At 41.1% G+C, this 236,874-nt stretch overlaps 16 protein-coding genes and 4 pseudogenes across 32 annotated transcripts; 13 read left to right on the plus strand and 7 right to left on the minus strand.

The window, feature by feature from the left end:
- Positions 1 to 28,480: 28,480 nt before the first annotated feature.
- Positions 28,481 to 30,041, plus strand: LOC127779845 (actin-depolymerizing factor 9). Its single transcript, XM_052306762.1, has 3 exons — positions 28,481 to 28,643; positions 28,779 to 29,044; positions 29,511 to 30,041. Exons 1-3 carry the CDS (start codon positions 28,641 to 28,643, stop codon positions 29,659 to 29,661), a joined length of 420 nt encoding a protein of 139 aa, XP_052162722.1. The 5' UTR covers positions 28,481 to 28,640; the 3' UTR covers positions 29,662 to 30,041.
- Positions 30,042 to 32,013: 1,972 nt separating this feature from the next.
- On the minus strand, positions 32,014 to 43,102 carry LOC127779196 (E3 ubiquitin protein ligase RIN2-like). Its single transcript, XM_052305921.1, has 12 exons — positions 42,668 to 43,102; positions 41,227 to 41,304; positions 40,296 to 40,382; positions 40,097 to 40,218; positions 38,450 to 38,546; positions 38,124 to 38,229; positions 37,412 to 37,569; positions 37,186 to 37,323; positions 37,033 to 37,100; positions 36,145 to 36,351; positions 32,483 to 32,843; positions 32,014 to 32,395 (listed from the first exon to the last, which is right to left on the minus strand). The coding sequence occupies exons 1-12, from the start codon at positions 42,896 to 42,898 to the stop codon at positions 32,336 to 32,338; spliced, it is 1,713 nt and encodes a 570-aa protein (XP_052161881.1). The 5' UTR covers positions 42,899 to 43,102; the 3' UTR covers positions 32,014 to 32,335.
- Positions 43,103 to 55,835: 12,733 nt separating this feature from the next.
- Positions 55,836 to 59,762, plus strand: LOC127779499 (spindle and kinetochore-associated protein 1 homolog). Of its 3 annotated transcripts, none has more exons than XM_052306293.1 (10): positions 55,836 to 56,034; positions 56,153 to 56,277; positions 56,739 to 56,854; positions 56,929 to 57,022; positions 57,129 to 57,190; positions 58,167 to 58,272; positions 58,647 to 58,676; positions 58,748 to 58,861; positions 59,404 to 59,510; positions 59,598 to 59,762. In XM_052306293.1, exons 1-9 carry the CDS (start codon positions 55,929 to 55,931, stop codon positions 59,479 to 59,481), a joined length of 831 nt encoding a protein of 276 aa, XP_052162253.1. In that variant the 5' UTR covers positions 55,836 to 55,928; the 3' UTR covers positions 59,482 to 59,510; positions 59,598 to 59,762. The 3 variants fall into 3 exon arrangements, with proteins under 3 accessions (XP_052162253.1, XP_052162254.1, XP_052162252.1); XM_052306294.1 differs by having other exon boundaries at positions 59,612 to 59,756; XM_052306292.1 differs by having other exon boundaries at positions 59,404 to 59,756.
- A 378-nt stretch (positions 59,763 to 60,140) lies between these two features.
- Positions 60,141 to 63,090, plus strand: LOC127779500 (transcription factor MYB101-like; annotated as a pseudogene).
- LOC127779501 (actin-related protein 4-like) lies at positions 61,113 to 63,090 on the plus strand. Of its 5 annotated transcripts, none has more exons than XM_052306298.1 (5): positions 61,113 to 61,209; positions 61,339 to 61,354; positions 61,445 to 61,518; positions 62,008 to 62,076; positions 62,792 to 63,090. In XM_052306298.1, coding segments are annotated over exons 1-5 (291 nt in total). In that variant the 5' UTR covers positions 61,113 to 61,207; the 3' UTR covers positions 62,922 to 63,090. The 5 variants fall into 5 exon arrangements, with proteins under 5 accessions (XP_052162258.1, XP_052162260.1, XP_052162257.1 ...); XM_052306300.1 differs by having other exon boundaries at positions 61,136 to 61,209; positions 61,305 to 61,354; positions 62,539 to 63,090; XM_052306296.1 differs by having other exon boundaries at positions 61,146 to 61,209; positions 61,305 to 61,354.
- Positions 63,091 to 70,775: 7,685 nt separating this feature from the next.
- On the minus strand, positions 70,776 to 84,723 carry LOC127778273 (adenine phosphoribosyltransferase 4-like). 4 transcript variants are annotated; one of them, XM_052304854.1, is made up of 6 exons: positions 84,391 to 84,704; positions 83,104 to 83,214; positions 78,281 to 78,373; positions 75,543 to 75,692; positions 74,787 to 74,845; positions 70,776 to 71,006 (listed from the first exon to the last, which is right to left on the minus strand). In XM_052304854.1, the coding sequence occupies exons 1-6, from the start codon at positions 84,485 to 84,487 to the stop codon at positions 70,950 to 70,952; spliced, it is 567 nt and encodes a 188-aa protein (XP_052160814.1). In that variant the 5' UTR covers positions 84,488 to 84,704; the 3' UTR covers positions 70,776 to 70,949. The 4 variants fall into 4 exon arrangements, with proteins under 4 accessions (XP_052160814.1, XP_052160812.1, XP_052160816.1 ...); XM_052304852.1 differs by lacking the exon at positions 70,776 to 71,006 and adding an exon at positions 73,194 to 73,779 and having other exon boundaries at positions 84,391 to 84,716; XM_052304855.1 differs by lacking the exon at positions 70,776 to 71,006 and adding an exon at positions 74,253 to 74,483 and having other exon boundaries at positions 84,391 to 84,711.
- A 3,264-nt stretch (positions 84,724 to 87,987) lies between these two features.
- LOC127780235 (uncharacterized) lies at positions 87,988 to 89,482 on the plus strand (annotated as a pseudogene).
- A 9,491-nt stretch (positions 89,483 to 98,973) lies between these two features.
- LOC127780357 (probable trehalose-phosphate phosphatase 10) lies at positions 98,974 to 103,528 on the plus strand. 3 transcript variants are annotated; one of them, XM_052307255.1, is made up of 12 exons: positions 98,974 to 99,036; positions 100,714 to 100,912; positions 101,020 to 101,367; positions 101,461 to 101,601; positions 101,690 to 101,761; positions 101,873 to 102,001; positions 102,118 to 102,174; positions 102,240 to 102,341; positions 102,448 to 102,525; positions 102,598 to 102,738; positions 102,906 to 102,998; positions 103,106 to 103,528. In XM_052307255.1, exons 3-12 carry the CDS (start codon positions 101,164 to 101,166, stop codon positions 103,166 to 103,168), a joined length of 1,080 nt encoding a protein of 359 aa, XP_052163215.1. In that variant the 5' UTR covers positions 98,974 to 99,036; positions 100,714 to 100,912; positions 101,020 to 101,163; the 3' UTR covers positions 103,169 to 103,528. The 3 variants fall into 3 exon arrangements, with proteins under 3 accessions (XP_052163215.1, XP_052163216.1, XP_052163217.1); XM_052307256.1 differs by having other exon boundaries at positions 100,714 to 101,367; XM_052307257.1 differs by lacking the exon at positions 98,974 to 99,036 and having other exon boundaries at positions 100,707 to 100,912.
- LOC127780356 (beta-ureidopropionase) lies at positions 103,428 to 106,621 on the minus strand. The gene is made up of 6 exons (XM_052307254.1): positions 106,364 to 106,621; positions 105,527 to 105,634; positions 105,042 to 105,230; positions 104,535 to 104,762; positions 104,235 to 104,459; positions 103,428 to 104,086 (listed from the first exon to the last, which is right to left on the minus strand). The coding sequence occupies exons 1-6, from the start codon at positions 106,490 to 106,492 to the stop codon at positions 103,724 to 103,726; spliced, it is 1,242 nt and encodes a 413-aa protein (XP_052163214.1). The 5' UTR covers positions 106,493 to 106,621; the 3' UTR covers positions 103,428 to 103,723.
- An 8,111-nt stretch (positions 106,622 to 114,732) lies between these two features.
- Positions 114,733 to 120,983, plus strand: LOC127779421 (asparagine--tRNA ligase, chloroplastic/mitochondrial). Its single transcript, XM_052306191.1, has 15 exons — positions 114,733 to 115,160; positions 116,165 to 116,233; positions 116,518 to 116,622; positions 117,136 to 117,243; positions 117,840 to 117,977; positions 118,617 to 118,694; positions 118,898 to 118,975; positions 119,075 to 119,143; positions 119,245 to 119,319; positions 119,477 to 119,560; positions 119,652 to 119,738; positions 120,121 to 120,216; positions 120,298 to 120,372; positions 120,519 to 120,645; positions 120,784 to 120,983. Exons 1-15 carry the CDS (start codon positions 114,801 to 114,803, stop codon positions 120,897 to 120,899), a joined length of 1,665 nt encoding a protein of 554 aa, XP_052162151.1. The 5' UTR covers positions 114,733 to 114,800; the 3' UTR covers positions 120,900 to 120,983.
- Positions 120,984 to 121,165: 182 nt separating this feature from the next.
- LOC127779422 (WAT1-related protein At5g47470-like) lies at positions 121,166 to 124,931 on the minus strand. The gene is made up of 4 exons (XM_052306192.1): positions 124,452 to 124,931; positions 123,470 to 123,995; positions 122,283 to 122,434; positions 121,166 to 121,590 (listed from the first exon to the last, which is right to left on the minus strand). Exons 1-4 carry the CDS (start codon positions 124,793 to 124,795, stop codon positions 121,455 to 121,457), a joined length of 1,158 nt encoding a protein of 385 aa, XP_052162152.1. The 5' UTR covers positions 124,796 to 124,931; the 3' UTR covers positions 121,166 to 121,454.
- Positions 124,932 to 127,313: 2,382 nt separating this feature from the next.
- Positions 127,314 to 129,679, minus strand: LOC127779423 (uncharacterized). Its single transcript, XM_052306194.1, has 4 exons — positions 129,446 to 129,679; positions 128,446 to 128,536; positions 128,088 to 128,355; positions 127,314 to 127,920 (listed from the first exon to the last, which is right to left on the minus strand). The coding sequence occupies exons 2-4, from the start codon at positions 128,527 to 128,529 to the stop codon at positions 127,772 to 127,774; spliced, it is 501 nt and encodes a 166-aa protein (XP_052162154.1). The 5' UTR covers positions 128,530 to 128,536; positions 129,446 to 129,679; the 3' UTR covers positions 127,314 to 127,771.
- A 3,736-nt stretch (positions 129,680 to 133,415) lies between these two features.
- LOC127779114 (DNA mismatch repair protein MSH4) lies at positions 133,416 to 148,384 on the plus strand. 3 transcript variants are annotated; one of them, XM_052305809.1, is made up of 24 exons: positions 133,416 to 133,952; positions 139,771 to 139,974; positions 140,062 to 140,097; positions 140,195 to 140,307; positions 140,898 to 140,943; positions 141,191 to 141,237; positions 141,377 to 141,484; positions 141,701 to 141,776; positions 142,316 to 142,388; positions 142,510 to 142,655; positions 142,835 to 142,920; positions 143,187 to 143,326; positions 143,397 to 143,536; positions 143,624 to 143,674; positions 144,083 to 144,146; positions 144,673 to 144,816; positions 144,915 to 144,982; positions 145,097 to 145,155; positions 145,246 to 145,402; positions 146,247 to 146,299; positions 146,390 to 146,488; positions 147,330 to 147,444; positions 147,531 to 147,653; positions 147,873 to 148,384. In XM_052305809.1, exons 1-24 carry the CDS (start codon positions 133,944 to 133,946, stop codon positions 148,038 to 148,040), a joined length of 2,325 nt encoding a protein of 774 aa, XP_052161769.1. In that variant the 5' UTR covers positions 133,416 to 133,943; the 3' UTR covers positions 148,041 to 148,384. The 3 variants fall into 3 exon arrangements, with proteins under 3 accessions (XP_052161769.1, XP_052161768.1, XP_052161770.1); XM_052305808.1 differs by lacking the exon at positions 133,416 to 133,952 and adding an exon at positions 138,282 to 138,583; XM_052305810.1 differs by lacking the exon at positions 133,416 to 133,952 and having other exon boundaries at positions 139,874 to 139,974; positions 140,048 to 140,097.
- Positions 148,385 to 148,792: 408 nt separating this feature from the next.
- LOC127779115 (uncharacterized) lies at positions 148,793 to 155,656 on the minus strand. Of its 2 annotated transcripts, XM_052305811.1 has the most exons (14): positions 155,412 to 155,656; positions 155,234 to 155,313; positions 154,755 to 154,849; positions 153,321 to 153,472; positions 152,683 to 152,837; positions 151,769 to 151,887; positions 151,498 to 151,661; positions 151,335 to 151,409; positions 150,772 to 150,843; positions 150,445 to 150,582; positions 149,956 to 150,111; positions 149,820 to 149,872; positions 149,567 to 149,739; positions 148,793 to 149,473 (listed from the first exon to the last, which is right to left on the minus strand). In XM_052305811.1, exons 1-14 carry the CDS (start codon positions 155,497 to 155,499, stop codon positions 149,404 to 149,406), a joined length of 1,590 nt encoding a protein of 529 aa, XP_052161771.1. In that variant the 5' UTR covers positions 155,500 to 155,656; the 3' UTR covers positions 148,793 to 149,403. The 2 variants fall into 2 exon arrangements, with proteins under 2 accessions (XP_052161771.1, XP_052161772.1); XM_052305812.1 differs by lacking the exon at positions 151,769 to 151,887 and having other exon boundaries at positions 151,498 to 151,597.
- A 4,278-nt stretch (positions 155,657 to 159,934) lies between these two features.
- Positions 159,935 to 164,818, plus strand: LOC127780575 (uncharacterized). 2 transcript variants are annotated; one of them, XR_008018796.1, is made up of 14 exons: positions 159,935 to 160,024; positions 160,094 to 160,433; positions 160,499 to 160,534; positions 161,293 to 162,057; positions 162,133 to 162,295; positions 162,375 to 162,545; positions 162,637 to 162,961; positions 163,048 to 163,116; positions 163,191 to 163,485; positions 163,567 to 163,767; positions 163,839 to 163,937; positions 164,027 to 164,283; positions 164,360 to 164,435; positions 164,524 to 164,818. XR_008018796.1 is itself a non-coding variant. In XM_052307498.1 (11 exons), exons 6-10 carry the CDS (start codon positions 162,531 to 162,533, stop codon positions 163,688 to 163,690), a joined length of 828 nt encoding a protein of 275 aa, XP_052163458.1. In that variant the 5' UTR covers positions 159,935 to 160,024; positions 160,094 to 160,433; positions 160,499 to 160,534; positions 161,293 to 162,057; positions 162,133 to 162,295; positions 162,375 to 162,530; the 3' UTR covers positions 163,691 to 163,767; positions 163,839 to 164,013. The 2 variants fall into 2 exon arrangements, 1 of the variants encoding a protein (XP_052163458.1); XM_052307498.1 differs by lacking the exons at positions 164,027 to 164,283; positions 164,360 to 164,435; positions 164,524 to 164,818 and having other exon boundaries at positions 163,839 to 164,013.
- Positions 164,819 to 173,480: 8,662 nt separating this feature from the next.
- On the plus strand, positions 173,481 to 175,603 carry LOC127780446 (uncharacterized; annotated as a pseudogene).
- Positions 175,604 to 178,455: 2,852 nt separating this feature from the next.
- Positions 178,456 to 183,001, plus strand: LOC127780640 (uncharacterized Rho GTPase-activating protein At5g61530). 2 transcript variants are annotated; one of them, XM_052307575.1, is made up of 10 exons: positions 178,456 to 178,700; positions 179,242 to 179,332; positions 179,838 to 180,082; positions 180,603 to 180,665; positions 180,752 to 180,770; positions 181,023 to 181,121; positions 181,202 to 181,279; positions 181,368 to 181,612; positions 182,274 to 182,430; positions 182,639 to 183,001. In XM_052307575.1, the coding sequence occupies exons 2-10, from the start codon at positions 179,263 to 179,265 to the stop codon at positions 182,779 to 182,781; spliced, it is 1,119 nt and encodes a 372-aa protein (XP_052163535.1). In that variant the 5' UTR covers positions 178,456 to 178,700; positions 179,242 to 179,262; the 3' UTR covers positions 182,782 to 183,001. The 2 variants fall into 2 exon arrangements, with proteins under 2 accessions (XP_052163535.1, XP_052163536.1); XM_052307576.1 differs by having other exon boundaries at positions 178,461 to 178,700; positions 179,242 to 179,323.
- Positions 183,002 to 191,910: 8,909 nt separating this feature from the next.
- Positions 191,911 to 193,560, plus strand: LOC127778746 (7-deoxyloganetic acid glucosyltransferase-like; annotated as a pseudogene).
- An 11,777-nt stretch (positions 193,561 to 205,337) lies between these two features.
- LOC127778747 (myricetin 3-O-rhamnoside 1,2-glucosyltransferase UGT709G2-like) lies at positions 205,338 to 207,472 on the plus strand. The gene has a single exon (XM_052305366.1). It carries the CDS (start codon positions 205,675 to 205,677, stop codon positions 207,130 to 207,132), a length of 1,458 nt encoding a protein of 485 aa, XP_052161326.1. The 5' UTR covers positions 205,338 to 205,674; the 3' UTR covers positions 207,133 to 207,472.
- Positions 207,473 to 219,622: 12,150 nt separating this feature from the next.
- Positions 219,623 to 223,701, minus strand: LOC127780237 (cysteine-rich receptor-like protein kinase 10). Its single transcript, XM_052307165.1, has 6 exons — positions 222,816 to 223,701; positions 221,586 to 221,764; positions 221,278 to 221,488; positions 220,944 to 221,181; positions 220,190 to 220,340; positions 219,623 to 219,922 (listed from the first exon to the last, which is right to left on the minus strand). Exons 1-6 carry the CDS (start codon positions 223,699 to 223,701, stop codon positions 219,623 to 219,625), a joined length of 1,965 nt encoding a protein of 654 aa, XP_052163125.1.
- Between the last annotated feature and the right edge of the window lie 13,173 nt (positions 223,702 to 236,874).

Here is a 236,874-nt window from a genome sequence, read left to right on the forward strand (position 1 = left end):
CCGATCCTTAGACCAGCAATCTAACTATGATGAACGTTTACTTACACTACATGAAGCACCATCTACGTACCACACATCACATATAATAGCTTTCTCAGTTTCTCTGGGTAAATATAGTTAGGGGGTGTTTAAATTCAGGGGTTTAAAGTCTTGGCGTGTCACATCGGGTATTATATAGGGGTGTGGTAAGGGGTGTTCGGGCACTAATAAAAAAACTAATTACAGAATCCGTCCGTAAATTGCGAGACGAATTTATTAAGCCTAATTAATCTGTCATTAGTAAATGTTTACTATAGCACCACATTGTCAAATCATAGAGCAATTAGTCTTAAAAGATTCGTCTCACAAATTAATCGCAATCTATGCAATTAGTTATTTTTGAGTCTATATTTAATACTTCATGTAGGTGTTCAAACGTTCGATGTTACAGGATGTAAAATTTTGGGGTGAGATTTAAACATGGCCTAAATATAGCTTTTACGACGCTTACGACATGGTTACATTTTGCGGTAATATTCTGCTAAGACCAAGAGAGTGTGTCTCCGCACCTTTTTTTTTTTAGGGTAAATTTGCTTGATTTGATATCATACTTTCACAACCATGAGAAGAGCATAGTAATCCGGTGGTAAGAGAGCTACAAGTACTATTGACTGCCAGCGTTTGAGTCCCCCCGTACTGATTTTCACACCATTTCTTCTCTCTTCGCTGTTACGTAATCGAATTTTTCGGATAAAATCCCCAATAAATTATAAGCGGATCATAACTACTTCTATATGCAAAAATCACTTCCCAGATCAGATGTCGGTCTGCTATAATAGGTTATTCTCACAAGCATACCGGCTGGATAGCAAGTGGGTCCCACGAATTTTACCACACCTCTTTTTCTCATCCTCCTCTTCCTCTCCACTGCATCTTTCCTCTCCCACTCATTTTATTCACTCCACACCTTTTCCCACTTCTCTTCTGCATTCCTCTCCTCATCTCTTCCCCTTCCGTATCCCCATTCTCTTCTCTGGCGGCAAGCGGGCGGCGATGAATCTAACACCGCTGCCCTCAGCCCCAAGAAAGGCAATGAAGATGGTGGGCAGCGACGGTGGAGTTCGAGGGTGGCTGATCCGTCGTCGCCATCCTCGGCCCTAGGAGAGGTGATGAAGATGTTGGGCAGCGACGTCGGAGCTGGAGGATGGCAAATCTGGCGCTGCTGCCCCTAGGCCCAGGGAGGGGCGATGAAGACGGCAGGTGGCGACGGTAGAGCTTGAGAGTGGCAAATATGGCGCCACCACCCTCAACCCTAGGAGGGGCGACGACGAGCCCGAGTGCAACAGAAGCTCGGGTTTCGGCGGAATTTTCTTTTTGGTATTCTTTGACCAAAATTATTTTTACGGTCGGTCGGCTTAAGCGTTCGTATGCGAAAATACCGAATTTAATTTGCATGCGTAAGCCTGCCAATGGGTTGGCATCCACAACGAATCCAACCCAACCCAAAGTGACTATAGCAAAATTGTCGCTCCAATCCAGACCAAGAATTCCTTGAGCTAACCCCACCCAACCCAACCCACAAAGTTGCTCAGTCCAAATTCAACACAATCCACGGGTGGAATCCATTTTCCAACCCATACCCAATCCACGGCAGGAAGCAGAGCAGAGCAGAGCAGCCGGCGAACACTCACACTGCATACAGCTACTAGCATACTTACAAATAACATAAGCAAGATGTAAAAATAATCAATCAACGCTACTAGCATACTTAGAACTTTTGATGCTTTAAGTAGTGCCATCCAACAAGTTTTGGCAACTAAATATTACAATTATCACTAGAGATTCTACTAGAGCAACAGGCTCAAGAGAAAATCTCCAACAAAAAAAGCTATCAAGCATTACAAGCCTCAGAACCATGTATAACTGAACACCAACAATTTCTTCATGTCTCAATCTTTAGATTACCTTCTAAGATAACCAAAACCAAAAACCCTTCCAATTCTCAGCCACACATTCTTGCAGATGACAGTAACCTGAAAGAAGTAGATGTCATCAAAAATTTATATCCAAGAATAACTAGAAAATTGTGACTTCGTTGCTTAAGAAAGCAAATATACAAAATTACAATAACAATTTAAATAATGTGACCTTTGCAGTGTTATCAAAACAATGTGCCAAATTGATTCAATTGGTAAATAATAAATAGTAACATTTTATATACAAACAGAATAGGCAACAAAGTGGTAAACTCAATTTTGGAAAAATGCAGGTTCAAGAGAAGTATTCCATTCCAAATTTCCAATACGCCAAAGGAAAAGTTGAATTTAAAGTTGCATATATGTATATGGAAAGTCACCTTTCCATCTTCTTCACTTCACCACCTAAATAAATCAGGACAAATTTCCACCTATAAATGATATATGATCACTACTTCATGATTGAAATACACAGAACATTTATGGAGGAATCATTTATCACTATTATACCTTCAGCACCTGGAATATTGATCAAAGGATCGTTGGCTTTAATTATCTAAAGTTATAGTAAACAGTTTGCTTCTAATGCCCCAATATGTCAAGCAACTCATTATAGCTTCTTCAATGGCGAATCCCGTGTGGGGATACTTCAATTCCTTAAAGCTTATAATTTTCTTCTTAATGTTAAACTCTCTATCAATATAGTGTGCTGTGACAACCATGTAGCCTATATTTTGAATTGAAGTCCACATATCGGATGTTAGACATACGTGCGAATCAAGATTATGTAATTCAGCATGCAAGTCTTCCCTCATTCGCTCATACAAGTTAAAGGCATCATCACGAAGTGTTTGACGCCCCACAACTTTGAAAGTTGGCTGCATGGACTCCACCCACTCCAAAAAATAAGGATCCTCAATTTTCTTGAATGGCACCTCTGCATGAATGAAGAATCTGACCATTAGCTCCCGGCTTCTCTTGGGAACAAACACGAAACCGTCCCCAGTCTGTTTCTTAATTGTTGTAAGGAAGTTGATTCTAGCATCACCATCAATAGCTGGACATGATTCGACTATGTGATTAATAAGGTGACTTGTTCTTGACTTTTTGGTGGCTGTCAATCTTAAGCTACAATATTTGCATTGAGTCTTGGGGACACCATCTATCATTACAACCTCTTGCTGAAAGTGTTCCCATACTTTAGCTCTCTTACGTGTTCTTGAAGATTGATTATTATTTGGACTATTAGTACCTGAACTCTCTGACATTTGTATGGACATATTTATTATTGAGTTTGTTCAATTATCTGCATAGAGGAAGAAATCTAAAATCAAGATAGTTGAAAGAACATGGTCTATAATTATTTTTTTCACACATTGTACACGTGCTACAATCTAAAAATTGCACACTAAAATTCGATTGACCATAGAATTAATTTGCATCTCAAAATCATATCAGGACTCAATCTGTAATGATATGTTAAATAATTTGCATTGGGAGATGAAGGGAACCTGCATTCACTATACCTCCTTATCTTCTTCTTGAAATCTTGGAACTCCTGCACATAAACCCATCGAAGATTGTAATCTTGAGCAAGTTAACTCCTCAGTAAAACCAACAAAAAAAACAAAATCTTATAGAAACTATCACACCAATCACACTGTTCACATACGTCGTGGTACTTGGGCTTCTCAGGGAGATTGGCGACGCGGCCGGACCGCCAGAGGAGGACATCCTCGCCAGCGCCCGGCGGCGCACGCACCTTCCTCTTCTTCTGCTTCACCTGCACCCGCAACCACCAAGATCAGGAAGAGACCCAAAAGAAAAGCACAAACAAAACAACCAGGATAGATCAAAGACCGAGAAAAACCAGGGAAAAAGAAAAGCAATGGTGGTGGGGGAGGGAATTTGACCGGCGACGGCTTGGCGGCGGATTCACGGACGGTGGCGGAGAGGTGGAGGAGGCGAAGCAAGGGGAGGGAGCGGTGGCGGCGGAAGGAGTGGAGCCGTGGACGACTGATGACGCTAGGTTTGGAGAGTATTGGACTGTCTAGTGCATCCAAAGAAATCCATGGACTGAATCCAATTTGGATCCAAAAATCAGAAACCAAAAACCAATCCAATCCAAACCGTTTCCACCTCCACCCTAACCAGTCTAGCCCATTAAACTCCTCAATCCATTTCCATCCATCCAAACTACACCCAAAGCTGAAACCAATCCATTGGGCCCATTTCAATCCAGCCCATTGGCAGGCTTATGCATGCGGTTGCTATACCCGCATATAAAATTATCGATTTTTGCAGACACCTAGGTGCAAGTGGGCCACCCATGCACCTATGAAAATTGATCTTTTTTTAGAAACACATTACAAATGCAAGCACCCAACACCCGCACAGTCACCTCTATGAACGTGCACACACACATTATTACCTCTATAAGCATATCCGAAAGACTATACCGGCATATCTATCGATTCTATAGTTATATGCGAAAATCTTTTATGTAGTAGTGCTTATAATCGATTCTACTATCAGTATCCCATATTATCATCTTTCAAATTAAAATGGAGTATTTCACAACTGTAGCAACCGTATTATTTCACACCACACGCGTTCGGTGTGCCGCGTACTAAAACTCTTTTTTCAGAGATCACGCGGCATTATTGATCGTTCTCTCACTGGTTTAATTTCGTCGTAATTGCGACATGACAGGAGTATTTGTCAGCAACTAGATTGAAAAAGAAGAGCGCCTAAAAGAATCTGTGGCGAGCGCTGAGTGCTGCAAAAACATCATCATGAGCAATCTCCATCTAAAGCGCAAACAAACCACAAATTAATCACTTTTTAAAAAAATAGGATAGAGGGGTTATTTGAGAGGTCAAGAATCTGAAAAACTAGGTTTCTCAAATTCTAGGTTCTAATTTGTTTTATTTGTTTTATGGATTCTAATTTTTAAAGTTTACTCCATCCGTCCCAAAACAGACGAACTCTAGTTATGTATCTGGATATATATCATGTCCAGTTACGTAGCTAGAGCTTTTTTTTTTTTTTAAGACGAAGGGGTAGTGATAATTTTAACTTAAAAAGGTTTCTGACAGCTAGAAATTCTGAAAGAAGGGTAGAGGTGTCAGAATGTTCCAAACAGGGCAAAAATAGAATATGCACTGAGCCGAGGGGAAAATCAGATAAATTAAGAGAAAAATAGAATATGCACTAAGCCGAGGGGAAAATCAGATAAATTACGGGCTCCCACGTGGACGTTCCGTAAACGACAATTCGCGTGCGGCACTGCGGCCCACCACCACGTCAGATACGTACTGATATTTTCAAGTGGAGTAGAGTATATGCATGATGCTAAAATCTATTCAGTATACGCTTTCTATTTTTTTAAAAGAATTAAACAGTATAACATAGACACTCAAAACGCACACACACTAACCCCTATAAACACATGCACGCAAATCCTACCCCTATGAGCATCTTCGAAGACTGGGCCGACAAATCCTCGAGATTGATAAAGTCATCACAGACGCCTCGTTGTCGACGGATCCATCTCCTACCACTGAAACCACAAAGCTGTTAAATCCTGGAAAATTCGCTCCCATAGAGAGTCAAACCCAGGATCTAAGGGGAAAATTTGCTCCCATGAGTATACTTTTTTATTTCATCTTATTTAGATACCCTTTCATAAGTCCGTTCAGTTAATGATGACTGAGGTACAAATACGTGAATATTATATAGATAAACAAGATCACTTGCGAGAAAAAGAGAACCACATGCTATCTATTACTACCTCCATCCCAGAATATAAGCATTTTTAGAGTTGGACACGGTTATTAAGAAAGTAGGTAGAAGTGAATGATGGAGGGTTGTGATTGGTTGAGTAGTGGAGATAAGTTGAAAAAGTGAATGGTGGAGGGTTGTAATTCGTTGGGAAGAGAATGTTGGTGGAGAATATATATTTTAGGACAAATCTTGAATGCTAAAAAGTTATTATATTTTGGGACGGAGGGAGTAGTTGTCATGTTGATTCACGTGCATGTTAGAGCAGGTACAATAGCAAGCTATAAGCCAGCTATAACCACATATCCAGAAGAAAAGAGAAGAGATAGAAGAAAGCGGGTTACAGATTTATAGTCAGCTGCAACACGGATTCTAAGATGTTATGTGTGTATGAGAGGTGGGACCAGGTATTAATGGTGTAGCATGATTTTATAGTCAACTATTGTATGAATGAGTTAATAGATTAATTATAGACGATTTAGAGTCAATATTTAGCTATACTATTAAACTTGCTCTTATGAGGCTAACATATCGTCACACTAGCATATTTTCCTTTTATAGAATCTTTGATGACTTATATTTTTTTTATAGACAGTATATTATTTGTAAGATTCGTTTGAACTGTCCTATTTCACTTAAAATATGTAACAAATAAGTCTAATATTGAATATATTCAAATTAATTTTTTTTTCTGAACTGTTCTCGCTGGATAGTTAAAGAGTTACTTCCTCAGTGTCGTTACTTTCAAAGCCGTGATAAGTTAATTCTCTAGCAATACAGTTATTTCTAATACCTTAAATAGTTATTTATGTTTTATGTTTCTTAATTACTTTCCTCTAGAAGTGTATTTACTTATAATATTATGAAGAGTTCCGTCTATTTTTCAAAAAGTTAATTTCATCCAGTAGCGTAGTTACTTTTAATATAATGAAGGATTACTTTTTATATAACGTAAGATTTGATTTTTTTTAAAATAATACAGTGATTACTTTAAATAAAGTTGGACATCTTCTCTACACTTTAGTTGTAAGTTTATTCCACATAGTTTGTATTCCAACTCAGTCGTAATGTAATTACTTCTAATGCTATAGAGATTTACTTCTATTGCATAGCTAGGTTACTTCTACAATTTAAATAAATTACTTTTAAGTTAATAAAATGTTTGAATATATTTAACATTGATCTTGTTTTATCTCATATTTTAAGTGGAGTACAATGAAGCAAATAGATTTTAAAAATAATATATAATTTAAGAGATACTCCCTCCGTTCTAAAATATAAGGCACAACCACCCTTAACTCAAAAACCAAGAAATAGTTATTATCATCTCCTAGTTTGGATCACTCTAATAAATATAATGCATACATCCAATAGAATTAGAGATCTTGAGGATGGAGGATTTAAAAAAGTAATAATTTAATGGAGAAGAGGTCCTAATTAATTGTATGCATGCATGTATGCCTTATATTATGAAACATCTTTAAAAAAAAAAAGTAGTTGTGCCTTATATTATGGAACGGAGGGAGTACAAGTTATCAAATAGGTAAGAAAAAATACAATTTAGCTAAGGAGATTTATACGTGGATGAAGTGATCGCGGCTTTAATCAAACCAACGACCGATCGTTGTGTAGTCGTGTTCGAAGCAGCATCAGCTATCTTTCATATACGGTACAAATTTAAGCCGCCTTTTGAAGGCTAAAGCCCTGCAAAAATCGTTTTGTATAGCGTCAGTCGGATATCTTGGGCCCATTGGGCCACGTCTGCGCGAGGGCGACCGGCCGCGTCAGCGTGAGTCGGCTGACGCTGACGTGTCCGCACGCCTGATTCTTGGTCTAACTCATGTCCGGTGATTAAGGTTAATCTCTAGATATATCATCTGTTTACGTAATATCCTTCATTCACAGATATAAAAAATATTACAAATTAGGATGGGTTGGATTTGACTCTTTCTACGATAACGAACCTGAATATAATCAGTTTAGGACTTGGTCAAATCCTATTATAGATTGTAATTTTTGGAGAAAAAAAAAAAGTAAGTACTCCCTCCGTTTCTAAATCTTTTAACACCGTTGACTTTTTTAAATATGTTTAACCGTTCATTTTATTCAAAAAATTTAAGTAATTATTATTCTTTTCTTATAATTTGATTCATTGTTAAATATACTTATATGCATACATATAATTTTACATATTTCATAAAAGTTTTTAATAATAAGATGAATGGTCAAACATATACTTAAAAAGTCAACGGTATCAAATATTTAAAAACGAAGGGAGTACTTGTTTTCTCAACTACCTATTTGTAAATCAGTAGTAATATATTCATATGATATAACTAGCCATGCCTATATAAGTAGGGATATGTTATAAGCAAATTAGGGATACAATTAATATTAGATCCGGTGGTTACATAAGTAAGCTACGCGAGTGAGCGCGGTGGGAAGATGGGAAAGGAGGACTGCTAATATATATAATATTCTTCAGCCGTTGGTCGGCTTTATCCATTTCGCGGAAGAAAAAATTAACAAGTCCATGATGTCCCGTAGTTAATTATTTATTTACAGCTTTCACATACGTACAACTATAAATACCTTCCCACAACAACACTAATATAAGGGACAATTTTATTTTTACCCCTACTTTGATCTTCAATGTTGATTTTACCCCTGTTTTTAAGGGTTTTCGTTTTTGCCCCTACTTTTTTTTAAAATAAAAGCAAACTCTACCTCCACTTTGGATGGACAAGTTGACAGTATTAAATCTTTGGCGAAAAGACAATCATCCCCTTATTTGATATTGTATATTTGTCTGAATGTTTATTTAATAACTGTGTATTTGCCCCCATTTTTACATGCAGCTTGTATTTTGATAAACTTTTACAAATATGATAATTTTGATAGAATATTAAAATTTTGATATAATTTTGCCACAAATTTGGTAAAATTTGGGTATTTTGAAGAAAAAAAGACAGAATTTGGGCACAATTTCGGCATGGTTTTTACACGGCTAACAAAATACATGTAGCAATCATCTTTTTCCCAAAATCACACAAAATCAAGCAAATCCAAATCATGAAGCCAAGCAAATACAGTCCAGTAGCATGTCGCTCCTCCCTATCGCCTGTTTACAGCCGAGCCAGGTTGATGCTGCTTGCCGCAGCGTGCACCTCCGTCGTGCCCTGCTTGCCAACAGCTTGCAGTGCCCCTGATAACTGCTCGCTGCGCGCGGCCTGCTGCTTGGCGTGCTCGCCGCCACCCCTTGGCCGGGTCACCTGCCGTCGCCTCCTCTCTGCGTCGAGCCGTCGCCGCCTTCCCGCATTAAGCCGCCGATGCCTAACCGAGACGCCGCCGTCGCTTGCTCCTCCGTCAAGCCGCTACCGTCTGGACAAGAGCCCACCTTCGTCTTGTCCCCTCGTCGAGCCGCCGTCGCCTGGCCTGCCTTGATACGCGCCGCCTTCTGCTCGCCACCATAGGTGGGATTGGGGAAGGCAAGAAGGACGGCATTGTTTGGTTATGGCTCACCAGGGGTACAAAGGTCCATCAACGAATTAAAAAATCACTATTTCTTTTTCTCTCTACGTTTTAGCTCCATAATCCTAGGTCGGCTAACTTCCGTTAAAAATAGGGGCAAACGTCTACTTCATTTCAGAAAAGCAGGGGCAAAAACAAAAACCACAGAAAAACAGGAACAAAATCAATATTAGACATGAAAGTAGGGGGGTAAAAACGAAATTATCCGATAATATAAAGTACCTTAGATTAAAAGAAACTACAAAATATTATCTTTTCTACTTTTTGTTTTTGAAAAGACTATATATCGTCACGATGGTCGAGATAGAGCATCATCACAACACCAACATGTCTAGTCGGTCATCAACAGATCGAACAGAACGTCCTTATCAGTACACTATTGAGAGAGAAAAGCACGTTTCGGCACATCGATCATTCAGCGTAGACCCCTGAGAAAGGATAAACGTGTGGCATCAGATCACATATTGCACCGACGATCATCACACACCTAATTTCTCCATCCCCAACTAACAGAAATATACTGGAGTAGTATCTATTAATTTTTCAAGTGAATTAATTAGTCCGTTACCGATTTGTTTGGTGAGTAGTGATTTAATTTAGAAGTCGTACACGCGATCGATCTCGGACATTTCAGCTACAAGTGCGTGCCAGCGGTGGTGTGAATATAATGAAATTAGCCGCTCCAGCCGATATATGTAGACGTGTACTAACACAAATACTCAAATACTCTCTCCGTCATAATATAAGATATTTTAAATTTTTGCTTGTACTATTTGATCACTCGTCTTATTCAAAATATTATAAAATTATTTTTTTATTTACTTTATTATCCAAAGTACTTTAAGCATAATTTTTTAATTTTTATATTTACACAAATTTTTTAAATAAGACAAGTGGTCAAATAATAAAAAAACTTAAAATGTACATGCTAGCACTGGGAGAGAAATGGCGTGTCGTCCTCGTACGCAGACAAAGCCATCCCCACTAGCTTACTGTACGTACAGGTTCACTGAGAACCAGTACATGTACGCCGCGCGCCATTAATTTTTAAAGAGTAAGGTATACGATCGGTTTCTAAACTTTCTCATAACGTTCTCAAACATCCAAATGTATATTTAGATCCTAAAACTTATATTATCAATGTATGTTATTTTGATCCTAAACTATCACGACCCCTCCAAAATCATACGTGGCGCTGATATGGCATGCCACATAAGTACCGATGTTAGACCATTACTATCTCTACACTGACAAATAGTGCCTCGGCCTCCGAAGGAAGAAGAAGAGAAAAGAAAATGAAAAGGAAGAAAAAGGAGAAAAGATAATTTCTAGACGAGCCCTACTTGATAGTTGGTGTAGGATTAGTGAATACTCCACGTCAATGTACATGTGACATACCACATCATCATCACGTAGATCTCAGAGGGGCTATGATAGTTAGGGATTGGAATGGCACACTTTGATAAGTTATGAGATCTAAATATACATTTTAAAAGTTTGGAGACCTATATGACACAATCGTCCAAGTTTAGGGACCGGTCGTACACTCTACTCATTTTTAAATTTATGTTTAGCCATTTGTTTTATATTTTTAAAAATAAATATAAAAAGTTATAAGTAAAGCTTGAAGTAGCTTTAGTGATAAAAAAAAGTCACTGCAAAATTAATGATGTTTATTTTTCTGCTTAGCAAAATAAACTGAATTACTACAATACTAAGAAGTCATTTTGTGTTTAGTATCGAGCTGAAATTTTTACATTTTTACCCTTTAAGAAACTTATTTTACAAGAAGTTATTATACGAATGGACTATTTTTCTCGGCACTGAGATTCATTGTCTTAGCGCCAATGACACTATAGTCGACACTCTTACCATTCCTATGGTATAGCTATGTCGCTGATGTGGAGAGGTTGGCTTCAAAGAGACTCGCGCTGAGGACTTGTTTATATAAAAAATGGAAAATAGTAAAAATATAAATATTTTTTTCTTACCAATAGGCCCTTGGTATCGTCCTCTTTGGAACTGAGGACCTATTTGTAAGAAAAAAATTTATATTTTAACCATTTCTGGTGAAAATATATTTTACAGAAAGCTCATCGGTACCAATGAGATTGGCTCATTGTAACCAACCCTCTATATATCTTGCTGCTAGGGGTGAGGGTGTTGGTCACAGACGCTAAGAAAATGATCTATTTCTGTAATAAGTTATTTACGGACCTATTTATAAAATAAGTTTCCAAAAATGGCTATTATTAAAAAAATCCAATAGTACGTATCGAGCCCTAATTTTTTATGTACGGTCCTAATAGCAAATTAGTGATGACACCGTGTGCGGAAGACTATCTTAAATGCGTGCTAACTACGTCTATTAGGATCCATTTCGCCCTAATTAAGGACGAGTTTATAACAAAAAGAGAAAACTCGCAGTATATCTGCATGAACAATTTAATTTGACAGGACGCTGGAGACGGTACTTTATTAAAGAAGGTAATTGACAATTCACCTTTTTTTTATTTTTCTAAAGGTCCTCACGTCTTTGATAGAGAAAAGACTGGACTAGCATTTTTGAATGATGCAACAACGCAATATATGATGTTGTTGTTGTTTCTTTGCTTCCAAGTCGTAGGCCGGTCTCCTCAGTACGTGTGGATAGATATGCCACAATGAAGCTTTTTGGTTAAGACGTCACAACGAAGCTAACATCGGTATCTCTGGGTAGGTTTAGCTTGAAAACCAACATTGTCCTACCAGAATATTGGCATTGTAAATAGTACTCTGGTAATGTTCAATTTGCTATATATATATAAAAATTTGTGTAATATATATGGATATGGTGACTAAAATATTGGTAATGACAAAATTTTGATTTTAGTACGTAGCAAACCAAACGAGCCCGTTGCAGTCTTATGGAATGAAACAAATGAAAGAAGAAAAAATAATGTGCACAAGGAAGGCAAGCCCAGCTATAAAGGTGCTGGTCACCTCACATTCATATGCCTCAGCCCAAGTGTTTCTAGCGGTCGAGCCCGATCAGATGCAACGGCAAACTTTATTGAGGCCCAAGTTGAAGTTAGCAAAATGGCTTCTTTTAACTTTGTTAAGTTTTGAAGCACAACGTAGGCAAGTAGAGATAAAAATAGAGCGGATAGCAGAGAGGATAGCTTTCCATCCGCTCTAAAGAAAAACAAATACGAATATAACTCGGATATGAAAATGAATGCGGATAAGTTTTTGCTAGATGCAAATATATAATCATGGTATTCGACGGAAACAAATAATACGAATATCCAGTGAATAGTGTTATTTGGACATCGCCAAATGCATGAAACATGTCCCACATCTTTTTAACTCACCTTCGATATACTCCCTCCATCTCATAAAAAAACCTAAGATGAGATGTAACACATCTAGTTCTATCCAGATTCGTAGTATTAGGATATGTCGCATCTCATCCTAGGTTTTTTTTTATGGGACGGGGTATATCTTTAGAGTTTAATAATAGCACACCCCACTAGCACTAGCTCGCACTATTAATTGAGAGAATATACTCTTTGTCATTGAGTTTATTTTAGTTCAACGATTTACCATGGACATTATCTTTTCTATAATATACCGGTAAGTTTATCAATTCTCCTACAATATACCATTATCCATTGAGTTGGGCATGGTTTTCAAAAATAACACTAACACACTTATAGATATAAAAGGATAACAATTGTTTTATCCTGTCATAAGTCTCAAAAAAAATTATGAATTTTTTTAGCCTCTTTACACAATGTATATGTTCAAGATTTTTGTATTTCTACTTTTTATAAAATATAATTTATCAGTTATATGTTATATAGAATATGTTTTGTGTTGTTGTTTTTAATGTAAATCATATTTCTTAGGCTACACAAAAATATTTTTATGCTATTATTTTTGCATAACTAATTTCCCTCTCATATACTCCCTCCATCTACTTTTGATGTGTATATTTCCAAATCTGAAAATTTTATTTTTGATAGGCATATTTCAATCAACAACCTATCCTCTTAATGAATTTTTCGGATTTAATGAGTGACTCTCCATTCTTCCACACAAGATTGGCTACATGGGCATCGAGAAATATAAATATTAATGAATCGCCTGTTTACGGGAAATAACTAGTAGCATGTTTAAATGGATAATAAGTAGAATTACTTATCCTTAGTCATTGTGCGAAGATGCAATATGACTATTAAAAGTAGATGGAGGGAGTACCAAACAAAAATAACTATGTTTTTTAAAAAATAGAAATACCAGAAAAAACATGAAACTTATATACACACTTGAGTAAGGAGGCTAAAAACTTCATATTTTTAAAAACTTCTAATGGGATAAATCATTTAACTTTGTATGTCTTTAAGGGTATTTTTGGTATTTCCAAAAACATGACTGTCGACGGGTGATACCCGTAGACCGGATATAGAGGGTATTGGGGTACGTTGGTACAAGGATCTACGTAATACGACATCAAGCAAGCAAAAGACAAAGATTATACTGGTTCAGACCCCTTCATAGGTAATAGCCCTAATCCAGTTGATGTGGGATTATATGATGGAAAACACAGGTTACAAAGGGAACAGTGGAACTTGACGGATCCAACGAGATTGTGGTCGAGTTGGTTTGACTAGATCCCCGGCGATTTGGCTCCTTGTAGGCTCCGACTTCGTAGGCTGTGAGGGTTGTGTTGGCTCTGAGATTCCATGACCTAGTTCCTCCCCGGGGGGTCCCTTTTATATCACAGGTCAGGCGGTTTCCAAGTAGAACTCGGAAACATCGAACCTTACACGATACATTGACGATCCAGTCTTGTCCGAGTAGGACTCCTTCCATTTGTAAAATCCGTGAGGGGTTTCCTTAATATATGCGGAGAGTATCCGTATACGTGTGGGTATACCATACCGATATGCGACGTATATCAAAGGGTAAAGGGTATACCTAACCCGTAACCCTGACAGTAGCCCCGGACTTCTGCTTAAATGAGCTCGTGTAACCATTCGCGACTTCTTGTGTCGAGACTGTTGTCATTCCCGGTGCGAGGACCGTAGAGACAAGACATAGTCGAGAACACCGTTTGAAGCCCAACGGTCACGAGTGAATTTAAACTGAAGTCCAAAAAACTGCCGCACGTAACGGACCCAGAAATTTCCGGCGGGCATCTCTCTCCGTTCCTTGGAATTCGCACCGTCGGTAGTGTGTCTATTTAAAGGAATTTTGGGGATCCATTTTGAAGTCCGCCCATCATGCAGAAAACATCCCGCCTGCAAGCGCTCTTCGTTTTCTCCGCTCCCACAAGAAACCCTAGTTCGTCGACCTTAGCCCCTTCTCCGGCAACCTCTGATCGACGATGGATCTTGGCAAATCATCCTCCACCAGCGCGTCGCTGAAGAAGCTTTAGGAAGACGGCGCCCTTCCCGGTCGTGAGACCATGGAAAGGGAAGCAGGAGGTACTAATCCCCAGCCCGTCTTAGGTCGCATGGTTGTGATCGAAGACTACATTATCTGCGGTTTTCTCCCTCCGCCTTCTGAATTTCTTCTCTTGGTTCTGAACTTCTACGGTCTTTCTCTGCTCCACCTGAACCCCAATTCCATCGCCTTTCTTAGCATCTTTTCTCATCTTTGTGAGGCCTACATTGGGGTAGAGCTGTTTCTCGATCTCTTTCGCTTCTACTACGAGCTGCGTTGGATGGAGCCCAACAGGGTGTCTGGATGCGTCGGGTTCCGACTTCGGGATGGCCTGAAGTCGCGTTACATCCCCTTCCAGTGCCCCTGTCTTCAGATCAAAGATTCGGACCCTGTCTTCGTTGTTCCTGAGGAACAACCGGACAAGATCCCGTCTTGGACCGCAAAGCCCCCTTTGACCCCTTCTCTCCAATCGTTCATCGACATTGTCGACGATCTCCGAGTACGAGGCTTGTCGGGGTATGAAGTCGCTGCAGACTTCGTTGGTAGACGGATCCAGCCGCTCCAGGCTCGAGTCCATCTAGCCTTTGACTATTCCGGACCAGAGGACGCGACCCGGGTTTCTCCTCGAGGTATCTTTCTCGCATTTATCCTAACATGCTCATGTCCACGTTCCTCCTAATTTATCGAAATTTGGTTCTCGATTCACAGGTCTGAACAGCGAAACCGTGGGACATCGTGTCGGCCAGGTGATGATCAGCGGCCCGACAACAGCGAGTAACATCCCCGTTCCCCTTTGTGAAAAGGGGGCGGCCGAACGTGATGCTGCCATCAACGTAAGTGTTCTCGATAGGCATCCTGCGTTTTCCTTCTGAGATCACTTTATGACTTGATTAAGCGTAGGCTCTTCCTCTGACTGACATCATTGGGCCGCTCGCGGACCATCAGGTGGCGGCATCTCTGAAAGAGAAGGTCGCCAAGGAGGCGTCTGATGCTGCTGCTGCTACCACAAGTGGTGGCAATGTTCCGACAAAGGGGAGGAAGTTCTCCTCTGTAAGCGGACATCGTCGCAAGGCATCAACCCCCTCGGTAAGCTATCCTGTCGTCAGATCATACAACCAGAAGAATTTCGCCTTACTTCGCATCGACCGTTTTTCAGGCCTCGGACGCATCTCCCCCGCCTCCACGACGACAACGTCTTGTGACGGTTGGCGAGAAGTAAGTAGATGAACTTAAGTCTCCGTGATTTTGTTCGAGTGTTATCTGAACCATAGCTGTCTCATAGGGCCGCACGGGCGAAGGCGGTGCAAGACGAGTCCGGAGGGACTTCCGGCGCGTCTCCCGCTGCAGCCTCGACGGATGTAGTGCTTGCGCCCGGGAGCCGCGAGGCGACACCAAGTGGCCCAGTCAGTGATCCCGCGGCTGTTCGTGGCCCACCGGCTGTCGTCGTCACCTGGGAGGGGCTCCAGGTCGAGATGGGGCGCCTCCTCGAGGCTAGCGGCATTGGCCGCGAGATTGCGGAGGCGAGGTCGGCGACGGCGTCGGCGAACGAGCGTGCTGACCGGCTGGTACACGAGTTGGCGGAGGCTCGTCAAGACCTCAAGAAGATGAGGGAGTTGGTGGTCGGCAACGAGCGACAACGGCAGGGGCTCGAGCACCGCATGTCGGAGCTCGGGAACAACCTGTCAGAAATCCGTGGCTCGTTGCGGGTCACCTATACTGGCCTGCACCAGCTCGCCGGGGAGTGCGGCATTAAGTCTACTATCCCGGCGAATCCCCACAAGTTCTCGCTGACATCTTCTTTTGCGGAGCTGGCGGCGGCGATGGGGGAGATCCCCTCCAAGCATGCGGCCAGGATCGGGGAGGAGACGTCGAACTGGATCTACACCGGGGCGTGCCACGTCCTCGCGTGTGTAAAGCTGGCGCATCCTGAACTTGATCTGTGCGAGATCTTGGATCGGGGGCGGCTGTAACGCCCCGATTTTCGTTCGGGATTAAAAATCATTCAATAATGCACTTTCTAGAAATTAAATAAAAGTTAAAGCTAGTTAATCAAGTGAAATTATTGAGGGAATTAAAAATTTCCTTTAAAAATCATGGCCGAGAATATTTTGTAATATTCTTTGTGCCCTAATGTACTCTCCGGAATTTTCCGTGCATTTTCGGAGCTCAAGAAGTAATTTTAATAGCACAAAGTTCATTGAATCAATTAAATAAAAAGAAAACAAATTAAAAACTCCCCTTCCTCCTTGGGCCATTTTCGGCCCAAGAATCCTTCCTCTCCCCCGCGGCCCGCACGCCCCTCCCCCTCTCGGGACTCTCTCTCTCCCTCTCGGCCCGCTCGTCCTTGAAGTCTAAATAACCCCCTGCTTCCTCTCTCCCTCAGGCCGACAAGTGGGACCGCGGGACCCACTTGTCAGGTTCATCCCCAACCTTCCTCCATCCCGGCCAGCAACCGCCCGAAGCCGCCATGCCGCCCGTTGCCGCCCACGTCGCCGCCGATTCCGGCCCTCCCACTCGCGCCCTCGCGCCCAAACCGCATAAAATCGGTTCCCCTCCACCTCCTCTACCAAATCCCCCACTTTTCCCCAATTTTGGCGCCAAATCGAGCCCCCACTTCGCCCACGATGTCGCCCACGTCGCCGGCCGTTGCCGCCTCAAATTCGCCACGTCCGGCCACGATTTCACCCTCCCGAGCCAATATAAACCCTCCCCGTGCTCTCCTCTTCCGTTTCCCCCTCTTTCCCGAGCCCGGCACTCTCTCCCTCGCTCTCCCCACGCCGCACCCGCGCACCGCCGCTTTCCGGCGAGCTCCGGCCGCCCGCCACCGCTGCTCCACCCACCGCCGCACAAATCCGCCACCACCGTCGGCTTCGCGGCGCTGTGCTGCAGCCCGGCCCCTACTCCATTTCCCCTCTCTGCCTCCGGAACATCTCCGCCTCGCGCACCACCTCTCTCCGCCGCCGCCGTCACCTCCAGCCACGTGCCACCGCCGCTCCCGCCGCCGCTGTGCTGCGCCGCCTCCACTGCCAGCTTCACCGCCGCGCGGGCAAGCTCGGTCTCCGCTCCGTTTCCCCGTTCCATCACCGGAACTCCATCTCCTCTGTCAAACCGAGCCACCACCACCTCGCCGCTGCCGCGAGCGACCTCCAACCTCACGCTCTCCTTCGTCGGCTTCGCAGCAACGATAGGGAGCCCGACATCCCCTCATCCAAGCTCTTCGTCGCCGAAAATCCTTTCCCCGTTGTGAGAGGTGAGCTCCTTCCCTCGTCACCGGCTTCCGGCCGAGTTTTCCCGCCGCCTTGCGCCTCCTCCCTATTCCCTAACTTTCCCTCCTTGTTCCCCAGATCCTTCCGGTCGCCGTCCGCCGGTTCCCGCTCGCGGAACACCGCCGGACCGCCGTTGCCGTGCCACCCCGAGGAGCGCCGCCGCCATCTCGCCTCCCTTCGGTGCCGTGCCACTTGGTGAGCATCCCCTCTCCGCTCTTTCCGCCGCTCTCCGCGTGCCGACCCACGCCGCCGGTGTCATCGCCGGTGGTCGCCGTCCGGCCGCGCGCCGCCGTCGTCATTCGCTGCCTCTCGGCCGCGCCTGTACTTTGGCCGCCCATGGACCACTCCCGTGGTTTGGGTCCACTGTGCCGCCAGGCTGCGGTGGACCGAGTCCACCATGCGCCCTCCCCTAGTCTCGCTGACGTGTGGGGCCCGCCTGTCAGCGCGCCCTTCCCCTTTGATGACGTCAGCGGCTGTGCCTTTTCCTTTGAAAAATTAAATAATAATTGCGCAATAAATCAGTAATAATTCTAGAAATTCATTTAAATGGCTCAAAACTTCTAAAATTCATATCTAATTCATTCGAACTCCGAATTGGGCCATTCAACTTGCAAAATTCATCTAAAATTGAGCTCTACATGTTTGTTTACTTTTTATGTACTGTTTTCTTGGTTTTTATTAGATTTTTTCCTCGTTTTGCGTGCCAGCGTGTAGTTCCTGTCGTTTCGGAAGTCCGCAGTCGCGAGGAAAAGAGTTCGGAAGATCAAAGTGAAGAAGCAAGGCAAGTCACACATTCCCCTTGAGCATTTTGATCCTAATTTACAAATGTTTTATCGTTTGCAAATAAAATTGCATGTCTTGCTAATTACATGGGATCATGGTTTTACCTATCTGTTCACTTGTGCCATCTTTACTTGATATCTGTCCTTTGTCAACATTGGGTAATAAATCCACTAGCTCATGTTACTTATGTGACCTAGCTAGAACTATATGCTTAGCCATGCTTAATTACCACTAGCTCAGTTGATGGGATAACTGCAGTATTAGACCTTTTTAGTATCATGAGGAGCTGCGTGCTCAAGACACCCGGCCATGCTTCATGGTCGTAATTGTCCAACTAAAATGCGACTAAATGGTAGGCTGTGGGTGCATGGTTTTGCTAGTCGCACCCATGGCAATTAAGGACCGGTTCGCGGGATGCCCTGGAAGAACTTATCATACTTACCACAAGCCAGCGTGGGCAACGGCTGGGCTTGTAGTGTAGCTTTCCTCTAGCCGACGCATCCAGGCAAGGGTGGGCATGATGGAGTTTGGATGGGCCCTGCGACGGTCTATGCAGCTTCCGGATTCACCTAGGTACGAGAGGGGACTGCCCGCTGCCTTGCGAGGAGTGGGGGTGAAACCTGAGGTGTGGTGTGCTTGGTTAGAGGGGTTTATGCGAAGGGTCCTGTCACGGCCTCTTTCCGGTATGTCGTGGTGGCATGTCGGTGCACGGAAACGTGTCGTGGGGCTGTGTCTTGTGGGTACAGTTGTACACCTCTGATCAGAGTAAAACTATTCGAATAGCCGTGCCCGCGGTTATGGGCGGTCGACCAGATCCACCGTGATTAGTCCTACCTTAATAAATCGACTCAATGCACTGTAGTTCAGGTGGGTTGGTTGGGCCTGTTCAATGTGGTATAGCGTTGATCAGTGGAGATTTAATGTTACTTTAATTACTCAATAGTTTTACTGTTTTGCTCAATAAAATGTTTTACAACCGCCTTTATGCAAATAGCCACAAACCGTCCTTGTGTTCCCCTTGCACGTCTGCATCGTTGGTGTGACTTGCTGAGTACGGTGGTTGTACTCAGCCTTGCTATTATTCCCCCTTTTCAGAAGTGTAGTGCTTCTGAGCTGAAGACGAAGTTAGAAGACCAAGGCTCAGACCCCAGTTGAGTTTTGCCTGTGGAGTGGAGCTGAAGCCCCGCTAGGATCGCCTTTTTCCGCTGCTGTCGTTCTCTTTCGTTGTGAGGACTAAGTGCCTCTTCTGTAAGTATTTTATGCTTTATTTACGTTTGGAACTGTTTATTACTTGTCGTTTTGTGTACCCTGGCTGGTCCTGGATAGGGATTTAATACACAAAATAGTCTGGAAATTTGGGCTAAATTTCTGGGCGTGACAAAGTGGTATCAGAGCCAATTCGACTGTAGGTTGAGCCAAATGGTCAAACCCTAAGGACAAGTTTTCTGAAAACCCTATTTGCAAAATGTCTCCTCTCGTCCTTCGGCATTTCTTTGCGAAACGGTTTTTAAAATTCTCCTCGATGTCCCTCCAATTCTTTTAGTTGTAAAACCTAGAGGACAAACCGTCAGCTTCGTGTCTGTTCAGAAGTCAAGTCAAGCATCAAGCTTCGTGCAGCAAAGAGCGAGAAGGTCAGTTCAGAGTCGTCGTTCCACGAAGGTCAAGAAGAGTTTTCCCGGAGTTACCTAAACCCAATCTTTCCCGGAAGAGTAGTTCCGTTAGCTTTTAGATCGTGTGTTGTTTGCTTGTGTGTAGGGGTATGGATTGCATCATTGGTGGGGATGCGACCATACTAGGTTGTTTACTTAAGCAACTTGAATCATAAAAATCCATTAACAACAGATCAGTAGGCAATCGGTTTAAGACCTTATCTTTAGTAACCCCTCTCATCTCCCCCTCCCTCTCTTGTGCCCGCAGCAATTGGTCAATATGAGGGATAGTTGCATTGGGTCAGGATCTCAACAGTTTCATGGATCAACTCAGTGCAATCCTATGGGCATTCCACGTCAACTTCATGAAGATCAGCTTCAACCTCTAGTCATGGCTAATCAGACTCAGACAGTGGAAGAGTTGTTACAACAGATGCGACGTCGGTACCAGATCTATCAGATGCAGCAAATGCAACGGCAATGTCAGGAGCCACGTCAATGTCTCCAATCGCAGGTGCAAGTCCAAATGCCAGCCCGGAACCCGAATCAGAGTCAGAGTCAGGAGTTCCCAATATCGGCACCGAAGACCCCTGTCAAAATGCTGTCCAGATCCCCGAAGATAACTGTAGCCGAGTCATCGTCAGACCAAAGGAAAGTAAGTGCTACCTGTTATGACTGTGGCGTTGGCCTTCTTGGTAGTCTTCGTACCCTGTGATAGATATCTCAGGAAAAAGGTGTAATATAGCTTTGGATTTGTGTAAAAATTGTAAGAAGTATTTTGTGAAATAGAAAAGAAATCTATAATCTTTCTTACTCCGGATGTCGTGTGTAAGAGTGTGTTCTCAGTCCACGACTTTAGTCAGTCGTTTGAGTCGTACACTCTCCCTAGCCCCTAGCCTTGTCATCGGAGGAATTTTCTCGGAGGATAAGGCTCTTGGACCTTTGACCTGCCTTGGTTGAATAAGCTCTGATCCTAGCCCTCAGCCGTGAAGTTGGAAAGTTAATTTCCGATTTCGCGGCTTGGTTAATACGCACGGCGAGAACTCTTACACGACCAGATCTTACATGGTCTTTCGTCTCTACAGGATCTGACAAGGCCTTATCAGCTCTGGGCGTCCCCAACCGAAGATCCCTTAGGTTCCTCGGAGGCCTTGTCAAGACGGCGTAAAGGGACATGAGGATAGGTTTCAACGCTAGGTGTCATCAGGGTAAGGAATCATCGGGCGGAAACACTTTGATTATAATATGGGCCTAAGAATAGGCTTTATTGATACTGTAAGGTGTCTTACAGGTACGGATTGTATTGACTCATACATAGAATTTACGTAGTTGGTCAATGTTCCAAGAATTTGCTAACTCGCGACCATCGCCGTCTGCAATTTTGAATGCGCCTGGCCGCAAGACTTGTGTGATCGTGTAAGGTCCTTCCCATTTGGGTGAGAGTTTGTTTCGCCCTGCTTGGCTTTGAACCCATCGGAGGACGTAGTCGCCAATCGAAAGTATGCGTGCTCGGATGCGCTTCTCGTGGTAACGGCGGAGGGCCTGTTGATAGCTGGCTGCTCGAACGACAACTCGTTCGCGATGTTCCTCGAGTAGATTTACATCGATGTTTCGCTGCTCCTCCTGGTCCTCGTCGGAGTGCTTCTGTACTCGTGTACTCTGATGTCGTAGCTCGCTGGGGAGCATGGCCTCGGAGCCGTACACGAGGAAGAAAGGTGTTTCCTTGTTAGACGTTGTCGGTGTGGTGCGTACGGCCCATAGTTACTGATGGGAGTTCTTCGACCCATTTTTTGTCATGTGACATGAGCCTGTCGTAGACGCGGGTTTTGATCCCTTGTAGTACTATGCCGTTTGCCCTCTCGACTTGTCTGTTGCTTTGAGGGTGAGAGACCGAGGCGAAGCATATCTTGACTCCCAGCCCGATGCAGTAATCTTGGAAATCAGCGCTGATGAACTAGGAGCCGTTGTCGGTTATGATGCAGTGCGGTAGTCCGTATCTGCAAAATATCCCCTCGATGAATTTGATGGCGTTGTCGGCCTTGATTTCCCCCATGGGTACTGCTTCGATCCATTTAGTGAATTTGTCGATCGCCACGAATAGGAACCTATAGCCGCCCTGTCCTCGTGGGAATGGCCCAAGTATATCTAGCCCCCAGCACGAGAATGGCCAAGTAAGAGGGATAGTCTGGAGCGTTTGCGCGGGTATCTTTGTGTGTTTACTGTGGAATTGACAGGCTTCACATCGCTGGACCATGTCGCATGCATCTTTAAGGGCCGTTGGCCAGAAAAACCCCTGTCGAAAAGCTTTCCCGACCAATATCCGACCGGCGGCGTGTGACCCACAAATGCCTTCATATATATCAAGGAGGAGGTGTCTGCCATCGTCGGACGAGACACATTTGAGAAGTACCCCGTTTGGCGCTTTCTTGTATAGATCATTGCCGACCATACAGTAGATCTTTGCTTTACGGGTTATTTTCTCGGTCTTTGTATCGTCCTCGGGCAACTCCTCGCTGTTGATGAACTTGATTAGTGGGATGCGCCAGTCGTCTGTGGTCTCGATATCGGCAACGGCTCGTTCTGCCTTTGTGGCCTCCGAGCTAATGTCGGGGGTGACCGGGCTAACTTCGCCGCTAACCTCTTTTACTGATGGCTTTGTTAGGATGTCCAGAAAAGTGCCAGGCTCGAGCGGTTCTCGTCTGGACGCACGTCGTGCTAGGTCATCTGGCTCGATGTTGTCTTTGCGGTAGACGTGTCGGACTTCGATCCCATCGAACCTTTTCTCTAGCTTCCTGACTTCTGCGAGATACTTGGATAACTCGGAGTTAGAGCATTTATAATCTTTGTGTACCTGGTTCGCGACTAGCTCGGAGTCCCCTTTCACGATTAGTCGCTTGACCCCAAGTGCAGCTGCAGCTCTTATTGGTCGCCGTAAAGTTGAGGTGGATTGCGTGCTTGAATTGATCTCCGGAGGGAGACGTCAAGATAAATCCTGCCCCTGCTCCTTGGCTGTTGAGTGCACCATCGAACGCCATTGTCCACATTTCGTTGTCAACTTGGTTGTCTGATTTGTTATCAGGCATAGTCCAATCGGCTACGAAGTCGGCGAGTACCTGGGATTTGATGGCTGTTCGTGGTGCAAAATTGACATCAAACTGGCTCAGCTCGACTACCCATTTCGCAATGCGGCCGACAACGTCTTTGTTTCTCACGACTTCACCGGGAGGGAAGGAGGAGACAACTGTGACTCTGTGGGCTTGAAAGTAGTGGCGTAGCTTCCTTGATGTCATGATGACCGCGTAAAGCAGCTTTTGGATCTGTGGATATCTTGTCTTTGCATCGTGGAGAGCTTCGCTGACGTAATAGACTGGTCATTGTACTTTCTCTCTCTCGACAACGATGACGGTGCTAACGGAATATGGCGTGGTGGCGATATAGAGGAATAATTCTTCATTAGGTTGGGGGGCAACAAGTACAGGGGGGTTTGATAGGTAGCGCTTGAGTGCAACGAATGCCTCTTCGGCTTCTTGTGTCCATACAAATTTTTCTTGCTTCTTCAGCAGAGCAAAGAAAGGTTGCCCTCGTTCTCCCATCCTAGCGACGAACTTGCTCAATGCTGCCATGCATCCGGTTAGCTTCTGTACTTCCTTGAGTCTTGTGGGCGACTTCATATTCTCGATTGCCTTGATCTTCTCGGGATTTGCTTCTATTCCTCTACCAGAGACAAGGAAACCGAGCATCTTGCCCGACGGTACTCCGAACGTGCACTTCTCTAGATTGAGCATAAGGCGATATCGTCAAAGGTTGTTGAACGTTTCCCGCAGATCGTCAATCAATGAGTCGCCTGTCTTGGTCTTGACAATGATGTCGTCGACGTATGCCTCGACATTGTTGCCGAGCTGGTCGCTAAGTGCGCCCTGGATCGTGCGCTGGAAAGTATTCCCTGCGGTTATCAGTCCAAACAGCATTTTAACATAGCAAAATACCCCGAACGGCGTGATGAATGCTGTCTTCTCTTCGTCCTCTTTTGCCATGCTGATTTGGTGGTAGCCAGAGTAAGCGTCGAGAAAGCTCAACAACTCACAGCCGGCTGTTGAGTCCACCAGTTGATCTATTCGAGGAAGAGGGAAGTGATCCTTGGGGCACGCCTTGTTGAGGTCGGTGAAGTCGACGCACATTCTCCATTTTCCGTTGGCCTTCCGCACCATGACTGGATTGGCTAGCCACTCTAGATGAAGTACTTCTCTGATGAAGCCAGCTTTGAGAAGTTTGTCGAGCTCTTCTCGTATGGCTTGTTTTCGGTCTGGTGCAAATCTCCGCAGTCTTTGCTTTACTGACTTGGCATCGGGTCGCACCATGAGTTTGTGCTCAATCACCTCCCTGGGGACCCCCGGCATGTCGGACGGCTGCCAAGCGAACACGTCAGCATTGTCGCGAAGGAAGGTGATGAGCGCGAGTTCCTATTTCTCGCTTAGTGTTGCCCCGATCTTGACGGTCTTGTCGGGGTTGGCACTGGAGAGTGGAACGATCTTGATTGCGCCGTCCGGTTTCGGCGTCTTGTTTGTCTTGCTCACTTTCTTGGGTGGCTCAGTCGTGGCAGGTGGGCTGGGCGTTTGCTCGACCATGTCGAGGCTCCGTTTGTCGCATTGCACCGCCAGCTTTGCGTTCCCTTGAATAGTGATTGTTCCCTTCGGTCCCGGCATCTTGAGCACTTGATACGCGTAGTGAGATGCGGCCATAAACTTCGCAAGTGCAGTTCTCCCGATGATGGCATTGTAAGTTGTATCAAATTCAACGACATCAAAGGTGATCTGCTCTATTTGGAAGTTGTTGGCTTGGCCAAAAGTCACAGGCAACGTAATCTTGCCCAATGGTCTGGATGAGGATTGGGGTGTAATTCCATGAAAGGGTTGATCGGTTGGTGTCAACTCGCTTTGCGGAATTCCCATCGTGTCCAAAGTGCTGGCAAAAAGAAGGTTGATTGAGCTGCCACCATCGATGAGGACCCGCGCGACCTTGATGTTCCGAATAGTGGGTTCAACCATGATCGGATATCGTCCTGGGATGACGGCGGTCTTGGGGTGGTCTTCTTCCGAGAACTCTATCTTCTGTTCAGACAACTTCATCTTGGGTGTAGCCCCCTACCATGTCGAACAGACTTCGCGTTCCACTTTTTTGTACTCTCGCTTCGAGGAGTACGTTGTGGAACCTCCGAAGATGTGTGAAACGTGGAGGTCAGAGTCTGTCGACGGGTCGGATCTTTCGACATGGAGTCGTCTTGGTTTGTAGCCACTGCGTTCTCGTTTCCGGTCATTGGCGGACCGGTTGAGATCGGCATTGTGGTGTAAACCGGGAAGACGATTTCGCCGACTTGAGTCCACACCAGCATCGTTGAAGCAGGGAATACTTGGCCGAGGTTGGTGTTGACGCTGTTGTCGACGAGGCTGGATGACATAGTAGTAGAACCTTGAGTACCAAGTCCCCCTACCTGACGCGCCACTGTCGACGGGTGATACCCGTAGACCGGATATAGAGGGTATTGGGGTACGTTGGTACAAGGATCTACGTAATACGACATCAAGCAGGCAAAAGACAAAGATTATACTGGTTCAGGCCCCTTGATAGGTAATAGCCCTAATCCAGTTGATGTGGGATTATATGATGGAAAACACAGGTTACAAAGGGAACAATGGAACTTGACGGATCCGGCGAGATTGTGGTCGAGTTGGTTCGACTAGATCCCCGGCGATTTGGCTCCTTGCAGGCTCCGACTTCGTAGGCTGTGAGGGTTGTGTTGGATCTGAGATTCGATGCCCTAAGTCCTCCCCAGGGGGTCCCTTTTATATCAAAAGTCAGGCGGTTTCCAAGTAGAACTCGGAAACATCGAACCTTACACGATACATTGACGACCCAGTCTTGTCCGAGTAGGACTCCTTCCATTTGTAAACTCCGTGAGGGGTTTCCTTAATATATGCGGAGTATCCGTATACGCGTGGGTATACCATACCGATATGCGATGTATATCAAAGGGTAAAGGGTATACCTAACCCGTAACCCTGACAATGACCTTGCCTAACAACATATGCAGAACAATTGATAAACTTGCCGGTATTTTATAGAAATAGACAGTGTCGATGACAAATTATTGAACTGAGATAAACTCAGTGGCATTAGCTCCTATTAATATTATTTGAACTTTTAAATAATTTTATGAATTATATTATATGTTATCTATTATAATATTAGTTAAGCATGCATTTGTACTGTAATGTTATATGTGTTGAACTCAATATTATGTATGATGATAGTTATTTCTATTAGATAGAAGTTTGGGTTGTTTTGGTGTTACGAGAAATATTTGTTTTCGTATTCATGTCCGATCATATTCGATCCTTATTTATTTTTGAGATAATTTTTATTACTTTATGTATTCGATTTTGTCAGGGTTATGGATACCACATACCTAATAGTAGTTGACTAAATCTCGGCAGGACCCACCACATACCATGTCCTATACGGAAACAACCTTCGGATATAGGAGGAGTTCCAGATAAGAAAAGACAACCAGAGTTCTACATGGAAACGACAAGGACTACTCGGATTGTATCCATATTGGTTTCCCTAGTTCTATTTGGACAAGGGGACACCTATGGGTATAAATACAAGGCCCCCTAGGAGGAGAGGGGGGACAATACACACCCAACACAATCAACATACACGGAACAACAAAAGCCACAACATACAAGCCAACATACGCCAAGACAAAATGCCGGATATCAACTTCGGAGATAGGCACGGCTAGTCCTCTACGGTGTCTCCGGATACTGTCAGGAGAGATGAAAGCGCTATCTCTGATCTCGCCGGGCATGGATTCGAGGAGGAAGACTACCCTGTTGTCGACTACGAGTCAGACCTTCAGACCGCCATGTCGACAACAGTTAGATAGGCTACCCAAAATATTGTACTGGTATGATTATGGTGAATAAGATCAACGACCGGCTTCGGCCAACAGGATATAGGGTTATTACCTGACAATTCAGGGGCCCGAACCTGTATAAAAATCCCTGTCTCCATCTCTTTTACCTCAGTCTCGCGTATACCCTAGTACCAACGATCCCCATACCATGTAAATACCAGAATTACGACATCAAACGTCGACAGATTTATTCATATTTGTTTTTGTATCCAGCTAAAAATATGAAACAAATATGATACGAGTATTATTTGTTAATATCTGCTTTGTTTGCATCCCTAAGTAAGTAAGTAATGCAAGTGTAGAACACTAAAACAGTGTGCTTTGAGTTTTCATAAAAGTAAGTCTTAAGTTTAGAAATTGTTTTACTTCATCCTCATAAATAAATTTATTTGATAGCCTCCTAAGAGATTGGAATAGAATCTAGAAATTTGTAGTCTCATTGGCCGTGCTAGTTTTGGGATACAATGCCTTAAATATTTAGTCTCACAATAACTCCGGTGTTAAATTTGTAGTTTTATGAAGCATCTTTTAAATATATAGTTTTATGATAATTTGATAAAATTATCAATAGTTTTGTAAAAATTTGTAGGTGATAGGTGATGTATGCCCCCAATTTGTAAGCCGTCCCGTCAAGGCGTCAACCATCAATATCCGATGTGGGAATAAATCAACAGGTATACATTTATAAAAAGCTCTCTTCTTTAAAAAAACGCCTTCAAAGTTTATTCAAGGTAGAAAACAATTGGATATGTAATAATGCAAACTATATCATCATCATCATCTGATCATGTAAGTTGCAACCAACTATTTGATCGATCTCACCTCCATGATTATCTTTGTGAGAGGCAGCCATGGCCATGGCCATGCTTGCATTGCATGCAGGAGAAGGTGTGGGGAACATGTCTTTAGGGCTGGCAGGCCAAGGCCAAGGCCTAAACATAAACAAAGAGAAAGAGAGGAATCAAGGGACCAAGTCAACCATTACCTCCATATTTTCCCTTCACCACACACACACGCACACACAGAGAGGAGGACGTGCATGGCATCATATCAATCTCTGCAACTGCAATCGCCTTAAATTATCTCTCCTCGCCGCGTTCCTCTCGCGAAACGCAGCGCATTGTCCGCTCCTCCTCCGATCCCTAGCAAAAGCTTCCTAGCTAGCTTGCCTACCATTGCCATCCTCTCCCCTCCAACCTCTCCCTCCATTCGCATTACCGCGCAAAGGAGGAAGAAGAAGAAGAAGAACTCACTCGCAGGAGCACCAATGGTGATCGATCTCCTCTTTCTTTCTCTCTCTCTCTCTCTCTCTCTCGCTACAAATTAAGCACAATTGCAATTTCAGTTTCTTGCATGGTCAATGATGAATTGCAATTAATAGAGTGATTTGATTTGAGAATGGCAGGCGAATTCTGCGTCAGGGCTGGCGGTGAACGACGAGTGCAAGTTCAAGTTCCAGGAGCTGAAGGCGAGGAGGGGGTTCAGGTTCATCGTGTTCAAGATCGACGACAAGGCCATGGAGATCAAGGTGGAGAGGCTCGGGCAGACCGCCGAGGGCTACGAGGACTTCGCCGCCACCCTCCCCGCCGACGAGTGCCGCTACGCCGTCTACGACCTCGACTTCGTCACCGACGAGAACTGCCAGAAGAGCAAGATCTTCTTCTTCTCCTGGTATGGGTACTTAAAAATATATCCTAATCTTTTGAGGGGACGTCCTCTCATTTCTCACATCTAAATAGTTAAAAAAAATTAAAATATTAATAAAATATATTAATATGTGATATATCATTAATTTGAACCTGACTTCAACAAGGTGCAAAAGAAAAACAAATATGACTGAATACACGCATCTTAGCTAGAGTTTAATTTTTTTGCTTTTTACAAATCGTAAAGGTTGAATTTGAATAGTATATTTGTGTATATAATAATCTATCTTGATAACTTTTTTTACTAAATTTTTCATTACTAAAAGGGACATGATGCAAGAAAAGAACGACAGAGAGTTTTAGAATTCATTCCCCTATATAGCTATACCATCGAAATTAATATGCGTGGCTAAGTTCAATTTCATTTCGATGAGGTATCATTTCTGTTATACCAGTAAAGATCACAGAAAGTGCCATGCATGTATGTGTAGGTCGCCTGACACGGCGAGGACAAGGAGCAAGATGCTGTACGCGAGCTCCAAGGACAGGTTCAGGAGGGAGCTGGACGGAATCCAGTGCGAGATTCAGGCCACAGACCCCAGCGAGATGAGCCTCGACATCATCAGAGCCAGAGCTCACTGATGATCATATCATTTCATCATCCAACACCACCAGATTAATTAATTCATTCCCAACGTCGATCGCCTTATTCAACCCCAGATCCATGCATATATATATGCCCATGGGTTAATATATCATCAATTATGGGGTTTATGTCCGCTTAAATTTACCCTACGTATGTTTTGATCCTCGCAAAAAAAAACACATACATATATATATACCGTTTTGATCGACTATTTATACGTTATTATACGACATTGATGTCGTCCAAGTATTATTATCCTATTATATATAATTTCTTCATTTCATTCTATTTTTCTTCTGCTTATATCTTCAACTTTTCATTTTTGTAATTTGTAAGTTGTATTGATGCAATTTGTTGGCAACAAGAATACACTTTTTCTATTCATGTATAATAGAAACAACATATTCTCTTATTACGTGTTATGAGTTGTGTGTGCATAATGGAATTTACTGTGTCCAAACATTAGGTGCACGGCTAGTTCTTTACTTTTAGATTGGTTGGGTGAAGGCGAATACCGATGGGGCGTTTTTGTAATGGCACACTAGTTTGGAGCAGCGGTGGTAGTCTTGCGAAATGACCGCGGAGATTTTCTGCCCCATTCGAATGACCTGAAAAGGTGGATTAAATTTCGGATTAAAGTGGCGCGCTTTTCAAACTGTTAAACGGTATGCTCCGTGCAAAAACTTTTTATATGAAAGTTGTTCTAAAATATCAGATTAATCTATTTTTCAAGTTTGTAATAATTAAAACTCAGTTAATCACACGTTATTACCACCTCGTTTTGCGTGAAACACTTAATCTACATCTTCATCTTCATCTTTAGAACAAACACCTTAACAATATCATCTAAGGATTAGGATGCTACCATGGCGAAAATTCTACCTTATCGCAGAGCGACTAATAATGTAAGGGAGTTAGGAGTATCTAAACTAATTATTGAGACTGATTCTTTGGAAGTGACCGAGAATGGTGGAAGTGTCTAGCAAACATTCGAATGATTTTTGTCATCCATCTCACTCAGATTTTTCAACGTCTATCCGTATGACACGTTGCCGAGTGAACGACTTTACTAGTTAATCGTTCTAACGGATTGCTCGGTGAAGAAAAAAAAAAGCCAAGACATCCCTTCATTTTGATTGTCTAGAAAAAACCCGAGATGAATGAATAAATATTACTAATACATCTACTTAAAAAGTTACATGCAGTTACATTGTAGTCATATTAACTACAGTATAATTACATAATAGTTACACTATAATTTTATAATAGTTACACTTTAATTATATAAAGTTACACTGTAATTTCTGGAATTACATAATAGTTACGATGTAAGTTTATCGTTGTAACTCTAATCAATATTTATTGTATATATATTCTTTTGAGGGAACTACTTTCCAGCATTGCATGCTTGCTCGGTTGGTTGTAGTGGTTCTAGCGGGAAGCGCAGGCCGCGAGATCGATCTCACATGTGGGCATCTATTTTATATTTTCCCAACTGGCAAATCCTCTGTACAGCACGAATCTTGACACAAATCCTACGGCCAGAAAATCGACCCACCTGTACTGTACAGCACGAATCTTGACACAAATCCTACGCACGAATCTTGACACAAATCCTACAGCCAGAGAATCGACAGATGTGTAACTAAAAAATCTGTCGAAAGATTTATAGCAAATCCGGAGAAGGGATGCTTAGAGGAAAGTTAACAGATTGATTTGTAGGACTTTGGCCCAAGACCTGAAGATAAAGCTGAGTTATTTCGAAAGCGCAAGGGTCACAGATTAGCTCAAGGAGAGTCTTCGAGTAGTTTTACCACCTGGCTTTCTATTTTTCCAGGTTCTATTAGTTCGATTCTGACTGATGATTGTAAGTATAATAGTCTAAGTTAATTAAGTGCGAGTAGTGTACTGTGTAATTCTTAAAAATGTAGTGCCCCGGTGTGGTTCCTATTTTAGCATATATCAGGCCTTGGTTCAGGACAGAAGAACATATCAATCTTTCTTGCATTTGGTGCCTAACTGTGGACACGGTTACGCATGAATGTATGATGAGACTCCAGACAGTTGAAAACACTTCAACAATATGATATCAATCTTGTTTTAATCAAGATCAACACGCATCAGTTTCATACCAAAAAAAAAAAAAGGGGAAGAAACCATGCAACATATCTGGCAGACTCCGATATTAAGGAGATATTATGCAATTTACAAAACCAGTAACATATTACCAAAAAAAAAAACACTAGGAGGTAGAAAACGAAGATTAAAGACAGTTTATCAGATGTCCATCAAACAGCTGTCAGCGTTTCATATCCAATGAAGGAGACACACAAGAACAGCAGCACACGTTTAGACGTTTTCACTATTCAGTGGCTCTCATCGACAAATAATTTTATTGGGATGACAAACACACTTTTATTTGGATGATAACATCTTCTACACATGCTATCCTACGCCATATTGAGCATAATATTATACAGCTGTGATTACTATACAAAGCCGGGGCATTTTAGTACATTGGGAAGAAATAAACTAAAAAAAACACTTATTACAAGAACCAAGAGGTGCTTGGACACCCAGGTTCGTCTTTAACTTAACTATACATCCTTTCATATATGAACTTATAGCCGGTAAACATCGTGCTTATATGTTGTATTGCTGGTTTATCTTTTATTGCATCAGCAGAAGATTATTTACAGTAGCGTTTATATTATTTGTTCTCATCAGATCCTACAAATTGGTGAAGAAAAAACATCAGTGCATACCAGTGCGTAAGGTAATAGCTAAAACTAGAGTTGAGAGGAAATAGAAGTGTACCTCAATAATTAGCTCGTCAGGGATATGGGGTAAAACTTCTCGTACTCTATCTACCATGGAGAGAACCTCCGACATGCTACCATTCGCGGGTCTTGCAGTGCCTCGGAACCGCAAGCCAGCAGCTGAAGCACCATCAGGCCTCGAGGAAGAGGATGGAACAACTGAAGATCCTGCAACTGGCTCAGGCCATAGACTCCAGGTGGCATCTGGATGCCCATAATTATCAGTCACTGAAGTCAACTGCCTCATCATCATCTGAACTCCACTAAGCCCCACTGATGTCACCGCGCTGGAAGAACTGGGATTGTCCATCCCAGGGCTCGACCATGGTGGTGCCCAGCTAGAATCAAGACCAGCACCTCTGCACCACCCAACACCTATGCATCAGTGCTGCAGAATCGTATGCATAGCAGTACAACTATAGGGTTATGGTGATCAACAAACAATTTCCAAAAACGAGGATTCACTGATATAGCAAGTGTATGTGTGCTAAATTATAATAGCATCTGAGAGATAAGTCATACTGCATATACGATACAAGTAGGCACAGAAGAGCCATCAGGCAACCATAAGAAATAAAAGGAATAGACGAGAGATGGACCAGTTTGACCCATCCAACCCACCTGCACGCATGAGTGTATGCGTCTCTTTCGGCCCTTTCCAGCCCAACCAACCAAACCTGCACAGATGTGCTCTATAAAACTTAGCCCCTTATCTCTGACTCCATGTGTATGCAAGACAGTAGCAGCTTCACCTCTTTCTCCATCTAGGTTTCTCTACCCTCACAATTACTCTCCCCACTCCCCCTGCCCCCCTGCTCTCTATCCTCGACCTACCTCTTCTGCCTCACTGCCACGAATCAAGGTAGAATTCTCCCTTGCATAGTTGCAATATGGAAGAGCTGGTAGCAAGCGGCCAGGAGATAATGCGTTTTTGATGGTCAGGAAGTTGGGGGAGCGAGAACAGGAGCTAAACGCACACTATATCAAAGGTACAAAAGTACCAGGAAAATATCATTACTTATTCAAATTATTTTGGAAATTAAACAAATCAACAATACCCGATACCATATCCCCTTGTAAGTTGTATCCCACCACATCCATGTATTGGATATGTATTTGCACACAGGATCAGCATTTTGTTGTATAGGTGATTAATAGGAAGATAAAACATATATCTTCTGGTAATTTTGAGTGAGCATGAGTTTTAGTCATCTTTGGGGATCCCTTCTTTGCCAAGTTTTCAAAATTATGTTTCCTTTGGTAAGTCTTTACTACTACCAGGTTACAATTTCAATTTTCAATCAAGATTCAATCCTAAAAATATGCTAAAACTGCCAGTATAAATCAATCTGACTGGAACAAAATATTCAAAATAATGATGGTAATAGGCAGGTGAGCACCATCAGTTTGACATACTAAACCTACTTAGTTTCACCTAGAATGAATAAGATTCCAAAAGATGCATTGAAAGACTTTGGTTCATCATTATGAACAAAGATAAAGTCCATTAGGAAATGAAACTATGGCTATTATTCTTCCTTTTTCTTTAGATCAACTAGGCCTGGTAAACTCGCTTTCATACCCATTTAAAACTTCAATTGAACCACAAACTAGGACCACCATTAAGTGATACATTACAACAAACAATAGCTTCATCGGATTAAAGATTATCACAGTATCTAGATAGAAAATGTGCATGCCATAAGGATAACAAAATCTTTGCGAGGGTAGTAACTTGAAAGAGAACAGGAAATTAAAAATGCCCTCAAACTATACCATTCATACACTCAAATAACTGAGGTAGTCTATCAAGGCCTAGTTTCAAATAACGATATAATGTCAGACATTTGCCCAATCACTTTATAAAATGAGCTTAAGTTGTGACAATGAACACCAGGGGCGAAGAATAGGGAAGACATGCATGAGTGGAGCATCAACATGGTAGCACAATGCTGATCTTGGTTATGTTCACGGTCACGGCAGATGAATATGGGCTGGGAAAAATATGTTTTGTGACAAATGAGCTGCAGAGATATGGTGCTTAGGTGAGGCAATGGTAGCCAGATATGAGAAGGGGACAATGATGTTTCCTGAGAACTTCACATAGAAGTGATAGTGCTATGAATGTGGCCATGTTGGCGAAGAATGAAAGGAATGACAAATTTAGGATTTTCCCTCCTGTGAGTGCACTCTATTGTGCTGTTCTACAAGCCATCATCATCTTCCTTCTTTCAGCAAAAAGAGCATATCTTCCTCTTCCTTCTATCTCCGAAAAGGGCATATCTTCCTCCTTGTCTGAGCAGGATGTGTGCTCAATTCAGATCTAGCACGCATAATGGAGTCGACCGCTAGGGGTGAGGTGGAAGGTGTTCGTGCACATCAGCCTATGGCACACACAAGGGATTCACGGTAAACAGCGACAGGGACAATTGGACATGATCTCTGCTACACTGTCTTTGCCACGACAGCCACCACCTACACTACAGTAATCTGGTAAGCAATTTGGCACTGCAGCAGAAAGATAGCCTCTCGCTTCTTTACCCTGTGTGAGATCACCACCCTCCCTAAGACTTATAAGCTGCGAGATAACACTTGTTGGCATTGCCCACGCATACCACCAAGGATCATCCTTGCCAAGTGCCACAGCCCACAACCAGTGCCAGGAACAGTCCAAGATCCTGATCATATTATCTCTACATACTCCATCGTTCCAACAGCTACCAGGGTAAATCGGGCGGCTTTTGTGATAAATTATATTTGCTTAGGCAGTTGTAAATTAATGAATTGGCAGTTGAAATGAGATAGTTGGGAGGAACTCTACAATTATGTCAAGTTCAATCTACCATACAACAACTGATCACCAAGAATGTAGTGGAATTAGCTCGGATGCTGGACAAAAGGCATTACAATAGGATGTTCAAAGATAAAATTTCTGAGAAAGTTTGATCCAGCACCTCAGGAATCAATGATGGCTCCAATGTACAGGGGTTTTCTAAACAGCAAAAGTTAACCTTTTCTTTTCTCATATTTTTTGTTCATTCCCGTACTCTTGTTGATGTAGAAACACATGCAGGAAGCGCTTATGGAACACATAGAGCATGCTGGTGAGGAGGCAAGAAACTGGTAAACGAAGAGGTCATAGAGTGGCATACTCACTCTGAGTAAGCAACAGATGCAGTTGGTTGTTTCTTCATTGGCACAAACTGCAGAGTAGCCTCCTCCGAGGCACCTGCTGTTTTTGCTCCTCTAAGCTCCCATTAGTCTTTGCACTGCTGATTTCCACATTAGCTGCCTTCTCTTCCATATCATCTCTCTCTATATATAGCTAGGCCTGCCTGAAGGTTGCAACTGGCTATCCAGCTAGCATTGAGTAACAAATGATGGGAGGCTGTCAGGCTGACTTGTGGATCCACATTGTTAGCTGATATGTGGGACTGATGGGATGTAGTGATTTCATAAAATCGAGCACAAAAACTATCGTAAGATGGGTCCTTAAAGGTGTAGGTTTGTGATAGTTTTGAAGTTTTGACAAGACATGAATAGGTTCATTGAATTTACCCCAAATCACATCAATAATTTGACAAGACATTGTTATAACATGAATATGATGAACAATGTGAAGAATAAGAAAATAGATCATTCCAAGTTTGTTATACACACCTCCAAACAGCATCTGCAGGATTCTGATGTTCAATAGGATGTTCATGACCAGGAACCCTCTGCTGATTCAACCCCGCATTAAGTTGTTCTGCAATTAACTGGACGTTTCCTACCTCTGCTGTAGATCTTGTGTGACCTTGAGATGACAGAAAGAGAGGTCTTCGACAAGTTGGACATGAGTAACCATCCATTAATCCTTGGTCCAACCTACACATAGCAACAATACTTAAGGGAAAAATCAAACATAGAATGCAATTTGATGTGGTCACATTTGATGGTAAGACGTGAAGCTATACACAATTGCTAAGCATATCTACTTTTGTGGGTGTAGAAGTGTTGCATATTTTTGTACTAAGTGAGAAGCAGAGGTCAGTACAGTTGTACGAAAGAGCAACAAAGGGAGCTGAACAACAGTCTAAGCTGAAATACAAGTAATACTATGATCTGTTACTAATGACTAACAACTGCAACTTCTTCACATCAGCTTGCTGGCAAGCTTCAATCTCGTCAAAGATATTTGTGAGAATCTGACTAATAATTTGCTAAGGTTAACAGAAGGACCATCCACCATGCTCAGCAATATCAATTTTCCTTATGCAGAGATTCCATGACAGAAAAATTTAAGTCAACCGTAAAATAGGAATGTTGGTCCCATATTTTAATAAGTAAATTTGGAATGCATAAGATCAAATGGACAGTTATGACGGCATATGGAGTATGTTCATAACTACAGCCTGCAGTCCTTACGCAAATAGTGGGAGCACAATTTCCAGAAAATGAAAATGAATCTACTTAAAGTTTTTTTTTTTTGGTAGGACATTATGAGCTATAATAAAATTGAACCACAGACCATCAATTGCAAAATAGTAAAAGGAACTCATCGCGTACCATGATCGCAAGCAAGCTAGATGAAATAGATGGTTGCAGGATAACTTTTTAGCTCGAGCCATTGGTCCCTAGGAGTTGCAGATTTCAAAAGAAAATCAGATACACAAGCACTCAAAACACTACAGATCCTGTGAAAATCTAGAAATTGTTTACCCTACAGATGGCACACTCATCGTCGTATGCACAGATTTCATCATATGTAGCATCTGGAAGTGCTCCGTCGAGTGAACTAAGTGCCTTTCGTAACTTGGCATAAGTTTTTATCCGCTTCCAAAATGAAGCTATAAGAGCCTGCAAACATTTTCAAAGAATTCCAGTCAGTACATCATACATATTTATTTAAAGTTTATTGAAGTTAACAAGTGAATGTCACACTCACGCGCAAGTTCAATAGGAGAACAGCGTCAACCAGATGAAACGCCATACCACGGAGCCAGAAGATCATTGAGTAATGACCAAGTGACATCAATAAGCTTATCAAGTCAATGACAAAACCAAAATTTCTGACTAGTCTGCCTCTCCACTCAGAAAAAGATCCTGCAGTTACAAAGCATGATTGGACCCTGGTGGTAAAGTTGAGATAATTCAAGAGACGCGTGTACAAGAAATGAGACATGGACTGCTCAACCTGAACTAAATTAATGTTCCAACAGATCATAGAGCAAAATTTACAGTATTACAAACAGACCAGACCAACATAACAAATGTCAGATGAGTGAATGAAACCTCTGTTATATACTCCGGCCTGTCAGGAAAAAAAAAAGGTTCTGTTTTTTACCATTGGCATGGCCTTGGAAAAAAAAGATCAGCAATTTATATAAAACCGATTATTGAGATCAATATACATGTTTTTTCTTTGTGACCAATCTAAATATTCATAGATATGTTACCAGTGAAAGATAAAATAGTTTACTGTATGCGTTCTAGGATTTTTTTTTTCATTCACTGAATCTGGTGTTTGCATTCTTGTCTAGGTTAGTAATAACTGGTTAACCACGAAACTCATACAGCATTATCCTGCATGCTCAGCCCTAGAAGGTTTAGTAAACTGAATTAAATGAGTCTCTGAGCAGCGAAGACACGCTTATCACCTGCTGCTTGCTTATAAGTTTTTTGGAAATCAAGATAGTCCACGCCACTGTCCATTTGATGTCGTTGCCATATGTCAAACAACTGAAATCCATGCACCATGATTGACTGCTAGGAAAATACTATGTGAGAAAAGGTTGAAGATATTCAGAAGTAATAACTGCATGCAGGTAAATGCTCATAATATTTTTAACATCTCTAGTTGGCATTTATAAGCACCACCTCCTTTGAACATTAAATGCAATGCAGATTTCTTTGATAATGCAAGATCGTTATAAATTAAGAAAAGATAAGGAGGAGAAACTTCCCACAATCTGGGTTGAAGTACCTGCAGTGTCTCAAAGCCAATACTAAGTGGCTCAAAAAACATAAGCCAAAATAGTTGAGAATTACACGACTTGCAGAACCCAACACAAAGCTTTATCCTGGAGAAGATAGACAATCAATTAAGTGTGAGCTTTTAAAAGTATTACATGCTACAGTTGTGTCAAGGACACCATAACAAAAGGAAATGTGGTAAACTCAAGCATCAATACAACTCATTCCATTATACTGCCTCCGGTCAAAAATATTTGTCGTTTTAGGACCAGATTTGGACAAACTTTTAAAATTCCGAATACAATTTTATGTGAATAAATTTATAAAGTCTAATAAGTTCATGATATTATAAAGTACTTTTTGAGGCAAATCTATGTATATCATTTGTTTTCTTTTTTAAACTAAGCATTTAAGAAATTATTGATGGTCAGAATTTTAAAAGTTTGACCAAATCTTGTCCTAAATGACAAATATATTTTTTAGAACACACAGGAGATCTGCATATCATTTCATTAAGAAAAAGGAGAAAAGGTGGACGGTGTTAGAGAAAGACTCCGACACCCGCCACCAAGGGTACAATAGAACACCACACACCCAAAGGAAGTAAAACAAACTAGTGCATTAGCAGCACAGCCCTAGTAAACAGATCACGAAGCCTAGCAGCTCCTGCTAGGCACCAAAGAGCACCCTCATTAGCGATGGCTTGGAGGACATCAACCAAGCATGGGGTGGCACCATTAAAAACACAATTGTTCCTGTGCTTCCAAATTTCCCAAGCAACCAAGATGATTAACGTAGGATTCTGATAGGATTGCAGGATTGAGAAAACCTAGGAACAGGAAAAACGTAGGATTCTGATAGGAATGTAAGTGTAAAACAGAGGATTGCAAAACGTAGGAAAAACACAGGAATGACCATTTGATTGAACCGCTGGAAAAACGCAGGAATTGGATGAGAGAGATAGACTCAAAGAAAGTTACCAAGAGGTTGAAGCTCTTGCTAAATTTCCTCCAAAATCTCTATAGGATTGTCCATTCCATAGGAATTTTAAAGGATTGGATATGATTCAATCCTTTGTTTCAAAGGGCTTCATAGGAAATTTTCCTATAGGATTGAAATCCTCCAAAATTTCTATGTTTTTCCTCCAATTCAAAGGGGCCCTAAAGAGTTTAGCCCTTCCTTCTCATTATCAGGTAAACCCCTTACTGTTCTTGACCACCAATTGGCAAACCTAGCAGTATCCTGGGTTGGAAAGCTAGAGTAGCCAAGCCGTTGCAGGACCAAATAAACGAGATTTGGAGTGAGAGATGTCCCTCCAAACTTTTTTTAAGAAGAAATTGTGAGCGTGTTGGGGATTGAACAAGGGATCTTAGGGTTGAAACCACACACCCCTTGCCACTGCACTATCAAGTGCATCTCTAAATGACAAATAATTTGACCGGACAGAGTAAGTTTATAACAGAAGTTGCAAGTTGCAAGAAATTGTAAGGGACAATAATTTCATGTTGGAAGTGAGTAAGTGACATCATGCATCTCTGACATCTACACAATCAAAATAAATTTAAGTGTACCCAACACCAAAGCAAAGAAAAAAGTATGTGTAAATAATATTTCTAAACAAAAAACAGTAAAATGCAGACTAACCAGGGAATATTACCATAGTACATCAGCCGATAGAACCAGCAATAGTGCAGAATATACACGAAAATATTTTGATGGAGTCGCTGATGGTGAAGCATTGAGCTGTTCAAGGCGTTCTCTAGCCAATGATTGAAACATCTGGATGTACGAGAAATTTTAGTTAATGTAAGGGTATAATCTTAACTAGTTGAAGACTTGAAGTTCTAAAACATTACCTTCAGGGAACAAAGAAGGCCCAACCAACTTGACCAAAGGATTATTTGTTGAGAATTAGGAGGCACAACCAGTGGGAGAAAAGTTCCCTGGAATACGAGAGAGATCATTGGCATTTCTTCACATGGCAGGCAACAACAAGAACATAAATAAATAACTGTAAATTGATCATACATCCTCCCTTAGGGCTTGTTCGGTTTGGAAAGGGTTGAAGGGGATTGGAGGGGTTTGAGGTGGAATAATTCCACACCACAATAGGTGTGGAATAAATCCCCTCCAATTCCTCCCTCCTGGGGATTAACCGAACATGGCCTTAAGATTGAAATTGAGGATGTACCCTCCTGGCCCACAAGTTAGGTTGATGACCCCACATGTCAATGGCATAGGAGGATAAATCCTCAACTTTTGATTTAAAGGAGGGTATACGATCAAATCTCCCAGTTTACTTTTCCAACTTGTAAATCGTAGTCTTCACTTCTACAAAAGGGCATGGAAACTTCTACTCCCTCCGTCCCAAAATATAAGGGTTTTTGGGGGGATGTGACACATCCTAGTACTACGAATCTGGACAGGCTCCATGTCTAGATTCGTAGTACTAGGATGCGTCACATCCCTCCAAAAACCCTTATATCTATGAAAGATCAGAGTATCCACGTATTGGACTTGTGCTAAGATTCTCAAGGAGATAGGATTAGATCTAAATTAGATTGTACATGTATTATGGCTGATAGTTATTGAACAAAGTGTAAGACTGCATATTATCTAATTTAAAAGAACTCACTATCAAGCTGCTTTAAATTCACTAAAGCATATATTGCAAACATCATTTTAGAGCAAGTCTCTTGTGTTGAAGACTACGAGCTTATCAGTAGAAAGTCAGGAGAAAAGGGGAGCGCATGCGCACACAGAGAGAGAGATGGATAGAGCGCTTACCTTGTAAAGCACATAGTTAATGATGTGTTCCAACACCTTTCTAGTCTCAGAAGAGGTTAATTGAACAAAAAATAGTGTCTGCATAAAAGAAAAAACAACATTAACGCCACTATTGCTAATATGATATGCATACGTTAAATATAAGCTAAGCTGCAACATCCTCTTTACTGAAAATCATTGAAAGAAATCTGGATGCTCAGGTAAAATGGTTTCCGCTAAATCATGGATTGGAACAATGGAGGAAGAACAATGCCCTGCCTTGTGCCTTCAAAAAGGTCACCTGGACACCTGGCTTTGTAATAGTATGAACCATCCTTTCTCTCATATATAAGTCACTAAGAATCTAAACTAGGATAGCAGACTAGAAGTTTAGCTTCCTCTATGAAATAGTGTTTTTATATAACATAGTTATCATGTTTGCAATGCAAACTGTATGCATACATGGAGGACGAGCTTTTCCAACAGACAAAATGCTTTGATTGAACTACAAAATTGGGTCAAACTCTAATGCTCCTTTTAAAGATTCCTATGGAAGTAAAAATAATTAAGTACAGCCAGTTTACGACATGAATCAAGAAGTGGATGTATCAATACAAGTTCTTACATGAATATTAAACCACATGCACAAAAATGAGTCTAGAAGGAAATCGCAATGAACCAAGTCACACACTGTCAGCTTAGCTCTTGCTCTATCAAAGCCATATAACAGCCATTCAGAGACGTAACAGAAATCCTCTAGCATTGAACAACAAAAGTACCACATACAAATATCCAGTTCAGATTTCAGAACCGCTTAACGTAACAGAAATCCTCTAGCATCGAGCAACAAAAATACCACATAACAGAAATCCTCTAGCATCGAGCAACAAAAATACTACGTACAAATATCCAGTTCAGACTTCAGAATCGCGGTGTTCAAGCCTGTATTCAAGCATGTTGTTGTATAGTTGCTATTGGCATTGCTACTTCCCCATATGTTCCAACTACCATAGTTTAGATAAGCATCTACTCAACTGAAATGCAACTCCTGAGAACATGTGGTTCTTCGCAATCAGCTAAAGCACAATATTCCTACTAAATCACTCCATTATCTCACACACTTGATGATTCCAAAAACAACATGGAAACAAAATGTCATTAGCTGATTTAATGAAGGAAAACACGTCCATTCTAACTAAACAAATTAAGTTTATTTCTACCTAAACATCAAACATATCTTCAGCACGCAAATTAAACCAACAAATTTGGGCAGAAAAAACACCTCCATCTTCCCAACTATCAGCTTGCATATATTATTATTGCTTATATTATTATTACTGACAAGTGGTCAACCGACAAAAGTTTTTTTTCCCCAAACAGCACAATCTAAGCGAATGACCGCGTGGCCCTGAGCAGCAACAATCCCAACCCCCATCCCATTCCCGCTCGACCGATCGCTCACCTTGAGGGAGAGGATGAGGACGAGGAACACGTGCGCCGCCAGATTCGCCAGGAGCGCGACGGTCACGTGCGAGCCCAGCACCGTGCCGAGCCAGTCCCCTCCTCCTCCTCCTCCTCCCCCGCCCGCCGCGTCGGCATCCCCGTCGAGGAGGGACCCCGCCCACCACTGCAGCGCCGCGGCGCTGGCCGCGGTGGATGCCGCGGCGACGTAGAGGCTGTTCACCGCCGCCATGCGCCGCGCATCGGAGACAGGTCCCCCCCCCCTCCTCCACAACCCTATGGCCTCCTCGTCGTCCTCGTCGTCGCCGCCGCCGATTCGCCGGCGATGCGGGGGAATCGCGGGGTTGCTTGCGGCTCGGGGGAGGTGTCGACGACGGCTTTATTTCGGGGGGGCCGCGACGCCGTGAGAAAAGGGGGGAGGGAGGGGAGGAAGAGGAAGGTGGGGGGGAGCCAGGGGGACAAAATTATTGACGACGGGATGGATAGATTGGAATTAATTATGTTAATTAAAGTCTAGATATTTGACGGGTTTAATACGGGAGAATTGTGCGTTTCAGTCCTAAGGGTTATCTGTAATATTGTTTCTTTCCTAAAATAGATTAGTACTCTCTCTTTGTCCCAAATGTGAAAGCCATATACCAGATTAGATATTTTATAGTACTATGAATATGAACAGGAAACCTCTGATCATATTCGTCTGATGCTAGTTTCTATATATTGGAATGAACGGAGTAATAAATTTTAGCTATAAATTTAGACAAAGTGCATGTATAGATTCGTAGCTAAAAGTTACTAAAAGTGCATTATACATTTTATAGTACTACGAATATAAACATGAAACATGATTAGATTCGTAGTATTTTAAAATATCAAATCTGATACTATATTTCTATATATTGGGATGGAGGGAGTAATAACTTTTAGCTATGAACTTGGACAAGTGCATGTCTAGATTCATAGCTAAAAGTTATTATATTTTAGGATGGAGTTAGTATGATGTTAGTATTATTTCTTTTCGGAGGGAGAACTATGTTATGGTTGGATGATGCCTTCAACTTGCCAAATCCCAACTTTAGGTGGTTGTTTTGCAGTTGTTTAGTTGATGCCATTGTTATGGGTAGCTATATTTTTCATCGGCCTATTTCAAAGACACAATTTTTTGCAACACTTTGCCTAAAGCTTCACCTTATGTAATATGAGGTTTGGCAATGTTAATCATCAATCGAACATATCTTTATCTATCTATTGACATGTTTGGTATTGCTCCAGCCTAGAGAAAACTCAAAGCTGTAGAGTTTGGACTTGAGCTATGTTTGATTTGGATTATTAGGCAGATTACTGCTACTGATTATATACTTAATTATATGAATAAATTGAATACTTTAAGAAACAAACTTAACAAATATGCGTCCTTTGAGTGTATTTTCCAAAGCTTAGAGTAAATAATCCATTTCAATAATCTGAAACGAACCATAAAATTGTTTAAATATGACAATACACGCATACTTAAATGTATATATTTCCTATGAATATAGAAGTTGGATTTCTAGCAACTATTGTATTTCTCTAAATTTCCCTGTCAAACTTACAAACCTTCTCCATTTAACTGTTATTACCATTTACTGTGCACATATCTCCTCCCTGCGATTGTTGGGGGCTAAAATATATATTTTTTATCTCTCTACATTAATATTGTAATAATCCTTTTTCAGTTATAATAGCGAAGAAATTTATTGCAAAAAGATAGCGGTGGTGACAGTGAACCCGCCAACCCATTTATCCTATCGTAAATTTTGCAAATTACTCATTCAAAGATTTAATATTAAAAATAGAGAAATATCGTGGACAATCACATATGAAATCAAGTGAATGTTTCCCTATAAAAGATAAGGTAGTAACATATTTCATGAATTATATAGTTTTACTTGTATTTGATAGTAGTATGATATAGTTCTTTTATCCATAGTAAAGCATAAACATTTAGCTAGTATTTCGAAAAAGGATGTGGTGCACACACAAAAGAAAAAGAAAAGAAAAAATGGTTCATCCACGGAATATTGCAATATGCTGCGAAGGTAGGTGCGTTTGTGCAAAACGGGAGGTTCTGGAAGAGATTGAAAAAATTAGTACTACTACGGGGTACGGGCCGCGTGCGACGCCTGCCTGCGCACACCACCAGCAGCGAGAGCGAGAGAGGGGGCGTGGGGCGGTTGGCGCGCCAAGGCAGGTGGGTCCCGTGCGTCGGTGAGTACCGGAAAAGCGAGAGCTCGGTAGGTGACGCGCAGAGCAGCAAGCCGCGCCACGAGCGAGTGACCGCGCGACGCGACCCCGACCCGGCCCGGTCGGTGCGGCGCGGCGAGGTCGCCCGGGTCAGCCGTTCGCCGCCACGCGAGACGAGACGATCAGAAGAGGGCTAAAATAAAAAAAAAATCTTCTTTTTTTTTCCCTCGGCTTGCTAATTCCACGCCGCCCCTCTTTAGGGGTGGAAACAAGCCGAGCCGAGCTCGCAACAAAGTAGATTTGGCTTGGCTCGGCTTGGTTAGGAAAACAAGTTAAAACTTGAGCTCGGCTCGACTCATTTCCTAGCTCGAGCCAGCTCGAGCTGGCTTGCAAGCCTTCCTATTGAAACGACTCTTCATATATATTTTGTAAATATTAAAAAAAGTAAAAATAAATCATCAACATGTAAAATTTAAATAAGTTTATATATTTAATTCTTCAAAATTTTAATGATAAATTTAAAGTTGACAAATAATAATACCATATAAAGTAAAATAATCGATATAAACACACGATGCCCAAGGCTCGCGAGCCAAAACAAGCGGCTCGCAAGCTAGCTTGGCTCGGCTCATTTTAGCAACAAGCTGAAAAGGCGGCTTGGGCTTGGCTCGTTTGACTTACGAGCCGAGCCAAGCCAACCAAGCTCGAGACAAGCCCGAGCTGAGCTCACGAGTCCGAGCTTTTTTTCCACCCCTACCCCTCTTATCCGTTTGTGGACACAGCGAGAGGCATTATTGACTTTGCAGAAATGGAGGGAGAAAAAAAAAAGATGCACGGCTAAAAAATTAAAATTATACTACTCGCTTCGTTTTCAAATACTCCAGTAGTACTGCCACTAGACTGCCAACATTGACTAGGACACATTCGTTTTTTTCTTGACCACTAATTATTCCTCAATAGTTTGATTAGACTATGAGGATGGAAGTGTGCTTATTCCTTAACCCTAACCCTATCTAAAGAGAGGATTAAATTTTGGACGTGGCACGCTTTTCAAACTGCTAAACGGTGTGTTTTGTGTGAAAATTTTCTATATGAAAGTTACTCTAAAATATCAGATTAATGTATTTTTCAAGTTTGTAATAATTAAAACTCAATTAATCACACTTTATTACAACATTGTTTTGCATGAAACACTTAATCTTCATCTTCATCTTCATCTTCAGGAGATTCAAACACCACCTAAGAGAATGGAAGTTTTATTCTTTGTTGAATATGGTCTTTTAGTTCAAAAAATTCCAACTTATTTTTTCAAACTATTTCAATATTCGATCACTTTATTCCCTTAAGTATTTTTTAAGCTTAGTTTATCCTGAATTTAATTAAAATGGTTCACTTTATTGGTTAATTGCATTTCTCTTCTTTGTTTATCTTTATATGAGTCATACTTTAAGCTTAAATTTTATAGAGCCATAGATGGCATCATTATCAAATTTATAAAAATTTAATAACTACTTGCTTGAAAGTTAAAACCTTCATGTTAAAATTAGTTTCGGTGTTTCCAACATATGTAAACAGCGATAACAAAAAAAAATGTTGAGAGGTAAGTTATAATACATATATTAATGCTATCAAATTTTATTTCAAAATATGATTTATACAGGCATAAACGAAAAGCCCAAATATTATCATGGAGTAAGGTGAACTATTGTTAAGAGTTGGGTATAAAATGAGACGAAAAGTTGTCTAAGGGTTAAGTGCTCTGGTGAAAAAGTTTGGGGAGTAAAATTGACATTTTGCTTTTAAGTTACTCAAAAAAATGGCCTTTTTTTTTTGCTTTTTTATAAAATATAAAAGTTTGAGGATGAATGATTTCTATTGCCAGCTATTTAAAAATGGGGGAGTAACTATTTTGCTATGACGCAGTATACTAAAGTGTTGATTGTTTGCGCTACTTTGCAGCTGCAGGCTGCATCAACAGTAGCAGCTACTCAAAAATTAACCGCGGCAGCAGCAGCAGCAAGGCTGTGCTGCCACAGCTAGCATAAATGAACAACCCTTAATTATTCTATTCGGTAATTACATATTTAACACTGAAATAATATATTGTCAAACATTTGAAACTTTGACAATCAATAACTCTAAAATTAGTTAATTTCAAAATGCAAAAGTGGTATGGGCAATCTGCTTAGAAATGTAATAATGTACTTCATAATATCTTAAACTTATTAGGTTAATAAACTTGTTCTAATATAAACTTATGACCAAAGTTACACACCAAAGACCTTAAATAACAAATATCGTTTTTCTTTTTACTATAGAAAGCACTGTCAGGCCTCTAGCAGCAGGTATTATACAATAAAACAATTACCAGACTGCAATAAAAACTAATGGTTTGCCTCACAAAGTAAATGGGCACCCAATTAATGCACAATACAACAAGAATAGTACACTACAATTAATCTTGTATATTATAACAATTGACCCCATCTAGTATAATTATTGCTTGATCCAACTATCACAACAACAAAGCAAAGTGTTAGTCTGTCTACTAGCAGAGAAAACACACCCTTAACTTGCATCTATTTTGTAGCATTTTTGTCATGTTCCTGCAGCAGCAAGTGGGTTTTCCATATATATTTCATACATTGAGCTAAACACAAATCGGTAGTGCATACCAGGTTTATCGGTTCCGTTCCAATATGTCCCATTATATTCCACCACCTAAAGCTATGAAGCGAGAGAGCGGCATATTGTTCCAATCAAAATATCGTTAATTTCAGTTATTCTGATTAAATTCTGGTCGATATTGATCAGAATTAACATACCACTTGTTTCAGTATATTTTAAACATGAGTGATCTTTCCGTTGAATTTGGCTTAGTCGATTCATAAGGATACATGATAAATTTTGTAAAATATGATAGTAACATGATGAATAACTTTGAATCACTCTATTTATATTTTGTAAATTGCAAGTTCTATTCTGGAGTGATCTTTATTTCAGTCCAAAGTGGCTCTTGCCATGCACTGGACTTTGCTCGTGCAATGTTCATGTATTCTTAATAACGCGGATTCACCTAAAGGCTTTTTTATAGCATTAACTGCACTAAAAGTTAGTGGGTCACAATTACATTCAAAGAAAGGATTATGTCTAGCTATAAACTCAATCATCCATGTTATATTGCTCATTGCTATAATTTTTAGTATAATTATGGGCACAAATTTGATAAAATATTGCATAATATTCCCTCCATCCTATCATAATATGAGGGATTAAATTATTTAAATTTGTCCCAAAAATATAAGGGAGTCTAGAGCACTACCTGTGCACCAATTGACCCTCATTCAATTTTCTTCCCACTAAACAACCTTCCAACCCTAATATTGCCTAATCTAGTAGAGAAAACATATATTACAAACTTCATATGTAGTGTAAATCTGGAAACTGTCGTACGATGTACAAGTGAATGTTTGAGATTTGTCTATATCATCATAAGCAATTTTTTTACTACCAGTACAAAAAATTACTTATGATTAAATCTAGGAGAAAAATACTCAAGGTGATATGGACGAATCTCGGATGTCCATTCGTGTATCCTACAGTAGTTTCTAGGTATGCATTACACACTTCCTCAATCTATTGAGAGGTATTTGATCTTTTTTTCATTTTCCTTAATCTCTCAAATGCATACTAAAATCACTTCTAGTATATGATGGAGTTAGTAACATATTTATATTCCCTCCGTTTCAAAATATTTGACACCATTGACTTTTTAGTACGTGTTTGACCATTCGTCTTATTCAAAAAATTTAAGTAATTATTTATTCTTTTCATATCATTTGATTCATTGTTAAATATAATTTCATATACACATATAGTTTTACATATTTCACAAATTTTTTTAATAAGACGAACGGTCAAACACGTGCTAAAAAGTCAACGGTGTCAAACATTTTGAAACGGAGGGAGTATTATCTTATTAAACCCTGAAACGGTACATCTGTATCGGTTGGTATGAGAACTTCCTTTCTAAGAGCCAAATTGGAATGGCCTCTTGAATGAAATTGACAATCTTGATGCATATAGGGTAGAAAAAAAGCTCGCTTGCCTGGCTTGATGGCTCAGTCCAAAATTGTTGCGATTCATCTAGTTTTTCTTTTGAGATACAAATTTCAATCAGAAACCAGAAGACGAAGCATACTAAAAACCGACTAGTATCTTCGAAAAATCGATAAGAAAACCAAATTTGTTTTCGTCGAAAAATATAGAAAAAAATGTTAGATAATTGGAAAAAAAAAATTGTGAAAATGCCATTTCCTATAAATTTGGTAATCTCCCATTGACATACACACAATATGTAATACATATTCATAAAAGACAATACATATCACTCACCAGTCACCAACCATTGGCCAAATAGAATGCCTATCACCTAAATATTAAAGTCCATTACGTACATAGTTTAGAGTCCAATACATATATTGAAATCCATTTCATTACTACATGGAATTTGGCCCATGAAAGGGCTTCCCTTTTTCTAAATAATTATTCTTTTCTTTCCTACTGGACAATTCAAGAAATGCATGGAATGCAACATTTTTTTGAAAAAAAAAATCCTAGTAGGCTCTATGAACATCAAACTATTTATAGGATTTTATTTGATTTTTTTCATTTTTTATCATTTTAAATTTAAATTTGAATGAAACCCATTGAAATTCTAGACGACTACTACTTTTGAGCCACGCCAAAACTTCAGTGTTCATCGAAATTGTGAACCCTCTGTTCACTCCCTTTAGCTTTGTAGACATACATAGATCAATCCAAAGGGCATGCTTGGTCACTTTCACACATTATCACATGTGCGTCTAAAGCATCTAGGCCCCCGTCGTTGATTTTGGTAATTAATGACAAGCGCTATTTGTGGACTAACTATTATCTTGAGTTATACATTTTGAGATAGGTTCATATGATGTGTATGCCATGGATGACTATCGAGGATTAAAATCGATGGCGCAAAGTAAAAGGAATGAAGACAGTAAACTAGTGGTTTTATTTTAATTGATCGAGGAGTTTGGGCGATCAAAATTTGCTATATTTATTTATAGCTTTGTCATACTATCAAAAGGGGTAATGACCTAAACAAAAAGATGATCAAAATGCCACATTAGGTCATTTGCATTTAGACTTGGTTCTCTGTTAGAATTGAATTGCATCTTCGGTCCAGGGCCGGTCTGACCGAGGACATTATGCCGGTCTGACCGATGATCCCAAGTCGGCCTGACCAGCGGGTTGAATGCCTATGGTTGGCCTCGCGGTTGGCGACCCAGAGCCGCCAGAGCTGCAGCCAGTCAAACCGAGCCGATGGCGGTCTGACCGAGCCATGGCCGGTCTGGCCGGCCACCCTATGGCGGTCTGACCGACCCCCGTGTGTTAATACATTAAATGCACTGTAACGGCTAGTTTTCCAACCATTACAATGTAGTCCGGTCTGATCGGCCACCCTATGGCAGTCTGACCAGTAGAGCACGGAGTTGGGGATTTCGACCCTTAATGGCTAGTCTTTGTGTGTGTGTGGGGGGGGGGGTATAAATACTCCCCCACCAACAACAGGGGGACTGTCTTGGCACTTTCTTCACTTGCATATACCCCTTGCAACTACTCTCACACTCTCTAGTGTTTGTGTTCATCCATTTAGTGTGATTGAGGGTTGATTAGTCAAGAGTCAAGTGTATTGCTTCATTGTAGAGCTAGTGCGGCACTTGATCATCTTCGAGCTGGGTCATCGCTTGTTACTCTTAGAGGTTGCCGCCTCCTAGATGGCTTGTGGAGGTGTTGCCCTGTGACCTCTCCAAGGAGATTGTGAAGAAGGCCCGATGCCAGTTGTGAGTGGTTTGGAGTTCACCACCTTTGGAGTTAAGGAAGAACTACCTTTAGTGATCGAGGCTGTGACATCCTGGCCGAGGGCTTAATAGGATTAATACTCATATCAACAAGTTGCAACTTCTTTTCCGGAAGCCGATCTCTAAAGAACTCTGAGGTTAAGCGTACTTGGCATGCAGTAATTTAGGGATGGGTGACCGATCGGGAAATTCTTCCCGAGTGCGCACGGGTGAGGACAAAGTGTTCAGAAAAGACTCTATGAGGGCAGTCTATAACCTATGAAAGCTGCCAGATGTAAGTGGGCTCGGCCTGGGAGAGGCGGGACGTTACAAAATGGTATCAGAGCCGACTCTCGCGGTTTCACGGGCGCGCGTCGCAGTTGCGTAGGCATGTGCGCATGGCTGGTGTGGACTCTTGCGGTTTCACGGGCGCATGTGTCGCAGTTGCATAGGCATGGTGCGCATGGCTGGTGTGTACTTGGAGTGGTCACATAGCATGGCACATGCACTGGCATTGGACACACGGACGTGGACAAGAGGGAACGTTCCTAGCTTGACAAGTTGCAACTTCTTTTCCGGAAGCCGAGCTCTAAAGAACTCCGAGGTCTCTCGGTTTCACGGGCGCGTGTGTCGCAGTTGCGCAGGCATGGTGCGCATGGCTTGTGTGGATATGGAGTGGTCACACAGCATGGCACATGCGCTAGCATTGGACACATGGACGTGGCCAAGAGGGAACGTTCATGGCCTGACAAGTTGCAACTTCTTTTCCAGAAGCCAATCTCTAAAGAACTCTGAGGTTAAGCGTGCTTAGCCTGGAGCAATTTAGGGATGGATGACTGATCGAGAAATTCTTCCCGAGTGCGCACGAGTGAGGACAAAGTATGCAGAAAAGACTAATTTTGGTCTATGAGGGCAGTCTATGACCTATGAAAGCTGCCATATGTAAGTGGGCCTGGCCTGGGAGAGGCGGGACGCTTGACGAAGGGGGCATGCGGTGGATAGAAAGCTGCCAGATGTAAGTGGGCCTGGCCTGGGAGAGGCGGGACGCTTGACGAAGGGGGCTTGCGGTGGATAGAAAGCTGCCAGATGTAAGTGGACCTGGCCTGGGAGAGGCGGGATAGTCCACTTCGTGTGCCGGCTCCCACCTCGCCAACCCCTTGACGAAGGGGGCTTGCGGTGGATAGAAAGCTGCCAGATGTAAGTGGGCCTGGCCTGGGAGAGGCGGGATAGTCCACTTCGTGGGCCGGCTCCCACCTCGCCCACCCCTTGATGAAGGGGGCTTGCGGTGGATAGAAAGCTGCCAGATGTAAGTGGGCCTGGCCTGGGAGAGGCGGGATAGTCCACTTCGTGGGCCGGCTCCCACCTCGCCAACCCCTTGGCCAAGGGGGCTTGCGGTGGATAGAAAGCTGCCAGATGTAAGTGGGCCTGGCCTGGGAGAGGCGGGATAGTCCACTTCGTGGGCCAGCTCCCACCTCGCCCACCTCTTGATGAAGGGGGCTTGCGGTGGATAGAAAGTTGCCAGATGTAAGTGGGCCTGGCCTGGGAGAGGCGGGACGCTTGACGAAGAGGTTTGCGGTGCATAGAAAGCTGCTATATGTAAGTGGGCCTGGCCTGGGAGAGGCGGGATAGTCCACTTCGTGGGCCGGCTCCCACCTTGCCCACCCCTTGACGAAGGGGGTTTGCGGTGGATAGAAAGCTGCCAGATGTAAGTGGCCTAGCCTGGGAGAGGCAGGATGTTACAGAGGCTTGGGTAGTCCACTTCGTGGGCCAGCTCCCACCTTGCCACCCCTTGATGAAGGGGGCTTGCGGTGGCTTCGTGGTTTTGAGCGGTGAAGTTGGGTTCGCCTCAACGGGGATTAGGAACCGGCGAGTTTCCGAACCCCGGGTGAAAAATTCCTTGTCTCTTGCCTCATTTACTTATTGCATTTTCATCTGTGCAATTTACTTTCATAGAGACATATCTGAGCCCATATCACCCTAGGATTTCAAAACATAACTTAGTTGCAATTTACTTTCATAGAGACATATTTGAGCCCACATCACTCTAGGATTGTAAAATATAACTTAGTTGCTTAGTTAAGTTTATCCCTCACCAAGCCTAGCAACTTAGGTTAGTTTTGATTAGGTGTGATTTAATTTTAATCGCCTATATATTCACCCCTTGTAATCGACATCTCGATCCTACAACGTCTAATAATTTGCTAGTCACTGGTGCATGGGAAGCATGGGAAGAGGGGAAGGGCAATTTCCCTTTTACTGTAGTAGAGATATGCTTCCTCCGTTTTCAAAATAAATAAACCTAGTATGTGATGTGACATGTTTTACTGCTATGAGATTATTAATACTAACTCATAGTACTAGGATGTGTCACATTCCGTATTAGATTTGTTTATTTTGAGACATGAATAATATGGGATTGTGGTGGGAAGAGAACGTCGTGGTTTTTTATAAATAGGATTGGGGCGAGAAGAAAAGGGAAGAAAGACGATTGTGCTACATAGTACTAGCAAATTAGCCATGCTATGCCATGGGATACAAAATGAAACCATTTTTCCGTGTTTGTAGAAGAAAATTTTAGTTTTGTTTCTATTCATTTTCTAATTGGCTGGTTTTATGGAAAACCATTCTTTCTTTTTTTTTTGGTGGGGATGGGGTGCAACATCGATTTTCTCCATTGGTTTTTTTTAGATTTGTTGAAAGCGTGGGTAGAGAGGAGGACGACTTCCTTCTTTTTAATGTAGTAGAGATAGTTGCCTATTTTTTCGGAGAAACCGTTGTTTTTATAGAGCATTAGATCACATAATTGGTTTTCTCCGCTAATTTTTGTAGATACATGGAAAGCATGGGGTAGAGAAGAGGTGGGCAACTTGGGCTGCACTCATTTATGATGGTTAGGAACTTCTCACATGGGCATGAAAAACAAGATAACTCATTTGCATATGATTAATTTAGTACTCCCTATACAGTATGCGACATATCTTAAAAACTACAAATCTGGATATACAGCTATCCAAATTTGTAATCCTAGGTCATATCCTATCCTAGATACATTTATATTGGGACTGTGGAGATTATGGGTACTCCATACCCACATGGCATGGTTATCCGACTAGTTATAGGGGATAACTTATATCTATGAAATATGTAACAGATCATGACTTGGGTATTACGTTTCCTTGTATATTATGGAACGGCCTAAAGTCTTGGTTTAATGATATTGTAAAGTAGATTTAGGAAACCGATACCGTATTGGTTAAGGTTTCTATCTTGTAATCCTGCCCTCCATCCTATATAAGGTGGGCAGGAGGCCCTCTAGGGGGTAGATGAGACAACTAGATCGTCAGATCTATAATACACCCGGCGGATTCAAATCCCCAAACAGGAATAGGGTATTACCTCTCATTGAGAGGGCCTGAACCTGTCTAAATCCTTGTCTCCGCATCCATCCACTTTTAGGTCTCGTGCGCTACCCCTTTTATTATTGCCGAATTCTTGTTTCGACAGGGACATAGGGAATATTAACGGATTTCGGTGATTTTTTTTGAGAGAGAGCATTAGAGCAAGTTTAATAGAAGTATAGCCAACTGTTAGGTATAAAAAGCTACTCCGTTCATCTAATTTAATAGCCTACCATACAATAGTTTCATATAAATATATAATACACTATTGATACTTAGCCCATCTATCACGAAACCTCTAATGGGCGATCGATCGCCCAGCCAATGGGGTAGCGATCGGGTAGCCTCCCCCCTCCCTCCACCTAGTTTCCTTTTTTGACACCGCATTACTTTCCTATTTTAGTAAGTTTATACACAGTTTACACATCTAAAGTTTAGAGACCAAAAGTTTATAAGTCAAAAGTTTATATATCCGATTCAAATTTGAATTTGAATTCAAATATTTTTTATATATAGTATTTCTATACATCTAAACTTTATACACCTAAAGTTTATAGACCCAAAGTTTATAAATCAAAAGTTTATATATCCTTTTAAATTTGAATTTTAATTATATCCGATTTGAATTTGAATTCAAATATTTTTTATATATAGTATTTCTATACATCTAAAGTTTATACACCTAAAGTTCATACACCCAAAGTTTATAAGTCAAAAGTTTATATACCCGTTTCAAATTTGAATTTGAATTATATCCGATTTAAATTTGAATTTGAATTCAAATATTTTCTATATATAGTATTTCTATACATCTAAAGTTTATACACCTAAAGTTTAGATCCAAAGTTTATAAGTCAAAAGTTTACATAGCCGATTCAAATTTGAATTTGAATTCAAATTTTTTATATATAGTATTTCTATACATAAATTTTTCTAACTTTTGGTTTTTTTTAAAAAAAAAAATTTGTGGTGTAGAAGGAGGGGAGGAGGAAGGGGGAAAGGAGGGAGGAGTGTATCTGAGTGTAGGGGAGGGGGAGGACGGGACCGCTCATTAGGCGTGCCCCATCTATCACACACACGTACTCCTCCGTTAAAAAAAAAAACTCACCATCGAAGACAATAAATCTGAACAATCTCATGTCCAGATTCATTGTCAAGTTATTCTTTGTTTTAGTGGAGGGATTAATATCTTAAAACTCGTGCTGCAGTTCAATATAAATCTGTACTCCGTTTTTCTTTTATCTCCTTTTCTCTTTCTTCGCATATGTTTTTTATGGGTGAGGATTCTCTACCATAATGTCATTATTACGTGAATCCCACCCTTCTATTGTTTCACATGTCAGTGTGTGTAATGGTAGTGTAATTATGGTAGAAGATGTGAACCCATTTTTTACTACCTTGTCTTATAGTATTAGATGTGAACCTGTTTTTTACTGCCTATCTTATAGTACTGGTCTACTGTACTACTCCCTCCGTCTTATAATATAGAAATCTAGGATATGATGGGATGTTTTATAGTGCAACGAATCTGGATAGACCTCCTGTCTAGATCTATTAAACTATAAAATGTTTCGACTGATTCTAAGTTATTATATTATGGGATGGAGGGAGTACTTTGCTATTAGAACAACTGATCAAGCAAGCAAATCACCGAAACCGCTCCCTAAAATTCAAATATCCAACGCTCCATTTCGCTTCCCCACCCAAATTCCCAATCCCACCCCGCCGCCGCCGCCGCCGAGCGATACCGGGGCCGCCGCTCCCCATGGACGCCGGCGACGCGAGCCGCTTGGGGGAGTCGCTGGACGCCGTCTCCGCCGCCTTCCAGTCCCGCGTCATGGAGCTCCAGGAGCTCGTCCTCGCCCGCAACAGTAAGCTCCCTCTCTCCACAACCTCACCCCTCCTCATTCCTATCTCTCTCTCTCTCTCCTCCCATCACCGAAACCCTCCGATCCCCTGACCTCGCCTGCCTCCCCCCCACGTTCGCAGTGTACCCGGCGACGGCGATACCGGACCTCGCCGCCGTCGACGTGTCGCTCACGGCCATGGAGGCGCAGTTGCAGGCGGTCCGCCGCCGCCTCCAGGAGGAGCGCGAAGCCTTCCCCAAGGCCAAGGTATCGTCCTCTTTCTAAGATTTACTCAATGCACTGTTAAATTGGCAGTACAGGTTGTTCCTTGGTTGCTGATTTGACGAACATGGGGAGGGGATCGACACAACATATTTTGATTAGGACCTAAACAATCAAAGGGATTTGATACCCACTAATCCCTTGTTAATCCAATCCTCCTGTGGCGTGATGGGTTGTGTAGAAATGGCTGGATTAATCTTGCCTGTTCCTGCGGCGTGATGGGGTTGCAGTGAGTGTCTGGGTATGGGGGTAAATGGATATATCAGTTACCGTAGTTTGAGTATTTGGAGAATTGAACAAAAACAAGGTCTTTGTCTTTCTGGGAAAAAGAAGTATTATATCTTTCGATAATTTTGCTATTGCTCCTAACTCCAATCTTAATTTTGTTCAATCTACCCGTGAAATGAAATATTTCTAACTAGTGATTTCCTCAAATACTGATGTAGAAACTAGTACAACAGTCCTTGAAGCAACAGCGGAGGCTGCAGCTTATGCTTGCAAACATGCCAACTGGGATGCGCGAGGATGTCTTTGCTACACCTCTGGAACATAATTCATCAATGTATTTGTGAATATTAGGAAAATACATTGGCTGTTTCTACCTTCATTTGTGATATCAAGTTTTGTGCGTTACAGGGTGTTCCCTGAGTCGCTCAATTTCAGCTCGGCTGTTCCAGAAGTCAGAGACCATGATTTAAAGATTAAGGAGGAGCCAACTGCACCACCCAAGGTAAAGATATACAATCTTATGTAACTTTTACTCATTGTCTACAATTCTTTTCAGATAGAAATTATAATTGTGTCATCATCTAATTTATTCTTTTATTACTGAGAAGAAGGGAAGAGGACCTGCACCTCGTTGGTACATATCCACTGAGGAGCTTGATTCGTTGTCATCGTGAGTTCTCAATTGCAATGATAGCTTCATTTCATTTACTTGTCTTTATATACCAACCACATTCCTTTATCTGCATCCAATATGTGGTTAAGTGTTTTTTTTTTGGTGTTTACATCTGTCCGTTTGAGATAATGCGATGTATACCATATGAATGTGCTACTTCTTTCTACACCATTCTTCTTTTCTGCATACTTAGATTTTCTTTTCTGAACAAATGGTAAGAAATGCTAGGTGAATGTTTTGTGATTTACCTAGGGCCTGTTCAGATTGTAGCCAAAATAAATCTTACCAAATTTTGGCATTGCCAAAATTTTGCCAATTTGGCAATATTGCCAAGTTTTGGCAAGATTTCTTATTTATTTATTAGAGTTTGGTACGAAACTAAATGGATGCACATATTTGGCAACTTTGCCAAAAAAATGGTATGGTTTGAAATGGCATCAATCTGAACAAGCCCCTAGAATTGAGCCTAGACATGACTTGCAGTCAAAACATCTGCCTTCTTTGCCTTTGCATCATCTTTTTGCTATGTGGGTCTCACAGGCAATGAAGGTTGTCATGAGGTTTATATTATCAATCCAGCACTACTGAGTATGGAGATAAGTGCCTATTTACCTATGTTCCTATAAGTTGAAGCTGTTAAAGTGCTGCCTATTGGTTTTGTAACCCATCTATTTCATTATACACCAAGTTCAATCAGTAGAGAACCTGAAATATCAAAACTCAAGAGACAAACAATGCAATATAGCTGGTATGGTCAACTTCTTTGAGTTTCTTATAAATCTAGGTTCTATGCTAACTTGTCTTTAAGAAATGGCTATACACTATAGAATAGACGAAATCACATGGAAGTTGGAACAATATTTTTACTCAGGAAGGTTGCTATTTCATTTTCCCATTGTGTAGAACTATAGAAGACATGCAAACTGGTGCCATGCCTTCAAACTAAAAATGGCATCCCATTTTGTTACTACAGATACATGAGAGGGAGGCTCACTCTGGAGAAGGTTAACATTGCCATCAATGAAGTGGCTTCATATGCGGACGGCAATGCTCATCTTGTTGCATGTCCAAAGAAAAAGGTTGATCATTTCAATAACTTTACTCCACCTTTTATTTATAAAAAAAATCAAGATTATTGAAAAAACAGTGGGAACTAGCTGGTTCCTGCACATAAACCAAATTTACCCCCAAAATCAGATGTTTCATTTTCTGTTTTTACTAATAAGCATCATTTGATAAACTGTAGAAATTTCCATTCTTATGTGGAGACTTTGGAGAGAACTTGAATATAATATAAGTACTAACCGTTAAGGAAACAATTGAACTTTCCCGATAGCAGAAACCAGCACATCTTTTGTCACAGTTTTCAAATCAATGGAAGTTTAACCTGTAAACAGCCATTGCCCAGTTGTATGGTAGGATTGGTTGTTGACCATCCTTAATGTTCTTGCAGTTATCAGAAGACACATGGGAGAAGGCACTGGTAAGTTCTGGAAGGATGTTGATTCGATTTACTCATTTTTGTGCGGAATCAGCATTTTTTTTTCTTTTTAGGAATTAAGGGACATTGCAGCAAGAGAGTCAGTTAAGGGGAAGCATTTCTTCTTGGAAACTGATATAAAGGGACCGGGCTTAAAACTTGATACCACAGGGAAAGCAATCCTTACTGTAAGTATATGCAGCTTTGACCACTTGTGTACAAATGATTTTTTTTCTTCTATATCTCTAAGATGATTTTAATGATATACATATTTGGTAGACAAAAATGCTATTCAAATTGTTCCATTTGTAGTTGGCACCCTTTCAAAGAAATTTGGTAGCATAATTTGTATTTGTCAAACTTGAACGGGGTAGAGAAAGAACATGGTACGCTAAATTAAACATTAACTGTGGTATTGAAGTTAAGCAGTTAAACAATTCCATTCATATGTTTTGCCCTGTTTAACAAAATTGATTTAACATTTCATAACTCATGCGACGCACCATACTTACACTGCATTCCTGTCTGTTTATTTGTATAACAGCCAGTATTAACGAGACTACTAGTAAAGCCATTTACTTGGCACCATTAATGATGAATATTTGCTTGAATGAAAATAGGATGCTAGACACTAATTTCTTGAAGATGTGAAACAAAAACTACTACTGATTTGCTCTTGCCAATTGGAATTTTCCTTTTCTGCCGCATTAATCTTCTCGTGTTTTTTCAGGTCCTTCGTCATCTCGGCCGCTTCCAGGAGACCCGGATTGGGCATCATCGCGTTTTCATACTTTCAAAACAACAGTGAATGAAGGGTCTCCTCCAAGCTTTATTTAGGTGCTGGAGAATATAAAGTTTAATTTGGTGTTAGGCTGGAGATAGATACGCATGCATTGAGCTTGTTTACTAATTGCTATGCTGTAGTTTGTTGCATACAGGTCAGGGCAAGTACTATAATGCTCTATATGCTACCCCTAAAATCGCCACATTGGATTGAGTGATGAGGTGGAGGAGATAAGTGAGGAGAAAGATGATGAACCACCCTTAAATCAAGAGGCAACCTCCACACAAATCTATTATCTATCTATCTATCTATTATATAATAAAAGTCCATTAAACTTTCTACAAATTTTCTCAAGCTGCCACGTGGCATTCTACGAACGCTCCTAAGCCGTCACTTGGCACTTTTATAAATTAGAAAATTTCTTAAAAATCTATAAAAAAAAGGAAAACATCTAACAGTTGATTTTCATTAAATTTAGTGGTCCCATTATTTTAAGCGTTTAGATTTATCTGAATCGACCTACAGGTAGGAACGTACGCACCCCTCTTTCTATCTTACGGTTGTTAAGATTTAATTCATGATTTGTTACAGATTAATCTATATCTATACTAATATAAAAAAAAAAGGAGGAGTTCACCTCCTAGCAATTCTACGTGTGAAATCAACCACTCTTATCCCATCCGTCCATCCACCCTCTCATCCAATCTGAGCCGTCCGCTGTACACCGTAGATCTATATCCACAAGCGATTTCGCCCCCACGCGGTAACTGCGACGCGCAAATCCCCGGTGCGATGACTCCTCCGCCTGCTCGCTCCGCGCCTCTCTCTCCCCGCCCGCATCCTCGCTCTGCGCCTCCTCTCCTCGCGACGGTCCACCGCCGGACCAGCGACCTCGCCTCCTCGCTCCGCCTCAATGCCGGACCAGCGCCGAGGCACTACCGCACTGCTGCCCACGGCCAGGCACGGGTCCAGCCGCCTCTGACCGGCACCACAGCGCCTCCGCTGCTCGCAGGGACGCCGCCGCTACCCGCCCGGCTACCTCCGTTGCCGCCGCCAACACGCGAGTCTCCTCCTCCCTGATCGAGATCGAGTCGACACACATACACCACCAACCACCGGCCGGCCGCCGCGCACCGGCGAGCAGGATGGGGAGGCCGCCGTGCTGCGACAAGGTTGGGTGAAGAAGGGGCCATGGACGCCGGAGGAGGACCTGATGCTGGCCTCCTACATCCAGGAGCACGGCGCCGGCAACTGGCGCGCCGTGCCGACCAACACCGGTGCGTGTTCTTGTGTGTTCTTGATCGATCGATCTGCGTTGGGTTGCGAGATCTGAGATTTTTGCATGTTTGTTCTGTGCGTGTGTGCAGGGGTGATGCGTTGCAGCAAGAGCTGCCGGCTCCGGTGGACGAACTACCTCCGGCCGGGGATCAAGCGGGGGAACTTCACTGAGCAGGAGGAGAAGCTCATCGTCCACCTCCAGGCTCTCCTCGGCAACCGGTGATTTTTCTTTTCTTGGTTTTATGGTTGCTTTGATTGCTTTGTCCATGGCGTCCACGGCTGAGTGGGTTGCTGGCTGGCTCTGGCTGTCTACGATGGGCGTCCATGGCATAAGAGGATTCTGAACTGATGCATAAGAGTGTCTTGCATTTGCAGTTCTCTACCATAATCGTGGTCCACAACATAGCCGTGCTCTCTGAATACTTTCAATGGATAATCAACGAAGCTCTACACTACAAATTTCTGCAATAACATGTACTATTATTTTTTGTCTGAATTTTGCTTTGCTTGCTACCTTTATTTTACCTGGAGACAATTTATATTTGGCCTGTGATAATACTCTATTGTAGTGTATGTACTAAAATGTGTTTTTATTCTATTTAGGAGGGATCATATGGAGGTTAGTTTATCAACATTCTAAAATATCAATATTGATGCTCATGATTTTGTTAACTATTGTTTATCACTGATTCTCTTCCATGCCCAATAGGTGATTTCACCAATGAAAGATGGAACATTTATTGATTGGGATATTGTTGACAATATATGGAATCATGCTTTCAGGTGAGTTGCTTTATCTATTTGATGCAGATCTGAGTAATTTTGTGCCAAAAGTGCACGCCCAAAAAGCTGGCCACACTTGTGGCAAAACTTGTCTGAAAAATAAATCTATGACATGAGAGGCACTGGAGTAACCAGGTTTGGCACACTGCTTATGTGGTTCGCCAAACACTTGCCCGTTGCCGCAAAAGGCCGAACGTGCCTAACTTGTTTCTGGGGAAGTTTGGGATGAACCAAACTCTATCTTTAACATAGTTTCTTTAGAATCAGCAACAAAGTTAATCTTCTATGCCTCTATGGAATCTTTTGGATGTCAGCATGGTTACTGCTTTATGCCCACCATCTTTTCACCTTACATATTTATTTATGCTCTTCAAATATACTAATAGTGAAATCCCTTCTTATGTGTACAACCGGATAAAGTTGATTAAATACTAGGATTTCCTTTGTATGGCATGGAGATGCAACTACTGAAGTTTTTTGCTTTGTTAGCTTTTATCCTGAGGAGCATCCTATGTTGATAGTTGAACCATCTACAAACAGAGGGCAGCAAAGAGAGAAGTATGTCCATATGTTCTGTATTTAAATTAATTGTGTTGCTTATGTGGTCCTATAACTAAATTTAACAATTCTCAAAACCTTTTTATCTTTTTTGTATCGTGGGTTGTCAAAATAAGCAACTATAGTATTTCTACGTAAAACACCCATAAAGGGTATTTCAATCGAAATCCCAAAACAGGATATTGGTTCTTTCGCTTGCTCTTGATGATACTGTAATGGAATGGCAAACCTATTTCTTCGCATTTTGGCTAACAAATCTGAATTATTTTGAAGAATAGAAGGATAGACAAAATTCCAATGACCATTGGACATGATTCGATCTGGTGTTGAATAATCAAGAATTTCCCTGTCTTTTTTAACAAAAGTATCCATTAAGGTGTTTCTTTTATCATGCCATTTTTGTTATTTATCAGTTTTTTTGGAACAAAAACAATGTATTTTCTTAGTTGATGCTTTATGCAGGTATCTATTGACTTTAAAGATCATGAAGGCATAATGCATATATCAAGGCTTTGACATGGTCTTCATGCAAGAATAAAATGCCATTTTGTGTTTGTCAACAAGTGTTATTTATTTTTAATCAACAATTGTTTGTCTTACTTCAGGTTCACTGATCTAATGTTTTAGTCTTGCACCTGTCACTTGCTAATAATGTTGTAACCTTGCTCCTGTCACTTGATAGTATTTCAAATAATTTTCAATATTATTTGTGCAGATTATATAAGGTCGCTTTAAGATTACCATGTTCAGATTCTTCTGCCGGCCCTGTTATTTACATTATGCATTGGACTATTGAGCCTGGTTGTTTTTGGAGGACCAGGGAGCATGGCTGGAGTATCATCTAGAGGATAACCTGTTGTGGATTATGCACTTGGCTTTGTCTTGACAAATAATATATGCGTTATTGCTTGTAAGAGAGGTCTTGTTTTCTGATCTTATCCTGGATTGTATTAAGGACAATTCATGTGGATTAAGGAGAATTCAGAAACAAAATTTGGAACATTTGCTATAGTATTTTCTGATCTTATCCTGGGATGTACCTGAACTTAATATTCTCGGTTGTACCGGTTCATTTCTGAGTTCATTCCCTGAACTTGTTGACTAATTTCAATCTGTGATGTGCCTCAATTTTTTAATATATATCTACCAAAGTTTGGTTTGTTTATGTTATTGGTGCACTGAGATAATTTTAATTATTTTGGCTGTTACATTGGTAAATTATGCAGTTATGACATTTTATCACACTTCCTAATTTTTATATGTAGTTTACATTTTATACTTATTTTTTTATACGTGCCTTGCACGTGCACGATTCCTAGTATATCTAATGGTCAACTTAATTCCTTGACTTCTCTCATGGAGGCAAAACCGGTTGTGGACGAAATTCTGATGCATGTCCCATGTACCTTGATACATATGAGGTTCATTGGTGGTCTTAGGTTCGTTCTTTAATAAACTGTCTTTACAACGATGACCTTTTAAACTTAACATCCAATTTATGATAAGATTAAACCATTGTATTTCTTTTAGTTAAATTAACAGTTTGAGCTCCATAATTAGATATTTAATGACTTTTTTAAACCGCCATGTGGCGCTCTAATAAATCCTTAAAATTCTATTAAAAAAGCAAAACATCTAATCGTTGGTTTTTATTTAATCGGGTGAACCCACAGTTATCACCATTAGATCTATATCTTAAAAGTCACCAATTAAATCTATCCCCAAAACCGCCACGTTTATGCCATTGATCGCTACTACCTCCGTCCTAAAATATAGCAATTTTTAGTTAGCTAAAAATGCTTATATTTTGCGGCATAACAAAGTTTGCACTGTCTTTTCGCACTTAGGCGCACAGCGTGCCGTTGGTAATGATTCTACTACGGCGCTGCAAATTCGCAAGCTGATCCTAAGTAATCGTTGTTGTTCATTGGATTCCCCCGGAATTACTTCGTTAGGATTGAAGAATTGCTGTAATTCTTCCTGAATAGACTCGATTCTCGATTCTCCCGTCATGGGACAGAGGGAGTAAGTAGGAAGGAAAAAAAAGTACGGTACATTTACGCCCAGCCTCACGTCTTTTTTTTCTTTTCTTCTTCTCTCACTTAGATTAGATGAAAAATAAAACTAATAATTTAAGCTCATATGCAAAAATATATGTTATTTGGAGTTGTATTATAACAAGATGTATGCTGTCGGATCATCCATACAAAATATAAACAAATTGAAAATATAGATTATATAACTGTATATCACTTGAGAAATTAGACTTGCATTTCCAAAAATAAAAATAACATTCAAACATTCCCAAAAGTTAAATACTGATATAACTAAATAACATTACTAAATTTTTCATATATTATGTGTTTTTCTTTTGATAGTATTGATGTGCTTTATGTCCTAGGCTTCATTCGCTCTAGCTCATTGGCTGAGCTTATCAGGACGTGCAAAACAACGTAGGTCATTGGCATTGAATATTATGATTAATTAAGAATTAAATATTAAAACTTTAAAAGTATATTTATTTAATTTTTAGAATACTTTTATATAGAAACCATTTCCAAAACACACACAATGTCCGGTAAGCATGATTACAATAAACAAGGGGTGGCCAATCCTATAAGTACTTCGGTACTCAACCTTAATTATTACTTCCTCTCTTTCGTAATGTAAGGCATTTCGTAATGTAAGTCATTCTAGCATTTCTCATATTTATATTGATTTTAATGTATCTAAATAGATATATATGTCTAGATTCATTAATATCAATATGAATATGGAAAATGCTATAATGACTTATATTGTGAAACGGAGGGAGTACTTAGGTACTAAAATTCTTAATATGTAGTATATAATTTACTTTGTCAATTAGTAGTAGCCAAATATATCAATTATATGTCCCTACTATTCACCGTATATATAAGTTCTATATAGAAACCACTGTCTATCAATCTTCGAGTCTGTCGACGGTGGGTACCCGTAGACCGGATATAGAGGGTATTGGGGTACGTTGGTACGAGGATCTACGTAATACGACATCAAGGAAACAAGAGACAAAGATTATACGGGTTCAGGCCCCTTAATAGGTAATAGCCCTAATCCAGTTGATATGGGATTATACGGGGATGACCATAAATGACAAAGAGAATAACAGAACTCGACGATACCGACGAGATCGTAGTCGAGTTGATTCGACTAGATCACTCGGCGACTTGGCTCCTGTAGGCTCCGGCTTCGTAGGCTGTGGTCGTTGTGTTGGCTATGAGATTCGATGCCTTAGGTTTTTCCGGGAGGTCCCTTCTATATCGCAGGTCAGGTGGTTTCCAGGTAGGACTCGGAGACATCGGACCCTGCATGATATAGTGACGACCCAGTCCTATACGGGTAGGAACCTTTCCATTGGTGGACTTCGAGATGAATTTCCTTAGCGTATACAGAGAATGTCCATACACGCGCAGATGTACCGTATTGCCATATCACGTACATCCAAGGGTAGAGGGTATACCTTATCCGTAGCCCTGACAGAGTCATACCCTACACAATGCACCTAATAATTATCTCATATCCAATGAGCATGTGTACCATCTAGCATTGAGGATGAAGGACGATACTAACTGGGAAATCATAAAAAGATGATAGATAAGTAGATGATGCCACCAAGTGACAGACAAACAATAGTTGACTACAATTAGATTGCGACTATGAGTAATAATATTCCTACTCTCCTACAACCACTTCTAGGATGTTACATGATGCTCTAATAAATTAAGTAAATGTAAGAAAAATAATAAGAAAAAATAAAGCATCTACCCACCGTTTTACACTTAAACCGGTGGATTCATTATTTTCAACCATTAGATTAGATCGCTCGCTCTTAAAAACCAGTTAATCCCTCCCTATGTACACATGTACACAGGAAATGTCGAAAAGAAAAAAAAAGAAGAGTATGTACATATAATCCTTGTGTTCGGTAGTTCTCTTTCTTTCTTTCTTTGTAGCTCTACGATTTTCTTCACGTTATACATATATATGTAGTGACCACTCCTGGTGAGAGGTTATCGAAGAAGCCACACCACGCCACTGCACGCCATCCCATCTATTTACTTGAAAGTATTTTTTTATTAACTATGAAGTAAAAGGCAATTGTAGATGCTCATATAAACACGTGCACAACCACCCAATGAATGCACATACACATACTCTATCCCTAGGAGAGAAAAAAAATATTTGTTTGTTGAAAACCCAAGAAAAATGTACATAAGTAAGTACGAGACTACTAATCGCCGGAAAAAAAACATTCATGCGTATGTACACTCCTAAATGTCAATGAAACCACATTATAAACCTTTTTTTTATTATGTCAGTCTCTTCTAAATAGTGCTAACAATTAGTAAAAATAATTTTGACAATATAGATCATTCCATTGTATATTGCCTCCTGAACATGCATAAGTGGATCGATGTATAATAAAAGGAGAAAAAAAGCCAAAACCCATATTAACTCGAATGTTTGGGAAGGATGGTAATATGCGAGTTTACGTATAATCGGGATAAAGTGTTTTTTTAATATGATAGACATTAAAGTATATCAAAGTCTTTGGTCTATTTCATGGTATACTTATTTAGTTATTATGGTTATAAGGTAATCTATGATTTTTTATAATGAATATAGTGTGATATAACTTCTTTTTAGTATTCTCATTACAAATAATAAAATAAATTGCCCGCGCATCTGCGCGGGCTTCCTTTCTAGTTTCAAGAAAGGTATAAGAGTACTAGAGATATTGGTATTTGTATATTAGAGGTGACATATTCTATGGATTGGCTCTTAATTTATGAGTGAATGATATGAATAAGTTTGAATGTGGTAGTCACGTCTACCATAGCACTTGCCCTCAATGCTTCAAATGGTTTGTAGACGCAATTGAAGTGAACTTTTGAGGTCTCACTTTTACCATGTTCGTTCTGCTGCGTGATGTAAGATTGTTTGCTACTACATAGACTTGTTCGGCCTTTTCCGTGATGGAAGATCACGTTCGCGTGATCTCGATGAACAAAACATTACCCAGTGCCCCTCGTTTGATCTAATTTCTTGTACATCTCCTTCTATATATTGCATAACCTCCTTTTTTCCAGTATGCGCATTTTGATGGTCTAAAACTGGGCCTTGACAGTAAATTTTTATTCTACAATGTTTTGTTAATCAAAGATCACAATCGAAAGAAAGTACTTTTGAACAAGAACCCAATTGATGCAATATCAAATCTGTTCTCAGTAACTCGTACACTATCAGGTTATTACTATTGTTGGTGAAAAGCTTGAATTTAGACAACCAAATTATAATTATATGTATTCATTTACGAAAAGGAGAATGTTTCAGGGAAAAAAAATCAGCCTCCGCCATTGGTGGAGGGAGGGAATCAGGGAAATGGACACTATATTATCCTTTAGAGCATCCCCAACAGTTCATCCATATTTGATTTTCCATATGCTCATATGGATGGCCATCTAAAAAGATTCCTCATCCATATTCCTTCTCACTCCAATAGATCATCTATATTGCATCTTCCAATATCACTCCCTCCTATATTTTACTAATAATTTTTCAACTAACCATACATTTGTATTATTTTTTATGGACTATATTTTAAACAACTAAATTTTAACAGTGTTATTTATCCCGATAATCTAAATGAGTTTATTTTAATGGATGTATTTTTAATATTCCCAACTATTTTTTTCTCCTCTTCTCTTTACTTGTTTTCTCTCCTCTTCCCCATTCCTCTTCTTCTCTCCTCTTCTATTCCTCTTCTTCTTCTCTCCGCCCAGCGTGGAGGCGGAGGCTGGTGGCTGGTGGCCGCGGCGGCGCGACGGGCGTGGGGCGCAGCGTCCGACGGGCGCAGGGGCGCGGCGGCACGACAGGCACAGGGGCGCGGCGGCTGACGGGGCCTGCGGCGCGGCGGCACGACGGGGGCTACGGCGCGGCGGCATGACGGGCGCGATGGCCGACGGGGGCTGCAGCGCGGCGGTGCGACGGGCGCGGAGGCATGGCGGCGCAACGGCCGACGTGGGCTTGCGGGTTCCAGATCTGGTATGTCTTTCCCTCTCCACCCTCACTCCTTGGGAAAAAATGCACATCTGGCCGACGACGACGACGACATTGGGGAGGTCGCGGCGGAGGGGAGGTCGATCCGGACTTTGGATGGGGGCGGGGGACGCTGGTGGTTACAGGATGTGGAGGATGGCGTGAGGAGAGAGAAACGCCAAATTCCCCGGATGGAGGATAGCTAAATTTGGATGCTGGGATGGAGTATCTGCTAGAGCTCACTTTTCTTCTCCCAACCTCTATTTTGTGGATAGAGGCCTGAATGGAGTATCTGCTGGGGATGCTCTTAGCAAATGCTCTGGATAATAAGGTTTACTGCTGGTGGGCCAGCCCATTAACGTCTTTTTAAGCCCCTGATGCACACGCACCGCATACTTGCAAACGGCCCATCGTTTCGCTTATTCGTGGCATATTTGCAAACAAATAGTAATTTGTGAATAAAATTTTTATATACATGTTCTTAGAGATCTAAAAGCAATGGCTGAAAAAATAAACTTCGATGAAAAAACCTCAAAATCAGCTCCAAATTTAAGGCTGAAAATTCAAATTTTGGCTGATAAGCATAAGCATAAGCGAAAACATGAGGCCCGAAAGTATCCATACATTTAAGCGAAGGGGACGAACCCTAGTTAGAAGATAGGGTCCACCATCCATGCTTTTGAAGGGGAAACGGATTCGAATACGATGCGTGGCCCGGAGCATCTAGTGTCGATGTTAGAGAGGCCTTGATCGGCCGCCGTCGGTGGGAGGAGATTAGTTCTGGTACTTCCATCTGCATCGATCTCCCAAGACAATGGTGGACGTCCACTCGATCTACCTCTATGACGACGACGACCGATACAAGTCGCATCTTATATATGGTCCGATACGCATGTACGGATTACTATATTTTTTCTCCTTGTGTTGGGGATCGGGTTGCTGGGCGATCTATGTATCGGGATTTTGTTCGCACAACAGTTTTTTCGTGTGACTAGTTAAGTGCCCGTGCTCTGTAACAGGTTCTAAGTATATATAACCTTTATGTATTGTATAAACAGGCAAAATGAATTAATGGATTGTATGATATACAAACTAAGGACGAGAAGCTGTTAATGTTGAATAAGAACATTGCTAATATATACTTCCTTTGTACTCGTAAAGGAAGTCGTTTTGGATAATTTTTAAGTCAAATCTTAGGAATATAAATCATGAATAACTCTTAAGGTTATTGAGTTTGAAAATATAAAAAAAATTATATGAATAGATTTGTCTTGAAAAATACTTTCATAAAAGTATACATATATCACTTTTCAATAAATATTTTTATAGAAACAAGAAGTCAAAGTTGTGTTTTCGAGACCGTGTCGCTGTTCAAAATGACTTCCATTATAAGTACGTAGGGAGTACATCTCATATATAAAATAGACTAACAATGCACTCCCACTGTCCCAATAAAACTTAAACCCTAGCACTCTAGTAAGGATTTAAGGAAAACGACAAAAAAACAAAATACTCTTAGCTAATAAAGAAATTGTATTGGTGAATGGATGGATGGGGATTAGTGAAGGAATAACATTTCTCGATTTGTGAACTGATAGTAGGTAAGAAGATAGAAGTTGGTTTATTATTTAGGACAAAATTCAAACTTTAGAACTGATCTATTTTGGGATGGAGGGAGTAGGAGTCCCGACACAATTACTGCTTTTCATACAATACATAAAAAAATAATCATAAAGAAATAGATAGATTAGAAGTTAATGTTAGAAAGTTTGATATTCTATCTCATAAATCACATTTTGTTGTAAATGCACACCCTCCTACGTAGTTTTGTTGTAAAAATCATCCCATTACGCATGTGCTTAACGAAATCAACTCACTATCGCTGATGTAGAGCCATCACATGCTAAGCTAGCGAGTCAATCTTGTCCAAGTACTTGCATTAGACTTATTTCTTCATGTTTCATTGAATTCTTTTATGCATATAGTGAAACTAAGTACGACAATGTTTAAACTCTCATCAACAATTCTCTTTATTGAATCTTCAAGGAAAGTGTTAAGGCTATAATCCTAGAAGTATTTAATTTTGATAGAGACTATATTGATGGCTCATAATTTATAAAAACACATTGATTATAGCCTATTACTTATGAGATGTAATCTTAAACGTGTTTTATAAAGTGAGTAGGGGTGGACATTTGCAACCAAATTACTTATGAGGTGGAATCGTAAACTTTAAGTCATTTATGGGGTGGTTTATTCAAATTTCATAATTTTCAATTGTAGAATAAAGATTAGCGCTTGGCAGCCGAGCACGTGGCAGTGAGCCTAAATCTAACTGCAAGAGCGGAGTCTAGAGTAGAGCTGTCGAGTGGTCCGAACCCTGCTCCATACTTCTAGTTTAGTTTTTCATATCACTCCAGACCGCTTCGTTGCTATTTTGGGTAGAGTTGAAATCATTTGTTTGGATTTCAACTTCAAAAGAGGTAAAGCTGAAGCTGTAGCCCTGTCAAATAGGCCCTAGATATCACAAGAAATTTGAGGTGATACCAAAGTGAAGCATGGAAAGGACACACCTAAAGCGATTGAAATAAAAAAAACGAATCCACGGAAGAAAGATGTTACTACACCCACACCGCGATCAGCAGAGTTGCCATCCATTAGAGTCATACACTTACACACTGAGTGCTGAATTTTAAGCAGACACAAAATTAAACTACACATGGACAGAATAGTGGAATGCACCAAGAAGAAGAATCAAATTCTGCAGCTAGAGTGGTATATATGTAGCTAAGCTAGGAGTGAGACTCCACCAGAATGTACAGTGGCTTCCCATTGAGCCTCTCACGACCCTGCCAAAAGAAAAAAGAAAGAGAAAATTTCAGCCCCAAATTAATCAGTCATCGGCGACAGCTTCAATTTCTCTCGTTTTCTTGACGGGAACTGATGCAGAGTCCTATATATGTATATAACTGGAGAGAGACTCAGCAGCAGCAAGCCAGCAACCAGCGATGAAGTGACAGTTTGTTGAACGACAAATACGCGAATATTAGAAAATAACATAATATCAAATAATTAGAAGGGGTGAGGCTTCTAACCCGGGCAGGGTTGGAAATTTTGGTCATTTCGGTGACCCCCGATACGATATTAATTTGGCCAAAATTTTTGATTTTTTCGATATTTTCATGAATTTGGATAATATTTATTCAAATTCAACTAAATTTTGTTCAAAATTTCGGACTAAAATTTCCGAAATTTTGAGATTTCGGTGACCTCCGATATAAACCCCTGAACCGATAGAGTGAACTCTGAACCCGGGTTGTCTAGCCCACCATCTTGTGGAGCTAGCCGGAAGATCCTGGACATTTCTCGCGATGATGTGACAGTGACATTGTGGACAATTAAAGCTGAAAATGCGACATTCAGCGATCCATTTGGAGACTGGTGATACTCATATTTTCCTTTTAATTTGAGACAACTATTAGTTTAATGGAATAGTTAATTCATTACTCGATGCAGTCTACGGCGATTCATCACTAGTCAAGATAAACTCCGGTTATTGCAATAATACAACATATTGTATTTATTCTACTATCATCGATGTATTTACAATATTCATCCGAATCAATATATCCCAATGTTTTAATCAAAATAATACTAGCTTCAACACTTTATATAATTCATGCATCTTTTCTTTTGCTAGTACTATTTTGCGTATCTATCCATCTTTTTGTTTCATGAAAAGTACATAAATGTGTCAATGTTCAATCACTCTCGGTTAACGCCGGCAATATTGAATTTGGATGAAGAACGGGATATATACTGAATTGAAAGTAGGAGCGCCACCTGCCAATTCTTCTCTACCAAAGTACGGAAGTTATTTAATTTGGGTTAACTAGTTCATTTATTTTATCTCAAAATATATATACTCCGTATCTAAATTCATAGCTAAGAGTTACTATATTTTAGAATAAAAATAGTATAACATGACCTCAAAACAAAGTGTAGAATATAAGTGAAATACAGATGAAGGACATGTTCAGATAACATCCACACTTTACAACACACTACCACAAAACTCCTTATGGGTTGTACTAAGTCATAATTTGATGGATATAGGTCTTGTCACACATGAGTCATTTCTAACCCATCAGGGATGACTGGATCTGAACTAGCTGGTGACACTTTCTTGTCAAACTTTACCATAATTCATACTGGTGGCAAGGTTGGATGAAGGAATTAATCGCACCATAGCAGATGGAGTAGAAATGTGTTAAGCCATAGTTTTAGTTACTATAGCTTGCCTAAATTTTGATATGATATAAAGTGTGCCATTCAACCAAACAGGTATAAGGCACTTATTGTACATGCATGAACTTATTACCTTGGTGTACTTACGATGCACACCAACTAAAAAATTGTGAAAAACAAACGAAAAAAAATCTACATGTAATTGTAATCTTACCCTATCTACATATACAATTGTAAATTTAAATTTATTATATTTTATGATAAAACCAATGAATTTTGTAGTTTTAAAAGCATCATTTTGCTTAATTAATCAGAATTGTTCTATTTCGACTACTCTATCTGTAATCAGTATTAACCGGCATAAGCATCAACACCAACTATTAAAAATCCGCCAATCCACATGTGGTGTGTGAAGGACAAAAAGTTACGTGGATGGTAATTAGAAGTATAAGGGTGTGTTCTTTACCCCATCTCTTCACAACTTCTATTTTCTCCTCTCTTTTTTTCATGTACGCGTTCCAAACTGCTAAACGGGACTTTTTTTTCAAAAATATATAAAAAATTAATTTAAAAATTATACTAATAATATATTTTTTCAACTTTATTTTTGCTAATGTTTAATTCACTTTGTTTTATGTGCGGTGTGGGGAGGTGGAGTTCCCAACCTCCACCTCCAAATGCAGCCTTATTAGTAGACTTTTTTTTAAAAAAAAATTGGTGACAATTATGGTTACTATGTGAAAAATTGGTGACGGTATATGTTTAGGAGTGCGTGATGCATGTAGGGGTTGTTTGGTTCTTAACTAACATTGCCATAACTCACTTTAGGTAATGTTAGACAAGTGTGGCTTGCCACACTTTCTGTGGCCTACAAATTGTAAGCCACACTTGTGGCAAAGTTAGACAAATGATTAAGTCTATGACATGTGGAGTAAGATGGTAAGAAAGTGTGGCTTGTCATAACTATGGCAATGAATCAAACACAAGGCTAACGAGGTGTGGCAGTCCAAAGTGTGGTTTGGCAAGTTGAAGCATTGAATCAAACAGCTCCGTAGTATCCCGATAATGTGGGGCTAGCTGTCGCTGTCCGGCCAGACACTGCCAATATCCCTGTCGCCGTGTGCAAATTATTCGTGGAGAAGGATGGCCGGAATCACTCGACATCAACACTGTCGGGGGGACGCATGAAGCAAGCAAATTAGCTGGTAGAAAATATGAATTATCCTTGTACCAATATATTATATATTTCTTCTTGTTTGTATTTCTCATGTTCCCATCGAACTTGGAAATGAGCTCACTACCTGCCAGCCGTTAAGCTAGCTTCAAATAGCTTGTGACAGGGTCCCCTCCTATATATGGTATCCCATCTATATCCTGCCATGAATGCGGTCATAGCTTGAGCCAAACTGTGGTTTAATTTATCAAGTGGAATTTGGTCTAGAGTGAAACAATGCTTAAAAATTAAGGGAGCAATGTGAGACACGCATAGCGCAGATGCAAGATCGGTCTAATGCGGCATGAGGGGATGAGGAGACAGAGGCACGACCACCACAGCGCAGATGCGACATGTTTTTTTGCCGCGTGTGGACTCACCAAGATCGAAGAACTCGTCTCCCTGTGTGGAGGCGAGAGGCTCAGCAGAGGCACGGGTTTAGTCGACACGTACGTGAAAATTTAAGCTGGTGATCCAAAGCAACTCGATACGTTCTCGCACTATAAAGGCCCTAATAGTCTCTAGACAATTAGCTTTATATAATTTGGAACATTGTGTTCAATTTTCTTTTGATAAATCACACTCTATTTCATCCAAATAGAATTCATGTAATCACGGAGGAATTTTAATTTTTTATATCTATATATATTACCCCTTCGACCTTGACCACCACATTATATATTTATCTTAAAAGGGAAATTCAACAACTTACAAACTGTACATTATTTATCTCACAACATGTATTACTGTTCACAGCTTTATCCCTGAATTAGGGTGGTTTCCACAGTTCGATCAGTAAAAAAAAATAGGTCCCGTATGTATCAATTTTTCTCCCCCTCTTCTATCTTCCTCATAAGCATCATAACTGTGATAGTTGAGGAATGGGGAGGGGATGTTAATATGGATTTATTCCATTTTTCTTGAATTGTTATACACAATTTTTAAAAATTCCAAATTAGCTATCTTTAAGCCATGGCCACATCCCCAAAACTACTCTAAAGAGTCTAAACCCAAATCAAATTAATGTGTGCTTAATTCCATATTTAATAGTACCTGAATTATTTTTTAAGCATACGGTATGTTCTTAATTAAGTTTTAAGCTAGAATGATTATAGATTATTTCTTAAAAGTAAAAGTGCCTCTAGTTAAATTGGAAGGAAGAACTCACCTTCAGTTCCGGGAGCTCAATCACACATGCACACTCCACCACTTCTGCACCAGCACGCTCTGCATGCATGCACATTCATATGTCATATATGATCAGAAACAGAAAATGCTCCTATATAGTACACATTGTACTGCGTTAACATGTTATATATAATATTGAGCTCCCCCAAACAGGGTGATAGTCACATTTGAGTCACTATTGCACCATATAATTCCTCCATTCCAGAATAAATATCATTTTTTTCCTTCCTTTTATCCCAAAATAAATCCATTTTAAGCAATTATTGCATCACAATTTGTAAAAGTATGTGATATATGCATTTCCAGTAGATAAAAAGAGAATTAATTGTAATGGAATTTGATAAACTGAGGATATTTTAGATTTTTTGGTTTTGTATTGGTATGTGTGGGATGGATGAAAAATTATTTTATTTTGGAACGGACGGGTATACTATAATACATGTAATAGTAATACACACATATATATCTCCTGAGAATTCAACAATTTTGTGATATTAGCACTAATTCTTCGATCTGAATTTAAACATATATCATGAGTGTTATCTTATTAAGCCCGGCTAGCTGGTGAACGATCGATCGATTTCCAATCTGGCATATGCATCCATATATATGCTCATTAATTTAATTACAGATATGATATAATTAATACTCCATTCAATTCGTGCAAAAATATATAAACCTAGTATTAAATAAGATACATCCTAATATTATATTTTGGGATAAAACGAATACGTACCAAGCAAGACGATGGCGGCACAGAGCGTGCCGCCGGTGGCGACGAGGTCGTCGACGACGAGCGCTCGCTCGCCGGGCTGCACCGCGCCGACGTGCATTTCCAAGCAGTCGGCACCATACTCCAGCTCGTACTCCTTTGACATCACCTCACCTGCGCACATTTATATATATATACGCAATTTATCAAATTCCCATTCACATACAAAATTCTATGCAAGTTTCATTTCAGTCTCTTGGTCAGGTTTATTTCACTACTAGAATTTAATAGCTCCTCTAGAGTTTAAATTAGAACTCAAGGGATAATAAGAATCTCTAGGGTGACTATGGAGAACTCAAGGGAAGATTTATGTCCCCTAGAGTTACAATATGCAACCTAGGGAACTTATGCCACATCAGCTCTATTATGAAATTTTTGGCGCCACAGTGGCAACCAAAGTGGGTCCCACAGAAAATTTTGGAGGCAAAGCTCCCAGCAGCGAAATTTTTTGCGGGAAGGCAATATACTGTAGTAGACTAAAATATCTTCTCCCCCCCCCCCCCCCTCCAACTCCCCTAAACAACATCAGAAGGGTGTTTCTCCTCCGGTCCTCCCCAACTTTGCTGCTTCTCCAATCTCCCCCAAATCCCTCTCCAAATCCCTATCTTTGTTCTGGATGCTATCCAAATCGGAGCTCCCTGCTGATTAGAAGACCTCAGATAGAGCATTATGGAGCTCTATTGCTGCAGATCGATGTTGGAAGTGCATCGTCCTCTCTAACCCATTGCCTTCCCTCGAATATTGTTAGTACCTTGCATATCAGTACCTTGCATATTGTTAGTTTTGTTGTTTGCCCTATATATACAAGCCTTATCAAACAAATTGGTTGTTCACTAAATTTGTTTAATAAAATTGTAACAATTGTTTTTTTATAGGATGACTCCCAAGTATCAGGTGTTAGAGAGGAAACTGGAGATGACAGGGTAAATGTTATAGCTGAAGGAATGTTTGGTGGCTACTTGACCAATTCATCTGCTAATGGTGCCACCACCTTTCTCCCAGCTTTAGATGAACTTGATCCATTTTAATTTCAACTGGCTGTGGTCATAGGGCCAACTTTTGGGAAAACTTGGTAGTTATAGCGCCTAACTTTTGGGTAAAGCTGATTCTTACCGAAACATGTGTAATGAAGTGGAATTATGCCATTTTGAGGGCAAGATGATTATAATGCATCTTTTGAATGGTGCTGGTGGATTTAAACAATATTTTGTTCCTGTGTTTAATCATATTATGTGTGGTGGTGGTCTTTGTGCAATATTACTTACCTTTAGTGCAATTTATTTTACATAAATCCTAATGAATTGATTAACATCATAAATTGTAATAATTATATTAAAAAAATGCTCAACGTAATAAGTAATTCCTAGGGAATGCATGTTTTTGTTCCCTGGGGTTTCAAAAGGAATCTAACAACTCTAGGGACAGTAACTTTACACGTCACTTGACACCCACCAGCTGAGCATTTTTCCCTAGGTCAAACAACCCTAGGGAGCATTCCTTTCCCTAGGTTTCTCTTGCAAAAACCCTAGGGAGCTCTTTGTTTTCCGTAGACTGTTTCCCTAGAGGGCATTCCCTAGGGTTCACTCTAGGGAAACCTCTTCCCTATAGTTTTTCACCATTCCCTTGGGTTTTTGGCTCTAGGGATGCCATTGAATTCTAGTAGTGTTTGTAGTTTATTCGTGCCACGCTTTCATAGTATGATTTTCCAAGAACTTTTCACATTATGTTAGCATTGTTTATAGAACTTGTTTTAAGCTATTTGTTATATATATTTATGACATATAATATTTAAGGGACTCTAAAAAACGGCCATTAGATTGTTTAGTGAAAAACTTTCAAAATATAATGTATAGTATAATTGTACTTTAACTATATTATAAATTTTATGTAACTTGTATATAAGTATTAAAAATTACACGTAACTTCTCATACATAAGTTATATATAAGCTACAATATACGTAGTTTTAATATAATTACAATTATAATATAGTTATATTATAGTTACACACAAATTGTACTGTATTTTTTTTACTAAAAGTCTTATGACAATTTTTAGCAATCTCTATATTTAACTATTTCCTATAAACGAATCAACCATCTATCAGCCTTTCTTTCCATTTCTTCTCTAAAAGTCCATCCCACATCTGATGGATGCATGGCTAGAGGCATGTTTGGTTGAGGATTAATATTGTTACACATTTTTTACTAAGATGACTAAGCTTAGTCTTGTCACACTTTTGTGACAAACAAAATAACAAACTAAACTCAGGAAAAGTTAGGCAAGAAAATAAAGTGTATGACATGTGGACAAAGTGGTTAAGGGTTTAGGTAAAGTAGATTTATAGTATGAACTAAACACTACCTAGTAAAATTGTGTCTTACCTAAGATAAAATATGGCAAATTTAGTTGTCAACTAAACAAACCCTGGATCTTTCGATTCTCTCATGGTTATACATTTATATAGTCTTTGATGCGCATTTTATATTATGGATAATCTTTCCAATAAGATATAAACAAAAATAGTAAAAATACAGACAAAAGTGACTTAATTTTATGAGGAATATACTAAAATCATGTATTAAATCTTAGTATTTGTTACATGTGAATTGCCTGTACGTACTTTCTAGGAAGTCGCCTGTTAATAACAGACAGATCATAGTTTTTACTTAGAGAGTTAAGCAGCCATACAATTTTCTGTACCTGGAAGTTTGTTAGGTTTTCTTAGTGGGATAAATTTTGCACCAATAGCGAGCGCTATGGGAGGACCGAAAATAAACCCTCTAGCTTCGACCCCTGCACCAGAAAGAAAAAGTGAAATTTAAAAATCTACTGGAATTTACTACTCCAACCAAAGAAAATCAAACTTAATAAACATGCATGAGCTCAAAATGGCCTGCCAGGCTACTTGTACATATAAATATTATGGCAGCTCGATATACCAGCGAACATATATAATGGCATGGATGGTTATATACAAGTAGACAAGGCATGCACCTAATTAGACCAATTAACATAAGAACTGAAATACTACATCCAATTTTACTTATACAACATTGTTAACTCTTAAACACCATGTTTGATTATTTGTCTTATTTAAAATTTACAAATTTAGTAAAAGAATTGATACAGATATGCAAATATAAGTAATGTTTAAAGTACTTTTAAAGATGAAATAAGTCATAATAAAATAAATGATGCTTGCATACTTTTTTAATAAAATAAATGATCAAATGTGATATAAAAATAAACAATGCCATATATTTCAAACAGAGAGAGTAGTATTTTTCATATGTGAATATATATATCATACATGATCACAGATAAAAGGACAAGATTGTGTGTACACAAAGAAAAAAAAACCAAACAAATAATAGATCGAGTTGTTGGCCCACACCGACAGAAATCGGTACCACTCATACTACATACGTGCAGCCATGGAACAGTACGATATATGTGCACTGGATCTTGTGATAGCTCTCACTCATTGACTAGCTTGATACATACTATCATCATGAAAGGGAGAGAAAGATCTAGGAAAGCATGGACACCAGCTAGTAGCTTATATATAAATGGCTATTGCTGGCCCGGAGAGAGATCTTGTGGTGATCGATCATTTGCATCATGCCATGCATGTGAACGTCAAAGATTTAATGCCCACTGGTAATTAACATCGATCGGAACCATCGTTTTGCTTATTCGCGGAATAAGAGAAACGATATAGTTGTAAACGAAAAATAATTTGTGAATAAAACTTTTATATACGTGTTCTTAACGATCTAAAAGCAAAGGCTGAAAAATAAAGTTCCATGAAAAAACCTCAAAATCCGCTCCAAATATAAGGTTGAAAATTTAAATTTTGGTTGATAAGCATAAGTGAAAAGATTAGGCCCGATATATGTAACTATTTAATTGGAATTACACATTATATATGCCACCTCAGTTTCTCAAAGTTTAAACTTTGAAAACACTTCTTCTTTTTTTAGCAATAATTAAATTTATAAATTCTTCAAAAATATGTTACTATATATATATATAGGTAAATTAACTGGTGCTACATGGAGTATAGGCTCCAAGATTCAAATTGAGGATATACCCAATTTGAATGAGTATGAATTTTTTTTAGTGTTTAGATATGAACATTAACTTCTTTACTAACAAGTTCAAACAAGTTTGAACTGAGTTTGAACTTTTTTTTGTTAGATTTTGGTTCTAGGTATATAACATCCAAACATATAATTCGTTAGGTATGTAATAATGAATTGTGAAATAAAGTTGAGTTTGAGTTGTTTTGTTGTTAGTATTTGTATGAATCAAATTCATATACCTAAATATCTACTTACAATTTGTAAATTTTTAAAAATTTAAGAGAATTTGTGTGTTTTATACCTTGGAGCCCGGGCACCATGGAGTCCCATATGGGTATACTCTATATATATATATATATATATATATATATATATATATATATATATATATATATATATATATATATATATATAAATAGTAAGCGTGCAACACATGCCACTAGTAAATAGAGATGATGTTCACCCAATGCAAGTTTACTCTAATATGATTCATTAGACAATATTGTGGAATCATGTTGCTCATACAAACACCGAGAAATAGAAGTAATTAAGATATATTTGATGACCTCGAAAATATAATTCATGGTGAATTAGTTAAGTTAGGAGGAACTTGGGGGCAAGGATCTAACTCTAAATCTGAGTCATGACATCGAATCAAAGTGAAGGTCAGGATTAATTGTATCAACCCTATATTTATAGCATTAATTAAAAACTCATGCATTTTATATTGGTATAGATTATTGAAGTATGTATTGTTATAAATATAACACAACATGAGATGGTAATAATCAACCATAAAAATTATTCGAGAATAGACAGTATAGTTAATAAGCCACACATGTATTTTGGCATAAATAAAGTGCCTGGGATGATATTGGCCCGAGAAATAAACCGAGGGTTCCTTTGAGATGCAAGATATATAGAAACACGATACTAGAAATAGGAAAATCACAGGAGCAGTGTTGGAATTGCACAAAGTAGTTGTTTGATACTCTCTCTGTCCCTAAATATAAGATATTTTGGTTGGATGTGACGTATCCTAGTACTATGAATCTAGACAAGTATGACCAGATCTGTAGTACTAGAATACATCCCATCCATCCAAATTTTTAGAATATTTTGGGACAGAGGGAGTACCTGATAAGAAAATTACAATAAATTTAAGAGTATGTATCTAATTAGGGAGAAAGAAAATTAAAAAAGTGCATATGAATTTTAATCAAAGGTATTTGTGAACATTATGTTAGACCTTAATTATGCTACAATTTCTCCAAATCATGGAGGAATTTTATATCCTATGAAATTACTTTGAAGCAATGCTACATCTGAAAACTTTAATTTCATAGGAATGTTTTCCAATGGATTGAATTCCTCCTCTTTAGATTGCCACCTATCACCTTGTGAAAATCACATGTGGAGACATATGAGTCAATAAATGATGTGTGAGCCAAGATGGAAAACCATAAAATCTCCAATCTAAAGAGTGGTAAGACATCAAATCCCCATTTTTTTTTCTAAATTAAATTGTGGTCACATTTCAATAGCCATCAGCTATCCTCTCCCCATCTCAAAATTTGGTAGCATCACAATTACCTGTGATACGCCATAGTGCAGTGACGTAGGCTATATTAGTGACAACCAAGAGAATATATTAGTATGACCTAGTGAGCTGACACGAGAGATCGAATATGTGTATGGCATGGTGGGCGCCTTAGAATAAAGATGTCTATTTCCACGCTATATAGGTCAATTGAGGCGTACATAGAGAAAGGAAAGTACACCTCAATTGACCTATGCGCATGTGCATATGTCGTTATGGGTGAAGTGATAAGGAAAGAGGGCATACCCAAAAGTTTTGACATACACAATTGATCATATACACGGATGCACACAAAAGGGATGGTGGACTAAAGCAACATATGTGCACGGCCTACCTACCTAAATGGTTTCTATTATCGACCTAAACTTCAACAATTGACGCAAAGTATTTTTTTTAACTGACTAGTAGTTTTTTTTTCTTTGTGAGTACTAACTATTGAAGTTTGTAAAGAACAAGATAGGTAGGGGTATGACAGTGCCAGGTGTATAAAGTGAACTCCTACAGGCTATGGGTAATAGTGGAATGAAATGACCACTCCTAAATGAATTGACATATGTGTATTAGTTGTTGGAGGTGTGTATTATAGAGTTATGTTCAATGGTTTAGTTTTGTTGATGTGCATATCTAATTACCTTTTGGTTCTAGTTGAAGCTTTTTTATGTGGTGGAGGATCCAATCCAATGAACATGACAGGACCATGAATATTTGACAAGTCACCTAATCAAATCCAATTTATGTATATTTTTCATAGTTAGTGCCTCAAACTTCCATATATGCCTATATACCAATCTATACTGGTAGCTGACTCAAATGTCCAATTGTCATGCACATATATATGATGTCAAAATATTTGTCCAACAGGCACAAACAAGTGGAGGGAAAGGCAAATATTTTTGTCATATCATCTGGAAGCCTTCGAACTTTACAAAAGGGTCAGATAGAGAGGCCAAACCTCCTGTTTTGTTGTCAATTACTACTGCTGCATTATTCTTCATTTCTCTGTACATTTGACTGTGACACTCCTCATACGAATAATCTCTCTCGCTCTGATCTCTCACACACACACACTCTCTCTCTCTCTCTCTCTCTCTCTAATTTATTTGTCATTTTAGAATTATTTTCGTTAATCTTATAAATTAAATTGACTTAGCATTTTTTTTTTTGGAATCGACAAATGAAAATCATGTCATTAGATTTTTCCATGAAATTACTTCGATACTACTGAACTTTACCGATTTTCTACAGTAATAAGTAGGTAATTAACGGTTAGGAGTATGTATTATTGGAGGCCGGGTCAGTATAAAAAACGACAAGTAAAAGATATTGTACTATACAACTTGGCTAGACTTTCAATCGACCCATCGTGTGCCTGTCAAAGTCACGCTTTTAATTAACTATATTTGGATCTTCATAAATAATAACTCTGACTTAGTATTAAAAAAATAAATTATATATTTCAATGGATTTGATAAGATCTGATATTTTTTTGAGATAAAGATCAGATTAGTTACTACTCCCTCCGTCCCTTAATATAAGAGATTTTGACATTTTACTTGTACTGTTTGAACATTCGTCTTATTAAAAAAATTGGAATTATTATTTATTTTATTTGTGACTTACTTTATTATTCAAAGTACTTTAAGCACAACTTTTCGTTTTTATATTTGCATAATTTTTTTTAATAAGACGAGTGATCAAAACAGTGCAAGTAAAATATCAAAATCCCTTATATTAATTAAGGGACGGATGGAGTACTTGAATAAACAGAGTGCACAAGTTCAAATAAATCTTGATTTTTTCAATTTTTTGAGATAAAAAACAAAACAATTATATGTTACCAGCAACAACGGAGATGCCTTTGCCAGTGTACCGTTCAACGAACAAGTCGATGGTGTCCTTGAACACAGGGGGATTTAGAAGTAGGGTCGTGATATCTTGGAACATTATTCCTGCACATTTCATCAAGAAAAACAAATATTATGAAAGAACCTGAAGAAAAAGGTATTGCATAGACCTTTTCTTCTGCAGGGATGTGTCATTGATTTAATTCGCAGATCTAGTCAATCGATTTTTTTTCTAGAAAAAAATAATTGCCTCAAAACTCTTCCAAAGTATTTGTGGGAATTCTAAAAATTGAATTTGGGCGGGCAAGGGAAGATGAGATGTGTGTTGAGAAAAATGCAGAGAGAGAGAGAGCGCGCGCACGCGTGCTCAAATTAAACTGATACCAACCAATATATATATATATATATATATATATATATATATATATATATATATATATATATATATATATATATATATATATATATATATATATATATAGTGGGAAAAGACTTCTAAAAGGAAAATCATAATGTCTCGAATACACAACATTTTGCTCACACCACCTTCATCATCACGATGGATGCGCTTATCGAAATATCCACATAATTAGCCTTTTGAATAGAGTGAGAGTTTCACCTCAATAGGAAGATTAAATATGTCTTCATGACATAATATAGCAGGAAAAATAATTTTAAAAATAAAGGAAGATCAGTTCGCAACAACAATATTTTGTGGTAAATGTGCATGCTCAAACCATGCATGTGCATGCCTATAAATTGTAGTAATGTGAGAAATTTGGTTATAGGTTACAAGCTGCAAAAAGCTCATGATAAAGTCACACAAGAAACAAGCTATATTCATGAAAGTTTTTGGGTTCAGAACCAATAAACAAAAAAAGGAAGGAAAGAACCAAGGAGGCAAGGATCAATAGTACCAGTGGGGACCTTTGCAAGGAAACACAGATTTTGGCACTTGAAATTAAAGGCAACCCCCAAGGTCAATATTCTTTATAGAATTGCAGCCCCTATTGCACATGTATATATGAGATTATGAGCACATATTTGCTGAAAAAAAGGATCAGAAAGAAGAAGACAACCAGTTGATACATAATACTTCTGAAAAATATTTATACTCAAAAGAAATAACATCGTTCGGTTTCAAAACAAGAAGATAGAGCTAGAAAACCACATGAATTAACTAGCGAGACATGCAAGAACTAAGCTCGAAATCACAGTAAAGCAAGAGAGGATGCAAGAATAATTAAGCTAAAAAACAACAAGCAAGACAGGAGAGAGAACCTGGCTTAGGGAAGTTGGGCACAACTCTAATGGTGGATGCTATGGCCTGTGTCCTGGGGTCTTGCATCTCCTTCTTCTTCTCCTCAGACACTGCCATTGCTCCTCCCCTCTCTTCTTTTCTTCCCTCTCTCTACAAATATAATTGGGAGAGAGAGAGAGATGCAAGTGGAGGTCTGTGAGAGGGGTGTGTGTATAAATAGAGGAGGAAGCTAGCCAGCAGCCTCCTTGCAGTTTCAGATATATGGATGAATGAATTATAGATGATGTAGCTACTTGCAATTGTATTTTGGTTCTGTACAACAGTGCATGTTTGGGCTCTCTCACTCCAATTCCAATATATACCTGGAAGATCATATCATAGCTAGGACCTGATCTAGAGATGTTGCTACATAGATTAATATTATATACTTATAGCACACATAAATATACAAAATAGCACATATGCATGCATGATGAAGGTGTGTTAGAGCCTCTAGGGATGTAAACGGCCGTCCCGTCGACCCGTCTGATCAGTTAATTAATCAGATCAACTCTCACTTAATTGGTTCTTCAGGTTGTATGCCTGTCACTGAATATTTTTTTTTGCATTGATCCAGGAAAAGACAAAATTGGTTGATCAATGGCTCAGCAGCTAGCCTGCAGATCCATTTTGTGTTATCACTCTCTGAAGAGTCAGTATATCAATATGTGTGCAAGGAACAAAATCCTCGATTGATTGCAGGCATGCAACTCCAGTAATGAGACTGACTGTTATAATATATTCAAAATTCAGTTTTGCGATGCGTAAAAGCAACAATTTTCATTCGAAGGATTTTTTTGACCTAGGTTTTTCTTTGGAATTTGCTACAATCTTTTCATTCATAGATCACTTGAGATTCTTTGGGTAACCATGACATTTAATTCAAACTAGTAAGATATCTGTGCTTTCCAATGGGCCGTCTCATATAATTAGGGATTGGCTAGGTGGATGGATTGAGAATAAAACATAGACTAACCTATATAATTAGGGATAGGCTAGGTGGGTGGATTGAGGGAAAAGTATTGAATTCTATATTGATTACGTACACATAAAGGGACGCACAACCTCTGGTGCATGGTGAGAAGGGAACGGAAGGCAGACGATTACACTTTTAAAGTAGTAGAGATATGTTCGCTTACCATATTTTGTTTAACATTTTAGCTAAGAGTATGAATAGCGAGCAAATAAATATCTCAAGTGTGGAGTATTCCACAAAACCTTATTGTAAAGAGAAAATCAAGACTATGTTATTAACAAACAAGTATGATAGAAAGGTGAACACAATAATAGAGTCCATGCTAGGTACAATAATATGCAAATCTCGGGTAAGGCCACATTTGTAATGCATGAAAATTCCCTACTAGGATTAATGTTGTAAAAACCAGTGTTCGGTATCCAACCACGGAAAATCACTGGATAAGACCCAAACTTGGTGACGACAAAGAGAGATTCATGATATATATTTCTTAGCGAGGTTCAGCTGAACTTATATCTGTTTAAATCTGTACTGAATTTATACGTATATTCTACACAAGTTATAACAATTAATCGTTCCTGTCATCGTGTTCCGAACGAGGTCTAATTAAATCTCAATGGTACTTGGCTTGATAAGAAAGTGAAAATGTGGGTACCATTAACCCAATAACACAAGTGCTAATCATAGTCTGGCAGATGTTGGAGCTTTACCTAACTATAAACTCTAGCAGACGGCACAACGAAAAGCCGAGATTTTTCAGTGCCAATTTGGATTTTGGAGGGCCAGGCCACATAAAACGAAATCTCAAAAGCTATATATACATAGTTCGAAGAAAACGAAACCGAAAAGTTTGACGACTCACGAAGAATCCCAAGGAGGATTTGCCAAATCTCCCAACTTGCAATAAAACCAACGTCTTAATTTACTTGTCTCTGGTTCTTCTGATCTGCCTATAGCAGTAGCACCATTCTTTTCTATCATGTGTACACGTATATGCATACTAATCCATGCAAATTAATAGCTTATTTTACATGCAACCCAAGGTTTATTTAACTGCTAATCTTGTTGATTAGTCAGTGGGGTCCTGTGCCTTTTTGTACTGGAGAAGAGAGGTTGAGATAGAGCTGCACATATGATCCATGCCGTGCATCTTCCGGGCACGTATTCCGATGCGTGGTCCCAGCGGTGGATCGAATTTGTTGAAAAATATACCCTACCCTATGTTGTGGAGTACAGATTAATTAATTAGTTAACAGGGGGTGCTTTAGAAAACATTGTTAATTATCATGGTACTATGGTAGCTAGAGGGATTAGATGTGTAGATCCACTGGTGTTAACAATCATTGATCCAAATAATTTGGAGGGTACTGAGCTAGACATTTGCCTAACCACAAACTCCCCTACAAATTAAAGCCATTGGATTTGCTTTCAATTTGTTGGGCTCTACTGCGAGAGAGAAACAAACATGCATCATATATCTCTTCTAAAATCCTATGAAATTTCTTTTATGTAGCAATCCTCAGAAAGTGCAACACTCATACTCCCTCTGTTTTCTATTATAAGATGTTTATTTGACCAAGTTTATAGAAAAAAATAGTAATATTTTGACCAAAGATAAATTTATTATAAAAATATATTTAATTATTAATTTAATAAAACTAATTTGGTAAACTTAGTCAAACTTGAAATGGTTTGACTTTGACTAAAGTCAAAACATCTTATAACCTAAAACAGAAGGAGTATGTTTTAAAGATACAATATACACAATAATATATTCTAAGATGCAACAAATCCTAATGTAAGCATGCAGTATCCACCTTCTCCAACAAAAAGTCCTATTGCAAGTCCACTTGTTTTTCTATTTCCCCCTTAATTTAGGCCCCCTCAGCTAGCTCTTAAATTTTGAGATAAGAACATGAATACATATACTCCCATATGTCCCATAAAAAAAATCAATTCTTGGATATGAATCTGAAGTACATAACCTATATCCAGATTCATCTATAGAAACTAATTTATTTTGGGATATGGATGGAGTATACAAGAGGCAAGTAGTATATGTGAATGGCACATGAAGACAATATATACGAACAAGCTAGCCGTGTGCATGCATCATTGCTAGCAAGATGGAACCATCCATTTCTGTGGGGTCCCGGGGTTTGAAGATTTGGGCTATCTGCCTGTGAATATTGGGGAGAACAGAATGAGGCAAAACTAAAGCTCCTTTTTTTTTTATGGATTTAAGCCAGTGGAGGCAAACAGGAGACACCACCACCACTCTTTTTTTTTTTTGCGATCGGTGGAAGTTAGTATTATGTATAGTTTCTCTAAAAATATATATGTTTGAGATTATGTGGTAGAGCGTTCGACGATGTCTATGACCATCCGTGTTTATTCTGCTAGTGCTATATATAGGATGTACATTATGCATGAGAAAGAAAAGCCAAATGAACGGTATACCTTATCTCTTATATCAATTATTTCTCTCGTAATATTTTTTGTTACGTACATTATGATCGTCTCCTTGGATATGAAAAGGACCAGCGTAACCGGCTCAAAAACAAATTAAAGACGAAAGAGTCTATGTAGGAATACATAATGCATGGGTAAGGGAAACTTTTTTCCCCCGCTATATCATCTCTAGTTAATACGGAGTCGTGTAGACTGCTTGAGAGACAATCCTTTGTAACTCTTTCAAGTCATAAAAGTATGTTATTTCAGAGGCAAGTATAGGAATATGCAATAATGCATGGGCTAAGGGAAACTTTTTTTTTTCTCTTGTATCATCTCTAGGGAACCGGATTCTCTGACGTTAGGAAACCAACGTCAGAGGGCAGTAGTTTCTTCATCCACCATCCCTGAAGCATCCAACGCCTCTCTTGCTTTTGCTTTATTGTGGGGTGCCGCAACCTCTGTTCTCTCGCGCGTGAAGGTGATCGATTCATCGAGACGGCTATCAAGGAAGCGGTCACTGTCGCCGAGTCGAATTTTCGTCCTTCACATCCAAACCGGATTAACGCAGCCTACGAGGACGACAACAGCCCGATCTTGTTCGATTTGCCATTGTTAAGTCAAGTGTACTCCCTCCGTCCTATAATATAAGAGATTTTAAGTTTTTACTTGTAACGTTTGACCACTCGTCTTATTCAAAATTTTTTGAAATTATTATTTATTTTATTTGTGACTTACTTTATTATCTACAGTATTTTAAGCACAACTTTTTAATTTTTATATTTGTAAAAAAAATTTGAATAAGATGAGTGGTCAAACATTACAAATAAAAACTCAAAATCCCTTATATTATGGGACGGAGGAAGTATATATTTGTGTGCAGGTCTCCGTGTGGCGATCAAGTGCAAGAACAGCGCTGACGGCGAGTACGAGATGAAGCGGCCGGGAAGCTCGACGGCGCCGGCGCATTCAGCGTGCCGCTCGCCGCCGACCTCCGCGGCGCCGACAGCGTGGCTCAGCTCCACAGCGCGGCGAAACATAACGCGGCATGCCCCGGTCAGGAGCCGTCGAGGATCATGCAGCTGTCGGAGAGAACCTTCGTTGCCGTCGCCGGCAAGACCCACTGCGCGTCGCCGGTGTGCGCGTCGGCGACCATCTGCAAGCCCATCTGCCAGCCGCGTCGTCGACCAAGCCGGCGCCCAAGCCGCACCCTGGCCAGCCGCCGCACCCAACGCCGATGCTGACGCCGTCGTACGGAAGGCCGAGCCCGTACCACTCGCCGGCGAGGAACTAATTAATTAATGCCGTCGAGCTCACACATTATTATGATTTTTTTTCTGCTCTGCACTAGCTTAATGCCATTTATGATTTATTGTTGTCAAGGTTGGAGTAGCACAGATAGCTTATGTATTCGTTGATCTTGAGTTTCTTGGGTCGATCGAATAAAGTTTCAGGTTGATTTGTGAGGTTTGAGCCAATACAGGTTGATTTGTCTCAGGATTCGTTTGCTTGGCGCTTCCTCGCTCGCCGCCTCGATGAATCAATCCCCTTCACGCGCCAGAGAACAGAGATTGCGGCACCCTACAATAAAGCAAAAGCAAGAGAGGCGTTGGATGCTCCAGGGACGGTGGATGAAGAAACTACTATCTTCTGACGTTGGTTTCCTAACGTCAGAGGATCCGGTTCCCACTCTAGCTAGTTAACATGAAGTTCGTGTAGACTGCTCTCGAGACAATCCTTCATAACTCTTTCAAGTCAAAAAAAATATATCGTTCTAGACGTAAGTACATGATCAAGCTAACAATGAAAAGATTAGTTTTTTAAAACTTCAATTCCAATTATAATATAGTGAAATTCTGTTAAAGACAGAGAAAGCCATATATTGTACTCCCTACTTCTGATCTCAATGTTAATATAGTGCAATTGAAGACTAGTAGCTGTCCGGTCATGCTTATTTTCTGTCTTAATTACGGCGCGTGTTGCTTGTCGTCCATGGACGCCCACATGATTGGACTGATGAATAATTGACACAAAGCGATCGATGTTGCACGCAACATATGCACTGATCTATGAACACACACACATAATTAGGGCATGTATAAAAGTCACTGATGTCATGTTAGGTTGTTGCAAACATGCACAGATGCACATATAGAGTTGAGAAAATATAGCTCCATGTTTAGAAGCAAATGAATCATATGCCTATATAATGGCTACCAATGGTTCTCTCTTTCTATGGATCTAGACCATATGGAAAGAAAACTACGTACAGAAGATGTACTACATTATATATATAACTATATATCACTATCTAGCTATTTGACCTCAAAACTTTGGAAAAGTAATGGCTACCATTAATAAGTTTTTACACTATTTTTATTGTCATAGCTCTGAAAAATACACATTGAAAGGAATGTATTTATTTTTTCTTTTTGCTAGCCGTCCAAACCGTGTTCTCTTTTCCGCCTTAAAAGTTTTGTATTTCTCTCTCTTTTACCACTATTCTGTTAGCACTCACTTCTCTTTTACCATTATCATTGATCAATGTTAGTTGACCATTAGATTTGCCCCCAAAGGCCTATTATTCCCTTATGAAACTAAAAGTTATAACAAATTTCAAACAAAAAAATAAGGAGATATAGTTTTAATGTTGTTAGTTTTAAAGGTTGTATGAAAATGTATATATTGTAAGAAAATTTTCAGTTAGTTTTAAAGGTTTTTATGTGAAACTTTAAAATAAAATATGGAAAATAGTTTTCACATATAAATATTAAGTAGTTGCTAATATTGTAATATATATATATATATATATATATATATATATATATTAAACATGCAATGCAGTTAATTCCCTACTATAAATTATTTAATGAAACATTTGAGAACCGAATGATTCCATGGTGCATTGTTTTTGAAAAAAATAAGAAAAATAACATGTTCACCAATTTAATGTTTTTAAAAATCAATATACTTTAGGTAGACGAAATTTAATTATCCTTTTTTTTGTACTTGTTAAAAATTTTCAAAGGAATGTTTAATGTTGGAATATGCACAAGGGCATAATGGTCTATTAAGATAAAGTTAACTGTGCTCATCGGAATAAGGCATGCGTATGTATGTTCATAGGGGTGAGTGTGCGCGCGTTATGGGTGCTTGTGTTAGTAATGTGTTACTAAGAAAAAGAAGTTAAATGTCAACTACTCCCTCTGTTTCATACTCCCTCCGTCCCATAATATACCACTCATCTTATTCAACAAATTTTGAAATTATTATTTATTTTATTTGTGACTTAATTTATTATCTACAGTAATTTAAGCATAACTTTTCGTTTTTTATATTTGCAAAAAAAATTTGAATAAGACGAGTGGTCAAACGTTGCAAACAAAAACTCAAAATCCCTTACGTTGTAGGACGGAGGGAGTATGAAATAGATGAAGAATCATTGGCTTAGATTGAGTTCGGGAGTGAGGGTTGGAACCCTCACTCCCAACACATAGAGCGGCGGTTAGTGCATGATTTATTAAGTATTAACCAAAATAAACTTAAGAAATGGATTGATATAATTTTTAAAGCAACTTTTCTATAGAATTTTGGGACTGAGGTAGTACGTGTGTTATAAAAATTTTCTTATAGCAAAGTTGAGTAAAAAGATCTTATTAATCTAATTTTCAATGTTTTTAACTAATACTTAATTAATGATGCACTAATGAACTACCTCGTGCTCGTTGTCATGGGGGGAAGTTATGAACCAGTGGATTCGATGTCAGCCTTAATAGGGATGGCAAAACAAAAGGGTCTGTTGGGCTACTTGGCTGCAGCGCTGCTGCAGCGCTGTTTCACACAAGCCAAGCAAGCAGCCGGCTACAGCTGTGGCTGCCACAGCCTGGCTACGGAACACACCCAAAAATGCACACTAACGGGAGAATGGTGAAATGAATAAGTGCAAATTAAATTTCACCCAAAAAAAAGAATATTGTGTGTTCCCTTATGTGAGCTGAAGACCGCATCGATCATCATCCCTAGTTATTATATATTAACGCACGCAAGCATGCATACTGTGTAAGACAAAAGGGACGCTAGATAGCATATCCATGCGCGCATGCAACCACAGCCTATAGCTAGCTACTCCCTCTGTTTCATAATGTAAGTCATTCTAGCATTGCTCATATTCAAATATATATTAATGAATCTAGACATATGCATATGTATATATTCATTAACATTTATATGAATATAGGCAATGCTAGAATGATTTGCATTATGAAACGGAGGAAGTAGATTAGAATCATCTTTACTAGATTTTCACCATGTACCCTAACAGTGGTTTCACTGGCGCGATCAATCATGCAAGATGCATATGGACATGTGCCAACCCTCGTTGTTTCACTCCTAGTGCTTCATCATGTGTACGGGGGTCAATATTTTCCACCATAAGAGCCAACAGCTCTCGACTTCGGCGTGCACCATGGTCGACCATGACTGGGTTTACAACTTTACATACCAAGGAAAACTGGCCGGTTTCTGCGAAAAATATATTTTCTAGGACGGCTAAAAACATGAAGCGTTGGGTTTTTTTATTAAGTTTGAAGTGGATTTTAATTTTTTTTCTTTTACGAAATTCGATCAGATTAATTTCACCGCTTGTCAATGGTTTCATAAAAACCAATGTTCTAGACCTTCGGCTATAGCGGCAAAGATGGAGAGGGGAACAACTAGGATACTTCAATTTTGATGCTAAGATTTATCGGCCGCTAATAGTTGTACTTAGCCTCTAAATTAAGTATGAATTAGGAACTATGAACTCCACGTATGAAGTATGAATTATGAATTGGTGATGAACTCGATGTGCAAATCAAGTGAGTGATCGATATGCTAACTTTTAGCCTAAATTCTGTCAAATTTTTGAACTTTTTCCTAATATTTTTGACAACAGTTAATGTCTTAGCTGTTGGAGAGCTCAACCGCTAAGAGGCTTAGCCGGAGATTTAGAACTTGATAAAAACCAGAAAAAGCCCCTTGACTAAGTTTTTGTGAATGGTTAGGTGTTAGCTAGTAGAGGTTGTCCTTTGTCCTTGTTCCATGGTTGTTAGAAAGCTTCCTAAGATTTTATGAAAATCCGTTTAGTTTGAGATAATAGATCATATATATGAGTTGACCGTAGTAAAATTATGGCAAATATCACCTTTGATCTTGATGTTCAAGTTACATGTACATGAATTTACATCCACTGAAGTTTAAATCCTAACGTCTATACTTAAATAGTTATGTATCCAATCTTTTACAGATGATAAATAAAGCTCTTAAAAATATGTTTGATAGATAGAGTAGACATAGCCAGTCATCCAATCTAAGGGAGACTTCTCAAGAATAAGAGGAACATGATAACTATAATACTATTAAAAATGGTATTAGTATTAAAATAAAGTTTCTCTTGACAATCGATGACTTGACTGAACCCAATGTGCCATTCATTAAACCTACTATCTACACAACCACTCCTTTTCTGGTTTCATTTATTAGAGGAGCCTAGCTAGATAGGCACAAATGTTAGCAACGACCCCGATGATTCATTTCTAAACTAGCTAGAATTAAGCATGGTAACGACATGTAAAGGGAAGACATGTGCACACACTCACGATGTATGGTGTGGCGTGCCCTTTACACGCTCAAGACAGGCCAACCGTAAATCTATAAACCTCACAAAATCCCCATTAAGAGCACATCCACGTGTGCGTAATTATATATATGTATATGTTTTTTTAATTGTGTGCGTAATTATAGATATCAGAATTTAAACTCTACTGAGTATACAGGGTTGAACGAAAACAGGACAAAAAAAACTGACTAACCGACGCGGGACAAAAGCTATGTTGCTGAGGACTAAATCGGTCCATTTCATCCAAATTCAAATTTGAATTTTATTTTTTCGAAGAACTCATATAAATTCCTAAACAAATTAAGAAAATATGAATCTAAATGACTTGTTTACCGGGACAGAATGGAAAGTGTGAGAAAATAAAGAACATGTTCTGATGGGCTGTGCCGTAAGGCCACTACTGAACTGCAAATTGCAATATGTAAGCCCATTTATGCATTGGTAATAGCTCTGCAGGACCCCATTTATGTTTTGAACTGCAATAAGATCGAGTATAAGACCACGCGCTTGAACCTTATAAGAAGAAATTATGAGTGTGTTGGGGATTGAACATAAGACCTCAGGGTTAAAACTACATACCACTTATCAATGCATCTCTACAAGATTAACCTAACGAATTAACCAACGCTGGAGCCGATGTTAAACTTGCCTTCTCCGTTCAGTTTGGACTAATCTTGCCGTTTATTTCCGTTAGGAAAATCGTTTATTCCGATCGGTTTTCTATCGATAGCCAACAAGCAGAACGAGAAAATTCAAACTCGAATTCGGTTTTCTGTCGATAGCCGCAGAACGAGAAAATTCAAATTCGAATTCGAATTTTAGTTTGCGAAAATTGATCCAAGTCGGAGGTTTTTGTTCGGTTTTCACGAAAACCACATTTAAGGAGCTGGGTGAATAGCTAATACGGTCCTAAAGTTTCGCTTCGGGCTCAATTTAGTCATCGATGTTTCAAATTGTCCAAACAAGTCCTCTAAAATAATTATTTGGGTTAATATAGCCTTTGGACCCAAAAAACGCCACGTGAGCATGCCAAGTCATCCTCACATACAGCGGTATAAATGAAATATCATTCTACCCTTATATATCATAATTAAAAAAAAAGACACAAACAGAAAAAATAACAAGCCAGCCTAGGCCCAACATTATTGCGGAGGGTGAACGACAAAAGGAATTTATACAATCCGTGGTTGGCTGCAGCAATCGTAAGTGACAATTCTAAAACGATCATGCACGTGCGAAATATTTATCTTCTTTTTTTTTCTTTCTTTTCTATATGGTATATAAGGGTAGACCACTGCATGCGAGGATGACTTGGCATACGCATGTGTCACTTTTTGTGGGTCCAAGGATTATATTAACCCAAATAATTAATTTGAAGGACTTGTCTGGACAATTTAAAACCACAATTACTAAACTAAGCCCGAAGCGAAACTTCAGTGCCCATATTAGCTATTCACCCTAAGGAGCTTTATTAAGTCCTGGTGGTTAACCTATTGACCTGGCAAAATATATTCCCTTAAAAAAACTGGGAAAATATATAAAAGAAACTGCGGCCTGCTGGGCTATTTTCTTAGGCCCACGTTAACAGCATTCACGGCCCATGCATCTCCGAATTGGAACATGACTAATTGTAACAATGATAAAAATAATTCAGAAGCATTCATAGAAATATGGTTGATAGCCCCTCCATCCCATTTTAACTGCAGCCATAATTTTCCATGCACAACTTTGATCGTCCGTTTTATTTAAAAAGTTTTTTAAAAAAGTAAAAAACAAAAGTCACGTATAAGTACTATTCATCTTTTATCATCTCACAATAAAAATACTAATTATAAAAAAAATCAAATAAGACAGATAATCAAAGTTGGATACGGAAACTTATGGTTAAACTTAAAATGAGACGGAGAGAGTATTTAAGAGATTAGGAGCGCACGATCGGCCCCCACAGGCTTCTATATTGTGAAATGTAAATTGTTGTAAGAGTAAATTGCATTAGCAGTGTTATGAAAATAGATGCACAACGGAGACACGAATTTTTACGTGGAAAACCCTTACGGGAAAAAACCACGGGCGCCGACCGGCAATGATCACTATAGAGGAATTGGATACAAACGCAGGGGATACATTGGGCTATCGCACCCTCCCCGTGCAGCTTACAAGGGATATATATAGCAGAAATCTAGGAGCCCTAATAGGAAACTAATCCTATAAAGTAGAGTCATATTAGATAACTAATCCGAATATATTGTGGGCCCGAAATTCGGATCACATATTTAACAATCTCCACCTTGAGACGAATTTCCCTTGTAGCATAAAAATCTTCAATCTCCAAAGAACCTCGTGATGATAAAATCAATGTGCGCCAAATAGTCACTTGGACTATAATCCATAACACCCTTAATCCAGAAGAGGTAGACCATACTTCAAACTCACCATTGGGAACAAATCCTGAATCTGCTGGTATGACATTGTGGAACCCAGCAGCTGGTATGACATTGTGGAACCCAGCAGAGACGCGAAACTAATGCACAAACTTCAAACTCGCCATGGGAATAAAATCCTGAATTTGCTGGCATTAATTTCTGGAATCCAAACAGAAACGCGAAAAATTCTTGTGCACAAAAACGAAGTACTTAGATCCCCTGATAACCTCCTGGTATGTAGGGTACAATGGTAGCAAAATTCGCCGGACAATTTGATCACCTTGTGATCTAGAAAGGAGCGAGGCTCCCTCTCGACGACTTGAATGTATTTTTTTTTTAAATCTCAGGTGCATGACTTATCCTCCTTGAAACATGCGCCAACTTGCATCTTCACTTGCCATAACGAGATTGCATCTCAATCCAGGAGTGGTAGATCAAACTTCTAACTCGCCTTGGGAATAAAATCCTGAATCTGCTGGTACAATTTGTCAAACCCTAACAGAAACGCGAAACACTCTAGGTGCATAAAACAAAGTATTTGATCTCCGTAAAAAAACCTCCTGGTAGACTTGGCTTTGTGAACATAGCAATTTGGAACGTGAATTTGTGTTCCCTGAACAGAACCAAAACAATGCAAGGCTTAAATCCCTGGTACGATGGATATGTGCACGCAGGAAAAATCCAACGTGAAATTTAATTCACATGAACAGGTCAGGAACGGTGGCTTCCGCTTCCTGACTTTCTTTTCTCCCGACGTGGGCGTGCGCTGGTAGATTGATCTCCTGAGTCCCGACGTGTGCATGACGCCGGTAGATTGGTAGGTGGACGCCGGCTGCTCGGAGTCGACAGATGACTCCGCTTTAAATCGGCGAGACGACGCGACGACACGCGCCTGCTGCCGCCGATCAGATGAGATCGATTTCTTCGATCGTGGAATCACGCCGGTGACCAGGACATCATATAGATCGATCTGATGGATGGCCACGAACCCAACAACGAAGCGACGATAGATCGGATCTCCAATGCTCTGGTACCACTTGTTATGAAAATAGATGCACAACGGAGACACGAATTTTTACGTGAAAAACCCTTGCGGGAAAAAACCACGGGCGCCGACCGGCAATGATCACTATAGAGGAATTGGATACAAACGCAGAGGATACATTGGACTGTCGCACCCTCCTCGTGCGGCTTACAAGGGATATATATATAGCAGAAATCTAGGAGCCCTAATAGAAAACTAATCCTATAAAGTAGTGTCCTATTAGATAACTAATCCGAATATATTGTGGGCCCGAAATTCGGATCACATATTTAACAAGCAGTACATATATCAAGTAGGTATAATTTAGTACACAAACTTGTAAAACGCTTATTTTAGTGTATGTACATGTTTGATGTGTGCGAACCAAGATGAAAAAACACAAAATGGCCAAGCTTACCAAGTTAGACTTTGGTTAGGACACGATGTATACAGGCATGAGACATGCTATATTTGTAAACTTGATTTTCGCTTTATTATTGTCAGTTCTACCTCTTGCATAATTTCTTTTTTTTTATTTTTCTCCGTGCACTCTTAGGCCTTATTAAACATTTTTCTGAACAATGTATGTCTATGCGGCACTCTCCTCACTTACATGTTAATGTAACATCCTAATCAACACTTAAATTAGCAGGATTAGTCTTGTTTGTGTGTTCTTTGGCCTTGGTTCACATGGACCTGGCAAGTTCATGTACCAAAATAAGTGTTTTACTAATTCATGTACTACATTGCATCCATCTGAAGTTTGTGTACCGCTAGTGTAATTTACTCTTGATGCAAATCATGGGTAGGGATGAAACGAAGCGGATAATTTCCATCTGCTATGGGGGAAAAGAATACGGATACCGTTCAGAGTGGATAATTATCGGATAGTCCGGATACGGATATGAATACAGATATATTTTCCTGGATATGAATACGAATATGGTGTCGAGGCTTTCGATGGATACAGATATCCACTGAAACCATGAGACGTACTCATTTCTTTATAACTCTAGGACCTTTAATCTACCTTTTTAGATTTTAATAGTAGCCAATCTCATAACATTAGTCCACACTATTAATATTATTTAAACTTTTAAATATTTTTATAAATTATAATATATTCAATGTAAAATGAGCTAATTATGTATGATGGTATTTGTTTCTATTAGAAGTTGAGGTAGTTTTCGTGTTCCAAGAAAAAAGTGTTTCCGCCAATCATATTCGACCCTTATTCATATTCGAGATAAGTTGTATTTGTTTTCGTATCTGAGCTATTCATATTCATTTTCATATCCGGTGAAAAGAATAGTAAAATGAATATGGTATGAGCATTATCCGACCATATCCACTCTGTTTTCATCCCTAATCATGAGTATATATGACATGTCTAATAGAGGGTGTCTAATGTAACTTCCCACCTGACGTGGTTACTAACATGTGAGCCTGAGGGTGGTATGACTCACATGAAAGCAACCACATCTCTCTGATTTTATGTGAAAGAAACCAATCCCCGACAAAGATAAATAGGTTGTGTCACTACTACATGGAGGCAAATAGAGATCAGCACTATAGATGCCGAAAGTGGTATAGCCGGCAACTATAGTGCTTTTCCCGCCCACTCACCCGCCCATGCGGCTGCCAGCCTACCAAATCGCCAAGAACCGTCACCTTTCTCCCTAAATAGGTGCCAGTTTTTAAATATAACCGGCACCTATTAGCCTATCAGAGAAAGATGTCGAGTTTATGCATATATTATAGGTGCCGGTTTTATACCGATGATCAAAGTTATTTGTGCCCGCACCTATCTAGTGTTCTGTAGTAGTGTGTGCACATGTGCAGAGGTCGAAAATGTAAACTTTTTCCTTGCCATTATCTTAAAATTGCATGTCTCATGTCATGTAGATATGAAATTCTCTATGGGCGCATCGCATGCATGCAAGCTGTCTTGCTTCCTCATCACAACATCTTCCCTGAACGCCCGCCTTCAACGTCCCTCCCCCTCTTCTCGCTCCCTCCATTCCGACGTCTCATTCTCTCTCCACATTTCCTTTTGATCCCTTCTCTTTTCTCTCTCTCTCCGGCCGGTTGATCGAGGTGAGCGTTTCCTGACCTACTTGCTCGGATTAATTACAAATTGATTTGATCACGTAGATAATTACATCATCATCATATTGATGGATGGATGCTTGCACATATATGCATGCGTTTTGAATCTGGTGATGTAATGATATCCAATTAATAATCTTGCTGCAACACGAAAGCTCAGCCAGTTTAATTGATTTGATTTAGTTAATGCCATCGATCTCAGGCTTGATTATCGATTGGCTGTTGAATGCACGGATTAATCAAATAGGTTGAAGGCACGCAATGCAAAATTCCAAATTGATTGTGGACCTCTTCGGTTTCTCCTTGTATAAGACCTTGAATTTAGAAATTATTAGTGAGCTATCGAAAGTTTTCAGTGGCATCACATATTATCTGCTTACTTGGAACATATAGAAAAATAGAATTATTAATTAATAAATTAATTGTATTGAGCATTATACTTCCTTAGTCTGAGAGTATATAGCATTGGGCGTAAAGTTAGTATTAACTATTCACCATGTAACTAGCTTCTTAGTAAAGGTACAAATTAAGGACTGAAGAGAAACTCCAGACTTTTAATCTTCAAACTGAAGGCAAGTAATACATTTTCAGCCCTTCCATTTAGTTCCTTGGAGGATCAAATTCAAATGTTGCGACGGATGAAGACGCACGAAATTTGATGCTTTTATCGCACGTTCATGTAGTATTTGGTCAATCGATCTCTGCATCATGCCTTGACCAAGATGCATATTTAGTTTGATGATCTCTGTTGCTTCCAATTGCACTCCATTAATTGTTTGAACTAATAGTCGTTTTGCTTCATGTAATCGAATGCTTCCTGCGTTCGATTGGTGAGAGAAGTGCACTCCAATGCTGTACCAACAGTACTCTTGGGTTTTTCTCTTAGGAGAGCTTTATTTAGAGTGAAAGGGACTTCCTAATTAAGATTTCTTTATTTTGAAAGAAGCTAGTAATTAAGATTTCTTAACATATGCACACGTGAGGTTATAAATTATGACTCAAATCTGATGTTGATGTGTGTTCGACCAAGTCCCTAATCAGTTTTTGCACCTTTTCTTCTGATTTCTCACGCCAACTGATCAATTAAGGCAAGCAGGATTTTAGTTGTGTTCTTTTCTTATTGTTTTCCTTTCTCTTGCTTTTCGCTTTCTCACCTCCTACCTCCTTGGAGACAGTCCACAATTGTGAATTTTCAACATTAGAAAAATAATCACAATTTTGTGGAAATGATTGAAAAACTAATTAATAGGTTGCATTTCACATGAACATAGTTAATTAGAGAACAAAATGCATACACTAGGTGTTAGAGCAGTACAAAAGTTATAGAAGATGTCACTGCTTACTGCATGAGTATCTTTCTTCACAATCCCATTCCATCATAAATATTGCCTAAACAATTCCACTCAACCTTGTTGCTTGTTCAACTTTAATTCTTTCATAACTTGATATGAAGGTCAGGACAATTACTGTAGACTAGTTTCTTCATGGTTGCACGCTGAATAATCGTACACAGATGCCCTTGCTGTCTCTGAATTCTCAAACACTGAACATATATTGTAGAACATTTTACACCTATTCCTGTCTGATCTCTTGCTGTGTGTGTACGGAGCATGCTGCCGTTCTTCCCAAGACTTTGTGTCTCAATTGGTTATTTTTGACTTGAAGCGATCCGTTTCGGTAGTCCCTGAGGCAGCTAGCGTAAGCCTCTTTTGACTTCCAAGCACACAAGTTACTTGCTGCCTCAGATTCATCAGCAAGTCACTAGTACTTTTCGGTATCTAGATGAAGCATATATATAAACCACAAGAAAAGCGGCTGCCCATTTGTGTTCTGATCATGAGGAGATTCAGGTGGTTTCTTGAAAGTATGTATTGCCATTGCTTCCTTTTGCCCTTTTGATTTTTCATTATATGATGTAGAGAGAAAATTATATATCTTATCGCATCGATGCTTTATTTTTCGTTGTGAAAGGGATGTGAATCTGTGGTTGCAAGATACTGAAGAAAGTAATAAGGTGGTTCTTCAATCTTCATAGGCTTCAGAGTTCAGAGTTGAGTTAATGTTTTTGCAAACAAGGTGTCTGCTGACAGTTTGACAGTAAAAAGATCTGTATATATGGGTTCCTGCGGTAACGGTAGAAGCTCTGAATATGATGATCCTGCATCATTAGAGAAGATGGAGGAACTGGTTTTACCTCTGAAATTGATGCCCTTACACACCAATGGCCGGTTGTATGACATGAGGTTGTCCTCACCTACTGCTACCTGTGTGATCAATAGTTCATCTGGTTCATTCGACCCGATCTACCGAGCTTGGACGGTGAGTTTACTACCATACTAGTTGCTGAATTTTTGTGGTAGCAGTGTTTGATCTTGTAAGAGTGGCGCAATTTTGCATTTGTTGTTGTTGCAGAAGAAGTATCCTTCAGCTCTAAATGCCTTTGACCACATTGTTGCCTATGGCAAAGGGAAGAAGATAGCGCTGTTTTTGGACTACGACGGTACACTGTCGCCAATTGTCGATGAACCTGACAATGCTATCATGTCTGACCAGGTGGTTTTCATTGCAATATCTAGCTCTGTTGAGTCTCCTCTTGTCAAGTTGTATTGACTAAAACTTCTGCACAATATCGTGTATACAGATGCGCGAGGTGGTGAGGAATGCTGCCTTGCATCTACCCACTGCGATTATCAGTGGAAGGTCTCGTGATAAGGTGTATATGTTATTTAAAAGGTTTCGACGTAATCATTGTGCTGATATAATAGTAAATTGATATGTTATCTGTCATTCTGATACTAACTGTACCTTTTTGTATCAATTTTAGGTGTTTGATTTTGTTAAACTAACAGAATTGTACTATGCTGGTAGCCATGGAATGGACATCATGGGTCCAGTTGGGGAACATGATTCAGTTACTGACCATAGGAGCTCCATTAACTCAAATAGAAAGCAGGTGTGGAGAGCTCTTTACAGTTCAGCCAAGCATAATATTTGTTTCCAAATTTTAGTGCAAAATATGATACAGTATTTGTTTTTTGAATTGAATTGATCTTTTCAAATGGTTTTTAGGGCAAGGGAGTGAAGATCTTCCAGGCTGGTACTGAATTCTTACCAATGATCAATGAGGTAGAAAAATGTCAGGCTTTACACATATTTTAGCTCAGTGTTCATCTTAATGTAATGGAATGCAGGTTTTTAGATTGCTCATCGATAAGACAAAGGCAATCGACGGTGTGAAAGTTGAGAACAACAAGTTCTGTGTATCAGTGCACTACCGCAATGTTGAGGAGAAGGTGAAGATTTATCTTCTCAAAATCATTTCATGGGGGAGAAACTATTCATAAATTATATTTTCAGGCATATGGGCAATTCCTTGCTTCTGATTAATCTGACTTTCAGAATTGGCAACTTGTTTCTCAATGCACAAATGATGTCCTAAAAGTCTACCCTCGCCTCCGATTGACTCATGGACGAAAAGTAATTATCTGAAAACTGAAAACATTGGCTCCTGAAGATGACTGTCAGCTGTATCTGATCTCAGAAATGCAGGTTTTGGAAGTTCGTCCAGTGATAGATTGGAACAAGGGGAAGGCTGTGGAGTTCTTGCTGGACTCCCTAGATCTAGCTAACTGTAAAAATGTTCTCCCTATTTACATCGGGGACGATCGTACCGACGAGGACGCTTTTAAGGTGCAGAATTCTGCTTTCATGCAGAAGGATTTATGTTTTTCATGGACAAAATTCATTTTATGGTTCAATTTTCAGGTTATTCGATTTTAAGGCGCATAAGTCTGCTTTCCTGCAGAAGGATTAATGCTTTTTCATGGACAAAATTCATTTTGTGGCTCAATTTTCAGGTTCTTCGTGACGATAAAAGGGGTTTCGGGATTCTGGTGTCATCTGTACCAAAAGATTCTCATGCCCTGTATTCTCTGATTGATCCATCTGAGGTAGGTTCATGATTTGTTGCACAGCTGTTCCATGTAAGACACTGTTTGATGACAGTTTTCATAATTGTTTTTTATATTCATGATATATAGAGCTATTTCAATTGCAGGTTATGGAATTCTTGAAAAGACTAGTTATGTGGAAGAAGGAAGAAGCATCACATAATAAGTAGATTATAAATATCTCTGATGTTTACTCTAGGGTAGATTTCTGAATTCTGACAAAGAGAATAAGCAGAAGGGCAACAGAATTAACTTGGACATAGTGGACAGTTGTACATCATATAGTTAATCCATTTTCTTAGCCTGGCAAGTGGCAAAATAAAAGTAATTGCCATGTTGTACAAGAATGCGAAGCATTCTGCAAAAGTCCAGTTCTTTGAATAATGGTCTCAGTTGTAGAATGGTGTAACTTGTTAATGAACTGTGATATAAATTTTTGGGCTAAACCATTACTATGGCATATGGTTTGGTGTGCATTATCTTTACAGATCATACATAACCTTGCAAATTTACAGCAGAAAGAAAAATGAGTATTAATGTTTCCAACTCCAAGTAAAAGCCAATTTGAGGTAAACATGTACACAATTTTTTCTTTGCATACGAAAACTGAAAAAAGAAATCGATTCCCCAATGGCAGATTTTGAAAAGACTTCCCTCAAACTGAATACTCTAAATGTGGAAGTTCCAGAATTGAGTGCTCTCCTTTGGCACCAAGTTTCTCACCATTACGCGCTCTTATTGATCAAGGGGTCAACAATGACTTGAGGTTTAAAATCTGGCTTCAAGTACTCTGAAAGCAAGGAAGCATACGTGTCATAACGGGCAGTCATGCGGAAGCCCCACTTGTCTTTGATCTGGCGACATAAGTTGAGGTCCATATCAGATATCATCAAGCCATCTCGGTAGCGAGATAGTGATGGGGTGCAAGAAGCATCAGGTGCTGAGAAATGGCTGGATCCATAGAAATGACCAAAGTCGGCATGCTGAGGTTTCCCGTCACCAGAAGTGAATGGGTTTGGGAAGACCTCTGTGCCGACCCGGTTAATTGACCCGACAAAGTAGCTATTTGCAATTGCAGCATTTCTGGCCTGAAAGAGTACAACTTAAGCATGAGTGCTGTTCTACCGCAAATAAGATAAAAAACGAATAAAATTATTTGAACTTCTGAAAATTTCAGAACGCAACAACTGGAAGTAAGTGCTATCAAACAGAATGGAATGTAAGAATATATCTAACCTCAATGGGCCACATTGGTTCGCTGAGTTCACCAACAGTTGCGGATGGGTTGAATACTATTTCAGCTCCATTGAGGCCAAAAGCAAGCCAATTAAGGGGATGATGCCTTCCATAACAAATGTTTATTCCGATTTTCCCATACGCTGTTTCAAACACTGGATGCCCGGTGTTACCCTCCATATAGTATGTGCTCTCATTGAAATCACCAACTCTTGGGATGTGATTCTAAAGTAGCATTTTGTTAGACCGGAAATGCTTAGAGATATCCAGAGGAAATAAATATGTACTGATTGCACATACCTTTCGATGTATACCAATTATGTTCCCATGATTACCTATGACAACAGCTGTATTCCATACAATCTCTCCGTGGTTTACATCTCTTTCGAGGATTGGGCTCACAATTACCATGTTATATTTCTTAGCAAGTTGTTGAAGGAATTGAGTAGATTCTCCATCAACGGGCTCAGCAAACTCACACCACCTTTTCTCACGTGTGCAGAAGGCAAAAGGCATTGTCCAAGCTTCCTGAATTTTGGATATCAACCATTAGAATGTTAGGCACCTTTGGAAATTTAAGCCAATGTGTCTAGAACATAACATTGCCAGAACATTGAGAAGGAATATTCTGAGCAGCAAGGATCAGAAATGAATATATCAATATTCAATACTAACGCGGAGAATAAGTATCCTGAGAAACATATCAGGTTGGAAATGAAGATATTAGATACTAGCAAGTTGCATGGGAACTCTAGAGTTGTTCATCAAATGCCAAAAGGAAGTTGTATAAACCGATAAAGGACTCACCTGTAAACACAAAATATTAACACCAGCATCGCCAGCTGCATCAATCATAGGCTTGACTTTCTCCATGATAGCATTCTTCTGATCAGCAAAATGACTGGTGGTAGGAATAGAAATTGAGTTCTGAATCAGGCCAACTCGAACAACCTGTGGTTGCCTGAGATACTCTTTATCTGCATCAAAACGGAAGGCCTGCAGCACAAAAGAGCACTACTCAAAAATTGAGACAACGAGAGTGCAGGGAATTATCAGTTTAATTTGCTAGATGCTGAAGGATTGAAAAGCGCAACCAGTTCACAGGCTGCCACTACGACCACCAAGTACCAAACAAGAGTTTGACCCGATGTTTTATTTGTCTTAGTGAATACTGATTCAACATTAAAATTATATTAATTCTTTCCCAATAAACGAAAACCTTTTTCTATAAATAGTGTTTTTGGTTCCATCCATAAACTAATGACAGAAATTGGCAACTATCAGGAAATGACCTGCACATCAAAATTATGAGCTTTTGCAAGAGCAGATGTGGCTTCGGGCAATGAGATGGCCTCTAGAGCACGCCCACAATTCAGTCCCAATAGCAGCCGGCTTGCTTCCTGTTAACAAACATAGAAACTAAGTTAGCAACAGCTCAGGCTCAGCATATAAACAAGTTGATATCTTCAACACATCCTTACCATAAAGCTTAACATAAAAAACTAGTACGGTTCCCCAAATAATCAAACCATAATCGATTGGTCTGTATTGGCAGTGATCTACTTTAGCATCTTCTAATGAAACCATATCATAATTAAACTTCATAGAGTCTGACAGATCTTGTCAATTAACTAGCACTACCACTTTTTTGCCTAGGGAGAGCACTGAACACAACGAATTCCCATCAACAGATGGATGGACAACCGTACCGCATTAAAGTTAACACTACAGGATGTTTTCTTCCCACAGAAATTACTCACTGACAACAGTCAAGTCACTATCTGACGCACAAAATTGTATTAGAGAGCAACCCGTCATCATCAATTACAATCCGTATATAGTCTTAGCCGCCATAATGGCAAAGACATCCCCCAGGATCAAGTGATCAAGCGTTCGCGAAAAAAAAAAGGATCAAGTGATCAACACAGCCATCTATCTCATCACCAAGAACCCGATTAACTCACGACATACCAATCGACAACGCCGCCGCCGCCGCCGCGAGCTCGCCCACCCGGAAACCAACCAAGAAACAGGCGGCCCCGGAGGGGGGATGACCCAGACGCATCCGACCAACCAACCAACCAACCAGCGGGCCGCCGTTCGGGGGGAGGAGGAGAGGGAAGTTTTACCTTGAAGAGCTCCGGGGAGAGGTTGGACCGGAGGAGCCTGTGCAGGGACTCGTACCCTCCGATCGACCCCGCCGCCGCCGCCGGCGCATCCTCTCCCTGCGGCGGCCGCTCGCCGTTGCTGCTGTCCATCCTCTCGACTGCCGGCTGCCGGTGGTGCGGTTGGTGTGATGCGATGCGGTTGCCGCACTTGCCCGCCCTCCTCGTGATTGGGCTCGTGTTAGAGAGGCGAGTAGGGCTCTCTCTCTTTTCTTTTTTTAACTATGGTTTCCTTGTCATCTTGTATACTTGTATTCCTCGCATATGCAGGTGAGGTTTGATTGGCATTATTGTTTGTTTGTTTGTTTGGATAGGATGGATTAGATTGGATTTAGATAGGTGTAATAGTTGGCGAATTTTCTACATCAACGTTGGTAGATAAATCAATTATTATACGCTAGTATTAGTATAGCTTTTATTATACAGTAATATTGTAATCTTGTAATTTTTTCCTGCTTTATCATTAGAACTTCGCACCGCCTCGTGCGAATCGTTCAAAATAAATTATATAGTAATATTTTAATTGATTCCTATAAGTAATTATTCCTAATCCATTCAGTCATCCATGAAGAACACCTCTAGCTGCGTTTGTTTCTCGCTTCTCCCCTCCTCTAGTCCCCCGTTTTGCACGTGTATGTTTCCCAAACTCTAAACGGTGTGTTTTTTCAAAAAAAAAAAGTTTCTATAGAAAAGTTATTTTTTAAAAAAATCATATTAATCCTTTTAAGATAAACTAATACTTAATTAATCATGCACTAATGAGTTGTTCCATTTTACGTGCGTGAGAGGGTAGTTCCCTACCCAAATTGCCGAACAGCCTAAAGAGTGTTCGGAACCCAGTTTTAAGCTTACTTAAAATGTGGCGACTCTATGTTTTTTAGTTAAGTTTGGTCTACCCCCAAATTATTTCAAAAGTACAATTTATCCCCCTCAACTGTAAAACTAGACAATGATGGAGGATGTAATTTGCAATTAATGTGCGGATCAAATAGTTGGGGATGTACACATTAATCCCCTCCCCTTTTCAAGTGGTCTCGACTTCCCATGTGGTACTCTAACATAATTAAGGATGTGCCTCGCCAATCAAATCCCTCTCCCTCTCTCAATGGGACCCACCTACCAATGGCATGCATTGGAGGTCTCAACAAGTTAGCCGTTGTCTTAAGGTCACTCAACACCTTAACTGGAACAGAGAACGATGCTTGTCGAGATGCGGTCAAAGGCAGTGAAAAGGTCCTAGTGGCGGAGTAGGGAGTCGATGGGAACCTAGCAAGGTTCCAAGCTCCTACTCACAAGGGGTTGGGGTTCGGCTAGTAACAGCTAGGGAGCCTATGCCATCCTCGAATCTGAACTGGGTAAGGTGGTGATGCTGCTATAGGATGCATGGAGAGGACGTGACGCTCATACATTTGGCTCTCTTCCATCCCTCGGTGGCATGGATAGCTTTGGTGGTGACCAATTGTTGCTTGGCAGAGGTTCGGTCTCTAGATCGATAACCGCTAATATGTTGTCCTCCATGAGCTTTGCATAGGGAGGGAGAGGAGTGGGGAGGGCACCATCACTGCTGAGGAAGGAGAGGAAGGGAAGACAAAACGCCGACGTCGAGCTCCTCTCACTAGTGCCGTAAGAGCGAGCACGTCCCTTTTCCTCTCTCTCAACATCAATGACTATCATGGAGGTAAGGGCAGGAAGGAATAGGCAGGGAGAAGAGAATTTAGCGGTGAGCACACTATGGCCAGATCTAGCGAGCCAAGCTCACCAGAAGATGAGCGAAACATGAGGAGGCATGACGCCTCCTTGAGTATTTCACCATGTAGGGTTCCACCACTACCTCCTCTTGGGATCATCAAGGGAGAAAGAGAGAGAGAGAGAGAGAGGAGCACATCTACAAGTGGTGGGGGGTTCCTAGGGAGTGCCATGACGACGGTTTCTCACAATGAGCACGGTGAAATCGGCGGCTCTCATGGAGCATAGGCGGTGTTGGCATGTGAGGAGCACGTGGCAAGGGAGGTCTAGCAACTGTGCAGGTCCATGTCTTATGAGAGTGAGAGTGAGAGAGAGATAGAGAGAGAGATGGGAGAATGGGAGGAAGACAATAACTAGGTGCTGACATACGGAGCCAACATGATATTTAAAAAATGATAGTTTTGTTAACTGGGTTGCCACATAGTCAAATTAGTGCCACGTGTATATCACATAGTACAAAACAACCCTTGATTATGTTGGGGTGGGGTTGGGGGTAATTCATATGGTTTCAAAAGTTTAAGGTCTTAAATATCTTCTTCCGTAGTTGAGGGTAAATTGTATTATAAAACTATTTTCTGCATGATGAATGGCCGATTAGTTTCCACCAATGTTCACTTATACACGGTAGTTTTTAATGTTCCCTTCCATCCTATAATATAGCTACCTTAGCAGTTCAAAATATAATTATTCTTTTTCTTTGAAGGAAAAAAATATAACAAGATTTAAGACCTTGTATATATTCCTCTTTATTGTATACCAGCAGAAATTCATTGCATTGAGTTTTTCCATGGAGTGAATAGAGAAATAGGAAAAAAACTCTTTCGAATGAAAATGGAAAAACAAATGCGTCATATATCCCACTTGGACAAAGCAAATTAGAAGAATTTTTCTCTTATTCTCATTTGTTCCTTCCTTTAGAACTACAAAAATATCTATATATTTTAGGGCGAAGGGAGTAGACAAGTTGTGACGAACCAAAAATTTTATCTAGCCGAGACAAATATACTTCCTATCAAATTACTTGTTATTACAACTTGTCCTAAGTCAAGACCATCAGTTCTAGAAACTCGTATAATTTAACAAAATGCAAATTATTTTAAAAATATTTCTCATTGCGAATCATTAGTTTATGTGTTGATATAAATATTTGCCTCAAGAGAAAACTAAAACGGCAATATGAAACAGGTAGCATAAATGCACACCTATATTCTAGTCTCACAATCCTAGTTTCCCACCGAAATATTCTAAAATTGAAACTTAGGCAAGAAAAAGGTTAATTGGATCCATGCCATTACAATTGTGTCGAATTAGAGAAGTGCCATTATAAATCGCCTATTTCGAAGCGTGCCATCCGTATTGATGTTAATTTTGGTCCATCCCATAATTTGGTCGTCTCCCGTGTTTGTACACGTAGTATCGGATACATATTTGTGTATGGACGGAAATGCCCCTTTCAGACGCGCTCTAAAACTGACCTGGTTCAGCTCAACCGTATGCTTGCTCCATCCATTCCCTACTCCATTCCTCCCTATTCGAGCTCCAGATCTGGCCGGCGGTGGAGGCGAGGATTCGAGCGAGAGAGATGCGCCGCTAGCAGGTGATGGTGCTGGAAATGTGATGGCGACAACCCCCCTCCCTGCGGACCCCTGGGCGAGACGGCGAGGAGATGGATCTAGGCGAATCCAATCCGACCATCTGTTCAAGGCCATGAGTATCCCTAACCCTAAATCAATTGAAACCTGTAATGTTAAGAGGCAAAGCATCTTTTTTCTGCATCATACATCTTTGGCTGGCATTGTTCTTCATGTGTGGTGATTTGTTTGGTAGGCACAGGTTTTCGGTAGACGTTAGGGTTCAAGGCTATGTGACAATAGATGCTGCTGGTAGGAAAACTTACACAAAAGGGTCAACTCGGTAATGGGTTGTGGAATCAGATAGCTTTAACGTTGAGTTTGTGTTGAGTAGCCTTGTTGAGTTAACTTGGGGCCCAAACCAATCTCCTACCATATGGTATTTTTGTAAGTCAATTAGTGAGGACGTGAGACTATTGGAGAATGGCCAGATTCCAGAGTTGTTTGAAATATATGCAGAAGAGAGCCACTTTGAGCTTATTGTATCCATCCTGGATGCTGCAAAGGGTGTGCCATTTGCTATAAATGCTTTAAATCCTATATGTGTGGCGCCTCCTGAATTCCCTGCTGAAATCCATCCTGAAATCCCTCCTGACATCCCTCATGAAATCCCTACTGACATCCCCGCTAGTATTGTTGGAGGTTTTGACCAGCTTACAACAGAGGAAGTAGAAGTTAGAGAGGCAGATATCTTTGACAATGAGGAGTATGTTGGTGTTGATGATGAGTGCCTATATGTTCCTGCATCTAAATAGCAAGGTCAACCTGGATCTGAACCTCAGGGGGCTGCAACCACTGGTCAGAGTGGAGAGATTGGTTCTAGTGCTAGTGCTGTGGCAGGCCGGCAGCTCTTGAGGCATAGAGTACAGATGATTATCCTCAGATTTATAACATCATTCATGACCTTGAGAATCCAAACATTGTGAAAGATGCTTTGTTCCCCCATGATAGCTCTCAGAAAAGTTGTAAGGCATTATGCCATCTTGAAAGGTTTTGAATTTGCTAAAGGTATGAAGACAGATCCTACAAGGTTTATTGCAAAAGGTGCAGTTGATGGTTGCCCTTGGTGTATAAATGCATCTCTGATTGAGGATAAGAAGACTGTAAAGGTAAATTCTTCCCAAATTTCTTTTGTTTTGTTGTTCAGATGATGTTTACTTATGTGTTGCATTACTCATGCAGATTATGGTCCTTCCATTTGAGCACACTTGTTCTTCTACAAAGCTACATAAAGGGAAGATGGCTACTCAAGGCTGGTGTGCAGATAGACTCTCTGATTGGATTAAGAAGAATCCTAGCAAGGGACCAACTGATGCCAGGAAGAAGCTTGAAGAAAGATATGAGATCAAGTTGAAATACTCCAAAGCATGGTCTGGTATGAAGAAGGCTATGGAGCAGATCCATGGTACATATGAAGAAAGCTTCCAGCTTCTTTTCAACTGGAAGGTTGCACTGCAGAACAAGTCACCAGGTACAATTGTAGAGATAGAGTTGCAGAAAGTAGGCAAGAAAATGTGCTTTAAGAGAATTTTTGTTGCATTGAAACCTTGCATAGATGGATTTTTGGCTGGATGTAGACCTTACTTAGGTGTAGATGCAACTAGGTTAACTGGTAAATATACTGGACAGCTAGCTTCAGCCACTGCTATAGATGGACATAACTGGTTGTATTATGTAGCATATGTTGTGTTTGACTCGACAATAGATGATAACCGACTCTGGTTTATGCAACAACTAAATAAGGCCATAGGAGACCCAGATGGTTTAGTTATTTCTACATATGCATGTAAAGGTGTAGAGAATGCATGAGGCATCTCTATTCTAATTTCATGAAGAAGTACCAAGGGCTAATCTTCACTGATCATCTGTACCCAGCTGCTAGATGCTATACCGAGGATAGGTTTCAGTGGCACTTGAAGCATATATGAGATGTCAGGCCTGATGCAATCGAGTACCTAGAGAAGCACCACTCAAGGATTTGGTATAGATGTGGATTTTCAGAACTTAGCAAGTGTGATTACCTGACAAATAATGTTTCAGAGAGTTTCAACAACTAGATCAAGGGCCTAAACGGTTTGCTCATACATGAGTTGGTTGATTCCATTAGAGAAATAGTCATGGTGAAATTTGCACTTAGAAGAGATTGTGCTAGCAAGATGGATGATGGAATCCTTCCAGGTGTCATGAAGGAGCTGAACATTGCAACTAGTAATCTGAAGGTTGTTAAGGTGGCTAGAAGTGACCATGGATTTGTTGAAGTCACAATGGTTGAGAGTGATAATAACACCTAGAGGGACACTGTAGACTTGGACAACCGAAATTGTTCTTGTAGGGTATGGCAGGTGACAGGAAAGCCTTGCAAGCATGCAGTGGCTTGGATATGCACCAACAGGGGAAAGATTCAGGACTTTGTGCATCCATATTACAGTGTCTAGTACTTTAGAGCAGCTTATGCAGGGAGGATTCAACCCATGACTGATAGGTTACGATGGCCTTCAGTTGATCTTGGGTTCAAAGTGCATCCTCCAAGACTGAGAAGAGGAGCTGGCAGGCCTAGAGTGCGAAGGATAAGGGGTTGTCTTGAGCCTGGGAGAAAGAAAGTGAAATACAAGAGATGCAAACAGTTTGGGCACTTTGAGAAAACTTGCAAATTGGCTGAGCCACTAGATGAAGATGACATGGCTGCCGAAGAAACACCCAGGAAAAGGTATGTACTGAACCCTTCCATTTTGATCCATGACTTCTTACTGTTGTTGAATTATGTGTCTTCTTTTCACTTGCAGGAGGAGGCCAGCAAATGTGGATGTTGAAGCTAGCTCATCTGCACCAAACAAAAAGAAAAAAAAACTCCAAAGAAGAAAAGAACACCACAGAAGATGAGAGATCTTGCTTCTTCCAGTGCTCCACCAACAACTACTCCTAGAAGACTATTAGATTGGTTTGGTGTGTCTCAACCATCCAACCCAGCTTGATGTTGAGCTAGCTGATTACTGGATTCTCTTTTGTAATATATGATGGCCCAAGAACTGCTTATTTTGTGATGTAATGCATGTGTAAGCTAGCTGATTAGTGGGTTCCCTTTTGTAATTATTATGTGATGTAATGCCTAAGACACACCTATGTTGTGATAGCTGGCAGACCTGCTTATTTTGTGATGTAGTAGTGAAGTAATGGCACTAAGACCTTCTTATTATGTATTCTAAAGTTGGCTGTGCTATGCAAACTATCATATGTGGCATAGATGAATGAAATTGCTCCATACATGTGACATTCTCACATTTGTGTTGGTTTGCTTGAAATACCAAAAATTTATGTGGCACTTGACATTTGCTCCATATATGTGATATTTGTATGACCTTATATGAATGAACTTGCTCCATATATTGTAACATCCTCAGATTTGTGTTGGTCTGCTGAAAATACCAGCAAATTTGTTGGTCTGCTGCAAATTGTAATGTTGCTAACATTCTCACATTGCCAAATTTTGACAGTTTTAGTGCAACTAACATTTAGTGTAGCTGAAATTTACAAATGAAAATCAAGTTTGCTCACATATGTTGCTGGAATTTGTCACATAAGTCACATTTCCTCAGCTTTGCTCACATTTGGTAAATCTGCAACTAGAAATGCACAGCCCATTTACAGATTGCACAATTGCTCACATTTAACTAAAAATGAAACTAGGATTAATTCCACAAGTCATTTACAGATTGCATATTACATATTGCACACTCACAGCAATTACTAACTACCTAAGGTAGTTCTTCCCTACAACTACTGGCACACAAAGAACACACATCAACATTAGCATGTGCATAACCCATTGGAGCATGTCCTTCTCTGATTCTATTTTGTCCTTCATCTCTGCAAGCTCCCTCTTGGACTGATTCAGCTCATCTCTACACAGCTGCAATTGCTCCTCTTTTGCTTCTAAGATACTAGACAACTCGATGTTGTGACCCTGCGCATCTACCAATTGCCACCGCAACTGGTTGCGCGTCTCCCGTAGGCTATTATACTCGCCGGCATGGTAGTATGCCATCATATCCTCGACATACTCCTGAGGAGACCTCCCATATCCATAAATAGCATCGTACACCTTGCATGAAAAGAAAGGAAAGGGAATTGGGAAAGAAATCGAGGAGATGCAACTCAAAATTTCTCGTGGCCAAAGATTCACCTCTCCCCCGCATTGCAGCCATCACCGGGCAGGATTTCTGATAGTGGACGACGTGCGTGGAGCTGCCGGCCACCCACAAGCACACTTGAGCTCGGGGATGCTGCACGCTGCTACCTGGGACCGCTCCTCGCTACACCTGCTCAACCAAGAAAGGGTTCTCGATTCGTCCATCGCAGCCGCTCCCGCGGTCCCCTAGAGATGCGGAGGGACTTGCTGCCGCCCGCCAGCTAGGGTTTCTACCGCCATCGATAGCCGCCACAGAATGGTTTGGGGAGAGGGAAGGAGCGGTTTCTCGTGGTCGAGATGAACCAACTCGCCGATGTATCCATGTATGCAGGGGCATTAGCGACCATATGAAACTACACACTGGTCAAATTGAGTCAACGCGAGCCTACGTCGTACGGCATGGCATGGAAACTATTCTGCCCATATTCAGATGGCACGCTTTGAAATACTACCTCCGTTTCATAATGTAAGACTTTCTAGCATTGCCCACATTCATATAGATGCTAATGAATCTAGACATATATGTGTGCCTAGATTCATTAGGATATATATGAATGTGGGCAATGCTAGAAAGTCTTACATTATGAAACGGAGAGAGTAGATGATTTGTAATGACATTTCTCTAATTCGACATAACTGTAATGGTATATATCCAATTAACAAAAAAAAAGGACATGTATTAGCAGCATGACAATCTACGTAATCAGAGCAGGAAAGCGTAATTCTATCGACCACAAAACGGACGGCTCAAAGGGGAAGGAAAGCAGATAGGCCCGCGATAGCTTAAACCCCCCTCCTCCTCCTCCGCCGCCGCCGCCGCCGCCCGCGCTCGCCGCCGATGGCGGCCGCCGCGGCGACCCGCCTCCTCCGCCTTGCCCCGCGCCGCCTCCAGGGCCCACCCAGGGCGTGCCCGTTCGCCGCCCTCCCGCTCCACCCGACGCCGGCCCGGCTCGCCGCCACCACCTCGAGGTGGCGCCGCTTCTGCGCCGCCGCGCAGGCCTCGGCGCCGCCCCCGCCACCGGCGGCCGCGGCGGCGGCGGCGGCCTCGGGGGAGGCCGTGGGGGAGTTCAGGAGACGGACGCGGGTGGCGGATGTCAAGGGAGGGGAGGACGAGGGCGCCGCGTGGGTTGGAAAGCAGCTCGCCGTGCGCGGGTGGGTGCGCACCTGCCGCGCCCAGAGGACCGTCACCTTCGTCGAGGTGAGGGGAAGCTTTGCGTTTGCGCTCTCGCATCCCTTTCTGTTTGAAGCGTGAATTCGTGATGGTGGCGCTAATGGTTAGCGGTCTTGTGTTTGATGAAATGAACGGTGCGAATGATTAGTTTGCGCACATTGCATAAAATTGCATTGTGGACTAGGAATTGGGAGTGCTGGAAAAGATGCTTTCCTTCAGTGCACTATTCACATTGCTTCCCCAATGTCGTTGATCATTTTACATTTCATGAAACATTTCGATCCATGTTTATGCGATTGTACTAAACTAGCTTTCATTGTACTACTTTTGTACAAATTACGATAACAAGACTGAACTTCTGGATAGATATTACAGAAATCATTTTTGTGACTGTTTGATAAGTCGTCCTTCTTTTGATGAGAATTGCAGCCTGTTTGACTTGCATACCAGCAGTTCTGTGGAGTGTGCCATTAGTTGTTTGGTTGATGCCTAACCTTGCCATAACTAAGTTTAGGCTAGTTGTGGCATAGTGGCACAAATGTGGCTTAGAAATAGTTGGCCACAAATGTGGCATGCTTAGCTCTAAATTTGAGAGCATGACATGTGGGTCCCAAAGTTTAAAAAGTGTGGCATAACACAATTGCAGTAGCGAACCAAACACATGCCTAGAAAACTGTGGCGTGGCAAAGTGTGGCAACCAACCAAACAGCATGTTACTTGCCTACTTTTCTCTAAGGCCTACTTTTGTGTTATTAACTGCTTTGAAAAGTTAGAAATCAGGACAATTTCTCTAAGGCCTACTTTTGTGTTAGTAATCAGACTTCAGACAGTCTTTCATGGACCAGCAATACTAATCTAGTAATCTGCATGCCATGAGTGCACAGTATAATGAATCAGAGTATCTCATATTCTGAATGCATAGGATGTTAATACTGTCATCTGGAGACTTTAAAGTTCCCTGAAATAATGGTAATGACTATTGGCTTTTACTTTAAATCTCTAACGCGTCCTAAAATTTAAATTTATTTCAGGTTAATGATGGTTCTTGCTTGTCCAACATGCAATGTGTATTGACTCCTGATACAGAAGGCTACGACCAGGTAAGCAATCATTCAGGGAATCAGGGTACAACTAGATAGTAGAAACAATACATGTTAATTTTGTTTTGTTATTCTGGTCAATAAAAATAGTTTGATCAATCCAATGGTTATCTTGTGAACACAGAAAATAAAACTCTGATAATTGTGACATGGCACCAACAATGACACCAGCGTTGTCTAGTTATGTCTCAATTCCTTTTATTTTCCTTGCTATAGTTGCAGCCAATGTGTTCTTGTGGCTATAGTACATTTTACTGGTCAATATTTTCATTGGTGGATGTCAGATAGACTCTATCACTACTGGGGCCTCTGTGTTAGTGGAAGGAGTTATAGCAAGCAGCCAAGGTGGTAAACAAAAAGTGGAGTTGAAGGTTTCAAAGATCAGTGTGGTAATGGTTTCATTCTGCCTATAGTTTCCTCCTTTTCCTTTTTATTTCCTTTTTTCTTTGCGTGCCTCACAAATCTAAATGAAATGTGGACAAATTCTGGAGTTAACTAGCTATTTCCAGATATCAAAATAAAATTTCTATAATTTATTGATATAGGAAAATACTTGTGGAGTAGTTAAGGTATCTCTTTTTGTATGCTACTATGCTAGTCTTGTACTCTTGTTAAAGACAGATATGAGCGTTAACCGAACACTCCTATATCGAATAAGTTATTTGATGATCCCTAACGTGGTAACACACAATGCACAAAAAAATTCGCCCCTATGCTTTCTTTTTATATAAAGAAATTTCTGATGGCATGTCAAAAGGATAGACCTATAGACTGTTAATGTTGATTGAGAATCTGCAGTTGCATTTTGCTTTATCAGGCTGTAGACAATATTATCCCAGGTAAGCACGCTTCTAGTGCATTTTTTTGGTGTGTTCTGATGTAGGTTTCACTTCTTTGTACAGATTGGAGAAAGTGATCCAACATCTTTTCCTATACAAAAGAAGCGGGCATCAAGAGAATTTCTGAGAACTGTAGCCCATCTCCGTCCTCGGACAAATACTTTTGGCGCAGTATGATTTTACTCGTTGCTAGTTCTTTTCTGATACTTTTTTTTTGCTCAGAAGCTACTAAATCTGTAGAGACTTGTGTTATGCCTTGGAAATGATCATGCCCTTTCTGTCCACAACTTTTCTACAAAATGCTCATCATTATCCTTTTCTAGATGCATTGTTAATTCCCTAATTTAGCTCATAAATTAGCATACAAGTTGTGACAAGGTTTGCTATGCAAATATTACAAAATAAGTGGCATGTTTATAGATGACATTCTGTCCAATCCAACCTTGGATATGGATCTGCCAATGTGGTGATGAAATACATACATTATGTAGAATTGCAATGGACTATGATCAATACAGCCATGGACAGGAAATGTGTGTGATTCTCATATTGGCAAGAATCCAACAAACTGCTGATATAGCATCATATTCTGCACATCAAAATAGTGCAAACGTTGGTAGTTTTATGTGTTGTAGTAAGATGAACTTTTGCGTTAGAAAGTGCCTTTTTCTTATGATGAAGAAGCTGGCTGGTGTCCAACATTTTTCATCTCTCTAGTTATGTAACTTATTCTATGGAATTTTTACTGTACTGTTGTACTTATTTAGGTGGCAAGAGTGAGAAATGCTTTGGCATACGCAACCCACAAATTTTTTCAAGACAACGGATTTGTTTGGGTAGCAAGCCCTATTATCACAGCATCAGACTGTGAAGGAGCAGGGGAGCAGTTTTATGTGACAACATTGGTTAGTATTTCGTCAATAAGATTCTATAGAGTAGTGTATAGACAGATTGCTTGGTATGTAACAAATTTACTGTTTCTGGGGGAATGTTCTGCTCATAATGTCATTTCCTGTACTAACATGCTGTTCATATTGCAACACACTTTTTGGTCTTCTCTATTTTTACCTCAAAACCATTAGTGTACTTTTTGCTCCAGTTCAGAAATTAAGTGCTCTTTTTCTTTTTTTCCTCACAAAAAAAAAGAAATTAAGTGCTCCGCATCATCCTGTACTAATATGCTTGTCCAAATCAGAAACTACTTGAAGTTTTCTTTTAGTTTTGTACTTCTGTGTCTGTTTAGAACAGCTTCACTATGTTATTAGGTGCACTGCTAAATCAGTTTGAATTTTCCATCTACAGATTTACTTATTTAAAAATCATTAAAGTTCTGCTATAACAGTTGATTAGGTTTGTCATGATTGGTTTTTATGTATCTGTCTATATTTAAAGATATTTATGGCTCTGAGTATCACTTATTATCTTTTTATGTTTACAATATATTCCATGGAATGATCAGAGCTCTCCATTTTGGTTTCTAATTGCCATAACCCCTTTCATTATGTTTCTATTTAATGCTGTTAGATTTTTTCCCTGTCATACAGATTTCGAATAGTGCTGAAGGTGGTTCTCTAGTCAAGGATATTCCTTCTACTAAGGATGGAAGGGTTGATTGGTCACAGGTAAAACTTCAGAATGAATGCTTATGCAACCTTTTGTTGTTGTTAAAAGTCAAATGTTTCTTCCCCATTTTAAGCAAATTTACCCGTATAATTTTTGTGATATGCTCTGTTATACTGCATGCCAACAGCTGTTCAAGTAATCCAAATGTTTCAATGTCTTTGTGGTTTTCGTAACAATGGTTATTTGCTTGTATCTATGCTAGGATTTCTTCTGCAAACCAGCATTTCTGACAGTGTCTGGGCAACTGAATGGTGAAACATATGCTACAGCTCTATCAGATGTAAATTTTCATTTGCCAGATTCATTTGAAATTATTTTCTGTCATATTTGATATAGCTGTAACCAGTGTTTCTGTTTCCTGACATTGCTTATTCTACAGGTTTACACTTTTGGTCCAACATTTAGAGCTGAAAATTCAAACACCTCAAGACATTTGGCTGAATTTTGGGTATCGCAATATTCTTTTACATTTATGTTTCTTTCAGAATTTTAAATTCCAGAACTCTTAATTTACAGGTTTTTTTTTTGTTGGTTTGTGTTCCGGGGAAGATGATTGAGCCTGAACTTGCCTTTGCGGATCTAAATGATGACATGGCATGTGCGAGTTCATATCTCCAGTATGTAGTAGGTGCCCTTTTTTGCTTGGTGCTCAACTCTGTTAGTGATTATTTCATTCAGACAATATTTTATGGATGCTTCACAGTTACTGACTTGCTGAATTGTGGGGAAGATGTCTCTATATGCTTACACCATTTACCTAGTTACTGCTTGTTTGATACAGGTGAAGTATGTTCTAGAGAACTGCAAAGAAGATATGGATTTCTTTAATACATGGATTGAAAAAGGGATCATCGATAGATTAAATGTATTCCTCTCAGATCTTTCTTCTGTTGCTGCACTATGGATTGTTTTGGTCAAGTTTCATGCTGAAATATTGAAAATGTTTCTTCTTGCAGGACGTAGTTGAGAAAAACTTTGTTCACTTGTCATATTCTGATGCTATTGAGCTACTTGTTGGGTCCAAGAAGAAATTTGAGTTCCCGGTAACACACAAATTCAATTATTTATATTCTCATATTCTCATTTGGACTACATTACAATTTTGTTCCTTGTGTTCTATTTAAAGTCCTAACCAGGAAACGAAAATTGACTGCATATCTGTCTTTGGTGTTGGATGGCATGTCAACATGCTTGTTGATAGAACAAATGCTTATACTTTTTGTAGTTACTGATAATTTGATTTGTTTAATTTTAATTAGTGTGCACAAAATTACCTGTTTGTTTTCTACTTCTACATACTCAGTTCTGTGTACTGTGGATCCTTCAACAACTGTCCCTGAGTAGGCAAACGGGTAAATGCAAGAATGCGAGTGATTATTTTACAAAAATAATGCCTCTTTCTTTTATCTTTTGAACCATCCATAGGTCAAATGGGGATTGGATCTGCAAAGTGAGCATGAAAGATATATCACAGAAGTTGCTTTTGGTGGGCGCCCGGTGATAATTAGAGATTATCCAAAGGTTTATATCGTCACTGGTCTGTGATTAACTAGTTCATTAACAAAGTTGTCATACTTCAAAATTTCCTTTTATTTTGCTTAGGAAATCAAAGCTTTCTATATGCGAGAAAATGATGATGGTAAAACAGTTGCTGCAATGGATCTATTGGTTCCTCGGGTAAGCATATACACCAATAGCTGACATCTCAAACAATACATCATATGTAAAATTCCGAGTATATAAATAGACAAAATGGAGGCAAAGCTTCTAGCATATTTGAATTAGTTGATTTGTAATATAACTCTTTTCCTGTTCAATTTCAGGTTGGTGAACTCATTGGTGGAAGCCAAAGGGAAGAACGTCTTGATTACCTTGAAGCTCGCTTGGATGAGTTAAATCTTAACAAAGATAGCTACTGGTGGTACTTAGATCTACGGCGATATGGATCAGGTTAAATTTCAAATATCAAAATGAGCTGGATAATGCAATTTCTCCTTTTACATTACAGATCATTTAAAATTTGTTATTCGGTAGCATGATTTCCCCCCTGTCATGATCCATAACGAATTTCCACCTTTTCTGTAACAGTTCCTCATGCTGGTTTTGGTCTTGGATTTGAAAGACTAGTACAGTTTGCAACTGGAATGGACAACATTAGAGACACCATTCCATTTCCCCGGGTTCCAGGCTCTGCAGAGTTTTAGAATCCAACATTGCTCACAAATACTTTTTGCAACATTCTTTCCTGAGATTGGGATTTCAAGAAAAATATACACTCTACTGTTTCATTGTACAGAGTTTAGTTAAGTTATTGCTTACATCGAGCAAAACAATATTGTTCCAAATTTTGTTGTTTGGAGTAACGTGCTTGCAAATTTCATTGAACTTCCGATGTACATTATTGTTACTGGACGTGTTATAATGATCACCTGATGGATTGATATAGTGCATTTGATCTGTTTTACCGCATAGCAAGAATTTTGTCTATACCGGTCCTGTCAGAATTTTATCTCAAGGTACGATGATTTGTTTCACAAGTAAATTTTGCTGAGAGGAGTTATGATAGTACTTAAATTTACCACATAGCAAGGAATGTTGTGGTCTAGTCTTGCCCTTCTGGTGACAATGTTTTGATTAGCAAGCTCATTTAAATGGATTATTTTTTTGGTTACCCATAGCGCCCTAAATATTCTTTTTCAATAAAATACCTTTCAGACGCTATACAGGAATCAAAGGAAGAAAGCTATACAATTTACACGCTAATCTTGAAATAACAGCGGTTTCTCTATATCGTTGGCTGTTCCGTCCTCAACCATTCTGTCAACCTGGCATTCTTTCTTCTTAGCCCACAGAACGACATAAAGGCCGGAGAACAGGAAAACCATTCCCAGCATGCTGCATGCATCCATACATAACCAAGAGCAAATCAGTTTGCTTTTGGAAAATCTAGCACGAACTAAATTGCAGTCATGCATATCTAAGGTTCTAAACACAAGCGGTACACATTGAACTTATGTTAGCACAATTATTGTTGTTTCAAGAGGTCCTACATGTCATGTTTTGCTTAACATAGATTAGACCCAATGAATCCATTAGATTTTTAGGTATATACTACTTTTGTTTTTCAAATAGATAACGCTGTTGACTTTTTATCACACATTTGACCATTCAGTTTATCTAAAAAATTTACGTAATTATATATTTTTTTTTGTTGTGAGTTGTTTTATCACTTAAAGTACTTTAAGCATAATTTATATTTTATACATTTGTATAAAATTTTTGAATAAGATGAATGGTCGACCATGTATTCAAAAGTTAACAGCGTCATCTATTTAAAAAATTGGAGAGAGTGAGTATATGGGCCTGTTTGGCACAGCTCCAGCTCCAGCTCAACCAAACAGTTTCAGCTTTACCAAAATTGGGAGTGGAGTTGGGTGGAGTTCTCTCACAAAATATATTAGAGTTGTGGAGCTGGGTTTTGGCAGCTCTACAACTCTACTCCAAACTCAACTCCTGAAGTTATATTTAGAAGTTGGAGCTGTACCAAACATGCCCTATATATGCACATAGTGAGAGAAGAACTATACCTCACTGGGTGGACCACCCTACCCAAGAACAAGGCCGAGAAGATCGCCGATCCGACGGTCTGCGTCGGGCTAAAGAGGGAGACCACCACGGGCCCTTTCTTCTCCAGCGCCCATGTCTGGAACATCACGCACACCGAGCTTACTAGCCCGCCCTGCATACATACGCCTCCATGATCCATCCATCAATAGTCACCCGTAGCATCCTTATTCCTTACACTAATAAAAAAAACATTAACATGCATGACTCATCATTGCCAGTTCACCTCATAATGTTTTTTTTCTCCTTTTTCTAAAGTCTAAACCGGTATGTATCAACAGTGATACGATCAATCACTACTGATTGCTCGCTACCGGATAATAAGGAACGATAGTGATGCTGGTTATGGAATTGAGATTTGCTTGATAGTGCAATAGCAAAGGTGTGTGTGGTAGTGTTCAACCCTAAGATCCCCCATTCAATCCCAATACACTCATAATTTCTTCTTAAAAAAAATTTAGAGAACGTCTCTCCTTTCAAATCTCGTTTTTTTTAATTATGCTGGTTGCGACGGTGGTGGTGGCCGGTTCACCGCTAGCCTAGGCAAGCGCTAGTGTTGATCAATTTGCATATTCATCATTCATGGTTTAATTTGATGTGTTAACTAGTATACTCCCTTCGTACTCGTAAAGGAAGTCGTTTAGGACAGCGACACGGTCTCCAAAACACAACTTTGACTTCTTTTTTCTATAAAAATATTTATTGAAAATTGATATATGTATACTTTTATAAAAGTATTTTTCAAGACAAATCTATTCATATAATTTTTATATTTTTAAACTCAACAACTTGAGAGTTATTCATGATTTATATTCCCAAGGTTTGACTTAAACATTGTCCTAAACGACTTCCTTTATAAGTATGGAGGGAGTATATACTACTTCACTATATTTCACTATATATAGTACTCCCTCCGTCCCTAAATATTTGACGCCGTTAACTTTTTTAAACATGTTTGACCGTTCGTCTTATTCAAAAACTCTTGTGAAATACGTAAAACTATATATAAACATAAAAGTATATTTAACAATAAATCAAATGATAGGAAAAGAATTAATAATTACTTAAATTTTTTTTATAAGGTGAACGGTCAAAACATGGTTAAAAAAGTCAACGGTGTTAAATATTTAGGGACGGAGGAAGTAGTTACCACGAGGAGGAGGGAGAGGAGGATCTGGAGGCTGATCTGCGGCGTGCCGGGGCTGAGCCCGCCCGCGGCGGTGGCGGCCTGGAACGCCCCCGTGAGCGCCGCGCCGGCGAGCGACGTGGCGGAGCAGAGCGTGAACGGCGCCGGGAAGTGCACCATGGTGGCCGCCTGCAGCACGGTGGTGCCGGACACCACCAGCACCGCGCCCAGGAGGCACGCGCACCCGACGGCCCAGTCCCCCCCGCCGGCGTTCGCCGCCGCCGCCGTCGTCGTCCTGTGGCTGCTGCTACGCGTGGCGGCGGCGGCGGCGGGGCTCTGCAGGACGCTCATGGTGACGGCGCCGGCGAGGCACAGCACCGTCCCGGCGATCTTGGCCCTCGTGTACCGGCAGCTGAGGTCGACCCTCTCGAAGCCGAGGCACGCGGCGACGACGAAGATGAAGGCCGGGGCGAGGTTGGGCATGGTGGAGGCGATGGCCGGCGACGTCTTCTTCATGCCGTGCAGCATCAGCGCCTGGAACACCGTCACCCTGCAGCCAACGACAAGGATCGATATAAATCTGTCATCAGACATGTTTTGCACAAAATGTGATTATAATCGTTTGACGGGAAAACTATTTTAATCTCTCGAGGGGATATCCCTTCATTTGTTTCGTGTCACTTAAATGGTTATGATAAAAAAAAAGAATGTATTAATACGCGATATAATACTCCACAAAACAAGTTCAAATTCAATTTGTACATCTCGTAACAAAAAAAACAAATTAAACCACAACTAGTAACGTATATTTAGAGTCAAATTTGTTTTTTTCGTTGCGAGATTTAGAAGTTTAAATTTTTTTTCTTGTATATTTATGGAGCGATATATCACATGTTAATACATTTTCTTAGTTTTTTTTATAATATTTAAGTAACATGTAAACGATGTAAACAATGAGAGGATATATTAAAATCCACTTCCCGATTGACATGTTATACATGCATACCCTCCGAGAGCGAGCAAGAAGAGGCGGAGAAGAAGGTGGTTGGCGTTGAGGTGCGACGGCCATCTCTTCCTCTCGAGGTTGATGGCGAAAGGGAGGGTGAAGAGGCCCGTGGCGAGGCTGCCGAAGGTGACGAGGAAGAGCGGGTCGAGGCCGAGCGCCAGCACCGGCGCGAGCACCACCATGTACGCCGCGCCCGCGAGCTGCACCGCCACCAGCCCCGCGGAGATCGCCACGTCCTCCCACTCCCAGCTGCACCACCCCGCCGCCGGCGGCAGCACGGGCAGCAGCAGCGGCACCGCCGCGTCGTCCTCGCCACCGCCACCGCCGGTGGCCGCTGGCGCCATTGGACGACGCGCGCGGCAGGCAAGGGCGAAGAGGGCGCGCGCGCGGCGCACGGCACCACCACACGCCCACGCCACGCGCCCCGGCCGTGGAACGGAAACCCAGCGGTTTCCTCTTTGGCGCGCGCGTGCTTGTGTGGGTGCGCGCGCTTGTGTGGGTGCGCGCTTTCGTCCGCTCGCTCAGCCCACCACGTTGCTCCGCACCGCACGTCCCGCGCGCATGCGCAGTATCGCTCGCCGCTATTTTTGGGCATCCTCCCCGTCTAGCCCTCTTTTTTCTTCATCATGTATATATGGGATACAGTTGATAAACAGTTATAAAGAGCCTGTTTGGCACAGCTCTACAGCTCAGCCAAACAATTTCAGCTCTACCTAAAATGAGAGTGGAGCTGAATGTACGGCCCCGTTTGGTAGGACTCCAAACTCCAACTCCCAGCTCTAAACTCCTACTCTAGTTGGAGCTAGCTCCTATTGGAGTTGCAGACCCATCAAAAGTGTTTGGCAAATCTTTAGCTCCAGATCTGAAAAAAAATTGAAAAAAAAGAAAAAAAAGGAATCCCCGCTGCCAGCCGGCTAGCCCCCGCGCCGCCGCCGAACCCGCACGCCGCCGCCAGCCCCCGCTCCGCCGCTGAGCACGTGCGTCGTCGACCAGCCCACGTGCCACTGCCGACCCCGTGCGCCGCCGCCAAGCCCACGCTCCGCCGCCAGCCCACGCGCCTCTGAGCCCGACCGCCGCTGGTTGCCGCCGGCGCCGGCGCCGCCAGCCCGCCCGCCGCCGGATTTTGCCGGAGAAGATGGGGGAGAGAGAATGGGAGGAGGAGTTTAGGGTAGTTCAATGGCATTTTTGTGTAAATACATAAAAAAATTAAAGGGTAGTGGGTCTTTTGGAGTGGAGTGGAGCTGTGGAGCAGAAAAACCCAGCTCCACCCCCGTAGTACAAATTTGTGGAGCTGCTCTGCAAACTCCGCTCCAGAAAACAGAGAATTTGTACCGTTTGGCACAACTCTAGCTCTAGGTAAGTTGGAGTTGGGAGCTGGAGCTGTGCCAAATGGGGTCGTACTCTCTCATAAATTAACTAGAGAGTTGGAGTTCTTTGGCACCCGAGCTCTATGGTCGCTGATGCGTTGGCCAACAACCATTGGATCCGCGATCTCCATGGCTCCTTGGGAGTCCAGGCAATCCTGCAATACTTGCAGATTTGGTCGTCGTTGTGAACAACAACTCTCTAAGAGGATCATCCTGATTCTTTCATCTGGAGGTGGGAGAGTTCGAGGTCGTACTCCACCCGATCGGCTTACCTTGCCCTCTTCTCGGGCAGGATCTCGTTTCAGCACCTGCCAATCTAACGATCTTTTGCCCCGCCCCGTTGTCACTACTTCATGTGGCTGGTCGCTCAACGACGCTGTTGGACGGCTGACCGACTAGAGAAGCGTGGACTGCCGCACCCAACCTATTGTGCCTTCTGCGACCAACTGGAAGAGACAATCGACCACATTCTGATTGTGTGCCCGGAGTCCCTCCAGCTATGGTGGACTGTCCTTTCGAGCCTCGGTCTCCCTTAGTGTTTCCCCTCTGGCACTAATTCCTTCCATGAGTGGCACTGCTCTTGCCGGCTCAAAGTTCCGAGGGAGCGTCGTAGTGGGTTCGATACAATTGTGACTCTTGGCGCTTGGTCCATTTGAAAGGAAAGGAACAATCGTGTGTTCAACAACCGTTCCTGGTCCTGGCCTAAGGTTGTCACAGCCATGGCGCAAGAGGCCGCCTTGTGGCATCTTGCCCATCCCATCTTGCTAGTGCTCCCTAGTTAGCGTGTTTGGTCGTTCGGTCGTCACATTGTAATAGCGAGAGTAGGCTTAAGTGCTTGTTTTCCTTTTTCTCTTTTTTCTCACTCTCTCCCTTCTTTGTTTGCCGTTTGTATAAATTTTATTCCTCTTAATACAAAAGTGTGCAATCCTTTTGCGTATTCCCGAAAATACTAGAGAGTTGGAGTTGGGTTTAGGCTGCTCCATAACTCCTCCACTCCAGACCTAACTCTTGGAACTAAAATTAGGAGTTGAAGCTCTACCAAACAGGACCAAAAGATAAGCAATTATAATAGCGAATTTGTTATCTGTATTATGAATGACTTAGAATGAGGGATACTGAAAATTGGAAAAAAAATCCAAAACAATTTAAAATGAAGTTTCAAAATTCTAAAATCAATTCTAATTTTGGTTGCTTTTGGTAAGCCAACAAACCAAATTAATTTCAGAAAATCATATATGATAAAAGTTGCACAAAATCGAATATAGGGCTTGTTCAGTTCTTATCCACTTTCTACAATACCAAAATTGGCACATTTTCGTATCGCGAAATTTCAGTAGCGTTGGTTGTGTTTAGTTTAATGTCTTAGACTTTTTAATAGTGGGAACTTCTAGAATTATTAAAGTTTGGTAGTATAGCATCAATAATAATGTGTTTAGTTTGTTGTTTTACTAAAATTTGGTATTGTTGAATAACAAAGTGAACATGCCCATAATACGACTTGTGGCATAGGTTAAAACCACCACGACATAATAATGACTTGTGGCAACATCAAATATTGCGGTGTCAAAGGTTTAAAAAAACCCCGGGTATTATCATCTGGTCAAACTTTTGTATGACCTGAATTTTCAGATCAACGACTAGCACATGCAGAAGCAGACTTCCCTATGAAAACTGCGCCTGAAATGAAGTACTGTCATATAGCCTAACCTAGTCATACAATTCATAACAATATAGGATTAGAGGTTGCCTAAAAACTAATCAACAGCAGCCTAGCTAATGTCACAGAATGACAGCACGGAAAAACAGGGCCACATGTTCCAAGCAAAAAACAACATCGCAGTCGATAGCACAACAGGTTACAGGTGAGCCCAACGGATGCTTCGTTTCAGTGGATGCACAGCTTTCTTGCCGAGTGGAGCAGACAGACATGCTCTGATACCTTCTCTCTTGTGCCTACTTGGGTTTATCTGTAAGGCTGACGAGGGATTTCACGATGCCGGGGCTGATTCTGTCTGCAAGGGCACCTTTCTCTGATATCACAAACGATTTCTCCTTCACAAAGCTCTGTAGCTTCTTGGTGTCATAGTCTAGTCGTTCTTGATCTGCATCATTATGAAAATGAAGACAATGAGTTAATTTGACAAAAGAACAAGTTATGCTCCTAGATGATACAACCGCAAGTGAATAATTTTTTTTTAATCCTTGCTGCACTTTAAAATGGACAATAGAGGCCTTCCTCAACAGTATTGAAAATAGATCAAGAGTGTACCTTTGTCTAGAACAGTGTGGGCCACATGAAATGGAACACGAGCAAAGATATCTGATCCTGGAAACATTAACCATGTATCTTCCTTGGGGTCATGATCTCCACATGTTGGGCATATCTCCTTTACCAGCTGCTTGCCAGAGGTTCCTTCCAACCCTTTCATTATGATTTCAAAGGGGGTCGGAACACTAGTTTTGGTTGTCTTGGCTCTTTTCCGGAGGGCTGTCAGTGCTTCCCTATTACCATTCCTTATCCTATCGTTTTCCACTAACTGGTTATCACAGAAAAACATAAAGTTATCAGTATCAATACCTATCTAACATATTAACGAGAAAAAGGCATGTCGGCAACTCATAAATACCTGATGCCTTGCCAGAAGAAGCTGCTCTGCATCAGTTTCAATGTCAACCAGTGCTTCTTGAAGTTGCTTCATTTTAGGATCCATTATATAACTACAAAACAATGCCATTTAATTTGAAACTGTAAGTGAATCACGTAACAAGAATTCATGAATCTTCCTACCATAAAGAAATGTACAGTGATGGCAGGGGCAGGCCCAGGTTTTTCAACTTGGGTATTCGAAATTATTAGAGATAGAAAAAATTTTCCAACCCAAAATCTAATAGTTGTATAATATGTAACGGTATAAACATGATTTCATAAAGTCATAGATGGATAGAATTGACCATAAATTGAATGCGTTAAGCATATTAGAGTATAGTACTAAACTATTAAATGACAAAACATATCAAATTTATAGAGCATACAAAATGGCAAAATGATAAGAAATCTTATAATTTAAAGAAGAACTTTCCGTTTCCTAATATTTTGAAAATGATTGACTTGGACCAGTTGGTTCTTGAGTTCTCTTTTTTACAGCAGCTTTTTCTAAAAAAAATTTTAGATTAACCATGGGACCATTTTTTTCTCTTCATGTTTCAAACATACAAACAACAATATCAAAGAGCAATTGAGCAAAGCAGCACTGGTTTCTAAATCCTAATCTATATAGTTATTCACAAGCTAAAATAACCAGTATACTTCAGTCTGAAATTCTGAATCAGAGAAGGGAACTTGTAAAAACCAATGATGCACTAGAATCTCTATGGCTTATCATCAAAGAACAAGCATAAGACAATCAAATTCCTGAAATTACTTTCAACTAGATTACTAGAAATCTAGAATATCTGTGGCTCATCATTTAGCTCATCAAGAACAAGCATAAGACAATCAAATTCCTGAAATTACTTTCAACTAGATTACTAGAAATCTAGAATATATGTGGCTTATCATTTAGCTCATCAAGAACAAGCTACAAGCAATATCCTCAGTTAGTCAATTCGACAGTTCCTCTTCCTCACCGCTGCTGCAGTTCTGCGCTGGACGGTGACCGGGGACCGCCGGTCGCCGGACCGGGGAGGCGCCGAGGCGGCGACGCGGCGTCACGACAGCGTCAGCGGGCGCGACGCGCGAGTGCGCGCGGCGGCCGGGGGGCCGTGCCGCCACGGGCGACGGGGCGCAGGGCGAGTGGGCGACCGGCGAGGCGGGCAGGCGGCTGGGCTGGCACGGCGACGGCGCCTCGGCCTAGGCGCCCGGCGGCTGGCGGCTGGGGGAGGTGAGAACTCAACTGAGAAGAGATAGGGTTAGAAATGCATTTGGGCTTTGTTCTGCTATTGGGCCAATGGGCCTGAAATGGTGGGTGGTGGGAGGGTTAGTAATCCTTTCAGTTTGGGCTTCTTTTGAGTTTTGAATGTGTATATGCATTTTTTTTCTTTTTTCCTATATATACATTTTTTTTTAGATAATGGAATATAATATCCCGGCCTTTGCTCGAAAAGAACTATAGCCAATTATTACAAAGATCCACTTCAGAAGAGAGTGTAGTTCAAGATAAGTTGAACACACCAAACGAGAGAAGAGAGGACCCAAACTGAGAAAAGCAAAACAAAATGTGGAGCTAGAAGGCCTCGTCCATGCCTAAGACTGAAGTTCGAAGCCAATGCATAGACCAATGAAAATATCCTTGCACGAAAAGGTTTCTCCAAAGCGGTGCCCCCAAGGAGGATGCGACGTGGATCGCCGCCACCGCTCGTTCGGAACCAAAGCAAGGTTTTCACCCGGAGAAAATGGTAGGGAAAGGAAAGGGGTATGCTAAAACAACGCCTCCAAGGAGGGGAACGACGCCAAACAGTGTCGTCGTTGTCAGCCGGCCAAATGGCTCGGCAAGGCTTTCGCCCGCGATTCCCTGTCCAAACCCACACCACTAATCTGCACAAGAAAGATCGTCGTTGGTCAACAACATTGTCCCTTCAGCGATTCGGCAAAGGCCACCGCCCACAATTGTTCCCACCATCGACGGCGCGCCCGCACCCGGACTCCTCCTTCCCCGCCGCCAGACCCCTTCCCCGCCTCCACATACCACCGCCGAAGACGATGCACCGTCAGCTGGATGATGGCCTTCAACCATCGCCGCCATAGGTACCATCGTCGACAGCCGCCACCGCCACTGCCACAGCCACCACCGTCGCCAGCTGCCACCGTCAGCCACCATCGCCACCGCCACGAACACCCCTGTCCAGCCGCCACCGTCGCTAGCCAGCGCCGCCAGACGCCAGCCGTCCAGATCCGACCGGGGTGGCGTGGATCAGAGGTGCAGCGCGAAGCACGGGTCGCCGGCATCATGGAGGAAGGCGTCACGGGCACGGCGTTCATAGCCGGAGCATTGACGAGGGCGCCGTGCCTCCCTTGTGGTGGCGAGGTTCTTGACGAGGGCCGGTGTCGCGGCACGCGCCGCAGTCCGCCGGCGCTGTCGGCAACTTCGTCGCCGCCACATCCGCCACCATCGCCGCCGCTAGCCACCCCCCTGCCAGGTTCGCGGAGCGGTGCCGGCGTCGACCGAGCCCATCGGCAGTCACCCCGGCCAAGCGGGGAGACCAGATCTAGCGACACCGTCGCCCGTCGCTGGAGCCGCGGAGAGCCAACACCGAGCGCCCCACCGCCGCGCCCAACGCCGCGCCGTCGCCGCGCCGTCCCCGTCGCCACGACCTCACCGTCCCGCCGCCATCGTCGCCACGCCCGCGCCGGGGCGAGGTGGAGCCGAGGAGGATGGCCCCGCCGCCGCCATCCCAGCGCGTCGCCCAGCTTTGCTGGCGACGAGCTCCGGCGGCGACGAAGCACGGAGGAGGGAGGAGGAGGGGCGGCGGTGGAGGCTAGGGTTCTACCCCCTAGGGGCGGCGGAGGCTCTTTCTTATTGGATCTCTTTCATACCCTTACCATTAGGTTTCCTTCAGGTGGCTGGTTGGTTTGCTTCAAAATGTCCATTACTAGCAAATATGCCCGTGCGTTGCAACGGGTGAATATCAAATAAATATGGATTGTCAATATTGCTTGCATACTTATTTAAATGCAATAAAAGCAGATGTATCACGTCCAAGAGGAAATTGCTCTGTTTTTTTTTTAAATCTAGGTGCATATATGAGTAACGTCGAGCGAGACTATTAGTATCCATACTAAATATTGGGTGCATATACGAGTCTTGCTTGTGTTTTCTGTTTTTCTAATATAGGTTAAGAAGATGTTTGTATCCTACTTCCATGTAATTCTTATTCTTGGACTTTGTAATTCCTGTGTTGTAATTCCTAAGCTATGTAATTGTATCTAACTCGGTTTACGCTTCAATCAATCCTTCAACGTGCGCACCCAAATACTGATCGGGAACGGTGGTGGGAAAAACCGGGCTCACCAAAAAAAACCGTGAAAAGAAATCGCCACCCACGAAAAAAACGGTCGGATAAAAAACCAGTCCATAAAAAAAAACGCTTCAAAGAGAAAACCGCGTGCGGAAAAAAAAGATCGGGTCTCGCACATACGGACGAAACGGAGTGTACAAAATCTCAAATTGTTCCATACGTAGCAAATCTTCAAATTTTATACCGCTTTATAGATTAGGAAACGGATGTCATTATAAAAAAGCAAATTATTGCACAACAATTTCATATATATTAAATGATGGTTCAAAGTGATTAAAAATTAGTTAAATGATTTTTGGCGAAAAAAATAAAGGCAAAACGAATAAGGCCCGAAAGCTGGCGACGGTCCAAAACTGCGTGCGTCGGCCCAAAAATGCATGAGGCTCGGCCAGTGCGGCCCGTTAGGCAAGGAGGCCCTTCATCGTGTGCGGCCCGTATCGCGTGCGAGCAGCCGAGTAGACCCCAGGCAAGCGCGAGCGGCCGAAATGTCGGTTAGCAGCTAAGCAGGCCGCGTGCGAGTACGTGCAGCCCAGATACACTCGCAGGCCCATTATCCCGTGTCGTTGTTGCTTCCGGTGGTGTGAGTCGGCACGATTGACGGCGTCGGTAGGATATTGATCGGACAACTGAGATTTCATGAGCTTAGGACAAAACACCCCATTCCTGAAAAACCTAACCATAAGCCATTTCTACCCTTTCCCCCGATTTCTCCAGCGTGGGGAGGGAGGTGATGGTGGCGGCGATTTGGTAGAGCGGCGGCGACTGTGTGCTCTTGCGCAGCGGGCTTAGGCCGCGCATGGCTCCGACGGAGGTCAAGCTGGCGGTGTGCCACGAATTGACATCATGTCTACCTAGTCGGGTGCCCATGTGCACTAAGTGCCAGCGACGTCAAGGTGATGGTGGCGGCGGTGATGGCACAGGGTGGGCTGAGGTCAGCTATCCGCTCCCCCACCTAGGTTCACCTCCGTAACCGAGGCGAGCCTCGGTCTCGCACGACCAACTCAGGCAGACACGGGACTGGTCTGGGTTGCGTAGTAAGGTAGATACACGGTAGAGCTGAAAAAATAACTAATTGCACAGATCACGACAAATTTATAAGACGAATCTTTTAAATCTAATTGCTCTATGGTTTGACAATGTGGTGCTACAGTAAACATTTGCTAACGATAGATTAATTAAGCTTAATAAATCCGTCTCGCGTTTTACTAACGGATTCTGTAATTAGTTTTTTTATTAGGCCCCAATATTCCATACGACACCCTACATAATATCCGATCCGATATGATGTGCCAAAACTTTACACCCCTAAATCTAAACAACACCCCCTAAGTTAGAAGTATTTTAATGTCCATAGTGCAAACACTGTGAGCATCAACTGTAATAATTTGTTAGAGATAAAAAATGGACGCTAGATGAAAATTCAATTTAGCTAATTAAAAAAACTGATTATTCATCTATTTTACGTTGAGAACGGTATATACGGCTGATATTTTGGAAATTTTTACGTGGGTCTCACGGCCACGTGTGATGCGAACCATCGAACCAAAATTGCCTTCGCTTTTCTGCCGAACGTGTCAAGCCGAGAGAGCCGCGCCTTGATTCCTCCGCCCCGCCCTTATCCTTTCCCTCTCCTTCTCCGCCGCTCGTTTCTCTCCTTATCCTTTCTCTCCTCCGCGCGCTCCTCTCAGCTGGCGACGCCATCCCTCTCCCTCCACCGGCAGTGCCGCTCCCCCCCTTCTTCCCCTACCAATTTAGCCAGGGCGCTCTTCCCCCGGCGGGCGGCGCCCTATCCTTGGCGGCCGACGCCCTTCTCGCGGTGAACTGCGCCCTACCCTTGGCTGCCGGCACCTCAGTTGCGGTACCCACGCACGCCCTCCGCGGCCGGCACCTCATCTGCGGTGCCCTCGAACGCCCTCCCCTAGCCGCGCCGGTGGTGCCCTTTCCCCGGTGAGCGGCGTCCTCTCGGCGGCATCACCCTCTTCTCCGGCATAGCGGTGGCACCATCTTCACATCAGCACCTTGGGGGCGGCACCCTCCTCGTGGCGCACGGTGGCGCGCCCGTCAAGCCACCACGGCCTTGGGGCAGTGGCGTCCTCGGCTCCGATGAGCAATGGCGCCGGTGATTTATTCATTTTCTTGGATGATTTTGATTCATTGTTGTTAGATTTGTGACTTTGTGATTCAATGGATTTGTGATTTTGTGATTTATTTGGATCGGATTTGATCTCGTTCAAGGGGGCATGGGCATACGGGACGGGATGAGCGACGCACAGGTGAAAAGGACACGCAGTGACGGAAAAAAGTGACGGACGAAAAAACACCGGGTGTAAAGATGTGACGACCGGAAAAAAGCTAATATTTATATTAGTTATAGATATCTATATCTATACCTAATAAAAATACGTAAATACGTAAGACTTCCGTTATTCTTTTCGTCCGTCTCCCTTTTGCCAAAATACGTTTTAATCCGCTTAATATTCGGTCGAAAATTTTCCAATCTACTCCAAAACCTTGCTTAATATATGATATCTATCATTCATGTAACCAGCAATCGCAATCACAAGTAGCAGCTTGCCCATTTGGTTAGCGGAGAAAATCTTCAACCTGCCCACCAGGGTTCGATTCCCCTTATCTCTCCGTTTTTATACACGGCTATATTGCTCGGAATAAGTCTACTATGCCTCCCACATCTCATTACTTCACCTTTCCTAGGCTATATTGCTCGGAATAAGTCTACTATGCCTCCCATATCTCAAATCATTACTCGGAATAAGTCTACTGTCCCTCCCACAGCTCAAATCCTACTCAGAATAAGTCTACTTTCCCTCCCACTTTTAAATTTGAAAATTAAACATAATTATATTTTTCTTTTCATCATCTGCAAGACACAACATATTAGAGTCCGCGCCATCTATTTGCACCTCTTTCTTCAACAGATAGTGATAAATCTTATAATGAACCAGTTTTCAATTTGAAAATTAAACATAATTATTTTTTTTTCTTTTCATCATCTGCAAAACACGACATATTAGAGTCCGCACTATCTATCGTCCACGCATGAGCCGTGAAAATGATTCGTCTCCACGCAAGTCCGTGTTCGATTTTAGAAATTATATCAAGCGCTTGCCATGCATCTGATGGCTGAAAAATCAGAAGTTTTTGCACCTCTTTCTTCAACAGATTTTTAGTGATTATGAAATCTTATAATGAACCATTTTTTAATTTGAAAATTAAACATATTTTTTTCTTTTCGTCATCTGCAAAACACGACATATTAGAGTCCGCACCATCTATCGTCCACGCATGAGCCGTGAAAACGATTCATCTCCACGCAAGTCCATGTTCGATTTTAGAAATAATTATATTAGGCGCTTGCCATACAAGAGTTGAGAGAGAGTGCATGTTATGAAAATATGAGTATATCAATATGCAATAGTGTTTCTTATCAGTCCTGATTATCATTAACCCAATGAATAATTTATCTATTTTGGAACATTATTATATACATGTTAACTGTGTATTTATAGCATTTAACCTTTTATTATACCCGTAGTGAAGCACGGGCATTTTGCTAGTAGATATAGATATATGTATCTTTTTTAAAAAAATCTTGGGTATTCATTTGAATACCCATGAATTACAGTGGGTCCGCCCCTGAGTGATGGTCCACAAATCTTTATATGTGGTGCTATATCCTATCCACCTTTTAGGACGAGGCAACAATAGGATACCACAACATATTTACAAAAAGCTGTGCAGAAACTTACTTGCAAAAAAAAAAAGGGCCGTAGAAATAAAGAACACTGAACCATACAAATACAAGCAATAACATAGCTGCAATAAAGAAACAGGAGGGAATGGGGATTTGGTAGTGTAGAAGGTGCAATCCAGATGCACTCAGAGATGGATCTAAAAATCTAACGGTCCCAGGATGAAGATCCTGATCTCCTAGACCAATTTTCAATATTTTTGATATATTTTCTAAAAGAGGATCAATTGTATTTTGTCTTAGCAAGGAAAATATAATAAGATAATTTACTTAAGGAGTACCATGTGTAAATCATAATAGAATAGAGCAAGAAGCATCTAAGATCAGAGAAAAAATTGAACTAGTTCATGCATAGCTTGGACATCAGCATTTACTGTGCAGAAAATTCCTGAATGGATACAGTAGTTCGGCAATGGCCAATGGGGTACATCCATGGTTCTGTCTTATGGTGTCTTCGTTTATTCAAAAGTATATGTGATGTCTTATCATCTACTCCCTCTGTCCCACAAAATCATGAATCCTGGAGGGGAGGTTTGTTCAAAAAAACGATCTATGCATAGAAAAAGAAGAGATTGTGGGCCATAGTAGATGGGAAACGAGCCAGCCACCTCTCTCTCCTATCGTTTTGACCGCAGAAACCTTATCTCCTCGGCTTTTCTCGTCTCGTTCTCTCCTCCCTAAATCGCATCGCTCTCTCTTCCCCCAAATCATGCCCAGATACGACCTCCTGCCTCCACGCCTTCCTCCCCACAAATCCCTCCCTTCTCCACGCTGCTCCCCCTCACTCCCTCCTTGCCTTCCTCCCCGCACATCCCTCCTGCTCAACGCAGCGGCGGCGGCCGGCGGGGGAGGCGACGAGCAGACGCCGGTGTTCTTGCATACATGCGGCCTTGGCAGCGGCGGTGACGAGCGGAGAAGGCATCGGCGGCGACAAGGCGGCGGCGACCGGCGAACACAGCGGCAGCGGCGACAAGCGGACACGGCCTCGTCGGGGTTCTTGCTAGTTCATTTGTCGGGGTTCTTGCTAGTTCTTGTAGTATCTGGTTCTTGCTAGTTCTTGTAGTATCTCTTTTTCTCTGTTCTTGGCTCTGTTCTTAATTGACAGATGCGAGACTCCACCAGTCCACCTCCCCGCGCCTCCCTCTGTTGTGTTGGAGGCTTTGCTACGCGGTGGCGGCGGTGGAGCCTTGCATGCGTGTGGTATACTGGTATGTGGCCGATGCTTGCTTTGCATGCTGATGGATGTGGCTTGCTCGGATGCAGCTGTTATGGTGGAAGGGGATTGACGATGGGAAGGACAGCCACAAGGAAATTCATGCTTGTCTTTTTTTTTACCGTTAATTAATGGTTGTACTTTGTAGTTTGGTGAGGGCATACTAGTCTTTTGCCACTGCTGCTAAAGTCACCTCGGGCTTTTAGGAATCGTGATTTTATGGGACGGAGGGAGTATAAGACTACATCATCCTAGCAAATAGCATACTGCTAGCTGATAAGATTTGTACGTTAAGCCAAAAAATGCTGCTACAAGCATGACGTCACTACGGAACACATCTCTCCCCACCAAAAATTTGTGGAAAACCCTAAGCACAGCTGTTTGCAGTTCTCACTATAAGCTTGAATCAGCTCTATCTAAATACATCAAAGTTCACACCGATGCAAACCGATCAACAAATGAAACGATTTCCACAATGAATTAAACTACAGTGCACATTTTTTTTTTACAGGAATGACCAAAGGAGGCCATCCAAATGCCATTAAGATTGAGGGGAAAAAGTTACAAGACAGCAAATTATGCATACTAAGTGCCCAGCTAATAGAATAAACAATAACAGAATAGAACGATTAAACCTCCACAAAAACAAACAACGAGATTTACCAACTCTAATAGCACAAATGAACTGATTGGTTCCAGTAAGGGCTAAGAGTAGTTTCAGTCAATCTAAATCTAAACAATCACAGAATCACAAAGTCACAACATACGTAGAAACAGGATAAAATCAGTTGCAGAGTTGCGCTTGGTAACTTATCATATCTCTATACTAGGACCGCGCGATTCAATCCATTTGGGGATCTCTCTCAGCAACTACAGCAACTTAGGCTCCCCTTTGATTCAAAGGAAATTCATAGGAATTTTAGAGGATTTCATTTTTATAGGAATTTTTCCTATATAGCCCTTTGAATCAAAGATATGGATCTTATGGAATCCTATGAAATTTACTATGAATGCCTAATGCCATGCAAGTTTTGGAGGAAATCTAACATGAGATAGAAACCTCATGGAAACTTTCCTTTGAGTCTTTATCTCTCCTCTAATTCATATATTTTTCCTGTGGTCCAATTAAACGGTCATTCCTGTTTGTTGCAATTCTCTGTTTTACACTTACATTCCTATCAAAATCATACGTTTTTCCTATTCGTACGTTTTATCAATCCTGCGATTCAAAGGGGCCCTTATTGAGGATCGCTTTTGAATTTCTGTTCAGAAGGGAGCAAACCTAGCGAAGGGAAGGCCGCCGGTAAGGGGCGGGTGACTGGGGATGCGCCCGCCGCCGGCGAGAGAGGAGGGTTTCCTCGGCCGCCGCTTTGCTGGGCCTGGACGCCGGAGCTTGGAGGCGGCGGCTGTTGGTAAGGCAACGCAAGGCAAAGGCAAGCAGAGAGAGAGAGAGAGGATGGGCCAGATATTATTGGGCTTCCAAAAGAGGCCTGAGGTGGGCCCACGTGACAGTCTCACAGCCCACTCCCCTCAACTCCGCTCTTCCCAAATGGGCCCAGGCCCAAGCCTGGGTATAAAAGCAGAGCTCTCGCCATCTTCTGGCGCAAGCCTCCTCTCCTCCTCCTCGCTTCGGATTCCACCGTCGCGGAGCTCGGCGCGGGCGGAGATGGAGGGCGACGCCGCCGGAGCCGGAGCTGGAGATGGTGGCGGCGGCGGCGGCGACCGGTCGAGCATCGTGATCGGTCTCATCGAGAACCGAGCCAAGGAGGTGACGCCTCTCACTGACTAACCCCCCCCCCCCTTCCCTCCCCCTACACCCCCGCACGCATTTTTGCTTGTCGGATTGCTCGCCTAGCTAGCTTCCTCCTCTTCTCCTCCAAGGCCCCCGAGGGTTCCCGTTTCGCGTTCTACTCGGTCTTCGCTGCGCCGCGGATCGGCTTCGATCGTGTCGTCGGCCTGCGTGCGTGTTGTGTTCGCGCTCCCGCGGGGGTGGGGGTTGATCGGATGCTGCTCGGGTGTGGATTGCTTGCTCTAGCTGGTCAGATTGATGGGGGGGGGGGGGGGGTGGGGCGGTCGTGTTATATGGCGTTCTGAGCGGCTTGATTTGAGTGTTTGGTGGTTTTAGGATTTGAGGCTCCAGCTCCATTTCCGGGGCGATTAGAGCATAGCCTGTCCTCGATAGTGCTGCTCTAGCGGTTCGAATCGAGTTGGTGTGATGTGTACAGTAAATTGTTGGAGAGGTGGGCACAATTACTGCAGTGACCTGCTGTTGCAATTTTTTCCTCCACTGATTTGGCCGGTACTTTCTTACAAGTTGGGAATCCGGATAACCAACGGTCAAAGGATAAAGCCATTTCCATAACAGCACCATGCGCCATGCGGGAAAGCATTTTTATCTACGATATATTAGTTGTTCTCCAGGCTTGTTTTGAAGGAGTTGCAAGTTTCATTGTAAACAGGAAAATTCATTGGATCATGGTGCATTGGCGCAGAAGAGAAAATTTGATCAAAGTGTTGTAGTAGATCAACTCATAAACTTATTATGGATGAATTTTTTTTAGATAATGTATTATGGATGAACAGATTGTGAAAATGATTTCTCCATTCTACACACTTGTTTTGTGGTTTACTAATGAACAAGATCTTCTGAGGCGCTGACCTCTCTGTACATCTTTATTTTTCTTGTTCTAAGTCAAGTGTATCTTTAGTTTTGGAAGCATCTCAACATTTTTGCCAACGTAAGAATTCTTTGTAGTGTCAGTTTTGGAAAAAAAAAATCGTGATATGAACACGTGTAGATTGTCTGTGCACGTCAGTTGATAACTTGATATGCACACCATCCAATTCAACTCAAAGTGAAAACATACAAACAAAAATCTTGGAGTTAATTATTTCTCAATTTCTTTATTATAAACCAAAAGATCATGAAGATTTATCAAACTAGTATTTTTGCAGGTTGGTGTTGCTGCTTTTGATTTGAGATCAGCCTCACTGCATCTTTCTCAGTATATTGAGACCAGTTGCTCATATCACAATACGAAGACACTTCTGCATTTCTATGATCCTATGGTTGCAATAGTGCCCCCAAACAAAACAGCAGCAGACGGTATGGTTGGAGTTTCAGAGCTGGTTGGTAAACATTTGCCAACAAATAAAAAGGTGATGGCTGACATATGCAAATTTGTTCTATGTTTTCTCATAATATGAACCCACTTTCGTTTATTCTAAACAGAGTTCACCTTTTAGATAACAATGGCACGTGGCTGCTTTGATGACACAAAGGTATAATGATTTGTATTCCTTTCTGACCATTTATTTGCTTAATTGTTGGGTGATTAACTGCTGCTTAACATCATGCATGTTCTTGTTTTCTTTTAAGGGTGCTGTTATGGTAAAAAATCTTTCAGCTAGAGACCCATCTGCACTCGGTTTAGATACTTATTGCAAGCAATACTATCTTTGTCTTGCTGCTGCCTCTGCAACAATTAAGTGGTACGCGTGCTATCTTTGTCTCGATACATTGCTGGGCTACATTTTCCCTGTTTAGGATTAAGTTAATAACTTCTGTTATGTATCTCCCATGAACATAGTTGTGTATTGCTTCAATATGGACATAGCGACTTGACAAAGCTGTGACATAATTTCTATTTTTTCAAAGTGTAATTGGAGCATATGAACTTACTATGTACTACAACAGTGCAACTCTCAAAGCAAGTACTTACTAAATTATTTTACAATTTGTCTGTTACTTCTCATGTCATTTCATAGGAGTTATGCCTAAGCACCTCATTTGATGATTCTACTTACTATTTATACAATGCCCCAGAATATTTGTTGTTACTTAGTACATTGAAATGGAAACTGAGATAGGATTTTCAAGTTGGATACTTGGATTCTATAAAGCTTATCTTGGATCATCAAAACATATTTCTCATATTGTTTTTTTTGGTCATAGATAACTATTTTTTTTCCTCGTATTGGACGGAAATGAGGATAAAACCGACATATAGCAGATGATTAGATCTCATGTTGATAGTGTTGATAAGTATCACAATGACAATTTACTTTGTTTCTTCTTGCAGGATTGAATCAGAAAGAGGTGTAATTATCACTAATCACTCATTATCAGTAAGTTTTTTAGAGTTCTGTTTCATATAAATCATCGTTGTTTAGCCTTTTTTTCACCTGTAAGGCCATTCTTACGATATTATGTATCAAAAGTCTCCATTTTGAGACTACTCTTCTATGGGCTATGCTGATCTGATAAAAATCTATACATTATGGGGTCCCATACATTATCTCTAAAAACGTTTTCTCTAAAAATGTTAGCTGATGTTTCCGTTTTTCTCTTATATATGTATGTATAACTTTTCAGGTTACATTCAATGGGTCATTTGACCACATGAACATTGACTCAACTAGGTACTCTTTTGGTTAAATTGAGCAGTATTATCTGTCACTTGATAAATCATCTTCACCAAAGGAGCAGAAACAATATAAGTTAAAATTTTCTGCTACACGATCTGAATTGCCTTCATTGTTCCATATATGCACCTAGCAGTGTACAAACATTGGAAATTATTGACCCTCTTCATACTGAACTGTGGGGAACTAGCAACAAAAAGAAAAGTCTCTTTCAGATGTTGAAGACTACAAAGACTACAGGAGGGTATGGCTTTCCCATTCTCCAAACTAATCTTTTTTACATATATTTACACTGCAACATTCAATATCTCCTCATTTTTGCAATTTGAACAATCTTTTCTGAGATAAAAAGTTTCATGTCAACTTCTATTGATGGTACAAAATATGTTTAACTTTATGTAGTCTATGTATTGAAATATCAAGCACACTGCAACAATTCTCTTCAAACTTGCTTGTTCAGGACTAGACTACTGAGAGCCAACTTGTTGCAACCGTTAAAAGACATTCAAACAATCAATACTCGTCTGGATTGCTTGGTAAGGAGATTAATCTTTTTTGTTATTCTCAATTCTTAAATTGGAATGTCTGTTTGATCAAATTGGTCATACGGTAATCCTGACATTTGAAACTTCCAAAGTTGCACATATTAAGTTCTGGATCTTCTAGTAGGCTAGGTTCTGGATCTTCGGTGGGAATGAATTAACTTCATGGAGTATGAACCCTGCTTTATGCATGTGGAAATCTTAGTGCATATAGTCTTAAATCGTTACTCGAAGGGTTTACCGCAATCATGTTTGTACCATTTATAGTTCATTTCCTGTTGGAGCACTTTGCCATATAATGGAGAATTTTACTGCAACCATGACTGTACACCACAGGCCATATGTGAAAGTATTTCCATGAGAAGGGGAAGCAATAGTTCTTGTAATATTGATATGCAACGCTCCTTTGCAAGAATGAAAGTCAACTGGAATCTGGGATATAACAAGTATTCAGTTACTAATATTATCATCGAAAATGATCAGTAATATATCCAATAAATGCATGTTTATTAATTTTATATCTTAAATTTTAGGATGAGCTAATGAGTAATGAGGAATTATTCTTTGGCTTGACACAAGGTCTTCGTAAGTTTCCAAAAGAATCAGGTGAACTTATGTCCTTTTTCTCTGTAGAAAATTCTATATCCTCTTCTGGCTGTGCAACACTACAGATAATAGGTAAAATGGTTGCTGGTGTTACAACTTCCATAATTTTATTATGCCTCAGATAAAGTTCTTTGCCACTTCTGCTTCAAACCCAAAAAGGATACTGATGAAGTGCTAAAGCCTGCCAATGGTAGAAAGAGCCGAGGGCTGATTTCTGACATTATTGTTCTAAAAACAGCTCTGGATGCCATACCATTCCTCTCCAAGGTAGTGTTATAGATATGTGTTTGTCCTAGTATTCAATTTAGCAATTTATTCAGTCTGATTTTTCATTTTGTTTTGTTTTTGAAGATGCATGTTATTTTGTTCATTTAAGGGTAAATGTCTTTTATTCTAGAAACATACCCATCTATCTTTTCACGCATGTGATGTGTAGCTCATCACAGGTTCTAAGGGGTGCAAAAAGTTTCCTTCTTCGCAACATTTATCAGACTATATGTGAAAACCCAAAGTATGCAAGCATGAGAAAGAGGTACTGTTTTCTGACCTTTTTCCTCCCATTTCAAAGGAGAAGTTGAATGAAGACTGAAAACAGCATGCTAACTTCAGGCTTAGTCTTCCCATCCTGCTTTTGTTTGTACATTTGTTTTTAGTTTTTAGTAATATTGCCAGTATATTAGCATTATGTGACTGTAAATATGTTCGTCCACATTTATTAAATAACAAGTATATCCATCTACATTCTAAAAGTAACCATTCACCTTTGATTTGGTTGTATGTTTTCTTTTATGATCCTAGAATTGGGGATGTCATTGATGAAGATGTTGTTCATTCAAGGGCTCCTTTTGTAACCTGCACTCAACAATGTTTTGCTATTAAGGCTGGAATTGATGGACTGCTTGATGTTGCTCGTAGATCTTTCTGTGATACCAGCGAAGGTGTCTATCGTTTTCATGTTTGTTTTCTAATTTTACCTAACACAGCTGATTGACATAATGCATTTTTCAGCCATACATAACCTTGCCAACAAGTACAGGGAGGATTTTAAGCTTCCAAATTTGAAGATACCATATAACAACAGACTAGGATTTTATTTTATTGTACCCCAGAAGGACATTACTGAAAGGCTCCCTAATAAATTTATCCAGGTATGTGGATATATCCCTTTTAAGAACCAGCCTCTTAGCTAAACCATAAGATGCTAACCAAATATTTGTGAATGTGTAATCAATTAGGTAGTTAGACATGGGAAGAATGTCCACTGCTCAAGCTTGGAGCTTGCTTCGGTAAGTTTGCATCCAGTGAATTATCATCCTTGGGCATTTTTAGTAATTCAACACTTACTGCCACACTGCAAATTTAACCATGTAATTATTTTCTCTGGGATGCTATTTTCAAGTGGAATAAGTGTTAGTCAATAGTTATTCATTTATGTTCTTTTGTTTTCCCTCAAAGAAAGTTTATCATCTTGTTTAAGCATCACCGAGCAAACTATTCTTTTGCCAAAAGCATTGGGACAGTGTTATATTTTTCTTGTTTATAAGTGTATGGTATAATTTCATCATAGCTACACGTGAAATAAGCTTTTATTTTATCGATTAGGATAGGACATTGAAAAAATATAATATGCTATTGGAGAGTTTATTTCTTCATACGGTCACTTATTACCATGTGCTTTCTACCCAAATTTGCAGCTAAATGCCAGGAATAAGTCTGCTGCTGCTGAGTGCTTCTTGCGCACGGAACTTTGTTTGGAAGGTTGCCATGGCCACTAAGCATTGAGTATTCAACATTTTTCCATTGGAGTTTTGTTACTTTATTTGTTGATATTGATATAGGTTAAGCTCTGGTCCAGTTAACAGATACCTGTTACTATAATTTTCTAGTGATAAACTAGAGAGTTAACATGCAATACATGCATGCATAATGTATCTGTTGCATTGGGATATCAACTTCTATATTTGTTGGGCATCCTCCATATAGGTAGCAGCTATTGTAGAACAGAACATCATCATTCTTCTTAACTTAGAATAGGGATCTCCTCATTTTGCTTTGTTTATGAACTTTTTAGCCATCCATTTCTTTGCTTTCCTGGCTTATTTTGGCTGAATTGGTGGGACTTTGAGGGTATCATACACTTGACTAATTCAACTCACGAACTTAAAGGGAATTGAAGCTTGTGGATAGTGTAACTTGTTTCTGTGCAGCATTTTACATTTCAACTAGTATTATTCAAGTGTCTAAAGAAATATTTAACTTGCATAAATCTGTTCTGTTGTTTCAGGGCTTATTAATGAGATCAGAGAAGACATTGGTATATTAACGTTGCTTGCCGAAGTATTATGCCTGTTGGACATGCTTGTAAATTCTTTTGCGTTTACAATATCTACTAAGCCCGTTGATCGTTACACGAGACCTGAATTCACTGGTGGGCAATTCAATTCAACACTAGTAACTGATCTTGTTAAGGATTTTTTTTAGTGATGTTGTGGAGTCCTGATCTGACAGTTGCTTCCAATTAAGCAGATGATGGTCCGATGGCAATTAATGCTGGAAGGCATCCTATTCTTGAGAGCTTGCATAATGATTTTGTTGTAAGTTCTTCATTTGTTATTTATTCCTCAGTATTTACTTCATTTGTATGTCTTTTTCATCATAAATTTGTTGATTGAAATAGCAATGATCATAATACTGTTTATATCATGCAGCCTAACAATCTCTTTCTGTCTGAAGCATCTAATATGGTTCTTGTCATGGGGCCAAACATGTGCGTCCCATAAACATTGTATCCAAATGTCTATAGCAGGCTAATTATATATGGAAATTCATCTGCTCTCTGCATTATCTGCTGTTGCAGGAGTGGGAAGAGCACATATCTTCAACAGATTTGTCTAATAGTCATTCTTGCACAAATTGGCTGTTATGTTCCAGCTCAATTTGCATCACTAAGAGTGGTTGATCGCGTATTCACACGGATTGGCACTGGGGACAATGTTGAAAATAACTCAAGCACAGTATGCAAATTCATCTATTCTATATGGTTTATACTTATGTTATCTTGTTATTTGACTTACAGAATTCTTCTAAAAGCACGTGAAACAATAAAATGATTAGATAAAAGCATTCAACTGTTACTGTTGATAGTCCTCAAGTAATATTTATCCCCTGAGTACCATTCTTTAGGCTTGTTTCCTCCCAGATTAATTCCTATTTATTATCTTAAATCTCCTGATGCACATTATCTCTATTGTGCTCAAACCTATCAAATTTAAGATGTTTTCTTGTCCATATGAAGTATAAATGGTCATTTGCTTTGTCCTGTTCCAGTAGTTGGTGTTTTTGGATTCCTTGGTGGATTTCCTTAAAATAGCATTAGATATGGAGGGTCTTAACTCCTAAGATCGGTACCTGTTTGTCATATTTATGGATAACTCTACATGAAGAAGCGCGTTGAAGTAGTGGATTAACCATCTTATCTAGGATCGCGAGAGCCCATACTATACCATTTCTTGGTAATATCTGGATGGCTGATCTGGACTTTTGAATTGTTTGTATACTGTCATTTATAACCTTCCTTCAAGTTGTATTGGCCTTGGACACTTGACAAAGCAATTCACATATAATATTTCTTCGATCAAATCAAATATTTCATCAATAGTTGGTCGAGCTTTTCCTTTGTGAGAGGCATCTTGTAGATATTTGCTTTCTTAATGAAATGAAGCACAGTTCTCCTGCGTTTTTGAGAAGGAAATAAAAACATCAATGCTGTATCTTTTATGGAGTATTAGTAATTAGTCTGAAGCCAATTGATGTATAGTTTATTTCAATGCTGCTAATCAGCTTAATTTCTCTTTGCAGTTCATGACAGAAATGAAAGAGACAGCTTTCATTATGCAGAATGTTTCTTCGAAGTACTACGGGTCTACCATGCTGCAATAGATTGGATTGATGTTTCTCTTGTTTCCTTGTAATGACCATGTGCACATTTGCACACATTACAGGAGCCTGATTGTTGTGGATGAGCTTGGAAGAGCTACGTCTTCCTCTGATGGGTTGGCAATTGCATGGAGCTGCTGTGAATATCTATTATCTACCAAAGCGTAAGAACTATTAACCTCTTAAGTACCACATTTGATCCTTTTCATGCAGCATAATTTGACTTATCACAGTCCTAACTTGGTGGGGTCTGTATGAAATAACTTATGTGCCTTTTAATTGAGTGCTTCTGAAAAAGAGATGATGATTTGTGTACGTTGTCATACTTAAATTCTTAGCAGACAATGAAATAGATAAGGGCAGAAGAGATAAACTACCATTTTTCTACATGCATGCTTACTATTTTTGAACAAGAAGAGGAAGCTAATATGCACTGTAAGACTGGAGGGAGTATCAATATTCACAGCATATGTTTTCTTGTCAATAGTTTTGAAACTGCATGCTTTTCTAAATGTGTTGTCTAGGCTTCTGTTATTCAGTTACCTCATCCAACATTTTTGTAGCCTATTTATTCAACCATATCCATATGTTCTCATCTTGAATCAAATATTTGATCGTGATAATGGTTAGTACAAGAACATTTACTACTTGTCTTGTGCTCACCTTAGGCCGTGCTACCATCAAGTTTCAGATATCATATTTATCACAGAACCTACTACTTCCGTCCCAAAATATAGCAACTTTTGGCTATGTATCTTGACACGCTTTTGTCCAGATACATAGCTAGAAGTTGTTATATTTTGGGTTAGATATTAGCAGTAAGTTCAGCATAATGCCTGGGGGTGCTTGACATGCTGAATGCAGCTGGTCATGTTTGGTTAATCTTGCCAACCACAATATGGTCTATTAGTTACAGATATAACCTTTTAAGACAAGATATCATCCTTGTTGAGCAAATCCTACTATCTTAGAAGCATCACTGTCGGGTCTTTTCACCCAATGCAGCTACACGGTGTTTGCCACGCACATGGAGAGCTTGTCAGAACTTGCAACCATCTATCCAAACGTGAAGATCCTCCATTTTGAAGTCGACCTGAGAAACGACCGCCTCGATTTCAAGGTATAACCTGAATTGTTGACAGTCACATGACTTTTTCTTTTTCATGTCTCTTAACATCATGGGATCATACAATCCCTCTGCATCAGTTCCGGTTGAAGGATGGTGTCCGGAAAGTACCACACTATGGTCTTTTGCTGGCAAAGGTGGCTGGTCTCCCTTCTTCAGTGATCGACACTGCAGCAAGCATCACTTCACGGATCACAGAACAGGTAAACCTCTCAGTACTGATTAGAGCTGATGTTGATAACACAGTGTGTGTGACTGCTTAGATTACATTATGCAACTCAAATTGTATGCCCATTTTCTTCTACTTGGGTCCTTTTCTTTTTTGACTGCACAGCCTTGCTCGTTCCTGCTGCTGGATTTGATTTCTTCTACTCGAGCGCATTGATCAAGTCAAGTTTACCTGTTTTGATCCCGGCCTGCAGGAAATGGTGAGGAAGGACGACAACTGCGAGCAGTACCGGTCGCTCCAGATGGCGTACCAGGTCACGCAACGGCTCATCTGCTTGAAGCAATCCAACCAAGGCGATGACTACATCCGGGAAGCGTTGCAGAATCTCAAGGACAGCTATGCTGCAGGCCGCTTGACATGAGAAGAAAAATATATGTAAAAAGGAGTTTTTGTTTCTTTTTCTCCTACAGCTGGCAGCATGTATGGATTATGGTCGTATGGATGTCCCCACTAGCCTCGTACAAACCATGAACGGGGTCGGGTAGTTCCTAGAAACGGGTTGCAAGGCTAGCATATATTTTTTGGTTGCCATACTTTGTCACGCCATATTTTAGTCATGCTACAGTTTCTTAGTTACGTGTTTGGTTTGCTGTCACAATTGTGTCATACCACATTTTCCAAACTTTGAGATCCACATGTCATGCTCTCAAATTTAGAGCTAAGCATGCCACACTTGTGACTAACTATTTCTAAGTTACACTTGTACCACCATGCAATAACTAGTCTAAACTTAGTTATGACAAGGTTAGGCATCAACCAGACATCCCCTTATAGCTGCATCAACGACTAAGTTTGTTCCAACATATATAGGTTTGGGAGGCAAGAGGTAGAGGGCTCCGGATAACTCAAAATGCGATTATATCAAATGGGCATTTTCAGCCTTCACCAAAACACGCTTTTCATATCAAGCGTGAGAAGGGAGATGAAAGGAAGCACGCAACGCTCGTATATGTACTCTACGATTGACTATATCTTATGCACATAAAGTTTTCATGCATAGCAACTACTTCCCCTGTTTCACAATGTAAGTCATTCTAGCATTTCCCACATTCATATTGATGTTAATGAATTTATATATATATATATTCATTAACATCAATATATATATAAATTCATTAACATCAATATGGATATGGAAAATGCTAGAATGATTTACATTGTGAAACGGAGGAAGTAGCAAATATCATAAAAAAAATTATATTACATCGATGTGTTAAATTTTCTCTTCCAATTCATTACTCCCTCCGTCCAATAATATAAGGGATTTTAGAGGGATGTGACACTTTCTATCTTGTTCAGATTCATATCACTAGGAAGTATCACATCCCTCTAAAATCGCTTATATTATGGGACGGAGGGAGCATATTTTAGCTGTAACAAAATATAATCAATTTTTCTCTTAACACCCTTAGATTCTGGTGTAGTCAGCAGTTACTACAGAATAAGATAATAAATTACCTATATAAGCCACTGATCTATGCTTTCTGTTGCCGTTTAGTGAACAGTTGTTCTACTGCACACACCATTAACCCGACTCCAGTAGAGAACGCGACCAGTTTGATCCATGTTCAGTGAAGTCCTCCAGCCGCTTGGCATAATTATCTTCTGTCGTCAACCCATGCAATGTACAATTATATTTACGGCATCGTATATGTTTTCTTTCTGAAAATGCGGTTATCAGGCGAATGCTAAAAACACTCGCAAAACCCTGAATGTTGTTAGACTCATGCAAGTTTGTCGCGGCTCTTCAATGATCTGATTATACTCGTCAAGAACTGCTTTTCACCACGGTATCTGTTGAATGAGCAACGAATGCCAAGGTGATTATTATATTATAGCATATAAAAAGAGCGAGACATTTTTTTTTTTATGAAATGGTGTTCTTACATCTCGAGTGATGAGAAACCCAGGCACATTATGCCTATCGCCATGTGAATGGGAAGGGTCTGCTTGAACCTGTTTCTATTCAGAAACATCCTTTCAGAGAAAGCTGTGGTCAGGCCAGAAATGAGCAACACACCCCAGCCTGCCGGCAAGCAATGGCGGAAAGAGAATGAGCCCTGCAAAATAAAGTCATCAGGTATTTTTGTTAGAAAATAAACTAAAACAAACTATGTGAAACATCAACCGAACCTCTTACCTTGAAGTAGTCTTTAATGAATGCCGCTGAATATGTGATTCGCAGCAGCATATCTTTACAAACAGTCAAGGCACAAAGAAAGTTCTTAAAAGATACTTTAAAGGAAATAAGATGGTAGTGATTAACCAAAGGATACTGATGGAATTTGCAGCAATCAACCCAACTGCACCAGCAGATTTAATCAGGACAACATTTAGCACAATGTAAATTGCCGAGAACAGGAGCAACATATCATTTGACTGCTTAAGCTTGTCTTCATTTGCAACAGCATGAAGGAAAGCTTCAGATGTGCCTGAAAGTACACATTAACATAATCAGTGCAACTCAATATTGCATCCTCATGAGGAATCAATTGAATGTGTTACTCATGCCCAATTACATGGTTGTATAAAGGCTAATATGTGCAATTTTTAAATATAGAACACATCATCAAGTATAGCTAACTATTGACCAACACAAGAAGCAATGCTACTTGTTGGTACACTAACTCAATTCAAAAAGGTCAACTACAGTTCATCATTTCAGATTTTTTTTAATACATAATTTAAGCATGAAGACAGTAATACTGTACAAAAACATTGCTCTACTATGATATAACTGGTAAATAGAAGTAGTAAGTACAAACCATTCATTGCTAAGCATATGACGTAGAAACAATAGTAACGAAGAATAACTGTAGCATCTCCATCACTGTATCTTGCCCCATAAAGTAGTCTAAGAAGGGTATATGAATAACTTGGACCAAATGAGATGACCACCAAGCCTGCAAAGTTAGGACACTTTAAGGATGACTGTATTCGAATGAGAACGAAGAGAATAAAGTTGGTAGCTACTAAACATGTTTACTGTACACTACATGTACTGCAATTGATTGCTTCTTACTCCCTAAGAGGACACAGTAAATAACACACGCAAATGCAATCAATATAGCATTCAACATTGGATAACAAACCTATCAGCATAATAAGCTTAAGAGCTCCGAGCAAAGAACCTTCCAAATTGGATATATTCTGGGGATTTTGTCCTGTGGATAAAAGGCCCATTATTAGAGCTTTTACAGAAATATACATCTAAACATATGCGTGGAACATATTGTTTTGAAATAAACAATATTGCTATGAATTCTGGTGTTGGTCAAATCAACATTTCAAGGAAAAGTTATCGTATCTTAAAGCTGCAATATGAAACAACAATAATACCAAAAGATATATTTTCAGGCAGTAAGAAGTATGGAAAATGATCAAGTCTAAATTGTAAGGATCAAATAATCAAGAAACATACCAAAGTTACAATTTCTGAAAGGAGTATAAAAAAATAAACTCTTTTTTTTTTAAAAAAAAAAGGATGAACTGCCATGTTTGGTGCAATGCCTGCCCAGCCAACATAGGTTAATTTTCATTGAATAACCAATCAAAGAGATGTTAGACAAAACTTCACAGAGAAACTTTCAAGTTCAGACACCAGAGGGATAAGGAATGTGATTCTCATATCTAAATGAAGTAAATGCAGAAGAACCTGATGCCAACTGTGCAAATGTAGCATAAGAACTCTCCTCGAATGGCAGGAAAACTATTCTAACAACCAGACTCCCTGCAAATAAACAAAACATGAATTGCACATACCCGGCAACATTAGAAGATAAAAAGGATCTGAAACAAACAGCGGTCGGCATACTTACCTAATTTATCCACAAGACCATAGGCAGCCTGGTTATATGGAGTATCAAACCAAACAAGAACAAACTTTTCGCCTTCTTGGAGCATCAGTTTCCTGAAAGTCTGTCCTGTAAACAACATGCACATGTGCAACAACTGTTTATCGCAGTCCATCATGGCTGACAACCTGACAATTTGTTTGTTTTAACATCAAGTGGAAACAAACATAAACATGTGATGGATCAAACAAAACCTAATGATACAACACAATGCAAAGGCAGACATAGAAGGAACCTGAATGGAAGGAGATCGGAAATTTTGGTATTTGTAAATATAAGAAAATAGGTCCAATATCCAAAGAAAATGCAAGCTGCATAGACAACCTGTGACAAAGCAAATACAACCAACTTTTCCTGCAAGAAATAAATTATTGTTTTTGTGTTGTGTTGATCAACAATTGAATAAGAAAAGAATGACATGAGATGAACACCAATTAATTGAAAAGTAAAGAAAGAAAAGATTACTTGGACATATCACTCAGCAGAATTCATATTTTTGTTTTGTAAAGTCCTATTATTGTCAAAGACGAACTTAACATGGAATTTACAATGGAGGCATAACCAACAAAAAAACATAAGGTGATCTGCTTAAAGTTGAAAATAACTAGATTAAGTAACACTATAAGTCTAAAATACATATAGCTTAATTGTTCGATTTGGCAATTAGAATGGTCAGTCTAAGACTTTGTTTGGCTAGATTAGATGGTTAGCCAGATTATACACTTATATTTGGAAAAATAGAACTCTAAAGAGGTTTAGTTGTTCTATGTTATCATATTCACTTTTTTTGTGGGTTAACTTAATCCTAATTAATAAAGTTAAAATGTCACAACCTGATTAAGTTAATCCTCTCTAACCCACATCCTGTTAACCCTGAACAAATGTAGCTAAGAGAGAAATCTCACACCAAGTTATTTTCTTTGGTGCATGGACCAAAAGAACACAATATGAAATTGGCAATGGAACTTTTTGATTTGCTAGCTTTCACAATGTAACCATAACCAAATAGATGGCTATACCAGTATCAGGTGTAAACAACAAAAACAATGTGAACTTAAGCATTTTATTTTATCAGTGATAACAAACTGAGACAGAAAGTGCATAATAAGTTGAATAGAACGTCAATAGAGTAAAAACCTCTGCTGTTACCATTTTAGAATGTCCTTTTGTTATGAAGATAAAAGTTGTTAAACAACGCAGCAGAGTAGCCACAGGTTCAGTATACACTCTTATTTGATAGTATTTCTTCCTCTGGGAGAGAATATACAGAGGTTCTGCCAGTAGCTCCAGTACACAAGCAAATGCTGTCATATTGAATCAACTAAATACATTAGCTCTCAATGTGAGGAAAGTGGACAGAAGTCACACAATATGAAAAAAATAAGGCAAAACATGTGGAGTGATATCATACAAACAGGAAAGACAGCCATTCATAGCCGTGCTTTTATAGATCATATCCAAATAGAAAAAGAAATAGATAAATGTCTAAAAGGACCATCTTGAAATGCTACAAATAACTGTATGCTTGCATGAATGCTCATCTCCATTTTATTGATCAAGAGCCAGGTGTTCAACAATTGCATGGAAGATATAATATTTCAGCACCACTAACGAGTTAATATGTGGAATATTCTGACTTAATCAACTGATTCATTCATTCCAAAGAGCTTATCCTCAATCAACTGACTCATTCACTCTGACGAATTTATACTAAATGAAATATCAGTCACCATATTCAGGACAAATACACAAAGCTTGTACAGAAACTTGGTTAATACAAAGCTTACCGATAATTAATGTAGCTTTAGCATAGGTATCGGATAACCGCAATTTCTTTACCCTCAACACAAATAAGCTGCTGATAAAGGAAACTAAGATGCCAAATGGGACAATCATCCAAGCTACCTTTAGTATCTCTTCATCACTTATCGCATTGCCACTGTAATATAAATATTTTAACCATCATCATTTAAAGAGTATATTCCAATGCAATTGCTAGAAAGACCTTTACAATCCCAGAGCATGTTTCAACATGTTCAAGTGGTTGAAAATTGAGAAAGAAAATTAATAGTGCATACAAACTACTAATAGAAAGCAATTATTTGCTCACCGTTTGAACAGTATGCTGAGATGACACGTTAGGACTTGTAAGAAATGAATGAAATTGTGTAATTCTACCACAAGTACAGTTCTAAGGTTTATCTAGAATATGTATATGAAAATAGATTTTCACAAGTATGCAAAATAAGAATGTGATTTTGGTTGATTATAAAGAAATAATTAAGTTTTAGCACACTAGGGCTCAAATTCACAAGTGCACAGCCCGCATGCAAGATAAGCCTGCGGACAGAGAGCAACTCACATGGGATTTCGTCCTCATTTCACTCAAACAGGTTAGCTCACAGTTATTGCATTAAAACCCTCAGCAGTAAACATTAAGACCCTCAAGTATAACATGATAGTACTACTCATGTTCCAACATGGAACTAACCCTCACCACTACACAGAAGGTAGCCTCTATGGACAATGTGAGGTTGTGGGCTAGTCCTACCATGAAAGTTTAAAGTGAATGTTAATAGCACACAGTAACAACAAAGAAGTGCTGTTATGAGAGTATGGAGATCATATGACCATTCCCCATAAGTGTTGGGCTTTATCAATTCATGGATCGTGCGTCCATGAAGCACATAGTTGTTCATCTAATAAATTCAAATTTGTCTACCTTGGTTTGTAAGGCAATTGTGGCATCAATTGCAATCGTTCTTCCTTTTACCTTTCTCCTACAATTAACTCTTTATGAGAAATCAACTGTGCCTAATAAAGGTACATTTCTTTCTTTTCTCCATTTCTTCTCTTTCTTGAATTACTCTACCAAATTATAAAGGGTTCATTTCTCTTTGAATTTACTATTCTGTATGCACAAGTGAAACTAGAGCACAAATTTTTCACATGGTTCTTTTTAAAACTAACAAGCTATAGCCAGAGTATATGGTGCGTTAGGTCAAGAAATTGTGACCGGGGTTTTATCACTTTCCAGTATCTATAGTTCTATAGCACGTTGGTCATTTTAAAGATTGATTTTCTCGCTTAAAATAAATAAATCCATGCTATGACTAGTCTAAACAAAAAGACTTACTGCTTAGTTATTTCTTCAGAAATTATAAATATGGCTTATAGCTCCTAAATTGCTTCAGAAAGTCCATATAAAGTTATTGTAATACCTGTCAGAATCATTACGCAAGCATGCACGCCGAAACCCCTCCCGGCTTAAAAATAGGACGCAGTTGATGAAGAGAGGAAGCTGTAACGCGTATGCCTGCCAGATAGATGACATATAAAGGAGTTTAAGCTTCTATTAGATATTTGAACAAAGTGAAGCACGTAAGAAACACAGCATTATCAAAACGTTGATTTGTTCATATCTACTGGATTCTCACAGTCGGTTGCTGGTGGACTAGATTCCCAGAGCAGTTCTCTTTTAGTTCAACCAAGTAAAACTTCAAAATAAACCCAAATCACACTATTAAAACCCCCCACAATAAAATCATGCAACAGCTTGCTACAAAAATCAACAACTTGGGTTCCAACAAAATCGCCACATTTGCTTTACTACGGTGAGTAAACGCACAATTCAGTTCTTCATCTGGGCACAGAAATAAAATCAAGCGAGCGAGCAAGAAGAGGGGAGGGGATCCCGCACCGCGCAGTCTTCGGCGCTGAGCTGGCGCACGAACCAGCTGTTGTAGAGGAAGGGGGTGACCCTGGATAGGAACTGCGCCGCTGCAACAACGAGACACCGCACTTAGATCCCCCACCCCCCCGAAATCAACCTCAGACTTGGATCGGAGAAGGGAGAGGGAGAGAGCGCACGCACGCACCGAAGTTGTACTTGAAGACTCCCATGACGGCGGCACCGGCGGCGCCCGGAGGAGATAACGCCGCGGCGGCCTCAGCACCCGTCGCCATACCGGCGGCGGCGGCAATGCGAGATGGCAGCGCCGCTCGGGGGGCGGGACGGCCGCGGAAATCGGGGGGGCACAACGGGGTCCGGCCGGCGCGGTCGGCACAGAAGCTGCGGCGGAGTGGGGAAACTTGGGAGGGCGAAGGAGACTGAGGCCCTGTTTAGTTACCATAAAAAACAAAATTCTAAGTTGTCACATTGAATATTTGAAATATGCACGAAGTATTAATATAGATAAAAAAACTGATTGCGTGTAAATTGCGAGATGAATCTTTTAAGCCTAATTGCGTCATGATTTGACAAATCTTTTAAGCCTAATTGCGTCATGATTTGACAATATAGTGATACACTAAACATTTACTAATAACGGATTAATTAGGTTTAATAAGTTTGTCTCGTAATTTTTTTGCGAAATCTATGATTTATTTTGTTATTAGATTACGTTTAATACTTTGAATGTATATTCGTATATCCTGACAATCAAATTTAAAAATTTTCCCAACCTATCAGGGCATGATTATCGGAAAATCGGTGGAATTCCCAGCCAAACGAATAAAAACGCAACGCGCTAGCTCCTCAAGGATCGGCACAAGCAGAAACTTCTCTCCACACGAGAATCGTGCAAACCAAAGACATAGGGACTGTTTGGGGCTTATAGCTTAAATTTTATTTTCTGGATTCTATAATTACATTTTCTCATAATCTAGACTAAAATCTGATTCTGGAAAAAGTTGTAGCAGTTAGAAGCTCCCCAAAACAAGCCCATAGGCTCCACCAAAGTTACCAAGATTTTCTTTTAAGTAGTTCTAATAAATATTAGCATTACATTAACTTTCTCCGTCCCAAAATATAAAAGATTTTCTCATCTAATCGAAATAATTATGGAAGGGAGGGATCCGATGATATTTATATTAATCCCTTTCCTTGTTATCACAAGGGTAATATAGGGCTAACATTTGTTGCCAAACGCCTAACCGAATTGATTATAATTCTTTTTTATATGATTTAGGGTGAATTAGAATCAAAATCATAGAATTTGAATTTTGAAGCCCTACCAAATGCACCCATATGTTTCGTGTGGGGATGGTTTATCAGCCATTGGATGAGAATCGTACTGGCCTAAATTCGTGGAGGGCTTAGAATGCACAAGTTAGATTAGGGTAGGGATGGCAATCTTACATGTGGGTATGAGTACCCGCGAGCGTCAAGCCCGACGGGGGCGTATGTGTGATTTCATTTTTCGTTCATGGTATGCCCAACCCGAGATCCAAGACTATTGGGCATAGCTCGGTTTTGTATTTCGTTCGTGAGTAACCTCCAATCCAGGTTTTTAAAATAGCTGATTTTTGGCCTATCTTCTGAGGATGACATTGAATCAATTATAACTGAAGCTTGAAGTAGTGAATCAACTATGAAAATTACACCATACTGGTTAACTTGAGTGTGCTTGTTTCAACGGGATATAATAAATAACTCTTGGATGAGTGTATTATATGATGATATACTGAATTACTTACTTGAACTATAAAGATTGCTTGAAGTATAAAACGTGTTATTATTGTCTAGTGTTGTAAACTTTGCTGGTAGTTTTGAAGTCAGCTGAACATAGACAGTGTTTGGCAAATGGGAAAGGGAAATGATTTTCCACCCATCTTTAAATCTTAACCATTCATTCTCCCTCTTCCATTTAATCCTAACCCTTCATTCATTTCCCAATCCCAATCCCACCCCTCATTTTCCATTATCCAAACATACCCATAGAGATATTATTCATATTATTCATATGTTACTTAACCTATTGGGTACCCACTAGGTACCGATGCCCACCGGACATCAGGACATGGATATGGGTTATTGGTTTCTATCTGCTAGCGTATTCGGGCATGAGTCGGGCGTGTTCCTACTCTGCCCGTGCGCAATCCGACCCATTGCCAGCCCTAGATGGGGGAGTCTCACAATTAAAAGCCAAACCGATTAAAGAAGAAGAGAGCCATTGTTCTATTTGGCAGCTCTGCATCTAAGATTTTTTAAAACTAGATATTTCTAACTCCACAAATCTACCAATTTAGATATACTATTACGTTGATAACATTTAGATAAATTAGTTTCTATATTAGATAAAATTTGAAATTTTAAACCAACATAATTTTAACATATAAAATTCAAATCTAACGTGGATCTAACATCTACGAGTTGTGCCGAACATGACTTAGCCCTTGTTTAGTTCCAAAATTTTTCTTCAAACTTCCAACTTTTCCATCACATCAAAACCTTCCTATACACACAAACTTCCAACTTTTCCGTCACATCGTTCTAATTTCAACCAAACTTCCAATTTTGACGTGAACTAAACAAACCCTTAATACCGTGCAGTTGCGTAACTACCTATGTATGTCCCCTGTATAATGCATGGTCGTATGCTCGATCACGCATTTGTCGTGTTTAACTCCGTTTTCTCGATTTGGCTAAGCATAGCAGCTGACAGGCAAGTCAGCAACCACCCTCACCAAGGCATTACCTTGTTTTTTTTTCTTTTTCTAGTGTGCTGAAGGCAAACTTCTAGAGGTGTGAGCTCACTTCCAAAAGTAGCAACAGGAAGGAGAGTAACGATCGAATTAGTTATCGTGCCGTGTGAATTGAAGGCACAGTCGACAGGGGCTAACGGTGTGTAGGGCAATCAGACGGTCGTTTTGAGGAAATACGTGTATAATAAGAACTCCTATACCTTAAATTTTTGAAAACGAATCTGAACACGTCCTAAAAACTCTCCTTTTTTAAAAAGAAAAAAATTATGGAGGGAGTACGTGAGAAAGCAGAAATCACGCAAATAGGGTGCGTTTGGATCATTCTTGTACCAAACACTAAACCTTGCCAGACAAGGCGAATTCCGCTTAAGATCCAAATGTCTCCTATCGAGTGAACCAGATTATAATTCTCAGCAGCGGATGGAGTGATGAGGGGGACGGAAAATATTTGTCGGCCCTTATATGAGACATTGGTTGTTTGATGTAAAGACTTTACGTGTGACAACTCATCCCAGAATTCTTTATTAACAGTATTTTCATTGTTATTAGATGATAAAACATAAATAGTACTTTATGTGTGATAAAAAAAATTCATAAATTTTTCAAATGAGACAGACGGTCAAACGTTGGATAAGGATACCCACGGCTATACTTATTTTGGAATGGAGGCAGTATATGTAGGGGAATTTAACTATTTGCCACTTTAGGTTTGGCAGTTATCCAAATACCCTTCTTATATTTGCTCCTATTTTTCTGCCCCTCTTAGATGGTGGCTTCTTAACTATTTGTCACTTTTGCCCACGTGGCATGCCAATGTGGCAACTCAGATGAAAAAACGGCGTGGACCCACTTGTAATTCTCTCCCCTTCACTCATCTCTCTCCCCCAGCTATCAGACGTTGGCATTGGGGGCGGCCTAAGTGGAGTTCGACGACCGCGGCGGCACTCTCCACGGCGTGCGAAGTGGGTCCTCGTCGGCCGAAGTGGAACACCGCGTGCTCGTCGCCCTCGTGTCACACAGCAGGAGTCCCAACGCTCTTCTCCACAGCGACATCTGCCGCCGACGGTGAGGAAAAAGGGCGCGCGTGCGGGGGAGCCGAGGGTCCCGATGCCGACGTGGATAGATATATATATAGAGACGAAGCGACTGGGGGCGTCAGGCCGGAGGAGAAGGCGGCGGAGAGCTGACCGAAGCTCACGCGGGTCACCGTCGGCGAGCACTCCGATAGATCCGTTGTCCCGCATCAATGGTCGGCCATTGCTGCAGAACTTGAACGGCGCCATGAAGGTCGATTGGGCACGTGTTGGAGAGAGGGCCGCGGCGGTTGTCGACCTCCACTCCGGCGCCGCCCTAGGCCTCTTCGCCGGCATCGCCGGCTGGACAGTTGGGGGAGAGAGAGATCAGTGAGAGGAGAGAATGACAAGTGGGCCCTACATCGTTTTTTCACCTGAGTTGCCACGTTGGTATGCCACGTGGGTAAAAGTGGCAAATAGTTAAGAAGCCACCGTCTAAGAGGGGAAAAAAAAGCAAATATAAGAAGGGTATTTGGATAATTGTGGCAAATAGTTAAATTCCCGTATATGTGAAGTCATCCAAATTAATCAGATGGGGCCCGACAAGGAAGAAACAGCACGTATGAGTGTGTCACTTCACCTGGCAGAATTAATACAGGTAGAAGCCGGCATCAGCTAATCCCGGCCCGGCCCCCACGATCCATTTTGCCGATTGGCTGCCTATGCATGCGTGTGTGTACTCTCTCTCTCTCTCTCTCTCTCTCTCTCTCTCTCTCTATATATATATATATATATATATATATATATATATATATATATATATATATATATATATATATATATATATATATATATATATATATATATATATATATGAAAATGGTTCTGTACATCTAGGTGTATGTACTCCCTCTTGCATCCACCGTTCATCTGAACAACCAGATACGAGTTAATCCGTGTACACCTTAACGGATGTTGACTCAGCGGACCCGGTATGTATATCGTGAATTATGGAATTAATAATTCAGGGAAAAATTATCTTACTGCTAATATCGGAACAGATCCAACAGCGCATCACGAAATTTCTGGGTTTTGGGAGGCAACGAGGCGACGACTCCTCCTTGGATTGACCCCACGGCGATTCAGCGGCGACTCGGCGGCTGGTGGAGGATCATAGAAGCGATCTATACTGATCATTGAATCTGCTTGTTCCTTCCTCCAGTGATGGCTCCTCCTTCACCAATCGGAGATACTGAAGCAGAGGTAATCGATCTGGAGGATCTGCCACCCGTTGGTGTCCCAGGAGCAGAAGTTATCGATCTGGAGTCGCCTGAATGCAGGAGCGGGGCAGCCTGGGCAAAATTGAGGAGTCACAGTAGTGCAGGTCATCCAAAGCAGCAGGTTAGTATTTGTGTATTTTATACGGCAAGATCGACACTCGATTCCTAAATTTTTCTCGCTTGCAGAGTCATGGGAGAATCAGTTTGTCACCGCAGTCCAAGGTATGTCACCAGAAATTGATCATCTTGTTGCCTATAGAGAGGGGTTATGCATAGTTCGGTTCATGCATGATCTCAGTTGTGGATAGCAATTTCTTGACTCTGAATGCATATGCTGTTTTATTTGGGATAATGTATATGCCGATTTTACACCTGAAGTATATGCTTTCCATACATGGGTATGTACTTATTTTTTTAAACATAAGTATCTATTGAACATTGTATATTCTGCATTTCTGTGGATTGATATATGCTTCTTTTTCCCATATAGAGGTATATACTGACTGGTACATGCTGGATTAGTATATACTGCAATTATCCATAGAGAGGTATATGCTGTTTTTTTTTGTCAGTAGTATGTTCTGAACTTTGCATATACTGCATTCCTATGGATTGGTATTGAACCTTGTATATACTGCATTTCTATGGATTGGTATATAATTCTTTTTTCCATAGAGAGGTATATACTGACTGGTACATACTGGATTGATATATACTGACTGGTACATACTGGATTGGTATACAGTATGTACTGCATTTTACAAAGATATACTGCTTATTTCCATAGACATGCTTAGTTTTTCAAAGAGGGGGCAAATACAGGCTGAATTTGCTTCATAGAAATATATCCTTCATTTTTCCAGAGAAGGTTATATGCAGATTTTTTAAAACAGAAGTACATGTTGAATTTTTAAATACGCTCAATTTTTCTCAGCCTTAGTATTTGTTATATTTGTGTTCTGAAAAATAATTATCCGTAGGCTTTCAAGGTCTCAGGCACAAGGGGTAGCCTTCAAAAGACGGCTGCACGGGTGGTATCTAGATATCGGCAAAGCAGGGTACTAAATAGACAGAAGAAAGACAACACTACCTTTGGTATCAATTGCAGGTGCCAGCCCAAATGCATAGTGAATATCACTAAAGACTTCGATGATAGGAAGAAGGAGTTGATTGCTGAAATTGGATTTGATGGAATTTTGGATATCAAACTTACTAAGGTAAACAGCCAGTTTGGGGCATGGCTTCTGAGCAAGGTTGATCCAAAATCAGGCACTATTGTTACAGATTTCAACCAGGAGTTGCCATTTGGTCCCAACGATGTCACTGCAGTTTTTGGCTTGCCATGCTCAGGTCAACTTATTATCCCTTGCTCATAAGATGAATTAGACGGGAAGAAACAAAAATTGTGTGAAATATTTGAGATTCCAAACTTTTCACACCTGAAAATATCACTCTTAGAGAGAGTCCTAAAGAAGTAGTATGTTCATCCCATGACAATAGATGAAAAGAGGGAATTCAAGGCGGCTTTTGTGTTATATGTCACAACAAAGTTCTTGGCACCTCAATCCTGCGCAAACTTCATATCTCCTAGGTATATTAGAGCTGTGGCTGATGTTGACAACATAAAACAGTACAACTGGTCCCAGTTCGTCGTAGATGAGGTGAAGAAAGCAGCAGAATCATTGCACAAACGCTTTCCGAATATGACGCAACAATCCATTAACGGGTGTATCATCTTCCTAATGGTTAGCACTGATACCTGCCTTCCTAATGCAGTATATAATCAACACACATATTGACATTTTGAAGCAATTGTGCAGGCAAAATATTTGAGCAAACTCGTGATACGGAAGGTTGGGATCACGAGTGTTAAATCATGCCACATTTCTCAGTTTGAGGACAATCAAATTGCTATGATGATCCAACAAGATATAGTCAGTAAACATAATCCAGGATACTTTCCCTCGTTATGGGAAGCTCCAGGTATGTATGGTGCCCTAACTCTAATATACCTATTTAAGGCTGCAAAAATAAGCTAATTAGCAACGCATATGTTCTTCAGTTGATGAAGGCTCTAAGAGAAAACTACCCCCAAGCGCCATAGGTGTCTCCCCTCAACTTATCCTCCGTTTCGAAGATACAATGCAGAGGCAATGATGGAGGCGCCAATTTAATCAAATTCCTGGAATCACACTTCAATTCGTTAGACGTGAGTGCAATGGTTGGGCCACAGGTACGTGAACCATAGTTACAGTATGCTACTTCAGACTATATCCGACAATGGGATTAAATATAATTTATGGTTACTATGATTAAAAACATAGGCCTATGAGGAGTTGAAATCTTACGTTCAGGATGGATTCAATCGGATTGATGAGATTTTTCCTAGCATAGCAGATTTCGTAGACATAAGCAATCTCAAAACTGCTACTGAAGCAGCAAACATGTTCAAGAAAGCTTTCAAGTATAATATGGCAGCGGCAGTTAAGATAGCGACGAGGGCAGTAGTTAGGAATGTTATTGATACCATTGAGGATATGCAAGGGCCTCTCCATCCATGGGGAGACCCCTCTACCATGGGATACCACACACCCACGAACTACTCCACACATGCTACAGAATATGAAAATCCAGTGGAGCAACCAACAGGTAACGCTTGACTATTAACAATATGAACACACAAAATCCTTACAAAATGTGACTTTAACAAATTTCTTACATTCTTCATTTATCAGATACCCGACACTGTGATCACAAATTTGGAGCCTCGCAGTGCACTCCTACTAAATTTAATGGAGCTCCAGGTTGGTGTGCTAAAAGATTAAAAAATCAAATAAAAAACCTGATTACTGCGTACTAATCAGTCTCACATATCCAGGTTCGAAAGAGACTAATTCTTCAATGTCGCCTACGTCGGGAACACGCATGACTAACCAATGTTCAATTATGCTAATTGAAGAATTCGGAACCGACGAGCAGAAGAAGCGCAAATATACTGTAGAAAAACCACCTTCTCACTTGCTGAAACACAAATCAAAGCGTGCAGTTAAACCAAACAGGAAACTCATGTCACCTTTCCTGTCAAAACAATGTTCGACTGAGAGGCTGGACTCCAGGACTGCTGATGAACTGTATTCCTATGTTATGTCTATTTCTAACAAGGCATCGTTAGAGTAAGTCCTGTTATTCAACTATACCAAGTATCGCACCCCACCTAACCTGACATTCCTTTATTCTCTTATGGTTTATTTCAGCACAAAATGGCTGCAAAGTTCCTATCCATTCAGGATTTCACTGACGCTACGAAACATCCAGGAGACTATAAAGATTGGGAGCCGAATGGATTTTCAGATTCTCTCAACCTTGCTATTCGAATAATGTTCCAACAAGAAGTTGAGAGATTTCAAAACACAAACTACTTGGGTTGGAGGCATTTCATTAACCAAGATTTTGGGGTAACATTGCACACGTCAAAAAAATATTCTTCTTTTGCTAATGGGCATTCAAATTCAATGATTTGTTTTAGATGTATGCTGTAGCTGGAGATGAATTTTGGGAAGCTAATCATCAACTTGCACACTTCACGGGCCCCGAAGTTGTATATGATGTTTCAGATAGTCACATGGTGACTTTGATTTTTCAGTACATAATCTGTAGTCTTATTTGTGAACAATAACAGAGAAGCCATCCCACTGAGAAACAATTACTTTGCAGATACTGATACCTGTTCACCTATTCAAACATTACGTGTTGTACGTATTTAACATGGAGAGCAAGAAGGTATCAGTCCTTGATTCACTTAACACCCAAGATCCACTGGGGGAATCACGTTTCACCAGGCATGACAAGATTAAGATCATGGTGTCCCGGTGCGTAATGGAATGCATGCGTCTGGCATCTCCAAGGTGGAACAAGGACATACTGAAGTGGGACTTTGAGGCAGTGGAAAATATACCAAAGCAGCAAAACGGGTGAGTTACTACTCCACCAAACAGTATACAACCTCTCCACAGCTTGAACTGACAATACTTTTACAAAAACACACAGGGATGACTGCGACTTTCATGTATTCAACAATATGGTGAACTGAGATGGTCTTCGTCTTGTGAACTCTACTTCACAGGTATATAATGGCTTCCACCCTTTGTAGACCACACTCCACCGTAAAGTCTTCGCCAATAAGCTATAACGAAAAACTGTAACATTCACAGGACCCGTACTACCTCCGGCGACAATTTTTGATCCACCTATTGACTCTGCGTGATAACGAGGCAATACTTCCAGAATATGTGGTGCACCGTCTTCGACATATTAAAGACAATTAGTTCAACAATTTTATCCTTATAGTTTTACCATAACTTTTCATGTAATTTTCGATATTCACTTATGTCTTCGCTTGGCAGAATCTTAAATTCGTTGCTATGCATGGACAAAGAAACATCTGTGTTCAAATGACAGTTCCACGTACTTAGTTATTTCAATTTTTCGCTACCCCAAACAATAACAGTATGCACATGTTTATTCAACTGATTGTATGGCTTATTTTTGTATCTACACCCAATGGTACCATCCATAGGGATGTGGTTATTCACTTAATCATCCTTCCAAAATCCCCGCTGCCGCGCTGCAGCTTAAACATGAACTGGATGGAGCAAACCAAAATCCTTCGGTCCTGGCCTAATGAAGTAGTACGTGTCTTCGTTGATGTAGAAAATACAACTCAAACCCACACAAGTGCACATGCCTTTTCCAAAGGATAAACAGCACAAAAAAACACTTCCATTTCTCTCTTTAAAGAGAAAATATCATCATGCAAATGATATAGATTCCTGTTAACACACATCCATTTGTTTCCACTGAAGATACAACCACCAAAAATATCCAATTGTAAAAAATTGAAGCAAAATTTACTTAATATAGAAAAAACTGACCAATCCACCACTTCCATAATCATAATAAATTGCTCACAGCAAGCAAACGCAAACATATCTCAACTTAACAGGAAACAACTTAAAGCAAAACCACTTTAAACATTCAGAAGGGGCTATACAAAAATACAATGAACCATATACTAAAATTTTCTCTTGTACGTAGACGTCCGGCCGTAGGTTCTTGAATTATGTCCTGCTTGGTGGCATGTGTGGCAAAACCTACGAGGAAAAGGCATTTCATCCGCATGATCATTGTCTTGGTTTTCTTCTTCAACGGAATCACCCTCATTTGCTGCTTTACTCTTTTCACTCCTTACTTCTTTTCTTCTTTTCATGCTGGCAGCCTCACCGCCAGATTTATACCTATTCACTTTTGGCCTTCCTCTGCTTCTCTTTCTCACGGGTGGAAGTACATCACCAGTATTATCTCCACTATCTTCCTCACTCGACATATCATACGCACTGTCGACGTCAGCAGCGCCAACATCTTCATTTCCATCTTCGGATAATACCGTTGGCCTTGATATTTGTATAGTTGCTCGCTTTGGGGCTGCTCCACTATTGTCATCGTCATCCAAAGATAACTGACTTTTCATGTCTTCCAAAAGTTGATTCATGACTGTCATTACCATCTTAAATGTCTGCACATCTTTGTTTGCAACACTAGCCACATCCACAGACATTTTATTCAGCATTACATGTCTGTAACTCCTCGATTGTGAAGCATCGACATCATCTTTGTATCCATGTAGATGAGGTGGAACAGAATCCCGTGCATTCTTCGTCCATCTTTTCAATATGTACCTATCTGGAATTTTTGACAACCCATACTGAACAAGCACCTAACAGGACAAAACAATGAATTACAAAATAATCAAGAATACTTCAATAAAAGTTGCAAAGGAAGAAACATATACCCTTAAAACATGGCTGCACAGTATCCCTTTATGCTCAAACATCTTCCAGACGTATGAAAATTCCTCTCTTTCCACATCATAGTACACCTGATATTCCTTCCGAAGGAATGAGCTAGACTCTTCTGTGCACATTCGTACAACTTGCACTATGCTTTCGTCCTCCCCAGGTTTCACCATGTATGATAAACTATCAGTTAACTCCTTAGAGAACAACTGAAAAACAGCTCTAGTATATACTTGGGAAGCATGAATCTCTATCGGTGAGCTTGTTTTAATTTCAACCTTGTCCTGCACCGAGTGACACCAAAAGATGATTATAATAATCAATTAAATAAGAACAACAAAAATGCCAAAATGGATACTTACGTTACTAGTTTGGAATTCCTCTGAGTCGTCCTTTTGCAGTTTCTCATTGAAAAACCGGTCATACCTCTTAACAAACCCGTTCATAGAACTAGAGGGTTTCACAAACATTTTGAACACATGGTTTGCAGACTCACTTCTTTGCGTAGTAGTCATCCCAGCAAAGAACCTATGGGCAAAATATACAAACGCCCATTTGCGCCTTATGTCCCAAATGTGACGCAAATATACACTGTTTTCCAGTTGGTAATCACTAATCAGTTTGTGCCAAGCAGCTTCAAACTCCTCCTCTGTCAGTGTCTGCGTGAGAACCTTGTGAAATGCTTTCTTGAATGATCGACGCTTCGAGTAGATGTTCCCCCATAAATTCTTTTGCTTTCTTCAGAACGTGCCACTTGCACACACGATGGATTGTGTTGGGAAATACCTTTCGAATGGCAGCTGCCATTGAAGGACAGTTGTCTGCAATAAAAATGTCAAATACTTACAATAAGCATAGTAAACTTTGAAATCCTATCGAACTCTGAAAACGACCAAATACGCGCATACCTGTTAAAATTCCAATAGGTTCCTTCCCATTCATGCACTCTTTGAATGTCTCGAACAACCATGCAAACGATTTTTTGGTCTCCTCTCAGCAGGGCACACCCAAAGAAGGTACTCTGAAAGTGATTGTTTACCCCAACAAATGGTGCAAATGGCATATTATACCTATTTGTCTTGTACGTAGTATCAAATGTAATGACATCACCAAAATGCTCATAATTCAATCTAGACACAGCATGAGACCAGAATATGTTCTTCACACGGCAAGCCTCGTCGAGCTGTATACTATAAAAGAAATTCTTACTCCTTTTTTGCAAATCCTTGAGGATATTTAGTGTTTTTTGCATGTCGTCGCTGCACTCATCCCGCCTAATTGCATACGCTAGCCTATCCATAGCTTTTCTCGTGAATGGAACCATGGAAGCTCCGCCATGCATGCCAGACAACAAACCATACATATTTGTCAGACTCATGCTATTGTCCACCATCTCTTCAATAATACCCCGAGTCCCCTCATCTATTTGATTGTGTGAATGATAATTCTTTGTAATCCTTATACTCTTTTTCATTGGATGGTTGTGTGCAGTGACGACCTTAGTTACTGTCCAGCTTCCTGCACCTTTCGACCTATTTATCTTGATCATTGCTGGGCATCCAATTCGAACAGAAGGTTTTTTGGTATTTGTGTTCTTCCCCTGCAGGGATCAATTACAAATTAACACATACTCCATCACAAAAAACTATCAGCTCATTGCCACAACAAACATACTGTCATAAATGTTGGTACCTGTTGTGAACAACAAATCTGCCGCATTGTTCTCTGCTTATTAACATTAAGGCGCTCTTTATTCAGACGGATCCCAAATCCTTTACTAACAGCATAAACATTATAAAAAATAAAGGCATCTCTCTCAGTCTTAAATCTTTGCCCCAATGCGGGAGCAAGAATATTAGCATCAGCATACTCCGGAGGAATGGCAGCACTGCTGTCAACATTATCTACTACCATTCTGAAAAGATTGTATTCATTCAGTCTTCAGAACATACCACCAACAACATGCCATTAAAATCAAATAAAGCGAAAAGAAATCAACATGAGATCCAAACCTTTCCATCGGTATCCCTGCCCCATCTTTTTCAGCTGGGTTTCCTTCAGTCCAATCTAGTGAAGGGAGCACACTTCTGTAATAGAGACAGAAAAGGATTTTATACTACTCAATTCCAAAGTATATGATCAACTGACAACTATGACAAGAAAGATACCTTGTCACCGGAGTTCCATGACCTGAATCATGCGAGCCAACCGTCAATGACACGTCCTCCTCCACGGCTACAGGACTGCAGAACACAACTCAATATGCATCAGTATCGGCCGATTATTTCTACAATTCAGAAAATATGGTATCTTGATCTCACCTTGTCTGGACACCATGTGGGATTGAATCACCATCAGGTATGCCGAAGGAAGGGTTGCATTCATCCATAATAATTTGACTGAATCAATGATCCAGAATCATTCTTGTTCACACCCATAAATCAAACGAAAAAACCCAACGGCACATACTGAAAAATCAATCATCAAAGCAGTATAACATACCTAGACCCTGTGGTACAATTGAAATCAGTGTGGTTCTTCACTCCGTCATCCATCCAAAATCACCAGCTCCGCGCGGCGGTGTATACTCAACCAGGACAGAGCAAACCAAAATCCTAATGAAGCAGTACGTGGCTTTGACGATGCAGATACCGTTCCTCACCACCCACTAGCTGCACTGACCTATTCTTCAGGTGGTTAGTTATGCATTATCGGTAATTAATCACTTTTCAAATTAATACCACGCATCGTTCGGCTAATGGGTACATAGTGCGTGACTCTGCACTGCCAACCCGTTAACAGGTACGGATCTCAAAGTTAATCAATGGTATGAGGGGAGGGAGTATGTACACCCGGGTGTATATAAGAGTCATCCCATATATATATATATATATATATATATATATATATATATATATATATATATGGGGGAGCAATGCTATACGTACTAAATTTTTCTTACTAAACTTTTACCAACAATCATCTCAACCGTTTGATTTGAGTAGATGGAAGTTATAAAAAATCTAGATGCACTCATAGCACATCAGTGTTAGTAAGAATTTAGTAATAAAAAGCTAGTACGTATAGCATTTTCATATATAGGGGCACAGGGTAACCAAAGCTATCTATCGATCGACGATGTTTGCATCACCTGGTAGAAGTGACATCAGCATGCATGGCAGTGCTTAGTTAGTTCTCTCTATTATTCTTTTTTTCCTTTTTGCGTGCATAACTATTTTGTTCTTTATCTAAAGAGTACAATATATAACACTTAAAATAAGGATTTATTTTTCTCCTAGGCTTTTGTTTTCACAAGCGAGATAAATCTCCAACCGCCTGTGGAGATGATTAAGCCGTCTCATAGCCGTAGATTGCATGTATAAACCATTCTGTTATGACGGTTCCTTAAAAGAACCCCATGTGAACATTAATCATGGATTTGGGAGGCGGTTCATTAAGAAAACCATCGGTAAAAATGAGATGGTTTTTACATATCATTCTCATCTGAAAACGTGTTGACCCAAACCATGCATCGAGGCATCGAGCTATCATAAATCTAGTAGATTTTTTTTGAGTTATATATAAATCTAATGAAGTTGTAACTGCATTCAAGGTTAAGTTGAATGATAACCTGAAATCGCGCAAAATTGCAAGATTTTCCTTTGGCTGGCATTTAAAGACAGGTTACACACCAAAGCAAATATGGTCAGCAAAAACTGGAGTGACGACCCCCACTGCTCCATTTGCCCGGCACTAGAATCAGCAGACCATATCATTTTAAGATGCAAAAGTGCAAACAGCCTGTGGGAAAAACTGAACTTGCTGCAGCTAGCCAACAATTCAGACTCGTCTTCAGCATTCCTCCAAGCAATTTTAGACAGGAATCAATCAAACAAAAGAATTGAACCAATCTGGTTTGCTGCTTGCGTTTACACACTGTGAAAATCTCGCAACAACATGGTGTTTGAAAGACAACTTGACAACCTTCAATACATCACACAGCAAATCTCAGACAACCTAGAACTCCGGAGTATGAGATCCAACGAAGCAACCCGAGAAGAAATTCGTTCCTGGTGTGGTCGGCTATCCTAATGGAAAGCCCATGTATATATCCTTATATACCCCTGTACATTCTCTTTCTTTTCCCCATTACTCTTCTTCTCTGCTTTCCTTTATGTACCTCCCTCTCGGTCTCTCTTCTCTCTAACCCTAAACTTGTAAACTGTAAACCTCATTTCTATCAATGAAATGACTATAAGGTACCTTCTTGCGTCAAAAAAAAAAAACTGAAATCGATATTGATTGGAGGTGACTTGATGTCCTAGTGGAAGAGCCTTGCTATATGTGTTTTATTGTGTTGCGCGATCTGTATGTTCTTGTGTGCTTCTATTATTTCTATATGTATATCTTGCCTACGATCGTATTTGTGTATTTTGTCTTGCGAGGAAAGTCTGTAAAATCACGTTAGTTGGGTAATAATGTGTAGTAGGAAACGGTGTGGAACCTGGACTCTTGGAAGTAGTCTGGGCTTTGGGCTTGTTGATGGACCTGGCGTACTGAGCGCTAGAAATAAAATCGGATGCGTATGGACGAAAAAACGTGATGTTTTTTTTTTAAGATATGGACGAATATAATGGAATTGATGTGACGAACGAAAAGATATGAATCTTTTAAGTAGGGGTAGGACATCATCAATGGAGCGACGAATTGAAACTGAATTGAAATGGAAAATCATAGAGAAAATAATGAGGGAGGGGCAGGGAATCTTTTTTCAATCAATTGGAGGAGAAAACGTATGAGAAGGTAGATCGGCGTCGCGACGATAGACTGGGCAGCGGCTAGAGGTTTGCTGTGCATGTGCAACAGATTGGATACGCCTGAGATCTGACAAAAGAACCGGCAACTAAAAAATACTGATCCTCTTATCGGACCAGAGTCCGTTTTCCACACGCGCCTTTGTACGTCGCCGTGACTGGGCCCACAACACTGGTGGAGAGATGGTTTGTAGTCCTGGTTGGTAACCCCTTTTAGTCCCGGTTTTCTAACCGGGACTAAAGATCACTATCTTTTAGTCTCGGTTGAAATAACCGGGACTAAAAATGCATCTTTACCAACCGGGACTAAAGATAGCAGCACAGTCCCGGTTGGACACCTTTTTTTTTCTTTTTTTTATTTTCATTGTTTCTTTACAAAGAGTTGCTCCTTCCCAAATCTCCCCAAATATGCCAAAATCAAAGTATCATCCCAAATCAATGAATCATTCACATCACAAATTCTCAAAAAAATACAACTCAAATTCTTAAAGAAATACACCACAGATCCAAATATCAAATACATCACACATCATATACATCACAGATCCAATGAATCACAAGTTCTTAGATCCAAATGTATCACAAATTCGGAAAAAAAAAAAGAAAATTGTGCTTCCGCTGCCGCCTCCCCCCTCCGGCAGAGGAGAGGGCGCCACCGGCCGCCAGCTCCTGCCGCCCGCGGCCAGCCGCCAGCCGCGGCCCCCCGCCGCCGCCGCCCGGGCTCGCTCTGGTAGAGGAGGAGGAGGAGGAGGAGGAGGTGGGGAGGGGGAGGAGAGGGGAAGGGGAGGAAAGGGGAGAGGAGAAGACTCTGTGGCAGAATGCCGGATCCGATCTGAGGTTGCTGTTTATGAGAGCTAGAGAGTAGAGAGAGAGTAAGGGGGATGGAACGATAAGATCGAGACTCTGTGCCGCACGCGGGTGGTTTTATTTTTGGTCCCGGATGGTATAAACATTTTTAGTCCCGGTTGTTTATACCAACCGGGACTAAAGATAATTAGGGCCTGAATTCAACCCAACGACTTTTTGAACTGGGACTAAAGATGATCTTTAGTCTCGGTTGGTGTTACCAACCGGGACTAAAGATCAAAATTTTTTTAACCGGGACTAAAAATCGCTTTTAGTCCCGGTTTTTAATGGAACCGGGACTATTGTGGAATTTGGTGGACCGACCAAAGATGGTTTCTCCACCAGTGCAACATCCTTGTGCTCGCAATTTTTCCGCATGCCCGATAAGGCCCACGACGCCCTCGCGTGCACGATTTTCCATTGTCGCATGTCAAATGGGATTGCGTCGCCCTTGTCCGCGATTTAAAAATTGAAAACAGTTCCGTACGCATATGTACTCATATGATGTCGGAGCCAATCTTCCCATCAAATCTAGCCGAATCTTTTTTATCTCTCAAAATTAGTTGAGGGTTTTTTATCCACTCGATCTCCTCTTTCCTTTTCTTGCTAAAATCGGTATGAATCTGCAAAATTCAGGGTAAAAATGACCGGCCGGCCATCATCAGCGACTGAGAATAAATCCAGTTAATTAAAACTTAATTGAAAGGGGGAATCGTGAGAAAAATGACGAGGGAGGAGTTGGGAATCGATTTTTTATCGATTGGAGGAGAAACGCATGGGGAGACAGATCAAAGTGGTGATACGAGAAAACATTTGATGAAAAAAACCATACATTTTTTTTAGTTTTTTTTAATCAGACATGCGGCAAGGGCAAATAGCTCACGCGAGAGCGTTGCAGGCCCAATCGCAGCAGCGTGCAAAAGTGTATGTGGAAAACGGACTCGGGCGCGGGCCTGATCGCTACGTGCGGCAAGGAGCACGTGAAAAAGGTGCGAACCTAATTAATTCGCGCACGTCTCGAATATAAGAGAGGCACTTTGGCATAAGAAAAAAATAAAAGGATTTGATGGAAACGTAAAACTAAAACCGATTCAAACACGGATAACGTACCAAAATTCTGGCGGAAACAACTTAAATTTTTATAATATACTAGAAAAAAATGCAGGTTATCTTAATTTTATTATAGTTATACGGTTTAACTAAAGTGAAATTCACTGTTGGAATTTGTTTGGATATTATTTTTATAAGATCATGAGCTATAATTAGGAGTCCGATCATCTCAAGTTAGCATGCGAGTTTTTAAAGATATTTTTTATACGACTCATATATTTCCAAAAACAAACGAATTTAAAAAACCTGCTCAAATACAAATATATAATTAGTGAACGAACTTAAAAATTAACTCAGACATGGATAACATATCAGATTACCGATTAAAAAATCTTTAATTTTTATAATAGGCAGAGACAGAGATAGAGAATCAGAGATAGAGATGGAGATGAAGATAGAGAAGGCGGAGGATGCCACGAGTCCCCGAGCCCCACCCACCGGCTGGCGAAGAAGCGTCCAAAGGCTCAACTCCAAGCGACATTTTTTTTAAAAAAAAAAGAAAAGAAAAGAAAATCCAAGTGACCATACATTTCACAAGGGGGAAAGGCCGAAAGAGGAGCCCCAAACCCTAACCCAGAAAGAGTTTCGCGGCGGCCAGCGGCAGCGATGCAGACGCGGTCGCCGACAAGGCGCAAGGAGGAGTCGCCGTCGCCGTCGCCGGCCATGGGGACGCGGGCAGCGGGGAAGCCCAAGACCACGGCGGCGGTCGGGGCGCGAGCGGCGAGGGGGAACAAGCAGGCGGGTGCTGCCACGAAACGCGAGGAGGCGACGGCGCCGCAGCGATCACCAGCACCGGAAGTAGCCAATCGCCGCCGCCAGAGGTGGAGCCGAGTACCCGCAAGGTGGAGGGTGGAGAGGGAGACTCCGCATTGGCGAAGAGGGTGCGCGACGATGAGGAGGACAAGGAGGCTGCTCAGGCGTTCAATTTCCGCCATTTCTGGAATTTCCTCTTCTCCGCCCAGGCCAATTTCGAAGACATCAGTGCGTAGTACTTGCTCCACCTTCTCTTCAAGTATTTCTATTTGATTATTACTATGTTCAATTCGACGGAATCTTAGAGGAGGAAAATCCAAATGAATGGATGATTGATCTAATCGCAGCTGATATACCACCTATGAGGCACACGGATGATCCAGGCGCAATATATGCCAAGTGCTATGACGCGGTGCAGGTGTACTCGGTCGAGGTGAAGCAAATCAAGTGTGGGTTGCGGTGGCCTATCGAGGTGTTTGGCCATGTCGCCGTGCGAGACAACGTCGATCGCAAGCGCAACCTCGTCTTCAATCGTGGCCGGGACGATTGCCAAACGCTCACGGCGGAGGTGATCGATCGACCTTACCTCAAATCAGCTACCTGAAAATTTGCTCGCACACGCACATTATTCTTGCAACATCCAGTGCTAACTTTACCTTAATCAGCTCTAGCTAAACATTGCTCACCCTTGCACAACACTATTTTTCTCCCAAGTTATTCCTGCTAATGATGTCATCTTGTTATTTGCGTGGTACTTACTAGTTCTTCTGCTGTTATGGTTGTACTAGCTTGAGCAATATAGATATGCAGTACATACTACCACATCAGTATTCAGATAGCATTGCTTTTGTTTCTTAGCATATGCGTGTTAAATACTCTACAGATAAATTGATGTCATCTTAGTCTTTTTGTTACGCAGTTTAGTACTCCCTCCGTTTTTTTATAGATGACGCCGTTGACTTTTTCTCACATATTTGACCATTCATCTTATTCAATTTTTTTGTTAAATATATAAGATATAAATCACACTTACAATACTATGAGTAATAAAACAACTCATAACAAAATAAAGTATAATTACGCAAATTTTTTGAATAAGACGAATGGTCAAACATGTGAGAAAAAGTCAACGGCGTCATCTATTAAAAAACAGAGGTAGTACAACTTAAAGTAGCTACACTATGGTTCCCCTTGTTTTACTGTGTTTCATATTTGAAAACAAATTTGTCTTGGATCGAAATATATGTGTATAACACATATGGCTGTAATCAATATTTGCAGGACTCCTCTTTGGTGTTAACAGGGCCTAGTCGATATGTCTTGGCAATGGACAATCCGGACTTTGAAGTTGAGCTAAAGGTCAAGGGAATTGCGGAGACTGAAGACAAGGTTTTGAGCTCTCATGCCTTTACATTCAACTGCATCTATGACGATGGTAGTAGTGTTAAGAGGCGCGTGGCTTCCAACAAGCGCAGCACGGTGCAGATCACGTTTGCTTTAATTCCAGAGACAGTGGAGGCGACATTTGAGGTTAAAGTCGTTGATGGGTCATTGGATCCTTCCCTACGCCCACATTTCTTTGCTTCTACTCACCACCATCCCAGCACGAAATGTGTGTTGCTTGATCCTCGAGAGGGTGCAATGGTGATCAGCGACAATAATAGTGTCAAACTTACTCGATCTGTTGTTTCCGTTGAAGTGCTGGGGGGATTGAAGCTTACTGCAGAGGCTCTAGATAATGAAAAAGCTGTTGTTCCTAGGACAACAATTATCTTCGAACCACAAAGGGATGGTAGAGTGGATGGATTTCTTGATCTTAATTGTTGTAAGATGGTGGTTAAAGTTTCCTGGTCTCGACTTTCCATTTGTTGACTGAACATTATTTTGTAGCCGGTGCTATGTTGATATGTAGGAACTTGTGCTATCCTTTTTTATGATTAATGTTAGCTATGTACTGATGTATATGATCTTTTGCCATCTACTACCCCAAGCCCAGCCCAAAAACTAGTTTGTTTTCTAAAACAAAAATTATCTCCATCCATTGACTACCTCGTCAATGGTTCCCGTAAGATTTTAGTTTGTTAAGCATCAGGAGAAATTAAAAAACACTGGATGATCCTATGCTGAACTAAGTATTAGCCTAATGTTATCTAGTTGCCATCATATAGGGCCCAACTAGAATTATATTTTTCCCAAGGTTACACAAGGTCAAGGTATAAGAAAATTGATAAGAGGGCTTAATTATACAAGGGGCATAGCAATTTAACTAAGAAAAAAATATGGAATAGGACAGTAATTTATAAAGCCCCATGCAATTAATTTAAAACAACATAGCTTTTTCTCATTAAAATTGGATCCAATATGATAAAAAAATAAGAGCCCCTAAAAAAGACAGTGACTTGCGTTGCATGCTTGCCAATTCTTCCGAATTGACTTTGAGGTAGAGCAGATCTTCAGGAGCTCCGACTTCTATATAGATATACATATAATAGAGAAAAGACGCTAAGTAAATGCATGAACCACTACTGGAGAACTGATCTTTCGAGTCGACCAAAAATCACATTAGACTAAACATCCTTATTTTTTTTGTCCTAGTTGAAAAGCCCAACGCCACTTTATGATCTTATCAACCGGGACTAAAGATTAAAAAGCGTCTACCCCCTACTATCTTTACCAACCGGGACTAAAAATCAACGCGTCGTATATAATCCCTCACACTTATCCTCTCCTCCTAGATCACAAACTCCTCCCTTTTCCTCCTCATATTTAACTTCCTCCTCCTCTCTCTCTCTCTTATCCTCTAGTTTTTGGCCGACCCCTGGCTGCCCCCCTGGCCCAATCTTTCATCCTGGACTCTGCTAGGTGGATCCTTGGTCCAGTGGTGTGTCAGCTGAGCCCAATTGCAGGTGTTTCATTGGGCTTGTGGGCCCTTCCATACATTTATTCGCCACTTATCGACCTCTGACTGATTGATTAGGTGTTTTCCACCATTTCTCCTCCATTTATATGGTGATCTCCTCTAAGCAAATATAATGCCAAGTACAAGTGGAAATATATTATTTCTAACTAAGTATGCATGCAAGCATTGCTAGTTCTCTATCATTTTGGAAATATTGACGGTCGAAATTGATCTATAACGACCGTCAACAGGGACTAGATCTCTCTCGCCAAGGAGACTCAGATCCGGTGGCTCCGTCCCCGTTGCCTCGCCGCTACCGCCTCCTCCGCCCAGCCTCCGCCAGCTTTGGCACCGCCTCCACGCCCTGTGCTTCGTCGCCACCATCTCTATCTCCTTCTTCACTGGTCTCCTCGCCAGCTTCGAAGAAGGAGACGCGGATCTGGGCACCACCGCCACTGAGCACCCCACGGTGCCCCAGCCACCGAGCTTCCTCGTGGATGGAGCGCCCCATTGCAGTCATCCGACTTTGCCGACGAGCCACTCGGACGACGGCGAGGCAAATGGAAGGAGGAGGGGGGGGGGGGGGGTGGCGGAGGATTTTCACTGTCCGAGTCACCTTTGAGGTGGGAGTGACGTTGTCAGGATGATGACGCATTCTATGTGCTACTGCCTTTTTGTGTTTTGCTTTGAAAGGGCTCGATTACACGACAGTACTAAATACTTATGAAGAAATCAATTCTTTTACCATAAAAAAACATTAACCCATTATCAGCTAGCTACAAACGGAGCTAAATTAGAATAGAAGCACGACACGAGTGTATGAGGCATCTATGAATATAGCCAATAATAAGACGCCTGATATTGTAAAACATGAGCAACTATCAATTCCAGTTTGTGAATAACGATGATGTAATTGAAATTGTAGTAGTGCATATAATACTCCTATGGTATTGAGAAATCCCCCCTTCGTTAATTAATATATGATGTTGGGAGTATATCTTTACAGTAATAATTACACTATGTCATCTAGGTCCTCAACTTTACATATGCAAATTTATACAGATCCAAATTTTACAACTTATTAGAGTAATATATGTCATACAGAACAAAACTGTCATTATTTCGTCAGTCATCGAGTCCACTTCATCATCATCATCTCGTCAGAGTGAAAAAAAGAGGTGGTAAAAGAAAATGGAAGAATAGAAATGAACAGCCACATCGTCCGAAATACTAGAGGAAAAAGCGAAACGACATATTTACAAAAGAAAAAAATATTAACAAAACTTTTATATATGTGCTCTTAACGATTTAAAAGCTAACATTGAAATAAAAAACTATGATGAGAAAATCTCAAAATCAACTTTAAATTTAAAATTAAAAAATTAAATTTTTGATGACAAATAGATGGAAAAAATGTGGCTGACTTTGTATGGCTATACCTATACTGATGCCCATCCGTAATCGTAAAGAGACCTGTTTATTAGCGTCACTGACAGTCGTTGTCACGGAAAATAACACGACTTAAATACTAGGATGGGCTCACTCAACAGAGTCCCATCCATTTTATCCGCTTAAACAAAACCAAACAAGAGTATCCATTCAAGTGGTCAACCGCCTACAGTCCGCGCGAATCTGCAACCCAAATCATCCACCAATCCAATCCACCCCACCACCCATCGATCCAAATCCCATTCCGACCCCTCCCCCGAGTCCCAATCCCGGACCCGGACCCGGCCCCGCGGACGTAGACGCTTCTAGAACCACGGTACCGATTCCCGACCCCACCCCTCGGGCCCACGTGTCGGCGTGAGAGCCCAGAGAGAGACGGCTGTACGGCACTCGACGCGCGGCCCCGGATTGGGAATGGGAATCCCAAACCGTCACCGCCGCCATTGACTCCCCCTCTTCTCTCTCAGTTCTCTCGCTTCGAATCCGATCGAAGCGCACACAAAAGAGGAGAGGAGAAGCAAACAAATTCGGCTCTTTCTTCTTCTTCATTTTTTTTTCGATTTTTGAACTCGCGGAAGCGAGCCGCCGCCGCCGAGTCCACTCGCTTTCTCCCCCCGCTCCGCCGCCGATTCGATCCGAAGGGAGGCAGCGAGCGAGAGAGAGAGGTATGATGGCTTCTCTGATCGTCCCCGAGCTCCGATCGAAGGGGATTTTTTTTTTTGGGAGTTGGGTGGGTTCGATTCGGCGCTGCTGGTTTCGCGGGCAGTTCGTATCTAGTGTTTTTTTTGTGGGATTTTTTTTTGTGGCGCTTGGCTTCCATGGATTAGTAGCAGTAGAAGCTTGGGGGGCGGTTGATTTCATGGCTTGTCTGGTTAGGGTTTCGGTCTCGCGAGTCGCGAGTCTCTCGCCCCATGAACTGCGAGGGGGATAAGAGGCAAATTTCTGTGTAGTAATTAGTTTGGGTGGGGGTGGGGTTGATCTGAATTCGGGGGTTTAGCTGAGCTCGCGGCGTGTTCAGATGCTGTGGTTTTAGGGCCTAGCAACCGCAACCACCGCGTGGATTTTCCTGTTTCCGACGACTGTCGTTTCTACCTTTAGATTGTCGCTGTAACGGGTTTGCTAAGCAAAGGTGGTTCGGATTCGTGTGTGGCGTGCTCGAGGTCCTTTGAAGCGCTAATGACCAGTTGGAATTGGCTTGATTTGTAGGTTTATCCTGTGAAGGCGGCGATGCCGCTGGCGGAATCGCCTCAGTGGCGCCAGAAGGCCACGAATTTCTTCTCTTCATCCAGTACGTTCGGTAGTAACCCAATCTTGGTTTTACTATAGATATAAATCATGTAGTTGTCATGCCTAATTGTCCTATACTAGTTTATGGTTTACTGTGGGTCATATTGCTGTCATGCCTTGTATTAAACTAACTTTTAGGAACTAGAGTTACTCATTAGGACAAATAGCTGGATATCATGGTACTTTTGCTGTTCCTGCCTTCCCGAGTTTGTGTTTGTAGGTAATTGTGTACTAGCTTTCCAGTGCCTTCTTTTTCTTAGTTACTGAACTCTGTAAGTAATTTCTACGGTTTGTACTTAAGAAATGGGAGATATTTTCCCTTTTGGTCTGGGAACAAAAAAAATGCCACTCCAAGAAAGGAATTTACATGTTCTGAATTGCTCCAAGCAGTTTTTGTGTCATGCAATTCCAAGAGTGTGACAGCCTTTTCATTTCTGTGGATTTTAAAGTAAGCAAATGATTGTTCTGACCACTTTAGCTACAGTGCTGAAACTTATGTGGATACTCTGGTTCAGGCTTCAAGCTGAAGCAGGCAGGGCAATCAGCAGGGGACAATATAGCTGATGTTGCTGGCAAGGTTGGTTCAGTGGTTAAGAGTCGGTGGGCTGTCTTCCAGGAGGCTAGGCAGAGGCAGCCGCCACCAGGGGAGACTGTGCAAGAGCGTTTCATCTCTGCTGCTGCCACCACTGGGGTGCTTCTGAGGAAGGGCATTTCAGAGACAAAGGAGAAAGTTGCAGTGGGAAAGGTCAAAGTTGAAGAGGTGCGAGATTTTTGATAAAATCTACTTCGAGTTGCTTTTACTCAGTTGTTATCTTGTAAATTTGAAGTTTCTGCTTGTATAACATATTATTTGAATCAAGATTCAAGTTCTTGAAACAATGATTAGTACCCTTATCAGTTGATCTGTAGCACATTCTGATTTTCCACACGAATCATGTGAACAGAAAGAATGCCCCAGAGGTAGACTGAACTGTCATCAGCCAAATATAGCAGAATAACAAATACCTTCTGTTTTGACTTTTGAAGAAAAAGAAAGAAGTAGTGCACTTTAGTTGTTGGCATTTGAGAACGTGGTTAGGAATTTCTTGTTGGTGGACATATCTTCTAATCCATGGTAATCTTCAAAACACATGTACCTAAATTGAGAACATGCCATTTGATATTTGATTGGAGATTGCGGCTTGATCTTTGCATTGTGGTTATAGTTTTGGTTCCTTGTGTTAAAATAGCAATGTTGCTTAGTGAGATTGAATTTTGTGGTTTGTTTGTCTTTGTTGCAGGCTGCTAAAAAAACTGCTGACAAAAGCAAGACTATTTTGAACAACATTGAACGCTGGCAGAAGGTTTGTGATTCACTTTGTTCTTGGTACTACTCTCCCTTATCTGGAGTACGATGCTGAACTTAGTTTCTTCTGATTCCTTGTTTCAGGGAGTCGCCAGCACTGATGGTGAGTCTGTCCAGAATGCATATATATCATTTTCATTAAGGCAGCTAAAGTTTATTGCATTATAATTGCAATTCTACAACCTTAAGCATCTAGCAGTTAGCTGGAGTACTTGATTAACGTGCTACTCTTTGCTCAGTTTAGTTCAACATTTCCGTGGTATTTACTGCATGTTTTGTTTTCCTGTCTACTGATGAGTACTCATGGAAATTTAGACTATTTGATGGCCAATAACTTTGCCTTGTGATGTTGCAGTCTTTGGTGTTCCCATTGAAGCCACCGTACAACGAGAGCAATCTGGTAAAGCTGTGCCTCTGGTACTTGTGAGATGTGCAGATTATCTGGTTATATCAGGTAAAATGCTGAAATTCAATAGAAGGTGGTTTTATTACTACATTTTTTTCATACCTGACATTTAAATTTGCTTTTATTAGGTTTGAGTAATGAGTACTTGTTCAAATCAGAGGGTGAAAAAAAAGTTCTTCAGCAATTAGTCTCTCTTTACAATGAAGGTACCATTTTCATTCATTATGTTTGAACTTAGATTTTGTGATCATGATTCATTGTTGTGATCTTTGTAAGTTTATTGTTGTTTTGCAGATTCAGGTGCACCTTTGCCTGATGGTGTAAACCCCATTGATGTGGCTGCACTGATAAAGTGCTATCTTGCTAGCATCCCTGAGCCACTTACTACATTCTCTCTTTATGATGAACTTAGAGATGCAAGGGTTAGCATTGCAGATTTAAGAAATATACTGAAGAAGCTTCCCAATGTGAACTACATGACACTAGAGTTTGTTACAGCACTGCTACTTAGAGTAAGCCGTAAATCATCGCTTAACAAGGTATATCTTATTCTTATTTCACCTCTGCATAAATCACAACTTTTATTTAATTTGAAATGGTTCATATTATGGTTGTTTGGGGACTTCTGTAAACCTGGCACTTTTACTGAGCAATGATTAATGCCTGAGTCATGTTTTTCTTTCTTTTCGGTTCGTGGACAGGATAGTAAAGCGTAATTGAGTTCAGAATGCAGAATGCTTAAAAAGAGTCACTGCAAACACTTCAGAACACCAAACACTTGCCTATTAATCGCCAGTTTTTATGTCTTATACAGGAAATCAGTTGCTAATTGTATCTTACATAACTTATCTTGTTTACATCACTGCTTTGATTGACTTGAACGATACTTTTATTCAATGTTTGATATATTTGACAGCCACTTACTATATGGTTCAAGACAATAGCTAGCAGCAATCAGTTTAAGAAATAATAATCTCAGTTCCAAGTCTCTTTTTCATGGATCCGTGGGTCACATAGCACAACTTTTCACTATTAGTCTCTTTATAATTTAGTAATTTGCATTTGGTACCCACTCGCATGATGGCTTTATTTGTGTTTCTCTTGTTGATATCTTTGCTCTTCATTCATCATGGTAGTATTTGATCTAACACATTAAACTAGATCTTTAAACAATTTACATAAGATTTTATTCAAATGCAGATGGACTCTCGTAGCCTTGCAGTGGAATTTGCGCCTTTGATCATGTGGCAGCAAGGTGACTCTGGAACAGATTTGCGGAATCATCTTAGATTTACCCTAAAAGCACCTCCAAAAATTGTGGATACAACATCAAATACCACAGAATGGGATCTGTTAGGTATGTAAATCTTACTTTATTCTTATTCATTTCACTTCTGATGATTTCTGTTATGGTGAGCATTTTGACAGTCCTTGATTCCTTCTCCCTAAAAAAAGTTAGACTGTTTGTGACTTTCTCCATACGATAGGACGCTAGGACTAACTTTTATTCTATTAGGGATTTGGTGTTCTTTGTTTAACTGTCAATTTGCCTGAATGATTTGCAGATGAGGATGATGTGGATGCATCTTCCCAAATCCCCTTGGATGACGCGTCGCCCCCAGATTACAGCTCAATTGAGGTCATCCAATCTCTCATTGAGCATCACAATGCCATTTTCACTGATGCGAACGAGACCGTATGGAGATAGCCAGCGTCTCTAGATTTCACTGGTGTTATTAGCTCGTGCAATGTACAAGTTCCAGGTAGGAGGATGGAGTATTTGCACATTGTCGTCAGGGAGACGCATTTTGGTCGAAATATTTCTTAAAATAGATTTGTATATATACTAGTATTAATTCTCCATAGGAGAAATCTATTTGTAGGACCCTCGGCACGTCTCATCAATAAAGCTTTCTGGTGTCTTATAATGTTCGGTTGTAAACCTGGTAGACATGTTATGATGTGCCTTACACTCGTGTTCTTCATGGCAAATTACTATTGTATGAACTGCACTGATGATAAAGGTTACCAGAAACCATTGGTCGTTCGAAATCCTCTCTAAGAACAAAACAGTTGTTGCAGTGGTTAATATGAGGATTCAGCCGTATAGATGTGCAACTTCCCAAAGTGAAGAACAGTTTCGATATTTTTGGACTAGATCATGTTGGGTGTTTATTCTACCGGCTCATGTGTAACAGATATCCTCTCCGACCCAAAGTAGTGGTAATTGTCAGTTCCATTGTTTTATTTTTTTTAAATAAGTGTTATTCGTTGTGTCAAAAGAACAAATGTTATGCGTTGTGTCGATTACAGTTGTATAGTTCCATTGCTTTTTAAAAAGGAAGTGCTATGCATTGTGACGGAAAAGGGAAGTGTTATGCGTCCTGTCGATCACAATAGAAAAGTTATAGTTTCTCGATTACATGTCACGCTCAGAAATTTACGAACCAGAATTTCTAAGCTGAATGTGCATTAAACCCTTATCTAGAACCTGTCACGGTACACAAACAACAATTGTTGACATACAGATCCATGTCTTACAAAAATTGAAAAGATTACAAATACAGCAGAAAAGGTAAAAGCGAGCTAAACTTGGAAGCTTGACTTCTGCAGCGGGGCAACTCCACTCTATAGGCAATCCTTGATGGCAACGACAAAACCAACTCCTCAGATCGACCTCCAACGGTGCAGCACTTCAACTCTGGTGTGGGGAAGAAAGAGCAAGACTTAGACTACCCACTGTACTCAGCAAGTCATACAGAAAGAGGAGGTATGATGCAAGATAGATCTAAAGGAGGCTAAAGGTTCGTTTGCATAAAGTAGACATTTAAAAGCAGTAGTTGAGAGCAGTAAAACAATTTTAGTAATTAATCAATATTAACCAATCACTGCTCAACGCTACACCACGTTGAGACAGGCCCAAACCACCACCTGAACTAACCAGTTCCATTAGATAACTAGGGGTGAGACTAATCACGGTGAATCTGGTCGACCGCCCATAACCGCGGGCACTGCTATTCGAATAGTTTTACTCTTATCAGAGGTGTACAATTGTTCCCATAAGACAGCCCCACGACACGTTTCCGTGCGCCAACATGCCACCACGACATACCGGAAAGAGGCCGTGACAGGACCCTTCGCATAACCCCCTCTAACCAATCGCACCACACCTCAGGTTTCGCCCCCATCCCCAGCAGGCAACAGGCGGCCCCCTCTCGTGCCATGGTAAATCCGGAAGCCGATCAATCGAACACTCCGGCCGATCCAACTCCATCACGCCCACCCTAGCCTGGGTACGTCAGCTAGAGGAAAGCTACACTACAAGCCAAGCTGTTGCCCACGCTGGCTTGTGGTAAGTACGATAAGTTCTTCTAGGGCATCCGGCGAACTAGTCCTTAATCGCCATGGGCACAACTAGCAAAACCATGCACCCACAGCCCATCATGTAGAGTATTTTAATTAACTAACACCATTGCGGTGGCGCTAATCCAAAGCTATGCCAATAATTAAAGTCTATGCATTAATGTGATTCCCTCTTTGTGTACTAGTTGAACTAAGCATGGCTAAGCATTTCCTAAGCCAACATCTAATCATTTTAATACCCAAGTTATCAATGGCATGAGGTGAACAACATATGACTGAGTAATAGGACCCATCCCACATGATATTGTAAAATAATGCAATATTGAATAGAAATGCGACACTTTTGTAAATTGGGTACAATATGATCAATTGTAATGCATGACTTGCCTTGATCTCGCGCTGATGGGACCACAACAACGTCTTCGAGGAACCGCGGATTGACGAAACGGCCGAAATCTACGCGACAAACAAAGCACACAAGCAAAACATGCTATAAGACTACTGAAACAGGAAACAAAACCATTTTTAATGGATTCTTTGTATTTTTATGAATTTACTGAGACTTGAATGGACTTAAACGGAGCACGGATGAATTAGTTATGAATTTTAGAAGATTCTCTATGTTTTTACTATAAAAGAAAAGCCCTTAATCATTTATTGCACAATAAATCATCTCTGTTGGCATCATAGGGGGGGTGGCGACGCCGACAGATGGACCCTGCATGTGAGCGGCTCAAGAGAGAGGGAGGAGGCGCCTGGCAGGCGGGCCCCACTAGCAGCGGCTCAAGGGGGAGACCGGTCTACCGTGGACCGGGACCACGGGAGTGGTCCACCGCCGGTCCACGGGACCGACGGCCCAGATCGGCCCCGAGCCGATCGGACGGTGGCGGGAGCAGCCGCCAGGCTCGGCCTCGGCTTTAAGGCGGCCAGCCAATGGCGATGCGGCGGCGGCGCGCTGTCGCCGGCGACGACAACCAGCGGCGGGCGGTGCGAAAGGCGGCGACTGAAGCATCTGGGCCCCCGTTGTTAATTTTGGTAATTAATGACAAGCACTAATTGTGGACTAACCATTGTCTTTGAGCTATATATATTTTAAGTTAGGTTCACATCATGTGGGCGCATGGATGATTATCGATGGATTAAAATTGACGGGGCAAAGCGAAGGGAAAGAAGACGGTAAAACTAGTGCTTTAGTTTTGAATTGATCGAGGTGTAGGGCGATCAAATTTGCTAGTTTATTTTTAGTTTCGCCGTACTATTAATAGGGGTAATGACCTAGCAAAGAGATGATTTTAATTGCCACATTAGGTCATTATGCATTTAGACTTGTGCTCACATTTCACACAACACACACAACACCTTGCATTCACTGGTTTTCGGCCTGACCAGGGGCGGTTAGACCGGCCACCTTGTGATGGTCTGACCGGCGGTCCTTGGCCGGTCTGACTGGCCCCAAGCAAGCAGTCTGACCGGCGCACAAGGTCGGTCTGACCGACGGCACTTGTGCGGTCAAACCGGCTCCCTGGAGGCTGGGATGTTGTTGCTCGGGGTGGCTGATACAGAGCCGACGGGGCCGTATTCGGTCAGACCGAGCTGATGGCGGTCTGAGCGAGCCGAGGCTAGTCTGACCGGCCACTCAACGTCGGTTTGACCGGCCAGGCCGATGGGCCCCTCTGACAGGGCTACAACGGCTAGCTTTCTAGCCGTTGCAGAGTAGCACGGTCTGACCGGCCACATACCTCCGGTCAGACCGGCAGTACACAGAGTTGGGGGATTTCACCCCCAACGGCTAGTTTTGGTTGGTGGGAGTATAAATACTCCCCCTCCAGCAGTAAGGGGGCTCTCTTGGCACTCAATTCAATTGCATACACTCCTTGCACCTCTCTCACACACATTTGAGCTTAGTGTTCATCCATTGTAGTAGTTGAGGTTGTTCTAGCCAAGAGTCAAGTGCATTTGCTTCCATTGTAGAGCTAGTGTGGCACTTGATCATCTCCGAGCCGGGTCATCGCTTGTTACTCTTGGAGGTTGCCGTCTCCTAGACGGCTTGTGGAGTTATTGCCCGGTGACCTATCCAACAAGATTGTGGAGGAGGCCCGGCGCCGGTTTGTGAGTGGTTTGGAGTTCACTACCTTCGGAGTAAAGGAAGAACTACCCTGAGTGATCGAGGCTTGGGTAGTCCTCTCCGTGGGCCGGCTCCCGCCTTGCCCACCCCTTGACGAAGGGGGCGTGCGGTGGCTTCGTGGTTGAGCAGTGGAGTTGGGCTCGCCTCAACGGGGAGTAGGAAACCGGCGAGTTTCCGAACCTCGGTGAAAAATCTCTTGTCTCCTTGTCTCATTTGATTGTCGCATTTACATTTGTGCAATTTACATTTCTAGAGACATACTTGAGATCATATCACCCAAGGATTGCTAAACATTGACATAGGAGTGTGATTTACTTTCCTAGAGATATAGTTGAGCCACTATCACCCTAGGTTTGCAAAACATAACTTAGTTGCTTAGGTAGAGTTGACCCTCACTGAGCCTAGAAACTTAGGTTAGTTTTGATTAGGTGTCATTTAGTTTTAAATCGCCTATTCACCCCCCTCTAGTCGACATCTTGATCCTACAGCGGCGTCGGCCAAAGGTGACGACGCGGCCAAAGGGAGGGGGAGGGAGCCCTCACCGGCGAGCTAAGAGGCCGGAGTGGTGGATGAGGGCGGCGATGACGGCCTGGTGATTCGAAGGGGCGGATGGGCGGCGGCAGAACCTAAGGAGGAAATCGGGAGGGGTTAGAGAAAGGGAGGGGGTCCATGGTGCACGGCATAGCTGCCGGAAGCGGCGGTAATGGAGATGCTCACCGGCGCGTGGGGAGAAGCGGGCTCCGGTGGCGGAACTCGATGAAGGGGAGGTGGACGAGGTGGACCTCAGGATGGCGGGGTGTGGTGGCGGCCCTAGCGGCTGCTAGAGGCGGCCGGAGCAGTGGAGATGGCGGCGGTGGGTGGGTGCACGGTGCGGGCGCGGTGGAGAGCTCAGGAGCGGCCGGCGGAAAAAGAAAAAAGGAGGAGGAGGATACGGGGATGGTTTTTATATGCGCGGGAGGACGGACATGGCCGGGAACCGCCCGGATTTGCCAGTGAAGTGGGGGAGGTGGAGGAGGAGAGAGAGGCGGGATTCGAATTTCGAATCCCAACCGACTCAAGGCACGGGCGCGGGCGGGAGAGGGTCGTGGGGGTGCGGGGGTGTGCGGGGAAGGCGGAGGAGGTGGGGATGTGTGCGGGACGAGCGAGAAGGGCGGGGTGGCGGTTGAGGAGGGAGGCCGCCTTCGGCGGCTGGAGGATGGGGGCAAACCCGATAGGAGGGCCCCACCTGTCGGCGTCCGAGGGAGGGAGGGAGGGAGGACTTTGGGAGGAGGAAGGGAGGGAATGGGCCGGCGGCCCAAAAGAGGGAAAAAGAGGGAGAAAGAAAGAAAAAGAGAGAATAAGGAAAAAGGGAATTTTCTAGGGATTCTTTAATGCTTGTGCTCCTTTTTAATTGGTTAAAATTATTTCTTGGGCTCTGAAAATTTCACTAAAATTTTGTTAATGCATTAGGTCATGGGGAACTCAAGAAAAATTCCACCACACAGATTCCAATTATTAAATGCATTTGTTAATTAGGGATTCAACTCTAGGTTAATTTAAACCAATTTCTTCATGCAATTTATTTAATGAATTTAAAGCAAGGGAGGGAAACTTCAGGGCGTGACATTACAGCAGCACTATCCGTTTGAAAAAGTTGGTGGAATGATTTTGAAAATAGATATCCCTCATAGAGAGAAAAGTATGGCGGATTTGTCTGTTACTTCCTAGATAAGATTAGCTTGTATCTTAAGAAAATATAATCTTATCCACCTATCCCCATTAGAAATGTATTCGATCCAACTGGACCCATCTCATTTTTTTTAACGACTCATATTAGATAACGCGAAGTTCATATTGTTAGAGTAGGAAAGAAAAGAGTAAAATATATGGCCGGTTCCTAAACTTGTGTGGTGGTGTCACTTAGATCCGTGAACTTGAAAATTGCACGTTTAGGTCCGTGAACTTGGTTTAATGTACCACTCCGGTCCAAACGTCCTTTGACGCTCTCTCCGACTTCTGTCTCGACAAGTGTAGCTTTCTAGGAGGAAGATCTGGAGCAGTACCGGAGCTATCGGTACACTCTGCTCCGGGTTCGGAGAAACTTCTTCTATTAAGTAAGCGTTCAGGATCCTTTCTTTTATTATTTAATTATTTAGTCTAAGTAAGATATATTTCCATCTTTGCGGGTTCATTGTTTAGTATTCATACTAAGTGCTCTAATACTAAGACTCTAAATAAAGAAGAAAGTTCCTATGCAAGTATTAGAGTAGTACTACCTCCGTCCTAAAATAAGTGTAGTTTTGCACTGTTCATGTCTAACGTTTGACCGTTCGTCTTATTTGAAAACTTTTTATGATTAATATTTTTATTGTTATTAGGTGATAAAACATGAATGGTACTTTATGTGCGACTAACTTTTTTTAATTTTCTCATAAAATTTTCAAATAAGACGGACAGTCAAACGTTGGACACGGATTCCCACGACTGCACTTATTTTGGGACGGAGTTAGTAATTAATAACTTAGTCGTGGTGTCTAGGTTAGAAATTACCTTTGTTTGTTGTGCATCCCACGGATTTGTCAGAGGTAGACGATAGGTGGTGACAGCCCTGAATCACATCCTAATAATCCTTTACGTTCAGATACACCATAGAGCTATAGCCGAAACCACGTTGGCAGACCAATAGAGGTTGGTGCCCGAAGCAACCGATAGGAAATTACCTTTAACTTTGCTTGCATAAGTAAAACACATAGAAAGTCATCTCTAGCCTAGCCTACTTACCATTAGTTATTGTCTTTAGATAGTCTTAGCCTTAGATAGATTACATGCGTTCCCTAAGTTCGATATTCTTTTGGGTCATGAAGTGCCCGAAATAATATAAATGAAGAAAAAATTCTCAAAACAGCTTATACTACAGTTACAACTTACTATTATGCTGTGTAGTATTACTCAAATGTAGAATAAGAATATTTAGGAAAATGGGAGCAGTAAAATTCTACAATTTTCATTCTTAAGATAATTCCACAAGTTTATTTATTATTACAAATCAAGATAAATTGATTTGTGTTGTACCTAGACTTCCTGCTAAATATGTTTTCTGAACACCTATATTGTAAAACAAAATTATATTTGCTAAAAAAAGGCTAAACGGAATATAATAGGACGATAAGGGGTTCTGGGGATGATGATTTGCTTACACGACAAATACACACGCACACGCACACACCCCACGAATGCGCCCTCTAATATACGTTCAAAGAAGCGAAAATCAATGGCACATCCTTGATCTCACTAGAATCCAATTAAAAACCTATATGCATGTATATAATATTTGTATGCATCAAGATTTAAACCATGGTGTAGGAGTCATGCACATAATGAATCCACCAGATAAACGGTGGTGAAAAGGACCAATACAAACCATACCTCTGTTCGCTACATTGACCGTACCCTCTATTCAGAATTTACATAAACCATAAATCGACTTTCGCCAACGAGCGTAGCTATAGACTAAGTATAATTTATATATTAGTACAAATAACATATAGACACCTTTAAAATAACGAGGGAGGTATAGTCACACGAACGTGCGACTATACATATAGTAGTATATGAGAAATTATAATTCAAATATTAGTTGTGAAAATTGTACTAAATTTGAGTATGCTTTATATTATATGACGAAGATAGTATGTCTTCACCGGTCGTGATGAAGTCATGTGGCATCGCTTTTCTCCCCTGTGGTGTTTGTTGATATGCTATATGTTTTTCTTGCACGGTTATTAACCTTGCCATTTACTATAAGCTGTAACCTGTCGCCCATTGCTTGTTGGGCCATTTGATCGGAGGCAACTCCGGCTCGGACGTCCGATATTTGAGGGAAAATCGGACACTGACGTCAGCGTCCGATTTACATGCAAAAACTACTTTAAATTAATTTTTCTCTTAAATTACTTATCTAAATCATGATTCGATTGCACCATTAAATTTGTTGCAATTAAATCTTCACAACAAGACTACACATGCATATATTCCGACAAATTTTTTTTAAGCTTATTATTGAATTATTTTTAAATGTTGCACGATGCTCCACTAGGTATATCGGAATTGTTTCACTAAATAAATTGAAAATGTTTCACTCGTTTAAATCAGGTGTTGTTTCACCTTATATAAAAATAATGTTTCAGCAAATAGCGAAAGAATGTTTCAGTTCACTGCAACATTTGATCCATACATAGTGAAACATTATAAGTACACTAGGTGAAATATTTTTTGGTGGAACAAAAAATGAAACGAATTCCCTTAATAGTGGGTTTTCAAAATATGTGGGTTTTTTTATTGCAATGGAATATTTCAGTTCACTGCAACATTAGACTATACATAGTGACACATTGTGAATACACTAGGTGAAACATTTTTGGTGGAACAAAAAATAAACCAAATTCCGGGGGTTTCTAAAATATGTGGGTGATTTGTTGCAACGGCACGTTCCATAATATCAAAATCCACTGCAACATTTGATCCGTAAATAATGAAACATTACAAGTACACTAACTGGAACATTGTAAAACTATTGGTTGAAACATCAAAAGAAATCATATGCAATATTCAAAAAAAATATCAATAGAAAAGCTAAAATTTTTTTTTATCGAAATATAATCATGTGTGGTATTGTTGTAAAGATTTAATTGCAATGAATACAACGGTGTGATCGGATCGTAGATTGGATAATTAGTTTAAGAGAAAAATCGTTTTAAAATAAGAGGCAGGAGGCGCACGCGACACGGAGCGTCCGATTTTTCTTCTGCCGTCGGACGTCCGGCACTCAGCATTCTCGCATTTTATCACCACCGAAAACAAATATAATAAAAAGGACTACCTATACATTTGTCGACAAATTTTTCTCCAAAAATTTGACAGATGTAATTATAGTACAATTATAGTGTAATTACACTGTAACTTATATGTAATTACATTGTAACTTGTATGTAACTAAACATAATTTTGAATCGTTAGATCTATTATAAGATTTGTTTTGGTGAGGAAGAAAATAAATCATAGCACACACATATGTGAAATAATTTGTTCCCACGACCTCCATTTTACTGAAATAACATGTTACGGAGAGATTTTTGAAAGTTACATACAAGTTACACTATAGTTACAGTGTAATTACACTACGATTGTATTGTAATTATATCTGTCAAATTTTTGGGGAAAAATTTGTCGACAAATATATAGAAAAATCGTAATAAAAAATAATAGATGTAAGCATCGTCAGAAGCTACCAAACGTAGACTAGATAATACTACAATAATGCATCCAAGCAGTACGGAAGCAACTGAGTTCTCAAATTGTCCATGCTGCAGCTGCACGAGTCATAAGTGGTTCAGCTAAGGCTTGCGCCTGCCGGCGAGCGAACGGAGATGGACATGGTGGCGGCGACGCCGGCGGCGCACGTGCTCGTGTTCCCGTGCCCGGTGCACGGCCACATCACCTGCATGCTCCACTTCGCCACGGGCCTCCTCGCCGCTGGCCTCCACGTCACCTTCCTCCACAGCGACGACAACCTCCGCCGCGCCGCCGCCGCGTCGTCGCCGCGGCTCCGGTACGTGTCCATCCCGGACGGGCTCCCCGTGGAACACCCACGCGACGTGGGCCGAATCGTGGAGCTCATGGAGTCGCTGAAGACCAAGGCCAGCGTCGCGTACCGCTCCCTGCTCGCTTCGCTGCTGCTGGGTGACGCTACCGGCGGGTTCCCTCCGGTGACCTGCGTCGTCGCCGATGGCATCATGTCGTTCGCCGTGGACGTCGCCGAGGAGCTCGGCATCCCGGCGCTCGCCTTTCGCACGGACAGCGCGTGCAGCTTCCTGGCGTACCTGTCCCTGCCCAGACTGCTGGAGCTAGGCGAGCTCCCTTTCAAGGACGGCGACGACCTCGACGAGCCGGTGCGCGGCGTTCCGGGCATGGAGAGCTTCCTGCGCCGGCGAGATCTACCAAGCCAGTGCCGGGATTGCAGCGACCCCGACAACGACCCGCTGCTGCAGATAGTGTACTGGTTCACGGCGCACAGCGGGAACGCACGGGCGCTCGTGCTAAACACGGCGGCGTCCATGGAGCGGGTGGCGCTCGCGCATATCGCGCCTCACATGCGCGACGTCTTCGCCATCGGCCGGGCCTCTCCACGCCATGTCCCCGACCGCGCCGGCCGCCGGCGGTAGCCTGTGGCGGGAAGACGACGGCTGCTTGGCGTGGCTGGACGGCCAGGCCGACCGGTCCGTCGTGTACGTCAGCTTGGGGAGCCTCACCGTCATCTCGCTCGAGCAGTTCACGGAGTTCCTCCACGGGCTCGTCGCCGCCGGGTACCCATTCCTCTGGGTGCTCCGGCCGGACATGGTCGGCGCGAGCCAGAGCGCCGCCCTCCGCGAAGCCGTCGCGGCGGCCGGGAAAAGCAAGGCGCGCGTCGTGGAGTGGACGCCGCAGCGGGGCGTGCTGCGCCACCGCGCCGTGGGGTGCTTCCTGACGCACGCCGGCTGGAACTCGACGCTGGAGGCCGCCGTCGAGGGCGTGCCGATGGTGTGCTGGCCGTTCTTCACCGACCAGCAGATCAACAGCCGGTTCGTGGGCGGCGTGTGGAGGACGGGGCTGGACATGAAGGACGTGTGCGACGCCGCCGTCGTGGCGAGGATGGTGAGGGAGGCGATGGAGTCCGGCCAGATCAGGGCGTCGGCTCAGGCGCTGGCGCGGGAGGTGAGGCGGGACGTCGCCGACGGTGGCTCGTCGACGGCGGAGTTCAAGCGGCTCGTGGAGTTCATCGTGGAGCTGAGCACGACGACGGTTGCAGCGATCAAGGATGAAGAGTACGTAGCTAGCTACGTAAATATATGATGAATTCTGAAATTTTCACAGTGTAATACGAACAGCTTCTGTTTGTGTGGCGTTAATTTGTTCTCATTTTGGTTTCGAATCCATGTGTTTTGATGTAATCTTTCAAGCAAGTAATGTAATTACATTACGGTAGGCTGCAGATGAGCCTTGTCTTGGCTGTGAGGGATTTGTTCCTTCCCTGACACATCAAACTGTTCAGTTACGCAAAAAGAAAAAATATGTTTAATTCCGGGAAGAACATAGATAGGAAAGAATGTTTTAATCCCTCGATGAGATATCCTATCATTTTTTGCATGTCATCCAAATCGTTTCTTGCGGAGGTGGGGAACGTTGCTAGCTTTAAAATATATCAGCCCAATCTTCAGATTTGCTCTTAGGGGTAGGGTGTGCGTGTATACGTTTATAGAAGTAAGTGTGAACACGTATATTTGAGCATATGTATTGTATATCGAAGAAAAAAACGCACAACGGTTGCGGGGGCAAACTATATCGCGCAAGAGAATGTTGGTTCTTCCTTATGTATGTGTTTGTTTCAAGAGATGAGATACAGTAAAGTAAGCTTTGTCATGCGTCACTCTCGCGTGGCGGCGCGGGCGGCTAGGGTTTCGCCTCCTCACCTCTCTTGCTGCCTCGCCGTCGCCGAAAACTGCACGGCTGGTTGGGAAGGCAGCGGTTGGGAAACTGAGCTGGCGTTGCTCCTCCTTGGTGCGGGAGGTGGAGCGGAGCGCGTCGGGCGGGAGGCGGTGGCCGACGGCTTCTCCGACGTGGGGCAGCGGATCTAGCACCGCCTCGACCAGATACCCTCCCTCACCCCCGCAACTAGAGCCAGCTCCTTTGCGTAGATTTGGCCGGGGAGTAGCCAGCGTGGGTGGAGGCGTTGACGGCAGAGTTTGGAGCGGCGAGCGGCTGGTGCGGTGGCCTTGACAGCCGGTTATGGACTTGCGGCGGAGACAACAGCTACAAGTGGACAACGCTGACGGTAGTGAAAGGCTGGTGCCAATGGCTAGCAAGGGAGGCTTCGGCGGTGTTGGGTGGACGCCGTGGGCTTTGGCGCGGAGGTCGCGGCAGTAGGCCGGACGCCGATGCGGCGCAAGTATGCTCGGTCGGCGGTGGGAGGCCAGTGCATCGTGAGGATGTGTGCTAGTGGCTGGCATGGAGCGCGCGACAAGGGTGATCACGTGGCGCATGCGGAGGCTGGTCGATGCAGCGGTATCCATATGTCGACATAGATTTAGATGGTGGTGGAGCAATGGTGTATTAGCTGTGGATAGGCAGACGACAGGCAGTGGGTGAAAACCTAGCCCTGTTTTGGCTGGGCCATCAATGAAGTCGTTTCGAGCATCACTTCCCCTCTTGAGGACGTTGTTATGCTGTCTCATCTCCTCTTGCAGGGTTGCCGGGTGAAAACCAGTCTTGGTTATTTTTGAGACCTTGACGGATGGCAGTGGCGGTGCTTCCGTCGCTCCTCTCCCTGGAGACGTCGTCTTGCTAGCCCTCTTGCAGAAACCTCCCATTCTCCCAAACATTTGCTGCAAGCTTGCTCTAGACTCATCTCCTCCTGCGTTGGCGCCCTAACTTGTGCAAGATGGCCACATAAGAGGATCTAGGGGGATAGCGGTTCCATCTTCTCTCTCACCTTCTCTCCCTCAATCCCTAAAATGTGGTTAGAGTGGAGTTTGCTGTTGGTTGCTAGGGTTTGATTTTGGGCGATCTCACTTGTACTCCTTTATTGGCCTAGTGACGGCCGGTCACGCTTAGCGGCGACTGGTCATGTGTTAGCCTTCTCCCGAGGCTATGTGCTGGAGTTGTCGGTGTGTGGGTGGTGGCTATTTTTTTTCTTCTCTTCCTGTTTAAGATCTCTCAGGATTGTAATCTTATAAATTTTTTTCGAGTGAAATACATGTTCGGTCCTTAAACTTGTGATGTGGTGTCACTTAGGTCCGTGAACTTAAAAATTACACGTTTAACTCTGTGAACTTAGTTTAATGTATCACCCCTGGTCCAATCGTGCTTTGACCACGTTTGACCGCCAAAGTGGCATACCACGTAGACAACACTTTTGTGCTCAGCCCCCTCTACGTATACTTTCACACGTAACTTGCCCTGACCTGTACATTTCAACCCAAATCCCCCAAAATATCTCTAAATCGGCCAGGGTTTCGACGATGAGGTTAGCGAAAGGAGGCTGAGAGGTAGCGGCTGTAGCGGCCTCGGCGGTGAGATTAGCAGCAGGAGGCAGCGCAGTGTAGCGGGGTTAGCGGTGGCACAGTGCGGCGGGAGGCAGCGCAATGCGACTTGCACGCTAGGCATCCCTATGGATTCTCCAAGCTTGTCCTTGTCTTGAAGTCACCGGAAGAAGGTGTTGTTGATCAAGTACCCGTTGCGCAAGGATAAGGTTATTTTGGAGCGCAGAAAAATGGCAATTGCTAATTGGGACCGTATTTTCTATACATGCAAGGAGAAGAATGAGAGGGAAGAATGATTTGAAGATTTTTTTTTTGGATTCTAGTGTCACTATATAGCTACAAGGAGATATATGCGACGTGTTATGATGTGAAGGTGGCTGAGAGCAAAAGTGTTGCCTACGTGGCATGCCACGTTGGCGGTCAAATGCAGTCAAAAGGACGTTTGGACCGGAGTGGTACATTAAACCAAGTTTACGGACCTAAACTTGCAATTTTCAAGTTCATGGGCCTAGGTGACACCACCACACAAGTTTAGGGACCGGCCATATATTTTACTCTTTTCTTTCCTACTCTAACAATATGAACTTCGTGTTGTCTAGTATGAGTCGTTAAAAAAAATGAGATGGGTCCAGTTGGATCGAATACATTCTAATGGGGAAGATTATATTTTCTTAAGATCCAAGCTAATCTTATCTAGAAAATAATGGACAAATCCGACATACTTTTCTCTCTGCGTAGGATATCTATTTTCAGAATCATTCCACCAACTTTTTCAAACGGATAGTGCTGCTGTAATGTCATGCCTTGAAGTTCCCCTCCCTTGCTTTAAATTCATTAAATAAATTGCCTGAAGAAATTGGTTCAAATTAACCTAGAGTTGAATTCCTAATTAACAAATACATTTAATAATTGGAATCGATGAGGTGGAATTTTTCATGAGTTCCCCATGCCCTAATGCATTAACAAAATTTTTAGTGAAATTTTCAGAGCCCAAGAAATAATTTTAACCAATTAAAAAGGAGCACAAGCATTAAAGAATCCCTGGAAAATTCCCTTTTTCCTTATTCTCTCTTTTTCTTTTTTTCTCCCTCTTTTTCCCTCCTTTGGGCCGTCAGCCCATTCCCTCCCCTCCTCCTCCCAAAGTCCTCCCTCCCTCCCTCTCTCCCTCGGGCGCCGACAGGTGGGGCCAACCTATCGGGTTCTCCCCCAACCTCCAGCCGCCGGAGGCGGCCTCCCTCCTCAACCGCCGCCCCGCCCTTCTCGCTCGCCCCACGCACATCCCCACCTCCTCCGCCTTCCCTGCGCACCCCCGCACCCCCACGACCCTCTCTCCAACTAGCTATTTCCGGAAGTTTGGCGATCTCTCCGACTTCTTTCTCGGTGAGTGTAGCTTTCTAGGAGGAAGATCTGGAGCAGTACCGGAGCTGTCGGTACACTTTGCTCTGGGTTCGGAGAAACTTCTTCTATTAAGTAAGTATTCGGGATCCTTTCTTTTATTATTTAATTATTTAGTCTTAGTAAGATATATTTCCATCTTTGCAGGTTCTTTCTCGACGATATATTATTTAGTCTAAGTAAGATATATTTAGTCTTTTATTATTTAATTATTTAGTATAAGTAAGATATATTTCTGGAAGTTTGGCGTTCTCTCCGACTTTTTTCTCGACGAGTGTAGCTTTGTAGCAACTGATGTGGCCCTGCACCGGGCACGGGAACACGAGCACGTGTGCCGCCGGCGTCGCTGCCACCATGTCCATCTCCGTTCGCTCTCCGGTCGGCCCAAGCCTTAGCTGAACCACTTATGACTCGTGCAGCATGGACAATTTGGGACTAACACTCAGTTGCTTCCGTACTGCTTGGATGCATTATTGTAGTACTATCTAGTCAATGTTTGGTAGCTTTTGCGATGCTTACATCTATTATTTTTTATTATGCTAGAAAAAATACTTTTACGTTGCAACGGGTAAATACTCTTTTAATTTTATAGGGCTGTCTATATGATTCGCATGATTTATTAGACTTCCATCATGCAGTGTTTCACCAAGTAGATCTAAAATATTTCAACAAATAGATCGAAAATATTTTAATCTTTTAAAAATCTGGAACACAATCAAATCACCCATGAAATATTTTGCTACAATATATGAAACAATGGTTCCGATTATATTGAAACATGAAGCAAATCCGAGTACATCGAGAAAAAGTCTATATGGGATTCGCATGATTTTTTAGGCTTTCATCATGCAGATTTTGAAGCCAGTCGGGTGCTGTTTCACCAAGTAGATCGAAAATGTTTCACCAAATAGTTCAAAAAAGTTTCAATCTTTTAAAAAGCTAAAACACAATGAAATTATCTCATAAAATATTTTGCTATAACGTATGAAACAATGGTTTTGAATATATTGAAACATGAATGATTTAGTTATAAAAAAAATCATTCGACAGCCATTTAGCCTTCCCGTAATTTTATTATTGTTACACAGTTTAGCTAGGGTAAAATTCACTGTGGAAATTTGCTTGGATTTTTTTTCGGAAAATCATGAGCTGGAATTAGGAGTCTGTATTTCTTCTCAAGTTAGCCTGCGAGTTTTTTCAAAAGATTTTTTATACGACTCATTTTATACTTCCAAAAGGAAACAGCTTAGAATCCAACTCAAGTACGGATCTGTATTTTCAAAAGCGAATAAACTTAAAAACCGATTCAAATACGAATAACGTACTAAAATACCGAAAAAACATCTTCAATTTTTATAATAGTAGACATTTACTTTCGTTGGTGATAAAATGGCCCAACAAACAATGGGCGACAGGTTACAACTTATAAGTGGCAAGGTTACTAACCGTGTAAGAAAAACACATAGCACATCAACAACACCCCAGGAGACAAAAGCGATGCCATAACTTCATCACGACTGGTCAAGCTAGAAACTCTTCATCCTATAAGAGAAAAAGTTAGTACAGTCTTCAAAACTAATCTTTAATTGATAATTTCTCATACTATGATACTCATATTAGTTACAACAAAATTATAACCATCTGAAAATAAAATTTAAAAACTAATCTTTAATTGATAATTTCTCATACTATAGCATTAGTTACAACAAAATTATAACCATCTTAAAATAAAATTTAAATGACAATCTAATGATATTATTTTAAGCAAATAAAAATTAATTTATATTATACTAATTGTTAGTCAAATATTTTTAAAGTTGAATGTTGAAATACATGCATGTCTTATATTATAAGATGGAGCGAGTAGTTTTCTATGTGAGGCCTGCAAATCTTAAGTTCGGATCACTAAGGTGGTGCTTGGATCGGGGACTAAATTTTAGTCACTGTCACATCGGATGTTTGGACACTAATTAGAAGTATTAAATATATACTAATAATAAAACAAATTGCATAAATGAGAGCTAATTCGTGAGACAACTTTTTTAAGACTAATTAATCCATAATTAGCACATGTTTACTGTAGCATCACATAGGCTAATCATGGATTAATTAGGCTTAATAGATTCGTCTCGCGAATTAGTCCAGGGTCATGGAATGGGTTTTAGTATTAGTCTACGTTTAATACTTCTAATTAGTGTCCAAACATCCAATGTGACAGGGACTAAAATTTAGTCCCTTGATCCAAACAGGGCGTAAGGCCCTTCATAGTGCGTATATATGGCGTTCGGTCTCGATGTGCCAGCTCAGAGATTCCCCTCCACATGAGCGTTGGTAGTGACCCTGTGAAGTTCGTGGAGCCAATTTTGGGCACTCATTCTTCTGAGAAATCGAGATCGCGCGACATGGGGGAGAACGGCGCATACACGTTGTGGAGGTCGTGGCCTCGCCGGTTCGCGGCTCCACGCGGGGGTTCACCTCCCAATCCCCTGGGCCAGTGATGGAGGAAGAGGAAGAGACATCGGCGTAGGAAGAGGAGGCAGAAGATTCTTTATCTTGTTGGCGTGCCCCAAGCCATGCCGTCGCTCGTCGTCTTGCCTCGCTCCAAGCTATCGGACCCGTCGTCGTCCTCCAATCTGCGCCGCCGCTCGTCATCATCGCCTGCTCCAAGCTGTGGCGGCCTCCTTGACCCCTCTGCAGCCTCGACGGCAGCCTCTATGACCTGTCCAGATCCGCTACCGAGGAGAGGGTAGAGGCCGTGCTGCCGCTTGTCCTCGTTGCCCTTAGTCGCGGCGCCGACGAGAAGAGTAAAGGGATTTGGTATCGGTGAGGAGAGGGGAGAAGGGATTTGGTGCCGGAGAGGAGAGGAGAGAGGGGAGATCTGGCAAGCTCCGGGCTGGATTTGGCCGTAGCCGCTCCGAACCCCCGCTCCGTCCGGCTCGCCGCCACTTGGAGAGTGCGTGGGTTGGGGAAAGAAGAAATGTCGGTTTTGGGGAGAGAGATGGAAAAGGCTGAGAAAAAATATTTCTTTATTTTCGTGGACCGCACCTGAGTTTACGTAGCACTGTGAAACTTATGGCTAACATTATAATTAGGTGTTCCTAGACCTACGTGACATCTATGGTCCGACAAAATTTGGTGCCGCACTGCTAATGCCTTAAAGGCAAACAGTAGCCGCAGTAGGATGTCAGACGACACAGCCGGGGCGTTGCCCTCAGTCACCCAAGGGCACCACCAGCACAAGCACCGTCTACAGCCACAGTGCACCCACAAGGCACCGGAAGCACGTCCGTGCGAACACTAAAACCTGATATATAGGGACAACATTTTAAAGAAATTTACACATGACAAATATACTTCCTCCATCCTAAATCATAGAAACATAGTACTAGATAGAATACATTCTAGTACTACGTGCGACGAATCTGAAGAGACTGTCCAGATTTATAGTAATAGAATGTGGTTTTTATATTTTAGGATAGAAGCAATAGAAAATATCAGAAGAGATAATTTTATTCTTGTTCATACTTTAAATGCTTAATTATGATTTTGTTATTGTTAATCGATTTTTTTTATTTTTTCCTTTTTTAAAACGAATAAGACGTTTATCTCTATAACTAGATCTTTTGCTAGTGGCGTATGTGTGTATCCCCTCTTGCAAAAAAGTACAACGGCATCTTCCACCATGTATTATTAGGAGGTGAGGCTTTACTGGACTAATCTAGTCTTGCAAATAAAAGGAACGGCTGCTGCTCCCTGATCTAGCGCCATCACCTTGATTGACTTCTTTATGTTGACAGAAAGGCAACGCAAAGAGTTTTTTTGAACGAACAAAGGCAACCCAAAGAGTTGGTTTTGGTTAATTGGTTTGTGTACTGTTTGTTTTATGCATGGTTGGGAGAAGCTACGTGAAAGATGAGCTCAAGATATTCACCAAGCTTGAATACTCGGAGGATTCACTGGAAAAAGCCGGCGAGCTTGATAGGGTAGCAAGGAGCTCAACCACTTAACTGTTGCAGGCGTGCAGCATGAACAATTGGAGAATGGAGACAACACACGCTCAACCACTTATGATTGGTGCAGGCGTGCATCATGGACAATTGGAGAATGGAGACAACACATGCTCGATGTTTTCCGTGTACAGTCTACTACTTCATCTTATAATACTCCGTGCTAAAATATAGCTATCTAGTACATAATTTGATATTGCCTAGTACTACGAATCTGGACAAGTGGTGTCCAGATTCATAGTAGGTAATGTCAAATCCTGTACTAGATAGCTACATTTTGAAATAGAGGTATTACTTATCTTTCTAGATTGTTTAACATAAATTGATATTTAAAAAATAAAGACTATATTACCCCTTATTTAAATAGAAGTAGGAGAGTGGTGAGGGTAACATAGGTACAAAGGTGATTGATGTGACAGATACTTAGCACATCCTCAATGCTTATAGCAGGTAGAGATTAAAATTAGACCCATTGGTTATGCATATAGCTCACAATGTTTATGGTCATGTGGAGTTACAAGGTGAGATTTCACTGTGGAACAAAATAATCACAAAACACAAATCCATCGTCTCCTCAGAGTAGGTACAATAGTAGACTATAAACGCAGTTATAAACACATTTCAAGGAGACAAAAGAAGAGAGTAGCGCAGTGGGCTATAGAGTTGTAATAAGCTGTAGCACAGACTAAAAAAATACATATGTGTATGACAGGAGGAACCAAATATTGATTGTGTAGTATAGATATATAGATAACTATTGTATTAATTGGCTATTAAGTTGACTATATATAATTTAGAGCCAGTAGTTGGCTATACTATTAAACTTGCTCTTATTAACATCTTACCTAGATTTTCGTTTGAAATATATCCTTGTTTATTATTATATTCCTTGTGACTAGCTACAAGCTTAAAGCTAACTATAGTATTTAATGAACTATGTTTAAGTCTCACAACATATAAATCTAGTTATAAGGTATTGTTACATTTCATATGTTCACATTATGGATGCCTAGTATTGTGGGATAAAAATTAAACTCTTTAGAGGCAACCATTGTGAGATGAAGTATATATTTGTTAGTTTAGTTCTACGACGTTTACATCTTTTTTTCTTTTATTTGCTTTTTCTTGGTGATAAAATGGCCTAACACGCAATGGGTGACAAGTTACAACCTACAAGTGGCAAGGAGACGAACCATGCCAGAAAAACAATGCAAATCAACAACACCCAAGCTAGGGAGAAAAACTACTGGATTTTTCACATTTTGATCCTTTTAGAAAACTTATCCTACAAATAAACCCCTAAAAAAACTTATTCTAGAAATGATCGTTTTCGCGGCGCCAATGACATGACGGTGCCAATCCCCCTAGCCCTCCGATGAAAGTTAAGTCACAAATGTGAAGGGAGGCGGTGCCCAACGTCATTGGCGCCGAGGACCAAATTGTAATTTTTTTGAAAAGGACCTATTTGTAAATAAAATATTTACAAATAAGTCCTTAGTGCCAATGACACTCATCGAGGACCTATTTGTAATATTTTTATTTATAAATGGGTCCCTTTTTTTTATTACAAATAGGTTCTTTTTTAAATTTTTTTACAAATTGGTTGGCGCCATCCTCCTTCACATTAGTGACTTAGCTTTCACTCAAGGGCGGAGGGGACGGCTCCAACGTCATTGGCGCCGTCATGTTGGACCCGTGAAAAGGATCATTTCTAGAATAAGTTTTTTTAGAGATCTATTTGTAGGATAAGTTTTTCAAAAGGTGAAAAATCCAGGAAAAACTATGCCAGGACGCCATCTGTACTGGTCAAGCTATATAGATTTTCACCCTAGCCATGCAAACTCGGTCGAATAGTTTCGGATATTTTCAAATTCGAAAATTGTATTTGAAAGTGTTGACAGTATAAAACAAACATTACAAGTTTCGAAGATGTGAAATAAAATAAATGCTATACATGCAGTAAAAGGTCTTGTGACTAGAAAATGAATAATCACATTTACATGTGGGTCTCTTAGTGAACGGCCAAGAAAATCGATTTTCATATACGGTTATGAGACCACCAATGAAATTGAAGATATAAATTTTAGAGATGTTGACCTAAAATAACAAGCGATATCTCTTCCTTGATTAAGGAAACTCAATTTGAGAGGTTTTTATGTACCGGCAAATATTCGTTACCATATTCACTCCGTATTTGTATTCGATAGTATTCAATTTTATTTTCATATCCGGGTGTTTGATTCCGATTCCGATTAAAAAAATATGAAAACGAATATAATAAAACTTGTTTCCGTCCGTTTCCGATATGTTTTCATCCTGCTTGACCACCCAAGGACGCCACATGCATAAGCATCGCCTAGATCCAACACCAACACTTGCAAGGCTGCCCTGCCCTAGTGTTCCGTCCCGTGCCCCTAGGTCAAGAAACCAAGAAGAAAGATTTGAGGATAAAACTCAATGCATTGATGAGATCGGCTCAATGGAGCATATAAATGGATTCTTATCAGGTGCAGTCACAGTAGCGACTGCAACTTTGGCAGTACCCAATCATCCAGCCATCCAGCACACGAGGGATGGCTCAGATTTAACCGTGTCATGTATCATTTTAGCTATTTGAACAAGCATAAAACAGCTTCAGTTCAGATTTTGCCTGCAATTTCTCTCCCTTTGATCTGAATTTTCTTGAACTTTAAGACAACCCAAATATTGTTAAAGAAAAGTAGACACATACTTCATTTCATTATATTGAACTTCATAATATCTTGCACGCATAATTGACAAAATGAGCTAGAGTTTAAGCCCTTGTTTAGTTCCCAAAATATTTTTTCCAAAAACGTCACATCGAATCTTTGGAAACATGTATGACGTATTAAATATAGATAAATAAAAAAAGTAATTGCACAGTTTGCATAGAAATTGCGAGACGAATCTTTTGAGCTTATCTTTGATCTTATTTTTCTATTATAATATATAAAATAAATAAATATATATTTACTTTTATTATGGTGCTTTGAAAGACAAATCTATATATGTTGTCCTTTAAACTAAATATTTTTAAAATTATTGATGGTCAAAGTTATAAAAGTTTAGCCTCAACCTTATCTAAAACGTCAAATAATATAGAACCGGATGGAGTACATGATAGCTATAAGTGCTACAGTAACCCATATGTGCTAATCACGGATTAATTAGGCTTCATAAATTCGTCTCACGGTTTCCAGGTGAGTTATGAAATTAGTTTTTTCATTCATGTCCGAAAATCCCTTCCGACATATGGTCAAACGTCCGATGTGACACTCAAAAATTTTCTTTGCGTGAACTAAACACACCCTAACTATTTTCGCTTAAATTGGGTGTCACGCATCTACTGACACAAAAGCTTTCAAAATCAACTAGCTATGCTACTGCTAGATTAACCCAGTTACAAAAATTTTCATGATCCAAAAGTAGATCATCATCTGCTTCCAAAATCAGCACGATGCCTTCTAAGTTCTATTGACCTCTTCAAATGAACTTTTAAGATAAGATGACATCTTCAACATTAATAGAACCCTAGGGAAAAAAAGATAATATCCAAATTAATTGCGTATGATGTGCAGCAGTAGGAGGTAAAGTATGTTTCCCATGGTAGAATTGGCGTCAATTCTTACTTCCCTCTCAGACTTTTCCCTCCAAAACACATCTGCTCGAGTCAGAGAGTAGTTGAATAGCTGGGGGAAATTAAGCAACGAATCTAGATCATCCCTTGTGTGCTGGATGGTTGGATGATAGATACTGCTAAAGTTGCAGTGCACCTGATCCGAATCCCATATAAATATACACAATAGACATAAAAAAGATAAGAATACCCTTACTGTCCTTCACAGTCTCGGGATCACCGTCTTGATGTGAAATTGAGAGTGTGGGAAGAAGAGAGGGTAAGGGAAGGCGAGATGGACCTATTGCCGCCAGTTGGCAAATGGCAGCAACCGCAAGTTACATTTGTATTGTGAGCACCTGCCACAGAATCTGAAGTCTGAACTCGATCTACGTAGGGAGAAATAAAATAAACAAATTAAAGTCAGTTATAAATAGTACCAACACCTTCTCTAGATCACACAATAAATCAAACTTCTAGACTTTGAATCACTCAGAAAGCTTACGGCAGTTTTTAATAGAATCTTGCTATACGTATGACCGAGCCATTCGACTCCTGTCCGACTATGTCGTATGAACCAATCACTGAGCTTGTTTCTTGTCATCTGGACCCAAACAAGTAGTATTTATGCCTATATATACACTAGCCGGATATAAGTTATAGTATGAGTTGGACCGACGCAGATTTAGTGACATTCCCGCGTGACATTCTCGGTGACAGGAGTCCCACACGTCAGTGACTCAATGTCACGGGAATGTCACCGAAGCAATGTCACCGAATCCCAATCCGAGTTGGACGCATAGCAATTTCGTTTTTAATACCCCCAGTGAAATTTGCTGTCTAGAGACTCGTCCAAAATTTTCTACTAATACCATTTTTTTTCAGCAACTTGTCCGTAGAACCAACAATTGGCCAAATGGCCATAGATGAGATCACCTAGGCGCCTACAAGGAAACGACGGGTCAGGTTGGACGAGAGCGCAGTGCCGTGAGTGAGACGCCCGCCGTGCGAGCGGACAAACATGGCGGCGGCAGCGGCGGCGGCGCACGTGCTCGTCTTCCCGGCGCCCGGGCAGGGCCACATCAACTGCATGATGCACTTCGCCACCGGCCTCGTCGGCGCCGGCCTTCACGTCACCTTCCTCCACACCGACCACAGCCTCCGCCGCCTCGGTGGCGCCGCGGCCGCCGGCGGCGCCGACTCGCCGCGGCTCCGGTTCATGTCCATCCCCGACGGACTCCCCGACGACCACCCGCGCGCCGTCGGCGACATCGTGGAGCTCCTCGAGTCGCTGCGGACCAACGGCAGCGTCCCGTACCGCTCCTTGCTCGCTTCGCTCGTACGCGCAGGGGACGACGGCGCCTCCTCCGGCGGCTTCCCTCCGGTGACCTGCGTCGTCGCCGACGGCAGCATGCCGTTCGCCGCCGACGTCGCCGAGGAGATCGGCGTCCCGTCGCTGGTCTTCCGCACGGCCAGCGCGTGCAGCGTACTGGCCTACTTGTCAGTCGACAGGCTGTTCGAGCTCGGTGAGGTCCCGTTCCCGGCCGACGGCGACCTCGACGAGCCGGTGCGCGGCGTTCCGGGCATGGAGAGCTTCCTGCGCCGGCGAGATCTTCCTGGCAATTTCCGGAACTGCACCGAGAACCAGAACGACCCCATCGTGCAGATGCTCATCGAGGTCACCGCGCACAGCCGCGGGGCGCGGGCGGTCGTGCTCAACACGGCCGCGTCCATGGAGGGGCCAGCGCTCGCGCACGTCGCGCCGCGCATGCGCGACGTCTTCGCCATCGGCCCTCTCCACGCCATGTTCCCGGTGCCGGCGGCCGCGGGCAGCCTGTGGCGCGCGGACGACGGCTGCGTGGCGTGGCTCGACGGGCAGCCGGACCGATCAGTCGTGTACGTGAGCCTAGGCAGCTTCGCCGTCATCTCGCTGGAGCAGTTCACGGAGTTCCTCCACGGGCTCGTCGCCGCCGGCTACCCATTCCTCTGGGTGCTCCGGCCGGACATGGTCGGGGCGAGTCAGAGCGCCGGCGCCCTCCGCGAAGCCGTCGCGGCGGCAGAGAAGAACAACAAGGCGCGCGTCGTGGGGTGGGCGCCGCAGCGGGACGTGCTGCGCCACCGCGCCGTGGGGTGCTTCCTGACGCACGCCGGGTGGAACTCGACGCTGGAGGCCGCCGGCGAGGGCGTGCCGACGGTGTGCTGGCCGTTCTTCGCCGACCAGCAGATCAACAGCCGGTTCGTCGGCGCCGTGTGGGGGACGGGGCTGGACATGAAGGACGTGTGCGACGCCGCCGTCGTGGAGAGGATGGTGAGGGAGGCGATGGAGTCCGGCGAGATCAGGGCGTCGGCGCAGGCGCTGGCGCGCGAGGTGAGGCAGGACGTCGCCGATGGCGGCTCATCGGCGGCGGAGTTCGAGCGGCTCGTCGGGTTCATCAAGGAGCTCAGCAATCAGCATGATGGACAGTTCATACAAGCTTAACTCGAGCTATTCAATCTCCGAGTGATGATATTTTAAAGAAAAACACTTTCCCAACTATAGTATTGTTGTTGTGGCACTGACATGCCACCGTGTGCAGTCAATTGGTCATAGTTCCCCTTTTCTCTAACAAAATTTACAAATTCAATTCTTTCATTGTTTGCGTTTCACCTCAATTTTCCTTTTGTCCCATTTTCATCCCTCACTTGTTGTATCGTCGATAATGGGCCAACTCGACTCGTTTGAGCTCACAATCGTCTTAGCAAGAAAGACCAGGAAAAAACAAGTTGTTCGTGTTATACTTTGCGAATTATGAACTGATGAGAATGTAAATCATTTCCAACTGTCTTCAACGGGTGCTAGGCTTCTAAAAAAAATTATGAATATACTTATTTTTTAATAATTTATATTTATATACCTGCACGGGAAGAATTTTCATAAATATACCCGTCCCACGGGGTAAGGACGAGAGACTAAATGTTAGTTGCAGCAAAAAACACGGGACCGACGATCACACGGGATGGTCGCGCGGTACTGCGGAATTGTCGCGCGACACCGCGGCAGTCCCCCGGCTCAAAAACGCGCCACCGTGGTGGCCAACGGTAGTGCACGGCACCAAGACGGTCCCGTGGCTCAAAAACGTGACACCAACGCGGTCCCGCAATTCCATTGCACGGAACCAGCTCTGTGAACAGTAGCAAAAGTCGGTGTCTCAATTGTGCTAAACAATGTCAAACAGCATTATATATGCCCACCCTACGCATGCCACGGCCGGTGCCGCGCGACCATCCCGCGAGACCGTTGGTTCCGCGATTTTGCGTTGCGGCATACATTCGGTCTCGTGTTTTCACCCTGTGGGATAGATATATTTATGCAAAGTCTTACCGTGCAGGTATATACGTAAAGTTATTAAAAATAATAAGTATATTCGCAATTCTTTTTCCTAGGCTGCTAGCTACCCTTCATCCTTCATCCCTGCAACTGCCTATCCGCTTGTCGTCGTGCCGAGTTCCTGGATTAACCGGTTTAACCCTATATATGATTAATGGCAAATAAAGAAGGGTTAATTGGATCCATGCCATTACAATTGTGTCAAATTAGAGAAATTCCATTACAAATCGCCTATTTCGAAGCATGCCATCCGTATTGATGTGAATCTTGATCCATGCCATAATTTGGTCGTCTCCCGTGTTTGGAATCGGATACGTATATCCATATGGACAGAAATGCCCCTTTCAGACACGCTCTAAATCTGGTCTATTTCAGCTCGACCCGTTGGCTTGCTCACTCCATTCCCAGTCGAAACCCTAGCCCCATCCATTCCCCACTCCATTCCTCCCTATTCGCGCTCCAGATCTGGCTGGCGGCGGCATTTGTGGCGGCGGTGGAGGCGAGGATTCAAGCGGGAAAGATGCGCCGCTAGTAGGCCTTGCCGGAGGAAGTGTGATGGCGACAACCACCCCCCCGCGGACCCCTGGGCGAGATGGCGAGGAGATGGATGTAGGCAAATCCAATCCAACAATCTGTTCGAGGCCGTGAGTATCCCTAACCCTAAATCAATTGAAAGCTGTAATGTTGGGAGGCAAAGCATCTTTTTTCTGCATCATGCATCTTTGGCTTGCATTATTCTTCATGTGTGGTGATTTGTTTGGTAGGAACTGGTTTTCGGTAGACGTTAGGGTTCAAGGCTATGTGACAATAGATGCTGCTGGTAGGAAAATTTACACAAAAGGGTCAACTCATCAATGGGTTGTGGAATTAGATAGCTTTAACATTGAGTTTGTGTTGAGTAGCCTAAGTGTTGAGTTAACTTGGGGCCCAAATCAGTCTCCTGCCATATGGTATTTTCATAAGTTAATTGGTGAGGATGTGAGACTGTTGGAGGATGGCCAGATTCCAGAGTTGTTTGAAATGTATGCAGAAGAGAGCCACTTTGAGCTTATTGTATCCATCCTGGATGCTGCAAAGGGTGTGCCATTTGCTATAAATGCTTTAAATCCTATATGTGTGGTGCCTCCTGAAATCCCTGCTGAAATCCATCCTGAAATCCCTCCTCAATTCCCTGCTGACATCCCTCATGAAATCCCTGCTGACATCCCTGCTAATACTGTTGGAGGTTCTGACCATCCTACAATAGAGGAAGCAGAAGTTAGAGAGGTAGATATCTTTGACAATGAAGAGGAGTATATTGGTGTTGATGATGAGCACATATATGTTCCTGCATCTAAACAGCAAGGTCAACCTGGATCTGAACCTCAGGGGGCTGCAACTACTGCTCAGAGTGGAGAGAATGGTGCTAGTGCTAGTGCTATGGCAGCTCCTGAGGCACAGATTACAGATCATGATCCTCAGATTTATAACATCATTCATGACCCTGAGAATCCAAACATTGTCAAAGATGCTTTGTTCCCTGACATGATAGCTCTCAGAAAAGCTGTAAGGCATTATGCCATCGTGAAAGGTTTTGAATTTGCTAAAGGTTCGGTGAAGCCAGATCCTACAAGATTTATTGCAAACTGTGCAGCTGATGGTTGCCCTTGGCATATACATGCATCTCTGATTGAGGATAAGAAGACTGCAAAGGTGAATTCTTCACAAATTTCCTTTGTTTTCTTGTTCAGATGATGTTTACTTATGTGTTGCACTACTTGTCATGCAGATTAAGGTTCTTCCATTTGAGCACACTTGTTCTTCTACAAAGCTACATGAAGGGAAGATGGCTACTCAAGGCTGGTGTGCAGACAGGCTACATGATTGGCTCAAGACCAATCCTGGCAAGGGACCAACTGATTGTAGGAAGAAGCTTGAAGAAAAATACGAGATCAAGCTGAAATACTCCAAAGCATGGTCTGGTATGAAGAAGGCAATTGACCAAATCCATGGTACATATGAAGAAAGCTTCCAGCTTCTTTTCAACTGGAAGGCTGCACTGCAGAACAAGTCACCAGGTACAATTGTAGAGATTGAGTTGCAGAAAGTAGGCAAGAAGATGTGCTTTAAGAGAATTTTTGTTGCATTGAAACCTTGCATAGATGGATTTTTGGCTGGATGTAGACCTTACAGAGGTGTAGATGCAACTAGATTAACTGGTAAATACACTGGACAGCTAGCTTCAGCCACTGCTGTAGATGGACATAACTGGTTGTATTATGTAGCATATGCTGTGTTTGACTCAGAAACAGATGATAATTGGCTTTGGTTTATGCAACAACTAAATAAGGCCATAGGAGACACAGAGGGTTTAGTTATTTCTAGAGATGCATGTAAGGGTTTAGACAAAGCATGTAAGGCTTTCAAGAAGGTAGAGCATACAGAATGCATGAGGCATCTCTATGCTAATTTCATGAAGAAGTACCAAGGGCCAGTGTTCACTGATCATCTGTATCCAGCTGCTAGATGCTATACTGAGGATAAGTTTCAGTGGCATTTGAAACATATATGGGATGTCAGGCCTGATGCAATAGAGTTCCTAGAGAAACACCACTCAAAGATTTGGTATAGATGTGGATTTTCAGAACTTAGGAAGTGTGATTACCTGACAAATAATGTTTCAGAGAGTTTCAACAACCAGATCAAGGGCTTAAAAGGTTTGCTCTTACATGAGTTGGTTGATTCCATCAGAGAAATGATCATGGAGAAATTTGCACTTAGAAGAGATTGTGCCAGCAAGATGGATGATGGAATCCTGCCAAGTGTCATGAAGGAGCTGAACATTGCAACTAGTAATTTGAAGGTGGTTAAGGTGGCTAGAAGTAACCATGGGTTTGCTGAAGTCACAATGGTTGAGAGTGATAACAGCACCCAGAGGCACATTGTGGACTTGGACAACCAAAATTGTTCTTGTAGGGTATGGCAGGTCACTGGAAAATCTTGCAAGCATGCATTGGCTTGGATATGCAGCAACAGGGGCAAGATTCAGGACTTTGTGCATCCATATTACAGTGTCCAGTACTTTAGAGCAGCTTATGCAGGGAGGATTCAACCCATGACTGATAGGTCACAATGGCCTTCAGTTGATCTTGAGTTCAAAGTGCATCCTCCAAGACTGAGAAGAGGAGCTGGCAGGCCTAGAGTGCAAAGGATAAGGGGCTGTCTTGAGCCTGGGAGAAAGAAGTGAAATGCAAGAGATGCAACCAGTTTGGGCACTTTGAGAAAACATGCAAACTAGCTGAACCACTATGTGAAGATGACATGGCTACTGAAGAAATACCCAAGAAAAGGTATGTACTGAACCCTTCCATTTTGATCTCTGATTTGATCCATGACTTCAGTACTTTTAACTATTGTTGAATCATGTTTCTTCTTTTCACTTGCAGGAGGAGGCCATCTAATGTGAATGCTGAAGCTAGCTCATCAGCACCAAATAAGAAGAAACATGAAACTCCAAAGAAGAAGCGAACACCACAAAAGAGGAGAGTTCTTGCTTCTTCCAGTGCTCCACCAAGAACTGCTCCTAGAAGGCTATCAGATTGGTTTGAAGGGTCTCAACCAACCAACCCAGCTTGATGTTCACCTAGCTGATTACTGGGATTTCTTTTGTAATATATGATGTCCCAAGAACTGCTGGTATTTGTGATGTGAATGCCTGTGTAAGTTAGCATCACAGAAGTGGGTTCCCTTTTGTAATATATTATGTGATGTAATGCCTAAGACACACCTATGTTGTGATGACTGGCAGACCTGTTTATTTTGTGATGTAGTACTGAAATGGCACTAAGACCTGCTTATTATGTATTCTGAGTTTGGCTGCAATGATGAATGTGAAGTTGGCTGCAATGATGAATGAATTTGCTCCATATATGTGACATTCTCAGATTTGTGTCGATTTGCTTGAAATACCAGATATGTAATGAATGAAATTTCTCCTTACATGTGCCATTAGATAAATTTGTGTTGTTCCATATATGACCTTATATTCATGAACTTGCTCGACATATGTGATTTGTGTTGGTCTGCTGGAAATTAGATAAATTTGTGTTTCTCTACTGGAAAACCCAGAAAATACCAGCAAATTTGTTGTTCTATTGCTAACATTCTCACATTGCCAAGTTTTGATAGTTTTTAGTTGAACTGAAATTTGGACATGAAAATCATGTCTGCTCACATATGCTGCTGAAAATCATGTATGAAAATCATGTCTCATAAGTCCCATTTTATCAGCTTTGCTCATATTTGCTAAAAATCTACAACTACAAATGCACGGGCCAATTACAAATGCACAATTACTCACATTTGCTCAAACTAAAACTAGGATTCATTACACCAGTCATTTACAATTACATATTGCACATTCACAGTAATTAACTACCCAAGATAGTTCTTCCCTACAACTACTGACACACAAAGTTAACAGATAAACATTAGCATATACAGAACCCATTGGAGCATGGCCTTCTCTAATTCCATATTGTGCTTCATCTCTGCAACCTCCCTCTTTGACTGATTCAACTCATCTCTATAGAGCTGCAATTGCGCCTCTTTTGCTTCCAAGATACTACACAACTCGATGTTGCGACCCTGCACATCTAACAACTGCCACCGCAACTCGTCACACGTCTCCCGTAGGCTATCAAACTCGCTGGCGTGGCAGTATGCCACCATCTCCTCGACATACTCCCTGAGGAGATCCTCCCAGATCCATAAATAGCATCGTGCACCCTGCTGCATGAAAGGGAAGGAAAGGGGATTGGGAAAGAAATCAAAGAAATGCAACTCAAAATTTGTAATGGCCAAAGATTCACCTCTCTGCCGCATTGCAGCCATCGCCGGCCAGGATTTCTGACAGTCGTCGATGTGCCTGAAGCTGCCGGCCACCCGCAAGCACACTTCAGCTCGGGGATGTCGCACGCTGCTGCCCGGGACCGCTCCTCTCTACACCTGCTCGACCGAGAAAGGGTTCTCGATTGGGCGTCCATCGCAGTCACTCCCGCGGTTGCCCAGAGATGCCGAGGGACTCACCGTCGCCGCCGCCGCCACCGCTGGCTAGGGTTTATGCCGCCGTCGATAGAATGGTTTGGGTACAGCGGAGGAGTGGTTTCTCGTGGTCGAGCCCAACCAAGTCGCCGATGTAACCATGTATGCAGGGGCATTTGCGACCATACGGAACTACACACCGGTCAAAATGAGTCAAAGCGAGCCTACGTCGTACGGCATGGCATGGAGACTATTCTGTGCGTATATGGATGGCACGCTTCGAAATAGGCGATTTGTAATGGCATTTCTCTAATTTGACACAATTGTAATGGCATGGATCCAATTAACCCAATAAAGAACCGCTTTCAACCCTGTTCAATTAAACTCAACTTCAACAAACGTTTTCCAGCCTTATTATTTGATTTCAATATAAGTTACCCCCTTGACAACTTTTAATCTATTTGGTTTTATCTAAAACGAGAAAAAAGGATGACCCCTAAAATGAAACATGTTTCTTCTATAATACTCTCTCCATTTCATCCGTTTTATATTATAAGTTGTTTTGATTTTTTTAAACATATTTAAGTTGTCAAGTTTATAAAAAAATTAGCAACATCTCTAACGTCAAATTAGTTATATTAAATCCAACATTGAATATATGTTGATAATATATTTATTTTTTGTTGTAAATACTATTGTGTTTCTTTGGGTGAAATACTATTGTGTTTTTACTATAAACTTAATCAAACTTAAAAAAATAATTAAAAAAAGTCGAAGTGACTTACGTTATGGCACACATAGAGTAATTGTCGATGCGCACCGGTGCAGCAAATAGGTTGGTGACCTTGTGGGATCTTGGTGCCCCTCCTAGGTTGGCGGTGGATCTGTTCGACCGAGCGGCTGCGCTTCCGGTGTACTCGTGTTTCCACTCTGGGCTTGGCTCAATCTCAGGTGCAGCGAAGTACAGTGCGCGGCACACTGTTTAACAGTTTAAAAAGCGTGAGTGCGGAAAATGAGAGAGGGAAGTTGGGAAGAGGCTCTTCCGAGCACAGCCTTAGCTAGCTGGTGATGGAGCAGACGCGACGGTGGCCGGGGCTCGTGAGCTAGGTCGCCGGGCGGGTGCGCGCGACGCGAGGGCGAGCAGGTAAAACGCAAAAGGCTGTAGGCTTGGGCCGCTCGGTTTGGTGGGCTGGCGGGAAATTGGGGGAAAGACGACCTGACCTGCTTGGTCAGTTGGGCAGGCTGGCTCTGGTGGCTGGGCCATAATGGCTTGGTTGCCGAGCTGGTATCTCCGTATCTGGTGGATGGGCCAACGGCGGCGTGGTGGAGGAGCTGGTCGGGACCGTGTGACGACGATGAGGATGACCTGGAGCCGCTAGCGGCGCTGTGGAGGGGCCGTCGGTAGCACGGCGGAGGAGGTGGTGGGATGGGGGGATGCGGGAGGGGCGGTGGAGTTGAGTTTGCAAGTGGGCAATGCGCGTGGCGGGTGGGTGAAGGAGTAGATGTCGGTGGTGAGGAGTAGTAGGAATCGGCTCAGTGGGGGGATCTAGAGTGGAGTGCGCGGCGGGGGACAATGGCGGTGGTTGCGGGTGGCGGCGACAAGTGGGCGGAGGTAGGGCCAGCCCTGGGCCTAGGTCGGTTGTGCGACCGCCTAGGGTTAAGGCTGGCAGGGCGTGATCACCACCCCTTCCCCCCTCCCCCTGTGGGCAGCCTAGCCCAGTGAGCAAGCGCAGCCTAGGAAGGAGGGAGGCGCGGTTGCGTTGCTAGGCCAGGAGTGAGGGCGCTGCCAGGCCGCGACGCGCGTCTCCTCCGCTTTGTTTCTCCTTTTTTTCGTGAGTCTTGCGCGACTCCTGACTGCACAACCTAACCACGACACGACACGTCTACTCCTCTCTGATATTCCCTCCGCGCAGAGCAGACCGCGGAGGCACAAGCACTTCGCCGCCTCACCAAGTTGTCAGGCGGCGGGCGCCTGGCTGGCTGGCTGCCGGCACGTCGGGCCGGCCTCTAATCGCTGACGCCTCACGCCTCTTCCCATCTCCACTCTCCATTCTCTTTTAGCCCTAAGTCCTAGGAAAACTAAGGTGTTTTTTGTTCTTGTGTTATTTCTTCGATTTTTCTAAGAAATTTAGGTTAGCAACTTATTACTTATGGACTTAGGATTTTCTTGCTTTGCATCATTGCATGATTTTCCCACTCCAAAAGTTAGATTATTTAGGCTATAATTTTTATGGTTATTGTTGTATAATTTACTTTGCAATTTTACTATTTCTGGTGTTACAATGTTAAATTTTTTTTTCGGGTGCTCAGAACGGCTTGGCTATGTGCAGCATTGAGAAGAATATCTTAGAGAGCATTGATCTCCAAACTTTCATTAATGATTTCGCTTCGAGAAATGCGCGAAGAAACTCTTTTTATAAGGGATATAGGATATCTGTGGTCTCCTATTAAGCTATTCATATTACTTTGTTTCTATGGTGTTATTTTTGTTGTCAATTATACCATCGATATTATTTATCGAGAATAAATTGCTATATCAAACTGCTTGATTTATTGTTTACCATGTTAGAAATATTTATTTGTGTCACTATATGGTATATGCGTTTTATAGAACTCCTTATGGGCCTATAGTGTCAAGTTCGCCTAGGGCCTCCCAAATCTCCGGACCGGCCCTAGGCGGAGGAGTCATTTACGGAGGATGAAACCGTCCGCGCAATGCGCGATCTCTGTGGAGATGGTGATGGGTGCATTATGCGATGGGTCTGTGGTCCAGTCCGTTGGATATTACGCGTGCCTGTCATATACGTTTGTTGTGCTAGAAAACAAGAGCACCATTACTGATTTTTTTAAGGACTTGTTTAGTTGGGGAAAAGTTTTAGGTTTGGTTATCACATCGGATATACAGACACACATTTGAAGTATTAAACGTAGTCTAATAACAAAACAAATTACAGATTCTGCCATGAAACCGCAAGACGAATTTAGTAAGCCTAATTAATCCATCATTAGCAAATGTTTACTATAGGACCAAATTGTCAAATCATGGTGTAATTAGGCTTAAAAGATTCATCTCGCAATTTACACGCAAACTGTATAATTGGTTTTTTTATTCCACATTTAATACTCCATGCATATGTCAAAACATTAGATGTGATGGGTGAAAAGTTTTTATTTTGGGAACTAAACAACGCCTAAGTAGCAGAGATTTATATGATAGCGTGCGAGAGGGTAAAAAAAGGCAATTTTTGTTACAAGACATCGCATGAAGGCACTTTTGGGGTAAGACACTCTATAAATGTGGTTATTTGCCAGAAGACACTCCAATTCTTAATCTTAAAGGTTGTAAGATGGCTGTTAGAATTGCTTGGTCTTGTCTTTCCTTTTTTTGACTGAACACTCAGAAGCCTATGCTATCCACTCTCTTCCTCTCCTCTCTCCTTGTCTAGGGTTCATCCCCACACGGTCGTCCTCTCTCCTCCCTTCCCCAAATATTCCCAAATCCACCCCAAGATTTCGTGGGCATTGCATTGGGCATCAATTTGTAAGGTAAACCCCCTCGAAAAACCCTAATTTGCTCAACCGGGCTTTCATTTCTCTTGTGTATTTTGGTTGAAACCATGGATTGATAAATGTGGCTCGAGATGCGGTGTGAATTAAGGAATGTGGGTAAGAATGTAATATTGTAGTTCAATCTTCATGTTGGTATGGACGATTCATATACGGTGTTGAGAATTTAGTTATAAGGTTGACTTCCTTCAAAAACCCTAATTTCCCTAATTTTTTACTTTGTATTTTGGTTGATTTGGTTCTAACCGTGATTTGGGGAATATGGCTCGGGATGTATTATCAATCGGGGAGTATATAATATGTACCTATATATTATATGGAGGAGAGACCAATTCGGTTGCATGATAGATTAGTTCTAGGATATGTTCTAGTATATATGTGTTAATGCTTATTTGTAGTTTGGAGTTGAATAGATGGTTTGATGAAAAAACCGATTTATGTTAAATTTGTAGGTATAGTTGTTGGTTAATTGCAATTGATATAGCGATAAACATTTTTGCAATTTTAGGATATTAAGGAAGGGTGTTGTTAGCTATTCCCCTGAGCAGCTGCCAGCACCAGGTGTAAAGCGCCCTATGTGTTGGTGTGGGGATGAGTGTTGTTTTCAGCATAGTCATGACTAGGATACCTATGGCCAGAGGTACTGAATGTGCCGCAACTATGCGTATAGCCCAGAGAAACCTAAGCATGTGCCTAAGGGAAAGAAGGGAAAGACAAAGATGGCAGTGAAGGTAAATTTGTTAATTTTCTATTGTTTCGTCTTGAATATATGCAACTTTGTCATGAAGATATAATTTGTGATGTAATGTATATGCACCTAAATCCCTCCTCCTCTTTGTGACTTTGTGGAGTGGATTGACAAGGAGATGGATGAGTTCCATACGAGTATGATTTGGCAATGGCGCGAGTGGAATGAAGAACGTGAGAAACGCCAATGCCAGCATGGGCAATGGAGAAGACTGAGAGGGAGAGGAGAGAAGAGTTGGAGCTAAGGGTGTTGGCAAGACACAAGAAGGAAGAACGCGCCGAATATCGGGCAAGGAAGTTGGCTAGGGCGCAGCATGCAAAGGATGCGGGGTCGGAAGCGGCAAGGAAGGGCAAGTACCCTTGGTGCACCCAGTAGTGCAATGGAAGTTGTTACCCAAATTTCAATTCCTTAAGACATGTAATAGCGATACTTTGAGACGTTATCGTGTTGAACTATACGCGTGTAATAATGATACTTCATAGCCTTTTGCGTTGACAGTGTTGCGATTCATCGGAATCTTTACTCTAAGACATTGTATTCGGTTTGAATTCCCTAAGGCTTGTGATAGTGAAACTTTAGAACATTTCCCGTTGAAATATTCCGGTGATTCATAAGAGTATCCTATTTGACTTAGTGGACAAGATCTTTTAATTAGAGATTTTTAGTGCTAGCTAGTAATATCATATCTTTGTGTATATAGATAGGGTATTGTCACGCCCAGAAATTCCCGAATAGAATTCCAACCAGAATGTGCATTAAAACCCCTGTCCAGGACTGGCCAGGCCAGGGTACACAAACGACAATATTGACATACAGATCCACGTCTTACAAACAAAAAGTTTTACATAAATACATCGGAAATTAAAGGGATGACTGAAACTAAGTCTTACTTGGATAGCAGCAGGCAACACCATTCCACAGGCATCCTCGACGACACGGACGAAGTCTACTCCTCCGAGTAGCCACCATCTGACGCATACTCGAACTCTGGGGTTGGGAGATAGAGCAAGACTGAGTACTACCCACTGTACTCAGCAAGTCATACCGGAACGGAGGGTATGATGCAGGATATAACCAAAGACCCGTGTCCATTGCGCCAGGACCGATGACTAGCATATCTATAGACCTAGACTAGGTCCACATATACCCTTGTAACCATACTCTTTCGGTATCAATAAAACCAACAACTTGCTTGATAACTTAGGGTCATTATTCTGAGGAGTGAAGAGGGCCTAAACCTGCAGAAATATCTCTCTTCGTCTGATTGACATCTCCCTATAAAGAGACAACACACAAACAAGAGCCAGGAATACGTTTCTTATACTCCCTCCATTTCAGGTTATAAGACGTTTTGACTTTGGTCAAAGTCAAAGTACCTTAAGTTTGACTAAGTTTATAGAAAAAAGTAGTAACATTTTCAACCTAAGACAAATTTATTATGAAAATATAAATTTAGTATTATAAATATTACTATATTTGTCTATAAACTTAGTCAAACTTGAAACAGTTTGACTTTGACCAAAGTCAAAACGTCTTACTCCCTCCATCTACTTCTGATAGTCATATTTTATCTTGGCACACAGACCAAGGATAAGTAATTATATTTATCATCCATTTAAATATGCTACTAATTATTCGTCTTAAACAAGCGATTCATTAATATTTACATTTCTCGATACTCATGTAGCTAATCTTGTATGGAAGAATGGAGAGTCACGCATTAAATCTAATTAAGTCATTAAGAGGATAGGTTGTTAGATTGAAATATGACTATCAAAAATAAATTATGCCTATCAAAAGTAGATGGAGGGAGTATAACCTAAAACGGAGAGAGTAGCTTATTGTCAAATATTTATGGATGATGGCACTGTCCATATGAAAAATCATTAATTGGCTCAATCAGCTTTCCACATAAATCTATGTCCTAATACCAACGAACTGATCTTTTATGTGATGAGTTTGCTTCAGTTTCTTTGTTCTTGCATGCAGTAAAGTTTGGCCTTTTATCTTTCGGCAGAGCGAATTGAAAGTCATGCACAGCCAAAGATAATTTTGAATTTTGGCAAAGGTTAGGACAAGGAAAAACTGTATTATTTAATTTGAATTGTACACTTCGTCAAAAGTAATTCAACTATATATATCTGCCGTTCCAATAATGTTACAGAACTACGTAACATAACTGCAGTTTAATAATTACATTCTGTACAAGGTATATAGTCCTGTGGGTTTTTACCATTTTAATTAAAGTCCCTATATATATTGGCATTACCTGCCGTTCACAATTGTTATGGTTACATCGTTTATGCTACTAGGTGCAGTATTAGACAGCTCTCCATGTTTCACCCTTACATTAAAGAATGCTGGTTGTTTGGGCTCAGGTAGAATTTTCAACTCACTTGAAAGCATCTTAACAACTGCGGACATGGTGGGACGATCAACCGCATTCTCTTGAACACACAAAAGTGCAACTTTCATACATTTCTTTATTTCCATCATTTGACCTTCACTTACTAATGATGGATCTACAAGTTCATGCCAACTTCCATCCTTCCATAGCTGCCATGCCTGCAACAAGTTTGATGTGATCAGCTATTGTGTGCAATTTCAGTGAATGAGAATTTTGAGCCATGAGCCAAGTTAAGGCGGGTTTCATAAAGCATATGCTATAATTTTTCAAAATGAAGACCGACTATCATAAAATTTTAACTATTATTGCACTCATGCATGCACAAACCGTGTAGTTCATACATATTCCCAGCATTGTGCTCGATTATTGTGTATCTTTAAAATGAATATATTAGTCTCTTATACTAAATTTTTAAAAAAACTTACATAGCCAAGGAGGTTGAAGAAGTCCCCATATTGGTGAAACCCAGCGTTTCTTTTCCCACTAATAATCTCAAGAACCAGAACTCCAAAGCTAAAGACATCCGATTTCAGCGAGAAGCAACCCTCAGATGCATACTCAGGAGCCATATACCCACTGAAATCAAAACAAAATGCATGCACATGTTAAAACACCTCAGTCTGGATCCACCAAAATCATAATAAGAGATAAGTCTGTATTACAACCCTCAAACGTTGGAATTGTCTTAAAAGACACCCCTTAACTATGTAACCGGATATTTTACACCCCTCGACATAGTATCAAAACCAACCAAAATACCCTGTGGGTTCAACACACAGCTTGGTTTTAATAATGGTTTTCATGATTTTGATATCGAAAAATATATGTTTTTTTTCACTCACATTCAAATACTATTCACATATCATCCAAACTAGAAGACATACAAGTAAAAAAAATTATAATAATTGGCTGCAGCTCTTTGAGTAAAGGTCGGAATGTTATTCCATTATCTAAAAAATACAAGTAAAAAAGAATTTGGATTTCAAAATCATGGAAACCACCATTAGAACTGGGTTATATTGCCCTTAGGTTGTACGTTGAGGGGTGTATATATTCGGTTTGGTAGAGTTAACTAGTGTTTTTTAAGACAAACCCGATAGTTGAGGGAGTAAAATGAGCTTATCCCTAAATCACTTGGACTAGCTAAATAACAAATTTGAAAGGTGAATTAACTCTTACTAAGTGCCCACCACCCTTTTTGTATTTCTTTGGACATCATTTGAGTCAAATATCTTAGCTAACCCAAAGTCAGAGATTTTAGGATTCATGTCACGGTCTAGTAGAATATTGCTTGCTTTTAAGTCTCTATGTATGATGCATAACCGGGAGTGTTTGTGGAGATACAAAAGCCCTTGTGTTATTCCTTCTATTATGTTCAGGCGTGTTTTCCAGTTGAGCAATGCTGCTCTTTTCAGATCTGCATAGTGAAGTATAAGAATATATGTTACTATTTATTTGATGCTATATATATAGAAAATAACCACATTTTTTGAAAAACAATGTATAAGCATACCAAAGATGAAGAAGTCTAAACTCTTGTTTGGCATGTATTCATATATTAGTAAGTTCTCTTCTCCTTGAATGCAACATCCTCGAAGGTTTACTAAATTGGTATGTTGTAGCTTTGCAATAAGTTGAATTTCATTTTTGAACTCAACCAGGCCTTGACTTGAATGTGCAGCAAGTCGCTTAACTGCTACCTCAAGCCCATTGGGCAATTGGCCCTGCATTTTTTTTTCAAACAAAGTTCAAGTAGTTCACACTTCAAGTAAACATGTATTGAAGATTTTTATGTGTGTATATATATCTAATTTATTTTACCTTGTATACGGAGCCAAAACCTCCTTCTCCAAGTTTCTTATCTTCCGAGAAGTTGCTAGTAGCATCTTCTATCTGAGAGAAATCAAATAGCATAAACTCTGAATCGCTTTCTTCCAGTCTCCAAAGCTTTAATACTTCTTCTCTGGCCATTGTATCCTTTTTTCGCAACATTGATTTGTCTAAAGCAACAAATACGTTATTAAAAGGCTAATAACACAAGAGTAGTCTGTCAGAACTCAGAAACAATAATTATATTACAATTTAAAGATTTGATAAGTTGATTTCTATAACTCACGGTTTCTTAATCTCCTTATCCATGCAAAACAGAATATGACGACAGGGCAAAGTGCTATCAGTGGCACAAGCAAAGCAATTGTCAACACCTTCTTTCTCCCTGCAAGGAAATCTCATCTCCAAAAATAATTATACATTGCTCATAATTTTATTTTATATTCTCATTACACATGATGAAATAACTTCAATACCCCATTTGGTTGTGAGCGAGGGGAGTGGATACGGGCGGCGGCGTGATTTTTATCGTGTGGTGGGGCGTTGGCTTGGTTCGGCTCGTGGCTATCTGATTTTTTTAAACCGGCATCTATAGATTATCTAAAATTGGCACCTATAACACATGTTACTTTTACTTATCGTTATCATAGTATACTTCTACAGCAATGCACGGGTTATCATAGTATACTTCTACAGCAACGCATGGGGTTTCACCTATAGTTGGCCATAAGGCCCGACGGCCCGGCCCAGGCACGGCATGGCCTGATCGCTGTCGGGCCCATGCCGGCACGGCCCGGTTGTTGGGCCATGCCTGGGCCTATGCCTTGGCACGGTGGGCCGGACTAGCACGGCACGAACTTTAGGGAGGTGAAATAAACTTATTTTAAACCACCTATAAGACAAGGCACAAAGAATAGGGAGGATAAATAGACGTATTATCTGGCACGGCCCAAAGTGTAGGGACATTAAATAGACTTGTTTTAGTTATATATATGTCACAACCTAAAGAGGAGGGAGGGGAAACAGATGTATTTCAAAGAAAGCACAATGGACTATCCGTGCCTTCGGGCTGGTCCGGCACGGCCCGACCCTTATTGGGCCGTGCCTGGTCCACAGGTGGAGCACATGGGCCGGCCCGGCAAATCTTGGCCCGGGCAAGACCGGGACCAACTATAGTTTCACCTAGTATAGTATATGTAAAAGGTGACTGTCCAAACATACCGGAACGTGTCTCCGTCACCGGCGGAGGCGGCGGTGGGCTGGATGGCGCCGTTGAGTTGATCTCCGACAGTGACCCGATCTTCAGCTTGGGCTCCCCGCCGTAGAACTTGTACGTGTCGTACCTGTAACCGCAACGGGCGCCGATGTTGCGCACGCCGGAGACCGAGCCGTTGAAGGTGGTGTTGCCGACGAGGTCCTGCAGGCACTGCCGGCAGTCGCCGCCGGACATGTCCGGCGTGCACTGCATCAGCGAGAACAGCGGCGGCGTGACGACGTCCATCCGCACCGTGGTGTACCACCTCACGGCGGCGGCCCCGCCGCCCGTGGAATTGTACGGCACGGCCCACTGCATCGTGTAGCTCAGGAGCGCCCTCACGAGGGTGACGAAGTCGGCGCCGCCGCCGCCACGCCGGGTGGAGCGATCGACGTCGTAGAGCCTCACCTGGGCCGGGTTGGCCGGAGAGGAGAGGAAGTCGTCGCCGGAGAAGTAGAGGAGGCAGGGGTCGTAGTAGACGGCCACCTCCTTGCTGTAGGGGCACACGCTCTGCGCGTCGCGGAAGGCGCGGGAGGCGCAGTCGGCGCACGACGACGACGAGGCGTTGGCGGAGGCGGTGTCGCCTCTGCAGAGGGTCAGGGCGAACACCCTGTCGGGCTCGGCGTCGCCGGCGCCGGCGGCGTCCTTGGCGAAGAGTGCGGGGGAGGAAGACGACGCGGTCGACGGGAGGGTCGCGGCGAGGGCCTGCAGGTTGGCCTGGTATTTGCTCCCGGCCGTGTAGTTGCCGCTGCTTCCGCAGTAGTGCTGCCATGGTGGGTCGCCGGATGCAATTGCAGCCAACGGAAGCAGCAGCATCACCAAGACCAGCGGCAGAACGGTCAAAATGGCCATTGCACAGTGACCGACACACTATATTACTCCAGTTTGGCACACATCGCGGCTGATATATAATACAGTTAGCCCATATTTATAGTGTGTCCACTGAAAATTATAGACCGCGTCAGCTACTTTGATCCATAATAAAAAAGAGGGAAGATGTGTGCCGGTGCTCTGTCGTCCAAACGGCGGTGAGGAAGGTGGTAGGACGTGTCCTACGATGTGACTTGTCCATAGATGGTAGAGGTTGGCAACGAAGAAAACCAGAACATCAAGAATGGGCCTGCAACAACGTGTCCCGATAGAGAGAGAAACGACAATGGCAAGCACTGTTGATGAACATGACCGGAGGAGTATACATCAAAACGCGTTACCAGATGAGGGAATTCCTTTTTCCTTGAACACGCAGGAAGAACAAAAGAGAGAGAAACAACAACTAACATAGTTTATTGTCTTCCCTACCCGAAACAAAAAAAAAACATATGAGGAGGGAAGGTGGGCGACGGTGCTCCAGTAATCAAACGGCGGTGAGTAAGGTAGCTAGACATGTCCCACAATGTGACTTATCCATAGATGGTGATCGGCAACGAAGAAAACCGGAACAACGGGAACACGACCAGCAACGGCATGGTCCCATAGAGAGATAAACGGCAACGACGATCTCTTGTGGTGAACACAGCCGGGTGAGTACATCAAAACGTGTTCACGGACATAAGTTTTTTGTTTTCCTTAAACGCGCAAGAGGAAGGGAACATAGGGGAGAGGAAGGGCTCCAGGGAGTAGAGGGGCCATGGGAAAGCGGGAGCGAGTGCAATGAGAGGGAGGGAGGCAGGAGAGAAGGGGTGCCAAGGAGAAGAGGGGCTGTGGGAGAGGGGGAGCGCGTGCAGCGAGGAAAAGATTTGGGGGGGGGAGAAGGAAGGGAGGCAAGAGAGAAGGGGCGCCAAGGAGAACAGGAGCCATGGGGGAGCAGGAGCATGTGCAGCAAGGGAGAGATGGGAGGTGCCGGTAGGGGGAGGCGAAGGCAGAAGCAGAGGCGCTTGGGAGGGAGGGGATCGGACGGACGAAAGAGAAGGCGGAAGCTTTACGTACATAGATTAATTAGCGGAAAAAATCTGAATTACTCCCGAACTATCACAGTCAACCGAATTACCCCTAACTTAAATACCAAACATTTTACAGTCAACTATTCGAGCCAGACAAATAACCATTTGACTCCATCCATTCTTATTTTGGTCCTACGAGGCAGCAAGTAGTCAACAACTTTTTTAAAAAAGAATCGGTGGGACCAACCTATCAGATTCCCTCCCCTCTCACCTCTCTCTATCCTAGCGTCCTCATTCCCCACCTTCTCTCTCCCTCTTCTCCCCTAGCTGAAGAGTGCGGTGGTGGCTGACCCGTCAAGCTCGCCGGTTGTGCCTCCATCTCGTTAGCACAATAAGCACACTGCCATAGTGACACTCTCCCACACGAGCTCGCCCGATGCCTGACGGTGGAGCTTGCGCAGAGGTGGAGCCCAACCTCACGTGTAGGCGGCGACAAGACTGGCGCTGTCTCAAGCTTTCTTGCTCTCAAGGAGGCTGGTGAGCTTGGCTCCTCCTTGGCCTTCGATGTGATGAAACTCGCAGTCGCCACAGCTCCTCCTCGATCTTCGCGGGCACGCGGCTCCTCCTCAGCCTCTGTTGGCGCTCACGTGTTGAGGCTCTAGTAATATAGAACATCACCAATGGGACAAATTATAGGTGTCGGAAATTGTAAAATCAACATCTATAGACATTTTCCCACCTCCACACGATGGAAAAATATAAATCGATACTTTTGACCAACTATGTATACCAGTTCTAGAGAAAACTGGACCAATACTTTATGTGCTTATTTTGTAAAAATACCAACAACTTTAATATATTATAGGTGTCAGTTAAACCAGAATATATAATATATTATAGGTGCCGGTCTGTTAAAAATCCAGCACCATTAAAATTCGAGTCGTGCCAATGGTTGGGAGCGAGCTAAACCAGCTCCTTTCGCATCCTTATCCTCTCACGCCCCTCGCTTCCTTGTCCTCTCATGCCCACGCACCTCGTCTCATCGCTCTCTCACCACTCATTCTCTCGTCGCCTCCTCCCCTTGCCCTCCCCTTCCCCCTATTGGTATTTGTTACGCACACAGATAAATTCACAAGAGTATTCCAAGCGTATCGAACACAAGGAACGTGTGTATCTCAGAACAGGATTTAACCAAGGACAACAACTAAATGATAGGCTTAGGACAGAGAATATTCCTATGGATTCAACTAGCTAATTTATGTTAAATGTAAAACTTTATCGAATGCTTTGGGCACCGGCCCTTCCCTAGTCTACTGACAGGCTGAGTTCGGCCTTGAACTCTATTTTGTACCCTAACGTGGAGGGATACAAAGGATGTACATGACTGTCACCACCTGCTGCCTACCTCACTTTCTGTGAAGCACACAATAAACGAAGCTAACCTCTACCCTAAACACTACGTCTAAGCTAAGCAAAGAAGCAACCTTTTCATTTGGTTTTTGTTTAAGTCATAAGTCACTCATACACTATTAATCCAAAGGCTAGGTTGGAGAAGTTTTTTTATCTTATGTGCGGTACATGTATAACCACACCATTAAACTTAATATTTTACATCCATTGGCTTATAAGTTATATAAACCAAAAAACTGACTTAAAAACCGAAGCCAATAATAAGTCTAAGCCTAGACAAAGAGACTCTTAAAAAAAAACCAAGTTAATATGGATTTACTTTTTTTATTTATTAGTGATTTCATAATGACTTTATCACTTTTTTGACTAACTAGACTTCACCACCCAGCTGCCACATTATCAAAACTTGACTGGTGTAGTCTAAAGATAAAGTACGGATCATGTTGAGAGTTTGCAAAGTATTACTAAACGATTTCACAAGTGAATTTCAAACCAAGATCACGTAGTTTCATTACAACGGAACCCCTCATATATGATGGGCGGTAACCCATATCTGTAACGGGTATATGTCCCATCTATTCTCATTTGTCAGTGACAAAGAAAACTTTATCTATGATGGATTCCATAAGTCATCTATACGTATAAGTTATGTACCGTCACTACTAGTCATGATTTTTTTAATTTTAAAGACACCAAAAATCCCTAAAAGAATTTTAAATTTTACTAGGTATCTAGTCGTGGTCACGCATCACTAACCATAAATCTACGATCTTTCCCGATTGAGCTTTGAGCCTACTTGGTGTAATTCCAAAACTTGCTCTTATATAAAAGATATCAATACAAACTATCGGTAGTCAAAACTAAATTGGTGCCTTTTGTCTTGAATGAAGCCTGCACCTTCTCTCATGAATTCATGGTTTTAAAACGTTGAAATTAACAAAAGCTAGCTACTACATGTCTACATCTACTAGGAACAGTAGTACTATTACTAACAGCCTTATTGAAAAGCATTGATAAGGTCTTGAGACTTGAGTAGGTCAAGCACGATGGCAAGTATACATTGACCCATAAAAATATCTTTCTACATACAATGCATCCTGTGCTAATCAAACCCTACCAAGCTATTCGAGCTCGAGCTCGCTAGGCTTGCGAACCTCAACCTATGCTTGAGTTTGGCTTGTCTGTAGCATTCGAGTCGTGCTCAAATTAAGCTGTAACAAATCAAACTCAAACAGATTGCGAGCTCTGTGCTTTTTTTGACAGCCCTATCTGTAGCTCCCACACTTGTTAGAATGTCCTGTCATCTTTGATGACGGGTCACAACTAACACCCATTATAGATGGATTCACTTCTAATCTTCTATGACTGGTATCCAAATATGCATATATCAAACGTACGGGCTACTTTTAGATCCGTCCGTTAGATATTAGCCATTTGAAATCGGTAATATTGATCCATCACAAATGACCTGCTGTGCGTTCACGAATATGTGAGTGTTTAGGAACAACTATGGAATTTTTGTCCCGATATGTACTTAATTTAGTCTTTCACCTTTGATACATATTGATAATCAGGGGTGCTATTCCCTTTTATTTAGGATAAACAAATTAGAGCACAGTTGATAATTGGAAATATGAATGAAACATTGATCGGTATTTTCTTTGTCACAATTCAGCGACAACTTTATTTTATTATTTATAACAATTGGTAGCAATATGTGAACTATATTTAGAAAAGAGCACTTGTTGTAATAAAAAAGCTAATAAGCGCGCTTCTCGGACGAATACTTCTTCGGATTTTACATTAAAGAGCACATGAGCTGTGGTTTTCAATTCTCATTGGATCATCCTATATCCAGGTTTCTATAGGCTATTGTGTGGGTGATGCTATAACGTGAAAAACAATACGGGAATTCCTGATCATAGCGCGCGGTTTCCGATTTTCAATCTGAAGTTTCAATTCCTATAGCGTACGTTTCTAATTGTCCCGTACTATTTCCACTAGAAATTCATCCCAATACACTATAAAAACGGTTATTTTTTTACAAGAAGCCCTTTAGATTGCAAAGAGACCGTACGTAACTGGCGGCATCTGCAAAAACTGATCTTTATTTTCGCATATACTTCCTCCGTTTTATATTATAATTAAGGCTTTCTAGCATTGTCCGTATAAATATATATATTAATGAATCTAGATATATATATATGTGTTTAGATTCATTAACATCTATATGAATGTAGACAATATTACAAAGTCTTATAATATAAAATGGAGGGAGTAGCTCTTTATAAGACTTGCATGCCAAAATCAATTTTCTCTTTGCATGCGGGTCTATTAAGGAGCCTCATGCAAAAATAAGCCTATTTTCTCATGCGGTCCTCTTAAGAGGCCATATGCGAAAAGCGGACCTCTTAAGTGATCCGCATGAAAAATATCATCCCTTTACATATTTTTTTATCTCCCTCTACTCTCTTTTCCCTCTCATCATTTATTTATTTTTTTGAACTCCTCTCCTCTCCTCTCCTAATTATTTACTTTCCTCTCTCTCGTCTGCTCTCTCTCTTCTCTCTCTATCCGAGTAGGAGCCAACGGCCGGGAGGGGTAGGAGTAGGTGCGGCTACGATGACGGCGGGCACTAGGAGCGGCTGCGGCGACGCGCCGTCGCCGGGCGGCAGCGGCAGATTTGGCAGCGCCACCCTCGGGAGGGCCGGATCTGCTGCCCTAGGTAGCAGCTCGGTGCGAGGCGGCGGGGGGTTTGGCGCTCGGCGGCGGGCGGCGCGCGTGGATCCGACGATGATAGTGGGCGACCGGGAGCGGGCGGCCGAAAGCGGCGAGCAGCATCGACAAGGCGGCTGGGAGTGGGGCCACTCTACATGGATTCGGCAACAGCGTCGGGTGCCGGCAACCAGGAGCTGGCGGCAGCGGCTCATCCCCTCGTGGATCTGGCACCGACGACGACGGCGGCGACCGGGAACGGGCGGCGATGGCCCGTTCTCAGCCGCATGGATCTAGCACCGGGGGTCTCCCTCGCGTGGATCTAGTGCTGGTGACAACAGAGGGAGGTGGGACCATCGGATCCGATGGCACTAACGACGATGGCGGCGGGCGGCGGATCCGAATGACGATGGTGGCGGGCCTAGGTTCACCCGGTTTTTATTTTTATTTTTATTTTTTCTCGCCGAATTTATTTTTGTACGCAGCCGGTATAGGAAACCGCGTGAAAAAATGGAATTTTGGCATGCGGTTGGCCGCATGAAAAAAATTATATTTTCATAGACCTTTTGGTGCATGCGGTTGGGATGGCCGTATGCAAAGATCGCTTTTGACCGTTCGTAGAAATGGTTTATGTACTACTGATATATTCATCACAAATTTGTATTGACAGTTATGAAAATTTTGTTTTACAGTTGTCACAAATATTAAAATTTTGTTTCCTAACTCTGTGGAGTTGTAAAACGTAACACGACTGGAAAACGAAGCTGGCATGGCACACGTGTGAAATAGTTAGTGTACGTAAAGCTCACGACGAGTCGATCAAGCACTCTAGTACTCCCTCTCAAAATATAGCAATCTAAAATCGGATGGAACGTATTTTAGTACTACGAATCTGAACATGCCTCATGTCTAGATTTATAGTACTGATATGTCTAATCCGGTCCTAGATTGCTATATTCTGAGACGGAGGGAGTACAGTACAGTACAGTAGTACGTTACTCCAGGTCTGTTGTCGTGTCTTTTAACTGACTTTGACTTGATTTCTAACTGACTTTGACTTGATTTCTCTTAGAGAAACAGTACGTTCCATCTGGGGCTTGAAAAGTAGAGTGCTTTAATACAACTAGGTGGCCCCCGCAATTACACGGCTAGCACACATACAAAATTATATATTTTTTATATTTTTACTTATAATTTGTTAAATAGCTAACTCGTTATCTTAAGACATCGAAAGAACAAATCTTATAATGCTCATGTTTGTAAAATTAATTTACAGTTTTTAAATGTCATGCTGGTTGCTATTCCTTGCTTCTTTGTGACCCCTTGTTTTATTTGCTTGCTTGGTCTACCACTGCTTCTATTCATTTTTCTTATAACCTTTAAAAATTGAACATCGTAGTTTTTGAGTTTATTTTGTCATTGGGTTTCGTTTTCATTATTTCTAGAAGTCTCGCCAAATGCTGTCACTATACTCCTCTACAGCCCATCCGCTTCCTTCTCTTTGTTATCATTGGGATTTTAAGAATCAAACATAATAATAGTTTGGGTTCATTTTTTATTTTTCTAGAAATCTCGCCAAACCGTCAGCGTCTTTGCCACTTTACTCCTTTACGACTTACCTGCCTCCCCTCTTTATTGCCATTGAGATTTTAAAAATCAAACATGATATTTGTTGGGGTTTATTTTTTACATTTCAGAAGTCCCGCAATCGCCATGACTGTACTGCTTAACGACATATCTGCCGTCTCTCCTTTTAATCATTATTGGAATTCTATTTGAGGTTTTGCTAATAATTTTTGATAACCCATCAACCGCCACCACTCTACTCCTCTACAGGCATGATGCTTCTCTCCTCTTTATTGTCATTTGTCATCGTTGTGTCCAGATGATTATTTTTTGAAAATTCCATATTTTTATTCCAATGTTTTTATTTATAAATTATATTATTTTTTTCTTGAACTCTTATATTTATTTTTCTATTTTGGAATTTATTTTATTTGTTATTTTAAATTTTAATTAATCTCATCATGGGTTCTAGATTGTCTTTTTTTTTGACAATCTTTATTTTTATTACAAAATTTAGTTATTTATAAATTATATTTCTAGTTGAACTTTTATAATCATTTTTCTAATGGATTTTATTTTATTTTTTATTTTAAATTTTAATTAATCTCGTATTGGGTTCTTATATGGATTCTTCTTTAAATATTTCTTATTTTTATTTCTGATATTAAATTATTTTTAAATTGTATTTCTACTTAAACTCTTCTTCCATTTTTCTTTTTCTCCAATTAATGTGGGAATTTCTAACACCCACTGCGAGCGTGTTGCTTCTCCCCTCTTTATTGTGATTTGTCATCGTTGTGTTCTAGATGAACTTGTTTTCTTAAAATTTCATATTCTCATTCCAATATTTTTTATTTAAAAATAATATTCCTACTTGAACTCTTATATTATTTTTATATTTTTGGAAACTATTTTATTCGTTATTCCCAATTTTAATAATCTCGTCATGTGTTACAGATGGTATCTTCTCTTTATTACGAATATAAGTATTTATAAACTGTATTTCTATTTTCCTTTTTTAATTATTTTTTTTCAAATTTTAATTAATCTTGTATTGTGCTGTATATGGAGTATTCTTTCAAAATTCCTATTTTTTTATTTTTCAATTTAAGTTGTTTCAAAACTATATTCTTACTTGAACTCTCTTAGTTTTTAATTTCAGATCTTATTTTATTTTTTATTTTGAATTTTAATTAATATTGTATTGGGTTCTTATATGGACTCTTTATTTGATTATTTCATATTTTTAATTTCGAATTTCAGTTATTTTTAAATTTTATTCCTACTTAAAATCTTCTATTTTTTATCTCCAATTAATGTGGGAATTTGTAGCCCAAATAACTATCGTGATACCTACTTTTATAATTGTCTTAATAGTATACTACATATAGAGAGATAATAGTATCAACAAGCATGAGAGTCGTCATCTGGAGTAGTGTTTAAGGCAAAATATCTTTTGAACAAACATAGTACGGGTCTAGGGCAAAATATCTAACTGAAATCAGTATTCATAATAAAACTCTAGTGAAAACCATCGTCGTCCTCCACTCCTCCCCAGTCCACACTATATATAGAACAGTCATACATATATATATCACAAATTTGGCTTCTACCTTACGTTTGGTCGATATGCAGGTCATCCAAGTAGATCCAAGCGGTGTTTGGACAGGGTCTGAGCTGTTTAATTGTCATCCTAACAGATCGATCATCAGCTGTTTAATCAACGCCTCAGCTGCTATCTGATCGATTAATTTGTATATTTTTGTCGTCATACAGATCGACGGCTTGCATGGGGTGCAGCTGTTGCCGATCGATCGAGCTAGCTCTGCTGCATGCGGTCCGCCCACGTCTAGAATTAATGTGCAGCGAGAAGTTAGCTCTACTCTTCCTTTTTTTTTTTTAAGAACAAGTTCTAGTAGTGATATGCATCTCCATCCGTCTCATAGAAAACTAATTAATATCATATGTAACACATACTTCTATACATACAGATTCGTAATACTAAAATATATCACATCCAATCTTAGATTTGTTTTTATAAGACGGGGGGAGTTACTTCGTAGCGTACTCCTACATAAACATCCAATTCTAGCCTAACCTCCGCAATATGGTCAACTCCCTCCATCCCAAAATAAGTGCAGTTTTATATCGATAATGTTCAACATTTGACCGTTTGTCTTATTTAAAATTTTTTTATGATTAATATTTTTATTATTATTAGATAATAAAATATGAATAATACTTTGTGTGACTAATTATTTTTAATTTTCAAATAATACATATAGTCAAACATTGGACACGGATACCAATGGCTGTACTTATTTTGGAATTGGAGGTAGTAAGTCATTTCCAGCTAAGCTAGCTAGGGCCAACGAAAGTAGGAGATCTTACTTACCCTACACGTGACCAAATTAGTGAAGTGGATGGCCTCTTGGAATGTATCCGATATACTCCTTACCCTACACGTGACCAAATTAAGCTAGCTAGCTACTTTCTCCGTTCCTTTGAAACGCTGGATTGTCAAAACACAGGAATAGAAAAAATGTAGGAATAAAATATAATGTTCATTGGATTTCTATGGGATTTGAAAACATATGAAAGTTTCAAAACTACCATTTGATAGTCACGCGGGAAAAATGAGGAATTCAAGACACATTAAGAAGAAGATATGAGGTAAGAAGTCGTACTAATTTTCCTCCAAAATTCCATAGGAATCTCAAATGAATTGATAAGAATCAATATTTTGTTTCCAAGGGTCTTATAGGATTATTTTTCATAGGATATAAATCCATTGGAAATACTATGTTTTTTCTTTGTTTCAAAGCGCGCCATATTTTTAGGCTCCTCTCATTTATCCAAAATAAATTTATTTTAAAATAATTATGGTATCGGAGTTTGTGAAAGTAAAGAATAATTGTATCAGAAGAAGATAAAGTAAAAAATAGTTGTATTACGATTTGATAAAATAGTGGTATTTCAGTCTTGTATTGGTTTCGTATTGTCACGTGTGAGATTAGTGCATGAAAAGTAAACTTGACGGACGGAGTACTGACTTGTCCGTCGCTCGCTTTGACGGGCCGACGTATCTCGAGTCTCGACCTGCATAATCCTTCTGGAATGTTTAATACAAGTCGGCACAGCGAATGTTTATTTTGAATTTTAATTAATTTTGTTTTAGATTTTTATATGGACTCTTTCTTTCAATATTGCTTATTTTTAATTTCGGGTTTCAGTTATTTTTAAATTATATTTCTACTTAAAATCTTTTTTTATCTTTAATTAATGTGAGAATTATTAACCCAACTATCCTAATAATATAATAGATATATAGATAATAGTATCAATAAGCATGAGAGTCGCCATCTCAGTTTCTAAGGCAAAATGTCATTTGAACAAACATAGTACGGGTCTAGGACAAAATATCTCCTGCAAATTAAATATCTAACGGAAATCAGTATTCATAATAAAACTCTAGTGAAAACCATCTTCGTCCTCCCCAGTCCACACTATATATAGGACGGTCATACATACAAATTTGACTTCTACCTTTCGTTTGGTCGATATGCAGGTCATCCAAGTAGATCCAACCGGTGTTTGGACAGGGTCTGAGCTGTTTAATTTTCATCCTAACAGATCGATCATATGTTCAAAAAAAAAAAAACAGATCGATCATCAGCTGTTTAATCAACGCCCTCAGCTGTTATATCTGATCGATTTTGTATATTTTTGTCGTCATACAGATCGACGGCTTGGATGGGGTGCAGCTGTTGCCGATCGATCGCTCTGCTGCATGCGGTCCGCCCACGCCTAGAATTAGGGCCTGTTTAGAGAGCTTTAAATTCTGAGAAGCAGCTGTTTGGTAGCTAGTTTTTAAGAATCTAGAAAAACTTTAAAATCCAGCTTCTCCAACTTCTAACTTCTTAGTTCATTTTTTAGAATCTGTAACTACAGATTCTCAGAAGCTATGGACTGTTTAGGACATCTTCTAGCAGAAGCAGCTTTTGGAAAAAGCTACAGCTGGGACAAGTTCCCCCAAACAGGGTCTTAGTGTGCAGCGAGAAGTTAGTTCTATTGCAAAATTAGTGATATGCATATTCTTACTATTCCGTCTTAAAAAACGAATTTCTAACCATATATCTAAATTCATAGGTAGAATTTATCTTTTTTTAATACAGAAGGTATACTCGTGGACTTCTAGAATACTCCTACATCAACATCGTATAATCCTAAAACCTCCGCAACATATGGTCTAACATTTCCAGCTAAGCTAGCTAGGGCCAACGAAAGTAGGAGATCTCTTGTGAAGTGGATGTTCTCTTGGAAGTGTATTACCCTACACGTGACCAAATTAATTAAGCTAGCTAGCTACTTCCTCCGTCCCTTTCAAATATACGATTATCAAAACACCGGAATAGAAGAAATATAAGAATAGAATGCCATATTCATTAGATTCATATACAGGATTCGAAAACACGGGAAAGTTTCAAAACTACTGTTTGCATATAGTCACACAAGGAAAATATAGGAATTCAAGACATGGAAAGAAGAAAATATGAGGTAAGACCTCACTACAGCAGAAGCAGCCCCTATAGACCGTTTTTATGTGATGTAGAGACGGCCATGTCTAGGATTTTTTTTCCTCTCGGTCAACTTCAAAATTTACCAAATAGATTAATGTGATCGTAGAGACGGTCTATTATCCTGTCTCTAATTAGTGTATCTACGTAAGAGGCAATGTAGGAGATAGGCTTTAATAGGGACGACTTGCTTAACCGTCTCTTACGGGATGTGTCCTTTTTGCAGTAGTGCCTTATGCTAATTTTCCTCCAAAATTCCTCTATAATAATCCATTCCATAGGAATTCCAAATGAATTGGTATGAATCAATATTTCGTTTCAAAATGTTACACAGGATTATATCCCATAGGATATAAATCCTTTGGAATTCCTATGTTTTTTTCTTTGTTTTGAATGGGGCCATATTTTTAGGCTCCTCTCATTTATCCTAAATAATTTTTTTAAAGATAATTATTGTATCGGAGTTTATAAAAGTAAATAATAATAATAATAATAATAATAGAAGTAGATAAAGTGAGAAATAGTTGTATTACGATTTGATAAAATAGTAGTATTGCAGTATTTTATTGGTTTCGTATTATTGTTACGTGTGAGATTAGTGCATGAAAAGTAAACTTGACGGAGGGAGTACTGACTTGTTCGTCGCTTGCTTTGATGGACCGACGTATCTCGACCTGCATAATCCCTCTGGAATGTTTCATAAAAGGCGGCACTGCGAATGTGGCAGCGACGTGTTATTCTAAGGGTGTATATATGTTGATTGGTACCGATAATGGTTTAGAATTGATTTATTGTAATTTATTTACTACTAGCAATTATACCTGTGCGTTTTAATTATTTTTCTTTTTTTTTTCTGTGTCGAGGCCTCGTTAGGCTGAACAGTGCAACAGACAGCTTGTGGCTGTGGGCAGTTTGTGGAGGCCTCATTAGTCAGTTTTATATTTTAGGGTATCGATCCGTGGAATTATCGGGCCACGGCCCATCAAGAGTTCACGGACTATATTTTCAGTTGTGTTCTGTCATGTACCTTTAGGGATTAAGCATTTTTGCTCTTGGCAATACATGCGTGCTCAAGTGTCTAATATATACCTTAAATCTTTTTATATATCTGATACACAACTTTTCAGTAGTTGGTACAATACAATTTAAAAGGTGGCAAAAGTAAAGCTTTACGTATGGTTGTTAAGACGATGTTTGCTTTTTATAAAGCAATTGATTGATGTTAGTTTATCATTGCTTTCGGCCACTTATGTGTGCATTTTTCTAAAAGACCAATATTATGGTTGTAGTCTAATAATATATCTTGGTCATTTTCAGGCAGTTGGTAAATCCATTCGTTAGTGTTATTTTACTTGGATTTTGCACTACAAATGCCATATATTTTTGGCTGTGGCGATGTTGTGTGTCTTATAGGGACATAAACATATTTGTCCTGGCAATATGCGCACAATGTGAACAACCATAGAAAATTCCTTAACTCACTGCATAAAGGCTTTTTATTAAATCATTTACTATGTGACTTTTAAAGATGCAGTTGGCTTTTGGCTGTGCACATTATACTTTTTAATAAGTAGTAGGTATATCACTCGGATCATGTTGTTTGAGGATTCATACCGCCTATGCTATATATTAGTATTAAGTCACTTGGTTGACTATAATTATCAAAAACCACTTGTTTGGTTAGATTATTTATTCCTTGACTATATGTTTAGTTTGTCCAACTAACCATATAGTCGGAGGGCTACACCTAATAAGGTGTATCTAGTCGATGTATCTGAGTATATATTCTTTATTATCTCATAAAATTTTTTCAGCCCTTCACAGCCTTATGATTTGGTAAAAGCACTTGGGAGAATGTGATGAAGATGATCGAAGCA

The sequence above is a fragment of the Oryza glaberrima genome, chromosome 7 (assembly GCF_000147395.1).
Source record: "Oryza glaberrima chromosome 7, OglaRS2, whole genome shotgun sequence".
NCBI lineage: Eukaryota > Viridiplantae > Streptophyta > Magnoliopsida > Poales > Poaceae > Oryza > Oryza glaberrima.

What these genes read in the sequence shown, in the direction of transcription:
- LOC127779845 (XM_052306762.1), top strand. An exon ending in AAGATCTTCTTCTTCTCCTG is followed by an intron (nt 29,045 to 29,510) that starts GTATGGGTACTT and finishes ATGTATGTGTAG; the next exon opens with GTCGCCTGACACGGCGAGGA.
- LOC127779196 (XM_052305921.1), bottom strand. Translation starts at nt 42,898, where the DNA reads ATGGCGGCGGTGAACAGCCTCTACGTCGCCGCGGCATCCACCGCGGCC. An exon ending in AACTTATAAGCAAGCAGCAG is followed by an intron (nt 37,570 to 38,123) that starts GTGATAAGCGTG and finishes TTGTAACTGCAG; the next exon opens with GATCTTTTTCTGAGTGGAGA. An exon ending in CCTGCAGATGCTGTTTGGAG is followed by an intron (nt 32,844 to 36,144) that starts GTGTGTATAACA and finishes TGGGTGGTGCAG; the next exon opens with AGGTGCTGGTCTTGATTCTA.
- LOC127779499 (XM_052306293.1), top strand. Translation starts at nt 55,929, where the DNA reads ATGGACGCCGGCGACGCGAGCCGCTTGGGGGAGTCGCTGGACGCCGTC. An exon ending in AAGCCTTCCCCAAGGCCAAG is followed by an intron (nt 56,278 to 56,738) that starts GTATCGTCCTCT and finishes ATACTGATGTAG; the next exon opens with AAACTAGTACAACAGTCCTT. An exon ending in CTGGAACATAATTCATCAAT is followed by an intron (nt 56,855 to 56,928) that starts GTATTTGTGAAT and finishes TGTGCGTTACAG; the next exon opens with GGTGTTCCCTGAGTCGCTCA.
- LOC127779501 (XM_052306296.1), top strand. Translation starts at nt 61,164, where the DNA reads ATGGATAATCAACGAAGCTCTACACTACAAATTTCTGCAATAACAT. An exon ending in ACAAATTTCTGCAATAACAT is followed by an intron (nt 61,210 to 61,304) that starts GTACTATTATTT and finishes ACTCTATTGTAG; the next exon opens with TGTATGTACTAAAATGTGTT. An exon ending in ATATGGAATCATGCTTTCAG is followed by an intron (nt 61,519 to 62,007) that starts GTGAGTTGCTTT and finishes TTGCTTTGTTAG; the next exon opens with CTTTTATCCTGAGGAGCATC.
- LOC127778273 (XM_052304852.1), bottom strand. Translation starts at nt 84,487, where the DNA reads ATGGCAGTGTCTGAGGAGAAGAAGAAGGAGATGCAAGACCCCAGGACA. An exon ending in GCCCAACTTCCCTAAGCCAG is followed by an intron (nt 83,215 to 84,390) that starts GTTCTCTCTCCT and finishes TGAAATGTGCAG; the next exon opens with GAATAATGTTCCAAGATATC. An exon ending in AGGCATCTCCGTTGTTGCTG is followed by an intron (nt 78,374 to 83,103) that starts GTAACATATAAT and finishes TTTCTGGTGCAG; the next exon opens with GGGTCGAAGCTAGAGGGTTT.
- LOC127780357 (XM_052307256.1), top strand. Translation starts at nt 101,164, where the DNA reads ATGGGTTCCTGCGGTAACGGTAGAAGCTCTGAATATGATGATCCTGCA. An exon ending in GTGGAAGGTCTCGTGATAAG is followed by an intron (nt 101,762 to 101,872) that starts GTGTATATGTTA and finishes TATCAATTTTAG; the next exon opens with GTGTTTGATTTTGTTAAACT. An exon ending in TTAACTCAAATAGAAAGCAG is followed by an intron (nt 102,002 to 102,117) that starts GTGTGGAGAGCT and finishes AATGGTTTTTAG; the next exon opens with GGCAAGGGAGTGAAGATCTT.
- LOC127780356 (XM_052307254.1), bottom strand. Translation starts at nt 106,492, where the DNA reads ATGGACAGCAGCAACGGCGAGCGGCCGCCGCAGGGAGAGGATGCGCCG. An exon ending in TCTCCCCGGAGCTCTTCAAG is followed by an intron (nt 105,635 to 106,363) that starts GTAAAACTTCCC and finishes GTTTGTTAACAG; the next exon opens with GAAGCAAGCCGGCTGCTATT. An exon ending in TAATTGGTATACATCGAAAG is followed by an intron (nt 104,460 to 104,534) that starts GTATGTGCAATC and finishes ATGCTACTTTAG; the next exon opens with AATCACATCCCAAGAGTTGG.
- LOC127779421 (XM_052306191.1), top strand. Translation starts at nt 114,801, where the DNA reads ATGGCGGCCGCCGCGGCGACCCGCCTCCTCCGCCTTGCCCCGCGCCGC. An exon ending in AGGTTTCAAAGATCAGTGTG is followed by an intron (nt 116,623 to 117,135) that starts GTAATGGTTTCA and finishes TTCTTTGTACAG; the next exon opens with ATTGGAGAAAGTGATCCAAC. An exon ending in TAATTAGAGATTATCCAAAG is followed by an intron (nt 120,217 to 120,297) that starts GTTTATATCGTC and finishes TATTTTGCTTAG; the next exon opens with GAAATCAAAGCTTTCTATAT.
- LOC127779422 (XM_052306192.1), bottom strand. Translation starts at nt 124,795, where the DNA reads ATGGCGCCAGCGGCCACCGGCGGTGGCGGTGGCGAGGACGACGCGGCG. An exon ending in TCCTCTCCCTCCTCCTCGTG is followed by an intron (nt 122,435 to 123,469) that starts GTAACTACTTCC and finishes GTATGTATGCAG; the next exon opens with GGCGGGCTAGTAAGCTCGGT. An exon ending in AGGGTGGTCCACCCAGTGAG is followed by an intron (nt 121,591 to 122,282) that starts GTATAGTTCTTC and finishes GGATGCATGCAG; the next exon opens with CATGCTGGGAATGGTTTTCC.
- LOC127779423 (XM_052306194.1), bottom strand. Translation starts at nt 128,529, where the DNA reads ATGGATCCTAAAATGAAGCAACTTCAAGAAGCACTGGTTGACATTGAA. An exon ending in TTCTTCTGGCAAGGCATCAG is followed by an intron (nt 128,356 to 128,445) that starts GTATTTATGAGT and finishes TGTGATAACCAG; the next exon opens with TTAGTGGAAAACGATAGGAT. An exon ending in CCACACTGTTCTAGACAAAG is followed by an intron (nt 127,921 to 128,087) that starts GTACACTCTTGA and finishes ATAATGATGCAG; the next exon opens with ATCAAGAACGACTAGACTAT.
- LOC127779114 (XM_052305808.1), top strand. Translation starts at nt 138,365, where the DNA reads ATGGGCCCAGGCCCAAGCCTGGGTATAAAAGCAGAGCTCTCGCCATCT. An exon ending in ATACTCGTCTGGATTGCTTG is followed by an intron (nt 141,777 to 142,315) that starts GTAAGGAGATTA and finishes CTTAAATTTTAG; the next exon opens with GATGAGCTAATGAGTAATGA. An exon ending in CCATACCATTCCTCTCCAAG is followed by an intron (nt 142,656 to 142,834) that starts GTAGTGTTATAG and finishes AGCTCATCACAG; the next exon opens with GTTCTAAGGGGTGCAAAAAG.
- LOC127779115 (XM_052305811.1), bottom strand. Translation starts at nt 155,499, where the DNA reads ATGGCGACGGGTGCTGAGGCCGCCGCGGCGTTATCTCCTCCGGGCGCC. An exon ending in TGGTCTTGTGGATAAATTAG is followed by an intron (nt 151,410 to 151,497) that starts GTAAGTATGCCG and finishes GTTTATTTGCAG; the next exon opens with GGAGTCTGGTTGTTAGAATA. An exon ending in GATTGCTGCAAATTCCATCA is followed by an intron (nt 149,873 to 149,955) that starts GTATCCTTTGGT and finishes CTGTTTGTAAAG; the next exon opens with ATATGCTGCTGCGAATCACA.
- LOC127780575 (XM_052307498.1), top strand. An exon ending in TAAATTTAATGGAGCTCCAG is followed by an intron (nt 163,117 to 163,190) that starts GTTGGTGTGCTA and finishes TCACATATCCAG; the next exon opens with GTTCGAAAGAGACTAATTCT. An exon ending in TCTAACAAGGCATCGTTAGA is followed by an intron (nt 163,486 to 163,566) that starts GTAAGTCCTGTT and finishes GGTTTATTTCAG; the next exon opens with CACAAAATGGCTGCAAAGTT.
- LOC127780640 (XM_052307575.1), top strand. Translation starts at nt 179,263, where the DNA reads ATGCCGCTGGCGGAATCGCCTCAGTGGCGCCAGAAGGCCACGAATTTC. An exon ending in AGTCTCTCTTTACAATGAAG is followed by an intron (nt 181,280 to 181,367) that starts GTACCATTTTCA and finishes GTTGTTTTGCAG; the next exon opens with ATTCAGGTGCACCTTTGCCT. An exon ending in GTAAATCATCGCTTAACAAG is followed by an intron (nt 181,613 to 182,273) that starts GTATATCTTATT and finishes ATTCAAATGCAG; the next exon opens with ATGGACTCTCGTAGCCTTGC.
- LOC127778747 (XM_052305366.1), top strand. Translation starts at nt 205,675, where the DNA reads ATGGCGGCGGCAGCGGCGGCGGCGCACGTGCTCGTCTTCCCGGCGCCC.
- LOC127780237 (XM_052307165.1), bottom strand. Translation starts at nt 223,701, where the DNA reads ATGGCCATTTTGACCGTTCTGCCGCTGGTCTTGGTGATGCTGCTGCTT. An exon ending in GTTTTGGCTCCGTATACAAG is followed by an intron (nt 221,489 to 221,585) that starts GTAAAATAAATT and finishes AAAAAAATGCAG; the next exon opens with GGCCAATTGCCCAATGGGCT. An exon ending in AAAAGGGTGGTGGGCACTTA is followed by an intron (nt 220,341 to 220,943) that starts GTAAGAGTTAAT and finishes TTTTGATTTCAG; the next exon opens with TGGGTATATGGCTCCTGAGT.